The following is a 279,783-nucleotide window of genomic DNA, read 5'->3' on the forward strand; positions in this document are numbered from 1 at the left end:
AGGCCCAGTGCTTCTGAGAAACGTGGAGCGGCTGCCGCCCACCTGGAGAGGGAGGATCCAGCCCCCGGGGACCCCCAACCCCCCAATCTGCTCCAGGCTCCGTGATTGTGACTGTGTAGGAACCCAGGTCTCTGCAGGACGGGGGGCTCTGGCTGGGCCCGGGAGCTCAGTGTGGGGTGCTGGGGGGCTGGTCCCAGGCTTTGGGGTCCTCCCCAGACCCACACCAGCAACCCCGCGCCCCTTGGGGACCCCACCAGGGTGACAGGTCACTTGGGGCCATAGTAGGCCCGCGTGGGCCTGGGCTGCCGTCAGGGCCTTGGTCAGCCCACCCTCGGCTCCAGACCCCTCAGCCGACTGGCCAACACTGTCCCCTGAGCCTGTACCCCAACATCAAGGTCTGGCTGTGGGAGGCCTTGGAAATGGGGTTCGGCCCCTCTCCCTGCCCGCCCCTCCTGGCCAGAAGGCAGCATCCGTGGTTGGGGGGGCACCGTGGGCTCCCCCTGCTGCCGAGTGCTGGTGTTGCAGAGTAGGGGTGCAGGGTGCGGGTGGGGCCCAGGGCAGGGGAGCGGCCGTGCCCCTGTGCCTCTGCTGTTGGGGGCATCCGGTCCCCGCACCGAGCCTCCCCCTGGCATTGGGCAGTTGGTCCCTCTGGTGGCCACCACACCCTGATGGACGGGAGCGGCCAGTGGAGGCATGGCCGGTGATGGCGGGAGGCTCTGTCCACCCTCGTCACCCCGCCCACCCCCAGCTCCCCCCAAGGCCCTCCAGCCCCTGCACTCACACCAGCCCTGTGCCCTCAGCCAGCACTGTGAGACGGGACCCATCCCCAGCTCCCCCCACTCGCCCAGACCCCCAACCCTCCGCCTCAGCTCTCCCCACCCTCCTCTACCCGAACCCTGGTTCCCCTCCTCTAATCCCACTCCTGCTCGCCCCTGACCCCTGACCCTTGCTCTCCCCCTCCCCCAGCCGTTCTCACCCTTCTCCATCCTCCCATCCTAGTCCTCCCCCACTACATCCCGTCCCCCTCCGCCCCCCCATCTGGGCCATGAAGTCCCCGCTGGGCCCCTCCCAAGTGTGCAGGCCCGGCCACTCGGGTGCTTGGTTCTGGCTCCGCTGGGTCTGGGAGGGGCTGTGGGCTGCCTTCTCCGCTCACGCCGGCCGGCTCGGGTTGCCGCGGCCGCACCCGCTCCAGGACGTGGCCATAAAGTGGGCGGCGGTGTGGCCTTGGTGGACTTTCCCCCGGCCTGGCCCCCAGCTGTCGGCCCTTCCCAGGAACTGGCCTGTTTGTTCCTTGAAGGGCTGGTCCCCGCTGCCAAGTCGGGGCTCCGCAGGGTCCGAGGCTCTTCCTGGTAACAAGGGTGGCGGCCACGGCCAGAGCCCAATGCCCCTCCCCCGCTGGAGGACGCGGCCACAGAGCTCCCCACCGCAGCCCCCAGCTCCTCTCACGGGCCCCAGCCTGAGCCTGCCCTCCCCGGTGTCTAGCAGGCCCCGGGTCTGGGTGGCACCTGTGACCCTGTCGGTCCCGCCCCGCCTCCGTCCCTTTCCTCCGGTCCCACCTTGCTCCTGTGGGGGGCTGAGCCCTGGCCAGGGCTGCTGCTGTCCTGGGCCTCCTGTCTCCTGTCCATCATGTGGCCCGAGTGTGGACAAACCCAAGCCACATCTCACTCTGTCCCTGCTCTCCACTCAGCCGAGGGTGGGCGGGACACGACCAAAGGTCTGGGGTAGGTTGCCATGACAGTCTCCCTCGCTAAGGGCATGGAGCCGGGATCGGCAACTCGGGCCCATGTGGACAGTGCCGCACCCGGGATGCAGTGGGCGCAGTGGGGTACAGTGGGTACAGTGGGCGCAGTGGGGTACAGTGGGGGTATCGCGAGGTACAGTGGGTACAGTGGAGTGCAGTGGGTACAGTGGGTGCAGTGGGGTACAGTGGGGGTATCGCGAGGTACAGTGGGTACAGTGGAGTGCAGTGGGGTACAATGGGGTGTAGCAGGGTACAGTGGAGTGCAGTGGGGTACAGTGGGTGCAGTGGGGTACAGTGGGGTACAGTGGGGCACAGTGGGTGCAGTGGGGTATAGCAGGGTGCAGTGGGGTATACTGGGACATAGTGGGGTACAGTGGGGGTGCAGTGGAGTATAGCAGGGTGCAGTGGGGTACAGTGGGGGTTCAGTGGGGTGCAGTGGGGTACAGTGGGGGTATAGTGGGGTACAGTGGGTTACAGTGGGGTGCAGTACAGTATAGCAGGGTACAGTGGGGTACACTGGGACATAGTGGGGTACAGTGGGGTATAGTGGGTTACAGTGGGGTGCAGTGGGGTATAGCAGGGTACAGTGGGGTGCAGTGCGGTATAGCAGGGTACAGTGGGGTACACTGGGACATAGTGGGGTACAGTGGGGTATAGTGGGTTACAGTGGGGTGCAGTGGAGTATAGCAGAGTACAGTGGGGGGCAGTGGAGTATAGCAGGGTACAGTGGGGTACACTGGGACATAGTGGGGTACAGTGGGGTATAGTGGGTTACAGTGGGGTGCAGTGCAGTATAGCAGAGTACAGTGGGGTGCAGTGGGGTATAGCAGGGTACAGTGGGGTACACTGGGACATAGTGAGGTACAGTAGGGTATAGTGGGTTACAGTGGGGTGCAGTGCAGTATAGCAGAGTACAGTGGGGTGCAGTGGGGTATAGCAGGGTACAGTGGTGCAGTGGGGTATAGGAGGGTACAGTGGGGTACACTGGGACATAGTGGAGTACATTGGGGTGGAGTGGGGCGCAGAGAGCCCAGCTATGGCCTCCTCTGAGGGTGCTGTGCAGTCAGCACTGAGCCAGACCCGGAGGCTCGGCCCTGTAAGACCCCCCACCGCCTGTGCCATGTGGCTCGAGTGTAGGGAGCCATTTTACAGAGCGTGGCTCTTATCTTCTAGTCAAGCGGAGGCTGCTTGGGATTCCTGTAACAAAGACGACAGTGCTGATCTTATCATTTCGCCATTTGTCTCTCACTAGCCAACGCCCATGCCTGATCTGCATTTTACTACTGTTCGTATGGGGGCCCAAGCATGCATACTGTACCACCTCCTCCCAGCAGAGAGGTATAAGTATTGTAACTGCAGTAGAGTAAACTCTCTCTCTCTCTCTCTCTCTCTCTCTCTCTCTCTCTCTCTCTCTCTCTCTCTCTCTCTCTCTCTCTCTCTCTCTCTCTCTCTCTCTCTCTCTCTCTCTCTCTCTCTCTCTCTTCTCCTCCTCCTCCTCCTCCTCCTCCTTCTGGCTCTGCGTCTGTTCATTCGGCTGTGTCCCCTCCTTAGCCCCGAAGGGTCCTCCCTGCTGGACAGGATGTGACCCCCACACTCGGGGGCCCCTGAGTAAAGGCTCTGACCCCCTGCAGGCGGCACCTCCAGTGACCTGTGACCTGCCCCTGCCCCAGTGCCAGAGAAGTGACGTGAGGGGGACCCAGGAGTGCGGCAACCCCAAGCCCTCCAGTTGGGGTCTCCCTACAGCACCCCAGGGACTCTCGGGGAACAGGAGTGTGTCCAGCTGTCCAGTTCGGTGACAGTGCAGGCCTGGGCACCCAGGAGAGGGGTGTCTGCCCCGCCATGGGCACCTCTCAGGTCTGTGTCTGCCCGGGGCCTCCCCGTCTCCTTGACTGAGGCACACCCCTGCCGGGCCCTTCCCAGACCCAACTTCCTGAGGAAATGCCCAGGGCAGTGTGTGGCTCAGGCTCACCCAAGGCCAGCCCAAGGTGAGGGGACAGAGCCTGGACCAGGATGGGGGCAGACGTCTGATACCAAACGGTGACATGTGGGCAGAAGATGGGGTGGGGTGAAGCTGGGCTGGAACCACATGTGTCCAGGGCCTCCAGTGTCCCCAGGACAGGCCCACACAGGTGCTCATACGGGAAGGACGGCGAGCCTCCTGCCTTCAGGCTCAGTTCTATCCGAACACATCAGAAATGACACAGACGAGTGAGTCGGGATGCAGGAGCAGGACTGGGACCAGTCGGAGCGGGAGAACCACTTCAGTGCCACAAGCAGACGGGGGAGAACCATGTTAGCCAGTGCCACGGGCAGACGGAGGAGAACCACGTCAGCCAGTGCCACAGGCAGACGGGGGAGAACCACGTCAGTTAGAAAAAGTGGCAAGAAAAGACTCGGCGTGGCAAGGCAGAGTAGAGGCACAGGCGAGAACAAGGCATCTGAGGGAACATCTGAAAAGGCAGTGGCGGCTGAGTCGGCTGAGTGGCTCCTGGGAGAAATTGCCTCTCAGAGCTGCTGCCAATTTTCTGCTGGTTCTTTCAGTTAAGAAAAGCAGTGTACTCTAATACACCAAGAGCGGCACACCACACATGATGGGACTTAAAGGGGGAAATACATTTATATAGATAGAGGTATATGCACACAAGGCGCAACCTTTAGCAACAGGCTCCTAGTCTCTGGCCGAAGGGCTTAATGGCTTCTCAGTGAAATACAGCAATCTTCACACACTTTCCTCTAAGAAACCTTTTATGAATCATTTTTAGCAGATTATTTGTAACAAGCAATACAAAATAAATTATTTTCATTCTGTTTTTGGGGCAGGGTTTGAGGTTCAGGATGGAAACATCCAAAATAGAGTGGTGGAATTGGTGTTTGAATATTAAATGTAATTAACTATTGTGAACAACTTTGTTAAAATAAAATAAATAAGAAAAAAAATAAAAGAAAAGCGGTGTAGGGCCAGAGGGATAGTACAACGTGGAGGGTATTTGCCTTGCATGTAGCCCACCTTGATTCAGTCACTGGTACCCCACAAGGTCCCTTGATCACTGCCAAGAGTTATCCCTGAGCACAGAGCCAGGAGTCAACCCTGCACACCTCCAGTGTGGCCCCAAAACCAAAAAAAAAAAAAAAAGAAAAAAAGAAAAGCTGGCACGTCCCTCATGTGAAGGTTGTTACTTTTGTCTCAGTTTTGGGCACAGCTGGAGGTACTCAGGGCTGACTGCTCTCGGCCAGGGACGTGTATGGTGCCAGGGATCGAACCCGGGCCGAGCTCGACCCACTGGGCTGTCTCAAGCACTGGGAGTCAGCCCAGGGGAGAGCAGCCCACCCCTCTCCTCCCTTTGCAGCTCAACCCCCACAGCCACACCCGAGGGGCTTGATTCTGAGGAAGGGGGATGTGACCTCAGCCCCAGGCCTGGGCCCCAGGCCCCTATGCAGAGGCAGAAAAACTAGGGCTGTCGCCATAGCTACGGGGCAGAAAGCGCTTAAGCAAAGCCAACACCCACCGCTGATAAAAGCTGTCAGCAAACAAGCGGCAGAACTTTCTCCACCCGGGAGCAGGTACTCTCAAGACCATGGCCAGGTCACCCGGGGTGCCGCCCTGCAGATGTCACTGCGGGCCGAGCGGGGGCAGATAATCCGGACAAGGAGGTGCTCGGGGGACATGCTCTCAGGTGCCCAAGGCTCCCAGCGCCCCGTGAGCAGGAGGGACCCGTGACGGCCACTGCTGGGCAGGCCAAGTGTCGGGGCAGGGGACAGCAGGACAGCAGGACAGCAGGACAGAGACAGCCCCTGGAGGCTGGCCGCGGACTGGCTCGTGAGACGCATGGAGAGACAGGGGCTTCAGGACCACATTCCGGGGCGACAAGAGATGTGCAGGTGGACCGGGGCAGCATCCAGCTAGAGGGTCTCGGCAAAGGCTGAGATCGAAAGACCCTCACGAATGGGAGGAAATATTTGCATTGGGTGAAAGGCGCTCAGGTCCACAAGGCCCCCCCAGACCCTGCACCAGGGGCCGGAGCGATAGCACCGTGGGGAGACGTCTGTCTGCCTTGCACACGGCTGACCCAGAACAACATACGCCCCCAGCCTGCCGGGGGCATCCCTGAGCACAGAGCCAGGAGTCAGCCCTGAGCACAGAGCCAGGAGTAAGTTGCCCTGAGGAGCCTCGAGTATGGCCCAAAAGCCAAACAAAACCCAAAACTCAGCAAAAGAAAAACCAATAACCCCATCAAAAACTGGGGAGAGGAGAGGGGCACTTCTCGGAGAGGACACACAGATGGTCAGTAGCATGGAACGCGTCATCGCCACTTACTCTCAGGGAAATGCAAACTGTAGCGACAAGACGCTGAGGACATAGAGGAGAAGAATGGAAACAACCGGTCTTGGGGGGAGATGTAGTGAAGAAGGAACCTTCTTTCGTTGTGTCTGGGAAGGTTAGTTACACCAATATGGAAAATAGCTGAAAGATTTCTCTAAAATATAGTAGTAAATCTTCCATAAGAGATTCCACCTCTTGGTACCTACCCCCAAAACACAAAACAATTTTTAAAATAATTTTTAATTAAAAAATTGTTTCTTAAGTTTAAAATCCTGTGTTTATTGCAGTGCTTACTTGGTACAACAATCAAAATGGGAAAAAACCCAAATGTCCAACAACCGGAGAACGGATAAAGCAGCTGTGGGATATCTATCAAAAATGGAATACTATGCAATTGTAAGAAAACATGAAATCAGGGCCAGAGCAACAGTACAGTGGGTAGGGCATATGCCTTTCACACAACTGGCCCGGGTTCGATTCCCAGCATCCTATATGGTTCCCCAAGCCAGGAGTAATTTCTGAGTGCAGAGCCAGGAATAAACCCTGAGCATCATCGGATGTGACCCAACCCCCCGCAGCCTCCCCCCCCAAAAATAAAACATGAAATTTTGCAGCTCACTGCAAGTTGGATGGAAATGAGCATATCCTGTTAAGCAAAGTAAGTCAGCAGGAGAAAGAGAAATACCAAATGATGTCACTCATCAGTGGCACACACAGGAACAAGGAAACAGACAGTATTTGGTAATGACAAACCCTTGACCTTGGATCATGTAACTGAGATCACCAAGCTAGGGGAGAGGGAGTGGGGGGAAATGAAGAAACAGACATTGGTAGACAGTGATGGTCACCTGTGTGGTAACAACATCAAGACCGTAAATATTAACACTATTGTAAACGTGTTTCCTTCACTACAACAATTTTAAAAGCAAAGCAAGGGGTCAGAGCCATAGTACAGCAGATAGGGCGCTTGGCTTGCACACATGATCCCCCTCACCACATACAGCCGCCCGAGCCACCAGGAGTGATCCCTGAGCACAGATCCTGGAGTGAGCCCTGAGCACAGATCCTGGAGTGAGCCCTGAGCACAGATCCTGGAGTGAGCCCTGAGCACAGATCCTGGAGTGATCCCTGAGCACAGATCCTGGAGTGAGCCCTGAGCACAGAGCCGGGAGTCAGCCCTGAGCACAGATCCCGGAGTGAGCCCTGAGCACAGAGCTGGGAGTAAGCTCTACGCACTACCAAGTATGGGCCCCAAACACAAAAACCAACCAATGAAAAGCTGAACTTCAACCCTCTGAAAGAAGCGTTTCTGGGTGCTGCTGTGGAGATGGGCCAGAGGCGCCTCTGACAGCCACAGCTCTGCCTGCATAGAGGCTGATGGGCACGGGGGCTGGCGGGCACAGGGGCTGGCGGGCATGAGGGCTGGTGGCCACGAGGACTGATGGGCACGGGGCCTGGTGGGCACAGGGGCTGGCGGGCATGGGGGCTGATGGCCACGAGGACTGATAGGCACAGGGCTGGTGGGCAAGGGGCTGGTGTGCACAGGGACTGATGGGCACGGGGGCTGGTGGGCGGGGGGCTAGTGGGCATGGGTGCTGGCAGGCATGAGGGCTGGCGGGCACGGGGGCTGGCGGGCATGGGGGTTGGCGGGCACGGGGGCTGGTGGGCACGGGGACTGGCGGGCATGGGGGCTGGCGGGCACGGGGGCTGGCGGGCATGGGGGTTGGCGGGCACGGGGGCTGGTGGGCACGGGGACTGGCGGGCATGGGGGCTGGCAGGTATGGGGGGTGATGGGCATGGAGGCTGGTGGGCATGGGGGCTGGCAGGCACAGGGGCTGGCGGGCAAGGGGCTGGTGGGCATGGGGGGAGATGGACACGGGGGCTGGCAGGCACGGGGGCTGGTGGGCATGGGGGGAGATGGGCACGGGGGCTGGCAGGCACGGGGGCTGGCGGGCATGGGGAGCTGGTGAGCACAGGGGTTGGTGGGCACGGGGGCTGGTGGGTATGGGGGGTGATGGGCACGGAGGCTGGTAGGCATGGGGGCTGGGGGGCACGGGGGCTGGTGGGCATGGGGGGAGATGGGCATGGGGGCTGGTGGGCACGGGGACTGGCGGGCATGGGGACTGGCGGGCACGGGGGCTGGCAGGCACAGGGGCTGGTGGGCATGGGGGCTGGCAGGCACGGGGGCTGGAGGGCACGGGGGCTGGCGGGCACAGGGGCTGGCGGGCACGGGGGCTGGTGGGCACGGGGGCTGGCAGGCACGGGGGCTGGCGGGCACGGGGGCTGGTGGGCATGGGGGGAGATGGGCATGGGGGCTGGCGGGCACGGGGACTGGCGGGCACGGGGGCTGGCAGGCACGGGGGCTGGCGGGCACGGGGGCTGGCGGGCACGGGGCTGGTGGGCATGGGGGGAGATGGACACGGGGGCTGGCAGGCACGGGGGCTGGTGGGCATGGGGGGAGATGGGCACGGGGGCTGGCAGGCACGGGGGCTGGCGGGCATGGGGAGCTGGTGAGCACAGGGGTTGGTGGGCACAGGGGCTGGTGGGTATGGGGGGTGATGGGCACGGAGGCTGGTAGGCATGGGGGCTGGAGGGCACGGGGGCTGGTGGGCATGGGGGGAGATGGGCATGGGGGCTGGCGGGCACGGGGACTGGCGGGCACGGGGGCTGGCGGGCACAGGGGCTGGCGGGCACAGGGGCTGGCGGGCAGGGGGGCTGGTGGGCACGGGGGCTGGCAGGCACGGGGGCTGGCGGGCACGGGGGCTGGTGGGCATGGGGGGAGATGGGCATGGGGGCTGGCGGGCACGGGGACTGGCGGGCACGGGGGCTGGCGGGCACAGGGGCTGGTGGGCATGGGGGCTGGCAGGCACGGGGGCTGGCGGGCACAGGGGCTAGTGGGCACGGGGGCTGGCAGGCACGGGGGCTGGCGGGCACAGGGGCTGGCGGGCACAGGGGCTGGCAGGCACGGGGGCTGGCAGGCACGGGGGCTGGCGGGCACGGGGGCTGGCGGGCATGGGGGCTGGCGGGCACGGGGGCTGGCGGGCACGGGGGCTGGCGGGCACAGGGGCTGCACGTGGGACGGGCCATGGATGCTGCAGTGGGGCTCTGGGCTGGGGGAGACAAGGGGATCCACAGCATCCCCATGTGTGTTTCTGTGTGTGTCCCGTGTATGTCCGGAGTGTTTCCCTGTGTGTGTCCCCCTGTGTATGTCCCGGTTTGTGTCCTGGTGTGTGTCCTGGTGTGCGCACCCGTGTGTATCCTGGTATGTGTCCCTGTGTGTGTCCTGGTGTGTGCCCGTGTGTGCCCCGGTGTGTCCCAGGTGTGTCCTGGTGTATGTCCCGTGTGTGTCCCGTGTATGTCCCGTGTGTGTCCCTGGGGTCCCGCACAGCTGTGCCCAGCCCTTCACGCTGTCCATCCCGCAGACCCGCTGCTGTTTTTAGTGAGGGAGCCAGGTGCTGACAGGAAGGACACTGCTGCCCACCCGCCCTCCAGGAGGGGCCGCACCTCCCAGGGATGGACAGGCCAGCCGGACAAGGGCAGGGGCTCAGCGTCCAGGTCGGCGGGAGGTTTGCTCCTGGACTTCACAGTACCTGTGTGGTCCAGAGACTCGGTTCTGAGAACTATGGGCCCGGGGAGCAAAGGACGGGCCAGGGCTCGGGGCTGAACGGTTCCCCGTGCCTGGGGAAGGACGGCCGTGGACAGTGGGTGAGCTCACGGGGACCCCCGCGCCCACTGGGCCACCATGTGCAGCAGGGCCAAGGGGAGGCGGGCGCGGCCCCCAGGCCTCGGGGGAGCAGCTCTGGCCCGGGAAAGCACGGGAGCCTGAACGCGTGACCCTACACCCGACGGGGCCCTGCGTGTGGCCAGCTGCTTTGTCTTAGAGGGCTCAGAGGGACGCGGCCAAGGGCAGAGGCCACCTGCTTCCAGCCCGGCACCCCCGTGCCGAGCTCACTGCCCGTGGCCACCCAGAGCAGGGACGGGGCCGTCACTGTAGGCCAAGGTCCGGGTTGAAAGGGACCCCGGGAACCACGTGTGCGTCTGAGGCCCTTCCCCGCCGGAGCCTGTGGTCAGCCCGCTGCCTGCCCCCGCTCCCCGAATGGGCCCTCGCTGCTCAGTCCAGGCTGACCTCAGCCCGAGGCCTGGCTTGGGGGTCAGAGACGAGCGGTGGCCAGCAGCTGTCCAGCCGGAGAGCGGGGCAGGGTGGGGCTGGGGAAAGCCGGGCCTGCCGGGGTGTGCGGGCTGGAACCGCCACATTCCACGGCACAAAGAGCAGGACAAAGACGCCACTCAGGGTCTGCCGGCCGCGACCCAGTGACCGTCTGCCTGTGTGGGTGCCCGGGGCCCTGTCCCTGTGGCCACGCAGCAGCGATGCGGCGTCCTCCCGGGTGACCACACTGCCTGGACGCTCGGCCCTCCGCTCCTCCCGCTGGCTCTCGCCAGAGCCCAGGAGTTACCGCCCTGGGCAGTGTGGCCAGGCTGCCGCCGCCCTGACCTCGAGGCCTGAGGAGCCGTTGCTCCTGGCTGCTCTCCCGTCTCGAGAACGCAGATGAGAGCCCACCCCCCCAGCTGGTGGGGGGCCGCGAGTCTGGGCGGCGGGGCGGCCAGTCGTTGGTGAGCTGGGGGCTCCTCAGAGCCGCTACAGGGGCTGCTTCGCCACCAGAGGCTTAAACTGGCCCAACCACTGGCCCGTAGCCACCAGCCGTCCACTATCCACGCACCCACCCATCGCTGAATCCGTCATCCATTATTCACCCACCACCCGCCAATCCATCCACCACTCCCCGTCCGTCCGTCCATCATCTCTCCATTCACTAGCCCCCCGCCCCCCATCAGTGCCTCCCCCTGGGCCCCGCCCCCTCACCCACGAGTGTCCATCCATTCAGCTGCGGACCCTCCCTGCCTCCACCCTCCCCCAGAAGCAGCCTAGGGGGAGCTGGGGCCTAGCTGGGCTCCCCTCCAGGTGCTCACTGCAGGAGGCCAGCAACGGCCACGGTGGTGAGGACACTGGTCAGGGTGAGGGGGTGACAGGGCCAGGTGCCAAGGTGGGGTGATAGCCGGGCAGCGTGGCTTCCTCAGCGGCAGTGCCCAGCTGGCTGACCGCCTGGCCCTGGTGCTGCCCAGCAGCTGTCAGGTGTCCACCATACCCTCTCCGTGCGGCAGAGCCTGGCGGGGCCACAGCCCCCGCCCCCCGAGTCTCCTGGCGTCTCCAGGGCTGCTGGCGCCTGCCTGGCCTGAGCCTCACTTCCAGGGACTGCTCCCTCTGCTGGTGGAGGTTGGGGTCCCCCTTGGGGGTTTCCCTGTTTCCCTGGGATTGGCCTGTACCTCTGAGGCCAGCCCAGAGTCACGGAGTAGGGAGAAGCGTAAGGGCACCGAGAAAGACAGTGACAGGGAGACAGAGAGAGGGAGACGGAGAGAGGGAGGGGGGAGAGGGAGGGAGGGAGAGGGAGGGGGAGAGAGGGAAGGGGAGAGAGGGAGGGGGGAGGGAGGGGGAGAGAGGGAGGGGGAGAGAGTGAGGGGGAGAGAGGGAAGGGGAGAGAAGGAGGGGGGAGAAGGGGGAGAGGAGGAGGGGGAGGGGGAGAGGGGTAGGGGATGAGAGGGAAGGGGAGAGAGGAGCAGGGAGAGAGGGGGAGAGGGAGGGGGAGAAGGGGGAGGGGATGAGAGGGAAGGGGAGAGAGGGAGGAGGAGAGAGAGGGGGAGAGGGAGAGGGAGAGAGGGAAGGGGAGAGAGTGAGTGGGGAGAGGGAGGGGGAGAAGCGGGAGGGGAGGAGAGGGAAGGGGAGGGGGGGAGGGGGAAGGGGTAGAGGGGTAGGGGATGAGAGGGAAGGGGAGAGAGGAGCAGGGAGAGAGGGGGAGAGGGAGGGGGAGAAGGGGGAGGGGATGAGGGAGGAGGGGGAGGGAGGGGGAGGAGGAGGGGGAGAGGGGGCGGGAGAGAGGGAGACAGAGACTGTGACACAGAGACAGAGAGAAAGGAGGGAGAAGAGAGACAGAGACACAGGGAGACAGAAGGGGGTGCAGACAGGGAGAGGGACAGAGGGGAGAGACAGAGGCAGCCAGAGGGTCTGCGTGGGGTCCGGACAGGGGCCGGTGCCAGCGCCTCTCCCTGCCCCTGACCTCCGCAGGCTGCTCCCCACCGCCCACTTCCTGGTGACTCAGGGTTTGTGGACAGAGTGATGGACCGTCCTTCAGTGCGTGTCCGTGACGTCCGTGCACCCCTCCCGTGTCACGTCGTAAACCCGTGTCATCCTCGGGCACTGTCTTGTCAGGGCGGGGCAGGGCTGGGCGTCCCTGCTCACGGCACACACGCCCCACGCCGAGCCAGCCCCTCCCCAGACAGGACCCCCACATCCCAGACCGGGCCTCAGCTCTCATCAGAGACCCCACATCTCAGACCAGGGCCCCCGTACCACAGACCAGGGCCCCCACATCTCAGACCAGAGACCCCCATATCTCAGACCAGAGACCCCCACATCTCAGACCAGAGACCCCCATATCTCAGACCAGAGACCCCCATATCTCAGACCAGGGCCCCCGTACCACAGACCTGGGCCCCCACATCTCAGACCAGAGACCCTCATACCACAGACCAGGGCCCCCATATCTCAGACCAGAGACCCCACATCTCAGACCAGAGACCCCACATCTCAGACCAGAGACCCTCATACCACAGACCAGGGCCCCCATATCTCAGACCAGAGACACCCATACGACAGACCTGAGCCCCCACATCTCAGACCAGAGACCCCCATATCTCAGACCAGGGCCCCCGTACCACAGACCTGGGCCCCCACATCTCAGACCAGGGCCCCCGTACCACAGACCTGGGCCCCCACATCTCAGACCGGGGCCCCCGTACCACAGACCTGGGCCCCCACATCTCAGACCAGAGACCCCCATATCTCAGACCAGAGACCCCACATCTCAGACCAGAGACCCCCATATCTCAGACCAGGGCCCCATATCTCAGAACAGAGACCCCATATCTCAGACCAGAGACCCCCATATCTCAGACCAGAGACCCCATATCTCAGACCAGAGACCCCCATATCTCAGACCAGGGCCCCATATCTCAGAACAGAGACCCCATATCTCAGACCAGAGACCCGCATATCTCAGACCAGAGACCCCATATCTCAGACCAGGGCCCCCCATACCACAGACCTGGGCCCCCGTATCTCAGACCAGAGACCCCATACGACAGACCTGAGCCCCCACATCTCAGACCAGGGCCCCCGTACCACAGACCTGGGCCCCCACATCTCAGACCAGGGCCCCCATATCTCAGACCAGAGACCCCCATATCTCAGACCAGGGTCCCATATCTCAGACCAGGGCCCCATATCTCAGAACAGAGACCCCATATCTCAGACCGGGGACCCACATCTCAGGCTGTGCCCCCTGGCCTGCAAGGCCTCTGTCCTGCCCAGTCCCCGTGTCCCTGAACTGGGCAGCTGCCATGGAAATTCCCCGCCCGCCAGGCCCCACGGGGAGCGGTTCCCGGGCCTGCGGTCTCTGGTTCCTAATCCTCCCCTCCTCTTCCCCCGGGCATTGGTGCCTCTGCTCTGCTCAGTGGGGTGCTGGCCCCAGGCCCCTCCCGCGGCCCTGCCACCCTGTCCTGGGCCTGCAGAGGCCAGGAGTGGGCGCTGGCATGACATGGCAGGGGCAGCAGGGAACCCCGCAAAGTCCCAGGCCGCTGGGGCTGGCCAGGGGGCACCTCCCCATGCCCACCGTCAGCGTCTCAGTGGTTTGGGATGACTGATCAGCACCCACCCCCTGACCAGGGGCACAGGACGGGCCCCAAGTCTGATGTGGCCAAGATCAGAGGTCAGCAGCTCTCCCAGTTCCCAGCCTCAGTTTACCCACCTGGAGTGGGTGAGGGTGGCAGATCAGCTGCCCCCAGGCCTGGGGCAGTCGGGGTCTGGGGTGTCTGGGAGGCCTGTAGGGACCCCTGGGCGGCCCTGGAAGGCCGCTCTGGCCTGCAGCCAACAGGACTCCCCGGCTCCGATTCCCTGTGATCCCAGAAACGCGCAGCCCAGGGGGAGGAAGGTGGGGGCTCCACAGGGCCCCTCGTCCTGCCCGGGCCCTGCGGGGTGGGGGCCTGGCACGTCCACGCAGGGAGGGCAGCCGGGAGTCCCTCAGCAGTGCCCACAGGGCGGGGGCCGCTCCGGGGCTTCCGGCAGGCCTGTCCTGAAGCGGGCCGGGAGGGTCGGGCTGGCCGGGCGTGTGTCGGAATTAGGGTCATTGGGCCGCCGCATCGCGGGTTACCTGCCCCGGAGCCATAAAAAGATAAACGCCGATAAGCTAAATCAATATTTCCCCAGGAGCCCCCACAGCTGTCCTCTGCAAGGCTGGCACGCGCCCCACCCCCGGGCCTCCCCGCCCAGCCCGCCCTCTGCCAGGCATATAAGGCCGGGACCCCGGCCCTCTCTCCGTCTCGCCTGCTCCGCCGAGCCACCATGGGGCTGCCTGCAGCCCGCCTGGTGGCCCTCTGCCTGGCCCTGGCCTCGGCCGGGGCCAACGAGCTCCGAAGAGGTGAGGGGGCCCCGCAGTGTCCAGCTGGAGGAGACGGAGGCTGTCTGCAGGCTGGGGACAGGCGCTCCCCTGCCACTCTGCAGGGGCAGAGGGGTCTGGGAGGGGACTGGGCCGCAGCGGGGACACTGGTCGGGGGTCCGTCACGAGGGCCTGCCCCAGCCCAGAGACTAACTTGGGAGACCCACCCCTCAGGGTTGAGTCGCAGAGCCACGCTGGGCATGGCTGAGGCGGAGGCCTGGTGGGCCAAGGGTGGGCCCGGGGTAGGCGGGCGGGGCTCACCCTCCACTGCCCCCCAGAAGGCAGGACCCGGAACCATGGCCACAACGTCTGCAGCACCTGGGGCGACTTCCACTACAAGACCTTCGACGGCGATGTCTTCCGCTTCCCCGGCCTCTGCGACTACAACTTCGCCTCCGACTGCCGGGGCGCCTACAAGGAGTTCGCCGTGCACGTGAAGCGCGGGCCGGGCCAGGGCGGCCACCCGCAGCTCGAGTACATCCTGCTCACCGTCAAAGACGACACCGTCTACCTCACCCGCCAACTGGCCGTGGTGAACGGTGCCATGTGAGTGTGGCACCCAGGGGCACCCAGCCCTGCACCCAGGCCCGGAGAGGGAGCCCTGCCCTGGGGAGGGCTGGGTGCTGCTCCTTTCCCTGGGGCCCCTGGAGCTGGCTCCAGGGCTTGGGTTACGGCCATGCCCGGGGGGCCTCAGCGCCCCCCCCAGCTATTGTCCCCCCATTGTCTGGCGAACAATGAAGCCCTCTAAGCCCTTTCCTGCCTGGCGGGTTCCCCACCTGCGGGCTTGGCCTTTCTCTGATCCTGGGATTTAGTTTCCTGCAGGAAGGAGCCCAGCACCCCTCTCTGTGGGTGGGGGCCGGGGGAGGGGAGAAGAGCCGGGGGCAGGAGGGCTGGGGCTGAGTGGACGCCGACACCCCCTCATCCTGCTGGTCCATTCCCAGGGTCAGCACCCCGCATTACAGCCCGGGACTCCTCATTGAGAGGAACGATGCTTACACTAAGGTGTACTCACGTGCCGGCCTGTCCCTCATGTGGAACCGCAAGGACTCGCTCATGGTGAGTGAGGGGCCCTGCCCGCTCATGCTGGGTGCACGGGGGGCCTGACAGCTCATGCTGGGTGCACGGGGGGCCTGCCCGCTCATGCTGGGTGCATGGGGGGTCTGACAGCTCATGCTGGGTGCACGGGGGCCCTGCCCGCTCATGCTGGGTGCACGGGGGGCCTGCCCGCTCATGCTGGGTGCACGGGGGGCCTGCCCTCTCATGCTGGGTGCACGGGGGCCCTGCCTGCTCATGCTGGGTGCACGGGGGTCTGACAACTTATGCTGAGTGCATGGGGCTTTGCTTGCTCATGCTAGTGTACCAGGGGCCCTTGCTCTGGGGCCCCTCCTGCCAACTGGGCCCAAGGGACACCCACCCACTCCCTGCCCTTCCCCCCACAGCTGGAGCTGGACAGCAAGTTCCGGAATCACACGTGTGGCCTCTGCGGGGACTTCAATGGCTATCAGACCTATTCCGAGTTCCTGTCCGATGGTGAGGGGGCTCCCAGGGCAGCGGAGTGGAGGGGCTGCTAACACCGGTGCTGGGGGCACTGACCGCGGTGCCTCTGCCCCAGGGGTGTCCTTCAGTGCCCTGGAGTTCGGGAACATGCAGAAGATCAACAAGCCCGAGACCATGTGTGAGGACCCTGAGGAGATCCAGGCGCCCAAGGCCTGCTCAGAGCACGTGAGTGGGGACCCTCACTGGGGCAGAGCCAGGCAGCCCGTTTCCTTGGCACCCCCACGCCACCATGCCTTTCCTGTCTCTCCAGCGTGCCGAGTGCGAGCGGCTGCTGAGCCTGCCAGCCTTCGAGGACTGCCAGGGCCGCGTGCCCCAGGAGCTGTACGTGCAGGCGTGCATGCAGGACCGCTGCCAGTGCCCCGAGGGCGACGCCTGCGCCTGCAGCACCCTGGCTGAGTTCTCCCGCCAGTGCTCTCACGCCGGCGGGCGCCCCGGCAACTGGAGGACCCCCACACTCTGCCGTAAGTGGAGCGCGGCAAGGCACTCTGGGCCGGCTGGCCCGACCCTGCTGAGCCCGCCCCCCTCACGTGCGGCTTTGTCTTGCAGCCAAGAGCTGCCCACAGAACATGGTTTACCTGGAGAGCGGCTCACCCTGCATGGACACCTGCTCCCACCTGGAGGTCAGCAGCCTGTGTGAGGAGCACAGCATGGACGGCTGCTTCTGCCCAGAAGGTGCGTGGCTGGGGCACAGGACGCAGGAAGCTCTCACTGCACCAGGGAACCGCGGCCAGGGGAGGGAGGCAGTGGGAAGATGTCCCCACAGCGGGCGCCCGGGAGCACCTCGGGCCACCCTCTGGGTCCTCCGTGGAAGCTCTCCTTTGGCTCCAAGCGTGGGGTCACCGAGATGCCTGCCACCTCTGACTCCCCCGCCTCCGGGGGGCCCTGGCACTTTCTGAGAGTGACGGCTCATGCCGGCTGTGCAGGCACCGTGTTTGACGACATCGCGGGCAGCGGCTGCATCCCAGTCAGCCAGTGTCACTGCAAACTGCATGGCCACCTCTACGCCCCCGGCCAACAGGTCACCAATGACTGTGAGCAGTGGTATGTACTGGGCGGGGTTCACAAAGGCGGGACAGCGCAGCAGGGGCGGAGTCTGGGCAGGTGGAGGCGGGACCAGCACCTACATAGGCCAGACTGCACGGGGGCGGAGTCTGGGCGGGAGGGGGCGGGGCCCAGCACCTACATCTGCCAGACGGTGCAGCGGGGGCGGAGTCTGGGCGGGAGGGGGTGGGGCTCTGCTTCTACACAGGCCAGACAGCGCACGGGGGCGGAGTCTGGTCGGGAGGGCGCGGGGCCCAGCACCTACATAGGCCAGGCAGTGCACGGGGGCGGAGTCTGGGCATGGAGGGGGCGGGGTCCAACATCCACTTTAGCCACACAGGACAGCAGGGTGGGGCTCTCCGGATAGGGGGTGTAGGAGGGCGGGGCCTGACGGTTCTCCCTGCTGCTCTCCAGCGTTTGCAATGCTGGTCGCTGGTCATGCAAGGACCTCCCCTGCCCTGGAACCTGCGCCCTGGAGGGCGGCTCCCACATCACCACCTTCGACGGGAAGAAGTACACCTTCCACGGGGATTGTTACTACGTGCTGGCAAGGGTAGGTGGCGCGCCGGCCGGCGGGCGTGGGGCTGGAGCAGGACTGGGCCGGCCCTTGGCTCAAGCTTCCGGCCTTCGCAGGGCGAGCACAACGACTCCTATGCCCTCTTGGGTGAGCTGGCCCCCTGCGGCTCCACGGACAAGCAGACGTGCCTCAAGACTGTGGTGCTGCTCCTGGACAGGAAGAAGAACGTGGGTGCCCTCCCTCCCCCGCCCCGCCCCGCCCCGCCACCTGCCCCGCCTCCAGGCCCACTCAGGCCAGGGTCCCCTGCTTCCCTATAGGTGGTGGCCTTCAAGTCTGATGGCAGCGTGCTGCTGAATGAGCTGAGGGTGAACCTGCCACATGTCACTGGTGAGTCCTGCTGGTGGCTGGCGGTGGGGGCGCCCCCACCTCCTGCTGGGGCACAGTCCTCACCTGACAGCCCCCACCTGTCTGGCTCTCCTTGCAGCGAGCTTCTCCATCTTCCAACCATCCTCCTACCACATCATCGTGAACACGGCCTTCGGCCTTCGGCTGCAGCTGCAGCTGGTGCCTGTCCTGCAGCTCTTCGTGAGCCTGGAGCAGGCTGTGCAGGGCCACGTGCAGGGTGAGTGACCCCCATCCCAGACCTGGGCATGCAGGGCGAGTGACCCCCGGCCCAGACCTGGTGTGCGGGGCGAGTGACCCCTGGTCCCAGGCGTGCAGTATGAGAGACCCCTTGGGCCCCAATTCTTGGCTTGCCACCTCCTGAGCCCGTCAACCTCCCTGGCCCCTCAGGTCTCTGTGGAAACTTCAACGGTCTGGCGGGTGACGACTTCAAGACCCCGGGTGGGCTGGTGGAGGCCACTGGGGCTGGCTTTGCCAACACCTGGAAGGCCCAGTCCAGTTGCCACGACCAGCTGGACTGGCTGGATGACCCCTGCTCTCTCAACATCGAGAGTGGTGAGCTGCGCCCGCCTGCCTTGCACGGGGACTCCTGCTGGGAGGGCCTGGAGGAGGGTGGGGCCCACACCTGCATACGGACCTCCGGGTCTTGGGGCCCAGGGTGCGGATGGCAGACTGCCACCTGCCAAGGCAGGGCAGCCCTGGCCAGGGCGGCTGGGCCAGACGAGGCCGTGGTGCTGGACAGTTCAGCCTGCCCGCCACCCTCAGACCCGGGAAGACAGGGCCCCTCCTTGCCTGGCCCCGGCCCGGGCTGACCTGGGGGAGCCTGAGCTGGACCCGCAGTGGCGACTGTTGCTCTGCCTGGGGGTGCTGGGCGTGGGCGCCCCACTGAGATGTCTCCCCATGCAGCCAACTATGCTGAGCACTGGTGCTCCCTGCTCCGGAAGGCTGAGACGCCCTTTGCCAGGTGCCACTCGGCTGTGGACCCCGCTGAGTACTACAAGGTGTGCACGGCCAGCCCCACCCCACCCCACCCCATGGTCTGATCCGCTGCCAGGTGGCTGAAAATGGACATGGAGTGTGTGGTGTGGACAAGTGTGTGCGCGCCTGCGTGAGTGCGTGTATGTGCACCTGCCTGGGTGCTAGCACACGGCCCTCACCCGCCCCTCCTGTCTGTCCAGAGGTGCAAATACGATGCGTGTAACTGCCAGAACAGTGAGGACTGCATGTGTGCAGCGCTGTCTTCCTACGCCCGTGCCTGCGCTGCCAAGGGCGTCATGCTGTGGGGCTGGCGGGAGCGCGTCTGCAGTGAGTGCCCCACGGGCCCCCTGGGTGCCTGGGAGGGTTCTGGCGTGGCAGAGGCCCACCCTGGGCATCTCTGCTGACAGGAGTGACCTGCACGGACAGAGGTGGACAGAGGTGGCTGGGCAGCGGGGGCTCTGGTGGTGACCCACCCCTCCTGTGCCTCCTTTCCTGTAGACAAGGACGTGGGCTCCTGCCCCAACTCCCAGGTCTTCCTCTACAACCTGACCACCTGCCAGCAGACGTGCCGCTCCCTGTCTGAGCCTGACACCCACTGCCTCCATGGCTTCGCGCCTGTGGACGGCTGCGGCTGTCCTGACCACACCTTCCTGGACGAGAAGGGCCGCTGTGTGCCCATGGCCAAGTGCTCCTGCTACCACCACGGCCTCTACCTGGAGGCAGGCGAGGTGGTCCTGCGTCAGGAGGAACGCTGGTGGGTGCACTGGGGCAGGGGCCAGGGGGCAGGATCACTGAGGACCACTTGCCCCAGACCCTCCTGCAACCAGTCCCTGCTCACCCCTGCTCCCTCTTGCTCATAGTGTCTGCAAGAACGGGAGGCTGCACTGCATGCAGGTCAAGCTGCTGGGTCAGAGTAAGTGGGCTGGGCGATGTGGCCCCCTCGCTCCACTGTCCTCCCGCAGGTCCCGTCCCCAGCCGCCCCACTCCCACACTTATTGGACCTGCCCTCCCGCAGGTCCCGCCCCCAGCTGGCCCACTCCCACGCTTATTGGACCTGCCCTCCCGCAGGCCCCGCCCCGAGCCGGCCCACTCCCATGCTTATTGGACCCGCCCCTGCCGGCCCTGCCTCCAGCCTGCCCCATTCTCTAGCTCAGTCACCCCCGTGGTCCTGCAGGTTGTGCCGCCCCAAAGATCCATGTGGACTGCAACAACCTGACCGCCCTGGCCACCCGGAATCCTCGCCCCATCAGCTGTCAGACCCTGGCCGCAGGCTATGTAAGTGCAGGGAGGCGACCCTGTGGCACCGAGGGGCCAAGGCCCCTGGCTCTGGGTTTTCTGTCCCTGGGGCGGGGCCGGACAGTTGCCTGGGACGCCGTTCCTTTGGGGGAGGTCTGGCTGCTGGCCTTCTCCCGCGCCAGGGCAGCAAGGGAAGGGGACCTGGTCTCAGTGGGCCTGCTGCTCATCCCGCCCCTCTGTGCCCCAGTATCACACGGGCTGCGTGAGTGGCTGCGTGTGCCCGGAGGGGCAGCTGGACGACGGGCGGGGCGGCTGTGTGAAGGAGGAGGACTGTCCCTGCGTGCACAACAAGGACCTCTTCTCCCCCGGGGACGAGATCAAGGTGGACTGCAACACCTGGTGAGTGGCCTCCTTCTGACGTGGGGGGTGCGGCGGGGGTCCCTCGGGACCGGCAGGGCGGCAGCGTGGGACGCCAGGCCCCTGCACACCCGTGTTCCGTGTTCGCTGTCCACAGCACATGCCGGAAAGGGCGCTGGGCATGCACTCAGAACGTCTGCTACGGCACCTGCACCATCTACGGCAGCGGCCACTACATCACGTTCGATGGAAAGTACTACGACTTCGACGGGCACTGCTCCTACGTGGCGGCTCAGGTGCGGCGGGGTGGAGGGCTGGGGCTCGGGGCAGGCTCCTGGGCGCCCGCAGGGCCTGGCTCACACCCTCCGGCACCTGCAGGACTACTGCGGTCGCAACTCCTCCCGGGGCACCTTCAGCATCGTCACCGAGAACGTGCCCTGCGGCACCACGGGCGTCACCTGCTCCAAGGCCATCAAGATCTTCCTGGGGGTGAGTGAGCCCCCACACTCCGGGCGCACGGTCTCGGGGACCCTTGGAGCGGGCCGATGACAGGGCCTCTCTCCTGGCACAGAGGACAGAGCTGAAGCTGGAGGACAAGCACCGCGTGGTGATTCAGAGGGACCAGGGCCACCACGTGACCTACACCACTCGGGAAGTGGGCCAGTACCTGGTGGTGGAGGCCAGCGTCGGCATCATCGTGATCTGGGACAAGAGGACCACCATCTTCATCAAACTCGCCCCTTCCTACAAGGTGAGCAGCCGCCCACCCACGCAGCCCCCGACCTTACCCCCCACCCCCACTTGGGCCCGCCCACCCACCTAGGCCACGCCCCACGCCCCACGCACCGCGCCCGGCCCCACCCATCCCGTCTAGACCACGCCCACCCAGGCCACGCCCCGCCCGAACCCCGCCCTCCCTGACGCGGTTCCTCTACCCCTTCTGCAGGGCACAGTGTGCGGCTTGTGCGGCAACTTCGACCAACGCTCCAACAACGAGTTCACCACACGGGACCACATGGTGGTGGAGAGCGAGCTGGATTTCGGGAACAGCTGGAAGGAGGCCCCCACGTGCCCCGATGTGAGCAGCACCCCTGATCCATGTGTCAAGAACCCACACCGCCGCTCCTGGGCCGAGAAGCAGTGCAGCATCATCAAGAGCTCCACGTTCGAGATCTGCCACGGAAAGGTGGGTGGGGAGAGTGCTGGGCGGTGGGTGGCACCTGGGGATGTGCCCCGGGCGGGCCGCCCAGCTGCAGCTCTCCCGGGCACCCCTGGATTGCTCCTCGGCGTTCCCCCTGGGGCCCTTCTTTGGGGTCCCAGCCTCCACTAACTTCTGAGGAGGTGGGAGGGGCGCAGAGCCCCCGAAGCCTCGGCAGCCTCAGACCCACGTGGTGACGTGGTGACAGGACAGCCGCCTCGCCACAATGACCCCCCCTCTGAGGGCCGGGCGGCACCACAGAGGGCCTGGGAGGCCGGTGCTGGGCTCTGCCCAGGGAGAGCAGCACGGACCCAGGCATCGGGGCCTCCCCGCAGGTGGACCCCATACCCTTCTACGAGGCCTGCGTACATGACTCGTGCTCCTGCGACTCGGGCGGGGACTGTGAATGCTTCTGCTCGGCCGTGGCCTCGTACGCCCAGGAGTGCACCAAGGAGGGTGCCTGCGTGTTCTGGAGGACGCCTGACCTGTGCCGTGAGTGCCCGTCGGGGCTGTCCCGTCTGCCTGGGGCCCTGCTGTCTGGGCTCGGCCCCCGGTGACGCTGGCCCACTCCACCCCGCAGCCATCTTCTGTGACTACTACAACCCCCGGGACGAGTGCGAGTTCCACTACGAGCCCTGTGGCAACCGCAGCCTGGAGACCTGCAGGACCTACAACGGCATCCACTCCAACATCTCCGTGTCCTACCTGGAGGGTGAGTGCCCAGCGGCCACGGCTCTCCGGGGCTGGGGCAGTGGGCTGGGCACCTGAGCGGGGCACCCAAGCGTGAGGCCAGGAGCAGAGGGCACGAGGTGGCACAAGGAGGACCTCAGGTCAGGGGGCTGGCTGAGGCCATGGGGGGACTCTGTCGGGGTGCAGCCCTGCCTGCAAGGCCTGCCCAGCTCTGAGGGTCTTTCTGGAGAGAAGATCCGGCCGGGTGAGGACCGTGGGTAGGGTCTGGGGACATGGTGGTCTCAGCTCATGCCCTGTGCCTGCAGGCTGCTACCCCCGGTGCCCCCAGGACAAGCCCCTCTTTGACGAGGATCTGATGAAGTGCGTCACGGCCGACGAGTGTGGCTGCTATGTGGACGATACCCACTACCCCCCAGGAACGTCCATTCCTGCTGAGGACATCTGCCAGTCTTGGTACGTGAGCTCACAGCCCGGGGGGCCTGGGGGAGGTGGGCCCACGCATGCCTTCATCACTGGCACACCCACGCCCTTCCCTGGGCAGCCTGGCCACTGACTGCAGTTAGATCCCAGAGCGGCGGTCTAGGGGGCGTGTCCTCGGCACACAGGGCGGGCGGGCGGAGTGTTGGTGGTGGGCCCTCTGGACCAGCTGTTGACCTGTCCCTGCGCCCCGCGCTTGTTTTGCAGTGAATGCAACAGCAACTCACAAGTTACCTGCCGCCCGGAAGAAGGTGAGCTGTGCCCTGCCCCTCGGGGCCTGGGTCACAGGCCAGGCACATCCGGCTCCCTGCGTGGGGTCTCCTGGGCTCCTGGGGGTCTCACCTACCTCCTGTTCATAGTGTCCCCCGGGGCCTGGTAGGGGTCCCTTAGGTTCTGTGGATAAAAGCGGGGGTTTGGAAGTCGGTCTGTCCCCGTGGGACTGACGTCCCCTTCCCCCCACAGGGAAGATTCTCAACTACACCCAGGACGGCTCCTTCTGCTACTGGGAGATCTGTGGGCCCAACGGGACAGTGGAGAAGCACTTCAACATCTGCGTGTCCACCCCGACGCCTTCGACCTACCCCACGTCACCCACCAGCACTGTGACCACCACCAGCACCAGCACCAGCACCGGCACCGTGCCAACTCCCAGCACAGGTGAGGGCCACACAGCTCAGGCCCGGGGCTGCTGCCTCGCTGCAGAGACACCCTGGCCATCAGCCAGGACACAGGGAGGGGGCTCGGGGGTCCCGAATGCTGGCGTGGAGACAGCGGGGCAGCGTCCTTAGTTCTGCTGAGGTGGCTCCAGCCGCTGCCAGCCCAGAGCGAGCTCGGGGGTGGGTGAACGCTTCTCCGTGCCCAGCTAACTGACACCCTTCTGTCTTCTCTCCTCGGCCACAGTGTCACCGCCCGCTTCGACTACTCCGAGTAAGTTGTTGGCGGCTCCTGCCGGGAGTGTGGGACGCGTGGCCCGGGGCCCCCGGCACATACGTTGGCCTCTTGATTTTGATGGGCTGAGTCCAGGACCTCATGCAGGGGGCTTGAGCGAGTCTGAGGGACAGTTCTATGGGCCAAAGGGGGCCGGAACTCCCACCAGATCCTTCCCCTTGGAGGGACGCTCCTTCTGTGATTCACTTATGTCAGCACCAGCACCCAGACGGGCTGGTGAGGGGGCGGGCTGGAAGCTGGGGCTGGGCCCATTCCTCGGGGGGCTTCAGGGTGCTAGGTTCAGCCTTCATCCAGTCCTCAGGCAGTGCTGGTGGGGCTCCCTGGGGTCCCAGGAGTAAGGACCCTATTCTCCCCTCCTAGAAGTGTGCTGCTTCTGGTCCGACTGGATTAATGAGGACAGCCCCCACAGCGGCACCGATGATGGTGACCACGAGACTTTTGACAAAGTGTGTCGGGCCCCAGAGGACATTGAGTGCCGGTCAGCCACGGAGCCCCACCTCAGCTGGGAGGAGCTGGGCCAGAAGGTGCAATGTAACGTCTCCTTCGGGCTCATCTGCAAGAACGACGACCAGTTTGGAAACGGACCGTTTGGAGTCTGTTACGACTACAAGATTAGAGTTAACTGTTGCTTGCCCATGGACGAGTGTCCTGAGGCCTCAACCACGCCATCCTCGGCTCCAACCACTGCCTCTACCAGCACACCGACCACACCTCGGACCACCACGCCAACTGTCTCACCCACCACCTCCCCGACTGTGTCCTCTCCCGAGACACCAACAGTCTCCACCACCACTTCTACAACCTCGCCCACCAGCACCTCTACCACCACACCAACCACATCTCCAACCACGACGCCAACCCACACACCTCCAGCCAGCTCATCTACCACCTCACCAGCTGTTACAACTACAACATCACCGACCACCTCCGCTACCACCACACCCACCACATCTCCAACCACGACGCCAACCCACACACCTCCAGCCAGCTCATCTACCACCTCACCAGCTGTTACAACTACAACATCACCGACCACCTCCGCTACCACCACACCAACCACACCAACCACACCTCCAGTCTCCTCACCAACTACCCCCTCCACCGTCTCAACACCATGTGACGAGGACGACGACTGCAAGTGGACAGGCTGGGAGGACTCCGGAAAACCGAACACTACCCAAACAGGAGGAGATTATGAATCCATTCAGGGTGTCTGTAGCGGTGAAGGCCTGTGGGCACAGAATATCTCCTGCAGAGCTGCAATGTACCCCAACACCCCCATCGAGCACCTGGGCCAGAAAGTGACCTGTAACCTCACCCATGGGCTGGTGTGCAAGAATAAGGACCAGAAGCCAGGGGGAGCCATACCCATGCCCTTCTGCGTCAACTACGAGATCAACGTCTACTGCTGTGGGCACTGCAGCAAGCCCACCACAACCACCATAAAGCCCACCACCACAGGGCACCTCTCATCCTCCATGGCCACCACCACCGAGACCCCAGAGCAAACCACTACGAGCACCTTCACCACCACCATCTCCACGGAGACCCCAACCCCAACCCCGACCAGCACCTCCATGGAGACCCCAACCCCAACTCCCACCACCACCTCCACGGAGACCCCAACCCCAACTCCCACCACCACCTCCACGGAGACCCCAACCCCAACTCCCACCACCACTTCCACGGAGACCCCAACTCCAACTCCCACCATCACCTCCTCAGAGACCCCTACCCCAACTCCTACCACCTCCACAGAGACGCCAACCCCAACTCCCACCTCCACCTCCACTGAGACCCCAACCACAACCTCTACCACCCCAGAGACCACAACTCCCATCACCCCTGAGACTCCAACCCCACCTGTCGGCACCACATCAATTGTGACCCAAACTCCATCATCCACCATCACCTCCCCTGAGACCACAACTGCAACATCCACCACCCCTGGGACCACATCTCCCACCACCTCTGGGACCACATCTCCCACCACCTCTGGGACCACAACTCCACCTGTGAGCACCACAACATCAACTGGGCCCCCAACTTCATCACCCATCACCACCTCCCCTGAGATCTCAACCCCATCATCCACCACCACCCCTGAGACCACAACTACAACATCCACCACCCCTGGGACCACATCTCCCACCACCTCTGGAACCACATCTCCCACTACCTCAGGGACCACAACTCCACCTGTGAGCACAACAACATCAACTGGGCCCCCAACTTCATCACCCACTGCCACACCCCCTGAGACCTCAACCCCATCATCCAGCACCTCCCCTGAGATCACAACTACAACATCCACCACCCCTGGGACCACATCTCCCACCACCTCTGGGAACACATCTCCCACCACCTCGGGGACCACAACTCCACCTGTGAGCACCACAACATCAACTGGGACCCCAACTCCATCATCCACCACCCCTGAGACCTCAACCCCATCATCCACCACCACCCCTGAGATCACAACTACAACATCCACCACCCCTGGGACCACATCTCCCACCACCTCTGGGACCACATCTCCCACTACCTCGGGGACCACAACTCCACCTGTGAGCACCACAACATCAACTGGGCCCCCAACTTCATCACCCACTGCCACACCCCCTGAGACCTCAACCCCATCATCCAGCACCTCCCCTGAGATCACAACTACAACATCCACCACCCCTGGGACCACATCTCCCACCACCTCTGGGAACACATCTCCCACCACCTCGGGGACCACAACTCCAACTGTGAGCACCACAACATCAACTGGGACCCCAACTCCATCATCCACCACCCCTGAGACCTCAACCCCATCATCCACCACCACCCCTGAGATCACAACTACAACATCCACCACCCCTGGGACCACATCTCCCACCACCTCGGGGACCACATCTCCCACTACCTCAGGGACCACAACTCCACCTGTGAGCACAGCAACATCAACTGGGCCCCCAACTTCATCACCCACTGCCACACCCCCTGAGACCTCAACCCCATCATCCAGCACCTCCCCTGAGATCACAACTACAACATCCACCACCCCTGGGACCACATCTCCCACCACCTCTGGGAACACATCTCCCACCACCTCGGGGACCACAACTCCACCTGTGAGCACCACAACATCAACTGGGACCCCAACTCCATCATCCACCACCCCTGAGACCTCAACCCCATCATCCACCACCGCCCCTGAGATCACAACTACAACATCCACCACCCCTGGGACCACATCTCCCACAACCTCTGGGACCACATCTCCCACCACCTCTGGGACCACATCTCCCACTACCTCAGGGACCACAACTCCACCTGTGAGCACCACAACATCAACTGGGCCCCCAACTTCATCACCCACTGCCACACCCCCTGAGACCTCAACCCCATCATCCAGCACCTCCCCTGAGATCACAACTACAACATCCACCACCCCTGGGACCACATCTCCCACCACCTCTGGGAACACATCTCCCACCACCTCTGGGAACACATCTCCCACCACCTCGGGGACCACAACTCCACCTGTGAGCACCACAACATCAACTGGGACCCCAACTCCATCATCCACCACCCCTGAGATCTCAACGCCATCATCTACCACCAGCTCCCCTGAGACCACAACTACAATATCCACCACCCTGAAGACCACAACTCTCAGCACCATCTCTACTAGCACATCAACTGTGACCCCCACTCCATCTTCCACTACCGTCACCACAACCTCCTCAGGGACCCCGACGCCAACATCCACCACCAGAGGTACCACAACCCCCAAGAGTCCAACCACTGAAAGCTCAACCCCTACCCCCTCAGTGACTTCAACGATGACACCTACCACTACTACACTGGGGACCTCAACAGCACCCCCGTCCAGCACAGAGACGACCACTCCAACCTCCTTGACAACCACCCCTACCAACTCTCCGACTACTGCGTCTACCACCTCACCAAAGACGACAGTGACTCCAGGCACCCCCTCAACCACCACACCAATGACACCCACAACTCCAACCGCATCTTCTACCATCTCAACAACCTGTGACGAGGACTGCAAGTGGACAGGCTGGGAGGACTCCGGAAAACCAAACACTACCCAAACAGGAGGAGATTATGAATCCATTCAGGGCGTCTGTAGCGGTGAAGGCCTGTGGGCACAGAATATCTCCTGCAGAGCTGCAATGTACCCCAACACCCCCATCGAGCACCTGGGCCAGAAAGTGACCTGTAACCTCACCCATGGGCTGGTGTGCAAGAATAAGGACCAGAAGCCAGGGGGAGCCATACCCATGCCCTTCTGCGTCAACTACGAGATCAACGTCTACTGCTGTGGTCACTGCAAGCCCACCACACCCACCATAGAGCCCACCACCACAGGGCACCTCTCATCCTCCATGGCCACCACCACCGAGACCCCAGAGCAAACCACTACGAGCACCTTCACCACCACCATCTCCACGGAGACCCCAACCCCAACCCCGACCAGCACCTCCACGGAGACTCCAACCCCAACCCTGAGCACCTTCACCACCACCACCTCCACGGAGACCCCAACCCCAACATCCACCACTCCAGAAACCACAACCACCACCACTACCCCCCCTACCACAACCCCGAGCACCTTTACCACCACCCCCTCCAGAGAGACCCCAACCCCAACCCCTACCATCACCACCACCACCTCCACAGAGACCCCAACTCCTACATCTATGACCCCAGAAGTCACAACTCCAACCACAACTACAACAACCACTGAGTCCCCAACACCAACTCCTAGCACTGCCACTGGTACCACATTGACTCAGACCACAAGTCCGACCTCCGAGACCCCAGGGACCACAACTCCCACCACCACCTCCAGTGACACCTCAACTCCATCATCCACCACCACCTCCACGGAGACCCCAACCCCAACTCCCACAACCACCTCCACTAAAACCCCAACTGCAACGCCTACTACCACCTCCATGGAGACCCCTACCCCAACTCCCACCACCACCTCCACGGAGATCCCAACCCCAACTCCCACCACTACCTCCACTGAGACCCCAACCCCAACTCCAACCACCTCCATGGAGACCTCAACTCCCACTCCCACCACTACCTCCACGAAGACCCCTACCCCAACTCCCACCACCACCTCCACGGAGACACCAACTCCAACGCCCACCATTACTTCCACAGAGAACCCAACTCCAACTCCCACCACCACCTCCACGGAGACCCCAACTTCAACTCCAACCACTACATCCACGGAGACCCCAACCCCAACTCTCACCATTACTTCCACAGAGACCCCAACTCCAACTCCCACCACCACCTCCACGGAGACCCCAACTCCATCATCCACCACAACCTCCACTGAGATTCCAACTACATCATCCACCACACCAGGAACCACATCTCCCACGACACCTGAGGCCACAACCCCACCTCTCAGCACGACAACATCAACTGGGACCCCAACTCCATCATCCACCACCCCTGAGACCTCAACCCCATCCACCATCACCTCCCCTGAGACCACAACTACAACATCCACCACCCCTGGGACCACATCTCCCACCACCTCTGGGACTACATCTCCCACCACCCCGGGGATCACAACTCCACCTGTGAGCACCACAACATCAACTGGGACCCCAACTCCATCATCCACCACCCCTGAGACCTCAACCCCATCATCCAGCACCTCTCCTGAGACCACAACTACAACATCCACCACCCCTGGGACCACATCTCCCACCACCTCTGGGACCACATCTCCCACCACCTCAGGGACCACAACTCCACCAGTGAGCACCACAACATCAACTGGGACCCCAACTCCATCATCCACCACCCCTGAGACCTCAACCCCATCATCCAGCACCTCTCCTGAGACCACAACTACAACATCCACCACCCCTGGGACCACATCTCCCACCACCTCTGGGAACACATCTCCCACCACCCCTGAGGCCACAACTCCACCTGTGAGCACCACAACATCAACTGGGACCCCAACTCCATCATCCACCACCCCTGAGACCTCAACCCCATCATCCAGCACCTCTCCTGAGACCACAACTACAACATCCACCACCCCTGGGACCACATCTCCCACCACCTCGGGGACCACATCTCCCACCACCTCAGGGACCACAACTTCACCTGTGAGCACCACAACATCAACTGGGCCCCCAACTTCATCACCCATCACCACCACCCCTGAGACCTCAACCCCATCATCCAGCACCTCTCCTGAGACCACAACTACAACATCCACCACCCCTGGGACCACATCTCCCACCACCTCTGGGAACACATCTCCCACCACCTCGGGGACCACAACTCCACCTGTGAGCACCACAACATCAACTGGGACCCCAACTCCATCATCCACCACCCCTGAGACCTCAACCCCATCATCCAGCACCTCTCCTGAGACCACAACTACAACATCCACCACCCCTGGGACCACATCTCCCACCACCTCGGGGACCACATCTCCCACCACCTCGGGGACCACAACTCCACCTGTGAGCACCACAACATCAACTGAGACCCCAACTCCATCATCCAGCACCCCTGAGACCTCAACCCCATCATCCAGCACCTCTCCTGAGACCACAACTACAACATCCACCACCCCTGGGACCACATCTCCCACCACTTCTGGGAACACATCTCCCACCACCCCTGAGGCCACAACTCCACCTGTGAGCACCACAACATCAACTGGGACCCCAACTCCATCATTCACCACCCCTGAGACCTCAACCCCATCATCCAGCACCTCTCCTGAGACCACAACTACAACATCCACCACCCCTGGGACCACATCTCCCACCACCTCTGGGACTACATCTCCCACCACCCCGGGGATCACAACTCCACCTGTGAGCACCACAACATCAACTGGGACCCCAACTCCATCATCCACCACCCCTGAGACCTCAACCCCATCATCCAGCACCTCTCCTGAGACCACAACTACAACATCCACCACCCCTGGAACCACATCTCCCACCACTTCTGGGAACACATCTCCCACCACCCCTGAGGCCACAACTCCACCTGTGAGCACCACAACATCAACTGGGACCCCAACTCCATCATCCACCACCCCTGAGACCTCAACCCCATCATCCAGCACCTCTCCTGAGACCACAACTACAACATCCACCACCCCTGGAACCACATCTCCCACCACCTCTGGGAACACATCTCCCACCACCCCTGAGGCCACAACTCCACCTGTGAGCACCACAACATCAACTGGGACCCCAACTCCATCATCCACCACCCCAAGCAACACAACTCCCACCACCCCTGGGAGCCCAACCCCTAGCACTGTCTCTACTACCACATCACCTATGACTCCTACAACAACATCCACTACTCCAGAGGTCACGACTCCCACCCGCACTGCCACCACCACTGTTCCCCCAGAGACCCCCACAGGCACAGTACCTTCTGAGGAGCTCACCACGACCCAAACTCCGCCTGGGTCCTCCACCACCACGAGACCCACCACTCCGGGGATATCCAGCATGCCACCATCGACTCCAGGCAGCACCCCTTCAGGTACAGGCCTCTACGAGGGCACGGGGGGAAGGCACTGCTGCGGGGACTCTCCCGCGCCTGCTGCTCGCCCAGAGCACTGCAGAGGCCCCTGCTCCCCTGTGCCCCTTTGAGGGCAGGGACGGCATGGCTGTCCTGGGAGGAGACTGGGCTGTGGCACCGGGTCCAGGTCGGAGCAGAGGTGGCACGTGGGCCTCAGGTCCTCGGCAGCATCTCGCAGTCAGATCTGGGTTTTGAGTGGCCGAATGCCAGCTTGGTGGTCGTGGGCCTTCCTGCCACGAGCTGCCCATCTCACGCCTCCCCCCATCCCGCAGGCACTCCAGAGACCACCTCCAGCAGAACCACCACGAGCCCCAGCTCCACTCCCACGTCTCCTCCTGTGACTGTGACCACGACCACCACAGGAACCACCCCTGCTACCGGACATACCTCCATCACGACCCAGACCAGCACCACCATGGTGTCCAGCATGACGCCCTCCACCGTGAGCCCCATCGTCACGCCCAGCATCAGCAAGACCACCGGCTCCAACACGCCCATCTCCACACAGCAGTTCTGCTGCGTGCTCAACGACACCTACTTCGCTCCAGGTGCGGGTCCCCGGGCGCAGGCCAGGGGGTGCTGGGTGTGTGTGTGGGGGGGCGGTGGGCAGCCCGGGTGGACAGCAGTGAGAACGTGTCCTTGCAGGGGAGGTCGTGTACAACGGGACCCACGGAGACACCTGCTACTATGTCAACTGCTCCGAGGACTGCACCTTCCAGTTCTTCAACTGGTCGTGCCCCTCCACGCCTCTGCCCACGCCCACGCCCGCCCAGACCACCACCTCCTCGCCGCCCAGCACCAGCACACCTGCCTCCCAGACCCCCACTAAGACTCCACCAACCACCACCAAGGCCCCCGGCTGCCCAGATTTCGACCCTCCCAGACAGGTCAGTGGCTGGGGAGGGGGCTGGTGTTTCCCTGCTCTGCCCTGACCGGGGCCTGCAGTCCTGGGCGAGGCTCTGCAGGTTGTTGGTCCTCGTTGCCTCCCGCAGTTCCCGGGCCCGGCTGCCTCCCCGGCAGTGCACGGCCCCTCCTGGCGGGCCTCCTCACAGGGCCGGTGAGGGCTGACCACGCTCACCTGGGTGTCCTTGCAGGAAAACGAGACGTGGTGGCTGTGTAACTGCACCCAGGCCATCTGCAAGCACGACAACACAGTGGAGCTGGTGCAGGTGGAGTGCAAGCCACCACCCATGCCCACCTGTTCCAACGGCCTGACGCCCGTCCGCGTCATGGATCCCGACGGCTGCTGCTGGCACTGGGAGTGCGACTGTAAGCGCCGCCCCCCTCACGCGGCCCTGACCCCATGCCCCCGCCACGCCGCGCCCCTCCTCACCGGCCCCTCCTCCTGCAGGCTACTGCACGGGCTGGGGAGACCCCCACTACGTCACCTTCGACGGGCTGTACTACAGCTACCAGGGCAACTGCACGTACGTGCTGGTGGAGGAAATCGTCTCCACGGTGGACAACTTCGGGGTCTACATCGACAACTACCACTGCGACCCCACTGACCAGGTGTCCTGTCCCCGCACGCTCATCGTGCGCCATGAGACCCAGGAGGTGCTGCTCAAGACCGTGAGCATGGCGCCCATGGTGGTGCAGGTAGGTGCCGGCCGCCCTCCCGCTGCCCACCAGTCCTCCCCCAAGGAGCCAGCCTAGGAATTCCTGGGGCTTGAGAGGAGCTTGGTCTGCCCAGGGCCTGGCCCCGCCCACATAGGGATTGGCCCCGCCCACATAGGGATTGGCCCCGCCCACAAAGGGCTGGTCTCGCCCACAAGTTTGTGCCCAGCCTCCCACGGGACCTGACCCGGCCCAGCAGCCTTCTGAGACCCGTTGTCCCCAGGTGCAGGTGAACAAGCAGGCCGTGGCACTGCCTTACAAGAAGTTTGGCCTGGAAGTGTACGAGTCCGGCATCAACTACGAGGTGTCCATCCCCCGGCTAGACGCGGTCATCGCCTACAATGGCCTGTCCTTCTCCATCCGGCTGCCCTACCGTCTCTTCGGCAACAACACCAAGGGCCAGTGTGGTGAGCGGGAGGCCCGGGGGGAGCGTGTGGGCAGGGGGGGTGGGCAGGCTGGGCTGCGGCCGGGAAGGCTTGGGGGGGGGTGCCGGGGTGCAGCTGGGCCCTTCTCGTTCCCCCAGGCACCTGCACCAACAACACGGCCGACGACTGCATGCTGCCCAGTGGGGAGATGGCCTCTGACTGCGAGGTGGCCGCCGACGAGTGGGTGGTGAACGACCCCTCCAAGCCCCACTGCCCAAAGTCCAGCTTCACCACCAAGCGCCCGGCCCTCACCACGCCTGGCGGCGGCAGCCCTGGGCAGAGCTGCGCCTCCCCTCTCTGCGAGCTCATCAAAGGCAGGTGAGCCCGGGCTGCTCAGGCCTGCCGAGGGGCGTCCAGATGGACGGGGACAAGCTGGCCGTCGGGGCTGTTGCGGGGGCAGGTCTGCTGCTGGGCTGACCCCGAACAGGGATCAGACGTGTGGGGAGCTGTGGGGAACCTCCCCCCACCGAGCGGACGGAGGCCCCGACACCGGTGTCCACACAGCAGAGGGCTTCTCTGTCCGGACACTGCCCCACCGCACCCCGCACCCGTCTCTGCCCCGCCCCCCCCCGCCAGCGTGGCCCTCTCTCTGGCCACGGAGCCCGGAGGGGACAGAGGCAGGGACCCCAGCATGTGCCGCTTCTCCCTCCGCAGCCTGTTCTCCCAGTGCCACCACCTGGTGCTGCCCCAGCACTACTATGAGGCCTGCGTGTTCGACAGCTGCGTCGTGCCCGGCGACCATCTCGAGTGCGCCAGCCTGCAGGCCTACGCCACCCTCTGTGCCCACGAGGGCGTCTGCATCGACTGGCGCAACCACACCAACGGCATCTGCTGTGAGTACCCCACCGTGGGTGCGGAGCCAGGGGCGCGGGACGGCCTGGCCCCTGACACTGTCCTCTGCTCCCCCTCCCACAGCGCTGAGCTGCCCGTCTCACAGGGAGTACAGGGCCTGCGGACCCGCCCAGGAGCCCACCTGCAAGTCCAGGTACACGTCTGGGAGAGGCACGGAGGGAGGGAGGGGTGTGGGCGGGGCGGCTGCGCTGACCCGCTGTGCCCCTCTGTGCCCCCAGTGCGCCAGAGCAGAACAACACCCGCCAGGTGGAGGGTTGCTTCTGTCCTGAGGGCACCATGAGCTACGCCCCCGGTTTCGATGTCTGCGTGGAGTCCTGCGGTAAGGGGCGCCCCTTCCCGCACCCCGCCCCAGCCCCCGCTTGCTGTGCTCTGCTAACTCGGTTGTTTCTTCTCCCTTCCAGGCTGTGTGGGGCCTGACAACGTTCCCAGAGAGGTAGGTCCCCCTCTGGGTCTGCAAATGCTTCTCCCCTGAGTCCTGAATTTGGGGGGCACAGAAATGGGGGGTTGAGCCAGGGAGTCTCAAACACTAGGTCAGGAGTTATTGAAGCCATGGAAGGTTGAGCTGGCAGGGGAAGTCCACACACCACCCACCACCCACCATCATCCACCCCCATCCATCCATCCACCGTCTATCACCATTCATCCCTACCCACCCACCATCCATCCACCCCATCCATCCATCCATCCATCCATCATCCATCCATCCATCATCCATCCATCCATCCACCCATCCATCTACCCATCCATCCACCCATCCATCTACCCACCCATCCATCCATCCATCCATCCATCCATCCATCCATCCATCCATCCATCCATCCATCCATCCATCCATCCATCCATCCACCCGTCTACCTCATCCATCCATCCATCCATCCATCCATCCACCCATCCATCCATCCATCCACCATCTGTCACCATTCATCCCTATCCACCCACCACCCGTCTGCCACTCACCCTCCACCCACCACCACCCATCCCCATCCATCCGCCCATCTGTCCACCCACCACCTATCTATACCACGGCACAACCGCCCCCTTCCTCCCCTTCAAATGTGTCCATCTATCCTTGCCCCACCTCACCAACTCGTGAGTCACGTGACTTGGTGGCCACATGTGAGCTTGTTTTTTGTGTTTGCACATGGTGCGTTGATCACCTGCCAGACTCACACAGGAACACGCAGGTGGGTGGGTCCAGGCATACAGTCAGCGACCTGGCCTCAGGCAGGTGGACAGACAACGTCCCTTGAGGGAGGCCCCGGCTCACCCCTCCCTCTTGCAGTTTGGGGAGCACTTTGAGTTCGACTGCAAGGACTGCGTGTGTCTGGAGGGCGGCAGCGGCATCGTCTGCCACCCCAAGAAGTGCCAGAAGACCTCCGAGCCCGTGTGCAAGGAGGAGGGCACCTACCCCGTCACTGAGGTCGACCCGGCCCAGCCCTGCTGCAACACCACGACCTGCAGTAAGGGGGGCTCCGGGGGCCCTGGCGATGGGTGGCCTGGGTGTGAGGCCTGCCCGTGGGGTGCCCGCTCACCACCGCGCCCCCCTGCCCCCAGAATGCAACATCAGCCTCTGCGAGGACAAAGCCCACACCTGTCCGCTGGGCTTCCAGGCGAAGAGGAAGCAGGTGGCTGGCAAGTGCTGCCCAGTCTACTCTTGCGGTGAGTGGCCAGGCTGGTGGCCGGCGGGGAGGGGAGGCCGAGCCGTGTCTGACCCGAGTCCCTCTGTCCCCCAGAGCCCAAGGGCGTGTGCGTGATGGGAAATGCCGAGTACCAGGTGAGTGGGCCCTTGGTGAGGTGGGGTGGGGCCTCTCGGGGCAGCCGGGGGGTGGTGCTGACCTGCCTCTGTGCCCACAGCCTGGCTCCCCAGTCTACTCCTCCAAGTGCCAGAACTGCAATTGTACCAGCCAGAGGAACAGCACCACGCAGCTCAACATCATCTCCTGCAGCCACGTGTCCTGCCCCAGCTCCTGTGACCCCGTAGGCACCCGCCCCGTGTCCCCTCCCCTGTCCTCTCGTCTCCCGTGAACCCTCGTCCAGGTCCACTTCCCCTTTCCCCCGTGTTCTCTTCGCCCTGGGCCCCACCCCACCCCGTGTCCCTCTGCCCCGGGCCCACGGCTGCCCCTGTGCCCTGCAGGGCTTCGAGCTGGTGCACGCCCCTGGGGAGTGCTGCCGGAAGTGTGAGCAGACGCGCTGTGTCATCACGCAGCCCAACGGCCACAACCTCATCCTGCAGGTGTGTCTCCCGGGCCCCTTCCCTGAGAGGTCCGCGGTGGGCGTCCCCCCACTGCAACTGGCACCTGTTCCCAGGAGGTGCTCTAGGACCCCCTGGGTGTGCCTGGGGGGTCCTGCCAACCTCAGCACTGTCTCTGCCTGCAGCCCGGGGACATGAAGAGTGACCCCAGCAACAACTGCACCTTCTTCAGCTGCGTTAAGATCCACAACCAGCTCATCTCATCCGTCTCCAACATCACCTGCCCCGACTTTGACCCCAGTACCTGCCTCCCTGTGAGTATCCCCAGGGGTGCCGGTGTGGGGGGGCGCCCTGGTCCCCCTATTGGCCCAGGCAGCAGCCCGCGAGGGCAATGGAGTAGGGGCGGGAGGCGCAAGGGGGCAGCCGCCCGCTGACGTCCCTTTCCCACAGGGCTCCATCAAGCTCATGCCCAACGGCTGCTGCAAGACCTGTGAGTCCCGGGTGTGGGCAGCCGCCGCGGGCTGTGTGCATGGGGGTGGGGGGCGGGGGGCGGGGGGCGGGGGAGCGTAGCAGGGGCGCGGGACTGAGCCTGGCCTCCCCGCAGGCATCCATCGCAATGAGACGCAGCGGCCCTGCTCCACCATCTCCGTCACCAAGGAGATCTCGCGCGCTGGCTGCGCCCGGAACATCACTATGAACTACTGCGCCGGCTCCTGCGGCACCTTCGCTTTGTGAGTCCCGTGGGCCGTGGGCGTGGCCACCGGGCCAGGCCTGGGCGGGGCCACCAGGGACGGGCCAATGGCGGGCAGGTCTGCCGGTGGGCGGGGCCGGGAGAGGGCGTGTCGGTGGGCGGGGCCTGCATCCCTGCCCAGGCACCTCAAGCCGCCTTCCTGCAGGTATTCGCTGGAGGCACAATCTCTGGACCACAAGTGCTCTTGCTGCAAGGAGGAACGCACCAGCTTGCGGGAGGTGGAGCTGTACTGCCCCACGGGCGGCACCATCAAGCACTCCTACACCCACATTGAGAGCTGCCTGTGCCAGGACACCAGCTGTGAGCCTCAGCGTGGTGCCCCCAGCCGCGCCCGCCGCTCTGGTCCCCGCGGCCCACGCCCAAGCCTGGAGTGAGCAGGCTCTGCCGCCGCATCCCGCTGACCCTCTGTGCACCCTTTCCTCTTAAACTGCTTTCTCTCTGGATATTTATTTTCCAAGTCTTCTCAAGATTCTTTGCTTCATTGACAATAAACTCTGACAGATTCAAAGCGTGTGTGTTTCTTTGGGTGCCAGAAGGTCTGGGGGCTACTTTGTACCTGGTGTGCAACAGCCCGTGGGGTGTCAGAAGGGGTCTCTTGGGCTGTGGACACCAGGCTCTGCACCTTATCCCTGGCCACCAAGCGCACAAGGTGGCGCGGGTGGCAAACTCGGGGTTACAGAATCAACCCCCCAAAACCACTTTTTCAGGCTCCTGGAACACAGAGTTCCCGCAGGCTCCTTACTCCCGAGAGCCCTAAGGGGCCCGGGCAACTTAGCCCCATTCCCTGGGTTTTCACTTGGGATCCACTGCTGGGCAAGTGTGAATAAACACATGAGCATGTATGTCTGTGAGTACATGTGCAAGTGTGAGCATGCATGTGAATGCATGTGTACCTGTACATGTAACTGCATATGTGCCTTGTGAGTGTATGTGCAAGTGTGTGAGTGCATATGTATAAGCATGTGTGCACACGTGTGTGGATGTGCATGCTGAGCCTGTGAGCGTGTGCATGAATATGTAAGCATGTGAGTGCATTGTTTGCATACGTAAGCATGAGTGCATTGCATTTGTGTATGTGCATGTACATTGTTTGCATGCACGTCAGTGTGCATGTGTAAGCATGTGAGTGTGCATTGTTTGCATATGTATGACTGCATGTGTGGCTTTATGCATCAGCATATGTATTCTGTATGTGGGCTGCACAGTGCCAGCACATGTAAGTTCTGGGTAACCAGATCTGGACTCAGCTTGGCCCCCGACTGGGGCAGCAGATGGCTGTGGGCAGGGCTGTGCGACCTGGCCACCTGAACCCGTCCAGGGGCTCGGCCCAACTCCCCTGGACCCCCGAGCACCTCCCACCTGGACACATGGCCCCACGGCCCCACCATGTCCTGCCCAAAGTGCTTCTCAAGCCCATCCCCACCTTTCCTCATTCCCAGGTGCCCCTCCTCACACCCCCCTTTCCTCTTCCCTGTGTCCCAGCCTGTCACCGGGTTATCGGGTTATCAGGCAGGGCTCCGGGGAGATTGTGGGGCCCAGTGCAGGCTGGCAGGGAGCCCGGCTGGGACTCGGGGCCAGCGGTGTCCTCTCATGCCAGAGATTACAGGCTGGCTCAAGGCCAGGTGCAGCCTGCCTGGTCAGCAGGGGGCCTGCCTGGGACAGACCCGCATGCCTGCAGCATGACTGCTGTCGCTGCAGCCCGTGGGCCTGGAGACTGCATGTCGCAGGGACTGAGCGGGCACGTGCTAAGGATGTCTTTGAGGGTCGAGACAAGCTGCTCCCCGTGGGCAGTGTAGGGCTGGGGGTCCCACCCACACAGCACCCACTGTTAGGGCTTCCTGCCCTTGGGCTCAGGAGGCCTGCAGGAGACAGGGTTCTGTGGGGCCCTTCCTGCACGCTGACTGGGCTCCAGGCCTCTGTCTGTCTCACCCTCTCTGTGCCTGCAACTGGGGGCCGCCTGGGGGAGCTGTGAAGAGTCCTGCAGAGATGAGAGGGCCCTCTGACTGCGGGGGCTGCTCCCTTCTACCTCTCAACTGATGGGACAACCCCCTCCTCCCTCTGACTGTGGGGCCTGCCCCCTCCTCCCTCTGACTGTGGGGCTGCCCCCTCCTCCCTCAGACTGCAGGGGCTGACCCCTCCTCCCTCAGACTGCTGAGACAACCCCCCTGCCCCCTCTGACTGCTGGGCCTGCCCCCTCCTTCCTCTGACTTCGGGGTCTGCCCCCGGCCCCTTTTAATGCTGGGACTATCCCCTCCTCCCTCTGACTGCGGGGGCTTCCCCCTCCTCCCTCTGCCTGCCGGGGCTTTCCCTCCTCCCTCAGACTGCTGGGGCTTTCTCCCTCCTCCCTCTGACTGCTCGGACTACCCCCCCCTCGGATTGCTGGGGCTCTCTCCCTCCTCCCTCTGACTGCTGGGGCTCTCTCCCTCTTCCCTCTGACTGCTGGGGCTCTCCCCCCTCCCTCTGACTGCTGGGGCTCAATCCCTCTTCCCTCGGACTGCTGGGGCTTTCTTCTTCCTTCCTCAGACTGCTGGGGCTCTCTCTCCTCCCTCTGACTGCTCGAACTACCCCCTCCCCTCTCTGACTGCTGGGGCTCTCTCCTTCCTTCCTCAGACTGCTGGGGCTCTCTCCCTCCTCCCTCTGACTGCTCGAACTACCCCCTCCCCTCTCTGACTGCTGGGGCTCTCTCCCTCCTCCCTCTGATTGCTAGGGCTCTCTTCCTCCTCCCTCTGACTGCTGGGGCTCTCCCTCCTCCCTCTGGCTGCTCAGATTACCCCCTCCCCCTTCGGACTACTGGGACTCTCTCCCTATTCCCTCTGACTGCTGGGGCTCTCTCCCTCCTCCTTCTGACTGCTGGGGCTCTCTTTTTCCTCCTTCAGACTGCTGGGGCTCTCCCTCCTCCCTCTAACTTCTCGAACTACCCCCTACCCCCTCAGACTGCTGGGGCTCTCTCCCTCCTCCCTCTGACTGCTGGGGCTCTCTCCATCCTCCCTCAGACTGCAGGGGCTCTCCTTCCTCCCTCTGACTGCTGGGGCTCTCCCTCCTCCCTCAGACTGCAGGGGCTCTCTCCCTCTTCCCTCGGACTGCTGGGGATTTCTCCCTCCTCCCTCAGACTTTGGGGCTCTCTCCCTCCTCCCTCAGACTGCCGGGGCTCTCCCTCCTCCCTCTGACTGCTCGGACTACCCCTTCCCCCTCTGATTGCTGGGGCTCTCTCCCTCCTCCCTCTGATTGCTGGGGCTCTCTCCCTCCTCCCTCGGACTGCTGGGGCTCTCTCCCTCCTCCCTCTGATTGCTCGGGCTCTCTCCTTCCTCCCTCAGACTGCTGGGGCTCTCCCTCCTCCATCTGACAGCTGGGGCTCTCCCTCCTCCCTCTGACTGCTCAGATTACCCCCTCCCCCCTTTGACTGCTAGGGCTCTCTCCCTCCTCCTTCTTACTGCTGGGGCTCTCTTTCTCCTCCCTCAGACTGCTGGGGCTCTCCCTCCACCCTCTAACTTCTCGAACTACCCCCTACCCCCTCGGACTGCTGTGGGGCTCTCTCTCTCCTCCCTCTGACAGCTGGGGCTCTCCCTCCTCCCTCTGACTGCCCAGATTACCCCCTCCCCCCTTTGACTGCTGGGGCTCTCTCTCCCTCCTCCCTCTGACTGCTGGGGCTCTCTCCCTCCTCCCTCTGACTGCTCGAACTACCCCCTCCCCTCTCTGACTGCTGGGGCTCTCTCCCTCCTCCCTCTGACTGCTAGGGCTCTCTTCCTCCTCCCTCTGACTGCTGGGGCTCTCCCTCCACCCTCTAACTTCTCGAACTACCCCCTACCCCCTCGGACTGCTGGGGCTCTCTCCCTCCTCCCTCTGACTGCTGGAGCTCTCTCCTTCCTCCCTCAGACTGCTGGGGCTCTCCCTCCTCCCTCTGACAGCTGGGGCTCTCCCTCCTCCCTCTGACCGCTCAGATTACCCCCCTCTTTGACTGCTGGGGCTCTCTCCCTCCTCTTTCTGACTGCTGGGGCTCTCTCCCTCTTCCCTCGGACTGCTGGGGCTTTCTCCTTCCTCCCTCTGACTGCTCGAGCTACTGCCTCCCCTCTCTGACTGCTGGGGCTCTATCCTTCCTCCCTCTGACTGCTCGAGCTACTGCCTCCCCTCTCTGACTGCTGGGGCTCTCTCCTTTCCCCCTCTGACTGCTGGGGCTCTCTTCCTCCTCCCTCTGACTGCTGGGGCTCTCCCTCCTCCCTCTGGCTGCTCAGATTACCCCCTTCCCCTTCGGACTACTGGGGCTCTCTCCCTATTCCCTCTGACTGCTGGGGCTCTCTTTCTCCTCCCTCAGACTGCTGGGGCTCTCCCTCCTCCCTCTAACTTCTCGAACTACCCCCTCCCCCTCGGACAGCTGGGGCTCTCTCCCTCCTCCCTCAGACTGCAGGGGCTCTCCCTCCTCCCTCTGACTGCTGGGTCTCTCCCTCCTCCCTCTGACTGCTGGGGCTCTCTCCCTCTTCCTCGGAATGCTGGGGCTCTCTCCCTCCTCCCTCAGACTACTGGGGTTCTCCCTCCACCCTCTAACTTCTCGGACTACCCCCCTGTGACTGCTGGGGCTCTCTCCCTCTTCCCTCTGACTGCTGGGGCTCTTTTCCTCCTCCCTCTGACTGCTGGGGCTCTCTACCTCTTCCCTCAGACTGCTGGGGCTTTCTCCCTCCTCCCTCAGACTGCTAGGGCTCTCTCCCTCCTCTCTCAGACTGCTGGGGCTCTCCTTCCTCCCTCTGACTGCTGAAACTCTCCCTCCTCGAACTACCCCCTCCCCTCTCTGACTGCTGGGGCTCTCTGCCTCCTCCTTCTGACTGCTGGGGCTCTCTCCCTCCTCCCTCGGACTGCTGGGGCTCTCTCCCTCCTCCCTCGGACTGCTGGGGCTCTCTCCCTCCTCCCTCTGATTGCTGGGGCTCTCTCCCTCCTTCCTCTGACTGCTGGGGCTCTCCCTCCTCCCTCTGACTGCTCGAACTACCCCCTCTCCTCTAACTGCTGGGGCTCTCTCTCTCCTCCCTCTGCCTGTTGGGGCTCTCTCCCTCCTCCCTCTGACTGCTGGGGCTCTCTCCCTCCTCCCTCTGACTGCTGGGGCTCTCCCTCCTCCCTCTGACTGCTCGAACTACCCCCTCTCCTCTAACTGCTGGGGCTCTCTCTCTCCTCCCTCTGCCTGTTGGGGCTCTCTCCCTCCTCTCTCTGACTGCTGGGGCTCTCTCCCTCCTCCCTCTGACTGCTGGGGCTCTCCCTCCTCCCTCTGACTTCTCGGACTATCCCCTCCCCCCTCGGACTGCTGGGGCTCTCTCCCTCCTCCCTCAGACTGCTGGGGCTCTCCCTCCTCCCTCTGACTGCTCAGACTACCCTCTCCCCCCTCTGACTGCTGGGGCTCTCTCCCTCCTCCCTCAGACTGCTGGGGCTCTCTCCCTCCTTCCTATGACTGCTGGGGCTCTCTCCCTCTTCCCTCTGGCTGCTGGGGCTCTCTCCCTCCTCCTTCTGACTGCTGGGGCTCTCTCCCTCCTCCCTCAGACTGCTGGGGCTCTCCCTCCTCCCTCTAACTTCTTGGACTACCCCCCCTCGGACTGCTTGGGCTCTCTCCCTCTTGCCTCTGACTGCTGGGGCTCTCTCCCTCCTCTCTCTGACTGCTGGGGCTCTCCCTCCTCCCTCTGACTGCTCAAACTACCCCCTCTCCTCTAACTGCTGGGGCTCTCTCCCTCCTCCCTCTGCCTGTTGGGGCTCTCTCCCTCCTCCCTCTGACTGCTGGGGCTCTCTCCCTCCTCCCTCTGCCTGTTGGGGCTCTCTCCCTCCTCCCTCTGACTGCTGGGGCTCTCTCTCCTCCCTCTCACTTCTGGGGCTCTCCCTCCTCCCTCTCACTGCTGGGGCTCTCCCTCCTCCCTCTGACTGCTCAGACTACCCTCTCCCTCCTCTAACTGCTGGGGCTCTCTCCCTCCTCCCTCTGACTGCTAGGGCTCTCTCCCTCCTCCCTCTGACTGTTGGGGCTCTCTCCCTCCTCCCTCTGACTGCTGGGGCTCTCTCCCTCCTCCCTATGCCTGCTGGGGCTCTCTCCCTCCTCCCTCAGACTGCTGGGGCTCTCCCTCCTCCCTCAGACTGCTGGGGCTCTCTCCCTCCTCCCTCTGACCGCTGAGGCAGTCCCTCCCTCCTCCCTCTGCCTGCTGGGGCAACCCCCTCCTCCCTCTGGCTCTCTGGAGCTGGGGTCTTTGGGCCGCAGCATACAGGGTAGATGGCCCTGAGGCAGCAGAGCTGGCTGGGGGGTGCCGAGTATGAAGTTGAGGCTCAATCTCCAGCCTCGAGGACCCTCTGCCACTCACCGCTTGTGGAACAGCCCTGCCCACCTCCATCTGCCTGCACATGTCCCCTCCTCTCCTCAGTGTCTTCATCTGTCTCTGTCTGTTTCTGCCTCTCTTCATCTCTGTCACTGCCCCGTCTCTGTCTTTCTCTGTCTCCGTGTCTCTGTCTCTGAGTCTGCCTCTGTGCCTCTCTCTACCTGTATATCTGTCTCCGTCTCTCTGTCTCTTCATCTGTGTCTGTGTCTGTCTCTGTCTGTGTCACTCTCTGTGTCTCCCCCGCCCCCAGTTCTGCACGCAGCTGTCATCAAAACCCTATCACTCTCGTTGCTAAACCAGCGGTTGTTTGTTTAGCAACCAACAAACAACATACAGGGGCCGGCCCTGTATGTAAACAGGTCGCATCCGTCATCCGTGTGGCCCCCGCCCATTGCTCCTGGGAACCTGGGATGGTGTAGGGCGACAAGGGGGGCCCCGGGGTGCCAGTGCTTCCCCTCCCGGCCGCAGCCCTCATGTGTCCTCACCCTGCTGGCCACGACACACCCTTGCACACGTCCTTTCTGTGCCCTCAGCCCTGGTCTCCAAGAGGCCCCTGCACTGGCCACCACGTGGGGTTGACAAGGACAAGGAACAGCTGACGTGGGAGCGGAGAGGCCTCTCCCCAGGAATCTAGAGGGGACGTGGCTCGGGACGCAGGCGAGTGCCCCCATCCCTGCCTGCTCCCCAGGGACAGGATGGCACCACCGGCTGGCTGAGGGGCAGAGAGCCCCACTGCTGACCCCATCCTGGGGGCACGCTGGACAGGAGCACCCAGAGCCCCCCTTTCTGCATCCCTCCCCCTGTGCTCCTTCCCCAGCATCCCACTCCCCACCTCACCCCTGCGCCCCACCCCCACACTCTACCCTCTGCCCCCCTCACCCTATCCCCACAGCCCCCACGCTCCACCCCTGCACCCGACACCCACTCCCATCCCATGTCCCTCCCTCCCAGAGTCCAGCCCAGGTCAGGTGTAAGGCTGCCGCGGTGCAGCCTAGTATGGAGGTGCAGGCCTTGGGGCCACTTTCCAAGTGGGGTGTCAGGAGAGTGGGGGCAGCTCCTGGCACAAAGAGGGGCTATCAGGGTCCTGGTGCTCCGCCTGGGGTGCTCTGGCAGAGCCTGCCTGCCGGCTGAGCCCCACAGAGTTCCTGTTCATCCACCCCAGCACCAGGAACATCTGCCGAGCTGGGGGACATCCTGGGCCAGCCCCGGGGTCTTTTGTCACCAGGGACTCATCCACTTGCACTCAGGGCAGCAGCTAATCCCATGACCACAAAGGCCGGGGCACGCTGCTGGCAGGCTTCATCTCTGTCTCCATCTCTGTATCTCTGTCTCTGTCTCTGCCTCCATCTCTGTCTCTGTCTCATCTCTGTCTGTCTCCATCTCCATCTCCATCTCCTTCTCTGTCTCCATCTTTCTCCTCCATCTCTTCGTTCCTCTGCCACCCCATCACCAGTAGGTCTCATGCCACCCTCCTATGGTACACGGGCAAGTGCCAGTGAGACTGGGGGCACATTATCCTCTTCTGTCACCCTCTCAGGTTCAGAGATGGCTGTCTTTCACTCTCATCTCTCTGAACCTGGCATCAGCCTCACCTCAGAGGAACTGACTCTGTCCCCCTCCCAGTGAGCTACAAAGGACAAGGAGAGCTGGACAAGCATTGTGGAGTGGACGAACATGAAGGAATGAGCTGTGTGTATGCTCATGACCTGCCAGGCTCATGACTTACCGGTGTGCTGGCCAAGTCCCCTGTGGGCAGAAGCTCAGCACAGCACCACACTCCACCTGCAGAAACTCCGTGAGGTGTAAGGAGCATAAGGTGGCAGTTGGGGGTGGTCATTGGGTGTTGTGCTGTTAATGGTGTTACGGGTGTTGGGAGTCTGTGGGTGGTGCCCACAATACCATTACGAAACCATGTTGTGGCACTGGTGGCAGTACTGCTGCTGTAGCGTTGGTGCTGGTGGCAGTGTTGTTGGCATTGGTATTGGTGGCAGTAGTGGTGCTGGTGGTGGTATTGGTGACGGTGTTGATTGCTGGCACTGGTCAGTGCTAGTGTGGTAACAGTTTATTGTCATTGATGGTTGTGTTGGTGGTAGTGTTGGTAATAGTGGTGGGGTGTTACTGGCAGTGGTTAGCCCCAGTGTGGTAACAGTTCATTGGTGTTGGTGTTGTTGTTGTTGGTAGTGGTGGCGATATTGCTGGCAGTGGTCAGCTCCTATGGAGTAGCAGTTTATTAGTGTTGTGGTGGTGTTGTTACGTTGGTGTTCGTGGGGGCATGGTGGTGGTATTTGTGCTTGCATTGGTGTTGGTGATGGCATTGGTGGCGTCAGTGATGTTGGTGGTTGCATTGGTTTTGGTATTGTTAGTAGTTGCATTGGTATTGGTGGTTGCATTGGTGTTGGTGGTTGCATTGGTGTTGGTGATGTTGGTTGCATTGGTGTTGGTGGTTGCATTGGTGTTGGTGATGTTGGTTGCATTGGTGTTGGTAGTTGCATTGGTGTTGGTGATGTTGGTTGCATTGGTGTTGGTTACATTGGTGTTGGTGATGTTGGTTGCATTGGTGTTGGTGTTGGTGGTTGCGTTGGTGTTGGTCATGTTGGTGGTTGCATTGGTGTTGGTCATGTTGGTGGTTGCACTGATTTTGGTGATGTTGGTGGCTGCATTGGTGTTGACATTGGTGTGGTGGTGTTGGTGGGAATGTTGGTATTGTTGGCAGTGGTCCACTCCAGATGGTAGCAGTTTATTGATATTGGTGATGGTGGTAGTGGCACTGATGTTGGGGCGACGGTGATGTTGGTGGGGGGCAAGTACAGCCAAGCAGCGTCACCTGTGGAGTGAGGGGCACCCCAACCTAGGCTATTGTGATGAGTGATACAAACCAGCAACTTGAAGACAAGAGAAATGCCTCCCAGAGCACCCAGGTCGGCCGCTGGGGCTCAGGACGGCTTGTGGGGAAATTTCTTTAGCCTCAGTTCCTGGGGCTCCAGGGTTCTCGTGGTTCCTGCCTTGACCCACATGTCCCCCCATACAACCTCCTTGGGGACCCCACTGGGCGTGGCCCCTCCCCGAGGGCTCGTCACTCACTCCACCTGTGGCATGTGCAGCTACTGAGGCAGGACAAGAACAGACGTGCGGGGCCCCTCAAGTCCAGGTTGAGTGGTCCCCGGGGACCGGTGAAGTGTCACCTCCAGGGCTCCTGGGCCGCTCTTCGGGATGGCCACGACCACCTGCTCCTACAGCAAGATGGGTCTGTTTTGTTCTGGGGGACCCTCAAAACAGGAACTTGTGGAGGGATGTGAGGAGCTGACCTGGGTCAAGGAGCCCAGCACCCTGTAGGGACTGACGCAGGAGGGACACAGGGCTGGGGCTCTGGGGTCAGCATCCTTGTCCCAGAGTCCATCAGATGTGACATAAAGGGCCGACACTGGGCGTCACTCCCTGGATCGTCACCTGGGCCATCACCCCCTTCACAGCTCATGGATCTGGGATGCTCTCCTCCTCCTGGGCTTCTGCCCTGCCCCTGCCCTGGCTGTTTGGAGTACGGCTCTGACGCATGAGTGGGGGCTGGGCTGCCGTGGCTGGAGGGCCCAGGTGGGGGGGGACTGTGTGCCTTTAGGGAGGCCTGGGAGGGGCAAGCTGCACCTCCAAGCCAGCCTCCCTGGCCCCCCAGTGTGGGTGCAGCTGTCTCACCCCAGTGGTGCCCCCATCATTCTGCGCCCCCCTGCCTTGTCTTCTGGGGTCAGGCATTCCCAGAGCACCCTGGGCAGCTCGGTTCCAGAACCTGGTGGGGTGGCCCTTGGCACTGGTCGTGCCGGAGGGTAGCAACCAGTGCCCGCTTGGTGCTGCGGGGGCTCCTGGCACACCCGGCGATAAGCGCGTGGGAGCGTGACGTGAACCCTGCTTATCAGGCAGGATGTTGGCTCTGGTGGGGCCGCGGAGGGCGGTTGGCCAGGGCCAGCCAGCGGCCTCCCTGTCCCAGGGTCTAGCCTGTGGAGGGCGGCAGGCCGAGCCCTGGAACGCCGGGGGTCCCGGTGGGGGCTGCGCCTCCAGCTGGAGAGAGGGTCTGCCCGCCAGGCCCCCGCTGTGAGAAGGGGGCTGGTGGGGAGGAGGGTGTAGTGGGAGAGGGGGCCTCTGTGCGGGTGGGCCCAGGGGTGCTCCCTGGGTCTGGACAGCGCTGGACGCCGGGTGCCGGGGTGCAGAGGCCGGGCCCCACATTCCTTCACATACCCCACTACCAAGCGCCTCCTTCTCCCTCTCGCCCTGAGCCCCAGGACCCTGGCCTGGCCTCCAAGTCTGCCTGATCCGAGGGCCCCTGATGGGGGGCCTGTACGAGGCCTGGTGGGCAAAGGCGGGGTCCCAGCTGCAGGAGGTGACGGTCAGGACACAGTGGGACTCATCCCAGAGCTCACAACCACATGGGCTCACTGCGCCCCTGAGGGCTGTCAGCTGTGGGGAGAGCCTGCAACAGCAGCCCTGTGGGCAGAGGGCACGGCGGGCAGGGGTGTGAGGGCAGAGGCGGGGGCGTGAGGGCAGAGGGCTGCCAGCGGTGGGGGCGTGAGGGCAGAGGGGTGCCAGTGACAGGGGCATGAGGGCAGAGGGGTGCCAGCAGGCAGGGGTGTGAGGGCAGAGGAGTGCCAGTGACAGGGGCATGAGGGCAGAGGGGTGCCAGCAGGCAGGGGTGTGAGGGCAGAGGGGTGCCAGTGACAGGGGCGTGAGGGCAGAGGGCTGCCAGCGGCGGGGGCGTGAGGGCAGAGGGGTGCCAGTGACAGGGGCATGAGGGCAGAGGGGTGCCAGCAGGCAGGGGTGTGAGGGCAGAGGGGTGCCAGTGACAGGGGTGTGAGGGCAGAGGGGTGCCAGCAGGCAGGGGTGTGAGGGCAGAGGGGTGCCAGTGGGCAGGGGCATGAGGCAGAGGGGTGCCAGTGGGCAGGGGCGTGAGGGCAGAGGGGTGCCAGTGGGCAGGGGCGTGAGGCAGAGGGGTGCCAGTGACGGGGGTGTGAGGGCAGAGGGGTGCCAGTGGCGGGGGCGTGAGGGCAGAGCAGGCAATGGTGGGTAGGGCCATAAGGGTAGGGGAGAGCTGGTGGACGGGCCCCTCGGGCAGCGGGTTGGGGTGGCGCTGCTGCCCGGGACCCCGTGCCCACAGTGCGTGACCAGTACAGGCAGGCGTGGAGCCTGTGAGTGGCTACGCGAGTGGCCATAGCAGCAGGAGCGGCACCCAGGGAGGGAAGGCCCAGGAGCAAACCCAGCAGACAGACAGACGGACAGACGAGAACAAACACAGGACAGACAGACAGAGGTGAACAAACATGGCACAGACAAATGAGGGCAAACACGGGACAGACAGGTGGATAGACCTGAGCAAACACGCACAGGCAGCCGGAGAGAGGGTCGGCGCTCATGCTGTGCGGACGGACAAACAGACACACAGGCGCTGTGCAGGGCGTGTGGCCCAGGTGAAACTGCCCAGGGAAGGGTGGGGAGAGGCCCCGGCGCGACCCCCGGGCACCTCCCCTCCCGCAGAGCACTGCAGGCGAGAGCTGGGAGTGGCCCCAAAGGAAAACAAACAGAAGAACTGAAGGAGGCAGAGGCTTGACCTCTGACCCAGAAGTGAACCTGCCTGTGCTTTCCCAGGTGGACCGTCCAGAAGGGCGCGGCCGCGGCTGCTCAGGGGACCCAGGAAGGAGACCCCCCGACCATCAGCCCGCGGGGGCTGCGGGGGCTGGGGGCCAGGGCTCCCCTACTCGGGGCGTCTGCGTGTCGCACTGCCTCCCCGTACGGCATGTTCTAGAGGAAACATTGATCCGAGAGGCCCCAGAGGGCAAGAGCGAGGGGACAGTGGGACTGTGACCCCCGAGAGCGGTTCCTGGGCAGGTGCGGTGGGACCCCACAGTGGGAGCAGGACAGCTGTGGAGGGTTCAGAGGCCCAAGTGGTCTGCAGGCCAAAGGTCATGAACCTGAGCGTGTGGGTCAGGGGTCATTCCAGACAGACGGCCCTCAGTCTTAGGAAGCCACAGTACCTCTCTGGTCATGGGGAACATTCCAGAACCCTGCATAAGGTAAGGGCCGAGGGAGAAAGTCAGAGGCAGCGCTGTTTGTGAGGCAGAGGTGGGAGGGGCTGGGGAGGGCATCGGGGGAGGCCGCAGCTGGTAGGGGCACCTCAGGGGCCGCGGTGCAGCCGGACAGCTGTGGACAGAGGCGGTGGGGAGGGCAGCAAGCGCACGGCCCAGGGGCCGCCGAGGAGGTGCCACTCCCGTCTGCGGTGGAACCCAGGACTGACCTGCCCCCAGGCTCCTTCCTGGTCCCTGCCCCATCCCCTCCTGCCCTGACCCGGATATAGCTAGTCACACCCACCGCAGCGGGCCACACCCTGCACGGGGAGCCCCACGGGGACCCACACCCACACAGGGGACCCCACACCCCACGTACCGCATGGGGGATGCGTGCCCACATGCGGGAGCCCCACGGGGGCCTGCAGCCCCAGCTCGGCCACGGCTGCCTGGCCCTCACGTGCACTTGCATTAGGAGCGGGCTGCAAAGTTAACAGGAAATTCTCCAAATCTGCAAACACCCAGACAGGCTGTGGGAGGGGTGTCAAGGGCCCCGAAAGCTTAGGTGGGCAATGAGACTGGACGGGCCAGTAGGGGCTGCTCAGTCCCTGTGGACTTGGCGGGGAGAGCCGGAAGGGGGGAGGTGGGGGTGATGCACAGACCGACAGCCAGCAGGTGGGGCTTCTCCAGCCCCCTCAGCCACCAGGAGGGAGAAATGAAGTCGCGATGTTTGATTCCAGAGAGCCAGGGCTCGGCCAACTGCAGGCTCCTGTCTCCGCAGGAGGAAGCACCCCGATCCAGCCTACCAGAAAGGAGTGGGACACCTCCCAGCCACAGCAGCACAGACCTCACCAAGTGACACCCCGGCTGCCCGTGGCCAGGTCCCTGCACAGGGTCACTCACTGCTCCAGGACTCCATGCCCCTCCCACGGGGCCCCCTTCACGGGCTGGGAAAGCATCTGCGAAGTTCAACAGCTCCTGATAAGAGAACACGCTCTCTCTGAGGAGTGTCTGTGTTCTGGCACGTCTGTGTTCAATGCACGTCCAGGACAACAGCCCAAACACCTGACACGGGTAAATGGGTCAGGAAGTAGTGGTGCGTTTACACTTGGAATACTACGCAGCTGTAAGAATGAATAGGCCATGCGATTTGTCTCTCTGGTGGAGTCGGTCAGAGGGAGAGGGACAGACACAGAACAGTCTCTCTCGGACATGGCTTACGTGGCGACAGGGCAAGGGAGGAGCAAGAGGCAAAGGCAGCAGTGCGGAGAGTTGGCCCACGACGTGAGTCGGGCTGGGAGAGGGCAGGTTGGCGGGAGGAGGCAGCCTTCTGGGGGCGAGGATGGTGTTGGAATGACGCACACATGAAACAAGCATTCACACTATGGAAAGCCACAGCACCTCCATGAAATGCGGTATGAAAACGTTAAATTAAAACAAACTGAAGGCAGAGTCGGAAAGAAAGAGACAGACCTAGAAAGACTGCACTCATATAGAGTAGCAGAGAGATACGAGCTTGCAATGACGCAAATTCAGAAATTTCTCTGGACTTAGTTACTAAAATACAGAAATCCAGAACCTCGCGGCCGCTATTGTGGCCACACAACCTCATATCTCTTCATTCTCAGCAATGGAAAACAAATTATCAAATGCTTCCTTTCCAGCAGGTCCGACTTTGGGGGGGGGGAAACTACAAACAATAAATAGTGAGTTTTTTGTTGAAATATTGAATGTAATCAAAGTAAAGAGAAAGTAAAGTGAAATTTATCAGCTACACAGGCGGGGTGGGGGGAAGGGGGGTGGGGGGAGGTTTACTGTGGTTCTTGTTTTTTTTTTTTTTTGCTTTTTGGGTGACACCCGGCGATGCACAGGGGTTACTCCTGGCTCTGCACTCAGGAATCACCCCTGGCAGTGCTCAGGGGACCACATGGGATGCTGGAATCGAACCGGGGTTGGCCGCGTGCAAGGCAAATGCCCTACCCGCTGTGCTATTGCTCCAGCTCCTACCATGGTTCTTGGTGGTGGAATATGTGCACTGGTGAAGGGATGGGTGTTTGAGCACTGTGTAACTGAGACTTAAGCCTGAAAGGTTTGTAACTTTCCACATGGTGATTCAATTAAAAAAAAATTGAAGGCAAAAAGTGCCTCTGAAGAGGGCAGTCCACAGCGGGGCAGGGAATCCAGCCTCAGCACCCATTTCTCACAAGCTGAGCGAGCCACGGGAGGGAGGAGAGGAGGAAGCGCATGGCTCTGGCCCCATGCAGAACCTCCACAGAAAACTCCAGAAAATCTACCCCCACCCCAGAATCCAAGAACTCAGCAGTGGACAAGACACCCATGATGGCATACAGCAGTGGCCACAAGGTCCCCCAAATGGAACATGAGCGTGGCAGGGGATACGGGCCCAGGACCATACCACAGACCACGCAGGCCGAGTCGCCGTGTGACGGGGACAGAATGCCACAAATCAGAGTCCCCAAAGTAGCCTGCATGGGCACAGAGGGACGTGGGGGTGTGCAGGCACTGGACCAGCACGTTGGTCACAGTGGGAGAGAGGGAGACGGTGGAGGGCAGCACCCGGGTGCTCTGTGAAGGTTGGTGATGGCACCATAGGAACAACAGTGAAGAACAACAGTGCAGGGGCCACGGAACAGGGCCCACGGTGTGGGCCACGGACCACAGACCATGGTGAGGGCCACAGGACAGGGTCCATGGTGAGGGCCAGGACCACGGACCACAGTGAGGGGCAACAGACCACAGTGAGGGCCACAGGACAGGGACCACAGTGAGGGCCACGGAACAGGAACCATGGTGAGGGCCACGGAACAGGGACCACGGTGAGGGCCACGGAACAGGGACCACGGTGAGGGCCACGGAACAGGGACCACGGTGAGGGCCACGGAACAGGGACCATGGTGAGGGCCAAGGAACAGGGACCACGGTGAGGGCCACGGACCACAGACCACGGTGAGGGCCACGGAACAGGGACCACGGTGAGGGTCACGGAACAGGGACCATGGTGAGAGCCACGGAACAGGGACCATGGAACAGGGACACAGGTCAGAAACCACAGTGTAGGGCGATATTTAGAAGCCACAGAGAGGGTCCAGGGTGCCAGGATGACAGTGCAGAGACGAGTCCAGACAGCACGGTGCAGGGGCAGTTGGGGCTGTGGGAACTGCCTGTGAGCTGGGCTGGGGGGACGGACCCAGAGTCCTGTGCTTTAGTTCTCTGAGGTACAGACACGTGACCTGCATTTCCCCATAGTCCCTATACCTGAGGGCCAGGCACATGGCTCCAGGCTCCCCTGCCCTGCCCTGGTCAGTACCAGAAGCTTCCGTCTTCCCAATGCACCGTGCCCAGGAACAACCCCCTCAGTCTGCCGTCTCTGCTGGGGGCAGCTGCAGCTCCCAGTGGGCCCCTCACACACATCTTCTGTGTGTCCAGCTGGTGTCCCCAGGTCTGTCCTACTGCTCTCGAGGTCGGTAGGACCCCGTGTGTCTGGGTGCTTGTCTTGTGTCCATGGATTCAGGGTTCCTCCCTGACCTGCCTCCCAGCCAGGGAAGGACCTGCACCCTCTCCGCCAGCCACAATAGCAAGGATGTCCCCGTGTGAGCTGGGGATGGGGCTGGCGCTTGTCCTCTGGACACGAGGTAGGTCAGGGGGATGCTGGTGGTGCCCAGGTCCTCAGGACTTCCTGCCGAAGCACTGGCCAGGGAGGGTCTGTGGGCACCCCCGCTCCTGAATCACGGCAGACGCAGAACCCCGAGGGGGCTGTGGGATGCTGAGGGTGTCTGGTCTGGGAGTGGGGGGTGTGTGGGTGTTTCCTGAGCTGTGCTGGTCAGCGGGAGCTGCTGTCCAGTGGGCAGTGGGGCCAGGCCTGGGGATGGTGGAATCTTGGGGCACAGCCCTGGGTCTTGCGGCCACCTCAGGGAAGGACACTGTTTGCACAGTGATTCAATAAACAAACACCGGTTCCAAATCAGAGCAGCCCCGCCAGAAAATCAAATTTACCTTCGCACCTTCTCCCGCTCACCCCACCCGGGGAGAGGGTGGGGTGGGGGGGCCCCGACTCACCTGGCTCCCTGCGGCAGCTTCCCTGTACCCCTGAAGCCTGGCAGGAACTTCCTGGCTGCAGACAACGGTTCCTGTAAGGTGCTGCCGTTGCCCACTTCCTGCTGAGGGCACGGGGCGTGTGGGGACCCCTCAGCAGACCCGAGTCGTGGTCCTCTCGCGTGCCTGAGGAAAGGGGGTGCCCGGCCGCTTCCGTTGGGGCCGACGGCTGAGAACTGAGTGAATTAGACCCTGCAAGCTGCGGAGACGTGAGGGCACCAGGCCCCACACCGTACCCCACCCTGCACTTCTCCTTACAGGCCACTCCCACGCCCCACACCGTCACCTTTCCCTGCACCCTACCCCAACCCTGCTCCCCCGCCCTGGAGCCTCACCTCTGCACCCCCACTCCTCACTGCTGTACCCCCACACTTGCACCCCCATGGCCTCCACATCCCCCAACCCACCCCTATACCCCGTAGCTCCACTCGTTCTCTCCAGCCCCATACCTCCAAACTTCACACCCACCCAAGCCTTCACCCCTACAGGCACCCCTACATGCATATCCCATTCTGCACTGCCACCCTCACCCTGCATCCCCAGTTCATCTCCACCCCTGCACGCCCACCTCATGCTCCCATGCCCCCCCCACCTCCATCATCACCCCTGCACCCTCCTACCCCCACCCACACATCTGCACTCCCACCTCTGTACCCCCACACCCACCGCCTACTGGGGGTTTGCTGGGACTTCACTGCCCCCTGAGAGCTGAGACGGGGGTGAGACCTGAGGGTTGCAGCCTGGCCTGTGCCCGTGGGGGCGCCTGCCCTGGGTGGGGAGGGCGTCTCTCCACCTGCCCTTGTCCTGGAGGAAAAGGCTTCTCTCCAGGGGCCCAGCGGGGACACCCCCGGATCCTGGCCCCCAGGAACTGGCTGTGACTCAGAGTGGGGTGCGATGCCCCTCACCCGAGCCAGGAGGGAGTCTCGGCTCCCCACAAACACAGCTATCAGCACTGCTTCCGTCCCCCGTGCGTCAGCCGCAGATAACCGCAGGCCAGGCCTCTGCCCAGCTCAGCCTCAGATCAGGGAGGGGGGCCTACGTGCCTGCCCCAAGGGATCCCCTTCCGGGGAGGACACTGAGGCTCAGAGGCGGGGCTGGCCACAGGGTCCTGCCTGCAATCACCCTGGCCACTGAAAGCAGCAGAGGCCGGCGTCTTGGGGCAGGGTCCTGGGGGGACCCCGCTTTGTGAAACCCCAGGGGTCCCCAGAGTCCCTGAGTGTCCAGGAAGGAGACTCAGGATGGGGCTGGCTCAGGCTCAGTTGGCCCCTCTGACCCCACAGCCACCTTGGCACTGCTTCTGGGGACGGGGCTGATGGACAGTGACCTGGTTGGATGGCCAGCCCACTCTCACTGCAGGGTGTGGCCCCTCTGTGGCCCGGCTACCGACTCAGACCAGAGAAGGTCACGGTGGGCCCTGGGGCCTGTGTCCTCCCCGGGGGCAGAAGGAGTCACCCAGTTCTCCCATCCTCAGCTGCCCACCTGGAACCCTCACACAACCCGGGGGCCAACCTCAGCATCTCGCCACAAAGGCCGCCACTCAGCTCCAGAGACCCCGATCTAGCTTCGAGCAAGGCACAGACCTTGGGCTGGAGAGGCAATGGTTCCTGGCCTCCACAGCACTCACACACACAAACTCACACACACACTTACTCTCACACTCATACTCACACACACAAATTCACACACTCACACACACAAACACACACACCCTCACACTCACACAAACACACACACTCTCACACTCATACTCACATACACAAACTCACACTCTCACACACACTCACAAACTCACACACACCCTCACATATGCACATTCACACACACTCTCATATACACACTCACATACGCACACTCTACACTCACTCTCACACTCACATATACAAACTCACACACTCTCATCACACACACTCACACACTCACACATCCTCACATCCTCACTTGCATACTTTCACTCACACACTCATGTACTCATACAAACTCACACTCACACACTCTTACATGCTCTCATGCTCACACAAACTCACACTCACACTCACATACTCATCAAACTCACACTCACACTCACATACACATTTAGTCACATACACTTTCCCTCTCGCACATTCATGTACTCAAACTCACACTCACACACTCACACACACACACTCACACTTTCACTCATATACGCACTCTCATTCACAACACTCACACTCACACATCAGTTTCTCACTCTCACACACAGTCACTCACACACTCCCTCAGTCACATGCTCACTCTCACACACACACTCTCACACTCACATTCTCAGTCGCACACATTCGCTCACACATTCAACATTCACACACTCACACGCTTCCCATTCATTCACATATCCTCTCGCTCCCCCCACCCCTCAACACTCAGCATCTGGGCTGCGTAGCCTCCGGGGTGACTCAGGCCCGGCCCAGGCTCAGGGGACCTTTCCCGGGGAGGTGCCGGGCCACGGCCTGGCAGGATGCCTGTGTGCCAGGACTCGGGGAGCCCTCAGGAATCCGGCCGCGCCTGGCTGGCACGCCCATCTCAACCGAAGTCAGTGCCCACTGTTTACCTGGTGAGCGACCCGCCGGCCCTGCCTCACCTGCTCACGTGAAGCCTCAGGGCTGGTGCCAGCACCAGGCCTACATAAGGCTCCTGCGCGCTGACCCCCTCCTAGAGCGCCGACTTCTCCTCCAGGATGGGCCTCGGCCGGAGGAAGCTGGCCCCTCTCTGGGCCCTGGCTCTGGCCCTGGCCTGTGCCCGGCACACAGGTGAGGGTCGGCAGCTAGGGCACCAGGTCCTGCCTGGAGGGTCCCAGCTGCAGGGGTCCCGGCTGCGGGGGTCTCAGCTGCAGGGGTCCTGGCTAGAGGAGTTCCAGCTGGACGGGTCCTGGCTATGGTTGGGGGGGTCCCAGCTAGAAGGGTCCTGGCTTCAGGGGTCCCAGCTGCAGGGGGGTCTGGGCTGCGGGGATCCTGGCTGTGGAGGGGGACCCTGACTGAGGGGGCCCCGGCTGTGGAAGGGGTCCTGGCTGCGGGGGTCCTGGTGGCTGGGTCTTGCCCCACGCAGTAGCTGCCCCTCACGTTGTAGGGGCTCGTGGGCCGCTGCGGTGGGTGTGGACTTCCCGCAGCCCCCTCTGGGCCTCGGCAGTGAACTGCCCCTTTCGCCCCTCCCTGCTGCCTCTCCTGCCTGGGCCTGGGGTGCCTCCTGGGGTCTCAGGCCCCAGGAGGGGTGGGCACGTCCAGGTCCTCTCTGCCCCACGGCGCTCAGAGCCAGGAGCCCCCATTCCCACTCTAGCTGGCCCCGGGGGTCCCGAGCACAGAGGGCACCAGGGTGTTGGATGGGGCTTCCCCACCCTTGCCGGTGCCGGGGGTCCATGGACGGGGCTCCAGTGAGGCTCCATGCTGCCAGCCCGGCGCCCGGCACCCCAGAAATGCACACACCCGCTCTGTCTGTGGCTGGGGTCCCTGGGTGCACCCCGTCCCGGCCACCCTGCACTCCCACTGGGGCAGCCCCCACATACCCTGCACTCCCATCAGGGGCATCCCTGCGGTCCCCTCCCCCGCCAGTGCCATACCTCCTCCCGCACAGTCACGGCCACAGGGAGCCGTGGTGGGCCCGAGGGACTCACATCTGGGTCCCCCGGGCTCCTGCCACTCAGACCCCCCCTCTGCCCCAGGCCTGGCCCAGCATAGCCCCACAGACTTTGGCCTCCCCCCGGATCTGCATCGCACGCCACAGAGCCCCGCCGGTGAGTCCTCCCACTGCGCCCCGGGGCTTGGGTTGGACTCCTGCTATGGGCAGAGAGACAGAGACAGGCTGGGGGACCCCCAGCCCCGGCCATGTCTTCTCTTCAGTTCAGTCCTCGGTCCCGGGAGAGGCAGGCGATGCCCTGAGCGGGGGCTGGGGGAGGGGGACCCGGGCTTCTCCCAGTGAGGGCCCCTCCCTAGGTCCCGCCTGGCCAGCGTCCTAGCCTGCGTCCAGATGTGGGAGCTGGGCTGGGGGCTCTCCCCGAGGCCTGGGGTCACGGCGCCTGTCCCTACAGGTGACTCAGTGCGTGGGGTGACCATGATCCCGCCCCTGCGGACTGTCCCTGTGGTGCGAGGTGAGTGAGACCCCAGACTGGGCGGGATGTGGGGGTCCCCCTTCCTCCCTCTCCGGGGGCCCCTGGTCGGTCTTCCCATACCTTGAGTTTGAGCCTCAGCCGGGCCCCGCTCTGGCCGCAGCCTCGAACCCCGCGCACAACGGCCGGGTGTGCAGCACGTGGGGCGACTTCCACTACAAGACCTTCGACGGCGCCGTCTTCCGCTTCCCCGGGCTGTGCAACTACGTCCTGTCCGCGCACTGCGGCGGCACCTACGAGGACTTCAACGTGCAGCTGCGGCGTGGCATGGCCAACGCCACCACCCTCCGCGGCATCACCATGAAGCTGGACGGCGTGGTCCTGCAGCTGTCCCGGCAAGCTGTGCTGGTGGACGGCAGCCCGTGAGTCTGCCCCCCGGGGAGGGCACCCAGGCCCCGGCAGCGGGCAGGACCAGCTCAGGGACCCCCTGAGCCCGACCCTCTCTCTGCAGAGTCCAGCTGCCCTTCAGCCAGTTCGGGGTCACCATCGAGCAAAGCAGCAGCTACCTGAAGGTCACGGCCCGGCTGGGCCTGGTCTTCATGTGGAACCAGGACGACAGCCTGCTGGTGAGCCCGAGAGGCGGCGCAAAGGCCTCGGCCGTGGGAGGGTGGGCCCAGAGGAGCGACCCTGCAGCCCCCTGCCTTGTGCGGCTTCCTGGCCTAGTCCCTCTTGGGGAGCTCCCACACCCGCTGTCCGTGCCTCCCGGGAGGGGCGTGGGGGGTCAGCATCTGGTGTGTCCCCACAGCTGGAGCTGGACTCCAAATATGCGAACCAGACCTGCGGGCTCTGTGGAGACTTCAATGGAATCCCTGACCTCAACGAGTTCTTCCCTCACGGTGAGGCCCGTCAGAGCCCCGTGCCAGCTGTCCACTCCCACCCCCTGCACCTGCACGCAAGCCTGCACACAGTCCCGCTGCACACACGGACATGCTCACATTGCACAGCCCCACCGCACATGTGGTGCCCTTGCTCTCAGGCTGGTGCTCTGTCTCGGGCACCCCAGCACAGCCTCAGCCAGAGCCACACCTGCCTCCAGTTGGGCCCTGGAGCCTTTGCTCCCAGGTGCCAGCTGAGCCCTGTCCCGCCGCCCTCACCAGCTTCCTGGTGGGACTGAGCTGCCTGACCTCTGCGCAGGGCTGCTCCCCAGTCCTGGGCACATGTACACACGGCCCAACACATGTACATGCCTCCTTGTACACGAAGCCCAGGGGTTCCTTTTGCATTGTCTCAGGCTCCTCAAAGGCCACAGTGAGGTGGGGGAAGGTGTGGAGGGACAGCTCAGGACATGGGGTGAGGAGAGGAGAGATGTGGGGATAAGGGACATGCAGTGAGGACAGAAGGAATGCAGGGGTGAGGAGAAATGGGATGTGGGGGTGAGGAGAAGAGAAACATAGGGTGAGGAGAGAAGAGATGTGGAGGAGAGGAGGGGCATAGGGGTAAGGAGAGGAGAGACATGAGTTGAGAGGAGGGATGTGAGGGTGAGAAGAGGCAGGATGACGGGGGGGTGAGGAGAGGTGGGATGTAGGGGTGAGAAGTGTCATGTAGAGGTGAGGAGCGATGGATGTGGAGGTGAGGAGAGGCGGGATGTAGGGGTGAGAAGTGTCATGTAGAGTGAGGAGCGGTGGATGTGGAGGTGAGGAGAGGCGGGATGTAAGGGTGAGAAGTATGAAGTAGGGTGAGGAGAGGCGGGCAGGCGGGCACAGAGTCTGTGGTTGTGCCTCTGCAGATGTCTGGGTGAGCCCCCTGGAGTTCGGGAACCTGCAGAAGATGGATGGCCCCACAGAGCAGTGCCAGGACCCTGTCCCCGAGCCCCCCAGGAACTGCTCCACCAACTCCGTAAGTGGGCGTGAAGGGGGGGGCTCTGCTCCCCGGGCAGGTGGGACTGAGCGTGAGTGTCCCCTGCAGAGCATCTGTGAGGAGCTCCTGCGTGGCCGGCTCTTCTCTGGCTGCAGCGGCCTGGTGGAGCTCAGTGGCTACCTGGATGCGTGCCAGCACGACCTGTGTGCCTGTGAGCACAGCGACATCACCAGCTGCGCGTGCGACACGCTGGCCGAGTTCTCCCGCCAGTGCGCCCACGCTGGGGGGCGTCCCCTGGACTGGCGCAGCCCGGACCTCTGCCGTGAGTGCCCGCCCGCCCCGCCCGCCCACACCTGAGGGGGGACTGTGCATGACCAAGCTGTCCCCACGCAGCCGCCACCTGCCCCCTCGGCATGCAGCACCAGGAGTGCGGCTCGCCCTGCGCCAACACCTGCTCCAATCCGGAGGGCGCCCAGCTCTGCGAGGACCACTGCATGGCCGGCTGCTTCTGCCCGGAAGGTGAGACAGGAACCACCGCCCTGGCCTAAGCCCGGGTCGGGCCTGGCCCGCCAAGGCCCCGCCCTGTCACAGGCCCCGCCTCATCACAGGCCCGCGCCCCCAATGAGACCACGCCCTGCCGCAGGCCACGCCCCCAACGAGACCACACCTCACACAGGCCCCACCCACCAAGTCTCCACCCACCACAGCCCCCCCCTTCGCCACAGGCCCCGCCTCACCACAGCCCCGCCTCACCACAGACCCCGCCTCACCGCAGACCCCGCCTCACCACAGGCCCGCCTCACCATAGCCCCGCCTCACCATAGCCCCGCCTCGCCACAGGCTCCGCCTCACCACAGCCCCGCCTCACCACAGGCCCTGTGTCACCACAGCCCCGCCTCACCGCAGACCCCGCCTCACCACAACCCCGCCTCACCACAGCCCCGCCTCATCGCAGACCCCGCCTCACCACAGCCCCGCCTCACCACAGGCCCTGTGTCACCACAGGCCCCGCCTCACCACAGACCCCGCCTCACCATAGCCCCGCCTCACCACAGCCCTGCCTCGCCACAGGCCCCGTCCCACCACAGGCCCCGTGTCACCACAGACCCCGCCTCACCACAGACCCCGCCTCACCACAGGCCCCGCCTCACCACAGACCCCGCCTCACCACAGGCCCCGTCCCACCACAGACCCCGCCTCACCACAGCCCTGCCTCACCACAGGCCCCATCTCACCACAGGCCCTGTGTCACCACAGGCTCCGCCTCACCACAGGCCCCGCCTTACCACAGGCCCCGTCTCACCACAGGTCCCCCCTCACCACAGGCCCCCCTCACCACAGGCCCCCCTCACCACAGGCCCCGTCTCACCACAGCCCCGTCTCACCACAGGCCTAGCCCCGCCACAGCCCCCCCCCCCCACAGCCCCGCCTCACCACAGTCCCGCCTTACCACAGGCTCCTCCTCACCGAGACACTCTCCCTGACGAGACCACACCCCTGCCACAGGCCCCACTCTGTCCCCCTCCTGCCCTGGATCCCATCCCCCGGCTGTCCAGACCCGCCCCTGCCCCCAGCTGGGCTCGGTTCCGCACCGCAGCACCGTCTGTCATGTCCTGAGGGACGGTTGGGTGCGGCGTTTCCGTGACTCCCGGCAGAGTGCTCCGGGGAACGGAAACCGGGTCGGCCGGGCGCGCAAGGTCGGCGCGCTCACCGCAGCTCTCCCCGCCCAGGGACGGTGTTCGATGACATCGGCCAGACCGGCTGCATCCCCGTGTCGCAGTGCCACTGCGTGCACAACGGGACCCCCTTCGCCCCCGGCGCGGGCTACGCCACAGACTGCACCCAGTGGTAGGCCCGGCAGTGGGCGGCAGGGGGCCTCTCCCGCGGGCCGTCCTCGCGCCGGGCGCGCTCAGGCTCTCTCGCCCACAGCACCTGCACCGCGGGCCGGTGGAGCTGCCAGGAGCTGCCGTGCCCGGGAACCTGTGCCGTCCTGGGCGGCGCGCACATCTCCACGTTTGACGAGAGGCAGTACACGGTGCACGGGGACTGCAGCTACGTGCTGGCCAAGGTGCGGGGGCCGGCCCGGGGCCCCTGGAGGTGGGCGCGGGCGGGGCAGGGCCTGGCTGCTGGGCCCCCGGCTGAGGCCTTCTGTCCCTGTGTCCCCTAGCCCCTGCAGGGCAGCACCTTCTCCGTGCTGGCCGAGCTGCGCAGGTGCGGACTGTCAGAGAGCGAGACCTGCCTGAAGAGCGTGACGCTGAGTCTGGGCGCAGGGCAGGCGGTGAGCAGTGTCCCCAGGGGTGGCCCCTCAGACCCCACTGCAGGGCTGGGGGCTCCGGCCTCTAGCCCCCCAGCCAGGAAGGAGGGAGCCGGGCTTCCCGTCTCCTTCTCCATCCGTGGGGCTGCCAAGGGGTCTCAGAGGACTGAGTGCATGGGGGAGCCTGGCTTGATCCCCGCACTGCCGGGTCCCCTGAACACCGCAGGGTGTGACCCCACACAGAGACAGCTGAGAGATGCAGGTCCCCCTGTGAGAAGTTGACTGGGGGGCAGGGGGTGCTGGGGTGGCCCCTGGGGTTGGTGTGAGTGTCCTGGTCCCATGCCCCCTCCCCGACAGGTGGTGGTGATCAAGGCCAGCGGGGAAGTGTTTGTGAACCAGATCTATACACAGCTGCCCGTGTCTGCAGGTGGGCCCTGCCCCAGTCCCCCCACTCCCCTGCCAACCCTGCCCCTGCCCTAGCCCGCCCCAGCACTCCCCACACCCTCACCGCCCTGCAAGCCTGGCCCCTGGGCCCCCAGCCAACGTCACTCTGCCCTGTGCCCCCAGCCAACGTCACCCTGTTCCGGCCGTCTACCTTCTTCATCGTCGCCCACACGCAGCTGGGCCTGCAGCTGGAAGTGCAGCTGGTGCCGACCATGCAGGTGTTTGTGCAGCTGGAGTCCCAGCTGCGGGGCCAGACCTGCGGTAAGCAGTACCCGGCACCTCCCTCCCTCCCACCACAGCCCCCCACCCCGGCCACCCAGGTGGGGCTCATGCACCCCCTCGCCCCAGGCCTCTGCGGTAACTTCAACCAGAACCAGGCCGATGACTTCCGCGCACTCAGCGGCGTGGTGGAGGGCACCGCCGCCGCCTTCGCCAACACCTGGAAGACCCAGGCCGCCTGTCCCAACGTCAGGAACAGCTTCGAGGACCCCTGCTCCCTCAGCGTGGAGAACGGTGTGTGCCCGCCCCTCTGGCAACAGGGGTTTCCTGGCCCAGGGTGGAGGGGCAGGCCCTGGACGGACTCGTGTGTGGGCAGGCCACAGCAGCCATAGCTCACACAGGGCTCACCTGGGCCTGTGCACCCTGGCTGCCGTGACCCCACCGCCTCTGTCCACAGAGAAGTATGCTCAGCACTGGTGCTCCAGACTGACAGACGCCCAGGGCCCCTTTGCCCCATGCCACGCCGTGCTGAACCCGACCACCTACTACGCGGTAAAACCTGCACCTGGCCCCCTCTTGCCCCTTGCCGCCTCCCAGGGTTCCCGACCCGCACAGCACCCCACACAGTCCCACCCTCCCTCATGCCCTGCTGGTTTGGCCACCAGTGCCCCACCACCAGGAAGCGGCCCAAGTGGGGTGCACGGGGGGCCCCGGGTCAGGGGGGAGGCTGACAGTCCACAGCCAGCCGCAGAGGCGGGTCCAGTGGAAGGCTGGGAGAACGGGAAGGGGCCGCGGGTCATGGGCCATGGGGGTTGCTGACGCCCGCGCCTGCCCCCAGAACTGCATGTTCGACACGTGCAACTGTGAGAAGAGCGAGGACTGCATGTGCGCGGCCCTGTCCTCCTACGTGCGCGCCTGCGCCGCCAAGGGCGTGCTGCTGGACGGCTGGAGGGACGGCGCCTGCAGTGAGTGCCCTGCGCCGCCGGGGACCCCGAGGCTGCAGCAGAGGCTCCCAGGCCCTGATGGGGCTCAGAGGGTCCAGGAGATTCCAGCCCCAGCTGGGACACAGCTGGAGGGGCCGGGCCAGGGGGGGTTCGGGTCATGGGGACGGGCCCGAGGCATCACGGGGACAGGCCTGGGGGCCAGCCCAGGGGACCAAGCGTCTGTCTGACGATGCCCCTGTCATCTCACAGTGAAGCCCATGATCAACTGCCCCAAGTCCCTCACCTACCAGTACCACATCCGCACCTGCCAGCCCACCTGCAGAGCCCGGAGTGGCGAGGACATCACCTGTGCCATCAGCTTTGTGCCCGTGGACGGCTGCACCTGCCCCCCTGACACCTTCCTGGACGATCAAGGGAAGTGTGTGCCGGCCAGCAGCTGCCCCTGTTACCACGGGGGCTCCGTGGTCCCCAGTGGGGAGACGCTGCATGAGAACGGGGCCCTCTGGTGAGAGCCCGCCCCACGGGGTGGCGGGGTGGGGGGGCACGTGGCAGCCCCCCTGACCAGGCCCCTATTGTTATAGCACCTGCACACAGGGCACGCTCACCTGCATGGGAAGACCGAGCCCCACCCCAGGTGAGTTGGGCAATGAGGAGGCACCTGTGACCTCCACAACGCTCAAGGGGCCAGTGCCCAGTGTCTGAGTTAGCTGGGCTAACATACAGGTGCACACAGGCGCACACCCACACCGTATCGTCTTAGCTCTTAAGCCACCCCTGCCGGGTGCTCCCAGGGGCCCCTGACAGCATCTCTCTCCACAGTCTGTGCCCCACCCATGGTTTACGTCGACTGCCGCAATGCCACTCCCGGGGCGGCCGGGGCTGCCTGCCAGAAGAGCTGTCACACCCTGGACATGGACTGCGTGAGTCTGGGGCCAGCCCCGCCACCCACTGCCTGTGTCCCGCTGCCCCACGTCCCTGCGTGCAGCTCCTGCCCTGCCCCGTCTGAAGCGAATCCCGCCCACAGTACAGCACCCAGTGCGTGTCCGGCTGTGTGTGTCCCGACGGGCTGGTGGCTGACGGCAACGGTGGCTGCGTGGCCGAGGCAGAGTGTCCCTGCATGCACAACGAGGCCAGTTACCAGCCTGGCCAGAGCATCCGCGTGGGCTGCAACACCTGGTGTGTATACACATCTGTGTGTGTGCATACATATGTGTGTCATGTGTGCATGTGCTTCCATGTGTAGTGTATGCTGCATGCATGTGCCAGTATGCATATATGTCTCTGTGCACATGTTTGCCCATGTGTACAATGTAAACAATGCCGTATGTGCATTATGTTCTTGAACACGTGTCTGTGGGTGCATGCATGTGGCCATGTGTGTCTCTGTGTGTACGTCAGTGTATGGTACATGTGTGTGCAATCAGGCTCTCGAGGCATGGCCATCCTGGCCCACGGAATCTACGCCCCTTCCGGGCATAGGTTGGCTAACAGTTCCCCCCGCCCCCAGCACCTGTGAGAACAGGAAGTGGCACTGCACCGATGAGCCCTGCCTTGCCACCTGTGCAGTGTACGGGGATGGTCACTACCTCACCTTCGACGGCCAGCGCTACACCTTTAGCGGGGACTGCGAGTACACACTGCTTCAGGTACAGTGCTCAGTGCCCGGGGTGGGACAGACTCAGGTGTGGGACAGACCCAGGGACGTGCCTCAGACCCCACACGCCCCAACGGCCCCTCTCCCCCAGGACCACTGCGGCGGCGGGAATGGCAGCTCCCAGGATGCCCTGCGAGTGGTCACTGAGAATGTGCCCTGCGGCTCCACAGGCACCACCTGCTCCAAGTCCATCAAGCTCTTCCTGGGGGTGAGTGGGGCGGGTGGGGCACCCCGAGGGCCCACCCCATGCCGCAGCCCTGAGTGGCCCTCTCTTCACAGAGCTTTGAGCTGAGGCTGAGTGACGGGAAGGCAGAGGTGATCGAGAAGGCCCCAGGCCGGGCAGCGCCCTTCTCCATCCGCCAGATGGGCATCTATCTGGTGGTGGACATGCAGGTGGGCCTGGTTCTGATGTGGGACAAGAAGACCAGCCTCTTCCTCAGGCTTGGACTCGAGTTCAAGGTGAAGCACTGGGCGAGGGTCTGGGATGGGCGCAGGAGAGAGACAGAGATCTAGAGAGAAAGAGAGAGATAGAGTGACAGAGACAGAGAGACAGAGTCAGAGAGACAGAGCTGCAGAGCAACAAAGACAGAGTCACAGAGAGACAGAGACAAAGAGACAGAGAGAGATAGAGACAGAGAGAGACAAAGACAGAGACATAGTCAGACATAGAGAGATACAGAGAGACAGAGAGACACAGAGACAAAAACAATGATACAGAGAGACAGCGACAGAGACACAGAGGAATGGAGAGTCAGACACAGAGACAGAGATATGAAGACAGAGACACAGAGAGACAGGCAAAGACACAGAGATAGAGACAGAGACAGACAGATAGAGACAGAGATACAGAGAGAGATTGAGACAGATGAAGACAGAGACAGAGAAACAGAGATGGTGACAGAGACAGGGATGGGGAAAGAGGAGGACTGGTGTGTGTGTGTGTGTGTGTGTGTGTGTGTGTGTGTGTGTGTGTGTGTCCAAGTCCCCTGGGACCAGGTGATGCTATGTGACTTGTCCCCTCTTGTGGACACTGGCCATCCTCAGGAGAGATTCTGTCCCCACAAAGACACAGTCAGTGTCCTGGGGCCTTCCTTGGGGGGACTCACTGCTCACCATTCTGGGCCCTGCATTGGGGTGTGTGAAGCCCACCTTGGCTCCCCCCAGGGCCCCCATACTCCGGGGAGGCTGGGAGGACACAGCCTGTGTCCCTGGGGGCTGAGGGCGCTCAGGCAGAAGGTGGATCCTCCCATCCCGCCCTTGTGGGTGGCACCAAGTCACCAGCTGTGCGTCCGCAGGGGAGGGTCTGCGGGCTCTGCGGGAACTTCGACGACAAGGCCATCAACGACTTCACCACGCGGGGCCAGTCCGTGGTGGGCAACGCCCTGGAGTTCGGCAACAGCTGGAAGTTCTCCCCGTCCTGCCCGGACGCGCCCGTCCCCAGGGACCCCTGCACGGCCAACCCCTACCGCAAGTCGTGGGCCCAGAAGCAGTGCAGCCTCATCAACAGCGCCACCTTTGCCGCCTGCCACGCTCACGTAGGCACGGGCACGTGGGTGGTACTCGGCTGGGCTCGGGGTCTGGGCAGGCCCTGCAGAGCCTGAGGAGCCTGTGCGCCCCCAGGTCGACCCCTCCAAGTACTACGAGGCCTGCGTGAGCGACGCATGCGCCTGCGACTCGGGCGGGGACTGCGAGTGCTTCTGCACAGCCGTGGCCGCCTACGCCCAGGCCTGCCACGACGTGGGCGTGTGCGTGTCCTGGAGGACCCCCGACATCTGCCGTGAGTGGCCTGGGGGGCCGGGTCTGGAGGAAGGGGCTGACAGGGAGGTCGCAGGCTTAGAGAAGGTTCTGGAACCCCTGTTGCCCTGCCAGGCGGAGTTGGGGTGGGGATTAGGCACCCTCACCCCTGGACATGTGTGCCTGCGGAGCCATCTCTCACCCGGGCACTGGAGGGCAGGTCCGGGAAAGAGGGATTGGGTAGGGGGGACAAGCCCAGGGGAGAGGGACTTGGGGACTCCTGCTGAGCCCTCCCCACCCCCACAGCCCTCTTCTGCGACTACTACAACCCCGAGGGCCAGTGCGAGTGGCACTACCAGCCGTGCGGGGTGCCCTGCATGAGGACCTGCCGGAACCCCAGCGGTCATTGCCTGCACAACCTGCCTGGCCTGGAGGGTGAGAGCTACTCACCCCCCGCTCAGCCCAGGCGGCTCCTCTGGGGCGGGGCTTCCCTGGGTGTGGGCGGGGCTTCTGGTATTGTGGGCGGGTCTGGGTGGGGCCTCTGCCATGTGGGCGGGCCTGGGCGGAGCTTCAGTGTCATGTGGGCGATCCTGGGCGGGGCTTCCCTGTTGTGGGCGTGGCTTCGGCACAATGTGGATGGGACTTCCCACTATGTGGGCAGGGCGTCTCAGCTGGACTCAGGGGTCTCTTGCCTTGTAGGCTGCTACCCCAAGTGTCCCCCAGAGTCTCCCATCTTTGATGAAGACCAGATGCAGTGTGTGGCCGAATGCCCACCCCCACCGCCCGCCTCCTGCCCCGTCGGTGGCCAGGTTTACCTGCCCGGGGCACAGGTGCCTGCAGAGCAGAACTGCCAGTCCTGGTGAGAGGCGACAAAGACGTGGGCGCGGGGCGGGTCCCCTCCATGGTCCCCAGGTGCCCACCTGGTTCCTGCAGGTCTGAGCGGGCGCCTCCCTGTCACTAGCTGGGAGGGCGAGGGGGGCAGCAAACGGGGATCCATTGATGAGGAGCACTGGAGGGGAGTGGACTCAGGCTCTGGGGGTGACCACAGCCTCTCACCTGCCTCCTCTGTCCCCAGCATGTGCACTGAGAGTGGCGTGACGTGTGTATATGACAGCGAAGGTGAGTGGAGGGAGAACTGGGGGCTTGGGGGGGTATTTTGCTCCAACCCCGCCTTGCCCAGCTCAGCCACGCCCAGTCTCAGCCCCTGAATCCCCGCCCAACCCCACCCCAATAAGTCCTGCCCAGTTTGGCCTCAGCACCGCCCAGTCCCTGTCCCTGATGCCCCCTTTGTGCCTAGCCTGTGTCTGCACCTATGAGGGCCTGAGATTCCGCCCAGGCGACTCCATCTACAACACCACGGATGGCACGGGTGGCTGCATCTACGCCCACTGCGGGACCAATGGCACCATTGAAAGACACATCCTGGAATGCCCCACCACCACCTCTGCACCCACCACCACCTTCACCTTCTCCACACATGGTGAGGGGGCTCTGGGGGGGTAGAGGTCAGGGTGCTCCACAGCCTCACCTGTAGTCATGAAGTCCTCCTGTCCCCGGCAGGACAAGGCCCTGATTTGCTCCCCAAAGCACTGAAAGGGGTGGCCGGAGTGATAGCACAGTGGGGAGGGCATTATCTATACACGGCTGACCCGAGTTCGATCCCCGGCATCCCATATGGTTCCCTGAGCACCACCACCATGAATAATTCCTGAGTGCAAGCCAGAAGTGACCCCTGAGCATCGCCAGGTGTGGCCCCAAAGTACTGAGGGGTTGCCTGACCTCGGAGCTGAGCTGGCTCTTCACCGGGGTCCTGCAGTGCACCTCTCCTGGGTGCCCCCCACTTGCCCTTCCCAGTCCTTACCTGTGAGTACCCCAAGGCTTTCTCAGGGCTTCTCCAAGATTGTAGACCCCAGGAACCTTAACTTTTGGGGCCCCACAAGCAGATTCTGCTTGGAGTATACCTGTTACCTCTGGGGATGGGTGGGCAAGGACAGGGAAAGGGACAATGGACAGGGTCCCCCCTGGCAAGACCTGGCCCTCATCTTGTCCCCTTCTGCTCTCTGCCCCCAGGGGTGAGGTCCACGCCCACACCCGGTACACATCCCAGCCCCAGGCCCACACACAGCACAAGCCCAAGGCTGCCCACGACTACAGGCTGTGGAGAGGTCTGCCAGTGGTCACCGTGGTTGGATGTCAGCCGCCCAGGACAGGGCAAGGACAGTGGTGACTTTGATACCCTGGACAACCTCCGTGCCCATGGGCACTGGGTGTGCCAGGCACCTCGGGAAGTGCAGTGCCGTGCGGAGGATGCGCCCGAGTTGCCACTGGAGGCGCTGGGTCAGCGTGTGCAGTGCAGCCTGACCACGGGGCTGACCTGCTTCAACAAGGAGCAGATCTCGGGGCTGTGCCACAACTACCAGGTCCAGGTGCTATGCTGCACCCCCCGGGCCTGCCCGCCCACCTCCCCCACCACCAGGACCACGCCCACCCCCACGCCAGCCACAACCACACCCCCGCCTGACACCGAGCCCACCCAGGTGTCCTGCCTCCGTGAGCACTGTACCTGGACAAACTGGATCGATGGCAGCTACCCCCAGTCAGACAGAAACGGGGGCGACTTCGACACGTTCTCCAACCTGAGGGCCAAGGGCTATCACTTCTGCCAGGCACCGAAAAGCGTGGAGTGCCGTGCCGAGCGCTTCCCAGACACCCCGCTGGCGGAGCTGGGCCAGACACTGCTGTGCAACACACAGGTGGGGCTGCTGTGCCGGAACAAGGACCAGCTGCCGCCCATCTGCTACAACTACCAGATCCGCATCGAGTGCTGTGAGCTGGTGGACGAGTGCGGGAGTACCACCACCCCCACTGCCAGCACACCGCACGTGCCCCCGCAAACCACAACACACAGAACCACGGCCCCGAGCACCCCTGTCTGCCAGCCCCAGTGCTCCTGGACCCACTGGGTGGACATGGATTTCCCGACCCCCGGGCCCCACGGAGGAGACTTTGAGACCTACAACCGCATCATGAGCAGAGGGGAGAAGGTCTGCGGGCGTCTGGACTACATCGGCGGGCTGGAGTGCCGAGCCGAGAACCACCCCGACGTCAGCATCGACCAGCTGGACCAGGTGGTGCAGTGCCACCCCGACGTGGGGCTGGTGTGCCGGAATGAGGACCAGAAGGACCCTTTCAAGATGTGCCTCAACTACGAGATCCGGGTGCTGTGCTGTGAGCCCCAGGAGAACTGCTCTGTGACCCCCACCAACTTTGTCCCTTCCTCCAGCACGACCTCGCCTCCCAGCACCAGCACGACCTCGCCCCCCAGCACCAGCACAACCTCGCCTCCCAGCACCAGCACGACCTCGCCCCCGACCACCAGCACGACCTCGCCCCCCCCCACCAGCACGACCTCGCCCCCGACCACCAGCACGACCTCGCCCCCCAGCACCAGCACGACCTCGCCCCCCACCACCAGCACGACCTCGCCCCCAGGCACCAGCACGACCTCGCCCCCGACCACCAGCACGACCTCGCCCCCCCCCACCAGCACGACCTCACCTCCCAGCACCAGCACGACCTCGCCCCCAGGCACCAGCACGACCTCGCCCCCGACCACCAGCACGACCTCGCCCCCGACCACCAGCACGACCTCGCCCCCCAGCACCAGCACGACCTCGCCCCCCACCACCAGCACGACCTCGCCCCCCACCACCAGCACGACCTCGCCCCCAGGCACCAGCACGACCTCACCCCCGACCACCAGCACGACCTCGCCCCCCAGCACCAGCACGACCTCGCCCCCCACCACCAGCACAACCTCGCCCCCCCCCACCAGCACGACCTCGCCCCCGACCACCAGCACAACCTCGCCCCCCAGCACCAGCACGACCTCGCCTCCGACCACCAGCACGACCTCGCCCCCCACCACCAGCACAACCTCGCCCCCCCCCACCAGCACGACCTCGCCCCCGACCACCAGCACGACCTCGCCCCCCAGCACCAGCACGACCTCGCCCCAGACCACCAGCACGACCTCACCCCCAACCACCAGCACGACCTCGCCCCCCACCACCAGCACGACCTCACCCCCCGCCACCAGCACGACCTCGCCCCCCAACACCATCACGACCTCGCCCCCCGCCACCAGCACGACCTCGCCCCCCGCCACCAGCACGACCTCGCCCCCCACCACCAGCACCACCACTCCTGCCTCTACTTCTGAGACCTCCCGCACCACATCAGGCACCCCTGTCTGCCAGCCCCAGTGCTCCTGGACCCACTGGGTGGACGTGGATTTCCCGACCCCCGGGCCCCACGGAGGAGACTTTGAGACCTACAACCGCATCATGAGCAGAGGGGAGAAGGTCTGCGGGCGTCTGGACTACATCGGCGGGCTGGAGTGCCGAGCCGAGAACCACCCCGACGTCAGCATCGACCAGCTGGACCAGGTGGTGCAGTGCCACCCCGACGTGGGGCTGGTGTGCCGGAATGAGGACCAGAAGGGCCCTTTCAAGATGTGCCTCAACTACGAGATCAGGGTGCTGTGCTGTGAGCCCCAGGAGAACTGCTCTGTGACCCCCACCAACTTTGTCCCTTCCTCCAGCACGACCTCGCCTCCCAGCACCAGCACGACCTCGCCCCCGACCACCAGCACGACCTCGCCCCCCAGCACCAGCACGACCTCGCCCCCCAGCACCAGCACGACCTCGCCCCCCAGCACCAGCACGACCTCGCCCCCCACCACCAGCACAACCTCGCCCCCGACCACCAGCACGACCTCGCCCCCCAGCACCAGCACGACCTCGCCCCCCACCACCAGCACGACCTCGCCCCCGACCACCAGCACGACCTCGCCCCCGACCACCAGCACGACCTCGCCCCCCAGCACCAGCACGACCTCGCCCCCCACCACCAGCACCATCACTCCTGCCTCTACTTCTGAGACCTCCCACACCACATCTGGCACCCCTGTCTGCCAGCCCCAGTGCTCCTGGACCCACTGGGTGGACGTGGATTTCCCGACCCCCGGGCCCCACGGAGGAGACTTTGAGACCTACAACCGCATCATGAGCAGAGGGGAGAAGGTCTGCGGGCGTCTGGACTACATCGGCGGGCTGGAGTGCCGAGCCGAGAACCACCCCGACGTCAGCATCGACCAGCTGGACCAGGTGGTGCAGTGCCACCCCGACGTGGGGCTGGTGTGCCGGAATGAGGACCAGAAGGGCCCTTTCAAGATGTGCCTCAACTACGAGATCCGGGTGCTGTGCTGTGAGCCCCAGGAGAACTGCTCTGTGACCCCAGTGACACGGCCCATGACCTCCACCCCCGCACGCAGCTCTGTGCCCCCCACCTGCTTCTGCAGCGTGTCCGACAAGCTCTACCCAGCAGGTATGTGTGTGCCCTGCCTTCCTCTCTGAGGCGTCTGTCCACATTTCTTCATTTGGGAAAGTGCCTGCCCTGCTTCCTGGTCCCTCCCACGCCTGCAGGCTCCCCAACCCCTGTCCATGTCCCCAGGCTCCACCATCTACCAGGAGAAAGACTTGAGCGGGCACTGCTACCATGCTGTATGCACCCATGACTGCCAAGTGGTCAAGGGCAGTGACAAGACCTGCCACACCAGCACTCCCCCGGCACCTGCCACCTCCTTGTCTGTGCCCACCTCGTCTCCCCCCGGTCACGGGTCGGATGTGGGCTGCCCCAATGCTGTCCCACCCAGAAAGGTGAGTCCAGCCCCACTGTGGAGAGCCTGGGTTAGGACCCGGAAGCTGTTCCGGGACGCAGCACATGCCCGGGTGGCTCTGCTCAGGGGTACTGGCGGGGTTGTCAGTGCTAGAGATGCAGGGGACAGCCAGGCTGGCAGTGGGGCAGCTGCAGAGACTGGGGATCCCAGACTGGGTTTGAGGAGGGGACAGGGGCAAGGGGATCAGGCATGTGTGGGCCCCCCGGCGCCATCGCATTCTGGCTCTGCCCCTGTGACTCTCTGGGATTTCGAGGTGGCTGGGCAGGTGTGACACTGCATGGTGCTCTCTCTGCAGAAAGGGGAGAGCTGGCTCTTGGCCAACTGCTCCCAGGCCACCTGTGAGGGGAACCACATCATCACTCTGCATCCACGGCACTGCCCACTGCCAGTCATGCCCACCTGTGCCAATGGCTACCCTGCTGTGATGGTGGAGGACAAGGATCGCTGCTGCCCTCAGTACCAGTGCCAATGTGAGCCGGGGCATGTGTGCAGGGTGGAGGCGGGTCCCCGCTGACGCGCTGCGGGCCCCGCTGATGCGCTGTTCACACAGGTGTCTGCAGCGGCTGGGGCGACCCTCACTACATCACCTTCGACGGCACCTACTACACCTTCCTGGATAACTGCACGTATGTGCTGGTGCAGCAGATCCTGCCTGTGTTCGGGCACTTCCGCGTGCTCATCGACAACTACTTCTGCGACGCTGAGGATGGCCTCTCCTGCCCGCAGGCCATCATCGTGGAGTACAGGCAGACCCGCGTCACCCTCACCCGCAGGCCCGTGCTTGGGCGCATGACCAACCAGGTGGGTGGGGCTCCGAGGGGTGGGCCGGGCATGGCGCCCGCCTGCCTTCATGGCACCCTGTCTCGTGCCCCATGCAGATCCTCTTCAATGGCGAGGTGGTCAGCCCTGGCTTCCAGAAGGAAGGCCTGGTCATCTCCCAGGTGGGCGTGAAGATGTACGTGCGCATCCCTGAGCTGGGTGTGCGGGTCATGTTCTCCGGCCTCATCTTCTCTGTGGAGGTGCCCTTCAGCAAGTTCGGCAACAACACGGAGGGCCAGTGCGGTAAGCCCTGCAACCCCGCTCCCCTGCGTTCCACCCGGGGGCCCCTGGGACCCTCTGAGCCCACCTGAACCCAGCTGAACCCCACACCTGAACTCACCTGAACTCTACACCTGAGCTCACCTGAACCCACACCTGAGCTCACCTAAACCCCACACCTAAGCCTGAACCCGCATGAACCTACCTGAACCCACACCTGAGCTCACCTGAACCCCACACCTAAGTCTACCTGAGCCCACCTGAACCCACACCTGAACCCACCTGAACCCACACCTGAGCTCACCTGAACCCCACACCTAAGTCTACCTGAGCCCACCTGAACCCACACCTGAACCCACCTGAACCCACACCTGAGCTCACCTGAACCCCACACCTAAGCCTACCTGAACCCACCTGAACCCATCTGAACCCACACCTGAGCTCACCTGAACCCCACATCTGAGTCCACCTGAACCCCACATCTGAACCCACACCTGAGCTCACCTGAACCCCACACCTAAGCCTACCTGAACCCACCTGAACCCACCTGAACCCACACCTGAGCTCACATGAACCCCACACCTAAGTCTACCTGAGCCCACCTGAACCCACACCTGAGCTCACCTGAACCCCACATCTAAGCCTTCCTGAGCCCACCTGAACCCACACCTGAGCCCACCTGAGCCCCACACCTAAGCCTGAACCCGCGTGAACCCACCTGAACCCACACCTGAGCTCACCTGAACCCCACACCTAAGTCTATCTTAGCCCACCTGAACCCCACACCTGAACTCACCTGAACTCTACACCTGAGCTCACCTGAGCCCACACCTGAGCTCACCTAAACCCCACACCTAAGCCTGAACTCGCGTGAACCCACCTGAACCCACACCTGAGCTCACCTGAACCCCACACCTAAGTCTACCTGAGCCCACCTGAACACACACCTGAACCCACCTGAACCCACACCTGAGCTCACCTGAACCCCACACCTAAGTCTACCTGAGCCCACCTGAACCCACACCTGAACCCACCTGAACCCACACCTGAGCTCACCTGAACCCCACACCTAAGTCTACCTGAGCCCACCTGAACCCACACCTGAGCTCACCTGAACCCCACATCTGAGTCCACCTGAACCCCACATCTGAACCCACACCTGAGCTCACCTGAACCCCACACCTAAGCCTACCTGAACCCACCTGAACCCACCTGAACCCACACCTGAGCTCACCTGAACCCCACACCTAAGTCTACCTGAGCCCACCTGAACCCACACCTGAGCTCACCTGAACCCCACATCTAAGCCTTCCTGAGCCCACCTGAACCCACACCTGAGCCCACCTGAGCCCCACACCTAAGCCTGAACCCGCGTGAACCCACCTGAACCCACACCTGAGCTCACCTGAACCCCACACCTAAGTCTATCTTAGCCCACCTGAACCCCACACCTGAACTCACCTGAACTCTACACCTGAGCTCACCTGAGCCCACACCTGAGCTCACCTAAACCCCACAACTAAGCCTGAACTCGCGTGAACCCACCTGAACCCACACCTGAGCTCACCTGAACCCCACACCTAAGTCTACCTGAGCCCACCTGAACACACACCTGAACCCACCTGAACCCACACCTGAGCTCACCTGAACCCCACACCTAAGTCTACCTGAGCCCACCTGAACCCACACCTGAGCTCACCTGAACCCCACACCTAAGCCTACCTGAACCCACCTGAACCCACACCTGAACCCACCTGAACCCACACCTGAGCTCACCTGAACTCCACACCTAAGCCTACCTGAACCCACCTGAACCCACACCTGAACCCACCAAAGCTCACCTGAACCCCACATCTGAGCCCACCTGAGCCCACTCCTGCCTGAACCTCACAGCTCCAACGGGGATGTGAGCACAGGACATCACCCAGCTCTTGGACCACCCTGCCTGCCTGACCCCCCCTGCCCCCCGCCCAGGTACCTGCACCAATGACCAGAAGGACGATTGTCGCCTGCCTGGAGGCACCACGGTCTCCTCCTGCTCAGACATGTCCCGCTACTGGAGGGTCACCTCCTTGGAGCAGCCGTACTGCCAAGGGCCGCCCCCGGTGCCCCCAAGCCTGCCCACACCCTCGCCCGTCCCCTGCCCATCATCACCCATCTGTGAGCTGATTCTGAGCGAGTGAGACTCCAGCAGGGATGGGAGGGTGCTCCAGGGGCTTGTCGGAGAGGGAGGCTGGGGGAGTGACCGGGCCTTCCCTGAGCTGCCCATCCCATGCCAGGGTGTTCTCGGAATGCCACAAGGCGATCCCCCCGTGGCCCTACTATGAAGGCTGTGTGTTTGACCAGTGCCACGTGAGCAACCCCGACGTGGTCTGCTCCAGCCTGGAGCTCTACTCCTCTCTCTGTGCTTCCTACAACCTGTGCATCGACTGGCGAGGCCTCACCAACCACACATGCCGTGAGTGCCCACAGCTGCTGGGATGGCCAGGGCGGGCTTCCAGCAAGAGGAGAAAAACCTGTTCTGGAGGTCCCTGGAGAGGAGAGGGGGCCTCCAGGCTGGGGACCCAGGGCACGGGTGCTGGCCATGGAGCCCTCTCCCCAGGCTCAGGCATGCTCCCCTCCCCGCAGCCTTCACCTGCCCCGACAACAGAGTGTACCGGCCCTGCGGCCCTGCCAACCCCACTTACTGCTATGGCAATGCCAGCCTCCTGTAAGTGCCTGCCCTCCTGCCCTGCCCATCCCTGCTGGCCTGTCTGTCCCCACCAACCCTCTTCCCGCCCACAGGGCCATTCCAGAAGATTCCATCTCTGAAGGCTGCTTCTGCCCTGAAGGCAGCGTGCTCTTCAGCACCAGCACGGAGATCTGCGTGCCCACGGGGTGTACAGGTGCGTCCTGGTCCAGCGGGGCCTGGCAGGATGGGCAGGGTCCTGCAGGGGGGGCAGGGGGCAGCTGGGCTGGGCTGGGGTCCTGCTGACCCGTGATCCTCTCTGCCTGCAGGATGCCTCGGGCCCCATGAGGAGCCCGTGGAGGTGAGTGTGGCCCCTGGGAGATCCCAGGGAGGGACGAGGCTCCCTCTGTGAGCCCCCCAGAACCCTGTTGGATGCCCTGGACTGGACTCCACTTGCCCTGATCTCTGGGACCCACACTGTCCTTTCCCCACACCTTACTCTGGGGCTCCCCTGGGCTGAGTGACCGCTCACCGTATCGCTGCCCCTGCAGCCCGGACAGACGGTGGTCGCTGACTGCCAGGAGTGCACCTGTGATGCCGCCAGTCGGACCCTGACCTGCCATCCCCAGACCTGTCCGCCACCGCCTGCCTGCCCCTCCCCGGGCCTCATGCCCGTCGCCACCATCCCCCAGGCTGGCCAGTGCTGTCCCACCTACAGCTGCGGTGAGCCCTGTGATAGTCATACACTCACACCAGCTGATGTCCCTGTGAGGGTCTGGGCTGCTGGCGGGGGCGGGGGGGAGCACACCGGGCTCCGGCCCCACTGCTGCCCCCATGCCAGGGCGGGGCGTGGGGGTGGGAAGGGCGCTGCTCTGAGTCTCTGCCTGCTGCAGTCTGCAATGCCAGCTACTGCCCAGAGTTTATGGGCTGTTCCGAAGGCTTCCGCCTGGAGCTGAGCCAACAGGAAGGGGCCTGCTGTCCCACCCAGACTTGTGGTGAGTTGGGGGCACCACACTGGGTCCCCATGGGCAAGACTGGGGGAGGGGCATGTCCTGGGGAGGAGTAGATCTCAGGGGAGGAGCCAAACTCAGGGAAAGGGTCTAACGGGGCGGGGCCTAGCTCAGGGCCGGGACCTCGCTCAGAGGCAGGACCCAGTTCAGGGGAGGGGGCCTAACCTTGGGGGCGGGGCTTAACCTCAGGGGAGGGGGTCTGCCCAAGGGGCGGGGCCTAGCTCAGGGGAGGGGCGTGTCTCTGGGGGCGCCTTTTGCAGACCGGGGTGGGTGTCAGCTGTTCCTCTCTCTTGCAGTCCTCATTCCCGGCTGCAGCGTCAATGGCACTTTGTACCAGGTAGGAGGCTGGGGAGGCCTCAGGACAGGGAGGCTCCTGGAGGACACCCCTCCGTGGGGGGCAGTCTCGGGAATGCCCAAGTGGGTCCGGGCAGGAGGCTCCTGGGACTATTCCCTGGGAGGACGGCTGGCGGGGTCCTGCCCCGGCTCAGCAGCTCTGCCCCTCGCAGCCTGGTGCCGTGATCTCCCAGAGCCTGTGTGAGACCTGCAGATGCGAAGCCCATAAGGGCACCCCCCAGGACACCTTCGTGGTCAGTTGTCAGACCAAGATCTGCGACTCAAACTGCTCTGTGGTGAGTGTCCACGCTGCCCCCACGAGGCGCCCCAGCCCAGCCGTGCCCGCGGGCTCAGGCTGCATGTCTCTGCAACCTCCAGGGCTTCGAGTACCAGCCCCGGCCCGGAGAGTGCTGTGGTTCCTGCGTCCAGGTGGCCTGTGTCGTGAGTGGCAGCGCCCAGCTCCACTCTGTGAGTGTCGGGGTCTGGGAGCACGTGGGGGGGGCCGGCAGGGAGCTGATCTTCATGGCAAGGCAGGACTGGGGACTGTGAGGGCCCTGGAGGAGGGGCGCTCATCGGCCCACCCGTCCCCCTGCAGCCCGGGGAGACCTGGTCGGAGCCTGGCAATGGCTGTGTGAACCACACGTGTGAGAAGCACCAGGACAGGTTCATCGTGGTCACCACCAGGAAGGCGTGTCCCCCGCTCAGCTGTCCTGAGGTGAGCCAGGCCCCCGCCCCCAGCTCCAGCACACTCACCCTCACTCGAACCCGTTCACTCACCTGCACATACATACCTCACACTCTCACAAGGCTCTCACACACAGTAACTCGCACTCATACACGCACACACGCCCACATAGTCATTCACACTCGTTCATACTCACTCACTTGGGGCTGGAGCGATAGTACAGTGGGCAGGGGCTTTGCCTTGCACGCGGCTGACCCAGGTTCGATCCCCAGCACCCCATAGGGTCCCCCAGCACTGCCAGGAGTAATTCCTGAGTGCAGAGCCAGGAGTAACCCCTGAGCATCGCCGGGTGTGAACCCCTCGATGTATGTATATATACTCAATCACTGATTCAGTCACACACATGCACTTGCACACGCAGCCTCCATATGTCCTCCACCCCACTGTCCTGCTGATCCCACACATCCTCCAGTTGGGGTCAGCTGCAGTGACCCCCTAGTGGATAGGGTTCGAGTCTCCCCAGCACTGGCCCTGATGGCCCTGCTCTGCCCACACAGGAGCAGGCGTGGCTGAGTGAGGATGGCTGCTGTCTCAGCTGCCCAGCCCCCTCACCCTCACCCCCACCCCAGCCCGGTAAGTGGGTGTGCCTGGGGGGAGGCAGGGCAGGCCCGCCAGCCAGCCCTGACCTCGCCCGCCCCGGTGCCGCCAGAGTCCACGTGCGCCGTGCACCACAGGACGCAGGTCATCCGGCAGCGAAGCTGCAGCTCGGCTGAGCCCGTGACCCTGACCTACTGCCATGGCAACTGCGGAGACACGGCTTCCATGTGCGTGCGCTGCCCGGGGCTCGGACCTGGAGGGGAAAGGCCCAAGGGTGCTCTTGGGGTCTGCTTGGGGGTGGTCGCTACTGCGTGTCCCTCTGGGGCGTGAGGTCGTGGCTGTCCCACGCTGGCAGGCAGTGGGCGGGGCGCCGGGCGGCTGTGGGCGGGGCTGTGGGCGGGGCACTGAGCAGACCCGCCCACAGGTACTCCCTGGAGGCTGGAGCACTGACGCATAAGTGCAGATGCTGCCAGGAGCTGCGGGTCTCGCAGAGGAATGTGACTCTGCACTGCACCGACGGCTCCAACCAGATGTTCAGCTATGACCACGTGGAGGAGTGCGGCTGCGTGGGCCTGCGCTGCCACCGCCCTGGGGACCAGTCCCAGGAGCTGGAGTGGGCCGAGGAGCGGGAAGAGGAGCCGAGGGAGGCGCCGGGTCAGCCAGCCGGGCGCTGGCGGACGGGGCCCCGGGGCGTCGCGCCTCACCAGTAGGGCCCCCCGCCACGCGCGCACACACACACACAAACACACGCGCGCACGCGCACATGCCGCCCCTTCCTTCCCTTCAGCCTCAGCTCCAGGCCCAGCTCAGCCCAGGAGTGGAGTGGCCAGCTGTGTGCCCAGTTCTCTGGCCATTGGGACAGATACCCTGGAGTGCCCCGTGCAGGCCGCCACTCAGACGTGGGGCTTGGCTGGTGTTGTGTTTGGCCCCACCTGGGCCCCTGGCCTGACCAATACACTGGGAGCATTTGCATTTGTGGCTCTGTGTGGTCTTTCAGCCGGTCCTCAGTCCAGTCCCGGGACTGGTCAGAGGGTCTGTGGGGGAGGTGACACGCCTGACACGAGGGGTGTCTGAGACAGGAAGAGGGGGACCTGCCATCTGCCATGCCACTGGACACCTCTGACCGCAGTGTGCACACGTGGGCATATATGTGTGCATGCGTCTACACACCTGTGCATGTATGTGCATGTGTACATGTGTCTGCATGTATGTATGCATGTATCTGTGTGTGTATGTGTGTGTATACATGTGTGAGCCCTCAGCCCCCCCAGAACGAGACCTGCCTGGGGTGACGCCCCCTCCCCTGCCTGTCCCTCCGAGGGCCCCGGGAAGCCAAGCCGTGTGGGGAGGGTCTCTGGGTGGCGGCAGGGAGGGAAGCCCACATCTCAGGGAAACTGAGGCCCAGGGAGGGCAGCTGCTGGTGCCTGTGTCTACTGGGGCCCGTGGTCGGGAGGCTGGCGTCCCTGTGCCGCTGAGGGTCACCACCCAAGCAGTGCTGCTCTCCCTGCGCTCCCGCCCCACTGAGGCCAGCAGAGCACGGGCAGCAGGAAGTTCTGGCCCTAAGCTCTGTGACCGTCTGACCCCGCGCGTGGGCACACCCTGGCGGGAGCATGGCCCCCCTAGAGGATCGTGTGTCCAGCCAGCCACCTCTTCCTAGCTAATCCCCACCCCCCAGGGAGAGGGGCCCCTGCCCGGAACCGGGGCGCAGCAGGAAGTAACCGGAGTAGGTCCTTCCCGCAGCCCCTGGCCCAGTTACGAAAGCTCCGTGCCGGTGGGTGTGGCCACGGAGGCCACTGTGCCACCTGCTTGGAGGGTGGCTCCATGGGGCCGGCAGGCGCTGGCCAGGGTGTCACGTCCCCTCAGAGTCAGGCCAGGGCTTCCCTTTCAGTCTGGTCGCGGTCACCGGACCACTGGGCACCAAGATCCAGTCCAGGTTTGAGGGGCCAGCAAGGGGCCCCCGGGCTCCAAGATAGAGTGACAGGGACACGGGGATCTGGGACTGAGCCTCCTGACCTCCGCCCCAGGCCTCCCCCACCACACCCTCAGGGCAGGGACCCGGGAAGAAGAGAGAAGCCCCCGGGCACCGCCTGCTGCTCTCGGCCTGACGCCAGCCTGCACGGGGAGCGACCCTGGGACAGGGGGTCCCCCTCAGCCCCCGCGCCGCAAGCCCAGCCCTGCTCCCTGCTGCCCCTCCCCATCCCACACCCCTCAGGCATCCAAGGCACCCGGAGCCATGCAGGCACGCAGGGCCGAGGTGTCATGGCAGTGAGGCTCAGCAGGTTCTGGGCAGAGGACAGTGGACAGTGCCAGCCCCAAACATCAGGTCGCTGGGGCAGCACTAGAGGGGGAAGGCCCTCTGCCTGATGGGGGACGTGTCCTGCACCTGGCACCACACAGATAGAACTATGTCCCTGGGGACCCCAGCAGCAGCCCTGGGAGAAGGTTCCAGAGTGAGCGCAGCTGCTCACACTGAGGCAGGGAGGTGGCTGAGCTGGGGAGCAGGGACTGAGTGGCCAGTGACCTGCCAGACCTGGTCCTGGCTCACCACCGGCCAGGGGATGAACAGCAGCCGAGTCCCTTCTGGGACCAGGCTGGCCGGGAAGCAATGCCCATGGCCACAAGGACAGATGCCCAGAGACACAGCAGGCCCGGCCCCCGGCTCCAAACCTCTGCCCACACCTTTGGGGAAGCAGGGGTGGGGTGTGTCTCCTCCCCCTTAGCCCCATGCAGCCACGTCAAGACCTGGACTGCTTGCACCAGACCACCCGCACCCCCTACACCTGCACCCCTCCTGCACCTGCCCCCTACCTATACCTGCACCCTCACCTACACCTGCACCCCTTCCTACACCTGCACCCCTTCCTATACCAGCACCCCTCCTACACCTGCACCTCTTCCTATACCTGCACCCCCTACACCTGCCCCCTACCTATACCTTCACCCCACCTATATCTGCACCCCTCCTACACCTGCACCCCACCTACACCTGCACCCCTCCTACACCTGCCCCCTACCTATACCTTCACCCCACCTATATCTGCACCCCTCCTACACCTGCACCCCACCTACACCTGCACCCCTCCTACACCTGCCCCCTACCTATACCTGCACCCCCTACACCTGCCCCCTACACCTGCCCCCTACCTATACCTGCCCCTACCTATACCTGTACCCCCACCTACACCTGCACCCCTTCCTATACCTGCACCCCCCTACACCTGCCCCCTACCTATACCTGCACCCCACCTATACCTGCACCCTCACCTACACCTGCCCCCTACCTATACCTGCACCCTCACCTACACCTGCACCCCACCTACACCTGCACCCCTCCTACACCTGCCCCCTACCTATACCTGCACCCCCTACACCTGCCCCCTACACCTGCCCCCTACCTATACCTGCCCCTACCTATACCTGCACCCCCACCTACACCTGCCCCCTACCTATACCTGCACCCTCACCTACACCTGCACCCCTCCTACACCTGAACCCCTCCTACACCTGCACCCCCACCTACATCTGCACCCCCACCTACACCTGCACTGCTCCTACACCTGCACCCCCACCTACACCTGTACCCCCACTTATACCTGCACCCCTCCTACACTGGCATCTGTACCCCCACCTATACCTGTACCCCTCCTACACCTGCACCCCTCCTACACCTGTACCGCTCCTACACCTGCACCCCTCCTACACCTGCACCTGCACCCCCACCTACACCTGCACCCCCACTTATACCTGCACCCCTCCTACACCTGCACCTGCACCCCCACCTACACCTGCACCCCACCTATACCTGTACCCCACCTATACCTGTACCCCACCTACACCTGCACCCCACCTATACCTGTACCCCACCTACACCTGCACCCTCACCTACACCTACACCTGTAACCCTCCTACACCTGCACCCCCCTATACCTGCACCCTTCTACACCTGAATGCCCTCTTGGTCACCTGCATGCCTCCTGGCCTCCGGCCCTCGGTGGCAGCCCCTACCCCTACTCCCAGTGAAGCAGGGGTGCCCTTCCCATGGCCGGCTTGAGCATCTCTCTGTGTCCTCTGCCCCCTCCATGCTCTGAGGCTGCTCAGTGAGCTCAGACCCGCTCGGGGCAGGCAGGATGCGCACAGGCAGCTACTGGCAGCCCCGGAACTCTCTCCCTGCCCTTGGCCCTGTGAGCATGGCCGCCTTCAAAGTTCACGACCCCAGTCACCCTGTGCCCACTTACCAGGGTGTGGGGTACGCGGGGGCCCTGGTAGGGCGCAGGGAAAGTGCCCGGGTGGGACCCACAGACAGTCCTCCACCCTGGCCGACACGCTGGGGGTGTGGGCAGGACCAGAGGGTGTCGCCCAAAGGGTCACGGATCACTGTGGGTCCGGCCCCCGGGCCAGGGCATGCAGGGCACAGGGCCAGCACGGGTGTTTGTGCTGACACCCGGTGATCTCAGGGGACCAGGACGTGGCCCACCCTGCTATTTGCTCTCCTGAGCCTCTAATCCTGAGCAAATACCGCCGAAGCTGCCACTGGCCTCTGCGCTTACCCTCCACCCACCCTGCACCGTGGGGCGGCCCAGAGGGTGCCCTGGAGGGGGCTGTTCCTTGCCCACCTCAGCAGGGTAGGCACAGAGGAGGGGCAACCTGCCTCAGTCTGGCTTTGTCTGTTGCCTAGGAGGGACCCACTGCCCCACCCGCCACGTCTTCCCACACTCCGTGTCCACATCCCCAGCCAGCAGACAGGGGAATCCTTGTTTGGAGTGATTTCCAGCAACGCTTGGGCTCCCTGCACCCTCCCAGGTGACACAAATGGGCAGGTGGGCAGGTGGGCAGGCGGGATAGGTGTGAGCACCCATGTATGGGCATAGGCCTCACCCTTTGCCCTGCACAGATGCTGGCTCCGCCCCTTCCAGAGCTACGTGCCTATTCTGATACACGGGGCCGAGATGTGCTCCCTGTCCCTGAAACTGGGGGCGTCTCCTGGAAGTGGGTCAGGGTCACTCTTGGCTAGGCCAGCCAGGACAGCCTCGCCCTCTGAACCGCAGCACTGCCACCAGACCTGGCCGTGCTGTGCAGAGTCCAGACACTGCTCTCGGGCCCGGATGCTCCAGAGGCCACGTGGCAGCTCTGGGGTTGCCCCATGGCTTGGTGCCCTTGCAGGACACTGTCCCTCGCCCTCTGTTTCTCAGACTTGCACACATATGCAGGTGGACCTCACGGGAGTCCAGGCATCAGAGCTCCTGGAACAGCAGAGACCACTCTGTCAATTCCCAGCATCCCATATGGTCCCCTGAGCACTGCCAGGGGTAATTCCTGAGTGCAGAGCCAGGAGTAACCCCTGAGCTTCGCAAGGTGTGACCCAAAAAGAAAAATAAAAAACAGACCACTGCATCTTTCAGGAAGGAAGAAAGGAAGAAAGAAAGAGGCAGAGAGGGAAAAAGAAAGAAGAAATGTGCAAAAGAAATAAGAAAGAAAGAAAGAAAGAAAGAAAGAAAGAAAGAAAGAAAGAAAGAAAGAAAGAAAGAAAGAAAGAAAGAAAGAAAGAAAGAGAAAGAAAGAAAGAAGGAGAAAGAAAGAAAGAAAGAAAGAAAGAAAGAAAGAAAGAAAGAAAGAAAGAAAGAAAGAAAGAAAGGAAAGGAGAAAGGAAGGAAGAAGGAAGGAAGAAGGAAGGACAGAAATAAAAAAAGAGAAAGGAAGGAATAGAGAAGGAATAGAGAGAGGGAGGAACAAAGGAGGAGGGGAGGAGGAATAAACCATTGGAGACAGGAAAAGTAATTTCCAGAGTCACTGTATTTAGTTAAAATACACAATTTTAAAAATTTTTATAATTTATTATTTACTGTAGGAACCGTGATTTGCACAGTTATTTATAGTTGACTTTTAGGCCTATAATATCTCAACACCAATCCCACCACCACTATCAACTTCCCTCCCCCAAAGTCCCCTTCCCTATCCTTCCACCACTCCTCCCCCCTGCTACCTTGACAGGGACATTACAAAGTCTGGTGGTTGCAGCTTCAAAATATGCAACTTCCAATCAAAAAAGCTTACAGAGAAACAGGAAAATATGACCCACTCAAGGGAACACAGTTAATTAGCCAAAACTACCCTGAGGAAACCCAGATATCACTGTTACTAGACAAAGACTCTAAACTAGACAGTTATCTCAAAGAGCTAAAGACAGATACAAACAAAGAATCAAAGGAAGTCTGGAAAATTATACATGGACAAAACTAAGTGTGAACAAAGACAAAAATACTTTAAAAAAAATTAATTCCGGGGCTGAAAAGTATAATGTAAAGAACAAAGAGAGATTCAAGAGCAGATTTCAGGTGATGCAAGAAAGACTTTGTCAACTTAAAGACAGGATGAGAAGCCGCCTGAGCTTTGGGGGGGCAGGAGAAGAGCGAAGGGAGCCCAGAGACCCTGCTGTGGCCACACAGGACAAGAATCTGGGCAGAGGGAGGAGAGGACTTCCTCTTCGGAAGGAATAGCGGCTGGAAACATCCCCGCGGCCCAAGTCCAATGAGGATAGGCTAAAAGGAATCGATACCGAATGACCTTATAATCAATATAATGGCATATCTTATAAGACAGAGGCAAGGAAAGAAGCCCATGTCGCTCAGAGAGAAGAAATTCACCACACACAAGACATCCTCAGGCTCCTCAGAAATTTTAGAAGCCTGGTGCCAGAGAGACAGCGCGGCGGGGAGGGCGTTTGCCTCGTGCACTCGGCTGACCAGGTCTGATCCCCGGCACCCCATATGGCCCCTCAAGCTTGCCAGGAGTAATTCCTGAATGCAGAGTCAGGAGTAAGCCCTGAGGACCACCAAAATTAAAATTTAAGTAAGCCCTGAGTACCACCAAAAAGTTCCCAAAATTCCCGGGTTTTATTCCCAGCATCCCATATGGTCCCCTGAGCACCGCCAGGAGTAATTCCTGAGTGCATGAAGCAGGAGTAACCCCTGAGCATCGCTGGATGTGACCCAAAAAGAAAAAAATAGTTCAAAAAAAAGTTCCCAAAATAAAAGAAAAACAAACAGAAAGAAAATCTTAGAAACCAGAAAGACAGCAGATGACTTACTCGGAGTGCTGAAAGGAAGAAGACAATCTGGGCTGGAGAGATAGCACAGTGGGGAGGGCGCTCGTCTTGTACACGGCCGACCCACACTTGATCCCCAGCACCCCAAAATGGCCCCCTGAGCACCACCAATAGAGATCCCCGAGCACAGAGCCAGGAGTAACCCTTGAGCAGTCAGGTGTGGCCCCCCAAACAAAAAACAATCAAGCAAGAATTCTGCGTCTGTCAAAATCATCCTTTAAAATTGAGGGGAAATTTAAGCCTTTTGCATCTCAGTAAAAGCCGACAGAGCTGGCTATTGCAGCTCTCAGTGCAGAGATGGGGGCAGCAGGCAGTGGACAGCAGCTGGACAGAGGCATCGGAGTCTCCTGTCAGGCAAGAGGGGGCCAGTGGAGAGGACTCAACAAAGGGTTATAACTACAAATCATAAAATGGTCATTTATCTGTCGTTGGGCACAGAGGCGGAAAAGATGTGATTGGTTATAGCAAGAACAAATGTACAGGAGCTTCAGACAAGTGGAGCCTGTGTCTGCAGCTCAGCTGAAGGCAAGCGGCAGTCGTGGAGGAGAAGGTGCCCAGGAGTGAGGCTTCAGGAAGCAGCAGAGACAGGCAGAGGCAGCCCGCCCTGCCCGCACTTACCCCAGATGGACACAGCCTCTGGGGCCGAAAGGCAGGGCTGACACAAGACCACAGCCCCCGTAGACCACAGCAAGACCACAGCCCCCGCAGACCACTGCAAGGACCTCGCAGCAGAACGAAAGACACAGAGCTGGCGAGTAAAAGGCTAGAGAGAGACAGTACAGGCATATAGGATTAATGTCAGATAAAAACAGGTTTCAAGAGGTAAAAGTTAACAAAGCCATCAAAGTGATTCCCCATAAGACCACCAAGTCAAGGAGAAAATAGAAAAATTGTGAATATAAATGCACCAAACAACATAGCCCACAAATTCATAAAGATAATGTGGAAAAAACTGAGAGAAGAAGGTAGTTGGAGATAGTATTTTTAAAAGTTTGTTTGTTTCGGTGTGGGGCCATACCCAGCAGTGCTCAGGCTGATTCTTAGTCTACTTCTGGCGGACTCAGGGGACCATAAGGGACACTGGGGATTGAGCTCAGGTTGGTCGTGTGCAATTAAGTGCGCTACCCGCTGTGTTATCCCTCCAGCCTCAACTGGAGGCTTTGGTATCACATTCTCAATAATAGGTAGAGTAGCAGACAATCGACAAGGAAATGGAGGCTTGGACAGGCCCCAAACCACCAATTCCTTGTAGGACACACACACTCCCCCCCCAGGAAGGGGGATATAAGACATTCTCCAGAATAAGCCATGCCTTTATGCTTCAAAATAATTTCAACAAGTGTTAAGAAATCACACCGAAGCAAAGTACCTTCTGTCAGAAAGGAGTGACGCTTCAGCTCCATCGCAGACGGGATTCTGAGGCGCACAAGGATGCGAGACGCAAACCACACTCCCTTCAGGAGCCGGCGAACCCAGGGAGAAGGCAGGGAAGCCCCCCACGCGGCGGGAAACCAGGGCTCCTCAGTGATGCTCAGACCTGAGCCTCGCCGCGGCCCCTGGGTAAGGGCACTGTGGCACCTGCACCCTGCGGCCTGCTTCAGCGGGAATGGCCGCGTCGCTCCGCCACGCTGAGGGGTGTGCTGAAGCCAGGCCTCCGCCACAGCGGCCTGGAGAGCCTGCGTGTCGGCTCGTGGCCCTCAGCCGAACGCCACTCTCCACGAGGCTTAACACAGACTCTGGGCTTTCCAATACCTTATCCCAAAATGGGTGAGTTAAGCACAAGTGCACAGAGGGAAATTGCGGCCAGAAGGACAGGCAATCAGAGAGAAGAGACCTCCCAGGCCAGTGGTCTGACAACAGACGACAGACACCTTACGCAACAAGAAAAATGAAAGTAACCCTAAAGTCTGCAGAAGCAAGGAGGGAAGGTCAGAGCAGAGATACAGAAAACAGAAAAAAAAAAATCCAGAGAAAGCCAAAAGCTCCTTCTCTGAAAAATGCAGTAAAACTGACCAAATTTTAAGTAGATGGGGTAAGAAGAGAAGAAAATAAAGTACTAAAATCAGAAATAGAGACTTTCCGGGGCTGGAGTGATAGCACAGCGGGTAGGGCGTTTGCCTTGCACGCGACCGACCCGGGTTCAATTCCCAGCATCCCATATGGTCCCCTGAGCACTTCCAGGGGTAATTCCTGAGTGCAGAGCCAGGAGTAACCCCTGTGCATCGCCGGGTGTGACCCAAAAAGCAAAAAAAAAAAAAGAAAGAAAGAAAGAAATAGATACTTTCCAACTAACTTCACATGTGCAAATGGTTATAGGAGAAATGTGAGCAAGTGATGCCTTCAGACTCAATCGCCTGGAGGAAACGGACTAAGCCACAGACACACGTCATCTAATGAAATGGATTCAGAAAGCGGTAAGGAAGATAATTAGAACTGCAGCTCACTGGTAACCAGATTCACTGGTAACTGAAACCCACCCAAAGAAGTCCAGCGCAAAAGAGCTTTACTGATGAATTTTACCAAAGATTTGTTTTGTTTCAGTTTTGTTTTTTGTTTTTGTTTTTTCTTATTTATTGAATCACCGTGAGAACAATTACAAAGCTTTCATGTTTGAGTCTTGGTCATACAGTGCTCAATCACCTATCCCTTCACCAATGCACATTCTCCACCACCAAAAACCCCGGCATACCCCCAATCTCACCCCTACCCTGCCTGTGTGGCAGATTATTTCCACATTACTCTCTCTATTTTGATTCATTGTTACCATTGTCATCCTGTTGCTCATCGATTTGCTTGAGTGGGCACCAGTAACGTCTCCATTGTGAGACTTGTTACTGTTTTTGGCATATCCAATACACCACGGGTAGCTTGCCAGGCTCTGCAGTTCGGTCAAGATACTCTCGGTAGCTTGCCAGTCTCTCCGAGAGGGGCAGAGGAATCGGACCTGGGTCAGCCACATGCAAGGCGAATGCCTTACCCGCCGTGCTATTGCTCCAGCTCTATTTTGATTACATTCAATATTTTGACACCGGTCCCAGCACTATTATTTGGAATTTTCCCCCAACACCCAGACCTGCTGACAAGGCAACAGTTAGACAGTTTGTTTTGTTTTGCTGGTTATGAGTAGCATATGATGTCATGCGGCCGCAGGAGTGGCCGCACAGTCTTAGAATTCTGAAATTTTAATAATTAGGGTCTAGAGAAATTTTTACCAAGAGCCGCTTGGTTCAGAGATTCGTTTGTGTGTCTCTGGGATCATGGCCATTAAGGAGCTTAATAAGGAGCCAGGGACCATTTGTGGGCGTCACCTCAGGGTCCCGTTGGGGCAGGAGAGGAGAAGGACCAGCTCTTCCGCTATCCCTTGAGGCCTGGCATGTGTCATCACTGCTGGCCCGTGCCTGGGTTTTCCAATGGGTTCTGGAAGATGGCGGCCACCAGGATTCCCGGGGAACAGGTGGAGGGAAGGCACCTGCTCCCGTCTGGGGTGGCCCGGAGAAGGTGGCCTACTGCAAACTCCAGAGACATTCCTGCTGAGAGTTGCTCAGTTCCTAGATTTGTTTGTGTGTCTCTGGCTGTTTTGTCTCCTGTTTTTGCGGGGGCACACCTGGCTGTGCTCAGGGTTTACTCCTGGCTCAGGGATCACTCCGGATGGGGCTCAGGGAACTGTATGGGATGCCAGGGATTGACCCAGGTCAGATGCGTGTGAAACAAGTGCCCTACCTACTGTACTATGTCTCTCGCCCCTGAATTGTACCAAACAGTTTAAAGAAAAATTAATGCCAATATCCCTTAAACTCCGCAAAAATTGATAAGGAGGGAGCATCCACTAATTCATCTCATGAGACCATCATTTCCCTGATGAGAGTCGGAAAGAAATCAAAGAAATACAAGAAAAGAAAACTGCTTTATGGTGAATATTAGTGAAAAATTCCACATCAGGTGCCAGCAGACTGGCTCAGAGTAGATGAAAAGGGCTGTACACAAGGCAAACAGGGTTCATGCCTGGAATGCGAAGGTGGTTCAACACGCACAAACAGCATGCAATGCCACCGTCATCTCATCACAGAAAGGTCCCGAGCATCCATGCAGTGACGCAGAAGGTAATTCTCCAAACTTGAAGATTCTCTTGTGATTTTCTCAAGTCGCCACTAGGAACAGAAGGGAAGATCTCTCCTTCCCAGACGCAGGTGACATGCTCTCGAGAACTGAAGATTCCACTCCAAACAATGGTTCAAGTTTGCTTGGGTCTGCATCCCCCTGTCCTGTCCCCAGTTCAGACGCTGAGGCCCTAGCCCGAGACTGTGCTTGCCCAGGGCTCACAGCCCTGGAGAGAGCGCCTGCTAATCAGAGACGCCCAGGCAGCCTCAGTGGAATCCGAGCAGGCTGGCACTGTGGTCTGGGACCCCGCCCCCCAGAGCCGGGGAGATAAGCTAGCGCTGATAAGCTCTTTGCAAAGAACAGCCCAAAGAGACAAAGACAGGGCTAATGAGTGAACTTCGCAAAACTGCCTTACACGAGCAACAAAAAGCTCAAAAGCCGAGGGCTGGTGCGATAGTACAGTGGGTAGGGTGTTTGTCTTGCATGCGGCCGACCCGGGTTCGATTCCCAGAATCCCATATGGTCCCCTGAGCACCGCCAGGAGTAATTCCTGAGTGCAGAGCCAGGAGTGACCCCTGTGCATAGCCGGGTGTGACCCAAAAAGCCGGAAAAAAAAAGCTCAAAAAACAAGAAAACCATTTTACTGGCAATAGCAGCCCAAAGAGTAAGCTCTCCAGGTAGAGGGCGGGGAGAGCACCTAAGGGGCTGAGAGTGCACACAGGGGGCCTCTGGCTCCACCCCTGCACGTGTTCCCCCAGACGTGCCCCCGTCACTCCCAGGAGTAGCCCACACACAAAATACTCAACAATACCCCTAACCAGGGCGGAAAGATGAGGATGACAAGCACCACTGATGGTCACTCAAGAGCCCCGTCCGCATGGACCTAAGGACCCCACGCTCAGATGCCCGATTTCCCAGGGAAGTCAGAACTACGGTAGCTCCTGCTCCTGCCACAATCCCGGGGTCGCTCTGCAGGGCTTCTCTCTAAGATCCATACAGAATCGTAGGAACCGAAGAGCAAGAGTGTCTTGGAATAGGACAAAACTGGAGACATCACAGTTCCTGATTTCAACATGTCATACAATTTAGCTACATTGCTAAAACGAGGCATAAAGAACCAAATGGGGGTGGTGAGAGAGGGGGAGGGAGGGAGGAGAGAGAGTGAGAGAGAGAAGGAGTGGGAGAGAGAGAGTGAAGGGAAAGGGGGAGGGAGAGAGAGGCAGGGAGGGAGAGGGAGGAAGGGAGAGAGGAGAGAGGAAGGGAAGGAGAGAAGGAGGAGTTAGAGGGGAGAGGAAGACAGAAAGAGGGAGAAAGAGGGATAACAGGAGGGCTGGGGGACGGAGGGAGACTCTAGGAGCAGCTGGGCTTCAGGCTGGTCGGGGGAAGGAACCAACCACAAAGGGGGCTATGGAAATGGGGCATCTGTCTCCAAAGAGGGATTTGGCCCCCAACCCTAAGCTGCATGTGAAAATGAGCTCAGTTAGGTTGAAGGTCTGGAAGTGAGGGCTGCAGGGAGGCGCAAACAAGGAGCCCGAGCATGTCACAGTGATCTCTTGGGGTGACGCCCAGAGCTCCTGCAGCAAGAGAAGACCCACACAGGGGGCTGTTGCAGTCAGCATCAAAGGCACGCACGGGGGGACAGGGGAGACACGGGACCCCCAAGGACCCACGTGGGCGCAGGGAGAGACACACCATGTCAGTGGGCCCGAGGACCGGCCCCATGCTCCCCAGTGCCCTGCGGGGGGGGGGGCGGGGGAGGGCACGAGCAGCAGCTTCGGAATCTCAGTGAGCAAAGGCTGTGACGTGGGGTCCCGTCCCGTGGCCTCTGCCCCTCCTGCCCAAGGCCCGGCCTGGCTTGCTCCTGGCTCGCCCAGGACAGTTCCTGGCACTGTCCCGGGAGCCGCAGGAGGCCGCTGGCTTGGCCCCTTCCCGGCAGGGCCGGGCCTTCCTGCAGCATCTGTTCTCAGCTCCCTCAAGTGTGAAGATGTAAACGGGCAGCGCAAACAGGCACAGCTCCTTTGGCCGCCGCATCCGGGATGTCTCAATCCTGCACCCGGCCAGCCCCGCCGGGACCCCAGCTGCTCCCGCTCCCCCACTGTGCCGGGGGTGGGGCAGCCAGAGCACTGCGGGGCCCAGGTGGGTGCCCCGTACCCCCTGCCAGGGAGACACCGCTGTACCTGTGTCCTGGCCGAGCAGAGCCCCGCACTGAGCCCCTTACTTGAGCCCCCAGGCCCCTCAGCTGGCCTCCGAACTCCTTACCTGAACCCCAAACCCTTCACCTGAGCCCCTGAGCCCCTTAGCTGTACACCACACCCAGCCTGCACTTTCTCAGCAGACAAGCACCACAACAGCCAGTTAGGGGCCCCACTGGGCGGTCAGCCCGGGACCCCACCCGCATGGTCAGTGTGGACTGACAATCAGCAGGGGACCCCACCCGCATGGACAGTGGAGACTCCACTGGGCAGTCAGCAGGGGACCCCACCCTCATGGTCAGTAGGGACCCCACTGGGCAGTCAGCAGGGGACCCCACCCACATGGTCAGTAGGGACCCCACTGGGCAGTCAGCAGGGGACCCCACCCGCATGGACAGTGGGGACCCCACTGGGCAGTCAGCAGGGGACCCCACCCGCATGGTCACTAGGGACCCCACTGGGCAGTCAGCAGGGGACCCCACCCGTGTGGACAGTGGGGACCCCTCTGGGCGGTCAGCAGGGGACCCCACCCACATGGTCAGTAGGGACCCCACTGGGTGGTCAGCAGGGGAGCCCACCCGTGTGGACAGTGGGGACCCCACTGGGCAGTCAGCAGGGGACCCCACCCACATGGTCAGTAGGGACCCCACCGGGTGGTCAGCAAGGGACCCCACCCGCATGGACAATGGGGACCTCACCAGGTGGTCAGCAGGGGAGCCCACCCGTGGGGACAGTGGGGACCCCACTGGGCAGTTAGCAGGGGACCCCACCCACATGGTCAGTAGGGACCCCACCGGGTGGTCAGCAAGGGACCCCACCTGCATGGACAATAGGGACCCCACTGGGCGGTCAGCAGGGGACCCCACCCGCATGGTCAATGGGGACTCCACTGGGCGGTCAGCAGGGGACTCACCCGTGCCATCAGTAAGGACCCCAGGCTCAGGCATGGAGCAGGGACAGGGACTGGGAGCAGTGGGGCATGGGGCTGCGTGACCCCAGGCACAGGAGCGTGGGCCTTCGGTGGCTCCCTAGCATGTGGGAGGCCTGGGTGACCACTGGCAACTCTGGCTGGACCACTGGTCCAGCACAGGGACCCATGGACGTGGGGCTGGGCAGCCATGTGAGACTGGGGGCGAAACCTGGTTGGGGGTTGCACTGGTGCCGCCGACCCCACTCCGGCCGGCAGCTGGGATGCCATAGCTCCTACCTGGGGCTACTGGGGGTGAGGGGCCCCTGCAGGCATCCCTGTCACCTCCGAGCCCCACTGCCAGGCTGCATGATGGTCCTGGAGGGGAGGGTGCTTCCCTCGGGAAGCAGGGTCCCCTGGCCCCTCCCATGACCACCTTCAGCCCAGCAGCCGCCTTGGGGCTGGCTGACCCCTCCCCGATGGGGCAGGCGGGGTGGGGTTCAGCGCTGGTCCTTCCTCCTGAGAGCAAACATACGTGGCAAGTGGGGGGAGAGGGCAGCGCCCCAAGTGCCAGCTGGGCTCTGGGCCAAGACTTCCTGCTACATAAGCCCCAAGGCCCCCAGGCTGGCGAGCGCCGAGCCGCACTCCCTGTACCCACACGCCGGCCCCAGCATGGGCACCGGGCACTGGGCTCTGCCCTGGGCCCTCTGGGTCCTGCTCTTGGTGCCGAAGGCAGGTAAGGCTGAAGATTCTGCATGCAGGGGTGCGGTGAAGACCACCGCAGGTCCCCTGCTGGGAAGGGGCCGGACACTCCAGGGCCTCAGCCTCTGCAGTCGGGGTCCCTCTGGACACCGCGGAGAGGACGAGCCTCAGGGTTGGGAAGGGGACTCTGGCCAAGGCCCCCGCGGTCCCCGCATGGCTACTCCCTCCTGTCCCCTCTAAGACCTGCTTAGGGACTCGGGGGCTGCTCCCGGGAGATGGGACTGCGCTGGCCAGTGGCTGTAGCCCTGCCCGGTCTTTCTCCCAGGGCCTCAGCAGGGCACTAGGCAGCGTGCCCAGGGTGCCAAGACACTCAGGGTCAGGGATGGGGACTCTGTTCAGGAGAGGGATCTGACAGGGTCCTGTGCCCACTTTCTAGGGGTGAGGGGACAGGAGGGTTTCCCCCAACTATTGTGAGGGTTTCCTGGAAGCTAAACCCCACCAAATGCCTACCTACCCACCTACCCACCTACCCACCTACCCACCTACCTACCTACCCACCTACCCACCTACATACCTACCTACCCACCTGCCTACCTACCCACCTACCCATCTACCCACCTACCCACATACCCACCTACCCACCTGCACATATATCCACCTACCCACCTACCCACCTACCCACCTACCCACCTACCCACATACCCACCTACCTACCTACCCACCTACCCATCTACCCACCTACCCACATACCCACCTACCCACCTGCACATATATCCACCTACCCACCTACCCACCTACCCACCTACCTACCTACCCACCTACCTACCTACTCACCTACCTACCTACCCACCTGCCTACCTACCCACCTACCCACCTACCCACCGACCTACCTACCTACCTACCCATCTACCCACCTACCCACCTGCCCATATGTCCACCTGCCCACCTGCCCATATACCCATCTGCCCATCTACCCACCTGCCCACCTTACCATATACCCACCTGCCTATATACCCACCTGCCCATATACCCATCTGCCCATCTACCCACCTGCCCACCTTCCCATATACCCATCTGCCCATCTGCCCATCTACCCACCTGCCCACCTGCCCAGCTGAGACTCGGGTCTGGCTTCCATAAGAACTGGTATCCTCCCTGCCCCAGAGCGGGTGCCCCCAGGGTGACCCTGCTGGGGGTGCCCCTTTCTCCGGGTGGGTTTTCAGGAGTGAGGGGAGCCTCCAGTGGGGGTAGGTACTGGGTGTGCCCACAAGGCAGGGGCTTTCCTGGGGGGGTCCCCGCTGTCACCCTGCAGGGAGCTGCTGAAATGGGGACCCGAGGGGAGGGGCTTGCGTGGCCGGTGAGGGGGTTATTTCAGGTAGGTGCTGTGGCTTCTGAGAGGGGTGGTGGGAAGGGGCAGAAGTCCCCCAGCCCCAGTGGGACACAGAGGGGGACAGACACCAGCACTGGCCCCGCGAGCCCGCAGGGCCTGGCCCAGCCTCCCCTGGCCTCCCGCCTGCCAAGTGATGGTCCTGCCGTGGAGCTGGCCCGGCCTGGCTTTCCGCTGACTCGCGCCCGAAAGCCTCCCTGTGCGTGTCCGCATCCCCAACAAAGCACGTCTTTGTCTTTGGCCGAGGGACACGCGGATGGTCAGGCCTCACCCAAGGTCAGGGGCAGCGGTGCCAACGCCTGTTCCTGACTCCATGCCCCGCAAATCGCCTAGCGGCCCTGTCCCGGGAACACAGGACAGCAGGGGTCAGTGCAAGGCCACTGGCACGGTGCCCTGCCGGAACCTTCCTGATTTCATCATCTGCCCCTGGCGACAGGGCCTGTCCACATGACCCCTGCCTCGCACGCAGCCCACGGGGTGCACCCAGAGCTGCTCAGAACTCCCCCTCCCCTCCCTTTCCACAGACACCCAGCAGGATGCACAGCCCAGCTGGGCGGGCTCACAGGCTGCTGTGGACCCTCAGAGGATGGACTTCGGTACGCCGGGTTGGGGCCAGGCGCGGGCTGCAGTAAGGGCAGGGGGACTCCCAAACCGCCCACATGTCACAGAGGCCCTCCTGGGCTCCCCTGGCCGCAAAAGGGCAGAGGAGGGTGGGGGCGGGGCGGTGCACAGAGAGAATTTAGGTTTGTACCAGAGCCCAACACTCCTACACACCTGCTCACACCCGCTCACACTCCTCACACACACTCACTCCTCACACACCCACTCACAACTCACACACTCGCTCACACCTCCTCACACACCCATACCTCCTCACACACCCACACCTCACACACACCCACTCACACCTCACACACTCGCTCACAACTCCTCACACACACTTACACCTCCTCACACACCCACACCACACACAGACCCACTCACACCTCACACACTCACTTACACCTCACACACTCACTCACAGCTCCTCACACACTCACTTACACCTCCTCACATGCACCTACACCTCACACACACCCACTCACACCTCACACTCGCTCACAACTCCTCACACATTCACTTATACCTTCTCACACACCCATACCTCACACACACCCACTCACACCTCACACACTCACTTATACCTCACACACTCGCTTACACCTCCTCACATGCACCTACACCTCCTCACAGATCCACACCTCACACATACCCATTCACACCTCCTCACACACTCGCTCACACCTCCTCACACACACCCACACCTCCTCATACACACCCACACCTCCTCACACTCTCACTCACACCTCCTCACACACACCCACACCTCCTCACACACACCCATACCTCCTCATACACACCCACACCTCCTCACACTCTCACTCACACCTCCTCACACACACCCACACCTCCTCACACATACACATACCCACTCATACCTACACACATATCTGAGCACATCTCTCTCACACACCCATGCACGCCTGGTCACACCTCCTCTCACACCCATGTAACACCCACTCACACCTCCTCACACACCCACACTCACACCTCCTCAGGCACACACCCACACTCACAATTCCTCTTACACACCCACTCATACCTCTCCATGCACACATCCTGTAGAGACTTCACACCTCACGCACATGCACACCCTTCACACCTCCACACATGTGCACACTCCGCTTCCTCACATACATACACATACACATGCATGTTCAGCGACACATGTCTGGAAAGCCCAGGGCAGGAGTGTCTGGGGCAGGGGCTGGAGTGCTGGAGTGGTAGCACAGCGGGGAGGGCATCTGCCATGCATGCTACCGACCCAGGTTCAATCCCCGGCATCCCATATGGTCCCCTGAGCACTGCCAGGAGTGATTCCTGAGTGAAGAACCAGAAGTGACCCCTGTGCATCGCCGGGTGTGACCTAAAAAGACAAAAAAAAAAGGAGTGTCTGGGGCAGGCAGGAGGGTCCAGGAGAGGTCACTGTTCCGGGAGCAACCTGGACCAAATTGGAGCCCTGGGGTGGCCCGAGACAAGGGCCTGGTGCTGGCTGGTGCCGGCATGTGACCTACCTGTCCTCTGCAGCCCAGCAGCTGACCTTCGTCCCCTCCGCCATCCTCTTCCCCACCATCAGCCGTAAGTGGCCACCACTCTGGGGGCTGGGAGCACAGACCCGGGCTCTGACGCTGGAGTCTCGGGGTCTCGGGGTCCCTGGGCAGGTTGGTGGGGGCAGAGCAGGAGACCGTGTTGCCTGACGGGCGCCTCCTCACATCCCTGCAGCCCCAAACCCCGCGCACAACGGCCGGGTGTGCAGCACGTGGGGCGACTTCCACTACAAGACCTTCGACGGCGCCGTCTTCCGCTTCCCCGGGCTGTGCAACTACGTCCTGTCCGCGCACTGCGGCGGCGCCTACGAGGACTTCAACGTGCAGCTGCGGCGCGGCGTGGCCAACGCCAGGCCCACCATCACCCGGGTGGTCCTCAGGAGCCAGGGGCTGGTGCTGGAGGCCTCCAATGGCTCCGTGCTCGTGGACGGGCAGCGGTGAGTGGGCGGCCAGGGCCCGGGGCGGGCATGGCCCTCCCGGCCGGCAGAGGGAGAACTGAGCTCCTCTACCCAGGGTGAAGCTGCCCTTTGCCCGCGCTGGCCTCCTGGTGGAGAAGAGCGGCAGCTACATCAAGGTCAGCGTCCGGCTGGTGCTGACCTTCATGTGGAACGGCGGGGACAGCGCCCTGGTGAGGATTCCCACTGCTGGGGCACCCCCCAAGCCCTCTGCAAAGGCTGGGCCCCTCCCGGGGACAGTGCCCTGGGGAGGATGCCCCCGGCCGGGGCACTGAGAGGCTGACCCCTCCCTGCCCCCAGCTGGAGCTGGATCCCAAGTACACCAACCAGACGTGTGGCTTGTGCGGAGACTTCAACGGGCTCCCGGTGGCCACTGAGTTCTACGCCCACAGTGAGTGGGGCCCCTGGCTCTGCTGGACCACCGGGGGCTGGGAGGACTGTGGAGTGGGCTTTGGGCAGGGAACAAGACGGTGGGGGCAGTGTCCAGCCGGCAATGCCATCCGAATGGTGCCAGGGGTCCTGGGCCTGGGTGGGGTCCCTCCGAACACCGCACCCTGCTTCAGGGCCTCGCAGTGACCCGGGGGCGCTTCTTCCCACAGATGCCAGGCTGACGCCCCTACAGTTCGGGAACCTGCAGAAGATGGACGGGCCCACAGAGCAGTGCCAGGACCCCCTGCCCTCAGCAGCCGACAACTGCACAGACGAGGCGAGTGCCCAGGCCCGCCCAGCCCTGGCCTCACTCCAGACCCCACTGTGGCCACAGGGGCAGCTGGGAGTGGGGCTCAGTTTTCTTGGCTAGGCCCTCAAGGCAGGAGGTCGCAAGGTTTTCTCCCCCACCCCCCGTTCTCCCTGCTGTGATTCCACACACTTTGATCCTCTACACGCATGTCCTAAGCATGTAGCCAGTGCACACATGTGCCCCTTGAGGGCGCCCACACATGCACACACAGCTCCACTGGGCGCTGGGATTCCCACCGGGGAAAATGGCCTGCAGGCCGGGACCCCCTGAAACCAAGGAGGCTCATGGCTTTGAAATGACATGCTTGAGGGCGGGCGGCAGTGGGCTGGGGACAGAGGCAGGGGCTGTCTCTGTCCTCTCAGCTGCCCTCCTTGGTGTCCCCAGAGGCCGCTCCCCAGTGGTCCAGGCCTCTGGGCGGGGCGGCCTCCCCGGACTGAGCAGCCGTGCTCTCCCCAGGAGGACATCTGCCGCCGCACCCTGCTCAGCGCTGCCTTCAGCCCCTGCCACGCACTGGTGGACCCCGAGGCCTACGTGGCCGCCTGCATCCAGGACCTGTGCCGCTGTCCTACCTGCCCGTGCGCCACCTTCGCCGAGTATTCCCGCCAGTGTGCCCACGCCGGGGGCCAGCCGCAGAACTGGAGGCGCCCAGACCTCTGCCGTGAGTGCCCCAGTGCCCCATACTCCTCCGGGGCCCTGGGACTGGGGGGATGGGGGGCTCTGGTCTGGACACAGGGATCTGGCCGGCGACCAGGCATGCCAGAGAGCGAAGGGACAGCAGGGGCCTGGGCCTGGAAGGAGGAAAAGACCAGGGCGGTGGGGGAAGGTGACCCAGGACGCTCTCCGGCCGGGCCAAACCTTCTCCCTCCCCCAGCCGCCACCTGCCCCCTCGGCATGCAGCACCTCGAGTGCGGCTCGCCCTGCGCCGACACCTGCTCCAACCCCGAGCGTGCCCAGCTCTGCGAGGACCACTGTGTGGACGGCTGCTTCTGCCCAGATGGTGAGCGGAGGAACTGCCCTCGGGGACCTGTCTCACTGCCCCGCCCCCACCCCTCTCGGGACCCCGCCCCCCGTATTGGCCCTGCCCACCTCTCGGCTCCGCCCACTGTCTGGAAGCCGCCCCTTCAGACCCCGCCCACTCTCTTGACACCGCCCACCTCTGGGCTCCACCCACTTCTGGCCCCACCCTTCCCGACCCTGCCTACTGCTGGCCCCGCCCCTCTATAGATTCTGCTGTTTCTTGACCCTGCCCACCTCTGGGCTCCACCCACTTCTGGCCCCACCCCTCCCGACCCTGCCTACTGCTGGCCCCGCCCCCCTATGGATTCTGCTGTTTCTTTTTTTTTTTTTTTAATTTTTTTTATTTTATTGAATCACCAAGTGGAAAGTTACAAACTTCTCAGGCTTATATCTCAGTTACACAATGCTCAAACACCCATCCCTTAACCAGTGCCCATATTCCACCACCAATATAAACAAAAACAAGAGCAAAAACAAAACAGACAAACAAAAGAAAAAACAGTATACAGACCACCCCTCACCCCCCAACCCACCCCATAGGTGAGTGATAATTTCACTTCCTTTTCTCTTTACCTTGATTACATTCCAGATTTCAACACATAACTCACTATTGTTCTTAGAGTTTCAAAACAGACTCACTATTCTTGTTGGAATTTATCCCCTAAGAATACAGCTCTATTAATAGGGAAATATTTGATAATAAGTTTTCCATTGCCCACCTCTGGGCTCTGCCCAGTCTGGGACCACCCCTCTTCAGACCCCTCCCACTCAGGCCCCGCCCCCAGTGCTGGCCCCGCCCTCCTCAGACTCACATCCGCTGTTGGCCCCGCCCCTCTCTGTATCCCGCCCATTTCCGGCTCCACCCATGTCTGGTCCCACCCCTCTCCAGACATGCTCAATTCCCTGCCCAGGCCCCGCCTACTGCCCCTGACCCACTCCCCTCACCCACTCCACCCTGCAGGCACTGTGTGGGATGACGTTGGCCAGACGGGCTGCGTGCCCTTGGAGCAGTGCTCCTGCACCCACGGCGGCCGCACCTACGCCCCAGGCGCCTCCTTCACCTCCAGCTGCAGTTTCTGGTAGGCCCCAGCCCTGTCCCTGTGAGGGGTCTGGGGCTCCTGTAGACCACTGTAGACCCTCACGGCACCCTCTGCTCCCTCCCTCGCCCAGCACCTGCTCCGGGGGACGGTGGCAGTGCCAGGACCTCCCGTGCCCAGGCACCTGCTCAGTCCAGGGTGGGGCCCACGTGTCCACCTACGACGAGAAGCTGTACGACCTGCACGGGGACTGCAGCTACGTCCTGTCCAAGGTACGGCTGGGCCCCTCCCTGCAGGCCCCTGCCAGCCACTGCCCCCCGCCCTCCGAAGAGAGGGAAACCCTAGCCCATACTCAGGAGGGGTGGGGCCCCAGCAGCCCTAGCTTAGCGCCGTTGCCTCTAGCCCGGGGAGCCCACTGACCCCTCCCCGCCCTGGGCTTTGCGCCTTAGAGATGTGCAGACAGCAGCTTCACGGTGCTCGCCGAGCTGCGGAAGTGTGGCCTGACAGACACTGAGAACTGCCTCAAAGCTGTGACACTCAGCCTGGACAGCGGGGACACGGTGAGTGGCACCCCCAGACACAGGCAGGGCAGAGGGCACCGGGTAGGCCTCTCCCCTCTGATCGCCCCCTCCACCCCAGACCATCCGGATCCAGTCCAACGGGGCAGTGTTCATGAACAGCATCTACACCCAGCTGCCCGTGTCCGCAGGTACGCTTCTGAGACCCGTAGGTGGGCCCACACCTTTCACTTCTGCTGGCCCTCATGACTCTAGGGATTTCCAGAATATTCCATGGGACCGTCAGTGGTCCCTCCAGCAGGGGTCAGCACCCTGTGCCCAGCGCGCTCAGTGCTTGGTGTTCCTGCCCCTGTTGGGGGTTAGGTGTCCCCAGCTTGCCCTGGGCTGGGACCACACGGCCAGTGTGGGCCGCTACTGATGGGGATCCCGCCCACAGCCAACATCACCATCTTGAAGCCCACATCCTTCTTCATCATCCTGAACACGGCCCTCGGGCTGCAGCTCCAGGTGCAGCTGGTGCCACTCATGCAGGTCTTCCTACATCTGCTCCCGGAGCACCGAGGCCAGATGTGCGGTAAGGCGGGCAGGGGGCGGGGCCGGGTGGGGCCGGGCGGGGGCGGGGCGGGGCAGGGCCAGGCGGGGCTCCGCCCAGACCCAGAGACCCGACTCAGCTCCAGAGGGCTGCAGATGGAATGCGGGGAGGTGGTGGTCGGGAGGGCAGCTGCTCCACCCCCTGGGGCGCTAGTGCAGAGCTGAGGCAGCTGACCCCACTGTCCCTCGCCCCAGGCCTCTGCGGGAACTTCAACCAGAACCAGGCCGATGACTTCCGCGCACTCAGCGGCGTCGTGGAGGGCACCGCCGCCGCCTTCGCCAACACCTGGAAGACCCAGGCCGCCTGCCCCAACGTCAGGAACAGCTTCGAGGACCCCTGCTCCCTCAGCGTGGAGAACGGTACCCGCGACCCAGGAGCTGGAGAGCAGGCGCTGCTGGTGCCGGGAGGGCTGGGCTGGATCTGGCGAGGGGTCGCAGGTGGACCCGTATGCTGGGAGGGGCCAGCCGGGAAGGGCAGCTTCCCGCCCAGATTCTAACGGGCGGGGCATGTAAGGAAGGAGGAGGGGTCCGAGCGCAGCCTCCCTCCCGTCCCCAGAGAACTACGCCCAGCACTGGTGCTCCCTGCTCACGCACCCCGCCAGCGTCTTCGCAGCCTGCCACGGGGTCGTCAACCCCACGCCCTTCCACTCGGTGAGACCCCCTGGGCGCCGGGCCTGCCAGGATGGGGGGCAGCCCCTGGTGGCCTGGACTGCCCTGACGCCCGCGCCCGCCCCCAGAACTGCATGTTCGACACGTGCAACTGCGAGAAGAGCGAGGACTGCATGTGCGCGGCCCTGTCCTCCTACGTGCGCGCCTGCGCCGCCAAGGGCGTGCTGCTGGACGGCTGGAGGGACGGCGTCTGCAGTGAGTGGCCGGCGCCGCCCCCAGCCACACCCCCCCTCCTCCGCGGAACTCGGGAACGAGCCTGGCGGGAGGGTGGACGAGAGGGGCGGGTGTCTGGGACGCAGCTGAGTGTCCTCCACTGCGACCCCCAGCCAAGTACATGAGCAACTGCCCCAAGTCCCAGCGCTACGCCTACATGGTGGACAGCTGCCAGCCCACCTGCCGTGCCCTGAGCCAGGCCGACGTGACCTGCGCTGTGGACTTTGTGCCCGTGGACGGATGCACCTGCCCCCCAGACACCTTCCTGGATGACGCCGGCGCCTGCGTGCCCGCCGAAGCCTGTCCCTGCTACTTCCGGGGCTCCATCGTGGCACCCGGGGAGGTGGTGCATGACAACGGCATAGTGTGGTGAGAGGCCTGAGCCCCCTCGCCACAGCCCATTCGAACCCACCCGCGGGGCCCGCCCTAAGGCTCTTGGACTATGCAGGGGCTTCCCAAGGCCACTTGGAGGCGTCTCTCTCAGCCTCCCCAGAAACCCAGCCCTGACCAAGGGGTGCTGACGGTTCTGGGTCCCCAGAGCACAAACGAGGAGGGAGAAGGCTAGGGAGCTGTCCCCGTGGGGCCACAGTGGACCTCGCAACCCATCAGAGATTGCTGATGGGAGTCTGAGCAACCCACAGATATTGCTCAGCCGCCTTTCCAGGCGCTTTTGTGCCCAGGTCTCCACTGCCCCCCTTCCTAGTCCTGGTCAACACTTAGGACCAGGCTGAGGCAATAGAGAAGTTCCGGATGTGGGGGCAGCGATTGTGGGTTGAAATTCTGCATCCTCTGTCCTAGCTCGTGTTCTAACGGCAAATTAAGCTGCCTGGGAGCAGAAGAGCAGAAGAGCAGAGGTACCTGCCACCCATTCTGCCCTGGCCCCGCCCACCGCTCGGCCCCGCCCACTCCCCAGCCCTGCCCACCGCTTAGTCCCGCCCACTCCCCAGCCCCGCCCACTCCCCAGCCCCGCCCACATACCACTCCCCCGCCACTCAAACTCTGGACAGCCTGGCGACTGGACTCGCAGGGAACTGGAACTGGGAGGGGTTCTTGCTGGTGCTTGTGGCTGGGCCTTGGCTCTGTCCGGTCTGGTGGGGTGTCCTAGTGGGGTCCCTCTCCACGCATTCCTGTCCCCAGGGTGTGTGGCCCCCATGGTGTACCTGGACTGCAACAATGCCTCAGCTGGCACCCCGGGGGCCGAGTGCCTTAGGAGTTGCCACACGCTGGACGTGGACTGTGTGAGTGCGCCCCGAGGCCGTGGCCCACCAACCTGGGAGCCCCAGCGGCTGGTCCCTGCGCTGGGCAGCCGCTGACAGTGCCCTGCTGTCCACAGTTCAGCACACACTGTGTGTCCGGCTGTGTATGCCCCCTGGGGCTGGTGTCTGACGGGAACGGAGGCTGCGTGGCTGAGGAGGACTGCCCCTGTCTGCACAACGACGCCACCTACCGGCCTGGGGACACCATCCGGGTGGATTGCAACACCTGGTGGGTCAGGAAGGGGCAGGGCTCACAGGGGTTGTGCGGGCACATGGGGCCATCCAGGAGGGCACAAGCAGCACCAGCCAGTGCCCAGGGATGGGGAGACTGATGTAAAGGTGAGGTGGGCCCAGGTGCTGCGTCCTGGCCTCACTCACCCCTGCATGGCCATGGTGGGGAATGTCCCGGGTCCCTCCCTGGAGCATGGGGCTGGGGGTGCTGTCCCTGTGTGGGCCCTGGGGCCCAGCTCTGCCGCTGAAGCCCGTGAGCCAGCACCCGTCGCCTCGCAGCACCTGCAAGAACCGGCGGTGGGAGTGCAGCCGGCGGCCCTGCCTGGGCACCTGCGTGGCCTACGGGGACGGCCACTTCATCACCTTCGACGGCGAGCGGTACAGCTTCGACGGGAGCTGCGAGTACACGCTGGCCCAGGTGCGCCCCCCCCCCAGCCTGGGCAGGGGCCCAGCACCTTCTCCCCGCACAGGGCTGGGCTCAACTCATCTCCCACCCCAGGACCACTGCGGCAGCAGCACCACCAACGGGACCTTCCGCATCGTCACCGAAAATGTGCCCTGTGGGACCACTGGTGTCACCTGCTCCAAAGCCATCAAGATCTTCCTGGGGGTGAGGGCCTCAGAACCACCTCCAGCCCCTGCTGGAGACACACCCCTGCCCCCAGGGCTGGATTTGGGCCCAGCACTCGCAGTCCTTCCTGTGCCTCACGGTGTCCCCGGGCGGAGGGTCACCCAGCTCAGCCTCTCCCTGGGTCCTCCCCTTCTTTCTAAGGACGCAGCTCGCTGGACTTGGGTCCACTCTGAGCCAGAGTCGCCCACCTGTGAAGACCCTCCCCCCGGAGGTCACATGCACAGGCTGGGGGGCAGGACTCCTGGGGCTGTGGTCCTCACACCACACTTGGGGCACCGCCCACAGAGAGAAAGAGGAGTTCTCTGGGGAGAGAGCAGGGCAGCTGGCTGGGGCCACCTCCTGGGGGCTTCACACAGCAGCGGTTAAGGGCAAGGAAGGGGGAGTGGCCAGGGGGGAGTGCCGCAGAGAGCCGTGTCCCTGTGGTCCCCTGTGGCTCACCCCTGGGTTCTTGCCTTCGCTGGCAGCAGAGCTTGTCCATGCACCCCCAGGCTCCCCTCAGCCCCGCTGTCCACTCGGCCCTGACAGCAGTTTCATGCCACAGCCTCTGGGCTCCCACTGCCCCACCTAGGAGGGGGGCTCTACCTCCCCACCAACCCCGCCCCGCCCGCAGCCCCGCCCCGCCCGCAGCCCCGCCCCGCCCACAGCCCCGCCCCACCCAGAGGCCAGCCCTCAGCTCCCTGTGCCCCTTGCCAGAGCTACGAGCTGATCCTGCACGAGGGGACTCACAAAGTGGTGCAGAGGGGGCCTGGCGAGGAGCTGCCCTACAAGGTCCGACTCATGGGCATCTACCTGGTGGTGGAGACCCGCCACGGCCTGGTGGTGTCCTGGGACCGCAGGACCAGCGTGTTCATCCGGCTGCGCCAGGACTACAAGGCAAGGGGCAGGCGCGGAATGCAGCAGGAGGCGGGAGGTCGCTGGGTCAGGCCCCTGGGGATAAGTTGTGCCTGGGTGGCCGCTGTTTGCCTTCTGGCCCCGTCACTGGGCTGCTACCGGAGCCCCCACTGGGCGTCTGCTCTGCACTCCGCCCTCCTGCAAACTCACTGGCCACCTCAGGGGGACAGGGAAACTGTCCTCACGTTCCTCCAGCCTGTCGCTAGCTGTCCCCTCGGGCTGGCCCTGCAGCTGCAGCTCCCCCTCCCCTCACGGCCTCTGCATCTACAGGGGAGGGTCTGCGGGCTCTGCGGGAACTTTGACGACAAGGCCATCAACGACTTCACCACGCGGGGCCAGTCCGTGGTGGGCAACGCCCTGGAGTTCGGCAACAGCTGGAAGTTCTCCCCGTCCTGCCCGGACGCGCCTGTCCCCAGAGACCCCTGCACGGCCAACCCCTACCGCAAGTCGTGGGCCCAGAAGCAGTGCAGCCTCATCAACAGCGCCACCTTTGCCGCCTGCCACGCTCAGGTGGGGCAGTGGGGCCCTTGGCGCGCAGGCAGGGCTTGGAGGTGGTCAGTATTGTGGCCACTCGCCCAGGAAGGAGCTGGGTCTGGCCCAGGCGGGGCCACTAGGATGGCCGACCCCTCCCATCACAGCTCCAGCTCAGACGGTCTCATGTGTGGACAGTCGCTGAGCGGCCTCAGAGTCCTCCAGGAAGCCCTTCCTTGTTGTTCTAACGAGGGCCCGCGTCTGCTCCCCAGCCCAGGAGGACAAGTGGTGGGGGCGCAGGAAAGGCAGGCGTGACCGTGGACGTCCCCGTGTGCCCCAGGGCCCCTCCGGAGAGGGCCACGGCAGGGAGAGGTGCGGGGTGAGGTTAGAGTGACAAGTTTCAGTGAAGGTGGCGAAGGGGAGGGCCCCGCCCCAACTGTCACTGCCCTCAGAGGGGCTGAGGGTGGAAGGGCCTGGCCGGGCCGGCCACCGCGTCGCTCCCTGCTGAGCAGCCACCCGCCCGGCCCCCAGGTCGACCCCTCCAAGTACTACGAGGCCTGCGTGAGCGACGCGTGTGCCTGCGACTCGGGCGGGGACTGCGAGTGCTTCTGCACAGCCGTGGCCGCCTACGCCCAGGCCTGCCGTGACGTGGGCGTGTGCGTGTCCTGGAGGACCCCCGACATCTGCCGTGAGTGGGGCTCAACCTGCGGTGCTGAACTGTCTCTGGGAGCGCCAAGTCCAGCGCCCTGGCACTGTCCGTGGTGCTGAATGCGCTGTCCTTGGTGCTGCCTGCAGGGTCGGGGTGGGGGGTTGGCTCTGTCCGTTCTCCTGGTGCTGACTGGGTGGGCTGTGTCTGTGGTGCTGAACTGCTCTACGGAAGCGTGCAGGGGTGCGTCGGCCCTGTCCGTGGTACTTAGTGCTGCTGGTCGGTGCAGGGTGAGCTGGAAGCAGCAGGTGTGTGCACGCGCAGACACCAACACACATGCAGTACACACGTGTGTGCATGTCCGTGTGCATAAAACCCCCAGAAAAGACATCTAAGTGAGGGCTGGGGACTTCAGGGGTGAGAGACGGGACAGGGAGGCGGGGCTCCCGAGGCCACCTGAGCCTCTGTCGTATGTGCTCAGCCTTGTTCTGTGACTACTACAACCCCCACGGAGAGTGTGAGTGGCACTACGAGCCGTGCGGGGCCCCCTGCCTGAAAACTTGCCGCAATCCCAGTGGGCGCTGCCTGATGGACCTGCCGGGCCTGGAAGGTGAGGGTTGCCCTGTCAAACACCGTCCCGACCAGGGACCCTGGCACCCCTGCGGGAAGGAGGCGGAGATGGGGGGGCGGCTGCGGGGTCTCCGACCTGCCTTGTGCCGGCTCCAGGCTGCTACCCGAGGTGTCCTCCCAGCAAGCCGTTCTTCAGTGAGGAGGTGATGAGCTGCGTGGCGCGGTGTGGCTGCTACGACGAGCAGGACAATTACTACGATATTGGGACCAGCATCCCCACAGCGGAGAACTGCCAGCGCTGGTGAGAGGCTGTGGGCAGTGGTCTCCGAGGCCAGGGGTCAGGGAGGGCACAGGGGGGGCGGACCGTGGTGCTCAGGGCTCTGCTCTCTCCCACAGCAACTGCACCGCTGCTGGGGTCCAGTGCACACACAGCCCTGAGGGTAAGGCGGGGCCTCTGGGCGGAGGGCTAGGGCCGGGCTCTCTGAGTGACCCACGCCTGCACTGTCCTGCACCCAGCCTGCACCTGCATCTACGAGGGCAGGACCTACGGCTACAAGGAGGTCATCTACAACACAACCGACGGGCTGGGCGGCTGCCTGCTCGCCGTCTGCGGAGACAATGGCACCATCACCCGCACGGCTGTGGACTGTCCGGGAACCCCAGCCACGACACCCTTCACCTTCACGACCACTGCAGCCCCCATCCCGACAACAGGTAAGGCTGCGGGACACGCTGGCCCTGCGTCCACTGCCCTGAGCCAGCCTTGCCTAGGTGCGGGGCGTGAGCAAGCTGGGCGCTGCAGGGCCCGGGGACCGCCGCTCCCTCGGGTCCTGGCTCTTTGGGAGACACGAGGGAGACCGACGCGGTCCTGCTCCCCCCCACAGGCTGGGTGCCCACCGTCTCCACTGTGTGCGTGCGCCAGCGCTGCCAGTGGTCCAGCTGGTACGACAGCAGCCGGCCCCAGCCGGGCATGGGAGGCGGAGACTTCGAGACCTTCGTGGGGCTGAGGCAGAAGGGCTACCCCGTGTGCGCGCAGCCGGCCGAGGTGGAGTGCCGGGCACAGCAGCTGCCCAGCCTGGCCCTGGCGGAGCTGGGCCAGAAGGTGGAGTGCAGCCTGGCCCAGGGGCTGGTGTGTCTCAACAGTGAGCAGAGCCCCCCGCTCTGCCACAACTACGAGATACGGGTGCTGTGCTGCGATTATGTGCCCTGTGCCACACCCCCAGCCCCCACCACTCCCAGGCCCGCCCAGAGCAGCACCACCCTGGTGCCACCTCCGGCATCCCCGCCCACCCCCACAGGGACCACACCCGCCTCCCGGCCCACGGCGGCCTCCCCCTCACAGGCCCCATCCAGTGGGGCCCCAGAGGCTACCAGCTGTCAGCCCCGGTGCCAGTGGACAGAGTGGTTCGACACGGACTACCCCGAGTCCGCGGAGGACGGCGGGGACGTGGAGACGTATGACAGGATCCGGAGTGCTGGAGGCGACGTGTGTGCGCAGCCGCAGGACATTGAGTGCCAGGCAGAGAACTTCCCAGACCAGGCCCCAGAGGAGCTGGGGCAGCGCGTGCACTGTGACGTCAGCTTCGGCCTGGAGTGCAGGAACCAGGAGCAGCCGGGACTGTTCAAGATGTGCTACAACTACAGGGTCCGCGTGCTGTGCTGCAGCTACAGCCACTGCGGGCTGCCCACGACCAACATGGTCACCTCCCCCACGGTTAACCGTGCCACCTCCCAAGTGCCCAACACTGCCACTTCCACCACCGCAATCAGTGCCATGGCCAACACCGCCACCACCAACTCTGCCACGCCCACTGCCACGTCCCCAGCCACAGAGCCCGGGACCATGCCAGGGACTGCCCTGGGCAGCACCACAGCACCTGCCACCCCGCCAGCAGGTGCCACATCACTGCTCCCCAGTCTCCCAGGCAGAACGTCAGCGTCCACCGTAGGCAGCCCCACGCCTGCTCCCGGCACCGCTACACCCAGCTCCCCAGGCCAGGCCATGTCTGTCCACCCAAGTCACACAACCACACGGAGGGTCACTGAGTCATCCTCCCAAGAAGCCACCCCCATGCTGGTGACAGTGCAGAGATCCACAACTCGCCCAGCAACAGGTGCCCAGGTGGGCGGGACCAGCACCGTCCCGCCAGGCTCCCCGACGCCCTACGTCAAGGAGACGAGCACCGATGGGAGAGAGACCGGGCCGGCCACCGCCAAGGCCACCACCAGCACAGGGACAACAGACTGCCAGCCTAGGTGCGAGTGGACAGAATGGCTGGACGTGGACTTCCCCACCTCTGGCGTCATGGGTGGTGACATCGAGACATTTGAGAACATCCGCGCGGCAGGGGGCCGGCTGTGTGAGCAGCCGCAGAAGATTGAGTGCCGGGCGGAGAACTACCCCGAGGTGAGCATCGACCAGATCGGCCAGGTGCTGACCTGCAGCCTGCAGACAGGGCTCGTCTGCAGGAACAGGGACCAGAAGGGCCCGTTCAACATGTGCTTCAACTACAACATCCGCGTGCTCTGCTGTGACGACTACCGCCACTGCCCCAGCACGGCACAGCCCGCACACACCCGCACAGCCACACAGCCCGCACTCAGCACCACGCCTACCGTGGGCACGCAGGCCTCCAGGTCCACGCCGGGCTCGCAAACCACCACCACCTGGCACGCTTCATCCGGAAACTATGAAACAGCCTCCGTGGTGACCCCCTACAGACAGACCACCTCCAGGTCCCCGGGCACCAGGAGCCCCTCGACCATCACCCTGCCCTCACAGCCAGGCTCCGCCACTCCCACCCAGGCCACGTCCCCCAGCCAGGGCTGTGAGCCGCAGTGCACGTGGACAGACTGGTTCGACGAGGACTACCCCACTCCAGGCCCCAACGGGGGCGACTTTGAGACCTTAGCAGTCCTCCGGGACGCCGGCCACGTCTTCTGCGAGCAGCCGGAGGACATCGAGTGTCGCTCTGAGCTGGAGCCGCAGGTGGCCCTGGAGGAGCTGGACCAGGTGGTGGTGTGCAATGTGAGTGTGGGGCTGGTGTGTCGCAACCGCGAGCAGCCGCGGCCCCTTGGCTACTGCCACAACTACCACGTGCGTCTGCTCTGCTGTGACTACAGCCGCTGTGCCAGCTCGGCCGCCACCACCGCCACACGCCCCACCACCCCCGCCACCACCAGCACGCCCGTGGTCCCCACCACCGGGGCCATCTCCCCTGGACAGCCGCTGTCCCCAGAAGCATCCCCTGGGACCACGCTCCCACCCCCCAGCACAGAGACTGGCATAACTCTAACTACCACTAAAATGGGACTAAGCACTAGGTCTCTCCCGCCGTCCCCCACACCCAAGGCCACGGACTCTCCAGGGAGCACCCCCTCTGGCCCTTCCACGTCTGCCTCCACGGCTTCAGGCACCCCGGGCCCGGTCCAGACGACGCCCCTGCTGACTTCTGCACCCCCTGCCGCCTCCATGACCCCCGGCACGGGGACCACTGCCTGCCAGCCCCGCTGCTCCTGGTCAGAATGGCTGAATGAGAGCAGCCCAGTGCCCGGGGCCACTGGCGGTGACTTTGAGACCTATGCCAGCCTCCGTGCTGCCGGACATGCCCTGTGCAAGCAGCCCGTGGCCCTGGAGTGCAGAGCGGCGGCTCAGCCCGACGTGCCGCTGTCGGAGCTGGGCCAGGTGGTGCAGTGCCGGCTGCAGGACGGCCTGGTGTGCCGCAACCGCGACCAGGCCGGCCGCTTCGAGATGTGCCTCGACTACCAGGTCCGCGTGCTCTGCTGCGACTATAGCCACTGCCCCGCAACCCCGGCCACCACCACCACCACCCCCGCCCCCAGCACCTGGCCCCACTCCGCGCTGCCCAGCAGCACCTCCACACAGTCACCCATGGCTCCCAGCACCAGCCCTGCCGGGACCACCTCTGGGTGCCAGCCTGCCTGCCGCTGGACTGACTGGCTGGACTCGGACCAACCCCTGCCTGGCCGCTACGGGGGCGACATCGAGACGTACTACCACATCGAGAGCGTCCATGGCCGGCTGTGCCCCGAGCCGGTGGCCATCCAGTGCGAGGCTGTGCTCTTCCCGGGGCTGGAGCTGCAGCAGCTGGGCCAGGTGGTGCAGTGCGACGTGCACTACGGGCTCATTTGCAGGAACAGCTGGCAGATGTGGGGCCGCAACTGCCTCAACTACCACGTGCGTGTGCAGTGCTGTGATGACTACAGCCACTGTGCCAGCTCACCCGCACCCGCCACCAGCAGCGGCACCAGCACTGGCCAGCCCACATCAGAGGGCACACGTGTTGGGACATCAGCAACCACCGAGATGCGACCCTCTTCCCCTGTGGCCACCGCAAGTGCCACCTTGTCCACCACACAGACAAGAGTCTCCTCTCCAGGGGCCACGGCAAGTGCCACCAAGTCAACCACTGAGACGGGACCCTCGTCTCCAGGGGCCACGCCAAGTGCCACCAAATCAACCACTGAGACGGGACCCTCCTCTCCAGGGCCTACACAAAGTGCCACTGAATCCACCACACAGACAGGAGCCTCATCCCCCAGGACCACCGAAAAGGTCTCTGTGCCTGGTCCCTCTCCCTCTCCCACAGTCCCCAGCATATCCACAAGGCCTGTGTCCTCCCTGGCCTCAGCAACAGTCTCTGTGGCCTCCACCCACAAACAGAACACCTCCAGCACCCTAATTACAGTGACTCCCTCAGCCACCACACTTCCCGCCCGCCCCTCACAGCCAGGCTCTGCCACTCCCACCCAGGCCACGTCCCCCAGCCAGGGCTGTGAGCCGCAGTGCACGTGGACAGACTGGTTCGACGAGGACTACCCCACTCCAGGCCCCAACGGGGGCGACTTTGAGACCTTAGCAGTCCTCCGGGACGCCGGCCACGTCTTCTGCGAGCAGCCGGAGGACATCGAGTGTCGCTCTGAGCTGGAGCCGCAGGTGGCCCTGGAGGAGCTGGACCAGGTGGTGGTGTGCAATGTGAGTGTGGGGCTGGTGTGTCGCAACCGCGAGCAGCCGCGGCCCCTTGGCTACTGCCACAACTACCACGTGCGTCTGCTCTGCTGTGACTACAGCCGCTGTGCCAGCTCGGCCGCCACCACCGCCACACGCCCCACCACCCCCGCCACCACCAGCACGCCCGTGGTCCCCACCACCGGGGCCATCTCCCCTGGACAGCCGCTGTCCCCAGAAGCATCCCCTGGGACCACGCTCCCACCCCCCAGCACAGAGACTGGCATAACTCTAACTACCACTAAAATGGGACTAAGCACTAGGTCTCTCCCGCCGTCCCCCACACCCAAGGCCACGGACTCTCCAGGGAGCACCCCCTCTGGCCCTTCCACATCTGCCTCCACGGCTTCAGGCACCCCGGGCCCGGTCCAGACGACGCCCCTGCTGACTTCTGCACCCCCTGCCGCCTCCATGACCCCCGGCACGGGGACCACTGCCTGCCAGCCCCGCTGCTCCTGGTCAGAATGGCTGAATGAGAGCAGCCCAGTGCCCGGGGCCACTGGCGGTGACTTTGAGACCTATGCCAGCCTCCGTGCTGCCGGACATGCCCTGTGCAAGCAGCCCGTGGCCCTGGAGTGCAGAGCGGCGGCTCAGCCCGACGTGCCACTGTCGGAGCTGGGCCAGGTGGTGCAGTGCCGGCTGCAGGACGGCCTGGTGTGCCGCAACCGCGACCAGGCCGGCCGCTTCGAGATGTGCCTCGACTACCAGGTCCGCGTGCTCTGCTGCGACTATAGCCACTGCCCCGCAACCCTGGCCACCACCACCACCACCCCCGCCCCCAGCACCTGGCCCCACTCCGCGCTGCCCAGCAGCACCTCCACACAGTCACCCATGGCTCCCAGCACCAGCCCTGCCGGGACCACCTCTGGGTGCCAGCCTGCCTGCCGCTGGACTGACTGGCTGGACTCGGACCAACCCCTGCCTGGCCGCTACGGGGGCGACATCGAGACGTACTACCACATCGAGAGCGTCCATGGCCGGCTGTGCCCCGAGCCGGTGGCCATCCAGTGCGAGGCTGTGCTCTTCCCGGGGCTGGAGCTGCAGCAGCTGGGCCAGGTGGTGCAGTGCGACGTGCACTACGGGCTCATTTGCAGGAACAGCTGGCAGATGTGGGGCCGCAACTGCCTCAACTACCACGTGCGTGTGCAGTGCTGTGATGACTACAGCCACTGTGCCAGCTCACCCGCACCCGCCACCAGCAGCGGCACCAGCACTGGCCAGCCCACATCAGAGGGCACACGTGTTGGGACATCAGCAACCACCGAGATGCGACCCTCTTCCCCTGTGGCCACCGCAAGTGCCACCTTGTCCACCACACAGACAAGAGTCTCCTCTCCAGGGGCCACGGCAAGTGCCACCAAGTCAACCACTGAGACGGGACCCTCGTCTCCAGGGGCCACACCAAGTGCCACCAAATCAACCACTGAGACGGGACCCTCGTCTCCAGGGGCCACGCCAAGAGCCACCAAGTCAACCACTGAGACGAGACCTTCGTCTCCAGGGGCCACGCCAAGTGCCACCAAATCAACCACTGAGACGGGACCCTCGTCTCCGGGGGCCACACCAAGTGCCACCAAATCAACCACTGAGACGGGACCCTCGTCTCCGGGGGCCACACCAAGTGCCACCAAATCAACCACTGAGACGGGACCCTCGTCTCCAGGGGCCACGCCAAGTGCCACCAAATCAACCACTGAGACGGGACCCTCGTCTCCAGGGGCCACGCCAAGTGCCACCAAATCAACCACTGAGACGGGACCCTCGTCTCCAGGGGCCACGCCAAGTGCCACCAAATCAACCACTGAGACGGGACCCTCGTCTCCAGGGGCCACGCCAAGTGCCACTAAATCAACTACTGAGACGGGACCCTCGTCTCCAGGGGCCACGCCAAGTGCCACCAAATCAACCACTGAGACGGGACCCTCGTCTCCAGGGGCCACGCCAAGTGCCACCAAATCAACCACTGAGACGGGACCCTCGTCTCCAGGGGCCACGCCAAGTGCCACCAAATCAACCACTGAGACGGGACCCTCGTCTCCAGGGGCCACACCAAGAGCCACCAAGTCAACCACTGAGATGGGACCCTCGTCTCCAGGGGCCACACCAAGTGCCACCAAATCAACCACAGAGACAAGACCCTCCTCTGCAAGGGTCACTACAAGTGCCACTAAATCAACCACGCATGAAGGACCCTCCTCCCCAGGGGCCACATCAAGTGCCACTAAATCAACCTCTGAGACTGGACCCTCGTCTCCAGGGGCCACATCAAGTGCCTCCAAATCAACCACAGAGACAGTATCCTTCTCTCATGGAGTTACCACAAGTACCACCTTTCCTACCCCAGAAACAGAAGCACCTACCCCCAAGGCCACTCCTTGGATAACCATGTCTAATACGGAAGCAGGATCCTCTTCATCAGAACCCACCACAAGCGCCACTAAATCCTCCACGCTGACTGGACCTTCTTCTCCAAGGGCCACACTTAGTATCACTGAATCCACTACACAGACAGGAGCCTCATCCCCCAGGACCACCGAAAGGGTCTCTGTGCCTGGTCCCTCTCTCTCTCCCACAATCCCCAGCACATCCACCAGACCAGCCTCCTCCCTGACCTCAACCACTGTCCCCGTGGTAACCACCCACAGACAGACCACCTCCAGGTCCCCGGGCACCAGGAGCCCCTCGACCATCACCCTGCCCTCACAGCCCAGCTCCTCCACTCCCCCCGAGGCCACGTCCCCCAGCCAGGGCTGTGAGCCGCAGTGCACGTGGACAGACTGGTTCGACGAGGACTACCCCACTCCAGGCCCCAACGGGGGCGACTTTGAGACCTTAGCAGTCCTCCGGGACGCCGGCCACGTCTTCTGCGAGCAGCCGGAGGACATCGAGTGTCGCTCTGAGCTGGAGCCGCAGGTGGCCCTGGAGGAGCTGGACCAGGTGGTGGTGTGCAATGTGAGTGTGGGGCTGGTGTGTCGCAACCGCGAGCAGCCACGGCCCCGGCGCTACTGCCACAACTACCACGTGCGTCTGCTCTGCTGTGACTACAGCCGCTGTGCCAGCTCGGCCACCACCACCGCCACACGCCCCACCACCCCCGCCACCACCAGCACGCCCGTGGTCCCCACCACCGGGGCTACCTCCCCTGGCCAGCCGGATATGAGCCTGTCGACCGCTCACCCCACGGTCTCCAGTCTGGAGCCCGCCACCAGCCCCAGCTCTGCGGCCCCCACTTCACACTGCTTCTGTCAGGCATTTGGACAGCTCTTCTCGCCCGGTGAGTGCCCTGCTGCACCCAGCCTCCAGTCCATGTTCTTGGGGTCCCTGGGCCTCTGTCCTTGCCTCTGTGCTGGTCCATGGTCTCCTGCCCCTCTGGCCAGTATCCCCTTGCCACCTGCTGACCGCATTTCTCACAGGGGATGTGGTATACAACAAGACGGACAGAGCCGGCTGCCGCTTCTATGCCATCTGCAATGAGCACTGTGCCATCGACCGCTTCCAGGACACCTGCCCCAGCCCCTCGCCCCCCACACCCTCCGTCTCCACACCTCTGCCCTCCCTGGCTCCAGGCTGCGACTTCGTCGACCCTCCCCGACAGGTGCCTCCCTAGGGGCTGCCTCCTGCCATGCGTGAGGCCGGAGAGCTCCAGTCCACTGTCCCTCACACACCTCTGGGGAGCTCTTGCGCGGGATGCTGTGTGGCCGCCCCACCAGCGCTGCACTGCCCTTTGACAGGTGAATGAGTCGTGGACCCTCGAGGACTGCACCGTGGTCCGCTGTGAGGGACACAACCGCATCGTCCTGCTGGAGCCCACGCCTGTGGCCCCTGTGACCTGCGTGAATGGGCTCCCGCCAGTCAAAGTGGGCCACGAGGATGAGCCATGCGACTACCACTACGAGTGCGAGTGTGAGTGCAGGGCACGGGCAGAGGGTGGATGCCACCTGGGACCCTGCCGTGTGAGTACAGACACCACAAACTGGGGTCACTGAGTCAGAGAGCAGGGTGTCCACAGGAGATGGACCATCCAGCTAGTGGCCACAGCTGGGCAACTGCATGCAGCAGTGAGTTCCTTTCCCGCCCCCATCTCTCTGCTTCGGGGGCTAAGTGCCCCCAGTGCTACCACCCGCACCCCCGGTTCTCTGTCCCCTGCCCACATCACGCAGCACAGTGACACAGCCACCCCACAGGCTCCTGTAGTGGCTGGGGTGACTCCCACTACTCCACCTTCGATGGCACCAGCTATTCCTTCTCCGACAATTGCACTTACATCCTGGTGCGGGAGATCCGCCCGCAGCTCAGGAACCTCAGCGTCCTCCTTGACAACTCCTTCTGCGAGGCCTCCCCACCTGCTGCCCGCTGCCCCCGCGCGCTCCGTGTGCAGTACCAGTCCACAGAAGTCATCCTCAGCACCATCACCAGCCCCAGCGGCCAGCGGGAGAGCCTGGTGCGGGGGCTGGACAGGGCAGGAGTGCGGGAGTGTGGGAATGCGGGTGCAGCGGCCACCCCAGGAGGCAAGGTCTCATTGACCCCGTATGTCCCAGATCCTGTTTGACCAGATGCGGGTGACCCAGAGCTTCAGCAAGAATGGCGTGCAGGTGTCAGCCGCGGTGGCCACGGCCATGAGCCTGGCTATCCCGGTCATCGGCATCAGCATCACCTTCGACGGTCAGGCCTTCCAGATCCAGCTGCCCTACAGCCTCTTTAGCCACAACACAGAGGGCCAGTGTGGTGAGTGGCCGGGGTGTCAGAAGGGTCAGTGCAGTGAGAGGCTCTCAGGGAGGGGGCGGCGGTGGGGACTGTGGGGTGAGTTGCCCGTTCCCCCCACCCCACAGGCACCTGCACCAACAGCCAGGCAGACGACTGTCGGCGGCCAGATGGTACCATGGCCCCCAGCTGCCAGGACATGGCCAGCTCCTGGCTGTTCCCCGAGAGCAACAAGGAAGGGTGCTGGGCCCCGCCCAGCCCGCCCCCCACTGCCAGCCCCTCACCGGCGCCCACCATGTCCACACCCACCCCATGTCCCCCGGAACCCCTCTGTGAGCTGCTGCTGAGCGAGTGAGTTCCCAGTGGGGTGGGCTGGGTGTGGCCCTTGCTCCCGGTGAGTCTGAGGGTGGCTCTGACCCAAGCCCTTGCCCTCAGTGTGTTCTCCGAGTGCCGGGACCTCATCCCGCCCGAGCCCTTCCTCAGTGCCTGCCTCAGCGACAGCTGCCGGACCAGCCACCCAGCCACACCCTGCCAGAGCCTGGAGGCCTACGCTGCACTGTGCCGGGGCCGGGGCGTGTGTAGTGACTGGAGGAATGCCACGGGCGGGCTCTGCGGTGAGTGTGGGAACAGCAGGGGGCTTGCTCCCCTTGGTCCCTCTGACTCCCCTCTTGTCCCCAGACCTCACCTGTCCACCTGGGAAAGTGTATGAGCCGTGTGGCCCCGCACAGCCGCCAACCTGTGACTCTGGGTGAGCACACGCAGTGGGTGTCACCAAAATATGGGGGATCCAGGCGACCCCCAGCACCAGGCGCGCTCCAGTGGGGAGGATCCCGCCACCATGCCCTTGTCTTGCAGGGCCCAGAGCCCCGTAAGCACAGCACTGGCAGAGGGCTGCTTCTGCCCAGATGGCCAGACCCTGTTCAACGCATACACGGACGTCTGTGTGCCCCAGTGCCGTGAGTGTGGGTGTCTAAGGGCCAGAGGGAGGATGTCCGAAGGCAGGGAGGCATTAGCAGCTCGGAGCCAGGAGGGGTGTCCTGGTCCTTGCTCAGTGTCCTGCTTTGACTGTTCTGCCCTGTCAGACACCTCAGCCCTTGGGTCTCCAAGGGAAGCAGCAGCCTGGGGGTTGAGGTACAGGGTACAGGGAAGGACACATCTCTGCACTCCCATCCCCCAGCCCAGGCCACTGGTCCCTCTAGTGACCCTCTTCTCTTTCCCTTCCAGCCTGCGTGGGACCAGATGGGTACCCCAAATTCGTGAGTGGTCGTGTCTTGCCTCCTACCCCCATGCTAGCTAAAGCAGGGCAGGGCAGGCTCCTGTGGGCTGGAGGGGGGTGCCCAGGTGGGCTGCTCAGTGGGCAGTGAAGGTCGGGGCCTGTGGGTCAAGAGCCCTGGGGGACTCTGCCCTAATGTGTTACAGCCAGGGGAGCAGTGGGTGAGCAACTGCCAGGAGTGCGAGTGTGCCGGGAGCCCCGTATCCGTGCGCTGCACCCCCCTGCCCTGCCCAGTCCAGGACCTGCCCCCCGAGTGTGGCCTGGCTGGCTTCGTGGCTGTGACCCGACCCCGGGTGGACAATCCCTGCTGCTCAGAGACGCTGTGTGGTGAGCCAGGGCAAGGGAACAGGCTTCTGGAAGTGAGCGGGAGGTCCCATGTGTCAGGGACCTGGGCCGGCGAAAGCTGAAGGTACCCCAACACTTCCCCCATTCCTACAGTCTGCAACACCACCACCTGCCCGCAGAACCCTCCAGAATGTGGGCCGCAAGAGGAGCTGATCCTCACCCAGGAAGGGGGCAACTGCTGCCCTACTGTCACCTGCCGTGAGCTGAGCTGGTGGGGGCGGGGCTGTGGGGGGCAGAGTTTTCTGGGCGGAGCATTATGGTAGGGGTTGGGCTTGCGAAGCGGGCGGAGCCTTCTGGTGGGTGGGGTTTGTTGGTGGGCGGGGCTTCCTGGGCAGGCTGACCCTTGGCTCCCCACAGCGGGGCCAGTGCTCAGCACCTCCTTTGCTTGCAGGGCCTAAGCTGTGTGAATACAATGGCACAGTCTACGGGGTAAGGGCGCAGCGGCCAGGGGCACATGCACAGCCATGCACCTCCCCTAGGCCGCCAGTCCTCACGCGAACACTCTCAGAGCTGAGGGAACCGGTGGTGGGAAGGCCCAGGGTGCAGTTGCTGTCAGGACTTGGGGTGGTGGGGGGAGCATCCCCAAGATCTACCCTGCCCCATGCCCAGCCAAGTACACATCCAGATTCCAGGGCAGCAGACACGGCATGCGGTGACTTCACCTCCCACAGTACTCTCGGGCTCAGGGAGGGTCTGGTCCCCCAGAACCCTCAGTGACCCCCAGGCCCTTCGCCCACTGCAGGTCGGTGCCACCTTCCCAGCAGTCACTCCCTGCCACACGTGCACCTGTCTGTCCACGGGCACCCAAGAGCCAACCATACACTGTGAGAAGGACACGTGCATGACCACCTGCCCCCAGGTAACAGCCAGAGGTGGGGCTGGCCGGGCCCTCTGCCACGGCAGCCCTGGGCAGAGGCAAGCCTCCCTGCGGGGGGCACTCCTCTGGCGGCCGCCAGGACCCGAGGAACGGCAGGACAGCTGGCGCAGGGGCTCAACTTGACCTATCTCCCAGGGCTTCCACTACACGGCTGTAGCCGGGCAGTGCTGTGGGGAGTGTCTGCAGTCAGCCTGCTTCACGCCTGACGGTGGGCAGATACAGGTAACAGGGGCCCAGAGACCCTCTCTCTCCTGCCTCTAACGGCCCGAAACATGGCCTCTACCTCCTCTTCCCTCTGCATTTCAGCCCAACGAGACCTGGCCCAACAACCTGGACAACTGCACAGAGTACCACTGCGAGGCTGAGAATGGGCGCTTCTTACTGATGCTCAGGCCCACAGCCTGCCCAGATGTGTCCAGCTGCAGGGTATGCGCCCCAAGACCCAGGACCCGCCTTTCCCTGGACGTGTGCTTATAGCCTGGTTCCGGCAGGTCCCACCTCAAGGCTCGCCCTAGTGTGGTCTACCCACCCACCTTACTGTGGAGGCTCCCAGGGGAGGGACCAATGGGGGAGGGGCAGGCTCTGTGGCAAAGGGACCCTGCAGATAGTGTGCAACCTGGGCCTTGTATGCCAATCCCACCCTCTACCTCGTTCCCCTACAGGGCATCCTTAGGAAATCAGGGTGCTGCTATACTTGTGAGGAAGATGTGACAGGTGAGACTGGCCCGTCTGCCAACACCCCAGCTCTGGCCGGGCTCTGCTCTGGAAGCTGGGCTTTGGGGGCACTCAGAGAGGGAGCACCTTAGCAGACCAGTGTCCTCAGATACCCCCGCTGTCCTCCCTCTGCTCAGGTTCCTGCCATGTCCGTGCCAACATGACGGTCCTGCAGCATGGGGACTGTGTCACTGAAGTGGCAGTCAATGTCCCCTTCTGCGAAGGCTCCTGTCCAGGCATGTCCAGGTGAGTGTCTCCCAGGCCTAGGGTCATATGCTCCCCTGGTTCAATGCCCACTGGATCCCAAGGGTCCTGCCCTGTCCAGACAGGGAGGAGAGACCAGGCAACCCTAATTGGGGTCTCCACAGGAATCTGGGCTCAGAGACCCCCAAGGCCCCCTGGCAGGCAGCAGCCATGGTGACCCTTGGGGTGTCCCCACTCCTGAAGGCCCAGGCTGTGTGCAGCTGAATGCAGGACACAGAAGTGGGAAGGAGGGTCTGTAGGCAGCACCGATCAAGGGAGGGTGGGCGGCCACCCCCAGACAAGGGCACTGTGACCGCGTTGCAGGTATGTGCCGGAGGCCCAGGCCATGCAGCGCCGCTGCACGTGCTGCCGGGAGATGCAGACACACCAGCGAACAGTGACCCTGCACTGCCCGGACAGCACCACCATCCAGCACAGCTACACTTACGTGGACTCGTGCAACTGCGAGCAGGCCTGCGTCCCTGAGGCAGCCCCTGACAGCCAGCCCAGACTCAGCACCGCTGAGTTGGCCCGCTAGGGGCCATCAATGAGGATGCCCCTTGCCCCCACTCAGACACCAGGGCTGGAGTGACTGCGGCCCTCCACACCCACTCCCTCCACTCTCAAAGGGGTGCCGAGAGCCCAGACGTGCCAACATGCACGCAGCCTGGGGCTCTCCAGAGCTGAGGTGGGGTATCGGGACACAAATAAAGGACCATCCTGTGCACCTCCTGCTTCGGCGTCTTCTCAGCCCTGTGGGGGTCTCCGGCTGGGTCCTGGTGGGGTGCTGACAAGGCTACACGCAGCAGGCCTGCAGGCAGTCTACACAGGGCAAGATTAGCTGAGGATTACTCACTTCCACCACACATCCAAAGAAGAAACTGGTTTATAGATTGAAACATGAGGTCCCACAAGGACACACCCATGGGGCCCAAGGCCTCCCGGGACGTGGCCCCTGGTATCTGTGTAAGAGCAGCTCTGCCTAGCAGGTGTGCATGCCTGCCCACCAGCCCTTCCTGCAGGACACCAGCTGCTCACCCGGCCTCTGACAGGGTTTCTGGCTCGCTCTGGAGCCCAGGCAGGCTAGCTGGGGGACATGTAAGGTACCAGGCAGGCCCGCACATTACCCCCTGCAAGAAGAGGTGTCCAAGTGTGGGAGGGGTGGGGGACATGCTTGAGCCAGGAGGACAGAGCTACATAAGGGGCACTGCTTAGCCCCGCCCCCGACTTGGGCAATGGTGCGGGCTTCCCCAGGGTTACACCCAAACCAAAAAATTATGAAGCATGTGGTGGTAAGCATGTACCCTTGGCTAGGACCCCCCCCCCCAACTACCGCTCTGGCAGTGTGCCCCCCTGGCTGGGTATCTGCTTCCTGTGGCAGCCTGCCCTCAACCCTGCCAGCCCTTTGACCCAGTGACAGCTGCAGACCCTACTGCTGCCTGAGGGGGGCCTCAAAGACCCCACAATGAAAGAGACAAGTCAGGCCCTGGCTTTCACATTCAGCTTCCAAAGGGAAGGCGCCTGGCTTCCCCAGACACTAGCCCTGACACAGCCATTCTGAAGTGTCGATGACTGCAACCAAGCCAAACTGCTGGCAAAGCCCCAGTACCTCGAGGAGGGCACGTGGGAATGCCCCAGGCCTGCTCGAGAGCCAGGAAGGCCACAGGAAGACGGCAAAGGGACCAGTCACCACAACCTCACAGCAGGGAGTGTGAGTGAGGCCACTATCGGGGTGGTCCAGGCATCCACACCCAGCTCCCCTGCTGCGGCAGAGCAAGCATGCGGGGCGGGACACACGCAGGCTGGGCAGAATGCACACGGGCCAGGTAGGGACAGTGTCTGCGAGAGACACACAGACCGGGTGGGGCGCACACCAGGTGGGGCAGGGGGAAACATAGGCTAGGGGAGGACACACGGCCAGGCAGGAGCACACACTAGTAGAGGGAACACACATAGGCTGGGGGGACGCACACAAGGACTAGCAGGGAACACATAGGCAGGGGAGACATACACGGTTGGGGGGGCAGACACACATGGGCCAGGGCAATGGGGACACACACATAAGCAGGAGGGACACATGTGGGTCAACACACAGGCAGGGGGAACACACAGATGCACACACACACACACCCCAGCCCACACACAGTCAGGGAAACACACAGGCAGGGGGAACGCACAGGTACACACACACACACACACACACACACACACACATCCCTCCCACCCCCAGCCCGGGACACAGGCAGAGTCCTACCTTTTTCCTGCCTCAGTTGCCATCACTGTTCCCGCCCTGGGGTCCCACCCAGGGGCATCCTCCACTGCCTTCTCACTGCCCCTCCGCCTCCTGCTGTTGGTTCAAGGCTGGTCCCCTTTGGTGGTGACCCATGCTGGAAGCCCACTGTGCTCACAGGTGCCCACATGACCACCTTCTATTTTCCCAGTGACATGAGGAAGGGCAGCACCGCAGCCTCCCGGTCACCTCACCTCACAAAGGCCTAGACCCAACTACACACCTTGGCCATTTCCGTGGTTGTTACACGTGGGACTGCCACACTTCAGGTCTCTTCCAGTCCTGTTTTCAGTATTCGGAGGGTCACAAACTGTTCAGAATCCAGAGGAGGAGCCGGAGCGATAGTCCAGCGACATGGGTGCTTGTCTTGCACATGGCCGACCCAGGTCCAATTTCCCACATACCATGTGGTCCCCAAGTACCACCAGGACTGATCTGAGTGCAGAGCCAGGAATAACACCTAAGCACTGACAGCCGTGACCCCCAAACAAACAAGAAGGAAGCAGAAATGCATCCTGTTCTCAGGCGAGCAAATCTGCACTGTGACAACGGCTAGCTGGGGTGCTGGCCTCCTCACAGCCTTGCCAACCAACACTCACTTTTCTCTCCTTCCTTACAGCCACTCTGGGCGGTGTATGGCCACACCTGCAGTGCTCAGGGGACAGTGCAAAGCCAGGTGCAAACCATGTGCAAGCATGTGGCAGGGTTCCGCTGGGGACGAATGCACTCTCCTGGCTCTCCTGGTGGTTTGTGGCTGAGCACGTGGGAGTCATGTAGCAGCAGCAGCTGCCCATGCAGTTCCCTTCATAAAGGTGTGCTTTCTAACACACTGTCAAGCACCTGACTGCAGAATGCTTCCTAGGGGCTTGGCACCTCACCAGGGCCATGCCACCCCTCTGTGCTGACCCAGCTCTGGTGCTCCAGGAGCCTCCCCTGCACCCAAAGGACACTCCACTGGGTGCAGGGCTCCTGGGAGCCAGGGCTAGGTGATACTATCCACCTGGTGCTTCCCAGCTGGTTTTGGTGAGGAACCTTCTCCCACTCGGGCCTCGTTGCTCACGTTGGGCTGTCCTGGAGCTCGGAAGCGTGTCACCTGCAGTCCACTTGCTCCAGAGGTTCGTCTGTCACTGCTCCAGCCTCTGTGTGCACCTGAGCCTGCTGCTCTCAGGGCTGCTTCTGCCCATGCGCATCTGCCTTTGAAGTCCATGCACAGCGGCAGCTGGGTTCTGGCTGTGCACAGCTGCCCTTCCCCAGGGCCGTGTCCTATGGGCTCTGCCCTTGGACTCTCCCACTTCTTCATGGCCCTCCTCGCCGACACTGGACACACACCTTTCCCAGGGCAGCTGCGTGGCCAGACTTGGCTGGGTTTTGGTTTGGGCTGCTGCTGACTGGCTCTGCGATAAGTTGGGGTGGACAGGAAGAAGCACCAGAGCCTGTCCCTGGACATGCCTGGTCACTCTCTTGACTTCCCAACTCATTGTTCCTAAGGTCTCACTTATCACATGGCTCACAAAGGGGTCAAGGAGGGAAAATGAGGACAGGAGAAAGTACTGGCCATCAAATGTGGCCATGAGCCAAGGACTGGGATGCCAGGTATGGATGAGCACAGATGCCAGGCCCTGACACAGTGGTTGTCTGCCAGAGACCCACAGATGGGCCCAAGCTGCTGGGGGAGCACAGGTGGGCTGCTTATCAGGTGGGAGCAAGCTCGGAGGTACTAATGCCAACACATGGCCGCAGCCTGCAGCATCTGAGTACAGTCCCACCCTCTGTGCTGGGCCTGAATGGGCACCTCAGGCAGGCTGACCAGTGAGGCAGAGAGTAGTGCCCCCCTCCCTTGCCAATCACTTCTCCATCGGCCTCTGAACCTGCCTGGCAGTGGCCATACCACCAGACCTGATCTGAATACACTGGCCGACCAGACTGCGTCCCCCCACTGCAGTCCCAGGGCTCCAGGAACAGATGCTGAACTCACCGCTCACCAGCTCCTCTCCCTCCCTCCGTTCCTGAGCACACTGCAGCCGGCCAGCACCAGGCCACGGAAAACAGCTGTGTGTCCCTACTGAGTCCACACCAGGTCTGGACAGACATCGACTCAGACGAACAATGACCCCTGGCTTACTGCAGAACCACAGACACAGAAGTTTTCAACGTGGGCATGTTTGTTTATAAAGTGCATCACTTAGGGAGTGGCTCAGACCTGTCACTGGCACTGGATGTCTCCCAACCTGTCCCTACCCCACCCCTGCCCATAAGTAGAGCCAACAGGAATGTCTAGGGGTAGGCACTGTCTCTCCCTACAGACAGGCAAATGATGGCATGGCCTCACACCCAGCACCCGGGACAGAGTCCATCGCCCCAGCCATTAGGCGACAGTTCTAATCACCCTTTAGAACACAAAGCACTGCAGCTACACTCATACCCCAAGCTTAAGACTGTGCCACACAAAGGCAGGAGCCATAAGCGCCCCTGGGACCCAAAAACGACAAGGAGAGAGCAGCGCCCACTCCCTCCATTTAGAGGGGTTGCCTTTGACTGGGGCAGGCAACAAGGAGCCTGGCCCACAATGAATGCCCAGAGAGAATGCAGATTTTCAGTGGGAAGGTTCCATAAATGACCCCTACAGAAGGTAATGGATGTGCCTGGATTAGTAGGACGACCCCATTATGTCAAAGGACTGCGTGCCATCAGCATACCGGGAGGATGGCCCTTTGGGCCCCCAGCCCCTTCACAAGCAGCTGACGGGCATGAGAACCACATGCATCCGACACAGGTGGGCCAGGCAAGTCAGGAAGGGGCCACAGTTCTAGGAGTCTTCGCCCATCTGCAGCAGAGAGTTGATGGCCGCGTCCCTGTTCCCTCTCTGCGCCTCCAGCACGGAGCGGATCACCTCCCGGTCCATGTTGGGGAACATGTCCTGGATGGCCTTCAGGTCCTCCTCCTGACAGCGGGGTTGTGCACTCAGGGCTGTGGGGGGCACGGCCATGGGCACCATGCCAGGGCCACACACAGCGGGCATCCCTGCGGAAGCAAAAGGTGTTCAGGGAGATGGCGCCCCCACACAGCAACCCTCCAGACAGCAGTACCCACTGACCAGACCCCCCGTACAAATGAACAAGCCCACAGCCAGCCCTGAACAGCACTGGGGTCCTCTACACAGCCCCCCTCTTCAGGGCTGGGCCTGAGGATCATGGGACCTCACCCCCAGAGCCAGGAGGTGCCTACCACAGCTTCCCCTCAAGCCCAGTGAGCAGCACACGGCTGCATGTGCTCATGGGGAAGGGCACAAGCAGGCATGGGCAGGGTGTGCATGTGGCCAGTGGGGCAAGGCCGAGTGAGCTATGCACAGGAGCTGACCTGTGCTGGCTGTGGTCAAGGATCAATCATGGACCCAGGATCAATCCCCAGTACCCCACATGGTCCCCCAAGTACCACCAGAAAGAAGCCCTGAGCACTAGCAGGTATGCCCTTGGTCACCCACCCTGCCGATACACACACACACACACCCCCAAAAAAGAAAAAAGAAAAACTTCCACTGCAGTATCGTTGACTTCAGGCAGGGGTTTGCTGAGGGCACGAAGCACGCCCCAGGCAGCATGCAGAGGAGCGACTATGGGAACACAAACCATCAACCCTGTCTCCACTGACACTTTCCAGCTCAATGACTATCCCCAAGACAGCAGGGCCTCATGCCAGAAGCATCTGTGCAGGGGCTGGAGCGATTGTACAGTGGGTAGGGTGTTTGCCTTGCACATGGCTGACCTGGGTTTGATTCCCAGCATCCCATAGGGCTCCCTGAGCAGTGCCAGGAGTAATTCTGAGTGCAAAGCCAGGAGTAACCCCTATAGCCCCTGTGCATCACCGGGTATGACCCAGAAAGCAAAAAAAAAGCATCTGTGCAGCTGAGGCTCCCCCCAGGCAGCATCCTTGGAAGAGGCTAGGGCGATGGTGCCAGGAAGCTGAAGCCTGCAGAAGCAGCAACTGGGACAGGATCATCTGGCTTGGGGTTTCTACTGTTTTGAGGCCAATCCAGGGCACTGCCCCTGCCCCCCACCATCTCTCTGGCACCTCAGCACTCTAGACCCTTCCTCTTCACAGGGGTCTGCCCTTGGGCCCAATCTCAGGTCAGACAGTGGGGAGCTGGGGTGCCAGTGCCCTGCTCCCATAGTGTGGGATCTGTGTCAGGCAGCATATGCCGATAATGAGGGGCCAAGTGGGGACAATGGGGCATCTACCTCATCCACAGGACAGTAGCGAGAAGATACGGATACTAAGCTCCCTGGTTCCCACCCTCACCTCTATGAGGGAAGGAAAAGTCTATTTCGTGCTACAAAGGCATTCACTGGAACAACCCCCACAATCCTATCACCCTGCCCACAAGAGCAAGGAGCCCCACCTGTGATGGGCACATAGCCAACGCCCTGCTGGTACACGGTGGGCATCAGGACAACAGGCTGCGGTGGCATCATCATGGCAGCAGGCAGTGACTGAAACACAGGATGAAGCAGGTTATGGCAAGGGCATGCTAGACCCCCTTCCTCCATCCTTCCATACCATCTGGGAGGGACGCTCAGACTCAACAGGGTCTACACCCCACTCTGCTGCAAAACAGGGAGATGGTTTCCAGCTCAGAGGCACCCCGAGAGCCATGGACACAGCCAGCGCCAGCACACTTAGCCCTTCTGAAAAGCTCGGGCCTGAGGCTGCTGGTGAGGCTCTGACACTTCATGCAAGTGCCCATCAGCCGGACTCAAGGACCCCCCCCCCACCCACCCATGGCGGGACCTGCTGGGAACCAGGGGCCAGGGAGGAGGACACCTTTCTGCAGACCAGAGCGAACTGCCAGGAGGGTACCTCTACCATGGGGCCTCCAACAGCAAGGGGAAAAAAAGGGGGCAGGAGGGACAGAGGAGAAGGGTGAGGTAGGGCAGAGGGAAACACCAGAGAGAGCAGGACAGAGGTGGGGTAGGTCGAAGGGGGAGGAGGTCGAGGGAGCCCAAACAGCTGGGCAGAGCAGAGCGGGGCTCACCGTGTAGGACATGACCAGGTTGATCATGCCCTCCTTGTCGTCACCCTGCCGCCCGCTCAGGCTGTACCACTCATCCTCCACCTTGCCCTGCTTCAGGCTCTCAGGGATGGTGATGTGCGTCCAGGCGATGCGATCATCCATGGAGAAGGCTCGCTGGGAAGCAACAGGAGGGAGGCGTGACCACCCTCCCCCCCCCTTCAGTCCCAATGTCCCTGCAGATGCTGCTTACTGCCTGGCTGAGGCTCCCCTGGACCCTGCAGCCCCACGCCCACCGTGAGGCAAGCCTGGGGACGCAGATTTTGGAACACACACCTAGGCACACGAGTGAGCAAACACCACCACAGGCTGCATCGTCCCTAAGGGACTTCACATGCTGCCACTACTGACCATACCGCTCCATGTAACTTGTTCACACAATACTGATGTGGTTGTCTCTGGTGGTGTCATGTCGCCTGTCTGCATGGCCTGAGGGTCTTCACTACGCACTGCCTCCACAGCCTAGCTGAGAGACCTGCAGGGAACACCTGCCCAGAAGGCAGGGACCCGGAAGCCACTATGGTGAGCCCACATCTCACCTCATCGAAGACCTCCAGGTAGAAGGAGTCCACGCCCGGGGGCACCGTGCACTGAATAACCTTGTTCCAGCGCGGATTCCTGGCCCCATTGTGAGCTGTGGGCGTTTCATACACAGCGTAGCCCAGGCGCAGGCGGCAGTACGGGTCCATGCGGGTCATGCCATAATTCTTCGCCAACTTAGCCTGTAACAAGGTCAGTGTCAGATTCTGCACAGTGACAGCTCAAAACCTATCCCCCCGCCCTGCCCACAGGTGCAAAGAGCAAGACTGCCCTGGGTAGCAGGTGCTGGATGGCCGGTTGTGGGTTCCTGAGAGGCCAGGACAGTGGTGGGCAGCTGCTGTCAGCCCCAGCCCAGGGCTATCTTGGGTCATCTGTGTCATTGGCACTGCCCCTCCTGCTGCTGTAAGTGCAGACAGCTCTGGAGACCAGCACTTGGGCTTGCCTCCACTTCAGAGCGGGGGTGTCAGCAGACATGCCTGTCACTTCTGCTAAGAGCACCAGGAACCCCCCAGCACATGAAGGCTCTTCGTTACTCCCCACCTGCCCGGACACTGCTTGCGCCCTGCTCCCTCCAGACCTGCTGGGCTGGTATCGGCCTTCATTCGGTATGACTCCGCTGTCCCTCCTCCTGTCCTGTCTGTACACATGTGACCTGCTGTGACACCTCCAGCAGAGGCTGCCTTTAGTCACAACCACTGGCCATCACCCAGGGACACCCAGAAGAGAATGGGTGTCTCTGGGGCATCACCAGATTGGGGAGGACTCTCAGCCATACTTCTTGAGTTGGTGTGAGCCATGTCCTTGTTTGTCAGTACACAATGGCCATATGGGGATCTGTCCTGGCCTGAGGAACCACCATGAGAACAAGGGGGTCCCTCAGCACCAACGCTGGCCTCATGATCCTTGGCCATGCCCGCCTCTCTGCAGCACCAAGAAGCAGGGCACTCACCTGTACCACAGTGATGCTGAGCCGGCCCACGGTGCCCATGGCGCCCCCAAACTGAAGCTGCTGGGCTGCCTGTGCATCCAGCCGGATCTGCTCCTGCTGCTGTGTGGGTGCGATGCGCAGGAAGTCCTGTGGGAGCTCGCCAATGTACACCTGCGACCCCCAGTGACACACATCAGTGGTTAGAGCCTGTGTGTCCCCCACCCCATCCCTGCACCCACCTGATCCTCCCCACAGCCTGCAGTACCCCGGCGTGTGACCACACAACCAGTCTCAGGCTCATAAACAAGGGGCGGGTTACAGCATTTTAACACATCATGTTTGGAGTCCACAGTCTGCCCACAGGCCCATGTCTACTTCCCGGATACTATGACTGGCCACTGCAAGACCAGGGCTGGCACTGTGAGGGCAGCCACTACGCCCCACCCCTCCTTTGCCCCACACAGACACAGATACACACTCGACTCCACAGTTCTCCAGCACTCCCAGGACAGACAGCATCCAGGCCCACATGAGGACAAGATGTGAGATCAGACACACCGAACAGGCCAGGCTCTGAGGAGGTGCCCAATATCCCAGCACACAATGTCCCAGAATAGCAGAGCCCAATAGGCCAGCGGGGCCTCGGGGAGCAGCATATGCCACAGCAACCCCCACCCCAAGCCCAACACCCCAGGATGACCTAGTTGGTGACCAGAACCAGGATAGTGGACAAAACCAGAGTCAGCCGATGGGGCTCCGCCCCCTGAGCGGACACTGTACATGAGTAGACATTCCTGGCTCCAGAAAGCTGTGAGGCCTCTGTTCGCTAGCAGCCAGGGAATACACAGCCCCCGCCCCTCCCTTCCCAAGGCAACAGAACTCAGGAAGGCTGGGTTTTCCCTAGCCCCAACTCCCAAACTAGGGTGCTGAGCTGGGAACATGGGGAGGGACACATGGTCCAGGCTGAGCACTGCCTAAGGAGCCATAGCCTCATCCACTCTCCAACCAGCTGCACTAAGGGCTCATTCCTCTCTTGCAGGAGGCCCAAACGACAGGCACTGTGGCCCCCAGGGGAGGGATCTAGGTTGCCAGGCAGGAGCCTCCTGGGCAGGCGCACACACTTGGTACAGGCCTCCCGCGGGGTGGTGCCAGCTACAGAGCCATAGGCCAGGGCTGACATATGGGAGACCCTGGTGGCCAGAGCAGTCAGCGCAGCAGATACCCAAACCAGCTCCCGTCCCGTCAACCCCCTACAGCCTCTCTGCAGGCAGGGAAAACACTACCAGGAGAGAGCCCAGGAGGAGGCTCAGGCGCACCTCCTGGGGAAGTTTCTGTCATGAAAGCACATACAGGCTGCAAGGTTTCAACAACCTGGATGCCGTACAGCATGTGTTTGGGGCGGCCCAGAGGAACCTGCCCCAGACTGTCTGGGAGCACCAAGGCATCAGCATTTGAGGATAGGGCCTGTGCCCTGGGGACACAGAATCAGGGGGATTCCAGAGCCTCACAGAGAGCTAGGGGCACCGTACAGCCCCACATCCTTCTTCCCACAGGTACCTGGGTCCTTCTTCCCATAGAATAAGGAACCTCACATCCTCCAGTCCCCAGGTCTCAGAGAGGTACAGGTGCCCCAAAAGGAAGGTCTGAGAGGGAGTCCCAGTGCCATGTAGGTGGAGGCACCCTGAAAGGCTGGAGGTCGGCGTCACACAGACACAGACACACAGACACACACATGTGCTCAGACTCAGGACTGGCGGGAGTCTCAGCTCAGAGCCCCACATTTACTGAGCTGGACTCTGCTCATGGGTCAAAGGGTGTACCATAGTACCCTGGCACAGGCCCCGTATGGCGATCCACCAGCCCAGAACACAGCGGCACGTGTGGGCAGATGGAAGCAGGAGACTGAGAGCCAAATTCAGGGTCAGCACAGGTGGGGCTGAGCAGCCGGGAGAGCCCGTCTGCACCTGTAGGCCGGGGTGAGAGTCAGGCAGAGCAAGCCCATCAGTCTCCTCCATCCTCCCTGGGACCACAGGCCAGTTTCCAGTGCTGGCACCCCAGGTAGACTCCAGCAGCCCAATCTCAGCTACTCTTGTGGATACCTCGACACCCTCCCTTAGCATGAAACTGTGGGGAGACTCGCACTCCCAAACACTCAGGGATGTGCCTGTCCTGCCATCGTCAGGAACAGGAGGAAACAGTTGTGAGGATGTGTCTAAGACAAGGGGTGCGGGAGGCACATTGGGAGTAGGGGGAGGTCATCAGGGAGGCTGTCCAAGGTATGACAAGCCCACAGTAGGTCAAGGGTCTGGGGTAGGCCTGGACAGGACAGCAACGCAGGCAGGGCAGAATCTGCACGGGCACTGAACATAACAGCCAGGGCAGGGAGGCCAGGTCAAGGGACAGGTGTGGGCTGCAGTGGACCCTCCCAACCAGCTTCGCAGAAACCTTATTACAGGAGGTGCCAGGTGCAGGCACCAAAGGCTACATAGCCCAGGTTCCCAGCCTGCTCTGGAGGCCATGTTTCGACAGGACAGAGGGCACTGGTTTGTGCCCAAGCTTCACGGCAAAGGGTGGGGAAACTAGGCAAGACTAGAATATCCTGCAGTGCTAGAAGGATTCCACAAGGTGCCTGCTGCTGGAAGGATCTCAGAATCGAAGAGGGTAGATCGAAGGGTCTCCTGTGGGTCCAGCCCCGCTGCTGCTGCTGTACCTGTGCCTCTGCCCAGGGGTCCAGGTCCTGGCCCCTCCTCCCACCAAACTTCCTTAACTGACCAGGTCTGTGGGCAGGAGACACAGTTAGCAAGGACAAGGGCTCGAGCAGTTCAGCCGCCGCAGGGCTAGGGCACAGCCCCCATCTCCCCAACACTATCTCTCAGGCCTTTCCATAGAGCAGAACAGAGCAAGTATCAAGAGCTGCGGGGGCAGATCACCTCAGCAGAGCGGGACCAATCCAAGGCCAACACAACGGTGCATGTCCATCAGTGCAAGGGGACCCAGCAGCTGTGATCAGAGCCTGGACAGGTCCCGGGCATGGGTGGGAAGATGGGAGTGCCTGCCTGGACCCCTGAGCAGGTGCTGGACACTTCTAGAAAACTTCTCAGAGAGCAGAGGACAGGAGGCAAGTGAGTGCTCCAGACTAGGGGACAGAAGTTGGAGGAACAATGGTATGCACAGCCCGAGAGAGAAGAGACGCAGCCAGCAGCCCACACACTTGATGGTGACATGGCAGAGACCAGCCCAGCTGCTCCAGCCCTGCCCAAGGACAGATGGACACTCCTGCCTGGGCAGGTAAGTACCCCCAACAGCAAGTCCCCCAATAGTGAGTTCCCTGGAAGCAGCTGCCCACCCCACCTCGGGCTGGACCACACAGAACAGGAGACAGAGGGCCTGGTCACCTCCAGGGATGCCACACTCACAGCGCCAAGCACAGCTGATAGAGCTGCATGTCAATGCCACCCCAGCCCTGAAGCTTCAGCAGGAAAGCAGAGGGCAGAAGACAGACCAAAGAGAGCATGGGTGGTGCCACTCCTGGGTGTCCTGCATGCCCGGCAACACCAGCACAAGGGCAGTGGCCTCTGCCTGTGTGAGCACCCTCCCCCACCAGGGTTGGCAGGCCCGGGGCAGAGAGGGCACCACCTGCCAACCTGTTCCACGTAGACTGGGGCATTCAGTGGCCGCCAGACTGTCCTGACGAACAGCAAAGATTTCCCCTCTGTACCACCTCCGGGAGCCTCTCAGGACAACACATACACACACACACACTGAGACGCAGTGCCAGACCTGACAACACCTGGGCGCGCTGGCCGCCCTCTCCTGCGTTGGCACCACTGGCACACGCCCTGGCTGGTCTGGATTTCAGGTGCCACTCCCGGCCTCACCTGGGCCGGGCAGCAGGGGACACTGACAGCAAGGCCCAATCTGGCGCGGTCGGGTCAGCAGTGTGACACGGGGTGCCCCCCGCACGCAGCCACCACGCAGGGGCACAGACTCGGGCGGGGGTGGGGGTGGGGCGGGCCTGGGCAGGGCCTGGGGAGACGAGGGGAGGGAAGCGTGGGAGTCGGGGCGAGTGCGGTGGGTGGGGGCGGGACTGTGGGCAGGGCCGAGGGGCGGTAGTGCAGAGAGGGCGGGCGTGGAGGAGCACGGCCGGACCACGAAGTCTCCACCCGCCACCAGCCAGCGAACCCCGGGTTTCGGTCCCCTTCGACGCGCCAACAGCCGGGGCCGGGGCCGGACTCCATCCGGGGACCCAGCGGGGGAGGCGACCCCTCTCCGGGAACCACCAGGAGCCCCGGGGCCGCTCCATCCGGGGCCCCAGCTCTGCTGAGCCCCTCCCTCAGGGGCCGGCCCCGCCGTCTCCCCGGTCGCGCCCAGAACTCACCGGCCCGCGCTGCGTGCTGACGGTGGTCGCCATCGTGCCCGCGCCTCGCCCCTGGGAGCCGACGCCAGGAGTCGCGACGCCACCGGTTGCGCCCGCGGAGCCGCCGCGCCACAGTCAGCTGACGGCCCGCCCGTCCGGCTCCGCTCTCCGCGCGTGCGCGCGCCGGCCCCACCCCTTCCGGCACGCACGCTCAGGCGGGCGCCTGCGCAGTCCCTTGCCCGAGCCCGCGGCCCCGCGAGATGGCGCCCCGCCCGATGCCTTTCTGCGCATGCTCGTCGGCCGCTAAGCCTGGAATCCCGCCCCGGCGCTGAGACCACGCCCCGTAGGGCGACGGACCGGCGGGCGGGCGGCGTAGCCGGAGAAGCAGGGCGGGATTAGAGTCCCGGGATGGGCCGGGCGGAAGACTGCGGCGGACTGTGGACGCCGGCTTCACGGTCGGGTTCATGTGCGGGTACCATGACCCGCGGTTTGCTAACTGTGCGCTGCTCCCAGCTGGAAGAGTCCACACCAGGTTCAGACGAGGAGTGTCCATCTGGCTAGCACTGCCGGCAGCACAGCGGGGTGCACCAGTCATTTGTCTGGGAAGTTATCAGCCTCCCCAAACCCGGCTGTGCTCCATCTTTCTGCTGATGAACCCTTCATTCCTCATTCCTCCTCCATGGATACCCGGCCCCCCTATTCTCTGCAAGAGTTGCCCAGAACACCGCAGATCAAGAATTGTTTGGGGGGGGGGGCGGAGCGATAGCACGGTGGGTCGGGCGTTTGCCTTGCACGCGGCCGACCCGGGTTCAATCCCCGGCATCCCATATGGTCCCCCAAGCACTGCCAGGAGTAATTCCTGAGTGCAAAGCCAGGAGTAACCCCTGAGCATCCCTGGGTGTGACCCAAAAAGCAAAAAAAAAAAAAAAAAGAATTGTTTGTGGTATCTGAGCAGCCCGCTCACTTTTCCTTAGAAGGACGGCGACCGCCACAGTCAAGCTAGCCTCTTTGAGAGCATGCGGCCCCCGCCAGCGTCACCCAAGGGTATTCATCCCACCTGGCTGCTGCACAGCCGTTGCATGGGGAACGGTGGCCTCATCTCTGCTTTCTTCCTGCATAACTACGCCTCGTGGGACTGAAAAAGATAGTACAGTAGGTAGGGCACACACGGCCAACAATGGCTCGATCCCCAGCACCACATGTGGTCTCCCTTAGCCCTACCAGGAGTGACCCCTGAGCACCTCAGAGCATGATTCCCAAACCAAAAGCTCCTGTTTCCTGATGGCTGCCTCCACAGCAGAACCCTGCTTCCTCCACGGTCCCCACAAGCACTCACAGAAACCTATCCACAGAGTAGTCTTGCCAGGCCTGCTAGGTGGGTCAACCTGCACAGCCATGCTGTGTACTCCTGCAGTAAGCATACACTCCAGCTGGAAGCTGAGGGTTGTCCCAGGGCTCTGCCCGGAAACCACCAACACACAATGGACCTTTTCCTTGGGGCTTCTAGGCAGGGCCAGCACGTGCCTAACCCAGTTTTGGTCACCATGTGGTCATAACAACAGTCTCAGTCCTGTGCCGTTCCGTCCCTGCTTTCCCCTGCAACCATTTGACAATCCAGGATGCCAGAATCCCAGTGCTGAATTTCCCCTGCAAGATTTTAGCCTCCTCCTCATCAAACACATGAACACCAGCATAGAATCTCTATTCTCAGAGTGTTTCTGGGATCTCTTCTGGGGCATTTTCTTTCCAGGGTTCCAGCAAGAAACAGAGGGTGTGCTCTGGTCTTTGAAAGGATTTTCTTAAGTGAAATGCTCATAAAGGATGAGCAGAATTGAGCAAGATGAGAACTGCCAGGTAACGTGAGCCTCGGGAAGTCGAAAATAGCCTACCCTTGAACATGTCCAGCGAATACCAGTCAGCTCTGGGTTCTTGTGGATGGCCTGAAGATTAGTAGGGGAACCCACTGGAAGCCATAACTCATCACTCACCCCCTCCTCTCCTTCCGAACTACCTGGGGATGCAGTGACCAGGGTTTATATACATTTCATATCCCCGCCCCTTAGTTGCTTGTGCTATCTGATTGGGTTTCCCTATGAGGTCATCCGATTGGAATAACCAATCAACTGTGCATGCAGATAAGGTGATGTGGGACAGCCAATCAGATCACACATGCCCTTATAAGGAGCTGCACAATGAGCTCATGCCATATGCAAATAAGGCTTGCAAAATGACCAATCAGATTGTATATGTCCTTATAAGGGCCTAAAATATGCTCTATCAAACATCTGGCTCCTCCTTCCTTTTTCTGGAACCTTCCACCTCATTTCTTCTGTAACACAGAGGCCTACGGCAGGGCGACTGGTGTCTTAGGGTGCTGAGGGCTTTCTTGGCAGAAGATGAAGCCTTCAGCAGAGACATAGCCAAACTATAATCTGTGTAGGGATGGGGAGCAAGACCCGCCTCTTCCCCTCATTGATCTGGTGCCTCCTTTCAGAAAGTGGAGAAGGTGAAAGGGGCCGGAGGCCGGTGGGAGCTGTACACACAGGCCCCAGAGCTCAGAAGTGGCCTCAAGGACCTGAGAGGAGGCAGCTGTAGAATGGAAGAGCCTAAAGCAGCCTGATCGATTAGCAAAGGTCCTAAGAGAAAATTATAAACCCTTACGGTCTGCTGTGGTAAACCCCCAACTGAGGTCAGGGAAAGAATGGGTTTCTTGTTAGAACTATGTTGAGTCTCCCCCCAACCCTCTTGTTTTACAAGAGATGTCCCCTTTAAAATCTAAACATACTGTTCTGGAGCTGAAGGGGGGGACTGTACAGCAGGGAGGGCTCTTGGTTTGGTCCCCAGCACCACATATGGTTCCCTGGAGTACCGCCAGGAGTGATCCTGAGTCCAGAGCTAGGAGTAAGCTCTGTGCACCACCATGGTGGCCCAAAAAACAAACAATAAAAGGCAACCAAGATATGTCTGTAAAGTCTTACAACTGACTCCAAAATTTACACAGAAAAACAAAGGCTGGATAATACAGTGAAAGGTTCTTGAAAGAAGAAGAGGGCGCTCCAGGCATTGCCAGAGGCGTGGAAAGCCCTTTGTGAGCCCTTGTCAGTGACAATGGGATGCACAAGCTAGGGCCACTGACACAATGGCCCCAAGGTGTCACAACTGGGAACCGATATGCTCAACAGATGTGCTCACACAGGCCCAAATACGGACCCCATTTTCTGCCAGACCTAAAACCCCAAGGTGTTAGGGAAGAGCGCTCTCACTGTAGGCTGCGAGCTGCATGCACAGGGCCCAGTTTCATCTCTGCTACCACAGGGCTCCCTGCTGGCTGAGCAGATCACTGCTGGACCTGAGCACCAAACTATCCAGCCTGCTTGGCCAAGCCTCACTTGGAGTGGGCCTGTGCCCCCCAAGCACTATTGGCAGTTCCCCAGGCCATTTCTGCTGGCCTCCGTCATCTCTGTGGTGAGGAGTCAGTGGCCAGTTCTGAAAGAAGAGCTTACAGCCAGCCATGCAGAGACTGTAGGGCGTTGAACAGCAATCCTGAATGGACAGAGAAGCCAGTGAGGGGAGCAACCTCCAGTAGGGATCAGGTTCATCTCAAGCGAGAGCTGGCTTTCTAGAGGGGAGCACTGTGGCCCAGTCAACAGACGCATCTCTGCTGGGACTCAGGAGAGAAGCTTCAGACAGGTCCTGTGTCTCTGCAGGTGGGGTTGGTGAGTAATGATGCTCAGTGGCAGCCGGATCTTATCCTCTGGGCTCACACAAGCCTCTTGGTGCACACATTATTCCTGCTGCCACAAGCTCTCACTCTCCCCACCACAGAGAAGCAACGTCGCCAGAAAAAGGATGCAAAACTGCCCAGCATGGGACGCAGCAGGCAGACATTCTGCCATCTCCGAATAGCTCCTGTCTGCCAGTAGGCAAGGGTGCCAGGTGCCAGGTGAGCACAGGAAGGAACCTCAAGCCAGCTAACCCCCACCCCCCAATGCAAGAGAGATCAGCGCACCCTCTCAGAAGAGGCTCAGAAATAGGGGGACAGTAGGCGGGGGTGAGTGGAGGGACACCAGTGTGGCCTGGCTCTCTCTGGAGATGTGTTTGGAAAATCTCCCACCGGTGCCCCCAAGGACGTGCTCACGGCTGCTTGCGGCCCGGTTGTTTGTGCAACAGAAGTTGGTAGCCTAATTGTTCATCTTCAGGGGAATGGATGTGCATGAGGGACTGGCACTGGGGAGCACTGTGCAATCAGGAGAAACAAGGAGATGTTCACAGAACAGATTTATTTTTCAGTCCAGACTAAGCACGTGGAGGGGCAGCCATGTCCAAGACCCTAAACATCAGGTGGTGGAGGTTGGAGTTCCCAGAGCACCAGGACTATGGATGCACTGCCCAGGGCCCTGCAGACTGCCCGGTGGTCTCATCCCATTAGAACAGGCAGCACCTCTAAACGTCTCCCCTTTGGGGGAGGTGGGGAACTGCACCTAGTAGTGCTTGGGATCAAATCAGGTTCAGCTGCAGGCAGAGAAATGCCTTACTTAACCACTGGCCTATTCCTCTAGCCCACTAGCATCTTATCCTCTTACCTCACAAATGACTGGAAGTGGCTGATTAAATATTACACAACTGCGAAGGCAGTTCAATGGAGAGGAGAGTTGTGTCAAAACTAGTGCTGGGTTTCCACATGCAAAGACAAACACAATCCTATTTTAGTATCTCACCCCTTATAGAGAAGGTCACAGAGATGAACCCCGAATGTTTGTGTTAAATATGGGACAACAAAAGTCTAGAAAATGGGATGTCTTTGTCATCTCTAATTAGGTAAAGCCTTCTTGGGTTCAACAGCCAGAGTCCAATACACGTGCATGCACGTGCACACACACATAAACACACACACAAACACACACTCTAATTTTAACGTCATTAGTTTTGGGGCTGTGGGGCACACTCTACAGTACTCAGGACTTATTCCTGGATCTTATTCAGGGATCACTCCTGACAGGGCTCAGGGGACATTATGAGGTGCCAGGGATCCAACCCAGGTGGTATTTGTGCAAGGCAAGCACCCTACCCACTGTACTATCTCACCAGCCCTGGAACTTAATTACTATTTAACAGATTCTGCCTTCCAAAGTTACTATTGAAAAAGAGGAGAGAAAAAAATATAAGCCAAGAGCAACCATTTGCAAATGCGTATCTGATCAAGGGTTTGTGCACAGAACATGGCAAGAAGGCTTTAAACTAGGACAAAATGGCCCAATTCCAAACAGGTCGGTTCATAACGATGCATACAGGAAACTTACATAATGTTGCAAAGCAATGTTATTTCAGCAAATATGTCTTTTAAAATTGAGCGCATGGAAAAAACCGGTTTTGGCAAAGATCTGAGTGGTGTGTGAACAGGAGAAGACAGAGTTCAGAGTGTGGGTGCCAGGGATGAATGGGAGCCGTGAGAAGTACCACAGCACAGGCTGTGAGAAGGAAGGAGGCTCTGAGAGGCCACCAAGGGGACCATGAGCACTGCCAGCAGGTTAAAGAATCCACAACTACTTTGGGTTTGGGGACCCCACCTAGTAATGCTGACGGCTTACTCCTTGCTCTGTGTTCAGGGATCACTCCTGGCAGGTTTAGCGAACCAGAGATGTAGTGCCAGAGATGGAAGTGGTGTCAGTCACATGCAAGGCAAGCACCTCACCCCTGTACTGTCTCTCCATGTCAAGTGTCTGATCCCTGCACAATCTCCAAGGTAAGTGCCTCACCCCTGTACACTCACTCTAAGGCAAATGTCTCACTCCTGCACTATTCCTCCAAAGCAAGCACCTTACCCCTGCACTGTTCCCAAGGCAAATGCCTCACCCCTGCACTGTCTCCCAGTCTCTCCCAGGGCTACTGTGAAGACAGTTATGTGGTTTCTTAAAAAGTTTCAGTTCTTGTTCTTTTTTCCTCATTTCTGTGTTTTAAAATCAGACATGTTTCAGGCAGTGCTCAGGAGCCATGTGAGGTGGGACTGGAGCTCAGGGCCTGGTTCATACCAGCCTTTGCTCTACCTCTTGAGCCATCTACTGGCTTGGTTTCTTGTTACTGGGTGTTTTTGAGGAGGGGTCATACCCAGCTCCGTGATTGCAGCTCAATCCTGGGCTCCTTCCCATCATGCCAGAAACCTAAGCTTCTCAGAGGCTCACGTGCCAAACACCCCCACCCTCAACCCCTGCAATTCCCGCAGCTCCCACAGAAAATGTGTCCAGATGGAGAACTTGGTGGTGGCTTTGGATAGCGCTGGGAACAGGCCCCCTCAAGCCCATTACTCCGTGGAATGAGCCTCGTGCCCACCCTGTGAGGTGCACAGGAAGGAGGGTGAATTTCAGGAGCACTTCAGAAAGAAGGCATAAGCCCTCCATCCCCATATGTTTTCATCTCTGGGACATCCAGCTCCTCTGTGAAGGTGTAGGGAGGGCAGGAAGGGGTGCTAAGGCAGGACGGCAGGATGACAAAGGGGTCCAGGCAGGCTCAGGGCGACAGGCTGTGCCTTTGATGGTGAAGCTGCTCCAGAGGCACTTGCAGAAGTCACGGCTGAGGCTGGGACATTCCCCCTGTTTCGAAGGTTCCGGAGACACATCCACTGTTTTGCAGTACGGTCGGCAGGAGATGCTGGGCCACAGAGGTCTGCACAGAACCCAGGCAGGCCCGGCCCCTACCTGAGCCCACGCAGTGCCAGAGCCCGGGTCATGCACCTGGCAGGAAAGGGGAAGGGTGGTTCTGGCTGTCAGTCAGTGCTCACTGTCCTTCGTGTCCCCAGCATACTGACTGAGTCCTTCCGTCCCTGCTGGCACTGAGGTGCAGGGTGGTGTGTACACAGTCCCCAGGGCTCCCTACTTGCCGCCTCCACCTCTCTTCCCCCAGCACCTCACTGACAGCAGTTCTGGCCTTGATCCTCCCCTCCCTGTGCATCCTGGAAGCCTCTCCACCCCTACCTGGCAGCTTCCTTGAGAAAGGCAACCAGCACAGCTGCACCCCTACACCTGGTCTGGCTTGGTGCCAGGGCTGCCTGCGGGGCCACGTCATCTTGTCCTACACACCTCCTCCTTCGTCCACCCCTCTGGAGTGGGCACTGAATCCCTCCGTCAGGCTGCCCCATTCCAATCTCTCTGTGTCCATCTATCTGTCTATATTTCTGTCTTTGTGTCTCTGTCTCTATGTCTATCTCTCTGTCTCTGTCTGTCTCTCTGTGCCTTACTCTGTGTCTCTATCTCTGTGTCTCAGTCTCCCTCTGTCCCTGTCTCTCAACCTCCGTATCTCTGTCTCCCTCTCTCTCTCCCTGTCTACCTCTATCAGGCTCCCCCGGGGCCTTGAACTCCTCTTCTCTCCCGACCACTAACTTGGCTCCTTCTTTAGGTCTCTCGGGAAGGGGGGGTTCAGTCTTCGGGGTCCCCCATGCCCCTGCTGCTCTTCACCTTCTCTCTGTGCCTGAGTTCCAGCCCTGGTGGCCCCAGCATGTGGCCCGAAGCCTGTGAGTCACAGGAAAGTCAAGGCGAGGAGGGGTCTCACGGGGAGACGCACCTGCACCACACCTCACAAGGTGTGCACTGCGACCCACTGCACCCTGGGCCCTGTGTGTGTGTGAACTTGTGTATGAGCATGTTTTGTGCATGTGTGAGTGCATCTGTGTGTGACCAAACCCATGTGTGAGCATGTGAGCATCTATGTGAACATGTTCGTGTGTGTGTTTGCATCCATGTGCATGTGTGAGCACATCATGTGTGTGTGTGAGCATGTTTGTGCCTTGTGCATGTGTGAGCACATCCATGTGTGGGAGCTTGTCTGTGTGTCCATGTGTGTGTGAGCATGTCACTGTGCATGTATGAGTGCGTCCATGGGTGTATGAGCATGTCTGTGTGCATGCTGGGTCATGCGTGTGAGCATATTCGTGTGTGTGTGCGAGCACATCTGTGTGCATGTGTGAGCTCGACTGTGTGCCTGAGGGGGCCCGTGCATGGCTGTGTGCGTGTGTGAGCTCGGCTGTGTGCCTGAGGGGGCCCGTGCATGGCTGTGTGCGTGTGTGAGCTCGGCTGTGTGCCTGAGGGGGCCCGTGCATGGCTGTGTGCAGGCAGGTGGGCAGCGTTCAGCCTGCTGGTGTCACTCAGCACATGAAAGGCTGCTCTGGCTCCAGGTCACAGGGATTCGAGCCACTCCTCAGGCACTTAAGGCCGGGACCTAGGGACCCTTGTCCCCATAGTCACTGCTACACTGGCCGGGCCATGGATCCCTATGACAGCCAGGACAGAGGCTGGTCCCTCTTTGCGTGTCTGTGTCCTAATCCCTCTTCTCGCAGGACCCGGACACCTGAGGACCCCACTGCTCCTGGTCAAGTCTTCCAGCACAACTCCCTGCAGGAAATGGGGTCACACACTCATCTCCTGGGGCATCCTCAGCACATTCAGACCCTCCTGACCCCGGGGCCCTGGCCTCCAGTGGACCCCTGAGCCAGGCCGTCCAGGTGGGTCTGTGTGTGGCCAGCCCTCCTCTTGGGAGAAATTCTATCAGCTCCCAGGATCCCCACCATTCTCCACCGAGCTCCAGGCACAGAGAACTGCCGTGAGAGTCAGTGATCCGGGGAGACAGAGGGAGACCAGGGACATGGCGTGGGGGACTCCAAGCCAGGTCTTCACCGAAGGCTGCCGTGGGCTAGACCCCACAGATAGGACAAGCAGCAGGTGGGCACAGAGGGCCCAGGCCCAGGAGTGGCAAGTCTGCACAACTTAGAGCCAGAGTGGGGTCACAGGGAGGGGCGACACGGAGTTGGGGTGTGCCGAGGCAAGGTGGGCATGCGTGTCGTGCCCAGGAACCCTGACTGTAGTGGGTCGGGACGGGAGGGGTACGAGGCCTGGGCCCAAGAGAGTAGGATTCAGGCTGGCAGGACTGGGTCAGTCCAAGCTCCTGAGGGCCCTGCTGGCCAGCCCCTGCAGAACAGAAGTTCCCCACTTCTGTTCTGCAATGGGGCGCTTGGGGCCAGTCACTCAGAGAACTCACAGCTGTGACCATTGCCGCAGCCCCAAAACCCCAAGTCCCCATCCGTGAAGAGGGTTTCACCCCAGAGAGCAGCTATTGTCATACGGTTCCCCAGGTGAGCCTGCTGGGGAACCGTAGAGGAAGGAGAAAAAGGCTCCTGTCCTGACCCCTGCTCTGGTGTCCCCTGTGGCTCTCGTCGGTGCCCGGGCCTGTGGCACTGCCTGCAGGGCCCCACAGCTCGGCGGCAGTCCCTCCTGGCCCGGACGGCAAGACAGTTGCCCTCCGTGTGTGAGTGCTGCAAGGGTGTGAATCTGTATGGGAATGTGGGCACAGAGGTATGAGTGTGAGAGTGGGTATGTGTGTGATCTGAGTGTGAGCTTGAATGGAATTATGAGCACAGATGTGTGTGTGTGAGCACGGATGTGAGTGTGTAAACAGTGTGAGAATGGGTGGAGTGTGAGCACATATAAGTGCATGTAAGCACAGATGTGTGAGTGTGAGCCTGGACAACTGAACACAGACGTGTGTGTCAGTACAGATGTGTGAGTATGGATGTTGTGTAAACATGGATGAGTGTGGGGTGTGTGAGCATGGGGTGTGTGAGCACGTGTGTGAGCATGGATGTGAGTGTAAGAAGTATAGGTGTGTTTGAGAGTGGGTGTGTGTAAACATGGGTGTGTGAGCAGGAGTGTGTGAGAGCATGGGTATAATGTGAGCACAGGTGTGTGAGCATGGGAGTGAGTGTGAGCACAGGTGTAAACATGGGCGCATGAGTATGGGTGAATATAAGCATGGAAATGTGAGCAGAAGTGTGAGCACAGGTGTGTGCACAGGTGTGAGCATGGGTATGTGTGTGAGCATGGGAATGAGTGTGAACATGGGTTTAAGCATAGGTGTGTGAGCATGGGTGGGAAGCAGGGGCGTGTGAGCACAGGTGTGAATACATGTGCATGAATTCTGTAAACATGTTTGCACAAGCACATGAGTGGGAGTATACATGTGAGAATGTTAGCACATGTATTCAGATGGGTGAGTCTCTGAGTGTGTGAATGTGTGTGCAGACACTCGGCAGGAGGTAACACACACAGGTGACCACACCCAAGCCCAGTCTGGCACCCACAAGGATGTGGACAAGGATGGGGAGTGGCTGGCACAGAGATGATGGGCGGACGGGGTCTTGGAAGGCCCCTTAGGCGTGGATTCCCGCAGCGTGGCCTATGGCCTGGCATGTGTGAGGCTGCAGCCCCCACCCGAGCTGCCCACAGCCAAGCCCCCCTTCCACTGTTGAGCCCCGGCCTCACCTGGTAGCAAAGCTACTGCACTGGGACCACGTGACCAGCTAATTCTGTGAGACAAACTCATAATAAGACCCAACTGAACATACACCTCATTCCAGGCCCTGGGGTCCTGGGAGGCCGTGTCACTGCACTCAGTCGGGCTGAGCTCCAGACGACGTGAAGTCACATCCAGGGGATGGCATCACAGAGTCAATGTGTGGGCGGTGGTGAGCGGGATGCAAGCAGGTTCTCTGGCCCGAGCATGCTGTGCATGCATCCTTGGTGACACGCTGGCCAGGCCAGGCAGAACCCCAGCGCACTGCACAGACTCAGCTGTCACATGCCTGCACATCCCGTCTGCATGTCAGGCTGGGCCCTGCTCTGGCCCACGCAGGTTTGGAACACATGAAGCCTGTGAGGCATGCAGCCAATGCCACAATATCACGCAGGAGAAACTGCCACAGGCCCTGCGGGGACACTGGGGTGGGCTGAGCTGACACCCAGGAATGGCAGGGGAGGTTGTCCCAGAGGTGGGTGGGCAGGGGTGAGGCTGTTCCAGAGGGGGGTGGACAGGGGTGAGGCTGTCCAGAAGGAGGGTGGGCAGAGGTGAGGCTGTCCCAGAGAGGGGTTTTCAGAGATGGGTGGGCGGTGCCTCCACAGCCCCAGAGCAGCAGCGACCTGTGGGCAGGTTGCAGTCGGCAGGGGGACCCAGAGATATGCAGCTGAGCCCCTGGTCCTGCCCTCTCCCTGCCCAAATCTCTGTCCTCTGAGGACAGTCTGCTGTCACCAAGCAGTGCCCTATCAGGGGACTCTGCACCCCACCCCTGCCCCGCACTGCCCCTCACTCACCCACTGCCCCCCTGCACACTCACTGCCCTCTGACTTTCACCCAGCACCCCTGCAGTCTGCACTGCACCCCCACTCTAACCCAGCACCCTGCATCCCGCACTGTCCCCTCACTCTCACCCACTGCCCCCCTGCATCCCGCACTGCCCCTCACTCTCACCCACTGCCCCCTGCATCCCGCACTGCCCCTCACTCTCACCCACTGCCCCCTGCATCCCGCACTGCCCCTCACTCTCACCCACTGCCCCCTGCATCCCGAACTGGCCCTCACTCTCACCCACTGCCCCCTGCAGCACGCACTGCCCCTCACTCTCACCCACTGCCCCTGCAGCACGCACTGCCCCTCACTCTCACCCACTGCCCCCTGCAGCACGCACTGCCCCTCACTCTCACCCACTGCCCCCTGCATCCTGCACTGCCCCTCACTCTCACCCACTGCCCCCTGCATCCCGCACTGCTCCTCACTCTCACCCACTGCCCCCTGCAGCACGCACTGCCCCTCACTCTCACCCACTGCCCCTGCAGCACGCACTGCCCCTCACTCTCACCCACTGCCCCCTGCATCCTGCACTGCCCCTCACTCTCACCCACTGCCCCCTGCATCCCGCACTGCTCCTCACTCTCACCCACTGCCCCCTGCAGCACGCACTGCCCCTCACTCTCACCCACTGCCCCTGCAGCACGCACTGCCCCTCACTCTCACCCACTGCCCCCTGCATCCTGCACTGCCCCTCACTCTCACCCACTGCCCCCTGCATCCTGCACTGCCCCTCACTCTCACCCACTGCCCCCTGCATCCCGCACTGCTCCTCACTCTCACCCACTGCCCCCTGCAGCACGCACTGCCCCTCACTCTCACCCACTGCCCCCTGCAGCACGCACTGCCCCTCACTCTCACCCACTGCCCCCCTGCATCCCGCACTGCCCCTCACTCTCACCCACTGCCCCCCTGCATCCCGCACTGCCCCTCACTCTCACCCACTGCCCCCCTGCATCCCGCACTGCCCCTCACTCTCACCCACTGCCCCTGCAGCACGCACTGCCCCTCACTCTCACCCACTGCCCCCTGCATCCTGCACTGCCCCTCACTCTCACCCACTGCCCCCTGCATCCTGCACTGTCCCCTCACTCTCACCCACTGCCCCCCTGCATCCCGCACTGCCCCTCACTCTCACCCACTGCCCCCCTGCATCCTGCACTGCCCCTCACTCTCACCCACTGCCCCTGCAGCACGCACTGCCCCTCACTCTCACCCACTGCCCCCTGCATCCTGCACTGCCCCTCACTCTCACCCACTGCCCCCTGCATCCTGCACTGTCCCCTCACTCTCACCCACTGCCCCCCTGCATCCCGCACTGCCCCTCACTCTCACCCACTGCCCCCTGCATCCCGCACTGGCCCTCACTCTCACCCACTGCCCCCTTGCATCCCGCACTGCCCCTCACTCTCACCCACTGCCCCCTGCATCCTGCACTGTCCCCTCACTCTCACCCACTGCCCCCCTGCATCCCGCACTGCCCCTCACTCTCACCCACTGCCCCCCTGCATCCTGCACTGCCCCTCACTCTCACCCACTGCCCCTGCAGCACGCACTGCCCCTCACTCTCACCCACTGCCCCCTGCATCCTGCACTGCCCCTCACTCTCACCCACTGCCCCCTGCATCCTGCACTGTCCCCTCACTCTCACCCACTGCCCCCCTGCATCCCGCACTGCCCCTCACTCTCACCCACTGCCCCCTGCATCCTGCACTGCCCCTCACTCTCACCCACTGCCCCCTGCATCCTGCACTGCCCCTCACTCTCACCCACTGCCCCCTGCATTCTGCACTGCCCCTCACTCTCACCCACTGCCCCCCTGCAGCACGCACTGCCCCTCACTCTCACCCACTGCCCCCTGCATCCTGCACTGTCCCCTCACTCTCACCCACTGCCCCCTGCATCCCGCACTGCCCCTCACTCTCACCCACTGCCCCCCTGCATCCCGCACTGCCCCTCACTCTCACCCACTGCCCCTGCAGCACGCACTGCCCCTCACTCTCACCCACTGCCCCCTGCATCCTGCACTGTCCCCTCACTCTCACCCACTGCCCCCTGCATCCCGCACTGCCCCTCACTCTCACCCACTGCCCCCCTGCATCCTGCACTGCCCCCACTCTCACCCACTGCCCCCTGCAGCATGCACTGCCCCCCACTCTCACCCACTGCCCACTGCAGCATGCATTATCTCCTCACTCTCACCCACTGCCCCCTGCAGCACGCACTGCCCCCCACTCTCACCCACTGACCCCTGCAGCACGTACAATCTCCTCACTCTCACCCACTGCCCCCTGCAGCATGTACTGCACCCCTCTCACCAACTGCCCCTTCAGCACGCACTGCCCCTCACTCTCACCCACTGCCCCCTGCAGCCCGTACTGCCTCACTGCCCCTTCACTCTCACCCAGCGCCCCTGCCCTCCGGGGCTCTGGAAACCCGCTTCCGGCGCTGCACCTGCAGGAGCGCTCAGCGGCCCCCCGCCCCCGGCCAGGCAGCCCCGACGCAGTCCGCGCTCCAGACACCTCCAGGCTGAACGCCAGCCCCGACAGAACTGCGGTGCATTTCGACCCAGGCGGCTTCCAAACCCCGGTCCAATCCGATCCATCCCTGGTCCAGTTCTGACCCATCCAGGGCGCATCCCCAGTCCGGTACTGATCTAGTTCTGACCCGGCACGGACACAGCCTCGAAGCAGCCGAGTTCCAGACGGCCGCGCCCTCGGGAGTTGGGCTCGCCTAGAGCTCGCCGGGCGGTGGCAGGGGGCGGGGCTCCGAGCTCGGCTTCTTGTGATTGGGCAGATATTTTGATTGGCGGGCACAGGAACCATTCGCCCCCGTCGCGGCAACTGCCAGCTCTCGCCTGGGTCGGTTCGGGAGCATCGCTCCGCTCGGCGCGGCTCGGCGCGGCTCGGCTCGGCTCGGCTAGACCGCCGACTCCACTCGGCTCGGCTCGGCTCGGCTCGGCTCAGCTCGGCTCGGCTCGGCTCGACCACTGGCTCCGCTCGGCTCGGCTCGGCTCGGCTCGGCCGCCGGCTCCACTCGGCTCGGCTCGGCTCGGCTCGGCTCGGCTCGACCGCCGGCTCCACTCGGCTCCACTCGGCTCGGCCGCCGGCTCGGCTCGGCTCGGCCGCCGGCTCGGCTCGGCTCGGCTCGGCTGCGAGGCCGCGGACGGACGGGCGTGAGCGGGGGGCGCGGGGCGCGGGGCGCGGGCCTCGGCGGCGGCGGCGGCGGAAGCCTGGTGCCCCCGCCCGCCCTGTCCTCTCCGAGAGGCGGAGGCACCGCGCGCGCCGGGCGCGTCGGAGCGGGCGCGGGGGGCGGCGGCGCGGGGGAGGCGCGGGGGGCGCGGAGCGAGCGCGGCCCGCGGGGCGCCGCCGAGCCGGCGCAGCGCGGGGACAGACGGACGCACGGACCGGCCGACGCGCGCCGCGGCCCCTCCCTGCCGCCGCCCGCCCGCCCGGGGCGCCCACCTGGCCGGCGCCGGGCCCGGGCGCGATGACATCGACGGGGAAGGACGGCGGCGGGGCGCAGTATGTGGGGCCCTACCGGCTGGAGAAGACGCTGGGCAAGGGGCAGACGGGTGAGTGCGGGCCGGGCGCGAACAATGGGCCCGGGGCGGCCGCAGGGCCCCGCGAGGCCGCGCGCTGCGCTCGGCCGGGCGCGGCCCAAGGACACGCGGCGCGCGCGGGGGCGCACGGCGCGGCCAGCGCCCCTCGGGCCGGTGCAGGTGCGCGGCGGCCGCATTGTGCGCGCGGCGGCCGGGCCCTTTGTGCGGGCAGCCGGGGCCCATCTGCCGTCCGCGCCGCGCTAATGGGCGCGCGGCCCGAGCAGCTGCGCCCCCGGCCCCGCGCCCCCGGCCCCGGCCGCCGCTCGGCGCTCGGCGCCCGGGCGCTGGCGGCGCTGGACAGCGCCTCGCCCCGCCCCGCCCCGCCCGGCCCGGCCCGGCCCCGCGCCGCACGGGAGCCGCTCGCCGCGCTCCCGGGGGACGCCAGGCCGCGCGCCGGGCGCGGAGCGGGGGTCCCGGCCTCCCGGCCCCGCGGCTGGCTTTGTGGAGGCCGGTCCGGCCATTTTCCTCCGCTCCGGAGGCCGCCCGCACCCCCTGGGCACCGCCGCGGCCCCCGCCGCTCCGGGAAGTTCTGGTGGGGAGCCGGGAAGGGGCGGAGGGGGCGCAGGGTGGGGCCTGAGGGGGCTCCCCGGCCCCGAGGTGGAGTTGGGGAGAAAGTGGGCCAGGCGCAGGGAGGGGCGGCCTGGCCTGACTCCCCCCCCCCCCGCCCCGCCGTCCTGTGCCGGGGCCCGGGGCCACAGTCGTCCTGTAATGGTTCTTCCCGAGGAGGGTTGGGGGACCCCAGAGAAGGGCCTGGATGCCGAGACTCGGGTCACTCGGTTCTCTCCCTGGGGATCCCAGTGCAGGGGGAGCGACGGTGACTGCACCCCCCTCGCCCCGCGTCTGCGGAGCCCTGCTCCCCTCCGCGGATGTGATGAAGAGTCCAGAGCGTCGCGGGGTGTTCAGAGAACATCCCTGCCTCGCTCCTCTTGCCCTGGACCCTCCTCTGGCACTGCTGACCCTTTGGAGGTCCCGAAGCACCTCAGGCAGAGGTGCAGTGTCCAGGCTGGCCTGGCCCACAGATAAGGGTGCCCTGGCCAGCTGTGCCTGCCCAGGGAAATGTACTGGCCTCCCCCACTCCCATTTGGCCTTGACCCCAAGTGTACCCACACGCTTGCCTTGACCCCAAGTGTACCCACACGCTTCTGCGTGAATGCCCAGAGACCCTCCCCCACACCCCTGAAGATCTCCCACACCAGAACCCCCAGGACTCCACCTCCATATCCATTCCCGGGTGAGCCCCAAGTGGCACCCTCATGTCTGCTTCCCCGAGTGTCCCCATGCCTGATCCCCATGAACCCCGAGTGTCTCCCCATGCCTGATCCCATGTGAACCCCGAGTGTCCCACACCTGATCCCACATGAACTCCAAGTGTATCACATCTGATCCCTATGAACCCCGAGTATCCCCCATGCCTGATCCCACATGAACCTTGAGTGTCCCCCATACCTGATCCCACGTGAACCTCAAGTGTCTCCATGTGTGAACCCCAAGTGTCCTATGCCTGATCCCACGTGAGCCCCGAGTGCCTCCACATCCCCACTGACGCAGATCCCAGGCACACCTATGCTCTCTCAGGCCTTGCTGTAGGGATGTTGCCAGCCTCAGCATCCCTGGCCCATCTGGAAACTGTGTCTGGCCCCCCAGCTCTGCTCTGAGCTGACTGGCCTCTGGATACCCCTCTTGCGTGGGGCCTTGGCCAGGATTTCCTCATGGAAGTATCCCAGAGACTTCAGGAGGCTTGCGGCCCAGGAGGAGGTGCGGTCAGCAGGGAGAGGTGTCTAGCTGACCCAGTACAGTGCAGTGGGGGGGGGTCAGGTGCGGGCTGTGGGAGACTGGTGGTGGCACATGGGTGCCCTGGGCTGGAGCCTGAGGGACCGGGAGTGCAGATTGGGTGAGTGGGGGACAGGGGTGAGTTCCGGGAGCAGGGGTTGGGAGCAGCAGCTGGAGATGGGGTGGGTTAGTGGCAGTGAGGAGGAGAGCAGGGGGCACCCTGCCATGGCAGCTGGCTCCCGCCTGCCCTGTGACCTGCCTGAGCGCCCACAGGACCCATCTGAAGCTCCACTTGCTCCTTGGGGATGGGGTAGATGCCCAGAGTTTTCTCAGGGTCCGTCTGCAGAGTCTTGGGGGTCAGGGACAGCCTTGTGTCCACGAGCAGTCCAGGCTCAGGAGGGCAGCTGGGTAGGGCCTCTAGTGGTAATGGGGTCACCGGGAGGGGAGCGAGTGGGTGCTGGGGCACTGGTCTCCATGGCTCCTAGTGCTGAGACCCTCTGGGCCCTTGTTTTTGTTGGGGGGGGGTTGCACCTGCAGTGTTCAGGGATCAGTCTTGGTGGGCCTTGAGGGACCATGTGAGGTGCTGAGGATTGAACCTGGGTTGTCCCGGTGCAAGGTGAGTGTCCCTCCTACTGCACTATGGCTTCGGCCCCCTCTGGGACTGGACAGCTGCCTGCCAAGGGGTCCATGAGAGCCTGCCAAGAGTTCCCCAGGCGAGCCAGTGCTCGGATGCAGACTGGGGGGCCTTGGTCTTCAGGGGAACAGGGTGGAGTGAGGTCACACCCAGGGGCCTCCCTCACCTGGCCCTGGTGTGTGCATGGTGTCTAGAACCTTCCAGGAGCCAGCTGGTGTGTGTGGGGTGGCCAATTCTTGGTAGGCCCTAGGCCTTCAGGCATGCCTGTCCTGGCAAAGCCCCTGCCCCATCCCTACCCCCCACTGTGGGTGCCTCATGCCAGGCAGTCACGGGTGTGTGGACTCCCATGAGACTTCCTCTCCCTCCAGTCCCTGTGGACCCAGTGTCCATGCAGCTGGTTGGGCTGGGCTGTCCAGGGCATTCTGAGCCCAGGAGGCCACTGTGCATGTCTGGGATACCAGCAGGCCTATAAATCCAGAGTTACCTGCAGCCTTTGTGCCTGGTGTGATTGTTCCAGCACCTTCCATGCTGTCCACCCATGGTGTGGGCACTCGGACTGCTAGGGAGTCTGGCGTCCACTGTCTCTTCATGATCATTGGACAGAGGTGCTTCCCTGGGGCCCAGTAGGCAGTGCTGTTTGGTCTGGGGCCCCTGGGTGAAGGGCATTTGTGACCACCACCCTGTCTCAGGGTGTTGGGTGCTCTGGGACCTGGCTCGGCTCAGCTCAGCGACCCACAGAATCTGCTGCTTTTTTTGGGGGGGGGTTGTTGTTGAGCCACACAAGGTGATGCTCAGGGATTACTCCTGACTCTGTGCTCAAGACTTACTCCTGGTGGGCTTGGGTGACCATATGGGGTGCCAGGGGTCATACCCAGATTGACTGCGTGCCAGACCAGCACTCTGCCCGTTGTGCTATCTCTCTGGCCCCCAAACCTGCTTCTGGGAGCTTCTGTGCTCAGGGTCTGGGTGTGCGTGTGGGCATGTGGGCGTCAGCCTTGTGGGCTCTGGACCTCTGTGAGCTCCACACAGGGCCCTGCAGGCAGGCCGTGTGAGCCTGGCCAAGGCCCTGTCGCCAGCTGGGGTGCTGCTGTGTGGGGCTGGTCACTCGGGGCTGTGGGCTGGGTGGGGCAGGGACAGGACAAAGCAGGGATTGTGGCCGTGCCGCTGAGAATCCAGTGTTGGACACGGCTGCTGGGAAACCCCAGCCTCCAGCACGCTCGCTGCCCTTCCCGCTCCTCCCTGCGCTGGTGGGATTGGGGTCACCGCCTGACCACAGCCCCTGAGAGGACATGTGTCCCTTTACACCTGGGCCTGGTGGCACGCCTGCCCTGATGCAGGCCCCTGTTGGACGGAAGGGCTTAGAGGCCTGGGCTATACCCCGGTCACTTGCTCCCGAGGCACCACTAGGCAGGACTGGCCATGGCCCAGAGTGGAGGCGGACGGGCAGGGCTGGTGACGTCACGGGAGCTGGGGACACGTCAATCTGCACGCACTCCCAGCCGAGTATGGTTTGCGGGGGCGATGGACGGCTGCTAGGCCCGGAATGTGGCCCGGGGGACCCCAGAGCTGGTGGTGGAGAGCCGGGTGGGGCAGCCCTCTGGGCTGACGGGACACTGGCCCCTCACACAGTAGCCAGAGTTGGGTGCCACGGGAGCTGCCGCCCGACTGGGGGCAGGCTGAGGGGCCCTTGCTGGGCAGTGTGGAGGTGTCCTGGGGCACGAGGACGTCTGCCACTCTTGGACCCAATGGCCACAGGCACCCCCAGAGGTGCCCAAACTGTCCTCAGGGGCCCTGTGCTGCGCCTTGGGCTTCCCCTGTCCTGCGGGGACAGGCCTGGGGGTGCTGCCTCTTGTGCTGTGACCCCAGTTTCCGGGCTGCCGCGAGGCCTGTCATGGGGCTGTCTCAGCAGTGGCGGTTCCCTCCGCTCCCCACGTTTGGGACATGGATGTGGCAGGGACACCAGGCCAGTCGCACCCCCCCATTATTTGGGCAAATCCCAAACTGTGACAGGTGGGGGGGTGGGGAGCCCCTCCCAGCGCCGCCCGCTTGTCCGTCCATCCATCTGTCCGTCCGTCTACCTGTCCGCCTGTCCTTCATTTGTTCCTCTTTCCGTCCCTCTGTCCGAATCCAGGTTCCCACAGGCAGCAGCGCCCCTGCCCTGGTGGGGGTCGCACTCTCAGCTCAGGTCCACACTGCTGAGTTCTGGGGGACATGAGGCTGGCCGGTCCCTGCTCACGTCTCCCTGACCCCGGGCTTGTCACGAGGTGTTTGGTTTGTGTCCCAAGGACCTGCCAAGCCCCAGTGTTTGCTAGTCTCTGGTCTGAACACAGGGGCTCTTCCTGCCGCCGTGCAGACGCAGGGGCAGAGCCGCCCCACTGTGCCTGTCCTCTCCGGAGGCACTGGGGTCATAGGGGCGGGGACTCAGGGTCATGGGGTGGAGGACTTGAGGTCATGGGGGGACTCAGGGTCACAGGGGTGGAGGACTCAGAGCCATGGGGGCAGTGAACTCAGGGTCACTGGGATGGGGACTTGGGGTCACAGGAGCTGCAGCCCCTCCCTGAATGCTTATATCAAAGGGACTCTCAGGCTCTGGGGCACCTCAGCCCTCCCCCCTACCCCTGGGCACCCCGGCCCTCCCCCACCCCCAGGCACCCCAGCCCTCCCCCACTCCCAGGGCACCCCAGCCCTCCCCCACTCCCAGGGCACCCCAACCGCTCCCCCATCCCCAGGCACCTGAGCCCTCTCCCACCCCCAGGGCACCCCACCCCTCCCCCACCCCCAGGGCACCCCAACCGCTCCCCCAGCCCCAGGCACCCGAGCCCACCCCCAGGCACCCCAGCCCTCTCCCACCCCCAGGGCACCCCAACCCTCCCCACACAACAGCGGGTAGGGCGTTTGCCTTGAACGCGGCCGACCCAGGTTCGATCCCCGGCATCCCATATGGTCCCCCAAGCACTGCCAGGATTAATTCTTGAGTGCAAGGCCAGGAGTAACCCCTGAGCATCGCTGGGTGTGACCCAAAAAGCCAAAAAAAAAAAAAGATAGTTAACCCTCCCCACATACCCGCAGCCCAGGAGGCGCGGTGGCGCTGTCCAGTGCCCCGGTGCTGAAGTTTTCCTTCCCTGCCACACACCTGCTCCCAGGGCCCCCGTTAGCCCTGCCCACTCCCTGTCCACCCTCCCCACTCTTCTCCAGGCAGAGGCGTCTAACGGTTCTGGATGGCCCTTCACATGGCGGTGCTGCCTGCCTCCAGCCCCCCCGCACTGGCCATGAGGCTGGAACCCACCTGTGCTGACCCTGCTCCAGCCCAGGTCAACCTCATGTGACTTCGGGTCCCCCACGTGACCTGGGCCCTGAGTTCCAGGGCACAGAGGTCTCTGCAAAGGACAGTGCCTCTCTCAGGTGGGACTTCCAGCAGGCAGTTGCTTGGGAGTAAAATCTGGGTCGCCCATTTTGTGTGTGCCCCAAGCCCAGTGATGGTAGGTGAGTTTCCACCTCAATGACAGCGGGTGACCCCCAAAGGCAGTGGATGAGTGACTCTGAGTCTGGGTGAGTGACCGCACTGGGACAGTGAGTGACCATCTCAGTGACAGTGAGTGATCCCCCAGACAGTGACCCCCAAGGACAGTGGGTAATTGACCTCCCCAGAGACAGTGAGTGACCACCACAGTGATTACAGGTGAGTGACCCCCAGAGATGGTGAGTGACCACTGCAAGTGATGATGGGTGAGTGACCACCCCGGAGCAGGATAGGGGTGACACAGCTCAGGCGTTAAGACTTCTGCTAGCCCCAGGAGGAAGGTTGCAGTTTCCTGCCTAGCAACCCCTGCTCCCAAATGCTGTCCGGGGACTCCGGCAGGGTGGAGGCAGCGGGGTGGGGGGGGGTGAGACAGGGGCTCACATGGAGGGCAGCTGTTGCTGCTAAGCCCCGGATCTGAGGGATTTAGAGCGAATCAGACGAGCACAGATGGGGCTCCTGGGAGCTGGCGGGTGTCTGTAGGGGACTTCCGGGCCTCTGCATCCGGGCAAGTCTGGGACCGCACTGCCCAGTGTAGGTCTGCTGTTACCGTCAGCCATCAGGGTGAGGTCGCAGGGGCCAGGCCGAGAGACTGCCATGTGGGTGCTGCCACTGCCCCATCACCTGGCCCTGTCACCTGCTCCTCAGCACTGCCTCTGCAATCCTGCCCCATCACCTGGCCCTGTCACCTGGCCTTCTCACCTACCCCTGCAATCCTGCCCCGTCATCTGCCCCCTGTAACCTGCTCCTCATCACTGCCCATCACCTGCCCCGTTACTTCCCCCTGTCACCTGCCCGCTTCTGTCGGTGCTGCTGGGCCAGGCTGGGAGCAGGGTGCTCTGGCTGTGCGACTCGATGGAGTCCAGTGTCCAACCCCAGTTGGTGGCATGTCCCCAGGTGCAGAGGAAGGGGAGTAGCCACATCTTCCAGAGTGTATACCTGAGAGGGCCACTCTGTCCAGGACTCAGGCAGAGGGGCTGTTCTTCCTGGGACAGGCTTAGCCAGTGTGTGTGGGGGGGGGGGGGCGGGGGGGTGGAGGTACATGAAGAGGGTTCTGTGGGGAGGGGTGCCACCTGCTGGCCCGCTGTGGTCTGGAGCACAGGGCCAGGAGCAGAGTGTGGGGAGGCCTGTGCCCCTTCCCATGTTTCATGTACCCTCATCAAGAGGCCTGCTGACCAGAGTCCCCAGTGTCAGATCCCCAGGGAGGTGTGAGCCAGCTTGAGGCTCCCATGATCCTCTGCCAGCTCCTGCCTGCTCGGGGATATATCCTGTCTCCCAGGGGTGGGCCAGGCCCTGGGGAACCCGGGGGTGGGTGCTATTTAGGGCCAGCGCCTGCCTCCAAAGCTGCGTGTCTGTGTCCCGTGTCTCTCCTGTCTATATCCTTTGTCTGTGTCCCAGGTCTGTCCTGTGTCTGTCTATGTCTGTCCCATGTCTGTGTCTGTGTCCCGTGTCTGTCCTGTGTCCCGTGTCTGTCTGTCTCTGTCTCGTGTCTGTGTCTGTCCCATGTCTCTCCTGTGTCCCATGTCTCTCCTGTCTATGTCCTTTGTCTGTGTCCTATGTCTGTGTCCCATGCTTGTGATAACCCACCATAAGGAGCTCACTGAGGACCACATTCACGCACATCTGTGTGACCTCAGGGTGCATAGGAGCATGTGCAGGGGTGTATAGAGTGCGTGCAGGGTGTGAGCTTTGTATGGTGTGTGCAGGGGTGAGGCATGTATGAAGTGCAGGGGTGAGGTGTTTTTGGTGTGTGTGTGTAGGGGTGAGGTATACATGAAGTGTAATCAGGGTGTGAGGCATGTATGAAGCATTGCAGGCATAAAACATATATGGAATGTGTGCTGGGCATGAGACGTGTGGAGCATTGCAGGATGTGAGGCATGTGTGGATCATGTGCGGTTGTGCAAAGTATATGGAGCATGTGCAGGGGTGGGCGTGCAGGGAGTGTGCACAAGGGCAGGGTGTGGAGTGTGCAGGGGTGAGATGTGCCCACTGCTGTATCTGGGCAGTGGGAGCTGCCCCTTGATTGCAGCTTGCACTGCCAGGGTGCTTCCCGGGTCTCTCCAAGGGTTGGTCTGGCATTGCAACCACTCCTGACTGCTGCTGTTCCTTCAGACCCAGGCTGCTGGAGCTAGCAGTGCTCCGAGCTCTGCCTGCCAGCTGTTGGTCGCTCCCTAAGTCCCCAGGCACCTGTTAGTGTCTGCCCAGAGTAGCCCATGGCTGTCCAGCTTCTGGCAGTGCCACCATGTGGCCCACTGCACAGCTGCAAGGCTGTCTGCAGACACTGTAAAAGAAGTGCTGACTCGGTGCATTCAAGCCAGGAGAGGATGAGAGCAGTCAGCACTATGGGAAAGGAGACACCTTTCCAGTACACACAACAGAAGGCTGATTCCTGTAAAAATCAGTCGTCCTTGGGGCTGGAGTGATAGCACAGCGGGTAGGGCGCTTGCCTTGCACGCGGCCAACCCGGGTTCGATTCCCAGCATCCCATATGGTCCCCTGAGCACCACCAGGGGTAATTCCTGAGTGCAGAGCCAGGAGTGACCCCTGTGCATCGCCGGGTGTGACCCAAAAAGCAAAAAAAAAAAAATCAGTCGTCCTTGCAGACTGGTCAGAGCACACACATGTCCATGCACAGCGCACACACACGCACAATGGTGTGCACTCAGGCACACACGTGTGAGACAGTCACTGTGCAAACTAGATCTCCTGCAAGACAGTACAGCCAAAGAGCCACACTGACGGGCAGGGTGCCCTGAGGCAGGAGGCACTGCCCAGTCCACCACTGCTGTGGGCTGCCAAAGGCACCCACCGCAGAGATGCCCTCTGGTGGCAGCTGCGGGGACACAGCATTCCATTGCCTATAGGAAGCGGTATGTGGTGGCAGGCTCAGGAGGGTGTGGAGTGTCCTGGGTCCCTGTCTCACAGCAGGCCAGCATGGTGACCTGGGGCGTCCAGGGGAAGTGCCAGTACCACCCCTGAGCCACAGGGAGCCTGGTGTCAGTCCCAGGACAGAGGCTGGCATGGGAGGGGGGTGCTCCTGCCTGATTTGCTCTGGGGTGCTGGGAAGGGGAGGACTTCGGGCGGGGGACCCGGGAGGTGAGAGAACCGAGGCTGTGGAGGTCCATCTGGCAGAACCCCGCAGGAAGCTAGGGCAGGTGGTCAGTGGCAGCTCCCCGGGGGCAGGGGCTGGTCCACCATGCATAATCCGGCACGTGGGTGGTCTGACGGGTGCCTCCCCTCAGGCCTTGTGAAGCTGGGGATTCACTGTGTCACGTGCCAGAAGGTGGCCATCAAGATAGTCAACCGGGAGAAGCTCAGCGAGTCTGTGCTGATGAAGGTGAGGGCGGGGCTGCGGGCGGGGCCATGGGGCGGGGCCTGGCGGGTGGGGCGGGGCCTGGCGCGCGGGGGCCTGCGGGCGGGGCGGGGCTGTGGGCAGGGCGGGGCCTGCGGGTGGGGCGGGGCCTGGCGGGCAGGGCGGGGCCTGCGGGCGGGGCGGGGCTGTGGGCGGGGCGGGGCCTGGCAGGGAGGGGCTGTGGGCGGGGCTGCAGGAAGGTGGGGCCTCAGGCGCGCCTAAGCCCCCAGTCTGGCCCCGTGCAGGTGGAGCGGGAAATCGCCATCCTGAAGCTCATTGAGCATCCTCACGTTCTGAAGCTGCACGACGTGTATGAGAACAAAAAATATTTGTAGGTATTGTTGGGTCCTGTGGACTGGGACGGCCCGGGGCAGGCACAGGGGGTGCTGGCTGGTCAGGGGTCGTATGTCACTGCTTTGGGGTGGAGACTGTCCTGTTGCTGGGAACTCAGGAGCTGTCCAGCCTGGGGCCACCAAAGGGCACAGCTGCCTAACCACATGGGCGGGCCACAGGGAAGGGGTCAGTGTATGTCCTGCTCCCAGAGGTCACTCTCCTGAAGGTGAAGGTGCCACAGCCACTGTCTGAGCAGGGGAACCCATCACCATCCCCGAGGCTTCTGGGTGCTCTGGCTCTGGCGCAGAGAGTCTCCCACTTCCTGTCGGCCAAGTCGGACCCCTCAGTGCCCTGGGGTGTTCTGAGTTCTGTTATATTGGCATACACAGTACTGGAAGGTCTGTGGTGTTGGTGTGTAGCATCCTGTGAGGTGTGTTATATTGAGATACACAACCCTGTGAAGTCTGTGTGCGGTATGGGGGTGTGCAGCTCTGTAAGGTCTATGGTATGGGGGTGCGCAGCTCTGTAAGGTCTATGGTATCGGGGTGCGCAGCTCTGTAAGGTCTATGGTATTGGGGTGTGCAGCTCTGTAAGGTCTATGGTATCGGGGTGCGCAGCTCTGTAAGGTCTATGGTATGGGGTGCGCAGCTCTGTAAGGTCTATGGTATCGGGGTGCGCAGCTCTGTAAGGTCTATGGTATTGGGGTGTGCAGCTCTGTAAGGTCTATGGTATCGGGGTGCGCAGCTCTGTAAGGTCTATGGTATTGGGGTGTGCAGCTCTGTAAGGTCTATGGTATTGGGGTGCGCAGCTCTGTAAGGTCTATGGTATTGGGGTGCGCAGCTCTGTGAGGTGTATGGTATGAGGGTGTGCAGCTCTGTGAGGTGTATGGTATGAGGGTGTGCAGCTCTGTGAGGTCTGTGGTATCAGGGTGTGCAGCTCTGTGAGGTCTGTAGTATCGGGGTGCACAGCCCTGTGAGGTCTGTGATATTGGGGTGCACAGCCCTGTGAGTTCTGTGGTATGGAGGTGCACAGCTCTGTAAGGTGTATGGTATGAGGGTGAGCAGCCCTGTGAGGTCTGTAGTATCGGGGTGCACAGCCCTGTGAGGTCTGTGGTATCGGGGTGCACAGCCCTGTGAGGTCTGTGATATTGGGGTGCACAGCCCTGTGAGGTCTGTGGTATGGAGGTGCACAGCTCTGTAAGGTGTATGGTATGAGGGTGAGCAGCCCTGTGAGGTCTGTGGTATGGGGGTGCACAGTCCTGTGAGATCTGTGATTTGGGGATGCCGACAGGGCTGTACACGGAGGCAGGAACTTCCCATGGCCTTAGCTCCGACTCTAGTGAGGAGGGACATGGGGTGGGGCTTTCGGGGCTTCTAGGAGGTTCCCTTGGTGGGTTTTTCAGACACGTCTCTTGCTCTCCAGAATCTGCCCCCATCCCTGACCCCTGATTTTCACAAGACTAGAAGCCGCTCCCCATGTCCCCTGTGTTTGCCGTGTCCTTGTCCTTAGCCATCACAGAACCTTCTGGAAGTGCTCATCTCCCCTGCCCGCAGGGGCCCTGGACCTCCCTCTGCCTGACCCGCAGAGCAAATATGTGGCCCTCTGAGTTCCGGGGGGACAGGACCCAGCCCAGCACCACCCAAGTCTGTCCCGTGGCTTCTGGGACAGGCCCAGCCCCAGGGGCCGTGTGACGCTGCCACTGCAGGTACCTGGTGCTGGAGCACGTGTCCGGAGGGGAGCTCTTCGATTACCTGGTCAAGAAGGGGCGTCTCACCCCCAAGGAGGCCCGCAAGTTCTTCCGGCAGATCATCTCCGCCCTCGACTTCTGCCACAGCCACTCAATATGGTGTGTGGGGGATCCCGCGCCCCGTGGAGCCCACCTGCCCCCACAGCCGCACACACCTCTGGCCACTTGGAGGGGTTTGGGCCTCTCAGTCTGGGACCCTCAGTCAGGGGGGACTGGGGCAGAGGGTACAGTGGAGCCCTGGGTGGGGAGGGGGCAGCCCATGTGACCCCAGCCGCCTGCTCATCAGCCACAGAGACCTGAAGCCCGAGAACCTGCTGCTCGACGAGAAGAACAACATCCGCATCGCCGACTTCGGCATGGCCTCGCTGCAGGTCGGGGACAGCTTGCTGGAGACCAGCTGCGGGTGAGCGCGGGCCCTGGCCGCCCCCACACTGGCTCCACTCACCCCTTCGCCTGCACTCACCGCCCTCACCGGCACTCACCCTCACTCACCCTCACTCACCCTCACTCACCCTCACTCACCCTCACTCACCCTCCCTCACCCACACTCACCCACACTCACCCTCACTCACTCTCACTCACCCTCACTCACCCTCACTCACCCTCACTCATCCTCACTCACCCTCACTCATCCTCACTCACCCTCACTCACCCTCACTCATCCTCACTCACCCACACTCACCCTCCCTCACCCTCCCTCACCCTCACTCACCCTCCCTCACCCTCCCTCACCCTCACTCACCCGCCCTCACCTGCACTCACCCTCCCTCACCCGCCCTCACCCGCACTCACCCATACTCACCCTCACTCACCTGCACTCACCCTCACCACCCTCATCCACACTCACCTGCACTCACCCTCACTCACCCTCACTCACCCGCACTCACCCTCACTCACCCATACTCACCCTCACTCACCCGCACTCACCCTCACTCACCCTCACTCACCCTCACTCACCTCACTCACCCGCACTCACTCACCCTCACTCACTCACCCTCACTTACCCTCACTCACCCGCACTCACCCTCACTCATCCTCACTCACCCTCACTCACCCGCACTCACCCGCACTCACTCACCCTCACTCACTCTCACTCTCCCTCACTCACCCTCACTCACCCTCACTCACCGGCCCTCACCCGCACTCACCCTCCCTCACCTGCCCTCACCCGCACTCACCCATACTCACCCTCACTCACCCGCACTCACCCTCACCACCCTCATCCACACTCACCTGCACTCACCCTCACTCACCCTCACTCACCCGCACTCACCCTCACTCACCTGCACTCACCCACACTCACCCACACTCACCCTCACTCTCACTCACCCACACACACCCTCACCCACACTCACCCTCACTCATCCTCACTCATCCATACTCACCTGCACTCACCCTCACTCACCCCACACTCATTGGCACTCACCCTCACCCCCTCACTCACCCCAAACTCACCCCCACCATACTCACCTCACCCACACTCACCCCCACTCACCTCTCACCTCTCACTCACCCCAAACTCACCCCCACCATACTCACCTCACCCACACTCACCCACACTCACCTCTCACCCCTCACTCACCCCAAACTCACCCCTACCATACTCACCTCACCCACACTCACCCCCACTAACCTCTCAGCCCCCACTCACCCACACTCCCCTACACTCACTCCTCATGTCACAGTCACCCCAGCCCACTGGCTGCCCACTCTGGCCCTGCCCTGGCTCTGGGGCCACCTGCTGGCTTGGGCACTGTGGGACCCAGGTGCTGGGCGGGGCCTCACAGCCAACTCCTCAATTGCAGGTCCCCCCACTATGCCTGCCCTGAGGTCATCCGGGTAAGTAGTGAGTCCCCGCACCCCAGAGCCCTGTCCCTGGGGTCCTCCACCCACTGCCTCCCGCCCTGATCCCTGACCCCAAGCCCTGTGCCCGCACCAACCTCTGGGACCTGCCATCCACAGGGGGAGAAGTATGACGGCCGCAAGGCAGATGTGTGGAGCTGTGGTGTCATCCTCTTTGCCTTGCTGGTGGTGAGTGCCCCTGCGCCCGGCCCTCTCCCTACGTGGCCTTCCCTCCCTCTTGCACCCTCACTGCCCAGCCCCTGCCCCTCTTGCTGCCCCACCCTCACGGCCCCTCCCCCATGGCAGGGGGCTCTGCCCTTCGATGATGACAACCTGCGGCAGCTTCTGGAGAAGGTCAAGCGGGGCGTGTTCCACATGCCGCACTTCATCCCGCCCGACTGCCAGAGCTTGCTGCGCGGCATGATCGAGGTGGACGCCGCTCGGCGCCTCACGGTGCGTCCTGGGGGCAGCTGCCACCGCCTGCCACCTCCCGCGCCTGGCTCTGCCTCCTCCCAGGCAGCCCATGCTCTGCAGGGCACCCCACACTGCATGTGTGTATGTGAGCATCCGTGTGCGCACGTGAGTGAGCGTGTGGGAGCTGCATGCATGCACGTTCATATGGTGAGCACGCAGACACACCTGGGTGTGGTAAATGTGGGGTGTGTACATGTAGGTGTCTGCAGCACATGTGTGCTTGTGTGTGTGTTGGCACACCTGAGTGTGTCCACACGTAGGTACCAGTGTGTGTGCAGGTGTTAGAACACATGAGTGAGCACATACATACTCCAGGGGTATGTTTGCATGAATATCTGCACGTGCATTGGAATGTTAGTGTGCTGGAACATGTATGAGTACACATGTACACATGACATGGATGAGTGCATGGGCACCTACATGCTTTAGACCTGTCTGCATGTTGGAAGGTACGTATATACAGGTGCCATGAGTGTGTGGGTTGTTAGGACATATGGATGTGGGCATACTCATGTGTCATGGACATGTGTGTATGAGTGTATCCATGCATTTTAGAGCACCAGTGTGTATACATGTATCATGGACATGTGTGCATCCATGGACATGCTAATGCATGTTATATGGGTTTTTATGGATGTGTGTCATGGATGAGTGTGCATGTCCCTGTGTGTTCGACACAAGAATGTATACACACCACGGGCACATTCATGAATGTAGAACACATGGGTGTGCATGCACATGTGTACATCAACGTGTTCAAGTATGTCAGTGCACACAGGTATCTATATACATGTGTGTTGTGGATGGACTTGGGTGTGTTAGAGTACACAGGATGCACATGTATGTGTGTCATGTACATGGTGTATATGGCTATTATGTAAGAAACGTGCTTTCACAAACATGTCTGTGTGGTAAAACACAAATATGTCATGGGTGTTTGCACATACAGGCCCATGTGTCAGAGCACACATTGTGGGTCTTTGCACATATACCTCCATGTGTCAGAACATGCATCATGGGTGTTTTCACATACACATCAGTGTATTAGAACACACATCATAGGTGTTTGCTCATACACATCTGTGTGTCGGGACACACATCCTGGGTATCTGCTCATACACATCTGTATGTTAGAACACATCATACATCATGGGTATATTTTCACAAACATGTCCATGTACTCAAAACAAAGCACTTGGTGTGTACACGTGTGCTGTGGGTGTGCACAGGTGCCTGAGGCGTGTTCCTGAGTGTGAGGGGGCATATTTCCAGGCCAACCCCACTAGCATGAGGGCCAGGAGTACAGCTACTCGTTTCACTGGCCTGTGTCCTTGGGCAGCAGGAAGCTCCAGAAAGGGATCAGGCCGTCTGTGAGCTGGGTGGAGAGCAGGACATAACCCCTGGCACCACCCGCACCCCAGCCCAGCCCCGTCCACCACCTTCCCGAGTCCCCAGCACAGGCATCTGGGAGCAGGCTTCCTGCAGCTTCTGCGTCCCACTTCCTTCTCTCTCTAGGCACTTCCTCTTCTGCTGGCACCGGCTGGGGACAGAACCCTCCCCACCTGCCCGCCCTCCCCTTCCTCACTGCTCAGTCACTGTCTGACTCCTGCTTGCTCCGTCCCTGTGCTCCCCGGCTAACGCGGGCCCCTCCTTTTCCGCGTACTAACCTGTCTCTCTTTCCTTGTAGCTAGAGCACATTCAGAAACACACATGGTATATGTAAGTAGCTCTTCCTCCCACTAATCACCCGCTTTGCCCGTGCCCACGGCCGAGGGCCTGCTAGGGAAGGCGGGGGGAGGCCAGCTCTCAGGGCCTGTGGGCCACGGGTCGGGGCGCAGGCAGGATACAGGCGTGCGGGGCTGGGCGCAGGGACAGCAGCAGGCTCTGGGGCCCCAGCGCCCCTGCCTGGCTGTCCCATGGTGACTGGCCCTGTTGCCCGCAGAGGGGGCAAGAACGAGCCCGAGCCGGAGCAGCCTGCCCCGCGCAAGGTGCAGATCCGCTCGCTGCCCAGCCTGGAGGACATCGACCCCGACGTGCTAGACAGCATGCACTCGCTCGGCTGCTTCCGTGACCGCAACAAGCTGCTCCAGGACCTGCTCTCTGAGGAGTGCGTGTGGGCCGTGTGGGCGGGTGGCTGTCCTGGGCTGCTCGCCCGGGGCTCACCCTCTGGCCCCTTCCTGGCCGCTGCAGGGAGAACCAGGAGAAGATGATCTACTTCCTCCTCCTGGACCGGAAGGAAAGGTACCCCAGCCATGAGGACGAGGACCTGCCTCCCCGGAACGAAACAGGTACCGGTCCTCCAGGGGCCCACCGAGCCCCCACCCGGCCCTGGAGCCTGGCCCTGACGCCCCCTCTGTGCACAGACCCCCCTCGGAAGCGTGTGGACTCCCCGATGCTGAACCGGCATGGCAAGCGGAGGCCTGAGCGCAAGTCCATGGAGGTGCTGAGTGTGACTGACGGCGGCTCCCCGGTACCCGCACGCCGTGCCATCGAGATGGCCCAGCACAGCCAGAGGTGCGTGCAGTGCCCCCGGGCGGCACAGTGCTGGCATGACCTCTGCTCCCTGGGCCCTGCCACCTGGACACGTAGCCCCCAGGCTTCTGGGCCAGGCTGGACTCTCTGGGCTGTGCTGGACTGCTGGGGCTGGACTCGGGACTGATGACAGTGCTGGGCTGCTTTGTTGCTCTGGAAAGAACTGCCATGGCTTAGCTGCTCTGCTGGAATGGGGCTGGGTGGGGCTCACAGGGTAAGGGCTCAGCTGGGCTGCTGGAGTGAGCTCAGAATTGTCCTGCCAGACTCGGTGGGTTGATATGGGCTTATCTGAACTGGTCCGGGAGGGCTGATGGGCTGGGCTGGGCTGGGTCTATGCTTGGCTGAGCTGGGCTGGGCTGGGTTAGGTTAGACTGGGCTGGGCTGTGTTGGGCTGGGCTGAGCTGGGCTGGGCTGGGTCTATGCTTTGGCTGAGCTGGGCTGGGCTGGGCTGGGGCTGGACTGGGCTGGGCTGAGCTGGGCTGGGTAGGGCTGGGCTAGGCTGGGCTGGGCTGGGCTGGGCTGGGCAGGGTTGGGCTGGCTGGGCTGGGTTGGGTTAGGTTAGACTGGGCTAGGCTGGGCTGGGCTGGGATGGGCTGGGCTGGGATGGGCTGGGCTGGGCTGGGTTAGGTTAGACTGGGCTGAGCTGGGCTGGGTTGGGCTGGGCTGGGCTGGCTGGGTTGGGTTGGGCTGAGCTGGGCTGGGCTGGGCTGACTGGCTGGGTTAGGTTAGACTGGGCTGGGTTGGGTTAGGTTAGACTGGGCTGAGCTGGGCTGGGCTGGGTTAGGTTAGACTGGGCTGGGCTGGGTTGGGCTGGGCTGGGCTGAGCTGGGCTGGGCTGGGCTGGGCTGGCTGGGTTGGGTTGGGCTGAGCTGGGCTGGGCTGGGCTGGCTAGCTGGGTTAGGTTAGACTGGGCTGGGTTGGGTTAGGTTAGACTGGTCTGAGCTGGGCTGGGCTGGGTTAGGTTAGACTGGGCTGGGCTGGGCTGGGTTGGGCTGGGCTGGGCTGAGCTGGGCTGGGCTGGGCTGGGCTGGCTGGGTTGGGTTGGGCTGAGCTGGGCTGGACTGGGCTGGCTAGCTGGGTTAGGTTAGACTGGGCTGGGTTGGGTTAGGTTAGACTGGTCTGAGCTGGGCTGGGCTGGGTTAGGTTAGACTGGGCTGGGCTGGGCTGGGTTGGGCTGGGCTGGGCTGGGCTGGGCTGGGCTGGGCTGGGCTGGCTGGGTTGGGTTGGGCTGAGCTGGGCTGGGCTGGGCTGGGCTGAGCTGGGCTGGGTTGGGTTGGGCTGGGCTGGGCTGAGCTGGGCTGGGCTGGGCTGAGCAGGGCTGGGCTGGGTCTATGCTTGGCTGAGCTGGGCTGGGTGGGGCTGGGCTGGGCTGGGCTGAGCTGGGCTGAGCTGGGCTGGGTAGGGCTGGGCTGAGCTGGGCTGGGCTGGGCTGGAGCTGGGCTGGAGCTGGGCTGGGCTGGGCTGAGTTGGGCTGGGCTGAGCTGGGATGAGCTGGGCTGGGCTGGGTTAGGTTAGAATGGGCTGGGTTGGGTTGGGCTGGGCTGGGCTGGGTTGGGTTGGACTGGGCTGGGCTGGGCTGGGCTGGGTTGGGTTTGGCTGGGTTTGGCTGAGCTGGGCTGGGTTGGGCTGGGCTGGGCTGGGCTGAGCTGGACTGGGTTGGGCTGAGCTGGGCTGGGCTGGGTTAGGCTGAGCTGGGCTGGGCTGGGTTGGGCTGAGCTGGGCTGGGCTGGGCTGGGTTAGGCTGAGCTGAGCTGGGCTGGGCAGGGCTGCGCTGGGCTGGACTGGACTGAGCTGGGCTGGGCTGGGCTGGGCTGGGTCTGTGCTTGGCTGGTCTGTGCTTGTCTGGGCTGGGTTGGGTCGGGTCTGTGCTTGGCTGGTCTGTGCTTGGCTGGGCCTGGCTGGGCTGGGCTGGGCTGGGCTGGGTTGGGCCGGGTTGGGCTGGGTCTGTGCTTTGATGGGCTGTGCTTGGCTGGGCTGTGCTGGGTTGGGTCGGGTCTGTGTTTGGCTGTGCTGGGCTGGGTCGGGTCTTTGCTTGGCTGGGCTGGGCTGGGTTGAGTTGGGCTGAGCTGGGCTGGGTTGGGCCAGGCTGGGTTGGGCTGGACTGAGCTGATGGACTGGGCAAGCTTGGGCTGGGCTGGGCTAGGTCTGTATGTTCAGCTGAGTCTAGGCTGGAACCGTGCTCGTGCTCGGCTGAGCTAGGTTGATCTGGGTTGGGCTGGACTGAGTTGGATTTAGGCCGATCTGAGCTGGGTTGGGCTGATCTAGGCTGGTCTGGGTTGAATCTGGGTTGGGTCGGGCTGAGTTGGTTTTAGGTGCATCTGGCTGGGCTGAGCTGAGCTGGGCTTTGCTGAGCTGAGTTGGGTTGAGCTGGGCTGGGCTGTGCTTGGCTGATCTGAGCTGGGCTGAGCTGGGCTGAGCTGAACTGAGCTGGGCTGAGCTGAATGGGGCTGGGTGGGGCTGGCCATATTGAGAAACCCCAGCACAGCAGACCTGCTCCACTTGGTGCTGGTCTGCTAGGTGAGCTGGAGAGAGTATGGGGGCAGACATGGGACTCAGAGGGCTGAGCAGCTGAGGCATGTTCCCCAGGCCTCCAGGTCTGCAGGGCTGGGTGCCCCCCGGCGTTGGGTCTTATGTGCCTGCCTGGGGGTTCAGCCGTGAGACAGCTCTGGGTGGAAGATTGGGAGAAAGCCCCAGGCCACCTCTGATCAGCCCTGCAGTCTGGGCTTGGTCAGGCCTCCAGCGTGCTTTCGGGGAGTCAGGAACCATGGCCTCTCAGGTGTCCTCAGCCTCCAGCCTGGGGCCCTAATCCTCTTTCCATATGCTTGGCCCTGTGTGTGGGGTGGGGTCTCTGCATGGGGGGCAGGAGGAGCCCCCCTGCACTCGGCCCTGGCTGCCTCCTCTTGCTTGCTGGGTGAACTGTTCTTGTTGGCCTCCTGCCTTCCCTGACCGCTCCCCGCTAGCACTACCCACGCAAGACTGTGGGGCAGGGCTGTGTGGGGATGGAGTGCCCTCTGGACGCCCCCTAAACACCCTTGGTCCTAGGCCCTCTCAGTCCACTGTCGCTTCTTCATGTGGCTTGGCCACTCAGGTTGGTGGTGACTACTGGCCCTTAACCTGACCAGGCCTCCTGCCAGGGGCCCCAGCTCTGCCTCCTGTTCACCTGCCCCGTGTCTGCGGCAGGGCAGTAACTCTCTCTTCTCGCTTTGTTCCCGCTATAGTAAGACATTGTTCAGTAAAAGCCTGGATATCGCTGAAGCCCACCCCCAATTCAGCAAAGACGACAGGTACACATGCAGCCCCTCGGCCCCGCGTCCAGGGCGGGCCTGGCGGCAGGGCTGGGCCTGGCTCCTGCCCGGCCTGGCTTGAGGGAGGCCTGAGGCTCAGAAGTGGGTTTCGGGGCCCAGCCAGGCTGCCGTTCTGTGCCATGCCGGGCCCTGGGGCCAGCTGTTTCTCTGGTGTGCCTGCCTGGGGACCCCAGGGGAACTCGGTGGTCTAGGCCCTCCCAGCCGTTCTCACCCCACGTGAATGCTGTTCTGGGGGCCAGCATTACCTGAGTAATGGCTCAGGAGCTGGGCAGAGAGGCTGGGGTGCTCCCTGCCCCCTCATTCTATCTTGTCCTGAGTGACAAAGGACGGTAGGGGCAGCTCGTCCAGTCTGTGCCTGGGGGCTATGGGCCAGCTCTGGAGGCTGTGGGGCCTGCTGGAGGTCAGCTCAGAGTGCAGACCAGGCTGCGGTGAGCAAGGCCTGTACCCCAAGCACTGCTGGGCACCGAAGCGCTGGTGACCCGATGCTGCCCTCCTGCCCTGTTTGCTTCTCTCAGCATCGACACAGAGCAGGGCAAGCAGCCTGGCCCTAGTGACGGTCACTTGCCCGTGTGTGGCTGGCACTCTCTGGGACTGCTACTGGGCCAGCCTGGACCCTGGAGAGCAGGACGGAAGCTTCTGGAAGCTCGTTGACAGATTACACTCTGGGGTCATGCAGTAGGGAGCACCCAGGAGGGCTGGGCCCTGGCAAGGACTTGGGGCACCCATGGGGGGAGCAAAGGGTCCTGAGGAGGGGCCAAGGGCTCTCCCCAGCCTGCAGGGCCCACTGGGGCCAGAGTTGAGCCCATAGCCCTTCTCCCTGAGCTGTTCACACTGTACCCACAGGTCCAGGTCTATCAGCGGCGCCTCCTCGGGCCTCTCCACCAGCCCCCTGACCAGTCCTCGGGTGAGTGGACCCCGTGGCGCGGCCTTCAGAGCACTGGGAGGGGCCCACAAACTGGGCTGCTCTTGCTAACTGCACGTTCTCTGTCCTGTTGTGTCCCCTGTCTGTGTTTGTGTCCTGTGTCTTGTGCCCCGTGCCCTCACCCGTCCCTGCCCGCATGCTGCTCCGGGCCCTGGGCCTGCATGGGGAGCATGTGCTTGGCTCTCGCCCCTGTCCTGCACCACGCAGCCTGTCAGGAAGTTTGTCCTGCCGCCCCTGCCCCCGGGGCCCCACCCTGTGGAGCCAGAAGCTGGTCGGAGCCTCGCTTGGCCGGGACGCGTCCTCCCCGCACAGGCCGCCCCCCGGCCCAGCCCCAAGCCCCAGCCCCTGCTGTCCAGGGCTGAGCTGATGCCGCCGCCTGCCATGGTCCACACTGGCCCGGCCTGCCCCCAGGCCTGGCCCCCAGTGCCCGGCTACAGGGGCCCACAGCTGGCCCGGCTCCTGCCCATGGGCTCTGGGGCCGACACCAGCTCTGTCCCCATCATGCAGGTGACCCCTCATCCCTCTCCGAGGGGCAGTCCCCTCCCCACTCCCAAGGGGACGCCGGTGCACACGCCCAAGGACAGCCCAGCAGGCACGCCCACTCCCACGCCCCCCTCCAGCCCCAGCGTTGGGGGCGTACCCTGGAGGACGCGTCTCAACTCCATCAAGAACAGCTTCCTGGGGTCCCCACGTTTCCACCGCCGGAAACTGCAAGGTTGGTACAGGGCAAAGGAGTCCTTGGGCAGCCCCAGTGGCCCGGTGTGGTTCCACCTGCTCAGTAGTCCCAGGATGGGCGGCTGCCCTCTCAGGCGGCCCGGCTAGCACTCAGCTCTCTTCGTCTGTCCCTGTCCCCTTGTGCAGTGCCGACGCCAGAGGAGATGTCCAACCTGACGCCAGAATCGTCCCCCGAGTAAGTGCCCATGGGCTCCTGGGGGCCCCCGAGCTTCTCCTCTTAGAGGGGCTGGGGGAGCAGCCACAGCATGGGGCCGGCTCCAGGGCCTGGTCACACGCCCCCAACAGCTGCCCCTGGAGGCCAGGCTGGCTCCTGCTTTCCTGGAGTGTGGGGCAGGAGGGCTGAGGTGGCACAGAGCTGGGGCTGAGCCCAGGGGTCTTGGCAGCAGGAGGCAAAGTGGGGCCAGGTGGGTGCAGCGGCCGCTGGGGAGACCTGTGCTGGGGCCACAGTGGACACTGAGCGGGATGGCTGGCGACCAGGCTCTGGACCGTTGGTGGCCCTGTGCCCTCCCTCCCAGGGGGACAGCAGGACTCGACACGCTGACCTTGCAGGTGGCCTCCAGGAGCTGCTACGGGTCACCTGTAGTGTGGGCCTGGAGCAGGAGGACAGTGTGGGGGGCTGACAGCCCGCCCCGAGGCGTGACACCTGCCCCCCATCACCCGCTGACTGAACACTGGGCTCTCCTGGTCCTCTGGGCCAGCGCCCCACACATCCTGCCCCAGGGCTCACTGCCGGCACTGGCCTAACTCCAGACTCGTCCGAGACGGGGCATCTGGGGGACGCAGAGCACGTGGGAGGCCAGGCCTGACAGAGAGGGCCCTCCCTGCTGGCTACTGTACTGGGAGCCCAGCCCAGTGCAGGGGCCCCGCTCTCTGGCCCACCTCACAGTGCTGCTGTGAGAAGTGGGGACACGGGGCAGAGGAAAACGGAGCGACACAGGGCTGTGGGAACGGGGACACAGACAATGTGGGAAGCAGGGGGCATCAGGTGGCCGGCTCAGCAAATGGGTGTGTTTAGTCAGCAGCGTGTGTCAGTGTGTCCGGGGGTCTGCACTGTGGGTTGATCCCAGGGTCAGGGATCAGTGCTGTGGGTCTGTCCAGGAGGTCAGGGCTTGGGGCCCATGAGGGCCGCTGGTCTCCGTGCAGAGGCTGCAGGTGGGGCATCAACCTTTGCCCCAGGACCCTGAGAGGTCTGGGTGCCATGTGCTGCTGTGGGGACACTGGGTGCCCACAGGATGGGACAAGGACCCTGGACGGGAGTGACCCCATTGCTGGTGTCACTGCGGGTGTCACAGGGGGTGGCCAGACCCTACTGCTGTCCGAGTCTTCCCTGCGTGCTACCCCCACCCACCCCAGCAGGCATCTGGCATGGTGGCGGTCAGGATGCAGGTTGCAGGGGTCAGATCGGGGCTGGGGGTCAGTGTCGAGTGCAGAGGTTTGGCTGGGGGTCAAGGTCAGGAGTGGGTACAGCATGTCCTGACACCATCACCCTGCCCCAGGCTGGCCAAAAAGTCGTGGTTCGGGAACTTCATCAGCCTGGAGAAGGAGGAGCAGATTTTTGTGGTCATCAAGGACAAGCCCCTGAGCTCCATCAAAGCGGACATTGTGCATGCCTTCCTGTCGGTGAGAGTTGCGCCCGTGGGGGCTGCCCCACAATTGGGCCTGCGCCTGCAGTCACAGCCGTGGTCCCCAGCCATGTCCAGCCCCTACCTCAGACCCACAGCTCTGCCAGGACCCCAGAGGGACTCGGGTCAGGCAGAGTCTCCTGTGACAGCTGTCCTGGGAAGGCCCTGTGCAGGACAAACATCCCCGTCCCACCCGCCTAAGGACACAGCCCAGAGTACCCTTTGCTCCTCTGGTCCCCCTCACATGGCCCACGGTTCCTCACCAGCCACTGAATCCTGCCCCTGCCCCCCACCGCCCCTACAAGCAGGCGGCGCCTCCTGCAGGCTGGCTCGGGTACCATCTGGGCGGTGTGGGCAAAAACATGCCCTTAGGTGTCCCGTCCACACCTGCAGATCCCCAGCCTCGGCCACAGCGTCATCTCACAGACGAGCTTCCGGGCCGAGTACAAGGCAAGCGGGGGCCCAGCCGTGTTTCAGAAGCCGGTCAGGTTCCAGGTGGACATCACATACACGGAGGGCGGGGAGGCGCAGAAGGAGAATGGCATCTACTCCGTGACCTTCACGCTGCTCTCAGGTGAGAATCCTGATAGCCTCCGCGGCCCCTCCTGCCCGAGGCCTGCCACATGTCACCTCCTGTCTCCCCAGGCCCCAGCCGCCGCTTCAAGAGGGTGGTGGAGACCATCCAGACACAGCTGCTGAGCTCACACAGCCCGCCCGCCGCCCCGCACCTGTCAGGTGAGACCCGTGCTGAGGTAGGGCCGCACCCAGGCACCAGGCCCAGCACCTCGCACTGAAAGGTGCCTCTTGTCCACTGTAGAACCCCCCCCACCAGCGCCAGGACTAAGCCGAGGCGCTGGGCTTAAGGGCCAGAAGGTGGCCACCAGCTACGAGAGTAGCCTCTGACGCTGGCAGGTAAGGTGTCCGGCCCCGCCACTGGGGCAGGGAGGGGGTGCGGGCAGGGCCACCGGGGGAGAGCCAGGCTGGCCCACAGGGCCGCCCACGCCCCCGTCCCGCCACATGTCCAGGGGCTAGCTCCCAGCCCCCACAGGCCACAGGCAGCGAGAACAGGTCCTGGGGCAGCACTGAGCCTGGCCCTCCCTGGGCCTTGGTGCCCTCATCACCTCAGGCCCGTGGCTGAGGCCTCATTACTACAAGGCAGCCTGCTGGGCCAGGGGGCTTAGGAGGGCGGCCGCAGGAGGTGCTGGGTGCTGAGTCCTAGGGCGTCGGTGCCGTGGGGACCAGCAGGCAGGCAGGTGTGCGTGTGCCATTTCCAGGTTGGAGGCAGGGGCCATATCGGCCCCACCTCAGGGCTCCTTCTGTGCTTCTGTGTGGGGCTTTGGAGGCCCACCGGCCACCAGCCCCCTCTCACCATCCTCATTCCATTGTCTGTGTCTGTCGCGCTCCCACCTGTGCCTTGTCCCCCATGGGTGACAGCTGGAAAGCGTCGCCCCCCCCACCCCATTAGGACACCCAGGCCCTCACCCCAGGTGAATTTCCTGCCCTGGAGCTCAGATGGCTGGGAAACCGAGGCAGGGGAGGCCAGAGCACAGTGCATTCTGGGTCCTTGTATCCATCTGCCAACAAGGCCCAGCCAGGAGCAAGTGCACATGCCTCCCCAGGGCCCTGCCCACCTCTCACTATGTGGCCTGTGCCAGGCCCCCATCCCTGCCACTTTAGGCCTCCAGCCCATGGGTCCCTGGTCCAAGCCCTCAGCCAGTCTTGGACCTGCTGCACGAGAGCAAAGTCTGGGTTCCTGTGGCACTGGCAGCTCCAAGGAGCCGAGGGGGCTAAGAAGGGCCGATACCGAGCCCAGCAGAGGGTGGGTCAGACCAGGAAAGGACACCATCACGTGAGGGCCAGTGGGGGATAAGGCTGTGGAGGGCCTCCGCGCCCGGGGGTCTCAGAACAGGGCTGGGGTAGGGCCCAGAGCAGAGGGCAGAACTACAGCCTTCCACTGTACAGATGACCCCAACTCAGTTGCCACGCTCTGAGCTCACCTTGCTCCAGGCTGGCCCCTCTAACGTCGCTCCTGCCAAGCTCTTTCCTCTTGAGTGGTGCCCCCCCATCCAGGCCCCGCCTTCTTCAGAGTCCCACCCACATGGGCCTGCCCTCTAACTTGGGCCTTAGACACGCCCAATTCTGCCCCGAAAAGCCCCACCCACTCCAGGATCCACACTCTTCGTTGGGTTCACCCACTCCCAGCTCTAGCTCTGCCCTATCAGGCCCCGCCCCCTGCAGTCTCCTCCCTCTCCCAGGCTCCACCTCAAGCTCCGTCCTCTCATTTGAGCCCCGCGCACTCCCAGTTCCTCCCCACCAGGCCCCACCCACTGTGGGCTCCGCCCTCCCGGCGAGCCCCACCCACTCCCAGTACCTCCCTCTAGGCCCCGCCCACTGCAGGCTCCACCCTCCCAGCAAGCCCCACCCAGTTCCTGTTTCTTCCATCAGGCCCCGCCCACTGTGGGCTCCGCTCTCCCATTAAGGCCCACCCACTCCCAGTTCCTGCCTATCAGGCCCTGCCCACCGCGGGCTCTGTCCTCCCTGCCGAGCCCCGCCCATTCTGGGCTCCCTGCTATGCAGACCCTGCCCATGGGCCTTGAGAAGACTTTCACACGTGTCCCTCCCTCTCTCCGTTCTGTGCTCCAGACACCACTAACTGTATGGAAATGATGACGGGGAGGCTTTCCAAATGTGGTAAGAACCCCTCACGCTCACCTGGGCACCCCACTTGCAGCCAGCTCCCAGCCAGGTGCTGCCCCTCCCACCCCCACCCCGGGCTGTCCTGGGGTCTGGGTGAATATAGGCACAGGCGGCTCTGCCCAGGCACCCCACCTACCCGGCTGCCAGAGCAGGAGCAGAGGCCCAGAAGGGCCCACTAGTGGGTCTGGGTCAGCGTGACGAGTCCTGGGGCAGGAGCTGGCCTCAGGCCCACACAGTGGAGGCATCCCGGTGGCATGGCTGCCTGTCTCTGCCTTTTTCCCTGCCCTCGGGACACCCCCTTTGAGATCCACTCTGCTTGCCTGAGCCCCGCTCCTGGCCTTCCATGCCTGTACCTGCCATCTGTCCATCTGTCTGTCTGCTGCTACCCTCCCCCGCCCCCATTCACACCCTGGCACCTGGGGAAGGGGCTGTAGGCCTCCTGGGAGGAGGGAGACAGGACACCCCAGTAAGGACCCCCGGCCCCAGCTACCAGCTGAGCCTCACCGCATCCCACCTGCTGCTTGACCCAGAGCTGGCACTGGACAGTGGCTGGCCCAGTGCTGTGGTGGGGACTGGCCAGGCCTAGGGACGAGGCATCCCCATGCCCCAGGCTCCCGCTACCCTCTCTAAGCTCACCTCCTGGGTTTTCTCGCTCAAGGACAAGGCCCTTCCGTTCATTGGCTTGTTTGTTCTCTCTCTCTCTCCCTCCCTTCCTCTCTCTCCCCTCTCTTTTTTTTTTATTTCTTTTGTCTTCTGTTCTGTGTGCCTAGGCAGCCCATTGGGTAACTTCTTTGACGTAATTAAACAACTTTTTTCAGACGAGAAGAACGGGCAGGCGGCCCAGGCCCCCAGCACCCCCAACAAGCGGAGTGCCCATGGCCAGCTCGGTGACTCCGCGGCCGCTGGCCCTGGCCCTGGAGGGGACGCCGAGTACCCAACGGGCACGGACACAGCTAGGATGGGGCCGCCCGCCGCCCGCCGCGAGCAGCCTTAGACGTGTAGCCCCCCAGCTCAGCCCCCGGCGCCGCCCTGCGTGGACTGGGCTGTGCGTCTGTCCGCAGACGTGAAGCAGGGGAGAAGGAAAGGGGGCCGTGCTTTCTCTCGCTGTCTGTCTCTGCCTGTGTCTGACGAACTCACTGTTTCCGCTCTGATACCAGGAATTGCCCCGAAAAGCTAACATGCCACTCCACGAGGCCAGCCTCTGTGCTCCACGCCGGACACCAGCTGACCGAAGGCAGCTGCCATGGACCCCTGCTGCTGCTGCCCGTGGCAGCGAGGCCTGCCCGCCTGCGTCCAGCTGCCAGTGGGCAGCTGCGCCCAGTCTCAGCACGCATGGCCAAAGGGAGCTCCCAGCTAGAGGAGACACCTCCTCCAGGCAGCCCACCCGACTCCAGTGCTGGCTGCTCAGAATGGGGCCATGGCCCGGAAGCGGCCGCCCACAGATTTCTATGGGGGCCCCCATCCACAGCACTTGCGCCCAACCACCACCGCACCCCAAGTCTGCATCCTATCACCATTTGTTGGGGTTCTCAGTGCCCAGGCCTGGCCGCAGTGGACACAGACCTGGAGACCCAGTGCCCACCCCCTGGCTGGCTGAGATCAGTGTTATTTATTTGCTGTTTTAACTTATCGAGGTTCTTCACTTCTCCGTTCAGGGAAGGGCAGCACTGTCCTCTTCATCCGTCCACCCGTCCTTCTGTCTCGGGCTGAGGTGCTCCTGGACAGAGCTGCGGGGGACAATGGGGGGGCTGGCTGGGGGTGCGGCGCCGGAAAGCTACTGTAAACTTTAAAGAATTCCTGCAAGATATTTTTATAAACTTTTTTCTCGGTTGTTTTTGGGATGGGTGGGGAGTGGCAAGGGCGGGAGACTTGTTTCCGTTTCTTGCTCTTGGTTCTTTCTACACACACACATATAAATAGATCTCTATATTCAGAGCCCGCAACCCTCTGCCCCAGGACGGGCTGCCTGCCCGCGGCAAGGGGCAGGACGAAGGCCCGAGTGGCCCCGCCCACACAGGCCACAGCCAATGGCAGCACCGAGGGGGGTTTTTTATTAAAATGAAAAAAAGGAAAAAAAAAAAGAAAAAAGAAAACAGCAAAGCAAAGGACAAAGGACGAAGAGAGTGAGCTGCTGCCGCCACCCAACCGCTGCATGCCTCCGCGGCGCCCAGCACGGCCGCCCCTGCCAGCTCCAGACTGTGCCTCTTCGGCTCTATCCACCTCCGGCCTCCGACACTCGGGCCCCAGAGCGGCGGGCGCAGGCCACGGGTAGAGGCTCCTCACGGAGGGGCCCCAAAGCAATACCTCTCGTTAGCACTCCACTTCTGTCCTCCGGACACACGCAGACGTCAGAACTGGACACTCCCGCCCCGTGTACCCCCTTCCAGTAACTGTGAGCAACCTTAGTTCCGGAACAATAAACTCCTTCAGTGAAGACTCGGACACAGTCTCGGGGGGTGGGTCGGGGACGCCTGCTCTGCAGCCCACAGGCAGCCACCACGCAGCCTCCCGGGGGATGGGCCCCCTCCCACCCTGCCCTGCCCTGAAGCGGGTGCAGGGGGGCCGCCTCCCACAGGGGATGGACAGTCCAGATGCCAGCCGGGGCTAGGGGCACCTGACCAGCTGTGACCAGCTCGTGCCTGGTGTCGGTCTCTGGAGTGGAGTCACAGCAGGGCTGGAGGGGAGAGGGATGGTGCAGGGTGGCAGGACCCCTCATGGCCCAAGGGGTGCAGTCAGCCAGTCCCCCCAGCCCACGCAGGGCCCCAAGTGTGCACTGGATTGTGGGTGGTGGCATGGTGGCTGCGCTTGGTCCAGGCACCCTGCCCATTCTGGGAGGCAGCAGAGGGGCACAGGGGCAAGGCTGGCGCTCTCCGCCTGCTGAGTCCGTCCCTCAGCCCAGGCTCCAGAGGTGTGAGGTCAGCAAGGAGGAACCCATTTAACCCTTCAGCAGCCACAACGCTAGCCATTACCAGATATGAGCACTGTCCCCAGATCACTCCCATAAGGGGCCGAGAGCAGGGACCATCATGAAGGATCCTCTAAGACCCCTTCACTGAGTCCCCTAATACATACACAGTCCGTACCGGACAGTGACCAATGCCCCAGGGCCCATTTCACAACCCTCAGGGCTGTGACCCACGGTCACCGCACACACCCTTGGGGCCGTGACCCACAGTGACCACACGCACCCTCGGGGCCGTGACCCACAGAGACCAGACACACCCTCAGGCCCCTCAAAGCTGTGACCTGATGGTGACAAGGCCCCTGGGTAGCCCTCTGTACCGTGCTTTGGGCCAGTCTGTGTGGTGGAACCACATGCGGGGGGCATGAGTGGGTCAGGACCCCGAGGAAGGCAGACATCCTGGCCCTGCCCTGCGCCGCCGGCTCTGTGGAGAGCAGAAACTCCCTGGGGAACCGAGGTCCGTGCAGTTCCAGGGGACACCTCCTCCCTGGCCCCTTCAGAGCAGGATCGGCAGCAAGAACGCCACCAGCAACAGGACAGGGAGCAGGAGGACGGGGTCGGTGCAGAGGGGCTGGGGTGGCCTGCGCACCTGGGCTCCAGGGACCAGCCCCCGGGGTCTCCCTCTAGCGAGTGTCCGAGGCCTGCTGGGCCCGGGGATGGGGCCCCGCAAGTCCCCAAGACGCACACACAGCCACTGACCTGACAGGATTCTTTTTATTCCCACCAAGCAGGTGAGTGGAGCAAGCGTGCTGCCCGCCCTCCAGGCCACCGGCCCCACACGAGGCCCTGGGCCCCGCACGTTCGTGGACAGAGGCCGTCCGGGGGAGAGACCAGGGCAGTGGGCCCTGGCCACCAAGAGTCAGATCCAGGCGAGGCTGGGGAAGGAGGGGGGAGCGCCTGAAAACGTCCAAGCAGACGCCACGGAGCCAGCCCCCGGGGCCATGTGCGTCCTCCGATGAACCGCGAGAGCGTGGAGAGCCCCCATGTCTGGCAGCCGGGCCCCACGGCTTCCTGCACACCGGGGCCGTCAGTGCAGCTGGCGACCCCTCGCAGGCCTCCTGCCGAGCACGCCCCGCGCGTGTGCGCACACGCGGCCCCGTCACCGTCTCTGCACACGCGCGCCGGGGCCGGGGCTCACCTCTCCTTCACGTGGTTCTGTGCCCCTGCGCCCGTGCCGGCCCCGTCCCCGCCGGCCCCGCTACACAGCACCTCTGTGAGGTCGTCCATGACCGCGGTCTCTTTGGGGTCGAGCAGGTTGAACTCTCGGGCGAAGAGGATGAAGTGCACGTAGAGCGTGTTGAGGTGGGCGTGCAGCTCCAGGGCCAGCGTCTCCTTGAAGTGGGCCGAGTAGATGTGGGCCAGCACGTGGAACAGGTACCTGCAGATCCGCTTCACCAGCGACTCGAAGGAGCTGGGGAACTCCCGCCCTGGGGGGCAGGCGTGTCACCGGGGGGCGCCCCCACCCCAGCCTCGCCCCAACCCTGCGCTCACGTACCGTACTTGGTGGGAAACACGTCCTCGTCGGTGACCAGCTTCTGCACGGAGCTCATGACGAAGTCCACATACTGGGGCGCCGTGCACTTGACCTTCCGGCCCCGCTCGTCGTACCAGTGGTACTGCCTGTGGGCACAGGGCTGTCACCCCATGCCCAGCTGGGACACAAGGCCGGGGCCTAGCAGGAAGTCCTCAGCAGACAGTGCAGCCCTGGCCAGTCCCTCGTAGGGAGACTGGAGAAATGGGCTGGTTTGGGCACACCAACTGCACGTGTCTATGGTCCCGTGACCCCTGAGCCCTGACCCCCAGAACACACAAGGGCGAGTCCCCCAGTCCTCACCTCCTGGGGACCTGCCCTGCCCAGACATGTGGCACTCAGCCTGGACCCATGGGGGAGGTACCCAGGGACAGCCCTCAGAGACCCCGTCCCTGGCCCCATGTGCGGTTCCCTGGCCAGCCTAACCCCAACCAAGGTGAGGCCACCGAGCCCTGAGCTGCCTGCATGGGGCCCACCCTAAGGCACCACGAGGGAGTCAGGCCCAGCCGTCCCAGGCCACCTTCTAGGAAAGCCCGTGGGGGCGCCAAGCTGCCCAGGACCAGCACAGACACAGAAGCTCCCAGCACCACCAGCCGTCCTGTGGGGGGTGGACACCGGCCAGGACCTGCTCTGGACCCCTCAGGGTCCAGCCCCACCCAGGGAGCAGACTAGGGCTGCGGCCTCCTGGACTCAGCCACCTGCTCTCAGCTGGGTCCGCTCCACTGGCGACAAGGCTTTATCCTGAGTGGGCAACGGGCCTGTTCTCAGCAAGGCTGAAGTGGCCATCAGTGGGCACCCTCGCCTGGAGGCCGTCAGGCCCAGGACACCCGGCTCTGGCTCAGTCGAGGCAGGACAGACCCCAGCTGCACTGCTGGCACGAGTGACCGCGAGTGACACCCACGGGGCCCAGGCAGGCCCGAGGTGCCAGCCTGTGGCTGGACAGGCCACTGGAAGAGTTTGCCCCAGACAGTTCGTTCCATGCCCCTGCCAGGACCACGCTGGCTTGTGGCAACTCCACAGGCAACTCCTGAGCGCTGGGACACAGCCCGCAGGGCACTCCGTGCTGCCATCCAGCACGGTCAGTCCAGGCTGGCCATGACATCTGGGTGCCCAAGGACTCCTTCCTGTGTCCAGCTGCAGCGCAGGCCCAGGCAGTTCCAGGGACCCTCTCCTCCGGCCTGTGAGAGGCGGACTCCCTGTTCTATCTGTCCCCATCCGCAGCACTTCAGGGTCTGTCTCCCCCCCACCAGGGGCGCCCAGGCTATTCCTGCCCCCTGAAACTCCCCTCCCAGCCCTGCTCTCCTACACCCCTCCCTGCTATTCCTTTCCAGAACTTCCCTCCAGTCCGCCTCTGCTCCTCCCCTCCCTACACCCGTCCCTGCCTCTCCCTTCCCTACACCCCTGCAATTCCTCTCCCCGAAGCCCTCCCTGCTCCTCCCCCCGGCACCCCTTCCTCCTCCTCATACCCCTCTGTGCGCGGGCCAGCCTCACCCATGGCTTCACCCCCCAGGAAACTCCCTGGCAGGCTGGGTTTGGGGACTGTCCTCGCCCTCCCAGAAGTCGGTCCCAAGGGCCGCCCCCCTCTAACTTCCTTCTGCTCCAGGAGGGTCCGTGCTGTCCTAGCTCCTAGGACGGCAGCTCCCGTTACTCGCTGCAGCTCTGCCTTCTTCACCAAGACACACTCACGTCCTGCTGAGCCACGGCGCAGCCCCATCGAGGGAGGCCCACGTCAGGCGGCCTCTGCCAGACCACAGCCCCCGGCACTGCCCAGATATATGGCCATGCCCGGAGCCCGACAGCCATGGACGCTGGTCCTCTCGCAGGGCGAGGGCAGGGCTGGGCGCGAGGTCCAGGGGCTGATGCTGCTGACCCCGGCCCTGCACTCTGTCACTCACCCCAGCAGCCTGCCGCCTCCTCAGACCCGGCCCCACGCTCTCGCGGCTCTGAGCTCACCGTGAGGGCTCCCAACTCCAGCCACCACAGGACACTTCAGGCACTCTGCTCCAGCCAGCACAGGGCCTGACCCCACCCGCCCCAGGCACTCTCACTCAGTCACACGGGACTTCCTGCATGCCGCCTGCCCTCCCTTGGGTCACCAGTGGAGGACATCCGAGAGTGGACATGGTCCAGGCCCCTCCCTCCACTAGGACCGGGGCCTAGTGCTGCCCGAGCAGTCAGGGACAGGGTCCTGTCTGTCTGTCTGCTACACCAGCTGGGCCACGGAAGCCCACAGCAAAGACAAGCAAGGCCGAGGGGGCTGGACCCACCCAGGCCTGCAAACGCCTAGCCCTCCCACACCTGCCCTCCCACACCTGCCCTCCCACACACCTGCCCTCCACACACCTGCCCTCCCACACCTGCCCTCCCACACACCTGCCCTCCCACACACCTGCCTTCCCACACCTGCCTTCCCACACCTGCCCTCCCACACACCTGCCCTCCCACACACCTGCCCTCCCACACCTGCCCTCCCACACACCTGCCCTCCCACACCTGCCCTCCCACACACCTGCCCTCCCACACCTGCCCTCCCACACCTGTTCTCCCACACACCTGCCCTCCCACACACCTGCCCTCCCACACCTGTTCTCCCACACACCTGCCCTCCCACACCTGCCTTCCCACACCTGCCCTCCCACACACCTACCCTCCCACACCTGCCCTCCCCCACACCTGCCCTCCCACACCTGCCCTCCTGCACAGCTCTCCCTGACACCCGCTCTCTCTCTCACCTGCCCTCCCACACACCTGCCCTCCCGCACAGCTCTCCCTGACACCCGCCCTCCCGCACACCCGTGCCGTCCTGCAGCTGTGCCTTCCTGCACACCCGCCCTCCCGCATGCCGGCCTCCAGCGCAGTCTCACTCCCAAGGAGCTTTCCCAGCACACCGGCACGAGAAGCCCCGCAGAGGCTCATGCCCCGTCACTGAGCCCCAGCCCTCCACTGTGGCTACAAGGAGGCTGGGGACCTCTGCTCACTGAGGGGGAGGGGAGGGGAGGGGGCCACCCGACCACCCCACTCACGTGTTGCACACGGCCATGGTCTGGCAGGCCTCCCCGGTGCAGAACTCGGAGATGGTGCTATACTGAAGGTTCACGTGGTGGAAGAACGTTGTCGCTGTGGGAAAGGGGGCATGAGGACGCGTAGCCTGTTCCATGTCCAATCCCTGTCGCACAGAGCAGGCACAGGCCGCATAGAGCTGGACTCCAGCCCCGCATGGGCCTGGGGGGAGGGTGACACCCAGCTGTGCCCCCTCAGGACACGGAGCCAGGAGAGAGGGTCCCAGGTCTCTGGGAAGGACCGATGCCCATGGAGAATCCCCAGGCAGGCAGTTTTACCTGGGACCCTGGGGCTGAGCCACAGGGGGTGAAAGGCCTTGCCCTGCACACAAACATGCATGTGGGTACACACTCATACATGCACATGAACATACACCAGTAGGTACACACCTGAGCATGACGCACATACATGCACATACAAGCACGCGTGAACACATACAAGCACACAGAAGCATACATGTACACAAGCACATGCACACACAAGCGCATACTAGCATATGAGTATGCACATAAACACACGTGTACATAAGCATATACAAACGAGCACATGAATGTCCACATTCATGCACATGTGGACACACATGCACACGAGCACATACACATGAACACACACGAGCGCGCACAATCATGCACACATGCATGCACAAGTGTATATAAATACATGCACGAGTGCACACGTGCACACATAAGCACACATACATGCACACATAAGCACACATGCACATATACATGAACACACACATCCAAGCAGACGCACAAGGCACCCCGGGGGTCCACCCACACACGCACTGTTGCTCGCCAGCCACTCGTTGAGGTCGATCTCTCGGGGCAGCACCACCAACTCCTTGAAGGCGAAGTCAGTGACCCTGGCCTTGGTGTACTCGGGCTCCAGGTACACCTTCTTCTCCTCGGCTGCAGGCTTCTTCCCGTTGGGCTTGGCTTTGGACTTCCTGGAAGACACGTGGAAGTCACAGATGAAGGAGGAGCTTCTGGCCACCGAAGGGGCAAGGGGACCCCCAGCCCACCACCACCAGGTCCTGGCCTGGTGTCCTCTGGTAGCTCTGGGTCCCTGTGGGGAGGTGGGGGACACTCATAGTCTCCCACATGAGACGGGTCACCTGGCGGTGCCTCCTGCCAGCAGAGCCCAGAGCAGACCTGGGGACATGCCCGCAGACAGAAGCAGTCTGGGGTCCCCAGCCCACAGCAGGGAGCCCACCCACGGGAGAAAGGAGTCAGCCTGCCTTGGGCTTGGGGGAACAGTCCCTGCACCCTACCGACAGCTCCTCTGCTCTTCCTGTTCTGAAAGTTCTCAGGCTCACTCGGAAGGGAGGAAGGAAAAACGCTCTGCAGTGCCAGGACAGCCCCTCTGGCTTGCTCCACACATCTTTCCCTTAAAAGGCGCCACACTCCACTCGGGCACTGCTGCGTGCCCAGCGCCAGGCGGGTGGCAGCGTGCTGGGAGCCAGAGTGGGACGAGACGGGGAGCCTCGGGCCTGCACTGCGCCCACCCAGGCCTCTCTGTCTACACACCCAGCCTGCCAGAGGGTCCCTGACCCCACAGCCCACACAGCCCCCCAGCCCTGGCTCCACAGGACTGCCCAGGGAGCGGGCTCCCAGCCTGACTGCCCACTGCTCGTTCTCTGCGGCACGAACGTGCACCACCAAGGCCAGGAGGAGGTGACAGTGGCCGCAGGGAGGCCAAGGCCTGGCCTGTCCCTCACACACACCCTTTTCTGCAGCCCCTCACCACAGCGGCAGATGAGGTACACTCGAGCCCCCCACAGGCCAGGGGAGTGGATATGGCCGCACCTGCTCCTAGCCCCTCCCTCCCCAGCCCTCGGGACAGAGGCCAGTCTGCAGGGAGGGGACTGTTCCCCTGTGGCCAGCCCATCCTATCCTGAGCCTGTGGGGTGGCCAATGAGGATGCAGGGCCAGAGGGCTGGGCCTGGGCGCCGCGCGTCCCCACTGCAGGGGCACAGGAGTGAGGTGCTCCTGAGAGCGTGAGCAGCAGGGCACGGCCAGACTCCACCCTGGGACGGGGCACTGGCTTCCACCCGCCACCAAAGCACCAAGCACTCCCCCCCAGCCTGGGGCTGCTCAGGGCGACTCAAAGGCCCCTGCACGGTGCACCTGCACCTCTGAGACCTGGGCACTGCCCATGAGGCTGCAGCGCAGCGGCCAAATGCCAGCCTGGCCCCTGCTGGAGCTGCATGGAGGCCCACGGAGCACCTGGTGCCTTTGACCCCCAGAGGCACAGCAGGGGCGGAAGGCGGCCCCCAATCCCAGCTCAGGCTCCACGGTGAGCCCTGCTCGCTGGGACACCCCCACAGGAGTCTGTGAATGAGAAGACAGATGAGCAGTGATGAGAGAGTCGGTTCTGGGGGTATGGGACACGAGAGACCCAGAGCAAAGGCCAGGGAGGCGGCGTGGTGTGCACAGAAAGCCAGGCCCACCCTTTCCCCCTCCCCTGCTGTGCCCACCCCGTGTCCATCCCCAGGCCCACCCCTCTGTGCCCAACCCCCACGCAGACCAGGGCTCCACTAGGCTTCACCAACACAAGGACCAGGGCAGGCTCAGACAAAGAAAATCTGAACTGAGGACAGAAGCCCCTCCTGGGGCAGAGCACGTGTGGGCGGCAGGACCCAAGCAAACACCGGAAGCACAGCCCAGGTGAGCGGCCACACCCAGGCACCATGTGAGGGAGCATGTGAGGCAGACAGCCCCGAGTCCAGCCCTGGCAGCGTGCGGTTCCAGAGCCCCACGCGACCTGACCCCCCACACCCTCGGGCCTGGCCGGCTGAGGGACCCCCAAGCACCACAAAAACCCCAACACAAGCCAACTCTCCCGATACTGTGGCCCAGCAAACCCTGCGGCCCCACCCCAGCCTGGCACCAGGTCCCAGACCAGGAGCTGCCACGTTTCTGAAACCTCCAGAGGAAAACGTCCTTGATCGGACGCAGAATCAGCTGCACCCCACTGCAGAGTGCCCCAAGCCGGGAGCTCACCAGCGTCCACCGAGGAGGACAAGGGCAAGGTGCCCCTGCCCTCCCCACACACCACAGGGCACAGGTCCTATGGCCACCAGGCCTGAAGGTGGCTGCGGTCAGCCAGGGCCGGATGCTGCGGGCGGCGGCCAGCACGCCGTGGCCCCGTGCACTCACAGACCGGCCTTCAGCCACGACAGATGTTTCAAAGTCAGCAACGGACCACAGGAGAGATGCACAAGACTTCCCCCGGGAAGCGTGGAGCGGCCAGGGCCCAGAGAAAGGGGGTCGGCCCCACGGAAGCCGCACGGGAGGGCGCCCACCGTGGCCACCCCTCGGCCAGGCTGCTGTGCTAATGACACTTGGGGCAGCATCTCCAGAGCATCTGTCCGGAGCCCAGAACCCCAGCCAGCACCGGCTCCCCCAGCCCAGAGAGCAGACCAGCTCACTCCGGCCACTGCCCAGAGTCCCGAGAAGAGCCACAGGGCAGCAGCAAAGTGGACACGGACACACGCGGAAGCAGCACCACGAGCAGGCCGGGGGCTAAGGCAGAAGCTGTAGGGCAGAACCCAGAGGAAAGGCCAGTGTGCTCAGGCAGCAGTGCTGGACACTGGCGTCCAGCAGGAGGGTCAGACAGGCACAAGAGCAGTGGGCGGGGCTGGTCCTCACACCTGTTCTCACTCAGAGCTGCACATGGCCCGGACACTTCCTGTGACAGAAATACTAAGGGAAGCTCACCAAGACAGGGTGAGGGGCCAGGAGGAAATGACGGGGGCCCAGAGGGGGTGACAGGGCCCAAAAGGGGTGACAGGTGCCAGGAGGGGATGACGGGGCCCCAGGAGGGGTGATGGGGCCCAGAAGGGGGTGCCAGGTGCCAGGAGGGGAAATGGGTCCAGGAGGGGTGACAGGGCCAGGCAGAGTAACAGGGCCAGGAGGGGTGACGGGGGCCCAGGAGGGGGTTGACGGAGCCAGGAGGGGTGACGAGGAGAGGAGGCGTGATTGGCCCAGGAGGGGTAATGAGGCGAGGAGGGGTGACAGGGCCAGGAGGGGGCGACGGGCCCAGATGAGGGCTTGGCTGGATGACCACATACATGTGACTCTGGAATGAATCAACCGAGGTAGACAGGAAGCCCAGTGTCTCATCGGTCAGCCAGACGCCCAGGTGACAGCCTGGCTGGGGGCTGGGGGCTGTGGGGAGCAGGCTGGGCTGAGGGGCTGTCACTGGTATGGGAGGCCCTCTGCACATGTGTACAGTCATGTACAGATGCGTACACAGATGTGTACATGTGTATATATATAAGTGCAGCCACGTACAGATACATACACAGATGTGCACACATGTTCACACATGTGCAGTCAGATAGAGATGCATATACACACATGCACAGACATGCATGCAGACACGTAATCATACAGATGTATATAGACAGAGTCATAGAGACATGACTGCAGACACACATGCACACGCATGTACACAGACATGCACACACTCAATACACATGAACAGATGTGTCCACAGATGCATAAGCCCGGACAGGTACAGATACACAGGCAAGCTTCCAGGTACAAACACAGACATGGGCGGATGCACAGGTATGTACAAACGCACGGGCTCATGTACACACAGGCCCTGAAGCACGTGTCTCAGCTCCACCCAGCTGCCTGCAGGCCTGTCCAGGACGGACCCCAGAAGGGTGCACAGGGCAGGTGAGTGCAGCGAGGCCGCCCCCCCCCCCCCAGCCCACTGTGCCTGCCCACCAGAGCCCTGTGAGGTGCCACGTCCCGCTGCCCCTTCCAGCCCCTGCCCAGCCCGGCAGGCACCGAGCCCAGGCCCCGCCCTCCACACCGCAGGATTCAGCTGCTGCTCGGCGCCCAGGGCAGGGCCAATGAGAGCAAGTGAGAAAGTCGTAATGGGAAATGGCAGAGGCCGCGCCTGGGAGGGGAGGGCAGGCGGGAGCCAGGGTGTGAGCCATGCTAGCTCCCAGGGGCAACTCAAGAGGCCTCGGGGGCCAAACCCATGACCCCATGTGACCATGGTGCAGGGTGCAAAGGCCCCACCCTGGCCACTGGCCGTCCACGGGGCCGCCTGAGGCTCTGGAGAAATGGGCACCAAAGGGTCCTTGGAACAGGCCTGCCACCCCACCCGGCCGGCATCGCCGTCCCTCTCCTGCACAAGGAAGGTGGGGTGCAGTCGGGGAGCGACGGCCCCGGCAGGCCGCATCCCCCACCCGCGTGAGACCTGCCCCCGCGCCTGGGGACAAGGGAAGCGAGTCACTCGGCACCATACAGCTGAGTCTGGGCCCTGCTTCCTGCCACACTGGCCGGAAGCTGCAGGGGCCGGGGAGGGCCTCGCGACCGCAGCCCCCAGCAGCCAGGCGGGGCCCTCGCGTCCAGCCCTGACCTGCACCGGGTCCCACAACGAGTCTCCGTGTGTGTCTGTGTGCATGCCCGCCCGTGCCTGGGTGTGAGTCCGTGTGAACAAGCGTGTGCCTGTGTGTGCCCGTGACCCGAGGCCGGGAAGCAGCAGCTCTGACTGGCTGGCAGGTGGGCCGCGGTGCGCACGGCCCCTCCCCAGGACCAGAGGGGGTGAGAAGTGGCCCTGTGCTGTCCCTCGGCAGGGCTGGAGCTACTTCCTGGCCTCCTGCTCAGACGGGAGGGGGGCAGGGCAGATCCCGTGTGCAAGCGCCACCTCGGGGTGTTCCAGCACGCACCCACAGTCAGTGGCCCTGCCCCTTGGTTCCATGCACAAGCCCTCTGGACTGGGACCCCTGCTCTGCCCTGTCGGCCCCAGGCTCACAGAAGTCTCCAGTGGTCCAACCCCTCCCGTGGTGTCCTCGGCGACCCTCCATGCCATGTCAGACCTCCACACTGATGGGGGGCGAGGAGGGCATAGGGGAGGACACACTTGGAGGACCCCGAGCAGGAGGTGGGCTAGGCAGGGAGGTGGCAGGCAGTGCGTCTTGTCCCCACAGGTGGCGGGGTCCCTGACCACTGACAGCCTCAGCTCCATGGACAGTGCAGGCCGACACCCCCAAGGAGGTTCCGGACTACCGGGTGGGCGGTGGGTAGCACGAGAAGCTGGCAGTGACCTGAGCTTCCTGGGGGGGAGGGCAGCGTGGCACATGGGGTCACACGGGGTAGGGACAGACAGGCAGAGGCGGCCCCGCCCTGTCTCGGCCCTGTGCCAATCTAGAACCTGAACACGAATGCCCCCCAGACACAGGGACGCTCTCTGTGGGCGTGGCAATGTCAGGTACCCAGGGGACGGCACCTGCCCACCAGCTCAAGGCGCAGCCCCCGTCCGTCCGCCCACCGCCTCCTTCCTCTCTCCCGTTTATTCTCGGTCTCATTGTTCCACTTCCTGCTCCGGGCACATCCCTGGAGGAATCGGTGGAAAGCGTCTTGGCGCCCCTCCAGGACCGCACCCGCCTTTCCTCCCGACCTTCCTCTGGGGGCAGCCGAGGACCAAGTCACGCGAGCCCACGGCCAGCGCCCAGGCTGCCCGGTGGCGTCCCCAGCTCCAGCCACCACTAGTCTGACAGTGCACCGGGCCAGGGAGGCGCGGCCCAGCCAGACAGACCCTCCCTCGCAGTCCCCCAAGGCTGCTCCAGGTTCTGGAGCCCAAGACAAAGGTCCCCCCAGGGTCCCGGCTCAGCTGAGAAGCACATGGACAAGCTGGGCAGCACCAGGATCCCAGAGGAGCGGACTCCAGCGGGGGCACAAGGGAGGACCACAGCTGGAGGTCCCAGGGCCAGGGCCGTCCCCACGGCTATGGGGTCTGCCTACAGAAGGCTTTTCACCATGGAAAGGGAAGGTGGCCTCACCCCAGAGAGGCCACAGAGCCCCTCCTGGCCCGGCCCTGAGGACCCCGAGAGGTTCAGGGGTCCTGAGAGACCCCCTGAAGAGCCCTGGGGGAGAGACAGCAGCAGAGCAGACTCTGGGCTGACGGCAAAGGTCGCGTTCCACTGCTGCCCGTGGCTCCGACACACGGACCCCGCAGGAAGCAAGTAAGCCCTGTGGCACGTAAATTACACCTGGAGGACGCTGCTCGCCCCGCGCAGCCCCCGGCACGTTCAGCCTGCTGACCTCACAGTCAGGCTCCGCCTCGGCCACCAGCACCGGCTCCCTGCCGGGAGGCAAAGCACACGAAAACAAATGCAGGGCGGCCCCGAGCCCCGCAGAGACATGCTCGGACAGGGCAGCCCGCCCAGCCGCACTCGCGCTCTCCTGCCGCGGCCAGGGCAGTGCTCGGGGGCCCCTGGGGTGCGTGGGTGCCCTGGCCGGCCCCTGTGTGCCTCTTCTGCTTCTCAAACTGTGGGTGTCAATCCCAGATGGGGTCACAGGACTGAAAGTCTAAGCCACAGAAAGAATCTCTTCGACCCTCCGTGGCGGTCTACTGTGTAAGTAGCAAGTGTGGTTTACATGCCTCCATCAGGGGCCCCCTGGACGCCTCGGGCAAGGGCTCCCCCTGCTTTGGGGGGGCGACTCTCCCCAGCAGTGAGGGGAAGGGCGTGCGCTCCTGACTTCCCAGGAACTGCGCGTTGGGCCTTCATGCCCTCTCCTAGGGCACTGCCCGTCCCCCCTCCTCCCGCAGGCCGGGCCCAGTGTGCAACGGCAGAGCATGGCGGGCACTGAAGGGCAGACGGTACCATCGCCAGCCAGGACGCACTCCCTGTGATCGACAGACCAGCCACCACCTCCTCCAACAGCAAGCACCATGCCAAGCAGAGGGAAGGTTCCGGAGCACCCGGCAGGGTGCGGGCGTCTCAGCACCCACAAGCAAGTCCCCACTCGCGCCAGCCGTGCCGGAACCTGGGCTGAGATAAGGCACTGCGTTACTCAGCAGCCAGCCGGGCTTTCCTGGGGGCAGCCGACTCAGGGCCCCCGGAGGTAGGCGGGGCTGCGGGCTCCCTCCAGGTCACCTGAGACCGAAGCGGCGACAGCCCAGAACCAGATCCCGCACTGCCAGGCTGACACTGAACGCTGGGGATTAGCAAGAAAAACAGTTCCTCAGCTCACGGGGCCGAAACCCAAGAAAAGGATCAGGGCGGCCTGAGATGGCACGAGCACGCAGGCCGGCAGGCGGGGACGGCGCAGGGCGGGTGTCTGTGGTCCCCGGGGGTCTCTGTACCCTCACCCTGCAGCTGCCCAGCTGCTTCCCGGCTTCCCAGCCAGAGGCGGGGGAGGGAGCCCACGAGCCACCACCAACACAAGGCTCCTGCAAGTGGGGTCTATACCTAGTCTGGCAGCCACGAATCACAGAGCCCAGGGCCCCCTACGAACTCAAGAGTCACAAGGTCCAAAAACTCCTGCGTGCACCCCGGGTCCTTCACACTCACAGTCCCTGACATCCTAGGCCCTCACTCCCAGGGTCCCACTCCCCACGGTCTCACAGCCCCGCAGCCCCGCACACCCGCAGTCTCACACCCCACAGTCTCACAGCCCCGCAGCCCCACACGCCCCAGCCCGCACACCCATGGTCTCACACACCAGGTCCCACAGTCCCACAGACCCACAGTCCCACTACCCAAGGTCTCACAGACCTGCAGTCAGTCCGGTACACCCGCAGTCCCGCACAACCCAGTCTGCATACCCATAGTCCCACACACTCACAGTCTCACAAACCCACAGCCCCGCACACCCACAGTCCGGTACACCCATAGTCCAGTACACCCACAGGCCCGCACACCCGCGGACCGGGCAGAGTCCCCAGCCCTGCTCTTGCCCAGGCCAGAAAGCCTCACCCAGCCGGCAGCCTGGTCAGCAGAGCCCGGCCAGACGGAGGTCCCCAGACGGCCCACACCGGCCGGCGTCCCCTCCTGCCCCGCCTCTCCTGCCCTCCGCCCCGTGTCCAGGCTCCACCCGGCCGCGGCCAGGGCAAGAACTGACCCCGGCGGTGCCACTCACTCAAGGCCCGGGCCCCGCAGCGGCAGCGGCAGCGGCACCGCCCCGGCTAGGCGGGCCCGGACAACTGTCAGGAGGTGGCGGCTGGTCCAGTTCCCGAGAGGCGACAAGAAGAGGCCGGGAGGGCCTCCGCCCCGCGCCACGGGGGCCCCGCGCCCCCGAGTGTCCGGCTCTCTAAGCCCCCAGCCTCCAGGACCCCGCGTCTCCGAGTGGCCTCGCGCCCCCGGGCCCCCGCGCCCCCCGCGTCTCCGAGTGCCCCGCGTCCCCGGGTCCCCGCGACCCCCGCCTCCGAGTGCCCCGCGCCCCCGGGTCCCCGCGTCTCCGAGTGCCCCGCGTCCTCGGGTCCCCGCGCCCCCCGCATCCCCGCGTCTCCGAGTGCCCCGCGTCCTCGGGTCCCCGCGCCCCCCGCGTCCCCGCGTCTCCGAGTGTCCCGCGCCCCCGGGACCCCACGTCTCCAAGTGCCCCGCGTCCCTGGGTTCCTGCACCCCCGGGACCCCGCGTCTCCGAGTGCCCCGAGTCCCCAGGACCCCGCGTCTCCTAGTGCGCCGCGTCCCCGGGTCCCCGCGCCCCCGCGTCCCCGGGACTCCGCGTCTCCGAGTGTCCCGCGTCCCCGGGACCCCGCGTCTCCTAGTGCCCCGCGTCCCCGGGTTCCCGCGTCTCCTAGTGCCCCGCGTCCCCGGGTCCCCGCGCCCCCCGTGTCTCCGAGTGCCCCGCGCCCACGGGTCCCCGCGCCCCCGAACCCGCCCGGCCCGGCCCCTCCGCGCCGCCCGCGCCAGCGTCCCGCTGGGCTCCAGAACCGGCACCCGCGGCGCGGGCGCGAATGGCCGCCCCCGCCCGGCCCGCGCCGATTCGCGCGCTCCCGGGGCCGCCCCCGGCCCGCGGAGACGCCCCCCGCCGCCCGGGCCCGCGACCACTTACCCCATGAGCCAGTCCATGGCTGCGGGGCCCCCGCCCGCGCCCACACGCTCGGCCTCGGCCCGGGCGGCCGGAAGTAAACACTCGCCGCGCCCGCGCCGCCGGAAGTGCGCGCGCTGCCCGCCGGGAACTGTAGTCCGGCCCCGCCGCCCGCTTCCGGGCTCGCTGGCTGCCCAGCACACCTGTGGCCCCGCTGGCCAGAACCGTCCCCAGCCCCCCTCAGGGTCGTCCCTACACTCTGTCTCTGCACCACGTGCCGGCCACTCGCATCCACGTGTCCCTGCACCCGTTTTGCGCCCCGCCGCTTACACTGGGCCCGGCTGGCCCTGCCCGTGCCCTGACCACCCAGCCTTCTGGGTACCCTGTGGTCGGGAGAGATAGCACAGCGGGGAAGGCGCTGGCCAAACTCCGGCACCCCATATGGTCCCCCACCCCTCGGGAGTGATTCCTGAGCATAGAGCCAGGAGTAACCCCTGAGAACGACTGTGTGCGGTCCCCCCAAATAAATTAAAATGAAAAGAAACCTGGTGCCCAGACCCCAGCAGTCTGCTGGGCTGCCTGATGCCTCTGCTTGAAGCTTCTGGGCTCTGCAGGGCTGGCGGGCCGGGAGGGGAGCAGACAGGTGTGCTGAGAGCAAGACGGGGCCCAGAACCGGGAACAGGCAGAGTTCTGCGGGGTGCAGAGGAGACTGGGGGCAGGACACAGGACGGGGAGGGGCACTCAGCTGCCTCTCCTGGTCCTCCTGGGAGAGCAGCGCCCCCGCCCCACCCACCGTCATGCTCCCGCTCTGGCCCTGTGGTTCTGTGGGCTGCCTGGTGGCAGGGGTGCCCAAGGGTACGCAGAGTAGAGCGTAGTGCCCAGGGCTCCTGGAGCAGGCAGCAGGGAGCACCCACTCCTCCACAGTGCCCCGCACCACCCCTTGCCCTTGGGGCCGACTTTGTCTCCCAGGATGGTGGTCCAATAACTCTGCTTTCACTGAGCACTGCCAGAGGAGTTCCCACAGCCCCTCCATTGCCCCTTCCTTCTGCTCCACATGCCCCAGATGCTTGCAGCGTCATCCCCAGTGCTGCCTTTTCCTGGCTGGAGGACTTGGATCAGTTATTAAATACTCGCTGAACTACTTCTGTGGTGCAGGGGATGGATGGGGGGAGGAGCAGGTCTGGGGTGAGAGTGTAGGTGTGGGGGTGTGGGAGCAGGTATGGGGTGATGGGGCATGTGTGGGGGAGAAGGTATAGGTCTGTGGGGATGAGGGTACAGGTGTGGGTTTGAGGGAAGGTACTGGTGTGGGGTGAGGGTGAGGGTGCAGGTGTGGTAGTGAGGGTGAGGTGAAGTGGGGTATAGGTGTGGTGGAGGGGTGAGGTGGTGAGGGTATGGGTGTAGTGCAGAATTAGATGGTGAGGGTAAAGGTGTGTGGGGATGAGGTGGGTGAGGATATAGATGTGGTGTAGGGTGAGGTGGATAAGGGTACAGAACAGTGCAGGGGTGAGATGGGTAAGGGTATTATAGGTGTGGTAGTACAGGGGTGAAGTGGTGAGGGTATGGATGTGGTACAAAGGTGAGGTGGGCGAGGGTATAGGTGTAGTGCAGGATGAGGTGGTGAGGGTATAGATATGGTGCATATAGATGTAGATATATAGATATAGTTAGGGGTGAGGTGGTGAGGGTATAGGTGTGGGTGCAGAGGTGAGGTGGGTGCGGGTATAGGTTGCTCCACAGGTGCTCACACAATGCCCATTGTGTCCCTATTTTGTGGGCTGTGCCACCCACCCAGGTGACCCTTTGTACACCATGGCGGGGGGGGGGCACTGGAGTGGCCACTGCGGTAGGTCTGCAGTGGTACAGGGATTTCTAGACACTCCGAATCCAGGGAGTCGGACAGCTGCAGCAGCACTGCCACTCAGAGCTGAATCCTGCTTGATGTCCACCAGCCTTGTCACCTATAGGGCTGGCCAGGAAGCTCAGAGAGGGATGGTCACTGGGTGCTGGCTCCCCTCCCTCCCCCTGGGCTCAGACTGAACAAGAGTTAGGGGCTGTGGGCCCAACCCCGGTGATAGTGAGCGTGGAGGGGACATTTGGACATAAACACCACCTCTACGCCCAGGACCTAGGCCTGGGCCCCAGCCTGCAGAGCCTCGAGCACCGTGCTGGGTGCTGGGTCCCAACCTGAGGGCCCTTCTCGCCCTTCCAGGAGCCTTCGGGAGAGAAGGAATCATCCTTCCAGAGTTGACCCAGGCCCTTACATCCAGGGCCTCCTCCGGAGGACCCTCTGAGCCAGCCCACCCTGCCTGGAGGGTTCCTGCCAGGCTCAGTCCTCTTGCCTGGGACTCTCCCTGCCTCAGATGAGCCTCAATGGCCATTTGCAGGCTGGTCCCCCTCCCCGGGGTCCCCAGTCAGAAGGCCAGTCCTGGGGAGAGCTGGGTTGGTGGCCCCCAGGCCTCAGCCCTCCCAGTTCAGTCCTCAACTAGGGGTGCAGTGCCAGGGGGCTTTGCGAGGGGGCTTCTAGAGAGTAGCCTTCATGTCCGCGGCCGGGAGCGCCAGTGGGCGGGGGTGTTCCAGAAGCATCTGCTCTCAGGCACTCCACCTCGGCCAGGTGCTGGCAGACGGACTCTGCCCGGGGCTCGCAGGGTGAGGCGGGCGCGGCAGAGGCGGACACACCCGGTCGGGGAGAAGCCCCGAGGTAGCCGGTGCTGTGGGCGGGGTAGAGGCTCGCTTCGCAGGACCCCGCTCTGCGGACGATTTTCCCGATCTGAGGGCCAGGAAACAGAGAGCAGCCGGCGCGGTGGCCGCGCTGCGCCTCGGGCTCCGGGCGGGACTGAAGCCTGGAGGGCGCGGGGCCGGACTCGGGCCTGGCAGTGGCAGGGGGCACTGCGGAGCCGCGCCGGCCTGGGGAGGCGAGACTGGGGCGCTCGGCGTGCGGGGCCAGCGTCTGCCCACTCGCATACAGCCCAGCCCAGCAGTGCTCCCCGAGGCCGCCTAGGACGCAAGGGCGCGCGGGAGCGGGGTGCGGGCGCACGTGGAGCGGGGTTGGGGGGCACAGGCGTGGGGAGCTGGGTTAGGGGGTGCGGGACTGGGCTGGGGACCCCGGAGGCGGCCGCGGTGAGCCGCCCTCCCGTGGATCGCCCGTGGAGCTGGGCGGCGCGTGGGGCGGGAAGGTCTGGGGGTCGCTACCCAGAGGAGCACTTTCCTGGGAGCCTGGAGCTGTGCCCGGTTGGAATCCCGCCCTTGCAGCCCAGCTGCCCTCGGAGGGGCTGTCCTCTAGGGTAATGGTGCCCCAGGGGTCTGTGGTCCAGCTCTGCGCCCGGCAGAGTGGGTCACCCAGCACAGCCCCGAGGTGCCTAGGGGAGAGCAGGGCGTCTCTGGAGCCCCCAGGCCTGGGAGAGTGCAGGCATCTGGGCCGGCTGACCCCACTCAGCACGGAGTGGCGGGCTCCAACACTGAGCTCACTGGGTACAGCCGCCTGTCACTGGCCAGAGGAGAAAGAGGAGGAGGGATTCGTCGGGGCCAGATGCCCCTGGCCACTGCCCTCCCCAAGCAGACCTGGTCCATGGCGTCCCGCCGTCCTGGACGCTTCCCTCTCACCCCCTCTCCTCCAAGACCCTCCAGGAGGGAATGAGACCTCCCACGCGAGTTCCAGAAGGTTATCAGGAGTCAGGCTGAGTTCCCCGCAGGCCCCTCCTCTCTGCAGCTGCCCCTCTCCAGAAAGGCGGGCACACTGGGGGCTAAGGAGGACCTGCACCTCCAGGACTGTCTGTGCCTCAGCCCCAGTCAACGCCTGACCCCTTCCAGGGGCCCTGGACATGCCCGTGTTCGTGATTTCAGGCTCTGAGAGGCCCCACCTCTGTGTGGGACCCTCCTAGGTCAGCATCAGGCCTGACCCCCGATGCCAGAGATGCCACATCATGTCCATGCTCTCTGTCCTCCCCGTCCTCCCTGTCCTCTCCCAGGTCTGCTGTGGCACCTCGCCCTGTCCTACACAGATAGCCTGTGCTCCTGACACAGGCAGAGACCAGTCACCTCCCTCTTCCACTCTGCGCCCCTAGTCTGTGCCTCTCCCCAGGGCCACGGCTGGGGGCTGCGGAGGTGGGCTCCAGGACTCAGGACAGCTCTGCCCAGCAGCACAAAGTCTGTGTCACCTTGACCCCTGAGATGTGGCACGAGGCGGCTCCTCTCCTTGGGTTATGAAGGCTCCAGCCAGTCTCTGAGGCTGCCAGACCATGGTGTGCTTACTGGGTGGGTGCCTGACGACTGTGCAGTGGGAGACAAGGAGGCAGAGAGGGGCTGGGAGGAGGAGCACACACCTGCCACACCCACCTGCTGGCCTCCGTCCCAGCACTAGTATCCAAAAGGAAACCACATCCACAGAGGGACCGAAGGTGGGCTGCACTGTACACTCGCCCACGTGACTCAGTCTCCCTGCGTGCCTTCCTCCCACTACCCACTCATCCCTCTATCCCTCCCTCCAATTCCATCCACCCGTCTCTCCATCCATCCTCCCTCCAGCACCCATTCATCTCTCTAAAACACTTCTACAATCCACGCATCCTGCCCTTCAACACCCAACCACCCCTGTAAGCCATCCCCTCGTCTGCCCAGCACCCACCCACCCCATTCATCCACCATCCTCCATCCAACACCCATCCACCCATCCACCCACCCACCCACCCACTCGTTCTCCATCACCCACCAACCCTTCAGACTGCTCACTTCTCCGGCTTACGGTGGATCCATCCATCCACGCACTCCACTGCCTCCCACCCACCACCATCTGTCACTCACTCTCCGCCCATCCCTCCACCCTGTCTCATGCACTCACTCTCTCCCACTCCGGCAGTCTAAAATTCTGGCAACTCACCTTGTTCTGCGGCCCTGATATGAAGTATCTGCATACTGGACATCCAAGACACTTATACACTCGGCACAGACACTGGTCGACTGGCTGACTGCTGAAGGACCTGGTCACTCATAGCCAGTTCACCTTTCCGTCAACCCTGAGCACCCATGTCTTTTGCCATGCTTTAATTCTTGCTCCCGTGTCTTGGCAGGGAAGAGAGCCCCCAAGCTGTCGGTACCTCGCCATCGGCCCCTGGCCCACACCTTTCCCACGGGCTGCGTCTGCGCCCCACAGACCAGAAGAAGCCGCCCTCTCCTCCGCCCCGAGGGCTGATGCTGCACCGCAGCGTGTCTGGCATCCCAGTGCCAAGAGGGCCAGCTCTAGTGGGCAGTGTCTGCAGCTCCGGCTTCCTGGTGTGCAGGCCCAGCAGAGGGCTTCAGGCGTTGCCTGTGGACAGTGCAGCTACCCACAGGCAGAGAAGCCCACGGTCCTCCCTGACCCACACCCCAAAGCGCATGGGTGCTGAGGTACTTGGCCTGGGGCTGGGAAGCTGGAGGGAGACAGAAGCCAGTACAGCATCCTGGAGACCAGGGAACAGACTTTGGGGACCACCAGGGACAACCCATTGCCCCACGAGCTCCCCTTAGGCACCAGCTGGCCTGTCTTGGGCAGGCTGACCTCTAGGCTGAGCTTTAGGAGCCGGGTCTGGGTCTACCACCTGCTCACTGCTCTGGGGGTCTTATCCTGCCCCTGCAGGGCATCCTGAGAGCCTGCCTGTTCCCTGGCCCCTCCCACTCCCTCCTCCAGCCAGCAGCCACTTCTGAGGACTCACTGACTCTCAGAGACTGCCCAGGCTATAAATAGATGTTCCCGAGCTAAAAATAGCCCCACTGGTGGACAGGCAAGGATTCTCTCTTCTGCAGTTTTGAGGAGGAAAGATGGGGATTGGAGAACCCGCTTCCTCGGGCCCACAGAGCCTGTCAGCTCCTGCCTCCCTCCAGCTATGACCACACCACACCTGCATGATGCATGGACCTGCACACACATGTGTCCACTTTGCACGCCTGGTCCACATAGGCGTGTGTTCACCTGCTGTGTGCCTGGTCTGCACACACCTGTACACACGTGCTCATGCATGCACTCACACTCAGGGCTGTTGTGGATGCTCCCTGGGAGTGGGGTGGATGAATTTTGAGTTCTTTGGGGCCAGGAGACAGCACCGTGGCTCGGACTAGACCTAGCATATGTCCTGACACCATGTGGTCCCATGAGCACTGCCCCCAGTGTAGCCCTGGTTGGTTGGCTCAGAATCACCCAGTAGACCCCAGGTTTCCTGAGCATTGCCTGGGGGGAAAACCTGCGCCTGTCTTTCAGTTCATTTGTATCACTTGTCATCCTGTTGATCTCCGATTTGCTCGAGCAGGCGCCAGTAATGTCTCCGTTCATCCCTGTTGCATGCTAGTGTAACCCAATGGTATCTGCTCGCTCCAGGAACACAAAGAGCCTCAAACCATTTGCTCAGGGTTTTGACGAAGTCTGACCATCTCACTGGTGGACGGGCACACAGCCTTTTGATGTCCTGTGGAATACAGTTGGTAACAGCTCTAGTCTAGTGGTTGTCTCTAAATCTCATTACTTGTCCAGCTTATCTGATTTTCGATGCCTTGGCAAACGAGACAGCATCTCTGATTCTTGATGGTCGACAGAGGTCGGAACTCCAGATTCCTTCTCTCACTTGAATGAAACATGACACTCCTAGCATAGCTCTTTCGATTCTTCTTTGGGATACCGGAATAGCGTTCTCGTCCTGTTTTCGTAGGGCCCAGGTCTCTGAGGCATATGTTAGTGCAGAGAGAACGGTGCAGTCGAAAAGTTGTGCCTGGAGCCGGAGGTTCTTCATCCTCTTAACAACTTGTTTGATGCTCCTGAAGGCGTTCCACATTGCTCTCTTCCTCCTGCTCAGTTCTGGCACCAAGTCATTCCTCACATTGAGTTCTTGACCCAGGTACACATAGCTGCTGCATTCGGAGATGTTCGTTCCATTTAGAGCAAATGGAACGTCAGGGACTAGTTTGTTTTTCATGAACATTGTCTTGGTGAGATTCAGCTGCAGTCCGACCTTTCCACACTCGCGGTCAAAGTCAGCCAGCATTTGTGCCGCTTGGGTAATGTTTGGTGTTAAGAGAACGATGTCATCAGCAAGCGGAGGTGGTGTAGTTGTCAACCGTCTATCTTCTCTTCCATTCCTTCCCATTCCACTCGTCACATGACATTCTCGAGGGTGGCACTGAAGAGTTTCAGTGAAATGGTATCACCCTGCTGAATCCCTCTCTTTACCTCAATAATCACTTCCTTGTAGAACGGTGAGATCCTGGTGGTGATTCCGTAATACAGCTTGAGGAGGATCTCTATGTACTGAGTTTGAATACCCTGTTCAGCTAGGGCTTCAATGACCACTTCAGTCTCAACAGAATCAAAGGCCTTCTTTAAATTGACGAACGTTAGGGGCTGGAGCAATAGCACAGCGGGTAGGGCATTTGCCTTGCACACGGCAAACCCGGGTTCGAATCCTAGCATCCCATATGGTCCCCTGAGTACCGTCAGGGGAAATTCCTGAGTGCAGAGCCAGGTGCAAACCCTGTGCATCGCCGGGTGTGACCCAAAAAGAAAAAAAATATCAATGGACGTTAGACAGCGGCATCTTGAACTCTCATGAAACTTCAATGAGTTTGGTCACAATGTGGATATGGTCAATCGAGCTGAATCCTTTTTGGAACCTGGCTTGATCACATGGTTGTCCTTCATCTAGTGTTCTGCCTATTCTATTCAGGATGACTCGAGTGAACAACTTGTAGACGACGGACAACAGGCAGATTGGGCTATAGTTGCCGATGTCATTGATGTCTCTCTCTTGTACAATAGAACCGTCCTGTCTCTGTTACTTTATTCAAAGTCTCACCAGTGGACTGGATGTGTCTTTGCATGGGGTGCCCTGAGTACTGAGGGGTGTGGCCCCAAATACAATAAAGCAAAATGAAATAAAACCTCACCAGTGACGAGGAAAGGTGCTGGACACAGGGACTGCCCTCCCCAACACTTCAGGGCTACAGGGCAGTGATGCAGGATCCCCCCACGCCCCCCACCAGCCTGAAGAATGCAGCAGAGAGGCGGGGAGAAAACACCCATCTCAGGATTTATTACAACACATTGTTTCCAAATACAAAAGAAGGGGAGGCATGGAGCAGGGGCGGTGTGGATGCGCTGGGGAAGGGGTCCTGAGGCAGGGTGAGGGGGAACAGCCCAGTCCAGAGAGACTGGGAGCCGTCAGGGGTGGGGCTGCCCCCTCCTCCGCTGGACTTTCCAGCAAATAACAGGGGGGCAGGTCCGCTGGGGGACAGGGGCTCCAGCGCCAGGACAGGGGCGGGGCCAGGGAGCGCACAGCCCCTCCCCCAGCCCGGCTCACTCTGGGGGAGCCGGGGACCACCTGCGCCAGGGCAGAATCCCTAAGTCTGACAGCTCTGGAGAAAGGGCAACGGGAGGGAAGGACGCGCTTGGGACCTGCCTTCAGATTCTGTCTCCGGGACAGCACAGGGGCGCGGCCGAGGGACCAGGCCGTCCTCCACACGGGTCACCTCGGAAATCCAATGTGACAGACAGACAGAAGGCGAATTTACATAATCAACAACAACGACAATAATAATAATAATTAACCAATAATAAATACTTAAACTGCTAATCCAGAGATTGCAAATACAACGATGATAGCTTATCTTCTGGGGAACAGGGTGGACAGGACCAGGACGGAGGGGTATAGTGAAAACAAAGGGGTCAGCAGGGACGCTCCCCAGGACCCAGTCCTGTACCCCCAACATGGCCCATCCTGCCTCTTTGCCAGGTGCCCCAAAGCCCAGAGGGCCCCACAACCAAGAGAGTTGGGGGGCTGTGGCTCCCCTTTCCCCCACCCACCAGGGCCAGAAAATCAGCCGGGTAGGTACCAGAGTAAAACCCTGAAGATGTGGGGGAGGGAACCTCAGTGCAGAGGTCCTAGAGAGGGGTCCCCAGGGACTGGGCCAACATGGGGTACCTCCCACCCAGCTGCCCAGCAGAGGGTCTACCTGCCCCACAACAGCAGTGCTCAGGGAGGCCCCACCTGGACCCTCGGTCACCCCCCACCTGCGGGGTCACCCCTACCTCCATGATACACCTGGATCCTAGGTGATCCCCCTCCCCTGGTAGGGGCACCCCCACCTGAGGGGCCACACCTGGACCCTGGGTCACCCCCAACTATGGGACCCTCCTAGACTCAGGTTACCCACACCTGAGTCCCAGATCATCCCCATCTGCAGGGTCACCAGCACCTGCGAGGACACACCTGGATCCCAGATCACCCCACCTGCAGGATACATCTGAGTCCCAGTCACTGGCAGCTGCGGGGTCACCCCCACCTGTAGGGACACACCTGGTCTCTAGGTCCCCCTTCACCTACACAGGGAAGCTGGTGACCCTGAAACCAGACTTGGGGTTCAGGCAGGAGGAAGGGCTCTCCAGCTCCAGCTGGGGTCCCGTCTCACTGGGAGACACATTCCCCATGCCCTTTATCCTGTGCTCTCTACTAGACCACTGGAAACTGGGCAGGCAGAGGACCCCACTGCCCTGGGGCTTGGTGCCTGGGCCTGGGGTGCAGCCTGCTGCTCACACCCAACTGAGACCCCCCCAGGCTGGGTGCAGAGGAGAAGGGACAGGATCAGAGAAAGAGGGAGAGGGGTGTAGGGAGGGGGAGAGAGGTGGAGGGAGGGGAGGTGGGAGAGAGATGGAGGGAGGGCAGGTGGGAGAGGGCAGGAGAGGGTGGGAGGAGAGTCTGCGGCTCAGTTTGTGGCAAAGGATTTTTTTCTTTTTTTTTTTTTCCTTTTTCTTATGTAAAAAGTGCACGAAAGCTGGGCAGTCAGAGTATCCTGCGGGAGGAGGCGGAGAAGGGACCCCAGGCCAGGACCCCCAGCTTGAGACTGCAGGCGGCCCGTATTGCTTAGAAACTGTGTTTCAGTTTAAATAAATACCAGACAGTAAAAACAGCTCCGGGGCTGCCAACCACTGTAGAATGAACAGCTTAAATAAATAAAAAATCGAAATATTGGCTTCTCGATAAAAACCGCCGTAAACCCCTCCCCTCCCCTGCGCCCCGCCGGGCCGTCAGGACACCTCGATGACCTCCACGCTGCCCGAGAAGCTGGCCTGCTTGCCCAGCGCGGCCAGCTCCTCGCCGCGCGCGCGGCCCTCGGCCAGGCTCCCCTCGAACTCCATCTGGCAGCTGCGCCGCTTGAAGTGCGCGTCGGGGCCGCAGCGGCAGCGCGCGTCGGGCGTGGGCGAGCCGGGTGGGCCGGGGAGCGCGTGCCGCGGAGTCTGGCGCGCCGCACTGGCCGGGGAGCAAGCCGGGGAGCGCGCGGGGGAGCGCGCCGGGGAGCCGGCGGGGGGCCGGGGCCTCCGGCGGGGCCGCGGGCGCGCATCGGCAGCGTCGGGACCGTCGGCGCCGGGCGAGGGCAGGCCCAGTGCGGCCCCCGACGGGCTGTCCAGCTTGCAGAGCTTCGGGGGCTCGCCGGGGTCGGGCCGCCGGCTCGGCGTGTAGGCCGACTTGATGTCCAGCGAGAAGGAGCGCTTGAGGCGGTTGGTGTCCTGGAGGCGGTCGGAGGAGAGGTGCAGGCCGCGCAGGCCCTGCTGCAGGCTGGCGGCGGGGCCCGGGGGCTCGGCGCCCCCCGCCGCGCCGCTCTCTGAGGTAGGTGCTGGCGGCGGGGCCGCGGGGCCGGGGGGCAGCGGCTCGGGGCTGCCTGGCCGGGGCGCCGCCTCGCCCTGCAGCGCCGCCAGCAGCTGCAGGCTGCGCTCGTACTCCAGCAGCTGGCCCAAGAAGTTGAAGTTCGGGGAGATGGACGGGCGCCGGTCCTTCACGAACCTGCGTGGGGGCACGGCTGCGTGGGCACGGGCTTCCCGCCCCCCTCCCGCCCACCCCCCGCTGCGCCCGGGAAGCCGGGGCTACCTGTAGGCGTCGTCCGAAGACATGCCCATGGTCTTCATGATGTAAGCGATGGCGATGGTGGCGGAGCGGGAGATGCCAGCCAGACAGTGGACGATGACTTGGCAGCTGGACAGCTTGGCTTTATCTGGGGGCAGGGCGGCTATTGCACAAGCCCGTCCTCTCCCAGCTGGGGTCCCTCCTTCCAGTCCCACGGGACCAGATATTTCCCGGCACCTGCCCTGTCCCCTCCTGTCCTCGCCCTCCGCGGCTCGCTGGCGGCTGGCACTGCTCCCCGATCTGGCCACTTAGCACCTGGCACTCCTCCCTCCCGCACCTGGTCTGGCACCAACTCCAGTGAGCCCTCGGCACGAGCGTGCCCAGCCCACAGCGCCCCGCCCACCGCCTGCGCCCCGCCCCATCACCACGCCCCCATCGCTCCTGTCCCGTCATGCCCCGCCCCTCCACCACTACCAACAAATGGCCGGCCCCTCAATCGCCCCGCCCCTGCTCCGCCCCGCCCCAGTCTCCCCGCCCATTCCCTGCCAGTCCACTGGAGCCTGGCCCCGCCCCATCCCCTCAGCACGGCTCCAGGGGCTGGTGCCCTCCTCACCTATGAACTCGATGGACTTGTCCAGCCAGGGCAGCAGCTTCTCACAGTAGTTGTCGTTGATGGGGATGCGCAGGAAGCGGCTCTCGCAGATGAAGTCGGGCTTGGGGCAGGAGTTGCTGGCGTTGAGGACGTAGCTTATTCCGTTCTGGGTCATCAGGTCCTGGGGTAGGAGGACGGGGTGTAAGCGGTTTCTGGGCACAGCCACCCTGGATGGGGCCGCCCTGCCTGTGGTGAGCTCCTGGACTCCCAGGAATCTGGCCGTGGCGGGCGGTGTCTGCGCCCTCTTTCCTCGCCCTTTCTGAAGCCCGGGATTCTTTCACCCAGGCGGAGCCCAGTGACCTCAGCAGTTTGGTATGTGGGCTCTCTGGGCCGGTGGCCTGGGGCAAGGAGCCGGGCCACTCCCCCAGGCCCTGCCTGCCCGCCAGGGGCGTTGGCAGGGGACTGGGGCCCTGCTGTGCTCCCCCTCCTCCAGCCCTCAGCCCCAAGCCCACACACACCTTGTTTAGGACATCCTTCTGGGAGCCCAGGTAGAGGTGAGGCAGGATGCGGGTCAGGCCCACGCTGGGCACGGGCAAGCAGGGCTGGGAGAGGCTCATGGGCAGCAAGGCGGCGGGCTTGCCCTCACAGAGGCCGGGGAAGCAGGAGGAGAAGGTGGCAAAGCCCCCTGTAGGGGAAGCAGACAGGGTCAGATGAGGGTGTCTTGGCGTGGCACAAACCCACCACCCACCACCACCTCTCAGCCACACCCAGCCTGGACCCCAGCCCCAGTCCAGCCCAGCCCTGATGCCCGCTGCCAGCCTTGGCCCAGCCCTGCGTGGCGTTGGGTGCTGCGGAGCTGGGAGACTGGGTGGGCCGTGCCAGCAGCTGCCTTGCCACCCACGTCCTTCCTCACGCTAATTAGGGGCTGGCCCCAAGGACGCTGCTGTGATGCCCATAAATGTGAGATTAGGGCTGAGGCCCAGCTGGGCGGCGTGGGCTGCAGGCCACAGGGGTCCCCGCTGAGGGTCAGGCCAGTTTCCCACCCCTCCAGTGTTACACAGTGCTCCCAGTTTGCTTGGGCGCCAGGACCAAGAGGGTCCCCTCCCGGGCTGTACCCCAAGGCCTAACTCCACCCACAGGAGCAGGCATAGCACGCAGAGGTGCTTAACCAGTTGGGACAGTGGTCAGAGGAGCCTGGGAGTCACGGGGCAGAGCTCTGGTGCCCACAGGTAGGCCCCCACATCACTGTGCCCAGAAGCAGACCCCCTCTCTGACTGTCAGACCCCTCCGCTGTTCCCAGAGGCCGACCCCTCCACTGTCCTCAGAAGCAGTCCCCCTCTCTGACTGTCCCCAGAGGCAGACTCCCTCTCTGACTGTCCCCAGAGGCAGACCCCCTCTCTGACCGTCCCAGAGGCAGACCCCCTGACTGTCCCCAGAGGCAGACCCCTTCTCTGACTGTCCCAGAGGCAGACACCGTCCCCCAGCGGCTGACCAATCCACAGCTCTCAGCCTGGCCAATAGCAGGGCTGGGAGCTCCCTTCGCCCCGTCCACACCCCCAGTTGGGAGAACAGGTCACTGCGCGACAGGTGTTTTTAGGTCTCACCCAGCAGTGTTCTGGGCACCGCAGGATGCTGGGGAGGTCCCAGGCCAGCCATATGCCAAGGCCGACCAAGCACGTTGCCCTGTCCTAGGCCCCAGTGGTCTCAGCCACCAGCATGCCCTGACTGAGCAGGGCCCACACAGCCCCCACCTGGGTGATCCGGAGGTGGGGTGGGGGTGTGGTGGATGGGCAGCCTCCTCCACCAGCTGCAACAGAAGCTCCGCCCTCCGCATGGGCCGGGGGACTAAAGGGCCAGTTTCCCTTGCCCCAAGGTGGGGGGTCGGCTATCTGACTCTTGACACTGTACTGAGAAGCAGCTGCCCAGCCCCCGCCTGTACCTTTGGTCCTGAGTCTCAGGAAGACCCTGCTGGTCCTGATCTGCCCTCACCCAGAGCTGGAAGGGTCCCTCCCAGTACTGGACATTCCCAGAGCCCTCCAGTTCCCACTCCAGTTTCACTACACACAGCAACTCCTGCCAGCACTGAGATCCCCCAGAAGGGCCATGGGCGGTGGGGGGCAGAAGATGCTCACTCAGTGCCCCTCACTCATGGCTTGGTGGGAAGTCAAGTTCCTCCCTCAGCCCCACACTGCCCCCGAGCACAGAGCCAGCGGTGCGCCCCGCAGCAGCAGCAGGGGTGGCCCCAAACCAAATCCAAAGCCTCACAAAAGCAGCAGAACAGCCGGCCCCAGCCCAGCCAGTCCTGCTGGGCTCCTCAGGCGCACGGGGCTCCAGCCACCACCCCAGCCCCGCCAGGACAGAGCGAGACCGCTGCGTCCGGGAGCAGGCGAGGCACTGGGACAGCAGTCAGACATGGGCTCCCACAGGCACACAAGGCAGGCACGCATGCACGCACACAGGCCCACCCAGACGTGTCTGTGCCACAGCAGGGACAACTGCCCAGGACCCAGGTCAGGCAGTGATGAAGCGGACACGGACACCCCTGCCATGGTGCTGAGCCAAGCGGGAGCCCGGTGCCCAGATGCCACCCCCTGCCTGTGCTAGGATTACTGTGTGAGCATGTGCATATACATGTGAGGGCACTGTGAGCTTGTGCATAGACACACGTGAGGGCACTGTGAGCCTGTGCATATACACATGTGAGGGCACTGTGGGAGTGAGCCTGTGCATATACACACGTGAGGGCACTGTGGGTGTGAGTGTGTGCATATACACATGAGGGCACTGTGGGTGTGAGTGTGTGCATATACACATGAGGGCACTGTGGGTGTGAGTGTGTGCATATACACATGTGAGGGCACTGTGGGAGTGAGCCTGTGCATATACACACGTGAGGGCACTGTGGGTGTGAGTGTGTGCATATAAACATGAGGGCACTGTGGGTGTGTGTGCATATACACATGAGGGCACTGTGGGTGTGAGTGTGTGCATATACACATGAGGGCACTGTGGGTGTGAGTGTGTGCATACACACACATGAGGGCACCGTGGGAGTGAGTCTGTGCATATACACATGTGAGGGCACTGTGGGTGTGAGTGTGTGCATATACACATGAGGGCACTGTGGGTGTGAGTGTGTGCATACACACACATGAGGGCACCGTGGGAGTGAGTCTGTGTATATACACATGTGAGGGCACTGTGGGTGTGAGTGTGTGCATATACACATGAGGGCACTATGGTGTGAGCATGTGCATACACACGTGAGGGCACTATGGGTGTGAGTGTGTGCATACACATGTGAGAGCACTGTGTGTGTGAGCCTGTGCATATATACATAAGCACTATGGACATGAGCCTGTGCTTACACACATGAGAGCACTATGGGTGTGAGCACATGCATACACACATGGGCACTATGGGTATGAGCATGTGCTTACACACATCAGCACTATGGGTGTGAGCCTGTGCATACATACCTGAGCACTATGGGTGTGAGCCTGTGCTTACCCACGTGAGAGCACTATGGGTGTGCATATACACGTGAACACTATGGGTGTGAGCACTATGGGTGTGAGTATACACACGAGTACTGTGGGTATGAGCACGTGCATACACACATGAGCACTATGGGTATGAGCCTGTGCATATATACTTGAGCACTGAGGGCGTGAGCCTGTACATGCACATATGAGACACTGTATGGAGTCAGCCTGTGTGCATCTGTGAGCATGTGTCTGAGGTGCACGTGTACACATGTGAGCACACCTGGTCGTGAGTGCCTTGTGTGTGTGTTGCGCCCTCCCTGCCCCTAGCTGGTAGGGCTGCCGTGGGCAGCTCGTGCCCCGCTCGTGGCCCGCGTGGGCGTGGGAGCGCGCTGCCGAGGCCCACCCACCTGTGAGCACGGCCACGCTGCGGAAGCAGCCGTCCAGTTGGCTGAGCAGGATGGAGAGGAAGCTGTCTGCGGCCAGCACGCTGGCGTCCCGCGTGCTCTGGTCGTACACCACCACGTCCTGCGCCTCCGCGGCCTCCACCTAGGGGGCCAGGGGCGCACTCAGGGCCGGCTGATAGCCCGGGCAGTGGGGAGGGGCACCGGGATGTCCATGCTGCGGGGCGGTCTGAGGAAACCCATCGTGTTTCGCGTTTCGGAGGAGCCTGGAGTGGACCAGGAGGGAGAACAGACGCACCCTGCCCCCAGCAGGCCGCCAGTACCGTGGACTGACATCACGCGCAGCCAATGGGAGGGCGCGCTGGGGCGTGGAGGAAGTTCTGGGTTATGGGCTCCCTGCAACGCGGTCTCCATCCCTGCTGTGCAGGGGCAGGGCCTTGCCCACAGCCTGCAGGCCACCCCCCCGCCCCCCCTCCCCATCAGTGGCCCAGTCACCCAGCGGTCCCTCCCCAGCACTGGGAGAACCGAGTCATCAACCGAGGGGGCTGCTGGAAGAAGCTGTAGGGAGAGTCCCTGTAGGGAAGCAGCTCTCAACCACACCTGGAGAAGTCAGTCAGGTTCCTGGGGGCCCGGCTGGGCACCTGGGCATGTGTGCCTTCCTGGAAATCCAGGCAGTGTGTGTGTGTGTGTGTGTGTGTGTGTGTGTGTGAGAGAGAGAGAGAGAGAGAGAGAGAGAATCCAGGCAATGTGTGTGTGTTTGTGTACGCGCACGGGTGCACACACACGTGCATGCGCACCCCTGGGAACCGAGACTATGTTTGCATGTGTAGGGTGGGCGTTTGTGTGTGCCCCCTGGAGCCCAGGCTGTGTGTATGTATGTGTTTGTGTGTGTGTGTGCCCTTGGGAGAGGAGGGGTGTGTGTGTGAGGGTGTTTGTGTGTGCCCCTGGAGCCCAGGCTATGCGTGTGCACATGTGTGTGGTCCTGGGGAAGTCAGTCTATGAGTGTGCATGTGTGTGTCTGTGTTTGTGTGTGCTCCTGGGAGCCCAGGCTGTGTATGCACGTGTGCGTGTGTGTGCATGTGTGTACCTGTATGTGCCCCAGGTTGTGTGTGCATGTATATGCATGTGTGTGCTCCCAGGAGCCCAGGATGTGTGCATGTGTGTCATGTATGTGCATGTATGTGCTCCCAGGAGCTCAGGCTGTGTAAATGTTTATGCATGTATGTGCATGTGTGTGCTCCCAGGAGCCCAAGCTGTGTGTACATGTGTGTGCATGTGTGTGCATGCATGTGCATGTGTGTGCTTCCAGGAGCCCAGGCTGTGTGTGCACATGTGTGGATGTATGTGCATGTGTGTGCTCCCAGGAGCCCAGGCTGTGTGCACGTGTGTGCATGTGTGTACATGCATGTGCATGTGTGAGCTCCCAGGAGCCCAGGATATGTGTGCACATATGTGCCTGTGTGTGCCTGTATGTGCCTGTGTGTGCCCCCGGGAGTCCAGGCTGATGTGCCTGTGTGTGCGTGTGTGTGCATGTATGTGCGTGTGTGTGCTCCCAGGAGTTGAGGCTGTGTGTGCACGTGTGCACAAACTCGCATACGCAGCTACCTGTCTGGGGGGTGGGTTAGGAGTGCCCTGGCCACGGGCGCCCAGTACCTGGGTGCGTGCAGCAGGCTGGACAAGCTCGGCGATGGTCACTGTGCCCTGTTGCAGCCGCCGCTTCACCAGCTTGGAGCAGCAGATGTTGACCGAGCGCAGTACGTGCCAGCTGCTGTACTCCACGAAAGAGCGACTGTCGATGACCAACGGGCCCCCGGGCCCGCCCCGCAGCAGGCTGGCCAGCTTCTTGGCATCCATCACCTTCCGGGGAAGCCGGTCCCCGGCCATGGTGTGGCAGTGGGTGGGGGCGGGCGTGGCCCTGTGTGGGCAGCAGCTGCTGGCTGGTGGCTGTGGCCTAGAGCTGGGCGTGGGAGGCCATGGTACCACACCTGAGGGAGAGGAGGAGCTCAGCGGGGCTGCCCTCAGAGAGAAGCAGGGTCCCCTCTAGCTTGGTCGGCAAGCCACGCCATCGCCCCGCCACCATGCCAGCCTTGGGGACAGCCAGGCACAAGGGACCACAGGGAGGAGGACCGGGTGGCTGGGCCACCACTGGATACACTCCCTCGTGTCGCCTTCCCCATACCCCAGTCTGCAGACGCCATCCAATGCCCAGGACCCCAGATGATGTGGGATCAGAATACGCCCCTAATGCTCCCTTGCCTCTGCCTTCTTGGGAGCTGCACATGTGCACATCCCCGAATATATAGCACACATGCACACACCACCCAACCACACACCAAACATACATGTGTCATACAGACATACCACACATGAACACACCACCCACACCACATACCAAACACATACCACTACACAATAAACACATATGAGCACACATACTACAAAAATCACACATCAAACACACATGACCGATACACCACACACATATGCACATATAAAACACCCTAAATCACATATGTGCACACCACACATCAAACATATACACACCAGTCACATACTACACATTCCACACATAGCCCACATGCAAAAGTGCACACGTACATGTACTCAGCACACATATGTGCACACACCACATAAATGAGCCATCATATCCATACCACACGCACACAACCACACCTGCATATTACATACATGCCACATGCAGAGATATACACACCACAATATACACACACAAAGAGGTACACGTAGCAAAGACATTACACATGGACACAGTCCACAGAGCCCACAGCTGGAGCATTTGCATGTGGTAGTGGGGGCCAGCCAGAGCAGGGTGGTGGGGTGCAGGAGGCCACAGGTGGGTTGGGGGAGGCAGATGGTGGCCCAGTAGAGGGCAGTGCACCTGAGGGAGGGGTCCCTGTAGGCCTGTGTCTGGGCCCCTGGGATGCTTGGGACCTTGGCAGGGCTCCGTGGGTGCTGGGAGAGGGGTGTGTGGGGATGGGGGAGGGGAGTGGGCTGAGGGACTTGGGGGCGCTGGGCCAAGGAGTATGGGCTGAGGAGTGTGGGGGTGCCGGGGTGAGGGGTGCTGGGCTGAGAAGGTGGGGGCGCTGGGGTGAGGAGTCTGGGCCAAGGATTGTGGGGTGCTGGGTGAAGGCTGTGGGGTGCTGGGTTGAGCGGTGTGGAGTGCTGGTGTGAAGGGTATGGAGTACTGGGGTGAGGGGTGAGGGGTGGGGGTGCAGGGTGCTGGGGTGAGGGGTGGGGTTTTGGGGTGCTGGGGTGAGGGGCGTGGAGTGCTGGAGTGAGAGGTGTGGAGTGCTGGAGTGAGGGGTCGGGGTACTGGGGTGAGGGGTGTGGGGTGAGGGGTGTGGGGGGCTGGGTGAGGTGTATGGTGCTGGGGTGGAATTGCTGGGTTGAGGGGTGTGGGGTGCTGGGGTGAGGGGTGTGGGATGCTGGGGTGATGGGTGGGGGGTGCTGGAATAAGGCTTGTGGGGTGCTGGGGTGAGGGCTGTGGGATGCTGGGGTGACAGGTGGGGGGTGCTGGAGTAAAGGTTGTGGGGTGCTGGGGTGAGGGCTGTGGGGTGCTGGCACCTCAATCCAGGGGTCTGACCAGAGCACCTTAGCTCTGCCGGGGTGGGTGGTCTGGCGCCTGGAGGGCAGGAGCAGCGGGAAAGGGGCTCCCCTTCCCAGGGCCTCCCTCCAGGCTGGCCCCATTAGCTGCTGCGGTGTTGTTATTTGCGCCCAAGGGGACTCATTAGCAAGTTAGCACCTCAGGCGTCACCATGGCAACCGCTGCAGTGCGGCAGGAGCCTGTCCCAGCTCGCTCCCACCCCACAGGTGACCCCCAGGGGTGCAAGAATTCCTCTGCACCACGCCCTCTCCCAGGGGCTTCCCCAGGGCCTGGGGCACACAGGCTGCTGGCACGAAGGTGCCACGGGAGATGGGAGATGTGTCCCCAGAGACGCGGGGGCGGGGCGTTCTGAGGGCCGGTCCTTGATGGGGAGGTGCATAGAGCCCCCCCTTTCACGCACCCACCTCTACACCCCCACCAGGCACAGGCCTCTCCTGGGAACACAGTCCCTGATCTTCCTGCTGGTCCAGAGCCCGCTGGCACACCAGTCATTCCCAGCACAGGCTGGTGACTCTGGGACAGCAGACCCCGTCTAGAGCATGCGGACCCAGAAAGCAGAGCTCAGTGCTCGCAGGACCGGCCACACGTGAACCACTGCACAGTCCAGCTCACCTGCCTGCTGTGCTACTACCACACAGCAACACATGCAGACACACGTGCATCCACATGTATGCACCAGACACATGGAGCCACACACCACACACATAGACAACACGCACACATGCACCACACACAGACATATGCATGCACACAACACATATGCAGACATACATGTATGTGCCAGACATATGTAACCACACATACCATAGACACACGCACACCCACACATACCTGGACACACAGGATACATGCAGACACATGTGTAAGCATACACATGTACCATACATGTGCATGAATACATGTATGCACTACACTAGTGCACACATGTGCATTGTGTACTCTACAGCTGCATACACATGCACATATACACCACATACATGCAGACACACACGCACAGATGTATACAAGGCACACAATGGACTCATGAATGCACCACACAGATAAGTACAAATGCAGGCACATGCATGCACACATATACTGCACACACGTGCAGACATATACACACTGTGCACATATTGCTGCTGGTCATACAGCACAAAGAAAGGCACATATGTACACTGCAACATACACATACACACATGGCAGACATGTACACACTGCACATACATATACACATAAGGCAGACACATAACACTGCACACACATGTACACATAGCACACACATGGAAGACACCTACACACTACATATGCACACAGGCAGAGATGCACACACTACACACATACACATGTACACAAAAGGAACACACAGTACATACATGTACACAGTGTACACACGGCAGACATGTACACACTGCACACATACACATGTACACAGATGATAGACACCTACACTGCACACACGTACACACTGCACACAAACACAAGTACACACACAACAGGCATGTACACACCGTATACACATGTATATACAGCACACAGATACACACTGCAACACAGCATACATGACAGATGGCACATGACACACATAAACAGTTCACACATGTATACAAGGCATACAGATCTACATTGCATGCACATACACACTGCACATACACTGCACAAGTGGCACACAGAGTACACGTGTGCGCAGGCGTGAACATACACATGCACATCTCCCCCCTGCAGGACAAGCCTCCTGCTGTCCCCCAGGACAAACAGCCATGAGCCACCTGCTGGGCTCCGTCTCCTGCAGCCCTCCAGGCCAGGCTGAGCTCACCTGTCCCACACAGGTCAGCCAGGACCTGAGGCAGTGGGTGGGGGTTTCACCCAGGGGTGTCCCTAGCCTGCGGGGCCTCAGGGGAGCCCATGGAGCAGTGGCATGTGGAGGCTGACAGGACAGGCACCCGCCAGGGTCTGCGGTGCTCTGCTGCTCCGCTAGGCCACACGGTCCTGGGTTGAGCCTGGTATGGGGGCAACTGGGAGGGTCCTGGAGAGGAGGGCTCAGGACCCCACAAGTCTGGTTTGCTGGCTTGTGCCCCTCACCGGTCTGTGGCCTTGCACTGTCCCACTGCTGTCCCCACGACCCACCTGGGTCCACACATTGTCCTCCCACACCAGGGAGGCCCAGGAAAGTGACCCAGGCCCACCCAGCCTCCCTGGCCACGGTACCCACAAGACCCAGGCCTGCCCGGCCGTGGCTACGGTCGTCACAAGACCCAGTCCTGTTCCCGTCTCAGTGGCCACAGTCCCAGCAGGCAGAGGTAGGCTGGTCCAGCCGGCCTAGTGTCACAGGCGCATGCAGGCCCTCTGGCCATAACACACCCTTCCTGGAGCCACATATGACACAGGAGGCACAGGTGCTGGCTGGGCCACTCGGGGCTCTGCTCTGGTCAGGCCCTTCTGGAGTCCCGCTTAGCAGCTCCCGGGACCCTTTGGGGCACACTGATCACTGCCGGCCCCTCCTCAGTCCTGCCCTCCCAGCTGCCCATCCGATGGAGACCCCAGCTGGGCCCAGCGCTGCTCCTGCCCCCACCCGCGGTGGCCGCAGCCAGGACCCGCGAGCCTGGGCCCTGCCGGCCGCTCCCCTCCGGGAGGCCAGCCTGGAGCGGAGCTGGGGCTGCAGGCCGAGAGAGGCTGCGGGCGCCCAGCCTGGCACTGCCAGCCCCTCCCCCAGCCGTGGCGGGCGCCGCAGCCTCGGTTCCGCAGAGGCCCAAGGTGGCGCGCGGCCACACCGGGCGACGGCAGTGCAGTCTCGCCCCGCGGGACCCCGTGGTGGCCCGCCGCCCTCTGTCCTGCGCCTCCCTGCCGGCCCCTGCGGAGGGCTGAGTCCGGGGACTGGATGTGCGGGGTCCCGCGGCTGCGGGACCTTCCGTCGCCGCCTGTCCCCACCCGACCGACAAGGAATCACCCGGGGAAGCCGTGGCCGGGGTGGGCCGGGCCAGAGTTCCCCGGGCGCTGGGGCGGCGGGGGCCGCGGGGACCGCGATGTCCGTACCGTGACGTTCCTGAGAGCCGGCTTCGGGGCCGGTCCCGAGGCCCCGGCCGCGTCCTCTTCCCGGGGCCCGCCGGGCGCAGCCGCCCCGAAGGCTCAGGACGCGGCGCCCCGGGCCCGCCGGACGAACAGCTGGGCCCCCCGGGGGAGCCGGCCCGCGCCCCGCATCCCCGCGCCCCGCATCCCCGATGCCACATCTCCGCCTCCCCGCGCCCCGGTTCCCGCGCCGCGGTCCCCGCGCCCCCGTCCCCGCGTCTCTGTCCCCGCGCCCCCCGCCCGGAGCCCGGGTCCCTGCGTCTCTGTCCCCGCGCCCCCCGATCCCCGCGCCCCCCGTCCGCGGCCCTCCGCTCACCTCGTTCACGCTCGCCGCCGCCGGGGCGCAGCGGGGACCCGCGCCGCGCTCAGGACGCCCGCTCGCCGGAGCCGCCCATGGGCCCGCGGGGGGCCCGCGCCGCCGGGGCAGGGAGCGGGGGACCGCGCGGGTCGCGTGGCCGTGGCCGTCGCCGCCGCCGCGGGCAGCGCTCGCTCGGGCCGGGGCGCGCGCACTGGGGCGGACACGCGCGCTCGCGGCGCGCATCCCACGGCGGGCGCGGCCGGGGCGGCGGGGCGCGGGCCGGGTGCGGGCGGCGCGGGCGTGCGGCGGGGCGGGGGCGCGGGGCCGGCTGGGCCGCCGCGCTCGGCCGCGGTGACAGGCCCGGGCGCGGGGCGGGCGGCGGGGGATGAGGTCATGCGGAGCGAAAAAGGCCCTGACGTCACCCGCAGCCAATCAGCGCGCGCGGCTCGGGGCGGGTGACGTCAGCCGGAGCCGGGCTGCGGGTGCAGATTAGAGGCGGCGGCCCGGGGGGCGGGGGCCGGGCCCGCCGCGCCGCCCTCCGCCCTCTGCCCTCGCCCTGCGCCCCGGGACCCACTCTTAAAGCGGCCGCGCGGCGTGCGGCGCGCGGACCCCGCCTCCAGGAAGGCTTCCGGCGTGCGCTCCGAGAACCCCGCGCTTCGCCGGCTCTCCCTCCGCGGGGCCGAGCGGGCTGGCTCCGGAGCGCGAGGCTCCTCTCCCCGCGGGTGAGGCTGCGGCTGGAACAAAGGCCCCCCGCCTCGCCACCCCCCGGCGTCCTTTGTGCGTGCGGGGCGCACCGCGAGCCGGAGGGGCCGAAGCGGGGGCCCCGCGGCTCTCTGACGCGGGAGGAAACGCGCAGCGCAGAGGTCACGCGGACCCTGCAGGGGTCGTCCCTCCGGTGGTAGGACCGTCCCCGCGGTGCCCGGCCCCCGACGGCTGCCCCGGGGAGGGTCGCCGCGCCCCCCGGGCGTCGGGCTGGACGGACCCCGGGCTCCCCGGGAGGTGGCACGTCCAGGTGGTTCGGGCAGGGCAGGGGCGGGTGGAGCGGGGGCGCCGCGGATTCCGGACACGCTCTCTGCGCGCGTGCCTGGCGCGGGGACCCCGGGAGCCCCCTGCCCGCTGCCGCACGTGAGTGTCGGGCACCGGCGAGACGGGAAGGCCCGGGCCCGTTCCCTGCAGGAGGGGGGCACCCGGGGGCGGCCCGGGATGGTCCCTGCCTGGAGGTGGGTGGCTGGACGCGCCGTCCAACGCGCTCCGCGTTTCCAGACCCGCCGCGCCTGTGGGCGGAGTTCGCTGCTCGCGCGTCCCCTAGCGTCGAGCTCGGGCTCCGAGGCAGCAGCGCTGACGCTCAAGGTGGGAGGCTGCCCGGGAGGGACCCCAGGTAGCCCCTTTGGCCAGGAAGGGCTGCGGGGAAAGCCCTTCCCCTTTTCTGCCTCGCTGGAGGTGGGCCCCGCCGGCAGTGGGACTGGGGGAGAAAGAACGGATGCGGCCCTGGGGGAGGGGAGACTCAGGCCCACGTCTGCAGCCGGCCGAGGGGGTCGTCGGAGGACGGCGCCCTGGGCCCCGCGGGCCGGCCTGCCGGCACCTGCTGTGCTCTGCCTGTGCCCGGAGTGGGCGGCAGCAAGTCCCGGGATGCAGGGCGGTGGCCCCAGGCGTGCGTGGGCATCTGTGTCGGAGCTCCTGGGGTCCGGCTCTCGTGCCAGGCGGTGGGCGCTGCCTGCGGGCGTGGCCGCGCGCTGGGCGCTCTTAGGGGCAGGCTCCTGAACTGGGGGGATCTGCCCGTTCTGGTCCTCGGCATTTTGCGGGGAGGGGACAGAAGTCAGGGCGCGTGTGTCCCCCACACCGGGCGGTCGGTGCTGGGAACTGCGGAGCGTGGCCGCGCTGCCAGGTCCAAGCGGCCGGTGCGGGGGTGTGCAGGACCTTGCGGGGATCGCAGCCTGCCTGGGCCCCGCCCCTCGCTCTCCGCAGGCCTTCGTGGGCCACGCCGGGCTTGCGGGGGCGTGACAGAGTCCCAGCGGACTCTGTCACCCGGTCCAGGGGTTGAGCCTGGCTGAGCGCGGGCATGGGTGTGGCCTAGGGCGGGCATGGGCGGGGCCGAGCGCGAGCAGGGGCGGGACCAAGGGCAGGGCTTGGAGTGATTGGGTGTGGTTAAGGGCGGGGGGCCCCGGGGGCGGGGTCAAGAGCTGACAGGGGCGGGGCCGGGCACTGGAGGCAGCGGGGACCGAGTGCTGACGGGGGAGGAACCGAGGGCGGGCAAGGGCGAGCCTGGGCGGGGCCGAGCGCAGGCAGGAGTGGGGCTGAACGCGGTAAGCGGGAGGGGGGGGGAGTCCGAGGGCGGGGCACTCAGAGGGCGGGGCCAAGCACTGTAGGGGCGGGGCCTAAGGCTGGCGGGAGCGGGGCTGAACGCGGGCAGGGGCGGGGTCGAGGGAGGCAGGGGCGGGGCGGAGTAAGGCCCGGGCTGAATTGGGGATGGGGCTGAATACACTTTTTCTCCCTGCAATCGGCCTGTGGAGGTCTGGGGGTCGTGCTTTGGTCCTGTGGGGGGCTTCAGCAGGAGAGCCTGGACCTGCGCTGCATCCCTCACAGAACGAACAAGAGAAAAGGAAAACCAAACACTTGTCAGCTTTGTCTTGTTTTGGGGTGGCTCCTGCGACTCAGGTTCCATGCCCTGCACTCAGTATGGTCCCCCAGCCCCCGCCAGGAGAGACCCCTGAGGGCAGAGCCAGGAGTGAGCCCTGGGAACCTACGGGTGTGGTGGGTCAAGAAGAATAATCAAAAAAGTTTTTTTTTGTTTGTTTTTGGGCCATACCTGGTGCTGTTCTGGGGTTACTCCTGGCTCTGCACTCAGGGCTTCCTCCTGGCGATACTTGGGAACTATATGGGACATCGGAGATCAAGGCAAATGCCTGCCCACTGTACTGTCGCTCCAACACCAGTGGTCAAGGCAGTGGGTTCCATCCTGAGCCCTTTCTGGAGTGGCTGCCCACTAGGAATACATTCTGAACATTTTAGGGTGCGGTCTAGTTCTCGATAAATAAATACATGATGATTTTTGCATTCAGGAGGTAGTACAAGGCTTAAGGCACATGCCTGGCATGTGTGTGTCTTGCTGCAGCCCTGGGGTCCCCAGCACTAAGGGGCCTGATCCTGACCCTTGCCCTGGTGGGAGTCCTGGGCCTCCAGGCCACCAAGCAGGAGACCCCAAAGATTTTCTTTTATCTCTTTGGTTTCTTCCTTCCCTTTCTGCAAATCCAGAAATAGGTCTGAATATCTGCATTTCTTGTGTTTGGCCCTGGTTTTATTTCCTTTCTGTGCTTCACGTAGGACGTTCCTGTGGTCATGTAGGCTTGCATTCGGCGGTGGACCTCGCCCAGAGCCCCTCGCTTTAGGCTTTGCACACTCTGGGTTACTTTCCTCCCGTTTCCCAGGGCAGAACCTATTGCATTCGTTTTCCCACAATGTTTGCTTGTATTTTCCTTTATTTCAGGGAATGTTTGATGGTGGTTCTTTAGCAGCTGTGATTTGCAGACATGGGCAGGGGTCTCTGCTCCTTCCGTCTGCCCCCATTCACCTGTGCCGGCTCCTGGGTCAGGGGCGCTGCCCGGCACTCGAGCTCCCTCTGGTGGGCATGGCCGAGAGTTTGTGCTACGTGGTCAGCCTGTCCGGGTGTGCTGTGTTTCTCATGGCATGTCCACCGTGGCAGGCGTTGGACAGCAGCCCTTCCGCAAAATACGTCAGGTGCGGCTCTCTGGTCTCCTGCTTGGTGACCATAGGTGAGTTTTTAGTTCCATGCTGTGGGAATTGGTGTAGCCAGCCACGTGGGGAGCCCCTCTGGGGAGCACATGTTAAGGACATCATAGGGATACATACGCACCGGGGGGCTTCTTCCTGCAAGTGCCACTGAGCAGCACCCGGAGACACAAGAAGCCATCTGCCTCTTCCATGTACTGCTGTGCCTGGGCTCGCCAGACTGGACAGGGGTGAGGTGATGGCCATGCACGTGGCTGGTCCCAGTTCCACCAATGGCACCACATAGGGTTCCCTGAGCTCCTCCAGGAGCTGGGAGTGATCCCTGAGCAGAGCCAGGAGTATGCCTGGGCAGCGAGCCAGGAGTGAGCCCTGAGCACAGAGTCAGGGGTGATCCTTGAGCACAGAGCCAGGAGTCAGCCTTTAGCACAGAGCCGGGAGTGAGCTCTGAGCACAGAACTGGAGTGAGCCCTGAGCACAGAGCTGGAGTGAGCCCTGAGCACAGAACCAGGAGTGAGCTCTGAGCACAGAGCCGGGAGTCAGCCCTGAGCACAGAGCCCGGTGTGAGCCTGAGGATGACCCTGGACAGCACAGCACAGCTCCCTCCAGTTGCCTTCTTCCCTGCATGCTGACATCCGTCCTCACTGCCCTGTTACAGCAGGAGCCCGAAGGCAGCAGCTGTCACCCACCTTACCGGCTTGTCTGTTTCCTGAGGAAAGACCCACTCAGTCTTCATCTTATGAGTTATTCTGTCACCCACATATACCGTAGCTCGAAAAACAAACCAATGTAAAAGACAGATGAGACAGCGGGGCCAGTTGTGGCATCCCAGAGTTCCATCCCTTTTGACAAGGAGTCACAACGGGGACAGTCCTGGGGTCCTGTGGCTCTGGCCCTCCTGACACAGCGGGGACAGTCCCTTCGTCCTGTGGCTCTGGCCCTCCTGACACAGTGGGGACAGTCCTGGCGTCCTGTGGCTCTGGCCCTCCTGACACAGTGGGGACAGTCCCGGCGTCCTGTGGCTCTGGCCCTCCTGACACAGCGGGGACAGTCCCGGTGTCCTGTGGCTCTGGCCCTCCTGACACAGCGGGGACAGTCCCAGTGTCCTGTGGCTCTGGCCCTCCTGACACAGTGGGGACAGTCCCGGTGTCCTGTGGCTCTGGCCCTCCTGACACAGTGGGGACAGTCCCGGCGTCCTGTGGCTCTGGCCCTCCTGACACAGCGGGGACAGTCCCGGTGTCCTGTGGCTCTGGCCCTCCTGACACAGCGGGGACAGTCCCTTCGTCCTGTGGCTCTGGCCCTCCTGACACAGTGGGGACAGTCCTGGTGTCCTGTGGCTCTGGCCCTCCTGACACAGTGGGGACAGTCCCTTTGTCCTGTGGCTCTGGCCTTCCTGACACAGCGGGGACAGTCCCGGTGTCCTGTGGCTCTGGCCCTCCTGACACAGTGGGGACAGTCCCGGCGTCCTGTGGCTCTGGCCCTCCTGACACAGCGGGGACAGTCCCGGCGTCCTGTGGCTCTGGCCCTCCTGACACAGCGGGGACATTCCCTTTGTCCTGTGGCTCTGGCCCTCCTGACACAGCGGGGACAGTCCCTTCGTCCTGTGGCTCTGGCCCTCCTGACACAGCGGGGACAGTCCCGGCGTCCTGTGGCTCTGGCCCTCCTGACACAGCGGGGACATTCCCTTTGTCCTGTGGCTCTGGCCCTCCTGACACAGTGGGGACAGTCCCTTCGTCCTGTGGCTCTGGCCCTCCTGACACAGCGGGGACAGTCCTGGTGTCCTGTGGCTCTGGCCCTCCTGACACAGCGGGGACAGTCCTGGCGTCCTGTGGCTCTGGCCCTCCTGACACAGCGGGGACAGTCCTTGGTGTCCTGTTCTTCCTCTTCATCAGTGTCAAAAGTCTGTTCCTGCACTGCTTAGGATTTGAAGACGCACCTTTCCCTGGCCTCATTGCACCTTCTGTGTTTGTCCAACCCATGTGTGTGTGTCCCCATGCCGGTGATTGTCCCCTGCCCTGTCTGTGTAGGTGTCCCCATCACTGTTCTCCCACATCCCTCAGGCTGTCAAGACTCTGTCACTCCCCCACCCTTCATGTGCACACGGCTCTCTGCTCAGTGCCCTCTCTTCTCTGGGGACCTGGTGGCTTTGGCAGCCTACTGGGCACTGGTGTCCTGACTCTGGCCCGCAGCTAAGGCTGGGTGGCTGCTTGGACTGGGCGGGAATGAATGAAGGGCCAAAGCCCCATGAAGAGGAAGTGCCTCCCTGAAGGTCTGAATCTGCATTTGGGGGATGCATGCACAGCGGGGTCATACCTCCCCGCCCAGTCACCTGCCCTATAGAGCAGCAGCTGAGTCACACCCACCCCCTCACACAGCCTGTAGCCACCCTGCTGCCGCCCATCACAGAGCTGTGCTGACCTCAGAGAGGGTGGACAGTCCTGAGGGGTCTGTGAAAAAGGCGGCCTTTCAGGCTCCGCGGAGGGACAGGGCACTCTGAAGTAGCCCTGTATGACTGATGACCAGAGCACATCCGGGACCGTACAGCGCCTCAGGACAGGGCAGGAATCCGGGGTGGGCAGGGGGCGTCCAGGTGGTGTACATGAGCTGAGTTACGAAGTGGGTAATGTTGGGGTCTCACCAGCCAGTCTGAGACTTTGACTAAAGCCCCTGCCCCTGAAAGCAAGAGCCAGCCCTGTTTACAGGGGCGCAGGGGCCCTGCATTCCACACACTCCAGCATTCCACACACAGGCACTCTGGCTGAGGAGACAATGGGATGAGGGGTGTGACAGCTAACATTTGCCTGAGCTAGTTAACCCGGCCCTGAGATTGGGGAATACGAATCACGAACTAGCATCTGTACTAAGCTCGACGAGATAAGCATGATGCATGCGCGGAATGCGCCCCCTCTCCCGATTGCATAAAAACCCCTGTGTAAGAGTCAATAAACGGAGACTGCTTGACCACCAGACTCCCCCGCTCTGCTCTGTGACCTTCTTTCTTGGTCTCTTTCTCGGCGGCGGCAGCAGGAATCCCGCAGCGAGCAGAGGGCAGGGCAGAGGCTTCTCCCCTTCCCACTCCCTCTCCCATAGGGAGTAAGTCCGGTGACTTTGGGGCTCATACTCCAGTGTGTCGGGGTCGACTGGCCAGGACCCCGGCAGGGTAAGAGTGGGAACCTGCGGGGAGAAACTCAGGGTCTCACCTAGGGTGACTCAGGCTCTCACATGAGGGGACTCAGGATCTCACATGAGGGACTCAGGGTCTCACATGAGGGACTCAGGGTCTCACATGGGGGACTCAGGGTCTCACATGGGGGACTCAGGGTCTCACATGGGGGACTTAGGGTCTCACACGGGGAGAGACTCAGGGTCTCACACGGGGGGGACTCAGGGTCTCACATGAGGGGACTCAAGGTCTCACATGGGGGACTTAGGGTCTCACATGGGGAGAGACTCAGGGTCTAACATGGGGCGACAGGGTCTCACACAGGTTAACTCAGGGTCCCACACGGGGGGACTCAGGGTCTCACATGGGGAGAGACTCAGGGTCTCACATGGGGGACTCAGGGTCTCACACAGGGAGAGACTCGGTCTCACACAGGTTAACTCAGGGTCCCACACGGGGGGACTCAGGGTCTCACATGGGGAGAGACTCAGGGTCTCACATGGGGGACTCAGGTTCTCACATTGGGGGACTCAAGGTCTCATACGGGAGAGACTCAGGGTCTCACACGAGGGGACTCAGGGTCTCACATGGGGAGAGACTCAGGGTCTCACATGGGGAGAGACTCAGGGTCTCACATGGGGGGACTCAAGGTCTCACACGGGGGACTTAGGGTCTCACATGGAACTAGAGTCTCACATGGGAGAGACTTCGGGTTTCACATTGGGGAATTCGGTCTCACCTGGGGCGACTCAGGATCTCACATGGGGAGAGACTCAGGGTCTCACATGGGGGGACTCAGGGTCTCACATGGGGTGACTAGGGTCTCTCAAGGGGAGAGACTCAGAGTCTCACATTGAGGGACTCAGGGTCTCACATGGGGCGACTTAGGGTCTCACATGGGGAGAGACTCAAGGTCTCACACGGGGGACTCAGGGTCTCACAGGGGGAGGGACTCAGGGTCTCACATGGGGGGACTCAGGGTCTCACATGGGGGGACTCAGGGTCATACATGGGGGGACTCAGGGTCTCACATGGGGGGACTCAGGGTCTCACATGAGGGACTCAGGGTCTCACATGGGGGGACTCAGGGTCTCACATGGGGGGACTCAGGGTCTCACCTAGGGTGACTCAGGCTCTCACATGAGGGGACTCAGGGTCTCACGACTCAGGGTCTCACCTAGGGTGACTCAGGCTCTCACATGAGGGGACTCAGGGTCTCACATGGGGGGACTCAGGCTCTCACATGGGGGACTTAGGGTCTCACATGGGGAGAGACTCAGGGTCTAACATGGGGCGACAGGGTCTCACACAGGGAGAGACTCGGTCTCACACGGATTAACTCAGGGTCCCACACGGGGGGACTCAGGGTCTCACATGGGGAGAGACTCAGGGTCTCACACGGGGGACTCAGGGTCTCACATGGGACTAGAGTCTCACATGGGAGAGACTCAGAGTCTCACATTGAGGGACTCAGGGTCTCACATGGGGCGACTTAGGGTCTCACATGGGGAGAGACTCAAGGTCTCACACGGGGGACTCAGGGTCTCACATGGGGGGACTCAGGGTCTCACAGGGGGAGAGACTCAGGGTCTCACATGGGGAGAGACTCAGGGTCTCACATGGGGGACTCAGGGTCTCACATGGGGGGACTCAAGCTCTCACATGGGGGGACTCAGGGTCTCACATGGGGGGACTCAAGCTTTCACATGGGGGGACTCAGGGTCTCACAGGGGGAGAGACTCAGGGTCTCACATGGGGGGACTCAGGGTCCATTCCCTCCCTCTTTCCCATTTTCTTGTCTCGCTGTTTTCTTGGATAGATCTCACTGGAGGGCTCCATGTTGCCGTGGCTCCATGGAGGTGTTAGTCTCATGTGGCAAGGTACTTCCTCTTCAGCGACCCCAGTATGGGGTGCAAACAGGCCAAGAGGCCAGAGTAGCCATGCCTCAGCTCCAAGTGGGGTCAGCCCGGGGCTACTCATCTCTCGGTGTGTGAGCCTGCATCCCGCTTCCTGTGTGCACGCCAGCTCACCACCCCTGGGTCACCTGGCCAGGCAGCAGCACATGACCAACCTCACTGTCCCTTGCTGTGCAGGATGCATGGCCATGTCCAGTGACCACCTGGGCCGGGCAGTGGCACACACAGGACCATATCCAGATGGTCACTAGGGCCAGGCAGCATGCACAGCATGTCCAGATGGCCCCCTGGGCTGAACAGCGGCACATGTCCACACAGACACACAGACAAACACAGAGAGGGGTTCCAGGGCAAATACACACTTTATTGGTTGTTGAAAGGACAGAGCCAGGCTGCACCAGCAGCTCAGGGAGGCTGCTCAGGTATAGTCAGTACCAGGGGAAGGGATGGGGATGGTGGGGATGGGGTAGGGCGGGGTGGGCCAGGCCAGCTGCAAGAGCTGGTTAAGGGGTACCAGGTGTGGGGTGAGGAGTCCGGGAAGCCATTCCGGGTCAGAGGTCCTGCACTTCTTTGCAGGAGGTCAGAGAGAAGTGTGCATCCTTGGTCAGGGAGGAAGGGGTTCCTAGGTTCTCAGGGAAAGGCAGAGGGGCCTGATTAGAGCAGGACTCTTAGGCTTGATAAGCTTTACTAAGAGCGCCTGTGGAAAAGGGAAAATCAGATCTTGCACTGGCAGCAAACGGGCACACAGCAGCAGGACTGGCCACAGCAGGGCTTACAGCAGGACTGGGAACAGCCACAGGAGCCACAACCTGAACAACAGCAGGGCTTACAGCAGGACTGGGAACAACCACAGGAGCCACAACCTGAACAACAGCAGGGCTTACAGCAGGACTGGGAACAGCCACAGGAGCCACAGCCTGAACAACAGCAGGGCTTACAGCAGGACTGGGAACAACCACAAGAGCCACAGCCTGAACAACAGCAGGGCTTACAGCAGCTGGACTGGCAACAGCAGGGCTTACAGCAGGACTGGGAACAGCCACAGGAGCCACAGCCCCCCTTGCAGCCCCCACAGGAGCCACAGCCCCCCTTGCAGCCCCCGCAGGAGCCACAGCCCCCCTTGCAGCCCCCACAGCCCCCACAGGAGCCACAGCCCCCCTTGCAGCCCCCACAGGAGCCACAGCCCCCCTTGCAGCCCCCACAGGAGCCACAGCCCCCCTTGCAGCCCCCACAGGAGCCACAGCCGCCCTTGCAACCCCCACAAGAGCCACAGCCGCCTTTACAGCCCCCACAGGAGCCACAGCCCCCCTTGCAGCCACCACAGCCACCCTTGCAGCCCCCACAAGAGCCACAGCCCCCACAGGAGCCACAGCCCCCGCAGGAGCAGGCGGGCACGCAGCAGCACACAGGCTTGCAGCAGCACACGGGCACACAGCAGCTGGAGCCACAGCCCCCACAGCTGGAGCCACAGCCTCCGGAACAGCCACAGCAGCCCATGGTTCTGGCGAGTGAGATGGACGAGGTCAGAGGTGGAGGAGGAGAGTAGGAGAGAGGAGGGGTGAGTGAGGAGTGTGCTGTGGGCGGGGCCTTATATCCCCCCAGGTCAGCTGAGTTGCTGGCCACATGGCCACTTCCTCTTCCTGCTCTGCCACTGGGCACGTGGTATCATCCTTCCTGCTGTGCCATGTTTGGGGCCTTTCTCCTCATCTCCCTCCTGATACCTGGGTGTGACCTGTGTGTCATCAGCTGCTCTACATGTGCTCTGGGACCTGCCTGCTTGCGGAGGCCAGCGGGGAGACCCTGGGCAGTGTGTGCACCCCCGTGTGTTCTCTGGAGGATGTTGCATTTTTCTCTTTGAGGACTGCTCTTGGAAGCTCAGCGCTGCCTGTCAGGAGGGCCTCTGGGACCGGGAGACTCAGCTCTGCACTCTCTGCTCCTGCTCCTGTGGCTCCTCCATCTCCTGCCTCTGCTGCTGCTTCCTCGTTGCTGTTTGGAAGCTCCTTGCCCTGCTGCCAGGAGAGCTGGCTGAGCCACTGGCCATCAGGGCTGAGATCCCCGTCTCTATAGATCCCACCGACCGCAGGACAATGCTACTGCAGTCGTCTCGTGTTTCATGGCTTCTGTGACTCTGCTGTCCTCCATTCTCATCTGTTTAACATAATTGAGCACCTTGGGGCTGGAGCGATAGCACAGCAGGTGGGGCACTTGTCTTGGATGTGTTGGACCCGGATCAGTCTCTGGCAACCCATATGGTCCTAGTGTTCTTTTGTTTTGTTTTGGGGCCACACCCGGCGATGCTCAGGGGTTGGTTACTCCTGGCTCTGCACTCAGGTATTACTCCTGGCAGTGCTTGGGGGAACCATATGGAATGCTGGGGATTAAACCCAGGCCAGCCTTGTGCAAGGCAAACGCCCTCCCTGCTGTAGTGTCGCTCCATCCCCTCCTCGTGTCCATTCTATTCATTCTTTTTAACTTTTCTGTTTTGGGGCCACATCTACCTGTACTCAGGCTAACTTACCAACATTGTGCACCTTGGGGCCGGAGCGACAGCACGCATGTTTTGGGTAGGGCAAGACAAGAGAAGGTCGACACTTGTCTTGGATGTGTTCTGTACACTCCTGGAAGACCCAGGGGAACATTTGTGGTGCCATAACTTGGGTCATGGGAAGTGTGCAAACTGAGCACCTTACCCTGAACTGTGTCTCTGGCTCCTCTCTTATTTCTTTTAACAGTGTTTTCCTTCTTTCTTTCCTTCTTTCTTTCTTTCTTTCTTTCTTTCTTTCTTTCTTTCTTTCTTTCTTTCTTTCTTTCTTTCTTTCTTTCTTTCTTTCTTTCTTTCTTTCTTTCTTTCTTTCTTTCTTTCTTTCTTTCTTTCTTTCTTTCTTTCTTTCTTTCTTTCTTTCTTTCTTTCTTTCTTTCTTTCTTTCTTTCTTTCTTTCTTTCTTTCTTTCTTTCTTTCTTTCTTTCTTTCTTTCTTTCTTTCTTTCTTTCTTTCTTTTTTTTTGCTTTTTGGGTCACACCCGGTGATGCACAGGGGTCACTCCTGGCTCTGCACTCAGGAACCACCCCTGGCGGTGCTCAGGGGACCATATGGGATGCTGGGAATCGAACCCGGGTTGGTTGCATGCAAGGCAAACGCCCTACCCGCTGTGCTATTGCTCCAGCATCTAACAGCATTTTCTAGTCTTCTTTGTATAAGAATTCCACCTCTTGTTAACCTATTCCCAGATACTTCATTTCCTGAGGCACAATTTGATGTACTGAACTTTTTTTTTCTTTTTAGGTCACAACCGGCGACGCACAGGAGTTACTCCTGGCTCTGCACTCAGGAATTACTCCTGGAGGTGCTCAGTGGACCATATGGAATGCTGGGATTCGAACGCGGGTTGGCTGCGTGCAAGGCAAGTGCCCTACTCACTGTGCTATCGCTCCAGCCCCAGATGTTCTGAACTTTTAATTTCTCTCTTTTATTATATTCTTGGCATGTAGGAAAACCATGGATTTCTGTGCACTGAATTTATAACATGCCTCTTTACTGTATAGGTCTTTTTTTTTTAAATTTTTTTCAACAGTTTTTAGAAAGAACGTAGACATTAAAAAAAAACCCACTGTCCTGAATATTAATTGAGGGTTTCGGCCCTGATATAAGCTGAATGTTAAAAAAATTACAAAATCCAATAGTGTATGAACATTTTTTTTCTTGTTTCTCTTACTGACAGTGAAAATACAAATTTGGGGGGCTGGAGTGATAGCACAGCGGGTAGGGTGTTTGCCTTGCACGCGGTCGACCCAGGTTCGATTCCTTAGCATCCCATATGGTCCCCTGAGCACCGCCAGGGGTAATTCCTTAGTGCAGAGTCATAAGTAACCCCTGTGCATTGCCGGTGTGACCCAAAAAGAAAAAAGAAAAGAAAAGAAATCTTGCAGGGAAGTTTTTTTCTTTCTCAAATTATGGTGATGATGGCTCTCCTTACTCCATTTTTTCATCTTATTGCCCTGTGAATCATCATGTGCTCCATCTATGGCTGGCAAATCTACATCCTCACCCCATCCGTGATGCTCGTCATCTCAGGGAAATGAGCAAACTTAGCTGTTTTTGTCCGAGTCATTTCCCAGTTTTTCCAATGGTTGAAGTCCTCACTAAACCAATTAAGCTTTCCCCTTTCTTTTGCTAACTTTGGCCACGATGGGCCAGACTCTCCTTTTTGTAAACAACATAAAATTATCCTGTTTGTTCTTTTATGCTTGGAATCATTTAGGTCAATTCAGTGAAAAAAGATCAATTTCCTTAAATGTTTACAATTGTCATTTCCTCCAAGATTGCTGAGTGTAAGTTTAGAGTTTTCAAAGTTTGCATTAACATCTTTTGTGTCTTAAACACAAAATTCCCAGAATGACCACAAACTGGGAGCTCTTTGCACTGTTGCGGCAACGTGGGAAGATGCCGTCGTGGACAACATGACGAGGAATACCATCGACTGGTTCAGCACCTCCATGATTGTGCGAAAAATGCCACGAGTGAGAAAACCACAAACAGACGCCTGTCTTCAGAAACTCTCGAGCTCATTCGCCAACGTGGTTTGGCATGAGCCTCAGGCAAGCACAAGCTAACGTCTGAGCTTGCAAAGCTGTGCAGAGAAGCGATAAAGGAAGACCTCAAAGAGAGAAGAGCCCCAGTGTTGGCTGATGCGGCGGAAGCCAGGAAAAGTATTCACAACGCTTGCCTGTCCTTCGGCAACTACAAGACCAAGATGACTGCCCTCTGATGTGTTGGGGATGGACTGAGCTATCAGGGCAAGCCCACATAGACTGTACTACAGACAGGAATATTTTCTCCCTTCAAGAAGCCTTCAGAAAATAATTTCAGTATATTGAAAAGAGCAGTTTTCCTTCTTTCACAGAAGACTGGCTGGTCTTTGACATGCAGATCTCCAGTGTTAGCCAGGCCTGACCTTTGAGATTGCAAAATGCAGGCTCTGGCCCAGCTTAGTCTTTGGGATGTAGATTTCAGGTGCCTGCCTAGTTTTGTAATTGACATGTAGATTTCATGTGGCAGCCCAGCCATGTCTTTGGGATGTAAATCCAAGTGCTTTTAGCCCAAGAAAGGTTTCAGCTTTGGTTTTGTATCTTCTTTCCAGAGGCCAAGATTACTGGCCTGCAGATGCAAAGAAATAATGCATATTCTACTGCCTCAATGTTCTTCCTGTAACTTCTTTTGATGCCTTTGGTGATGTCACTATATTGTGCCCTTTCGAGGTACCATGATCAATAAAAGGAGATCACGAGACTCTCTACCTCTGCAAAGAGCCAGAGAGAGCCTTGGACCTCCATGAAACACATTTCTTCCGCATTCCTTATCTCAGCGCCTCTGATGGCACGGACGTTCATGCAACACTGATGTCCTGATGGATCTATCACATCTTCCAGAAAGGCAATGGAGAGGATTATTCACGACTTCTACTCGGATCTCTTTGACAGACATGTCCACCTCCCCACATACCAAATTCCTCAGGATGGATATGTCATTCCCAACGTCCCCTCGTCCAAAATCCAACACACCATTTCGTTGGTAAAGATTCATACAGCACTTGCTCCAGACAAGGTCAGACCTGAACACCTGAAGAATCTGCCTGCCGCCAGTACTCGTCAATACACTGGCTCAGGTCTTCACATGCTACCTGTCTGAATGCAAGGTTCCATCCCAGTAGAAAACCAGAAGGACCGTTCTGTTATACAAGAAGGGAGACATCCATGACATAGGCAACTATCGCCCAATCTGTCTGTTATCTGTCGTCTACACGTTGTTCACTCGAGACATTCTGAATAGAATAGGCAGAACACTAGATGAAGGACAACCATGTAAACAAGCTGGGTTCTGAAAAGAATTCAGCATGGTTGACCATATCCAAACGGTGACCAAACTCATTGAAGTTTCGCAAGAGTTCAAGATGCCGCTCTGTCTAACGTTCATCAATTTAAAGAAGGCCTTCGATTCTGTTGAGACTGTAGTGGTCATCAAAGCCCTAGCCAAACAGGGCGTTCAAACTCAATACCTCAAGATTCTCTTCGCTGTATTAAGGATTCACCACCAGGATCTCACTGTTCTACAAGGAAGTGATCATTGACGTAAAGAGGGGGTTTGGCAGGGTGATACCATTTCACTGAAACTCTTCAGTGTCACCCTCGAGAAAGTCATGTGACAACTGGAATGGGAAGGAATGGGAGTGAAGATTGACTCTTGGCAACTATACCACCTCTGCTTCGCTGATGACATCGTTCTCATAACACCAAACATTACCCAAGCGGCACAAATGCTGGCCGACTTCGACTGCGAGTGTGGAAAGGTCGGACTGCAGCTGAATCTCACCAAGACAATGTTCATGAAAAATGAACTAGTCCCTGACGTTCCATTTGCTCTAAATGGAACGAACATCTCCGAATGCAGCAGCTATATGTACCGGGGTTGAGAACTCAACATGAGGAACGACTTGGCACCAGAACTGCACAGGAGGAAGAGAGTAGTGTGGAACACCTTCAAAAGCATCAAAGAAGTGGTTAAGAGGATGAAGAACCTCCAGCTCTGGGTACATCTTTTTGGCTCCACCGTTCTTTCTGCACTAACATATGCCTCAGAGACCTGGACCCTACGCAAACAGGATGAGAACGCTATTCGTGTATCCTAAAGAGGAATCAAAAGAGCTATGCTAGGAGTATCACGTTTCACTCAAGTGAGAGAAGGAATCCGGAGTTCCGACCTCCGTCGACGGTCAAGAATCAGGGACACTATCTCGTTTGCCAAGGCGTCAAAAATCAGATGGGCCAGACACATAATGCGATTCAGAGATGACCGCTGGACTAGTGCTTTTACCGATTGTATTCCATGGGACGTCAAAAGACTGCATGGCCGTCCACCTTCAAGATGGTCAGACTTCCTCATCAAAACCCTGAATGAGGGGCTGGAGTGATAGCACAGCGGGTAGGGCATTTGCCTTGCACACGGCCGACTCGGTTTCAATTCCTAGCATTTCATATGGTCCCCTGAGCACCGCTAGGAGTAGTTCCTGAGTGCATGAGCCAGGAGTGACCCCTGTGCATCGCCGGGTGTGACCCAAAAAGCAAAAAAGAACAAAAACAAAAACAAAACACCAAAACCCTTAATGAACGCTTTAAGGTTCTTCCTGTTCCTGGAGTGAGCAGATATCATTGGACTACACTAGCACGTGACAGGTACAAATGGAAACTTTACTGGTGCTCGCTTGAGCAAATCGAGGATCAACGGGATGACAAGTGATACAACAAAAAATTCCATGAAGATATAGTCCCTCAGATTGTGTCATTTTGCAGAAGTGGGATGCCTTGTGAAAGGGCAGAGAGGGTGCCAGTGGTGGACAGGACCCTCTGGTGGCCCTGTGGCCTTGGCTTGTCCCCTGTGGCCAAGGACTGGACTTCCAGGTCTGTTATTCCTAGGAGCTGTTTGTGGAGTCTTCGGGTTTTTTTCTAAGTATACTCTCTTGTTGGCTGCTTAGAGAGAGTTAAGCTTTCTCTGTTCCCATCCAGACACCATTAATATCTCTTTCCTGCTGATCGCTATGGCCTGCAGGTTTCAATACCACGTCAAGATGAACAGAGGTTAGAGAGGCAGCTTGTCTTGGGTCTCATCACAGCAGAATGCATTCTCCAGATTCAAACCCATAACGTCCCTGCAACTACCCTTTCCCATTCTGACTCTTATTTTCTCCCTCCAGCCCTCCTGACCTTCTTTTTTATTGTATAAGGTAGTTCACAATATTTGGTTACGTCTAATATTCAAACACCAATCCCACCACCATTACACCTTCCCACCACCAAATTTGGGATGTTTCCATCCCAAGCCCCAATCCTTGTCCCAAGCAAAACAGAAATAATATATTTTGTATTGTCTGTTATGAAAAACCGCTGAAAATGCTCCAAAAAAAGTATCCATAGAGGAAACAGTGTGAAGATTGTACTGTTTTGGCAGGGACCATTAAGCCATTCTTTAGTATATCACTAACATACTGTTAAAAGTTGAGTGATGTGAGCTTTTGTATATCTATCTGAAAATATGTATATATGCATATATATATATATATAATTCCCTCTAGGATATGTTGCCTACTATTTTTACCACATCAAATGTGGCATGGTACATATGAAGAATGGGTAGGGAGTGTCTAATGAGGTGTTGCGCGGCCACATTTGTGGCCACACGGTCCAGGAATACATTCACTCATGCGTGAGGCTCAGCCCAAGCATTTGGGGAACAGCATTGATCATGGTGGTGGTTGGGTTGTGGAGGTTTTTGGCTGCCGGGCTGGATCCCTTGGGGCGGGGAGGGTTCTCACCCACCCCCCTCTGGGGCACCCTGAGTGAAACAGCCTGGTGTGGAGTCCAGTGGCATGGCTATGGCAGGCGTCATATTGCTCCCTTCTGGGAGAGAGAGCTGTGTGATTTGGATGGTGGCTTATGGTGAGATTATCTGGTGCCAGCTGGAGGTGGTTTATGGGCATGACCCCTGGGTTGCTGGAGACTGGGGGAAATGGGCAGAGGATCTCTGCTCCTGCTCCCATTGAGCCCAGAGTCCAGGGTCACAAAGTTCTGCATTACCTGGGTTTGGACAGACTTCACTAATGTGTGAGGCTCATCCCAAGCACGTGGGGAGTGGCCCCTCGCACCCTTCTTCCCTCCCTCTCTCCCTCTCTCCCTCCCTCCCTCCTCTTTGGCCTTGGGCCACACCCAATGGTGCTTGGAGGTTACTCCCAGCTCTGTGCTCAGGAATCCCTCCTAGCAGAGCTAGGTCAGGGGACCACATGGGCTGCCGGGGATAGAATCTGGGTCAGCCACATGCAAGGCAACTGCTCTCCCCTCTGTATTATGGCTCCTTTTCTTTTCTGTTTTTCTCTGGTGATTCTCGTCTGCAAAAAAAAACCAAAAAAGGGTTCAGGCAATGTGCCAGTCTTGAATGACCCCAGACCCACTGAGGCCTGGAGCTGCTCGCTGGGCTGGCCGGTGGAGAAGGAAGGGGCTTCAGCCCCTTGCAGCCTCTGAAGAGCAGACAGGCCTTGCCCAAGGTCCAAACAGGAACCTCTGGATCAGCCGTCACAGTGGACGCTGCAAGCCTGAGGTCCCTGTGTGCGAGAGGCCGCACCGTGAGACCATCTGGTTCTGTCCAGGAACAGCTCCTGGCTGTGCATCCCTGGGCTGAGTCTGCATGTGGACAGCAGCCCGAAGGTGAGTCTCACATCTTCACCGCAGCGCTGCCCCGCAGCTGCTCCAGTCACAGTTCCTCTCCACCCCGTCCACTCCCCGCCCGTCCCTGCCCCACAATCCCCGTCCCTGCTCGGAGTCCTTGTCTTCCTCTCATGGTCTTTGCTGTCCACTCATCTGAATCATCCGTGTGTGCGTGCTGTTTTCCGCCCTGCCGATCTGTGGCAGCACCCCTACACGGTCCCTGGCCATGGATGCAGTGAAGGATGCTGGCATCTGGGCTGGTTCTGCCATCTGGCTACTTATGCCTCAGGAAAGCAAGGTTTCAAATGCCTCATGGGGGGTGGGGCGGAGAGAGAGGACAGGGACAGGCCTCTGTCTTGCACTCGCTCCCCTGATTTCCATCTCCAGCACCCCAGATGGCCCCCCAAGCTCCCGCCCCCTAGGAGAGATGCCTGAGTGCAGAGCCAGGTAGTAAGTCCTGAGCACAAAAGTGTGGCCTTGAAACAAAACAACAGCAGCAAAAACCAAACAAAAACAACCCCCAAAATAAATTAAAAAATAATTTTAGCTCCTCTTGATGACCTGAGTGCCCTCTTTCCTGCTTCCTCGGTAACAATATGACTCAGTGATGCATTCCTAGTTCTGTCCTGAGAACAGACGGACACCACTTTGAAAAGGGACATGCTTGCCTGTGTTCACTGCAGAACTGCTTGCAAGAGAACCGCACCAGGGCCCGGCGACAGATGAGTGGAAAAAGGTGTGGGAAAGGTACGCAGCTTTTCAACCGTGAGGAAAGACACACACTTGCCTTTGGCTTCAGCATGGGTGGCGCGGGCTAGGGAGGCAGGTCAGTTGGAGGAACAAGCACAAGCAGACGTCTCACCTGGGGGGTCTGAGGAAACAGAGCAGGGATGAGACAACGCCCAGCGAAGACCAACCCCCAGACCTGAGCTCACATAAGTGGGAGGGCTGGAAGGTACAGTGGTGGAGGGAGACTGGCCCTTCGGTGGTGGCTGGGATACAATGACACTAAAAGGCCTATTGCAGGAACTGGCATGATAGTACAGAGGGGAGGGCATGTGTCTCACATGTGGCCCACCTGGATTCATTCCGTGACATCCTGTATGCTCCCCTGAGCCCCTCCAGGAGTGACTCCTTGAGTGCAGAGCCGGGAGTAAGCCCTGAGCACTGCCGGTGTGGCCCCCAAAGCCAGATACATAAAGATCTCTTGAGACTGCTTATTTGTTTTTGAGCCACACTCAGGCACGACTCCTCCCCAGATCACTGCACAAGGATCACTCCTGGCTGACTTGGGGGACCAGCTGGGTGCCAGGGATCCAGTCCAAGTTGGCTGCAGGCAAGGCCAGCACCCTGCCTGCTGTCCTATCACTCTAGGCCCCTTGTGTAACTGTGTGTGCATGTGCCAGAGAAGGGTGTCAGAGGCTCAACCTGCACTGAGGGGCTGCCCCAGCCCTGCTACAAATGTTGGGTGAGAACTTCATTGGATGAAGGCAGATCCCTTCACTCTAATTTGCCAAAACTTTCCTCTGTCTCCAGAGAACTTTACTGAACTTTATTCAATGTCCTTCTGCAGCGAACTAACCCTTTGTTCAAAATGACCAACATGGATATTGAAAGTGTAAGTGGTCATGGGGGCTGGGGGGTCAGTGCAAAGCTCTGGAGCACCGGCCTGGCAGGCGCGAGGTTCTGGACATGTCCCAACACCACCGGCACCTTGGGCTGGTCTTCGGGGTGTGGCCCCCAGGCCCCTCAGCTGGGAAGCGCCTGCCGCCCCCGAATAAAATGGGACATAAGTAATCCTTGTGTGCCCGAGGCAAATGCCACGAGTACAGCCTGTCATTATTGGATTGGCTTTGCTAATAAATATCTTTTATATCTAGGTTTATGGGATGACTTTGAGGTTTTCAATCTGCCCAGTGCCCCTCCCTCTGCTGGTATCAGGTTCGCATCCTAATGAGATGGATGGGCGCGTCCTGGCGTCCCTGGCCCGGAAGCTGGGCGTCTCCAGAGCCTCCCTGCACCCCGGGTAGGACTGAGCAGGCTCAGGTCAGCCACGCACTGGGAGCCCTACCTGGGTGGGGGCTGCATTCGGCGCCAGCGTCCTCAGGTGAGATGTCTCTGTATGTTCTCTGGCAATGCTCTGCACTAGCCTCTTTCCTTCCTGCTGGTAGGGTTATTTCATTTCATTTTCCCGAGCTTTCTGGAGGTGTGGTTGACACACACCATGGAATTGACTTCCAGTACAGAATAGAATGATCTGATGAAAATAATCAGTGAAAGGGTCACTTGGATCCTCTCTCAGGATGCAATAAAAAGAAAAGAAAAAAATGGTTTTCTTCTCTGCTGCGCCACGCAGGATTCACGGCTGCCATGTGCACGGGCACTTGTGCCACGCGCCACCTTCTTCAGCCTCTCATCTCTTGTGCCTGAGGATCTGTAGTTGGTGTTGTCTGCATTCCTGCTCCGGGTTGGTTAGCACATTCTCTCTTCTTCCTTTTTCTCTTGATTGTTTTCAATATCTTTAGTCTTTTCGAATACCAGCTTTCGATTCTACAGGTCTTCGTTTACGTACGAATCTATCTCTATCTATCCTCCCACCCCCGCCACACAACTGGCTATGACTGGCGGCTGTTTCTGGCTCTGTGCTCAGGGTCACTTCTGGCAGGGCTTGGGGGGACCCTGTGGTCCTAGGACCTGAACCCAGAACCCCACGTGCCAGTTCTGTTCTCCACCTCATTGAGCATCTCTCTGTCCTTGTTAAGTACCTTAAAGCATTTTCACTCATTTTAGTTGTCACCTTTCCTTCTTTGTTCTTTCCCCTTTGTTCCTTTTCTACTTTTGCTTGTTTGGCTCTGTCAGGGATCACTCATGGAAGGGTTTGGGGGACCAGGTATAGCATTAGGGATCGAACTGGGTTGACTGTGTGCAAGGCAGACACCCAATTTGCTGTACTATTTCCCCAGCTCCCTTTTCTACTTTCTTAACATAATTTGCTTGGTTATCTTCAATATTTTTTCTCTCTGGTACACATGTTGGGACACATGTTATTTATTTATTTAGTTTTGGCTCATAACTGAGAAAGGGGCTGGTCTCACCTATGCGGGCAAGTCAGGTCTATTAGGGAATGGTATCGCCTGTGTGAACAGGTGGGATAAGTATGTGTGCGTGTGTATGGGGGGTCACCTGTGTAGACTGGTGGCGTTTGTGTGGTGAATTGTCTCACCTGTGTGGACAGGTGAGATCTGTGTAGGGGATGGTCTTACCTATGTAGAGAGGTGGGTGTCTGTACAGAAAGGCCTTACCTGTGTGGACAGGTGGGGTCTCATTGGGGAAGGTGTGGTATAGACAGGATGGGTCTCTGTGGGAAATGATATCACCTGTGTAAACAGGTGGAAAGTTTTAGGGATAATCTCACCTGTGTGGACATGTGGGGTCATTGTAGGAGATGGTCTCACTTGTGTGGACAGGTAAGTTCCACCTAGGAATTGGTCTCACCTGTGTGAACAGGTGGGGTCTGGATAGGGGATGGTCTCACCCTGTGGACAGGTGAGTCTATGTGGGAGATGGTCTTATCTGTGCGGATAGGTGGGGTCTCATCTTGTGAACAGGTATGGTCTGTGTAGGGCACAGTTTCACCTGTGTGGAATGGTTGATCTGTGTTTGGTGGGGAGGACACTTGTGTGGACAGCTGTAGTCTGTGGGATTATGGTCTCGTTTGTCTGGACAGGTCGTGTTTGTAGGGGAGATAGTCTCACCTGTATGGACTTTTGGGGTCTGTGACGGTATGTTCTCAGCTGTGCAAACAGATGCAGACTGTGTTTGGTAGGGGGTCACTTCCGCACATAGGTGGGGTCTGTTGTGAGATGGTCTCACTTGTCTGTACAGGTGGTATCTGTGTGAAATATCCACACACTTATCTGTGTGGTGGTATGGTCTTACCTGTGTGGAAAGGTAGGGTCTATACAGGGATGGTCTCACCTGTGTGGACAGGTGGATATTCTTAGGAGATAGTTTCACCTTGCAGTCTGTTGGGGATGGCCTAAACTGTGAGGACAAGTGGGGTTCGTTAGTGTATGAACTCAGCTATTGGGCAGGTGTCTCCACGAGGGGATAGTCTCAGCTGAGTGCATAGGTGGTGTCTGTTTGAGGGGGTGACTTATGTGGACACGCTGAGTCTTTGGGGAGGATGGCCTCATCTGTAGAAACTGGTGGGGTATATGATGGGGATGCTCTGGAATGTATGTAAAGGTGGTGTCTTTGAGGGGGACGGGCTCACCTGTATGGACAGGTGGAGTCTATTAGTGGATTGTCTCACCTGTGTGGACAGGTTGGTTCTGGTGAGGGAAGGCCTCAGCTGTGTGGATAGGTAAGGTCTGTGTCAGGGTTGGTCTTACCTGTGTAGACAGGTGGGGTTTGATGATATGACAGGTGGATGGAGGATGATATCACCTGTGTGGATAGGTAAATCTGTGCAGGGGATAGTCTTACCTATGTGGGCAGATGTTTATGTCGAGGAGATGGTCTCACCTGTGTGTAGAGGTGGTGATTATGTGTAGGACAGTCTCCTCTGTCCCAGGTGGGGTCTGTGTAGGGCATGATCTTACCTGTGTGGTCTGGTGGGCACGTGTTTAGTGCAAGGAGACACATGGCTTGGGGGTCCTTCTGATCAGAGCCAGGTTCCATGTGCAGGGCAGTGCCTTCCCCATTGTGCTCTCTCCACCTCCGTCCAAGAATCTGAGCTCCTATCTGAGCCCCTTTCTCTTCAAGGCTGCGTGACGCCTGCAGCCTGTCCTGAGTCCACAGTGGAGGCCCAGCTGACCCCCAGCTGCGTCTGCACTCGGCCTTGCTGGAGGACTTCTCTGTGAGGGGCACATGGTGATGGGGGTGGAGGGCTGCAAAGCCAAGCACAGTGGACCTGGATAGCTTTCTGCTGGCTCAGCGCCAGAGTTTGTTTCTGAAGAAGGTGCTAGGGGTCCACACTGCCCAGTGTGCATCTCTGAAGGTGGGGTCACTGGTTCCAGACAGGGAAGAAGGGAGGGTTACACGAATGAGTTTTTCAGTACCCAGAGCCAAGAGCAGGTGAGGTGCCCAGGAGGGCAGGAGCGCCCCAGTCGGGAGGCCAGTAGTGATGCCTTCCGGTCAGCAGGGGGCGCTGGTGAAAAGAAAAGTCACTTTCTCCAGGAGAAAAGGACAAAGATAGGTCCCAGGGAGAGCTGGGCCACTCCAGGGGCAGGTGCTGGCATAGCTGGGCCATGCCAAGGACATGTGCTGGCACACAGGGAGAGCTGGGCCATGCCAAGGACATGTGCTGGCACACAGGGGGAGCTGGGCCATGCCAAGGACATGTGCTGGCACACAGGGAGAGCTGGGCCATGCCAAGGACATGTACTGGCACACAGGGAGAGCTGGGCCATGCCAAGGACATGTGCTGGCACACAGGGGGAGCTGGGCCATGCCAAGGACATGTGCTGGCACACAGGGGGAGCTGGGCCATGCCAAGGACATGTGCTGGCACACAGGGGGAACTGGGCCGTGCCAGGGACACATGATGGCACACAGGGAAGAAGAGGTTTTGAGTGCCCCTAGACCAAGTGAAGTAGGATCAGATCCAAGGGATTTGCAAGCCTGTGGGCGCTCTGGAAATGTGAAGAGTGCTGAGGTTAGAGCCTCTGATCTTGCCCTGGCAACATGTGGGCATCCAACAACCAGACTGGGCAGCAGGAGCGGAGCAGGTGGATAGGAAACATCAAGGATTGCTACAGGGAGAGAAACAGCAGCCCCTGAGCATGTGCAGCAAGAGGTCCCAGACCACGTGAAGGAGCGCATGCACCGAGAGGCTCCGGAGCACGTGAAGAGGAGAGCACTGCATGAGGAGAGCACTGTATGAGGTGCAGGCACAGCCCAGTGTAGGCCACTGTGGTGCAGCACGTGACTGTTCACTGGGTGTGGCCGGGGCTGGTATGGCTGCGTGATCCCATGGCTGGTGTGGCCCGTGTCTGTGTGGACTGCTCTGAGTCTGAGGAAGGCTGTGGTGGGATGGCCAGTTGGAGGGTGAAATCTTCTACCCTGGTGCAGGTCTTTTCATGTTCTCTTGCTCTGTTTCTCTCTGTGGGATGTCATCATACAGTTTATTCCCAGAAAGTTACTTCCTTTTATAGCATTGTAAGAGAGATTTAGATCCTTTGCTACTTCACTGTGTATGGAAACTCCATAGTTTCGTATACTGGCTTTGTAGCTGTCATTTCTTCTTCTTATTTTTTTTAAGTCACAAGGTTTTATTATTATTATTATTATTTTTTTTAATTTTTTTTCCTTTTTGGGTCACACCTGGCGATGCACAGGGGGTTACTCCTGGCGGTGCTCAGGGGACCATATGGGATGCTGGGAATCGAACCTGGGGTTGGCCGCATGCAAGGCAAATGCCCTACCCACTGTGCTATTGCTCCAGCCCCTTCTTCTTTTTTTTTTTAGTAGCTTATATTTTATTATTTTTTAACTTTAAAAAAATTCAGAATGTTAATTTTATTTTATTGTTTTATTTATTATCCCCCCTTTTTTGATTTACCATGAGATACAGTTACAAAGCTTTCATGTTTGAGCTTCAGTCATACAATCATCAAACACCCATCCCTTCATCAGTGGACATTTTCTACCAGAAAACTCCCCAATATTTGCACTTCACCCCTGTTCCAACCCTTCCCCTGCCTGTGTGGCAGACAATTTCCCTCATGCACTTTTCCTACTTTGGTTACCTTCGATATTTCCACACAAGTCCCACCACCACTCAAACCAGCCTAAAAGGCTATGCTAGATGATTTGTTTTGTATTGCTTGTTATGGCAGAATCTCCTGCTCCCATGCCAGGCTGTCTTCTGGGGCCCCTTCGGAGGGGGGCGGGTTAAGTTTCCCTCCCCACTCAGGCAGCCAAAACCCTCCAGAATCCAGCCACAACCATGCTCAGGGCCACTCTCCACATGCTCAGACGAGCCTCACCCATGAAGGAACCGACAGAGGAACCCAGGTATGCGGGACCCGTGGGTGAGATCTCCAAGCCTGCTCGGATCAGGACTGGGCCTCCTCCACCCAGATCCCCAGTTTTCCAGCAGCTTGGCAGTCATACCCACAAACTGCCCCTGGTGTCATGTAATCTCATCAATGGCCAAGATTCAGAGACTATAAAACAAAGTTCCCAGAAGAGAACGATGCAGAATCTTGCACGGCAGAACCTGGCAAGCTATCCGTGCCATATTCGATATGCCAAAAACAGTAACAATAACGGACCTCATTCCCCTGACTCTGAACATGACAGGGACAAATGGAGATGTTACTGGCACCCGCTCGAACAAATCATTAAGCAACTGGACGACAGTGATACAGTAATTGCTTGTTATGGATAGAATAAAATGTTCAGGAAATTCTGTATCATTCTCTACCAGCAGCTTTAGTTTATAGTCTCTGGGTCTTGGCTGTTGATCAGATAACATGGCACCAGGGGCAGTTTGTGGGTGTGATTGCCAAGCTACTTAAAAACTGAGGACCTGGGGGAGAAGGCCCAATCCCAATCCGAGCGGGCTTGGAGATCTCAGTCACGGGTTCCTGCATATCTGGGTTTTCTAGCCGGTCTGCTCTTGGGTGAGGTTCATCCATGTTGGGTGAGGCTCGTCCCCTCTTGGGTGAGGCTCATCCGAGCGTGTAGAGAGTGGCCTTGTGCATGATGGCAGTTGGGTTCTGGAGGTTTTTGGCTGCTGAGGTTCTGCTTAGGGCAGGGAGGGAGACTCAACCCACCCCCATCTGAGGTGCCCCGATGAAGACGGCCTGGCACGAGGTGAGGACATTCTGCCAGTAGCTTATATTTTAATGCTTTATATTGGTTCACATAATCATAGGTCATTGTTTCATGTTATTTGATATGTGCAATTATATGTAACAAAATTCATAATCTAGCTTGATAAAGCAAATATAATCCTTAATAATATAAATCATGAAGAACGATTACATCACACACTTAATTTTGGGGGGTTTTCAAGCATTGGTCTGGAGTCTCAGATCAATTCTTTTCTTAAAGTTTTATTTTATAAGGTGATCCACAACATTTGATTACAGTTAATATGAATATTAATATGAACACCGATCCCACTACCATTACACCTTCCCACCACCAAATTTGGGATGTTTCCATCCCAAGCCCCAATCCCTGTCCCAAGACATAACCAAAATAATATATTTTGTATTGTCTGTTGTGGAAAACCGCTAAAAATGCTACAAAAAAGTATCCATAGAAGATACAGTGTGAAGATTGTTCTATTTTGGCAGGAATCATCAAGAGATTATTTAGAATATCACTAACATGTTGTTAAATGTTGAGTAATGTGAGTTTTTGTATATATATCTAAAATTATGTATACATGTATATGATTATATATATATATTGCCTCTATGATTTGTTGCCTACTATTTGAACACCATCAATGTGGAACTTATGGAGAATGGGTAGGGAGTATCTTATGATGTCTTATATGTCCGGGAATATGGTCACTCATACATGAGGCTTGGCCCGAGCGTGTGGGCAACGACTTGAGTGTGGCAGCGGTTGGGTTCTGGAGGTTTTTGGCTGCTGAGGCTGAGTCCCTTGGGGCGGGGAGGGCTCTCACCTGCCCCCTCTGGGGCACCGTGAGTGAAACAAGTAGCTGTCATTTCTATAAGGATTTGTTTCTATTGTTTTTGTGTGTTGTCCTTTTGTGTGTGTTGATTCCCCACGTGTCGTATTACATCATCCACAAATAGGGATCATTTTTCCCTCTTTTCTAATCTGGGTTTCTTGTATTGTTTTCCTTTCCTCTATGCTCTGGCCAGGTCACCAACACGAGGCCGAGTAGTAGTCACGGGGGCACACCTGTCTCACACCTGATCAGAGAAACAGCTCCCTCTCCCACCACTGGGCTTGTCACTTAGAAACTTCACTGGGCTGAGAATGTTCCTTCTGTGCACTTTGTTTTGTTTTGTGCCACAGGTGGCTCTGTTCAGGGTTTACGCCCAGCTCTGCACTCAGGAGTCACTTTTTTTTTTAAATTCTTTTTTTTATTTTTTTATTTTTTTGCTTTTTTGGGTCACACCCAAGCGATGCTCAAGGGTCACTCCTGGCTCTGCACACAGGAATTACCCCTGGCCGTGCTCAGGGGACCATATGGGACTGCTGGGAATCGAACCCGGGTCGGCCGTGTGCAAGGCAAGCGCCCTACCTGCTGTACTATCACTCCAGCCCCAGGAGTCACTCTTGATAATGTTGGGAACCACCTGTAGTGCTGGGATTGAGCCCAGGTCACCTGATATAGCAGCCCCCATGCTCCTTTTTATTTATTTTAAATAGACATCACTTTATTTATTTATTTATTTATTTGCTTTTTGGGTCACACCTGGCAATGCACAGGGGTTGCTCCTGGCTCATGCATTCAGGAATCACTCCTGGCGGTGCTCAGGGGACCATATGGGATGCTGGGAATCGAACCTGGGTCAGCCGCGTGCAAGGCAAATGCTCTCCCTGCTGTGCTATCGCTCCAGCCCCAGACATCACTTTATTTTTTATTAAATTTTTTTATTGAATCACGGTGAGATAGACACTTACAAAGCTGTTCATAATTAGGTTTCAGTTGTACAGTGTTCCAACACCCATCCCTCCACCAGTGTACATTTCCCAGTACCAGTGTCCCCAGGTTCCCTACCATCACCCCCCACCCCACCCCCCAGCTTGCCTCTATGGCAGGAGCTTTTCTACTCTCTCTCTCCCTCCCTCCCTTTTGGACATTGTGGTTTGCAATACAGATACTGGAAGGTTATCAGGAATACCCCTTTGTCTACTTTCAGCACTCAGTTCTTGTCCAACGTGATCATTTTCCCATGCTACCTCTTAGGCCACTCTATCCACATTGTTTGAGCAATTTTGAATTGTTGTCTTAGAAGGATTATTCACTCATCAAAGCCTTTCTCCAAATCTGACCACTAATTCATATAATTTTATCTTTGCTTTTGTTGATGTGGAGTATTAAAGTAATAGATTTGTGTGTTGAGCCATTCTTTCATTCCTGCTATAAATTTCATTTGCTTGTGATGTGATTCTTTAAATAAAATACTAAACTTGGTATGCTAGACTTTTGCTGTCTGAGTTCATCAGGGATATGCTCTGTAGATTTTGTGTGTCATGCTTGTTTTCTTTCAGTAAAAGAATAAAGTTCAGGGCTGGAGTGATAGCACAGCGGGTAGGGCGTTTTCCTTGCACGCAGCCAACCCAGGTTTGATTCCCAGCATTCCAAATGGTCCCCTGAGCACTGCCAGGAGTAATTCCTGAGTGCTGAGCCAGAAGTAACACCTGTGCATCACCAGGTGTGACCCAAAAAGCAAAAAAAAAAAAAAGGAATAAAGTTCATAAGATGGATATAGAATCATTCCCACATCTTTGTTTTTTTATTTTGTGAAGGACAGGTACTAGGTAATCTGTGAGGGTTTCATAGAACTTCTAGTGGATTCATCTGATCCAGGGCTTTTGTTTGTGGTGACACATCGTTTTAATTTCTTTTGATGTGATTAGTGTATTCATTTTTCTATTTTCTCATGATTTAGCTTTATGTAATTCCATTTCTTCTAGTTTACCTTATATATTGGTAAGTTCTATAAGTTCATTTCTTATAAAGTTCATATAAAGTTCCTGGTCTTTATCTCTTTTGACTGTGTATGTTAGTAATACCTGTCATAACATCTTGGCTTTCATTTCTGATTCTTTTCTGTGAGTTTGCTCTAATATTTTGGATCATGGCTCTAACTAACTCCTTGTCAATTTTGTTTATATTTTCAAATAATTAGTTCCCGATACCATTTATTTATTTTTTTATTTATTTTTGCTTTTTGGGTCACACCCGGCGATGCACAGGGGTTGCTCCTGGCTCTGCACTCAGGAATTACCCCTGGCGGTGCTCAGGGGACCATGTGGGATGCTGGGAATCGAACCCGGGTCGGCCGCGTGCAAGGCAAATGCCCTACCCGCTGTGCTATTGCTCCAGCCCCCCCAGATACCATTTATTTATTGTTCTTCTTTTTTAAAGATTAGAGGATCATTTGTCAAGTTCATTGAAATCTATCGATCTAGTCATATGATTTCCATCTTCTTTCTTTTATGGTGGCATATTACATGGATAGATTTGTGCGTGATGAGCATCCCTAGGGTAAATTTTGTCCATGATTTTTTTGGTTGGGGCCACACCTGATGGTGGTAAGGGCTTACTTCTGGTTCTACACTCAGTAATCCAGTGCCCACTCTACTTCCTATATATACACACATGATAAGCCCTATTCCACCCCCAAAAATATTCCTTGCAGCAGCAAGGTTCAGCACGGGAACCGTGAGAATGCACGAACCTTAGTCACTGCATGCGCGATCTCATCCACAGAGAGAAACACAACAAGGCCAGGCTTGCTTTGGGGACAGTTTATTTAGATACTAATAAGGTTGGCGGGTACAGGCATGGGGAAGAGGTGAGGGGAAGGAGGACGGAAAGAGAGGAAACATTTGAGGGTCGCAGATAGCCCTGCAGGTGCTGCAGGTGGAGAGGGCTGCGGGGATGGATGGTCGGGTGGCACAGCCCTGACCACATCATGCGCACCGGGGGAAAGGTGGGTATATGGACTTTGTGCCAGCCACAAAGGCAGACACAGGGCAGCAAGTGCAGGAAGGAGAGTGGGGAGGGAGGTGTGCAGAGAAGGTGGGAACAGGAGCTGGATCCCCCCCCAGAGAATCCAGTGATGCCCGACCTGGTGCAGTGAAGCAAGACCTGGGTCTTAGGCACTAGGACCCTAAGTGGTCACGGCTGTGGGAGTGAGGCCAGAGTCCTGACTGTGAGGGTGTGTGCTCAGACCTCAGATCTTACACTGGCAGCAAACAGGCACACAGCAGCAGGACTGGCCACAGCAGGGCTTACAGCAGGACTGGGAACAACCACAGGAGCCACAGCCTGAACAACAGCAGGGCTTACAGCAGGACTGGGAACAACCACAGGAGCCACAACCTGAACAACAGCAGGGCTTACAGCAGGACTGAGAACAGCCACAGGAGCCACAACCTGAACAACAGCAGGGCTTACAGCAGGACTGGGAACAACCACAGGAGCCACAGCCTGAACAACAGCAGGGCTTACAGCAGGACTGGGAACAACCACAGGAGCCACAACCTGAACAACAGCAGGGCTTACAGCAGCTGGACTGGCAACAGCAGGGCTTACAGCAGGACTGGGAACAGCCACAGGAGCCACAGCCCCCCTTACATCCCCCACAGGAGCCACAGCCCCCCTTGCAGCCCCCACAGCTGCCCTTGCAGCCCCCACAGGAGCCACAGCCCCCCTTGCAGCCCCCACAGGAGCCACAGCCGCCCTTGCAGCCCCCACAGGAGCCACAGCCCCCCTTGCAGCCACCACAGCCGCCCTTGCAGCCCCCACAGGAGCCACAGCCGCCCTTGCAGCCCCCACAGGAGCCACAGCCCCCCTTGCAGCCACCACAGCCGCCCTTGCAGCCCCCACAAGAGCCACAGCCCCCACAGGAGCCACAGCCCCCGCAGCCGCAGGCGGGCACGCAGCAGCACACAGGCTTGCAGCAGCACACGGGCACACAGCAACTGGAGCCACAGCCCCCACAGCTGGAGCCACAGCCTCCGGAACAGCCACAGCAGCCCATGGTTCTGGCGAGTGAGATGGACGAGGTCAGAGGTGGAGGAGGAAGTAGGAGAGAGGAGGGTGAGTGAGGAGTGTCCAGGGGGGCGGGGCCTTATATCCTCCCCAGGTCAGCTGAGCTGCTGGCCACGTGGCCCACCTGGTGCCCATTGTTGCTGTTGTTCTTCCTTCTCTCGGCTTGCCTGTGGCTCAGGTGACTGCAATTAGCAAAGGTTCCTGGTTTTCTAGATTTCTCCGTTTCCCTCTGCTTGGCTCCCTGTCATAGGTGAGCAAGTTGCTGTCTGCTCATGTGTTCCCGGGATCCCAGTGTCTGTCCCTGTGTTGCTGACCTCCCAGGAGGCCTCTCTCTGCAGCACCTGTGCTCTGGCTTCTCCTGACAATGGACTGATCATATTTACCTTAGGAGGGTCATCACCTTTCCTGGGACAGAAATGCCAGAAGAAATGTGGTGGGTGAGTCTCCTCAGCCCTGACCTGTATGTGGCAGGATCACTTCTGGAGGGTCCCAGGGGCCTTTCGAGGTGCTGGGGACCAAACCTGGGTCAGCCCCCCGCAAGGCAAGAGCACTTCTGATATATTTTTTTCCAATCACAGCTCTTCTTCAACGGTTTGAAAAAACTCACCGGTGAACCCAGCTTTGCGTGGGATTTTTTTAGGAGATATTTTTGATTAGTGTTTCAGTCCCTCCACAGTAATTGGTCTTTCAGGTGTTCTGTTTCTTCGAAGGTCCAGATTTTTTTCCATTTTTGTAGATTTTCTTGTTCATGGCAAAAAGATTTATGAAGTAATTCCTGATGATCCTTGAATTTGTATGATGCCTCTTGTGACATCTTTACTTTTATTGCTCATTGGTTGAACAGGATTTTCTATTTTCTTTCTGTTTCAGTCTTCTAATTGTTTGTACGTCTTATTTATTTTTTCAAAGAATCCACTTTTAGTTTCTTTGATCTATTGGATTGTTTAAAAAATTTTCAGTAGTGAGTTATTTAATTTCTAAGTGTTTGAGTTCTTTTTCATATTTCTGTTTATGATTCACTACTTTTTCAGCACATCGTGATCTGAGAGGAGAGTTGATATGATTTCTCCCCTCTTGGCTTTATGGACGCATGTCTTGTGTCCAGCATGTGGTCTTCTTGGAGAATGTCCCAGGAACTGGGGTCTAGTTGTATTTTCCTTTTCATAGGTTAGGAGCAAGGTTCACATCCCTTTCATTTCTTCCTTGTAAATTGGTGTCTTCCTGTTATTCTTTAGTCTAGTTGGTCTTTCTAGGGATGACAAAGTGGTGCAGATTCTGCAGCTACTGTTGTGTTGATGTTAATATCTTCCTTCATTTTTTTAGCAGTTGTTTTAAGGATTTTTCTATTTTTTTTTTAAATCCAGATGTAGAGATGCACAGGGGTTAATGCTGGCTCTATAATAGGAAATTCCTCCGGAGGGTCTTGTGGACCATATTGAAAGCTTGGGTTAGATTCTGGGTCTGCCACATGCAAGGTAGTTACTTTGTACCCATTCTACTATCTCTCTTCCCCCCCCCCTACATTTTACTTATTTTTTTCCAATTTTTTATTAGTGAATCACCGTTGGGTACATTTACAGACTTACAGACTTTTGTACTTGTGTTTTAGTCATACAATGGTCGAATACCCATCCCTCCAGTGCCCATTTTCACCACCAATGGTCCTAGTATACCTCCCATCACCCCCACCCTGTCCCTCCACCCCACCCCGACTCTTCTTCAGGGTATTCCCTTTTGGTCTCTCTCTTCTTTTGGGTATTGTGATTTGTAGTAGAGGTATTAAGTGGCCACCATATTTGGTCTATAGTCTACTTTCAGCCCGCATCTCCCATCCCGAGCAGGTCCTTCTAGTCACCCTTTACTTGGTAGTCCCTTCTCTATCTGAGCTGCCTTTTCCGCCAGTATGCAAGGCTGGCTTCTAAGCTGTGGAGTATTCCTCCTGGTACTTATCTCAACTGTTCTTGGGTGTCAGTCTCCCATTCTGTTACTTTATATTCCACAAATGAGTGCAATCTTTCTATGTCTGTCCCTCTCTTTCTGACTAATTTCACTTAACATGATACTTTCCATGTTGATTCACCTATATGCAAATTCCATGACTTCATCTTTTCTAACAGCTGCGTAGCATTCCATTGTGAATTCTACTATCTCTTTATTCTCTAATTTATGTATTTTAATGCCCTCTCATTAGGTGGAAAACGTATAAAACTTGAGTTTTCCTGAAATAAACATCCCCTGAGTATTAATAAAGGAGTATCCCTGTTCCTTATGAGATATCTTGACCTGAAGTCTATGTTGTCTGATAATATCTGATCTCTCTGGTATTTTGAGGGCAGTTGTTTACTGGCTGAAAATTGTTTTCTAGCCACTGATCACCTTTGTCCTTGCTTTTCTATTCAGCGCAGGCGCTTATAAGGCGCTGAAAGTGTATTCGGTTTTCTGATCCATCGTGCTGGTCTGTCACTTTGCTTTGTTTTTAGTTTTCAGTTTTTTAAATTTTTTTGTTTTAGTTTTTTTGCCACGCCTAGTAGTTCTCAGGGCTTACTCCAGGCTCTACACTCAGGAATATATCTTGATGGTGCTCAGGGGACCGTAAGTGGGTGCTGGGCATTGATCTGGTTTGTCTGTGTGCAGAACAAGAACAGTATTTGCTGTATGATGGGTCTGATCCCTGGTCATTGTCTCTTCACTGGCGTGTTGGGACATTGACATTGAGTGACAGGATGATGATGATGATGATGATGATGATGAATTTTGTTTTTTGTCCAACATTTGGTGATTCTCACGGGTAATTCCTCGCTCTGCACTCAGGAATTAGACCTGGCAGTGCTCAGGGAACATTATGGGTTGTTCAGGATCAACCCTGAGTTGGCCATGTAAAAAACAATTGCCGTACTCGCCCCCCCCCATACTAATTTTTCAGTCCCTTACGTGAGATTCAAATGGGAGCTCAATTTCTAATTTTTTGAGAATCGTCCATATTGTTTTCCAAAAGGGCTGAACCAGTCGGCATTTCCACCAGCAGTGAAGGAGAGTCCCTTTCTCCCCGCATCCGCGCCAACAACGGTTGCTTTTGTTCTTTTGGATGTGGGCCATCTCTGTGGTTTGAAATGATATCTCATTGTTGTTTCAATCTGCATCTCCCTGATGACTTGTGACGTAGAGCATTTTATCATGTGTCTTTTTTTTCTTTTTGGGTCACACCTGGCGATGCACAGGGGTTACTCCTGGATCTGCATTCAGGAATTACTCTGGCGGTGCTCAGGGGACCATATGGGATGCTGGGAATCAAACCTGGATCGGCCGCGTGCAAGGCAAACACCCTACCCACTGTGCTATTGCTCCAGCCCCTCATGTGTCTTTTACCCCTTTGGATTTCTTCTTTGAGAAAACTTTGCCCCATTTTTTGATGGGGTTGGAAGTTTTCATCTTGTAGAGTTCACCAGTGCCTTGTATATCCTTGATATCAATCCGTTATCAGATGGGTATTGGGTGAATATCTTTTCCCATTCTGTAGACTGTCTTTGACTGTTGGTCACTGTTTCTTTTGAGGTGCAGAAGCTCAGAAGAAGTGCCTCAATGACTCCTTATTAGTTGAAAAAATATTTTGGACTGTGTGTTCTTCCTCATGTAGGTAGCTCTTGAACATTAAGAAATGAACACTGGGCTAGAGTGATAGCACAGCAGATAGGGCGTTTGCCTTCCATGTGGCCAACCCGGGTTCGATTCCAAGCATCCCATATGGTCCCCCTGTACCGCCAGGAGTAATTCCTGAGTGCAGAGCCAGGAGTAACCCCTGAGCATTGCCACATGTGACCCCCCTAAAAAAGAAATGAGCATCACTTTCCCTTATTACCTTTTAAAACTGAAGTCTATGTTGTTTGATGTAAGACTGACCAGACTGGCCTTAGAAGTCAGTTGTTTGCTTACAATATTGGATATCAGCCTTGAACTTAGAGCCTGTGTTTTCTGCCTCATTAGGTAGCTGATAGCTGATATTCTGTTTTCTGATTCATCCTGCCAGTCTGTTACTTTCTCTATTTTGTTTTTGTTTTTGAGCCACACCTGGTGCTCCAGGATTCCTTTTGTCTCTGTGCTTAGGGTCATTTCTCTGGGTGCTGAGGGCACTGTACAGGGTGTCTGAGATCCTACCTAGCGTATTCAGGCCAAGTGTTCTAGCTGTGGAACTGTCAGTCTGGCCTTCAGAGTTTTTCTTTAAATTTATTTTATTGAATCACCATGTGGAAAGTTACAAAGTTCTCAGGATTATGTCTCAGTTATACAATACTCAAACACCCATCCCTTCACCAGTGCCCATATTCCACCACCAAAAACCCCAGTATACCTCCCCCCCTTGCCTCCCCACCCCCGCCTGTGTAACTGATCAATTTCACTTCATTTTCTCTTTACCTTGATTACATTCCATATTTCAACACAAAACTTACTATTGTTGTTGGAGTTTCCCCCCAGAAAAGACAGCCCTACTGCCAAGGAAGCATTTGATAATAGTTTTCCATTGCTGAGAATGAAGAGATATGAAGTCCCGCTGTTCCAAGTACATAACTCTTTTTTTTTCTCCTTCGCGCACCACCAAGTTCGTGCCTGCTTAATAGTCCTCATAATATGGCTGACACCACGCTGCCCAACAAGGGGAAAAAAAAACGAGAAAGAAGGATATTTTCCGTCCTCAGCTGGCTTGGGGCTATGGCTTAGTTCACAGTCTAGAGACATGGCTGCAAGCAGTTTCTGGAACCAAAAGTAGTCTAGTTGGCCTCCGGATCCTGGTCGATCAGTAGCAAAGCAGCCGCACAAAAGTGTGGCCACCTGGGTCGAATCTCGGCAGAGTGTGCACTGGTATCGGCCCCGGCCCGATACTGCCTAGGCATCCCGCTGTTTCCAAGTACATAATCTTTTTTTACTCCTTCCCATGCCACCAAGTTTGTACCTGCTTAATAGACCTCATAATATGTCAGAAGCCACACCGCATTTCTCCCCGAAAAGGGAAAAGAACCGAAAAAGAAGGATATTTCCTCTCCTCGGCCAACGTGGGGCTACCGCTTAGTTCACAGTCTAGAGAAATGGCTGCTACTTTGATTACTTTCAATATTTCAACAGAAAACTCACTATTATTGTTTGGAGTTTCCCCCCAAAATCAGACCTCCTAAAAAGGAACAGCTTCACACTGCTGACAATTGAGAGATGTTAGGTCACGGCTGCGTGGTTTTGGATTTCTGTATAAAGTCCAGGAAAAATTCTCCCAGAAATTGCATTACTGCAAGCTCTTACTTCCCTTTTGTGGTGCTCATAAGATGGAAAAGCCTGGAGAGAGAAACCCTACCCCCTAGTGCTGCATTGGGCAGTGGCTCAGTTCATAGTCTAGAGGCATTTTTTTTTTACCTTTTATTTTTTTATTTATTTATATTTTTTTAATTTTATCACCATGTGGAAAGTTACAGAGTTCTCAGGTTTATGTCTCAGTTCTACCGTATTCAAACACCATCCCTTCACCAGTGCCCATATTCCACCACCAAAATCCCCGGTATACCCCGCGCCCCCCCCAACTGTATAACTGATGAATTTCACTTCATTTTATCTTCACCTTGATTACGTTCCATATTTCAACACAAAACTCACTTTTGTTGTGGGAGTTATGCCCCCAAACAAGATAACCCTAATAAGGAAGTATTTGATAATTAGTTTTCCATTAAAAGATTGTATGTTTTCAGGTTTTAGAAAAGGTCGCGCTGCCACGTTAGCGGCCGTGCGGCTCGGATGTGTCCCAGTCCCGAATCCTGGAGCCGTGTTAGTTGCTGCTCAGTGTCGCCAGGGCTCCAACTGGAGAAGGTGTGCTGGCGGCACCTCCTCCTTCCGGCTCCCCGGTGTTGCTGGCCCCAATTCGGGTCCGGAGCATTTTCCGGGCCGCGTTGCTCACCAGAATGCCTGCCGCTTCTCCTAGAGGCATTTCTGCGAGCTGCTGGTATCCAAATTAGTTCAGTTGGCTTCCAGGATCGTGCTCGTGCAACAGCGGAAAGGCCACACACGTGTGGCCACTATGCTTAAATATCGGTGGGGCGTGGGGCCAATACCCCTCACCCCCCGGGATCTCCCGTGCGTCCCGCAGCTGCCGGGCTGGTACCTCCATTTTGTGCTCAAAAAGCGGGGATCTCCATGCTGTGCCCAGAAAGGAAGGGTTGAGAGAGAGAAACCCTATCCCCCTGGCGCTGCATGGGGCAGTGGCTCAGTTCACAGTCGAGGCATTTCTGTGAGCTGCTGGTGTCCAGAGTAGTTCAGTTGGCCTCTGGGATCATGCTTGTGCCAGTGGAAAGGCCTCTGGCCTTCAATATTTGTTTTGTTATTGTTTCTTTTAGCTGATTGACATTAGTGACATCATTGTCATGAGATTTTGTTTTTATCACAATCTAGAAGTCAGTGTGTTTGTGAAATTTACCTTCCCTTAGAGAACTCCTTTCAGAGACTGAAATGACAGTAGCGGGTGTGGTGCTTGCCCTGGACATGGCCAATGTGCGCCTGATTCCCAGACACCCAAATGGTTCCTTGAGCATCTCCAGGTGAAGCACAATCCAAACCAAACAAACACACACAAAACCAAACCCAGCCCAAAGAACTCTCTTTAGTTCTTCTGTGAAGGTGTACGGTATTATGCTATGAGCGATGAGCTGTTGCTTATGTGTGAAATGCTGTATTGTTCCTTCAAATTGGATTGACACAGGAGCTGGGTAGAATACTCTTAGTGAGCTGCTCCATGGTTGAGATTTTAAACTCTACACACATATTCTTCTCACCATTGCATCTTACTTGTTAGAATTTCTACACACACACTAAGAAGCTCTATTGTCTGGAGCTTCCTTCTTTGACTTTGTGTGTTTCTATGTTCTATCTCTGTTTAGTTTTTTCACCCTGGCTACAATATGCTGTAGTATTTTATTTTTGGTTTCTTTTGGTTGGTACAGTGTACCCTTCGAATACGAGTGCCTGCTTTTCACCTATAGAAACATTTCAGCTATGCTTCATTTGACTCATGAGTTTTCTTAATTTTTTAAAATATTACTTATTTTGGGGCTGGAGCAATAGCACAGCGGGTAGGGCATTTGCCTTGCACGTGGTCGACCTGGGTTCGATTCCCAGTATCCTATATGGTCCCCTGAGCACCACCAGGAGTGGTCTCTGAGTGCCTGAGCCAGGAGTAACCCCTGTGAATCGCCAGGTGTGACCCAAAAAGGAAAAAAAAAGTAGATAAAATATTACTTATTTTATTTTTTTATTGAATCACCATAAGATAGTTACAAAAGTTTCATGTTCGAGATTCAGCTGCATGATGATCGAACACACATCCCTCACCTGTGCGTACTTTCCACCACCAGTGACCCCAGTATATCCCCATCCCCATTCCCATCCTCACCCTGCCTCTATGGAAGGCAATTTCCCCATACTCTCTCTCTCTCCTTTTGTTTTTATTATGTTTTTATTCAATTTTCCTACCACCATTCAAGCCTGCCTGCCAGGGACAGATACTAGATTATTTATTGTCCATTGCTCATTTTGAGTATCATGGGTGCCATGGCCATGCACTTCTGGAAACCTAGATTGTAAATGATTGGTTTTCAGAGACATTTATTTTTGTTTGCTTTTTGGGTCACACCTGGCGATGCATAGGGGTTACTCCTGGCTCTGAACTCAGGAATCTCCCCTGGCGGTGCTCAGGGGACTATATGGGATTCTGGGAATCGAACCCGGGTCGCCCGCGTGCAAGGCAAACGCCCTACCCACTGTGTTATTGTTCCAGCCCTTTTAGAGACATTTCTGTAGGACACTAATCCATTTTGGGATTGAATTGGGCGTCTCTGGACCAGGGCTGTTGGTGTACTAAGATGGCACCAGGAGGCACATTGTTGGTGTGACAACCAGGCCAGGGAGGGACTGCCTGGTGCCTCTGCCGCCTTACGCTTGTAGATTTAATCCTGCCTTGTTGTGCAAGTTGTTTGTTGCAGGAATTCCATCTGGAGTAGGTGGGGAGACTGCACCTGCTCCAACTGGGGTGCCCCAGTGAAATTGGCTTGGTATGGGGCCAGGAGAGATCTCCAGCTCTGTGGTGTCTTCTGGTACTCACTGCTGTGTCTGTAGCTTTTAATCACTTTTCGAGATTTATTTAGGCATCTCTGAAGCAAGGCCATTAATAGAGTTTATAGTGTGGCACTGGAGTTGGTTCATGGGGGTGACTGCCAGTGCTTCCATGTGTATTGGGAAGTGGGGGGAGGTATCCCATCCCAAATCCATGAAAGCCTAGAGATTTCAGTCATAAAACCCGTATACCCAAATTTTCAGCAATTATATCTTGGTGAGGTCTGTCCTGAGATGGTGGAGTCAGGTCAGGGGTATGGTGGCGATTTTGGATTGTGGAAGCAAGTGGCTGCTGGGGGCTCTACCTGGGCAGACACAGGATGATCTACCCCAATCTGTTCAGCCATTGCGGGTCTGAGATTAGCTGTGGATTTTTATCTCTTTCGAGGTTTATATATGGGTGTCTGAAATAAGGTCAATAAATGAGCTTGTATAGCTGAGCCGGAGGTGGTTTGTGGGCATGGCTCCCACATACCTAACTTTTGGCCATTTAATTTCTTGGTAAACTTGGTCCCAAGTTGTTGGGGTCTGGCCAATGGCACAGTGGCAATTTTGGGGTATCAGGAAGCATGAAGCCACCATCAGGCTGCTGATCCACTCACCCTGCAGGTACAGATTGACCTGTTGATGGCACCATACTCCCTTGAGTTTTCATTATAATCCATTTCTCCTTGTCAGGGATTCTGATGATTCGTATGGTTTTCCTCTGGAGTTTATCCCATAGTTGCCTATGGGAGAAATATGTTGTTGCTTTGGATTTATCCCATAGTTGCTTGTAGGATAAATATATTGTTCCTATGAAATTCATCCCATAGTTGTCTCCTATGCTGTTTATTTCAAGGTCTTTTCTTCAATCTTCTGGCTACTTGAGCTCTTCTTGGAGCGCACTGATTTTATTTTATTTATTTATTTATTTATTTATTTATTTATTTATTTATTTATTTATTTATTTTTGGGTCACACCCGGCGATGCACAGGGGTTACTCCTGGCTCTTCACTCAGGAATTACCCCTGGCGGTGCTCAGGGGACCATATGGGATGCTGGGATTAGAACCCGGGTCGGCCGCGTGCAAGGCAAATGCCCTACCCGCTGTGCTATCGCTCCAGCCCCTATTTATTTATTTTTAAAAATTTTTTATTACTGAATCACCGTGGGGGTACAGTTACAGATTTATACATTTTTGTGCTCATGTTTCCCCCCTACAAAGTTCGAGAACCCATCCGTTCACCAGTGCCCATTCTCCACCACCAGTAAACCCAGCTTCCCTCCCACCCTCCCCAGTCCCATCTCCCCCCACCCCACACTGCACTATGGCAGGGTATTCCCTTTTGTTCTCTCTCTCTGATTAAGAGCTCACTGATTTTAGCCTCATCTGTACTTACTTGTTGCCAAGGCCTTTTATTGAGATTTTTAGTTCATCTAACAAACTCTTTATTTCTGTTACTTCTGATTATAGTTTTCTCATTTCTGGCTGCAGTTTTTTGTACTTGCATCATAGTGTGTTTGATGTTATTTCGCATCCCTAAGAGTTTTCTGCGATGTAGGCATCTGAGAGACGAACAGCTGGCTGATACTGGGAGGCTTCTGAGCTACTGTCTTCACTCACCACGTGTGGCAGGTTCTTTGCTGCTTCCCATTATCTGTTGCAGTCTGGGGTTGGGTCTGTCCATGACACCACTTGTGTCACTCTGCCAGGGACCTCTCTGGGGGTCCCGACTGGGTGTTGTGCTCTTCCTTCCTGTCAGCGTATCCCAACCAACTTTGTTGTTACCGACTATTATTTAGAGTTTTGTGTGAGGGTTCCAGGAATGTTCAGTATCTTGGCCTTGTCTTTATTGGGGAGTTAGATTAGGGTTTCTTACCCCACAGCTGCCTTTGTGCACTTTTTTGGGAATGAGTGATTTGATAGGACTAAGTTAGTGTATGCACGAGTGGTTGTTGTGTAGAGATAGCCAGTAAAGAAGAGTCAGTGCCAGAGTCCAGTGTGTTCCTGTGGGATATGAGGGAGGGACGGCAATCACATGCCTTTGGGCGTGGGATAAATGGTGGGCCCAGGTGCTGTTGGGTCCTTGTGTCACTCTCCACACATAGAGGGGAAAAGGCCAGAGGGGGCATTGCCTGGAATCTTCACTATTTCTGACCTTCATGGTGGGGGGGCGGGGGGATACGGTGGGTCTGAGGGACTTCAGGGACTTGATTTTACTCTCCACAATACTCAGGAATAATAGATTGAGGGTGGGGTCCTTTATTTTTTTAATTTTTATTTTTATAAGGTTGTTCACAATAATTTATTACCTTCAATATTCTAACACCAAACCCACCACCATTACTTCAAATTTTCCCACCACCACCCAGCCTGCCCCCAAAGCAGATTCTAAATAATTTATTTTGTATTGCTTGTTAATAGTAATCAGCTAAAAATAATTCAAAAAAATTTCCTAAAAGGAAAGTGCATGAAAATTGTGGTGTCTCACCTTGGAGCCATTAAGCCCTTGTATAAGAGGTTATTAACATATTGTTATAGGTTGAAGTTTAGTACTTATATGTAGCATATATATTATAATTTCTTTAATTGATATCGGTTGTATTCTACTTTACATCAAATGTGGTGTGCTAATTTTGGTACATAAGTGGAGTAGAGTATGAGATGTCACTCCAGGAATTATAAAATTTAAATTAGGGTGATACAGCTGGAGTTAAAAGCAGCTGTTGCTCTTTTCCACGACTTTTCTGTGAGTCTCTGGGTTATGGCTCTTAATGAGTTTGTGGGCTTGACCGCCATGGCCCGAAAAATAGGGAGATGGGGGGGAAGTGGCTCATTCCTTTGTGTGAGCTTAGAGGCTTCACTCATAAAACCCGCATACCTGAGTTTCAGCAGATTAATTCTTCTGCGTGGAGGGCTCATCTGGAGTCTGTGGAGATTGGCCATGAGCATGACCATAACTGGGTTCTGGTTTTTGGAGGTTTTATGCTCCTGGCTCTCTTTTGGAGTGCCCTAATAGATTCTTCCTGGCATGGGCAGTGCACGTTTTTTAAAAATTAAAAAAATAAAAAATTTTATTGAATCACTGCGAGATATATTTACAAGCTTTCATGTTTGAGTCACAATCATACAATGATCAAACACCCATCCCTCCACCAGTGCACATTCCCCACCACCAATATCCCCAGTATACCCCCCCAATCACACCCTCCCCCTGCCTCCATGGCAGACAATTTCTGCCATACTCTCTCTACTCTACTTTTAGGCATCTGATTTGCAATACAGATACTGAGAGGTTATCATGTTTGGTCTTTTATCTACTTTCAGCACTCATCTCCCATCCCGACCAATCCCTCCAACATAATTTTCTTAGTGATCCCTTCTCTATTCCAGCTGCCTTCTCCTGCTCATGAGGCAGGCTTCCAACTATGGCCCTTGTGTCTTCTGTTCTTGGGTGTAAGTCTCATGTTATGTTTTTATATACTCCACAAATGAGTGCAGTCCTTCTATGTCTGTCTCTCTCTTTCTGACTCATTTCACTTAGCATGAGTTATCCACTCCATATATATAATATATATCCACTTATAAGCAAATTTCATGACTTCATCTCCCCTAACAGATGCATAATATTCCATGTTTAGAATGTACCAAAGTTTCTTTAACCAGTCGTCTGTTCTAGGGCACTTGGATTGTTTCCAGATTTTGGCATTGTAAACAGTGCTGCAATGAAAATATAGGTACAGATGTCATTTCTACTGTGCTTCTTTGCATTCTCGGGATATATTCCCAGAAGTGGTATTGTGGGGCCATATGGAAGCTCAATTTCTAGTTTTTGAAGGACTGTCCATATTGTTTTCCAGAAAGGCTCGACCAGTCGGTATTCCCACCAACAGTGAAAGAGCATCCCCTTTCCCCCACATCCACGCCAGCACTGGTTGATTTTGTTCTTTTGAATATGTGCCAGTCTCTGTGATGTGAGATGACATCTCATTATTGTTTTGATTTTGCATCTCCCTGATGATTAGCGATGTAAAACATTTTTTCATGTGCCTTTTGGCCATTTTTGTTTCTTTTTTTTTGTTTGTTTTTTTGTTTTTGCTTTTGGGATCCAGAGACTATAAATCCAAGTTCCTAGAAGTGTGCGGCTGCAAAGCAGCCATGCAACATCTTATAGCCTAGTTCTCCCTCTGGGAGAAACTGGCAAGCTACCACGAGTTTTCTGCCACGTGGAAGAGCCTCGCAAATTCCCCATGGTGTATTCGTATGCCAAAACCAGTAACAATGATGGGTCTCATTCCCCTGACCCTAAAAGAGCCTCCAATGCGGCACCATTGGAAAGGATGAGTAAAGAGAGGCTTCTAAAATCTCAGGTCTAGGATGAATGGAGATGTTACTGTTGCACTAAGGTTCGGTTAGGCGGTCTGAGGCATTGAGATGTGCACGCAAAATAAATGATTTATGGAGGATTACAAACTATCTCTGGTACTGTGACCCAGAGCAGCCTGTCCAGCCCCTCTTTATTAACTGGCTTAATCATCCTAATCAATAATATTCAGCCACATAGGCAGAATATGCAAATTAACTTAGTCAACAGAAACAGAATCAAAGTCAGTTACATAAACGGAAAAACATAGTCAGTTACAGTAACGGAAAAACAATTTTTACAACCAAGCCTAGGTAGTCCTGAGATATGTGAGATGTTGTACATCAACATGTTACTGAGACCGCTCGAGAAATTTGATGATCAACGGGATAATAATGACCCTAAAAGCATCATGATGATGATAATGATGATGATGATGATTTTTTTGGGTCACACCCAGCAATGCACAGGGGTTACTCCTGGCTCTGCACTCAGGAATTACTCCTGGTGGTGCTTGGGGACCATATGGGATGCTGGGACTCGAACCGGGGTCAGCCGCATGCAAGGCAAACACCCTACCTGCTGTACTATCACTCCAGCCCCTGTGTTTCTTTTCTGAGGAAGCTTCTGTTCGTTTCTTCTCCCCATTTTTTGATGCGGTTGAAGGATTTTTTTTCCTGTACAGGCTGGAGTGATAGCACAGTGGGTAGGGTATTTGCCTTTCCACACGGCCAACCCAGGTTTAATTCCTCTGTCCCTCTCGGAGAGCCTGGCAAGCTACCAAGAGTATCCTGTCCGCATGGCAGAGCCTGGCAAATTACCTGTGGCATATTCAGTATGCCAAAAACAGTAACAACAAGTCTCACAGTGGAGACATTACTGGTGCCTGCTTGAGCAAATCGATGAACAAGACGACAATGCTACAGTGCAACTCTATTAGTGTCTTGTATATCCTGGGTATTAATTGCTTATCTGATGGGTATTGGGTAAATATTCTTTCCCATTCTGTGGGCTCCCACTGTTTTTTAGTCACTGTTTCTTTCAAAGTGCAGAAGCTTCTTAGTTTAATGTAGTTCCACTTTCCACTTGTTTTCTACTTGTTTCCTCTTTCTTGGTCAGTGGTGTTTCATCCTTTTTGGGGGGGGCTTTTTTTGGGGGGCGATGCTCAGGGGTTACTCCTGGCTCTGAACTCAGGAATTACTCCTGGCGGTGCTCAGGGGACCACATGGGATACTGGGAATCAAACCTAGGTTGGCTGCATGCAAGTCAAATGCCCTACCCGCTGTGCTATCATTCCAGCCCCAGTGGTGTTTCATCCTTAAAGATGCTTTTAGCTTCAATATCATGGAGGGTTCTGCCTACATTTTCCTCCATGTACCTTATGGACTCATGTCTGACATTAAACTCTTTAATCTGACTTTTGTGCCTGGCATTAGACAGAGGTCAGAGTTCATATTTTTGCAGGGAGCTACCCAGTTTTCTCAGCATCACTTGTTGAAGAGGCTTTCCTTGTTCCACTTCACATTTCTTTCTTCTTTGTCAAAGATTAAATGGTCATATATTTGAGAGTCTGTGGCAGAATGTTCAACTCTGTTCTATCGGTCTGAGGGTCTGTTTCTAGCTAATAGCATGCTGTTTTAATTACTACTGCTTTGTAGTACAGTTTGAAGTTGGGGAAGGTGATGCCACCCATCTTTTTTCCCCAAGGATTGCTTTAGCTATTCATGGGGGTTTATTATTCCATATGAATTTCAGGAGTGTTTTGTCTGTTTCTTTGAAAAACGTCATGGGTCTCCTGATAGGGACTACATTAAATCTATATAGTGCTTTGGAGAATATTGCCATTTTGATAATGTTAATCCTCCCTATCCATGAGCAGGGGTTGTGTCTCCATTTCCTAGTGTCCTCTTTTATTTCTTGAAATAGTGTTTTGTAATTTTCCTTGTAAAGTTTCTTCATTTCTTTGATTAAGCTGATTCCGAGGTACTTGATTTTCTGATGTACTCTTTCGTTATTTGTATATAAGAAAGCCGTGGGCTTTTGGGTGTTGATTTTGTAGCCTGCCACTTTACTATACAGACCTACTGTTTCTAGGAGCTTTTCTGTAGTCTTTAGGGTTTTCTAAGTATGTATCATATCATCTGCACATAGTGATAACTTGACTTCTTCCTTTCCTATTTTCTTGCTTAATTGCTATGGCTTATCATAGAGGAATACACATATATATACATATGTATATATGGCAACCTCTATAATCATAGGGGAATATATATATATATATATGTATATTCCTTCTCCCCGTCTGGAGCCCTGGCGACACTGAGCTTCTACTAACATGGCTCCGGTATGCGGGACTGGGACATCTCCAAACCGCGGGGCTGAAAATAGAAAACTGCGCGTTCCCCCGGAGATCTCTCCGGCCCGCCGAGAGAAAACAGTGGAAAGCGTTCCTAATTGGGTGGGTTCTGTGAGCGGTTCCGACCTGAAATAAAACTAGTGAGGATAATAAATAGGGGGCCCAAGACGACACATGCCGATCAAGGGCAACTTTATTAACTGCCACGCTGGTTTTATACTTTTCTTAGCAGGGGGTTGGTACATAAGTTGTCAATCATCAGGGAAGTGTCTTCTCAGACCAAATAAGGAAAGGTTTGGGGTGTATTAGGTGGGCTTACAACATTCTTCAAGAGTAGATTGAGAAATAGTGGGGAGAGGAAGGCAAGGGTTTATCTGGCAGGAGCATTCTACTTTAGGGCTTTATGGCGTCTCTTAGTTAACTGCCCTGGGCTACTTTTACCTCTTGAGTTTGGCTATTTCCTTTGTCACAAGGGCACCTTTGCCTCAGGTCATGCAAAGCTGGTAATGGAATTTTCCGGTTTGTCCAGGGTAAAGGTTTCGGGGTCCTCTTTTGTTCAGGGTCCTGAGCAGTCCCCAACAGAAAACAAACAATCTAATGATGCCATTCCAACAGGTCTGACTGTTGGAGGAAAAACCCCAAATAATGATAGTGAGTTTCCTGTCGGAAATTGAATGTAATCAAAGTAAGGAAAGAGTAAGGTGAAAATCATCTGCCACACAGGCAGAGGGGGAGTGGGAGGGGGGTATGCTGGGGTTTCTGGTGGTGGAACATGTGCACTGGTGAAGGGATGGGTGTTTGAGCATAGTATGACTAAGCCTCATTCCTAAAAGCCCTGTAACTGTTCTCATGGTGACTCAATTAAAAAATAAATTAAATAATTAAAAAAGCATAAAAAATAAATAAAAATAAAATTCACGATCACGATCACGATCACGAAATCCCATTGATTGTCGATTTGCTCGAGCGGTCTCGGTAACCTCTCCATTTGTCCTATCCCTGAGATTTTAGAAGCCTCTCTCTTCTTGGCCTTCCCAACGATGCCACATTGGAGGCTCTTTCAGGGTCAGGGGAATGAGATTCAGCTGGTTACTGGCTTTGGCATATAGATACACCATGGGAAGCTTGCGAGGCTGTCCCATGTGGGCAGGAAGCTCTCAGTAGCTTGCGAGTTTCTCCCAGAAGAAAAAGTAGGTTATAAGGTATCATGTGGCCGTAAAGTGGCTGCGTGCTTCTGGGAGCTTGCTTTTAAGTCTCTGGATGTTGGCCTTTGATGGGATTATACAAACCTGGGTTCCTCTGCCAGTACCTTCATGCATGAGACCTGTCCGAACGTGTGGAGAGGGGCCTTGAGCATGGCTGTGGCTAGGTTCCGGTGGTCTTCGGCCACTGGGAGCTCTGCTCGGGGTGGGGAGGGAGGATGGAACCCATTCCCTCCGAGGGGTCCCGGGGAAGACAGCCAGGCATGTGGGCAAGAGATTTGTTTTCTAAAAATAAAATTACTTCCAATATTTTACAATTAAAAAAAACAAAACAGTAACAATAACAGGTCTCATTCCCCTGACCCTGAGAGAGCCTCCAATCATTGGGAAAGACGAGTAAGGAAAGGCTGCTAAAATCCCAATGCTGGGATGAATGGAGACGTTATTGGTGCCTGCTCAAGTAAATCGATGAACAACAGGATGACAGTGATACAGTGATACAGTGAACTGCTATGGCTAGTACTTCCAGTACTATATTGAATAGGAGTGGCAAGAGCGGGCAACCTTGTCTTGTGCCCTGTAAAAAAATACAATGGTGCGTGCACAGTAGGGGTGATATGATGTGTGTTGTTCACGGGCTCTTAGGGCGGCTCTCTCTCTCTCGCCGCTCGTGTTGGTGCTTTCGAGCCGCTGTATATAGATTGGATTGGGATGGCTCCTACTTGTGCTCTGCTTCTGTGTGTGCCGGTGTGCTTGCTTCTGTCTGTCTCTCTATCTCTGTCTCTGTAGTCTCTCCTCTGGTCTCCTCCAACCTCTTTCTGTCATCTCTCTTCTGGACTCTTCCTATCTCTCTTCTTCTTTTGATCTCCTTCTCCAAAGCCCTTCTGCTTCAGTCTCTGGAGTGCATTCGCTCTAACTTTTTTTTTTTTGCTTTTTGGGTCACACCCGGCGATGCACAGGGTCACTCCTGGCTCATGCACTCAGGAATTACTCCTGGCGGTGCTCGGGGGACCATATGGGATGCTGGGATTCGAACCCGGGTCTGCCGCGTGCAAGGCAAACTCCCTACCCGCTGTGCTATCACTCCAGCCCCTCGCTCTCACTTTTGACTCTGACTCTGATTCTCACTCACGTTGTGCTCTTTCTTTTCCCAGCTTCTGGCTCCGATGACTCTGATTCTCTTTTGCTCGTGCTCTGCTTCTTTGTCTTCTCTCTTGTTTCTGTGTCTTCTCTCTCCACTTCTGTGCTCTGCTTCTGTGTCTTCTCCCCACTTCAGTGTCTTCCCTCCTACTTCTCTTACAGTCTCAGTTTATACAGAAATCACATAGGGTGGTGACACAAAGGTGGGTTGAACAGTAACAAATCAAAAAGAGGGGTAAGACAACTTCTCCAGGAAATTAACAAAATCTCATCGAAGGAGATTAATCCAGATTACTAGGAGATCTATTTAAGGGCAAGATCCAAACAAGGGCGTGTCGCTTTCTTCTTTCCTTAGCTAGTAATCCGCTTAAATAGTTATAGTAAGTTTACTTCTAATATTTCTTGCAATGTTATTCTGATGATCACAGTAAGAGATATATCAAACTTAAAGTTTGGTTCTTCCTGAGGACATCTCACTATATATTCCAGACCACAGTCCTCAGGTCAGGTTAGTCTTCCTAACCCAAATAGGATCCTACTTTCGTCGTTACTTTTGGATCACGAAAGCATTTGTCTATGACCATGTTCTCAACTTATAGTTGAGTATTGTGGCGCTTTGGTCTGGCCCATTTCGATGCCAGAGTAACTTACAGCTTGCCCTGGGTCTGTTCCTTCCCTCGTTGGGACCCTGCTATTGGGGTGCTAGGAACTAAGGGCAACTGAGTTGAGAAATCAGATGCCCAGGAGTAAATATTATTGGAGTCAATCAGCTCCCAAGTTACAAAGCATAATATTAACTGTCTTCCTGTGTCCATACAGAAAGGACACTGTTTTAAGGTAAACTAAGTTCCATGCAGCAAGGCTGAAAGGACAAACCCAATGTTATCCTATAGTGCCCGCTCTTAAAGGGAAAGCTTTGAGTTTTTCCCCACTGAGAATGATGCTTGCCGTGGGCTTGTGGTAGATGGCTTTCACTATATTGAGGTAAGTTCCTTCGTTGCCCATTTTGCTGAGAGTTTTCATCATAAACAGGTGTTGGATCTTGACAAATGCTTTTTTCTGCATCCATTGATATGAGAATATAGTTTTTAGTATTTCTTTTATTGGTATGATGAATTATGTTGGTTGACTTGCAAGTGTTAAACGATCCTTGCATCCCCAGGATGAATCCTACTTGGTCATGGTGTGTGATCTTTCTGATGAGTCGTTGGATTCTGTTTTCTAGGATTTTGTTGAGAATCTTTGTGTGTCTGTTCATCACGGATATCGCCCTGCAATTCTCTTTCTTTGTGGTCTGCTTTTGGTATCAGGGTGATATTTGCTTCATAGAAACTGTTTGAAGTGTTTCTGATACTTCAGTTTCCTGGAAAAGCTTAAAGAGTATTGGGTGCAAGATTGACTATTTGGAAGAATTCACTAGTGAATCCATCTGGGCCAGGACTTTTGTGTTTGGGGAGACTTTTTATTACCATTTCAATTTCCTTGATGGTGATAGGTGTGTTCAGGCATTCCAGGTCTTCTTGGTTCAACCTCTGGAGGCTAGAGGAATCCAGGAATTTATCTATTTCCTCAAGGTTTTCTTGTTTTGTGGCATAAAGCTTCTCAAAGTAATCTCTGAGGATCCTTTGAATTTCTGTAGTTTCTGTTGTGATGTCCCCCTTTTCATTTCCGATTCGGTTTGATTAGGGTTTTCTCTCTCTTTCTTTGTCAGTCTTGCTAGAGATTTATTGACCTTGTTTATTTTCTCAAAGAACCAGCTCTTGGTTTCATTGATCTTTCAGATTTTACTTTTTGCTTTTTGGGTCACACCCAGCGATGCACAGGGGTCATTCCTGGCTCTGCACTCAGGAATTACCCCTGGCAGTGCTCAGGGGACCATATGGGATGCTGGGAACCGAACCCGGGTCGGCCACGTGCAAGGCAAACTCCCTACCCGCTGTGCTATTGCTCCAGCCCCTCTTTCAGATTTTTTTTAGGTTTCCATCTAATTAATTTCTGCTTTGACTTTTATTATTTCCTTCCTCCTGCCTGGGTTAGGCTCCTTTCGTTGGTCATATTACAAGCTCTTAAGCTGTGAGGTTACTTATGTGGGCTCTTTCTTCCTTCCTGAGGAATGCTTATAGAGCTATAAACTTTCCTCTTAACACAGCTTTTGCCATGTCCCATAAATTTTGGTAATTTATTGTTCAGCCACTCGTTGTTCAGTATAGAGCTGTTTAATTTCCGGCGTTTGATTTGATTTTCTGTTTGTGTGTGTGATTTACTTCTATTTTCAGCAATCATGGTCTGAGAAGATCATTGATACAATCTCTTTTTTAATTTATTTTTATTTTTTAAATTTATTTTTTAATTGAGTCACCGTGAGAACAGTTACAGGGCTTTTAAGATTGAGTCTCAGTCATTCTATGCTCAAACACCCATCCCTTCACCAGTGCACATGTTCCACCACCAATAACCCCAGCATACACCCCCCCCCACCGCCCTCTCCCCCTCTGCCTGTGTGGCAGATGATTTTCACTTTACTCTTTCCTTACTTTGACTACATTCAATTTTTGACAGGAAACTCACTATCATTATTTGGAGTTTTCCCCCCAACAGTTAGACCTGTCAGAATGGCATCATTAGATTTTATGTTTTCTTTTTTTTTTTTTTTTGCTTTTTGGGTCACACCCAGCGATGCTCAGGAGTTGCTCCTGGTTTTGCACTCAGGAACTACACCTGGCGGTGCTCGGGTGACCATATGGGATGCTGGGAATCGAACCCGGGTCGGCCGCGTGCAAGGCAAACACCCTACCCGCTGTGCTATCGCTCCAGCCCCGATTTTATGTTTTCTATTGTTGGTAACAAAGAGCATATGATGTTGCACGGTCGCGAAGGCGGCCACCCAGATTTGGAATTCTGGTATTAAGTCCAGAGGTATTTCTGCCAGCAGCCACTGCATTCCGAGACAATCCCTATCTTCTTAATTTTATGGAGGTATGTTCTGTGGCTCAGCATGTAGTCTATCTTGGAGAATGTCCCATGCACACTTGAGAAGAATGTGTACTCAGCTTTTTGAGGGTGAAGTGTTCTGTATATATCTACTAAGCCCCTTTCTTCCATTTCTTCCCTCAGATAAAATATGTCCTTGCTAAGCATGAGTCTGGTTGATGTATTGAGAGATGATAAAGCGGTGTTGAAATCTCCGAGTAGTATTGTGTTGCTATTGATGTTTTTCTTCAAGTATATGAGTAGTTGTTTTAAGTACTTTGCTGGTCCCTCATTAGGTGCATATACATTTAGGAGTGTAATTTCACTCTGTTGTACAGATCCCTTGATCAATAAAAATGACCTTCACTGTCTCTTGTTACCTTCTTCAGTCTGAAATCAATGTGATCTGATACCAGAATCGCCGGGGCTCCTCTCTTTTAGGAGCACTAGGCTACAGTCTCTGTTGATCTGAAGTGTCTTCTGAGATTTAAAAGGTCGGGTCTAGCAACCGAGATTCTCCAGGCCCTGTTCCTTTGCCTTTGCTGTGGGATAGAGGTCTCATTTCCTCAGGAGCAAGAGGCTGTCCAGGACTCCCAGCACCACCCATGGAGTTGACTTCCTCTCTCCACTGCGTATTCCAAAGTCCCTTGTAATAATTTAGGCCCATTTATGAGTCGATCTGTTTCACAACTCTCAATTCTCTTCCATTGATCTCTGGGTCTATTTTTATTCTGGGTCCATCCTGTCCCACACGTACTTCTGTGTACTATTGTTTGAAGTTAGCGCTCGGATGTCTTTAGTTTTGCTGATTTCTCAGCAATGCTTTGTCTGGCTGAGGTCTTTTCTGTTTCTGTGTTTGTTTAGAAATAAAACGTTTTGCGAATAAATTCATAGAAGTGTATCTGGAAAATGGATCAAATCTCCACATTTGGTACATTGCTGTACTCAGCCTCTGCAGCTCCCAGCACACACAATGCCACGAGGAGTTCCATCCTAAAAGCTCCAGCGGCTCTCTGGGGCTTGACTCTCTCCTCCCAGACTCTCAATCATTTCCAAGGCTCGAATGAACCATGTCATGATAGTTTGGAGGACAGCAGGGACCCTGTGGCAGCCCCCGTCCTGGAAAGCACAAACTGATGTCCATGGTCCAAGGTTATAGAGCACCCAAGCCAAGCCCTCCCACACATCAATTCACTGTGAGGCCTTCTAAGACCCCCCAGGCTAGTCCTGGGAGCACCCAGTTTCAGCACATGGAACTGCATGAATCAGGAGTCTCAGTCACTGCATTCGCGATCTCACCCACAGAGAGAAGCACCACAAGGCCAGGCTTGGTTTGAGGACGTGTTTATTTAGGTACTAGTCAGGTTGGTGGATACAGACATGGGGAAGAGGTGAGAGGAGAGAGGACGGGAAGAGAGGAAACATTTGAGGGTCGCAGACAGCTCTGCATGTGCTGCAGGTGGAGAGGGCTGCGGGGATAGACAGTGGGATGGCATAGCCCTGACCGGATCCTGCGCCCCTGGGGAAAAGTGGATGCATGGTCTCTGTGCCAGCCACAAGGGCATACACAGGGCAGTAGGTTCAGGAAGGAGAGTGGGGAGGGGAGGGGTGCAGAGAAGGTGGGAACAGAGCTGGATCCTGCTTGGAGATACCAGAGATGCCCGTCCAGAGGTGCAGTGGAGCAGGACCTGGGTCTCAGGCACTAGGATCATCAGTGGACATGGCTGTGGGAGCGAGGCCAGAGTCCCCGTCTGTGGGGGTGTGTGATCAGACCTCAGATCTTACACTGGCAGCAAACGGGCACACAACAGCAGGACTGGCCACAGCAGGGCTTACAGCAGGACTGGGAACAGCCACAGGAGCCACAACCTGAACAACAGCAGGGCTTACAGCAACACTGGCCACAGCCACAGGAGCCACAACCTGAACAACAGCAGGGCTTACAGCAGGACTGGGAACAGCCACAGGAGCCACAACCTGAACAACAGCAGGGCTTACAGCAGGACTGGGAACAGCCACAGGAGCCACAGCCCAAACAACAGCAGGGCTTACAGCAGCTGGACTGGCAACAGCAGGGCTTACAGCAGGACTGGGAACAGCCACAAGAGCCACAGCTGCCCTTACATCCCCCACAGGAGCCACAGCCCCCCTTACAACCCCCACAGGAGCCACAGCCGCCCTTGCAGCCCCCACAGGAGCCACAGCCGCCCTTGCAGCCCCCACAGGAGCCACAGCCGCCCTTGCAGCCCCCACAGGAGCCACAGCCGCCCTTGCAGCCCCCACAGGAGCCACAGCCCCCCTTGCAGCCCCCACAGGAGCCACAGCCTCCTTTGCAGCCACCACAGCCCCCCTTGCAGCCACCACAGCCGCCCTTGCAGCCCCCACAGGAGCCACAGCCCCCACAGGAGCCACAGCCCCCGCAGCCGCAGGCGGGCACGCAGCAGCACACAGGCTTGCAGCAGCACACGGGCACACAGCAGCTGGAGCCACAGCCCCCACAGCTGGAGCCACAGCCTCCGGAACAGCCACAGCAGCCCATGGTTCTGGCGAGTGAGATGGACGAGGTCAGAGGTGGAGGAGGAGAGTAGGAGAGAGGAGGGGTGAGTGAGGAGTGTGCTGTGGGTGGGGCCTTATATTCCCCCAGGTCAGCTGAGTTTCTGGCCACGTGGCCTACCTGGTGCCTATTGTTGCTGTTGTTCTTCCTTCTCTCAGCTTGCCTGTGGCTCAGGTGACTGCAATTAGCAAAGCTTCCTGGTTTTCTAGATTTCTCCCTTTCCCTCTCTTGGCTCCCTGTCATAGGTGAGCAAGTTGCTGTCTGCTCATGTGTCCCCGGGAGCCCAGTGTCCTGTCCCTTTGTTGTTGACCTCTCAGGAGGTCTCTCTCTGCAACACCTCTGCTGCTGGCTTTTCCTGATAATGGACTGATCATATTTACCTTCGGATGGTCATCACCTCTCCTGGGACAAAAATGCCAGAAGAAATGTGGTGGGTGACAAGACTGAACAAAGAAGACTTGGATAACCTGAATAGACCCATTGATATTAAGGAAATTGAAACTGTAGTCAAAAATCTCCCCAAAAACAAAAGCCCAGGTCCAGACGGATTCACTGGTGAATTCTTCCAAACAGTTAAAGAAGACCTGTTGCCAGTTCTCCTCAAGCTTTTCCAGGATGTTGAAAAACCAGGAACTTTCCCAAACAGTTTCTACGAAGCACATATCTCCCTAATACCAAAAGCAAACAAATACACTACTAAGAAAGAAAATTATAGACCAATAGCCCTGATGAACCCCAATGCTAAGATCCTCAACAAAATATTAGTAAATAGGATCAAACAACTCATCAAAAAGATCATACACCATGACCAAGTGGGATTCATTCCAGGGATGCAAGGATGGTTTAACATTCAGAAATCAATCAACATTATCCATCATATCAACAAAAGTAAAGATAAAACCATATGATCATATCAATAGATGCAGAGAAAGCATTTGACAAAATCCAACATCTGTTCATGATGAAAACCCTCACCAAAATGGGTTTTGGAGGAGCTTTCCTCAAGACAGTTGAAGCCATCTACCACAAGCCTACGGCAAGCATTATCCTCAATGGGGAAAAACTAAGGGCCTTTCCTCTAAGATCAGGCATAAAACAAGGATGCCCACTCTCACCACTCCTCTTCAATATAGTACTGGAAGTACTTGCGATAGCTGTTAGACAAGAAAAAAAGATTAAGGGCATCCAGATAGGAAAGGAAGAAATCAAACTCTCACTATTTGCAGACGATATGATACTATATCTAGAGAAGCCTAAAGCCTCTACTAAGAAACTCTTAGAAACAATAGACTTATACAGTAAAGTTGCAGGATACAAAATCAGTACCCAAAAATCCATGGCTTTCCTATATGCAAACAATGAGACAGAGGAATGGGACATGAAAAAAGCAATCCCATTCACAATCGTGCCCCAGAAAATCAAGTACTTCGGAATCAGATTAACCAAGGAAGTAAAAAACCTCTACAAAGAAAACTATAAAACACTACTCCATGAAATAAAAGAGGACACGAGGAAATGGAAACATATACCCCGCTCATGGATAGGGATAATCAATATTGTCAAAATGGCAATACTCCCCAAAGCATTATACAGATTCAATGCAATCCCTATAAGGATACCCATGACATTCTTCAAAGAAACGGATCAAGCAATCCTAAAATTCATATGGAAAAACAAACACCCACGGATAGCTAAAGCAATTCTTGGAAAAAAGACAATGGGAGGCATCACCCTCCCAACCTAAAACTTTATTACAAAGTGGTAACAATTAAAATGGCATGGTACTGGAAAAAAGGCAGAGCCTCAGACCAATGGAACAGGGTGGAATATCCCTACACACAACCCCAAATGTATGATCATCTAATCTTTGATAAGGGACCAAGAGATGTGAAGTGGAGCAAGGAAAGCCTCTTTAACAAATGGTGCTGGCACAACTGGACAACCACATGCAAAAGAATGGGCTTAGACCTCGACCTGACACCATGCACGAAAGTCAGATCAAAATGGATTAAAGACCTCAACATCAGACCACAAACCATAAGGTACATTGAAGACAAGGTCGGCAAAACCCTCCACGATATTGAAGATAAAGGCATCTTCAAAGGTGACACGGAACTAAGCAATCTAGTAAAAACAGAGATCAACAAATGGGACTACATTAAACTAAAAAGCTTCTGCACCGCAAGAGATACAGTGACCAGAATACAAAGAGAATCTACAGAATGGGAAAGGATATTTATGCAGTACCCATCCAAATAGGGGGTGATATCAAGGGTATATAAAACACTGGTTGAACTCTACAAGAAGAAAACATCCAACCCCATCAGAAAATGGGGAGAAGAAATGAACAGAAACTTTCCCAAGGAAGAGATACGAATGGCCAAAAGGCACATGAAAAAGTGCTCTACATCACTAATCATCAGGGAGATGCAGATCAAAACAACCATGAGATAACATCTCACACCACAGAGACTGGCACACATCCAAAAGAACAAAAGCAACCGCTGTTGGAGAGGATGTGGGGAGAAAGGGACCCTTCTATACTGCTGGTGGGAATGCCAGCTAGTTCAGCCCATTTGGAAAACAATATGGACGATTCTCAAAAAATTAGAAATTGAGCTCCCATTTGACCCAGCAATACCACTGCTGGGAATATGTCCCAGAGAAGCAAAAAAGTATAGTTGAAATGACATCTGCACTTCTATGTTCATCGCAGCACTATTTACAATAGCCAGAATCTGGAAAAAACCCGAGTGCCCTAGAACAGATGACTGGTTGAAGAAACTTTGGTACATCTATACAATGGAATACTATGCAGCTGTTAGAAAAAATGAGGTCATGAATTTTGCATATAAGTGGATCAGCATAGAAAGCATCAAGTTAAGTGAAATGAGTCAGAAAGAGAGAGACAGACATAGAAAGATTGCACTCATCTGTGGAATATAGAATAATAGAGTAGGAGACTAACACCCAAGAATGGTAGAAATAAGTACCAGGAGGTTGACTCCATGGCTTGAAAGCTGGCCTCACATTCTGGGGAGGGGGCAGCTCAGATAGAGAAGGGAACACCAAGTAAAATGTGGTTGGAGGCCATGAGGGGAAGGGTGATGCGTGCTGAATGTAGAGTAGAGACTGAGCACAATGGCCACTCAACAACCCTATTGCAAACCACAACACCTAATTAGAGAGAACAAAAGGGAATACCCTGCCATTTCTACCCTCTTGGCTTTATGGACCCATGTTCTGTGTCCAGCATGTGGTCTTCCTTGGAGAATGTTCCAGATACTGGGGTCGAGTTTTATTTTTCTTTTCATAGGTTAGGAGCAATGTTCACATGAGATAAACACATCCCATTCATTTCTTTCTTGTAAGTTGGTGTCTTCTTGTTTTTTAGTCTAGTTGGTCTTTCTAGGGATGATAAAATGGTGCAGATTCTGCAGCTACTGTTGTGTTGATGTTAATAACTTCCTTCATTTTTTAGTAGTTGTTTTAAGTATTTTTCTTCCCCCCCAGATCTGAAGATGTTCCAGTGTTAATGCTAGATCTGAACTCAGAAATTACTCCTATAGGGTCATTTGGACCATATGGAAGCTTGTGATAAAAACTGGGTCTGCCAAGTGCAAAAAGGTGCCTGATATTATCATTATTATTATATTATTATTATCATTATATTATTATTATCTCTTTTTATATTTAAAAATATTTTGAAGGCCCCTTATTAGTTCCAAAACATATAAATGTTTGAGTTTTTCCTGATGCAAACATTCCTTGAGTATTAAGAAAGAACCATCCCTACTCCTTATAACATATATTGACCTGAAGTCTATATTCGCTGATGTATATCTGGTTACTCTAGTATTTTGTCGTTGACTGTTGTGATTCTACTGTTGAGGGGACCCACTGAGTTTTATTTATTCATTTATTTTGCCTTTATTTGGGTCATGCCCAGTGATGGTCAGGGGTTACTCCTGACTCTGCACTCAGGAATTACTTCTGGCGGTGCTGGGGGCCATATGGGAAACCAGGAATTGAACCTGGGTCAGCCACATGCAGGGAAATGCCCTACCCACTGTCCTATCACTCTGACCCACAACTGAGTTTTTTTTTTTAATTTTTATTTTATCACCATGTGGAAAGTTACAAAGTTCTCAAAGTTCTTAGGGCGTGACTTCCGGCGGCCGGGGCCACTTGGAGGCTGGGCTGGCGCCGCCCCACTCCAGTGACCCCCCACGGTTCGGATGTGTCCCAGTCCCGCATCCCGGAGCTGTGTTAGTTGCTGCTCACTGTCGCCAGGGCTCCATCTGGAGAAGGTGTGGTGGCTGCACCTCCTCCATCTGGATCCCCGGTGTTGCTGGCCTGGTTTCGGGTCTGGAGCATTGTCCGGCTGCGTTGCTCACCAAAACGCCTGGCTTCTTCTCTCCACAACTGAGTTTTTAATTTTATCTACCCAATTCTTTATTAGTGACAGTTCTGTTTGTAGCTTTTTTATTTCTGCTCTCATTTCTTCCCTGTATTTTATTGGCTGTTCATTTCACTGTTTATTTCCCTATCCTCCTTTAATTTACTAGATGCCTGTTCCACCATTTCTTTGAGCTCATTGAACATCCTCAACATATCATCTCTGAATTCTTTATCAGAGAGGTTGTATTGTGGGTATTCCCGTTGAGGCTTCTGGATTCTTTCCTTCATCCACTCCCCTTGGTGAAAATCTGCACTGTTTCCTCGTGTTGCTATAGTAATATGGAGGTGGATCCCTCCAGCTCACTATCAGTGTCCCCCTCTCTCTGCCAGGGAGGATTATGGATGAGCTTGGTCAGTGGTGGTCTCCTTTTCCCCCCTTCAAGAACGCTAACGTCCTCTTTGGTACTCTTGTGTGACTTATGTGGGACCTCTAATGCAGCTTCAGGGGATGTGATCTTTTACATAGGCTTGTTCAGATTCTTGTGTTCACTGTTATTTTGGTGAGTGTTGGGAGTATTTTGATTGGAGTAAACTAGTGGACTATTGGCCTAATGTGGTTGGGATAGACAGGCTGTCCTCCTAAGTATTAGGTCAGGAGGTTGAGATGTGAGTCCAAAACGCTATAAAAGGGTCAAATAGGGGCTGGAGCGATAGCACAGTGGGTAGGGCGTTTGCCTTGCACGTGGCCAACCCGGGTTCGAATCCCAGCATCCCATATGGTCCCCTGAGCACCGCCAGGAGTAATTCCTGAGTGTAGAACCAGGAGTAACCCCTGTGCATCGCCGGGTGTGACCCATAAAGCAAATAAATAAATAAAAGGGTCAAATAACTGTATGGTGTGAGTGTTTGCCAACTTGGAGGCCACAACCCCTGCCATCCTGTATCTGGGGTTGTGGGGGGGCTGGGTTATTGCCAGTTGGGTTAGAGTTCTAGTTCTGGCGCACTTTTAAAAATTAAAAAAAAATTTACATGAATCACCCTGAGGTACAGTTACAGACTTACAAATTTTCATGCTTATATTTAAGTCATGCAATAATTGAGTACCCATCCCTCCACCAGTGCCCATTCTCTACCACCAATGATCCCAGTATCCCTCCAACCACCCCACCCTTTCCCCCTCCCCACCCCGCTCTGTGGCAGGGCATTCCGTTTTGCTATCTCTCTTTTTGGTGTTGTGGTTTGCAATATAGTTATTGAGTGGCCATCATGTTTGATCTGTAGTCTACTTTCAGCTTGCATCTCCCATCCCGAGTGGCCCTCCAAACATCCTTTACTTGGTGGTCCCTTCTCTATCTGAGCTGCCTTCCCCCCAGCATATGAGGCCAGCTTCCAAGCCGTGGAGCAATACTCCTGGTACACATCTCTACTGTTCTTGGGTGTTAGTCTCACATTCTGTTACTTTATATTCCACAAATGAGTGCAATCTTTCTATGTCTGTCCCTCTCTTTCTGACTCATTTCACTTAACATGATACTCTCCATGTTGATTCACTTATATGCAAATTTCATGACCTCAACTTTCCTAACAGGTGCATTGTATTCCATTGTGTAGATGTACCAAAGTTTCTTTAACCAGTCATCTGTTCTTGGGCACTTGGGTCTTTTCCAGATTCTGGCTATTGTAAACAGTGCTGCAATGAACATACAAGTGAAAATGCCATTTCTACCATGCATTTTTGCATCTCCAGGATATATTTCCAGAAGTGGTATTGCTGGGTCAAATGAAAGCTCAATTTCTAATTTTTTTGGGGGGGTCACACCTGGGGATGCACAGGGGTTACTCCTGGCTCTGCACTCAGGAGTTACCCCTGGCAGTGCTTAGGGGACCATTCCCAGGGATGCTGGGAATCAAGCCCGGGTCGGCTGCGTGCATGGTGTGAGATGACATCTCATTGTTGTTTTGATCTTCACCTCCCTGATGATTGGTGATGAAGAGCATTTTTTCATGTGTCTTTTGGCCATTCGTATTTCTTCTTTGAGAAAGTTTCTGTTCATTTCATTGTCCCATTTTATGATGGGGTGGATGTTTTCTTCTTGTAGAGTTCAACCAGTACCTTGTATATCCTTGATATCAGCCCCTTATCAGATGAGTATTGGATGAATATCCTATCCCATTCTGTAGATTGTCTTTGTATTCTGGCCACGGTATCTTTTGGGGTATAGAAGCTTCTTAGTTTAAGATAGTCCCATTTGTTTATCTCTGTTTCCACTTGTTTGGTCAGTGGTGTGTCATTTTTGAAGATACCTTTGGCTTCAATGTCATGGAGGGTTTTGCTGACCTTATCTTCAATGTACCTTATGGATTCTGGTCTGATGTTGAGGTCTTTAATCCATTTTGATCTGAGTTTTGTGCATGGTGTTAGGTAGAGGTCTGAGTGCATTTTTTGCATGTAACTGTCCAGTTTTGACAGCACCGCTTGTTAACAAGGCTTTCCTTACATCACTTCGCATATCTTGCTCCCTTATCAAAGATTAGATGATTATATACTTGAGGGTGTATGTAAGGATATTCCACCCTGTTTCATTGGTCTGCGACTCTGCCTTTGTTCCAGTACCATGCTGTTTTAATTATTACTGCTTTGTAGTAGAGTTTAAGGTTGGGGAAGGTGATGCCTCCCATCTTCTTTTTCCCAAGAATTGCTTTAGCTATTTGTGGGGGTTTGTTTTTCCATATGAATTTCAGGAGTGTTTGATCCATTTATTTGAATAATGTCAGGTTTTTTTTTATAGTTATCACACTGAATCTTCTTTTTTATAATTTATTTATTTTTAATTAGAGAATCACCGTGAGGGTACAGTTACAGATTTATATACTTTTGTGCTTATACTTCCCTCATACAGAGTTCGGGAACCCATCCCTTCACCAGTGCCCATTCTCCACCACCCGTAAACCTGGCGTCCCTCCCACCCTCCCCAATCCCATCTCCCCCCCACCCCACCCTGCCACTGTGGCAGGACATTCCCTTCTGTTCTCTCTCTCTAATTAGCTGTTGTGGTTTGCAATAAAGGTGTTGAGTGGCCTCTGTGCTCAGTCTCTAGCCCTCATTCAGCCCGCAACTCCCTTCCCCCACATGGCCTTCAACTACAATGTAGTTGGTGATCGCTTCTCTGAGTTGCCCTTTCCCCGGAACGTGAGGCCAGCCGCGAAGCCATGGGGTCAACCTCCTGGTACTTATTTCTACAGTTCTTGGGTATTAGTCTCCCACTCTGATATTCTATATACCATAGATGAGTGCAGTCTTTCTATGTCTGTCTCTCTCTTTCTGACTCATTTCACTCAGCATGAAACTTTTCATGCCCATCCACTTAACTACAAAATTCTTGACTTCCTTTTTTCTAACAGCTGCATAGTATTCCATTGTATAGATGTACCAAAGTTTCCTCAACCAGTCATCCGTTTTGGGGCATTCGGTTTTTTTTCCAGATTCTGGCTATTGTAAACAGTGCTGCGATGAACATACATGTGCAGATGTTGTTTCGATTGTACTTTTTTGCCTCTCTGGGATATATTCCCAGCAGTGGTATTGCTGGGTCAAATGGGAGCTCAACCTCTAGTTTTCTGAGAATCGTCCATACTGTTTTCCAAAAGGGCTGAACTAGCCGGCATTCCCACCAGCAGATCACACTGAATCTTTATAACGCTTTGGGGAGTATTGCCATTTTGACAATGTTAATTCTCCCAATCCATGAGCAGGGGATATCTTTCCATTTCCTCATGTCCTCTTTTATTTCATGAAGTAGCGTTTTGCAGTTTTCTTTGTACAGGTCCTTTACCTGCTTAGTTAAGCTGATTCTGAGGTACTTGATTTTCTGAGGCATGATTGTGAACGGGATTGATTATTTTTATGTCGCTTTCCTCTCTTTCATTATTTGCGTACAGGAAAGTCATGGACTTTTGGGTATTAATTTTATGGGCTGAGACTTTATTATACAAATCTATAGTTTCTAGGAGTTTCTTGGTAGAGGCTTTAGGGTTCTCTAAATATAGTATCATATCATCTGCGAATAGTGAGAGCTTGATTTCTTCTTTTTCTATCTGGATGCCCTTAATATCTTTTTCTTGTCTAACCACTATTGAAGTAGTTCCAGTACTATATTGAACAGAAGTGGTGAGAGTGGGCATCCTTGTCTTGTCCCCGATCTTAGAGGGAAGGCTCTTAGTTTTTCCCCATTGAGGATAATGCTTGTCTGGCGCACTTCTAAAACTGCAGGAGTCCCCTCTCGCCTAGGTGCTCATGTGGGCACCTTAGGCGAGAAGGGGTATTCCAGTTTGCTGTGGCTACTTGCTCAGCATGTAGCCCTGGAGGCCCACTCTGGTATTTTGGAGGCAGTTGTTTTCTGGCAATTTTTTACTGGCTGAAAATTGTTCTCCAGCCATTGAACAAGATTGTCCTTGCTCTTCCTTTCAAAGCTCGCTCTTGTAGGTTGCTGAAAGTGAATTCAGTTTTCTGATCCATTCATCCTGCTGATCTGTCACTTTTTTTGGTTTTTGTTTTGTTTGTTTTAGTTTTGGGCCGCTCCTGGCAGCCCTCAGGGCTTACTCCAGGCTCTGCACGCAGGAATCTCTCCTGATGGTGCTCAGGGGACCATAATGGGGTGCTGGGCATCAACCTGGCTTGTCTGTGTGTAGGGCAAGAGCAATACTTGCTGTACGATGGGTCTGATCTGCGGGCAATGCCTCTTCATTGACATTGAATGAGAGGATGATGGTGATGATGATGAATTTTGTTTTTTGTCCCATACTTGGTGATCCTCAGGCGTAATTCCTGGCTTTGCACTCAGGAATTACACCTGGAAGTGCTCAGGAAACCTTATGGGTTGTTCAGGATCAATTCTCAGTCAGTCATGTAAAAAAATTGCCCTACCTGCTCCCCCAACCCACCGTACTACATTTCTTTTCGGTTCATACCCAGCAATGCACAGAGGTTGCTCCTGGCTCGTGCATTGAGGAATTACTCCTGGCGATGCTCGGGGGACCGTATGGGATGCTGCAAACTGAACCCAGGTCGGCCACGTGCAAGGCAAACTCCCTACCCACTGTACTATCACTCCAGCCCCACTGCCATCTACATTTTTATGTTTTGGTGCTGAGGCCACACCTGGAGGTACTCAAGGGTTACTCCTGGCTCTGCACTCAGAAATTACTCCTGGCGGTGCTCAAGGGACCATATGGGATGCTATGTGTGAATAAAACCCAGGTTAGGCACTTGCAAGGCAAGCTTCCTACATGTTGTACTGCCGGAGTCCAGCTCCGGAATGAAGACCACCGACTCAGAGATGATGTGTTGACCAGCAGCTATCGAGGCTGAAGGCCCCGTTTATTCTCAAGCAAGCAGTTTTATATTATTTACATACCTTGGCCCAGGCACGTAGCCAAGTCAAAAGATGCTCTCATGAGTTAGACATATTTTGTGTTTGTCTCAAGATGTTCTCATTAAAAATACCAAGTCAAATTATTCCCAAGGTTACTTAGAGCATGAGAAGTATGTACGTGCAGGATGTGTCCTGCTTATCTTGCTGGTAGGTTTTACCTTCAAGGCCCCTCTTTCAAGAGGCCCTCTGCACAGGACTCTCCCAAGCCCCCAGTGCAGGTCATACAAAGTTCATTGTCCCACGCTGGTCTCTAGTCTCTAGTCTATGTGCTCCAAGCAATCCCACTACATTGTACTATGACTCCAACCCTCTTAAGTGCCTCAATGGCTTCTTATTAGCTGAAACAGCATTTTGGATTGTGTATTCTACCTCATGTAGGTAGCCCTTGAACATTAAGAGATGAACAGCCTTGTCTCTTATTACCTTTTTACCTAAAGTCTATGTTTTTTTTTTTTAGAGATTTTGTGCTTTGAGATATATATATATATTTTTAATGTTATTGAATCACCATGTGGAGGGTTACATAGTTCTCAGGATTACGTCGGTTATACAATTCTCAAACATCCTTCCCTTCACCAGTGCCCATCTTCCATCACCAACCCCCCCAGTATACCTGCCGCCCCCTCCCACCTCCCCAGTCCCCATCCTTGTACATGATAAGTTTCACTTCATTTATGCCTTATCTCGATTACATTCCATGTTTCAACACACAACTCACTACCGTTGTTGGGGTTTCCTCCAAAAAAGGAAAGCAGTCCTATTGCCAAGGAGGCATTTGATAGTTCTCCACTGCTAAGAATATAGAGATATTAAGTCCCGCTGTTTGTTACATAACTTTTCTTTTTCCCCCTTGCCCCGCGCCACCGAGTTCACGCCTGTTTAGTAATCGCCACGCTGCCTGACAAGGGAAAAAAACCCGAAAAGGATGGCTATTTCCCGTCATCGGCAGGCGTGGGGCTCTGGCTTAGTTGATAGACTAGTAGAGTGTCTGCAAGCAGTTTCTGGAACCGAAGGTCTTGCGCTGGTATCGGCTCCGGCTCGAGATTCCACCAGCGTCCCACTGTTCCATGTACATAATTTTTCCCCTTATATCCCATTCCTACGCCACCAGGTCTGTTTGCTTAATGGACATCACACTGTAGTTGACGACACGCCGCGTTTCTTCCCGAGAAAGAAGAAAATTTCTTCTCAGCCGGCGTGGGGATATAGCTTAGTTCAGCCTAGAGAGATGGCTACCACTTTGATTGCCTTCAATATTTCAGCAACAGACTTACTATTCTTGTTAGGATCTCCCACAAAAGTCCGACCCATTAAGAAGGGACATATTACATATTGCTGATGCTAAGATGACATTAGGTCGCGCGGCTGCTGCTGCGGCCGCGCGGTTTTGGGTTTCTGTATAAAGTCCAGGGAAAGTACAACCAGAAATAACATCACTACAAACTTTTACCCTTTTATGGTGCTCATAAGATGGAGAAGCCTAGAGAGAGGCTCGGCGTCTCCATTTTGCGCTCAGGAAAACCGCGGATCCTGTGCTGTCCTCAGGAGGGAGGAGTGGAGAGAGAGAGAGGTTAAAAGAATTGGGGGATGCCCGGTTCCCACTGTTTCAGCGCACCGTGGGGTCTCTGGTCCCATGCCGGAATTAGTTCAGTGGGCTGTTTGGAGTCCAAGGGCGCTTCCTTGGGCTCTTCCATCATGCTCGCTCCACAGCAGGGTCCAAAGGGCTGAAGTCTATGTTGTTTGATGTCAGAATGACCATCCTGGTTTTAAAAGTAAGTTGTTTGCTTACAATATTGGATCCCAGACTTGGACTTAGACCCTGAATTTGCTCCAAAGATTGTTCTAAGAGACTGTTCAAAGCTGCTTCGCTAGGTATCTTTTAGCTGAATTCAGTTTTCTGATTCATCCTGCAGGTCTGTTCCTTTCTCTATTTTGTTTTGTTTTTGAGCCACACCTCGTGCTCCAGGATTCCTTTTGTCTTTGTGTTCAGGGTCATTTCTCTGGGTGCTGAGGGCACCATAGAGGGTGTCTGGGATCCCAACCTAGTTCAGCACATTCAGGTCAACTGTTATAGCTGTGGAACTGTCAGTCTGGCCTTCAGTCTTTGTTTCCTTATTGATTGTTTTAGCTGATTGACATTAGTGACATCATTGTCATGCGATTTTTTTTATTTTTTATTTTTAATTAGTGAATCACCGTGAGGGTACAGTTACAGATTTATACATTTTTGTGCTCATGTTTCCCCCATACAAAGTTCGAGAACCCATCCCTTCACCAGTGCCCATTCTCCACCACCAGTAAACCCAGCATCCCTCCCACCCTCCCGAGTCCTGTCTCCCCCGAACCCAAACTGCCACTATGGCAGGGTATTCCCTTTTGTTCTCTCTCTCTGATTAGGTGTTGTGGTTTGCAATAAAGGTGTTGAGCGGCCATTGTGTTCAGTCTCTAGTCTACATTGGCACGCATCACCCCTCCCTCGCATGACCTCCGACCACATTTTACTTGTGTTCCCTTCTCTGAGTTGCCTAGAATGAGAGACCAGCCTCCAAGCCATG

The 279,783-nt window shown here is 59.6% G+C and overlaps 7 protein-coding genes across 21 annotated transcripts; 4 read left to right on the forward strand and 3 right to left on the reverse strand.

Moving 5' to 3' along the window:
* The first annotated feature begins 14,514 nt into the window (after positions 1-14,514).
* On the forward strand, positions 14,515-37,833 carry MUC2 (mucin 2, oligomeric mucus/gel-forming). Its single transcript, XM_055143844.1, has 50 exons — positions 14,515-14,590; positions 14,887-15,154; positions 15,550-15,664; positions 16,048-16,138; positions 16,221-16,330; positions 16,416-16,626; positions 16,712-16,837; positions 17,089-17,206; positions 17,621-17,759; positions 17,840-17,950; positions 18,041-18,110; positions 18,208-18,345; positions 18,516-18,680; positions 19,032-19,126; positions 19,304-19,430; positions 19,602-19,857; positions 19,964-20,016; positions 20,278-20,378; positions 20,587-20,738; positions 20,854-20,992; positions 21,075-21,185; positions 21,268-21,447; positions 21,643-21,882; positions 22,230-22,386; positions 22,475-22,606; positions 22,890-23,037; positions 23,269-23,312; positions 23,524-23,718; positions 23,962-23,988; positions 24,370-27,332; positions 27,663-31,584; positions 31,896-32,171; positions 32,269-32,510; positions 32,718-32,892; positions 32,975-33,222; positions 33,464-33,647; positions 33,764-33,983; positions 34,320-34,498; positions 34,581-34,650; positions 34,736-34,836; positions 34,919-34,950; positions 35,800-35,977; positions 36,072-36,176; positions 36,251-36,291; positions 36,372-36,494; positions 36,652-36,750; positions 36,894-37,022; positions 37,159-37,198; positions 37,313-37,439; positions 37,605-37,833. The coding sequence occupies exons 1-50, from the start codon at positions 14,515-14,517 to the stop codon at positions 37,831-37,833; spliced, it is 13,578 nt and encodes a 4,525-aa protein (XP_054999819.1).
* A 13,211-nt stretch (positions 37,834-51,044) lies between these two features.
* On the forward strand, positions 51,045-83,227 carry MUC5AC (mucin 5AC, oligomeric mucus/gel-forming). The gene is made up of 52 exons (XM_055143845.1): positions 51,045-51,116; positions 56,617-56,710; positions 57,616-57,687; positions 57,910-58,041; positions 58,163-58,421; positions 58,511-58,625; positions 58,805-58,895; positions 59,786-59,895; positions 59,965-60,178; positions 60,250-60,375; positions 61,587-61,704; positions 61,786-61,924; positions 62,024-62,134; positions 62,468-62,537; positions 62,678-62,815; positions 62,903-63,067; positions 63,231-63,325; positions 63,612-63,738; positions 63,967-64,222; positions 64,299-64,351; positions 64,537-64,637; positions 64,742-64,893; positions 65,225-65,363; positions 65,463-65,579; positions 65,651-65,830; positions 66,667-66,906; positions 66,992-67,148; positions 67,412-67,540; positions 67,805-67,964; positions 68,181-68,224; positions 68,403-68,585; positions 69,311-72,493; positions 72,620-72,825; positions 73,141-73,315; positions 73,396-73,646; positions 73,724-73,907; positions 75,858-76,062; positions 76,163-76,341; positions 76,512-76,593; positions 76,668-76,768; positions 76,881-76,912; positions 77,103-77,274; positions 77,445-77,546; positions 77,858-77,898; positions 78,068-78,190; positions 78,273-78,362; positions 78,490-78,609; positions 79,137-79,212; positions 79,289-79,403; positions 79,601-79,830; positions 81,040-81,109; positions 81,937-83,227. The coding sequence occupies exons 1-52, from the start codon at positions 51,045-51,047 to the stop codon at positions 83,225-83,227; spliced, it is 11,187 nt and encodes a 3,728-aa protein (XP_054999820.1).
* Positions 83,228-83,363: 136 nt separating this feature from the next.
* MUC5B (mucin 5B, oligomeric mucus/gel-forming) lies at positions 83,364-121,543 on the forward strand. Its single transcript, XM_055143846.1, has 50 exons — positions 83,364-83,422; positions 84,068-84,162; positions 95,757-95,791; positions 97,700-97,742; positions 97,887-98,148; positions 98,225-98,339; positions 98,467-98,557; positions 98,766-98,872; positions 99,362-99,563; positions 99,777-99,902; positions 100,884-101,001; positions 101,093-101,231; positions 101,409-101,519; positions 101,599-101,668; positions 101,914-102,051; positions 102,264-102,428; positions 102,625-102,719; positions 102,806-102,932; positions 103,064-103,319; positions 103,749-103,804; positions 104,088-104,188; positions 104,284-104,435; positions 104,717-104,855; positions 104,937-105,047; positions 105,762-105,941; positions 106,230-106,469; positions 106,962-107,118; positions 107,558-107,686; positions 107,803-107,947; positions 108,043-108,086; positions 108,163-108,360; positions 108,531-115,949; positions 116,089-116,270; positions 116,407-116,578; positions 116,860-117,116; positions 117,214-117,400; positions 117,505-117,727; positions 117,812-117,990; positions 118,055-118,124; positions 118,232-118,332; positions 118,601-118,632; positions 118,796-118,976; positions 119,088-119,192; positions 119,386-119,423; positions 119,737-119,853; positions 120,007-120,093; positions 120,178-120,297; positions 120,534-120,585; positions 120,723-120,831; positions 121,153-121,543. Exons 1-50 carry the CDS (start codon positions 83,364-83,366, stop codon positions 121,364-121,366), a joined length of 13,851 nt encoding a protein of 4,616 aa, XP_054999821.1. The 3' UTR covers positions 121,367-121,543.
* A 153-nt stretch (positions 121,544-121,696) lies between these two features.
* On the reverse strand, positions 121,697-134,207 carry TOLLIP (toll interacting protein). 2 transcript variants are annotated; one of them, XM_004602883.2, is made up of 6 exons: positions 134,030-134,200; positions 129,673-129,822; positions 128,723-128,905; positions 128,148-128,300; positions 127,515-127,605; positions 121,697-126,139 (listed from the first exon to the last, which is right to left on the reverse strand). In XM_004602883.2, the coding sequence occupies exons 1-6, from the start codon at positions 134,060-134,062 to the stop codon at positions 125,925-125,927; spliced, it is 825 nt and encodes a 274-aa protein (XP_004602940.1). In that variant the 5' UTR covers positions 134,063-134,200; the 3' UTR covers positions 121,697-125,924. The 2 variants fall into 2 exon arrangements, with proteins under 2 accessions (XP_004602940.1, XP_054997571.1); XM_055141596.1 differs by lacking the exons at positions 127,515-127,605; positions 128,148-128,300; positions 128,723-128,905 and having other exon boundaries at positions 126,080-126,139; positions 134,030-134,207.
* A 14,135-nt stretch (positions 134,208-148,342) lies between these two features.
* BRSK2 (BR serine/threonine kinase 2) lies at positions 148,343-176,691 on the forward strand. Of its 13 annotated transcripts, none has more exons than XM_055141580.1 (21): positions 148,343-148,745; positions 157,939-158,033; positions 158,294-158,379; positions 160,087-160,227; positions 160,415-160,531; positions 161,934-161,967; positions 162,091-162,159; positions 162,277-162,423; positions 164,132-164,163; positions 164,387-164,551; positions 164,635-164,732; positions 164,808-164,958; positions 168,195-168,260; positions 169,125-169,185; positions 169,711-169,918; positions 170,065-170,113; positions 171,435-171,558; positions 171,954-172,134; positions 172,206-172,295; positions 174,204-174,251; positions 175,028-176,691. In XM_055141580.1, the coding sequence occupies exons 1-21, from the start codon at positions 148,661-148,663 to the stop codon at positions 175,249-175,251; spliced, it is 2,271 nt and encodes a 756-aa protein (XP_054997555.1). In that variant the 5' UTR covers positions 148,343-148,660; the 3' UTR covers positions 175,252-176,691. The 13 variants fall into 13 exon arrangements, with proteins under 13 accessions (XP_054997555.1, XP_054997558.1, XP_054997565.1 ...); XM_055141583.1 differs by having other exon boundaries at positions 175,076-176,691; XM_055141590.1 differs by lacking the exon at positions 175,028-176,691 and adding an exon at positions 172,378-172,472.
* A 1,226-nt stretch (positions 176,692-177,917) lies between these two features.
* MOB2 (MOB kinase activator 2) lies at positions 177,918-191,701 on the reverse strand. 2 transcript variants are annotated; one of them, XM_055141598.1, is made up of 5 exons: positions 191,617-191,701; positions 182,599-182,759; positions 181,774-181,867; positions 178,715-178,839; positions 177,918-178,597 (listed from the first exon to the last, which is right to left on the reverse strand). In XM_055141598.1, the coding sequence occupies exons 1-5, from the start codon at positions 191,631-191,633 to the stop codon at positions 178,365-178,367; spliced, it is 630 nt and encodes a 209-aa protein (XP_054997573.1). In that variant the 5' UTR covers positions 191,634-191,701; the 3' UTR covers positions 177,918-178,364. The 2 variants fall into 2 exon arrangements, with proteins under 2 accessions (XP_054997573.1, XP_054997572.1); XM_055141597.1 differs by having other exon boundaries at positions 177,918-178,646.
* Positions 191,702-199,618: 7,917 nt separating this feature from the next.
* On the reverse strand, positions 199,619-214,074 carry DUSP8 (dual specificity phosphatase 8). The gene is made up of 7 exons (XM_055141595.1): positions 213,910-214,074; positions 208,580-208,911; positions 206,933-207,071; positions 203,556-203,722; positions 203,059-203,218; positions 202,470-202,593; positions 199,619-202,385 (listed from the first exon to the last, which is right to left on the reverse strand). Exons 2-7 carry the CDS (start codon positions 208,808-208,810, stop codon positions 201,632-201,634), a joined length of 1,575 nt encoding a protein of 524 aa, XP_054997570.1. The 5' UTR covers positions 208,811-208,911; positions 213,910-214,074; the 3' UTR covers positions 199,619-201,631.
* Positions 214,075-279,783: the final 65,709 nt, after the last annotated feature.

Source organism: Sorex araneus, chromosome 6 (assembly GCF_027595985.1).
Source record: "Sorex araneus isolate mSorAra2 chromosome 6, mSorAra2.pri, whole genome shotgun sequence".
Lineage (NCBI taxonomy): Eukaryota > Metazoa > Chordata > Mammalia > Eulipotyphla > Soricidae > Sorex > Sorex araneus.

Coding starts and splice junctions, on each gene's coding strand:
- MUC2 (XM_055143844.1), top strand. CDS start 14,515: ATGGGGCTGCCTGCAGCCCGCCTGGTGGCCCTCTGCCTGGCCCTGGCC. Junction 16,627..16,711: donor GAGGACCCCCACACTCTGCC/GTAAGTGGAGCG, acceptor TTTGTCTTGCAG/CCAAGAGCTGCCCACAGAAC. Junction 22,387..22,474: donor GAGGACGCCTGACCTGTGCC/GTGAGTGCCCGT, acceptor TCCACCCCGCAG/CCATCTTCTGTGACTACTAC.
- MUC5AC (XM_055143845.1), top strand. CDS start 51,045: ATGGCTTACGTGGCGACAGGGCAAGGGAGGAGCAAGAGGCAAAGGCAG. Junction 64,638..64,741: donor ACACCCTGGACATGGACTGC/GTGAGTCTGGGG, acceptor TCCCGCCCACAG/TACAGCACCCAGTGCGTGTC. Junction 78,191..78,272: donor GCGACTCAAACTGCTCTGTG/GTGAGTGTCCAC, acceptor TGCAACCTCCAG/GGCTTCGAGTACCAGCCCCG.
- MUC5B (XM_055143846.1), top strand. CDS start 83,364: ATGGCCGCCTTCAAAGTTCACGACCCCAGTCACCCTGTGCCCACTTAC. Junction 98,558..98,765: donor CACTGAGTTCTACGCCCACA/GTGAGTGGGGCC, acceptor TTCTTCCCACAG/ATGCCAGGCTGACGCCCCTA. Junction 101,002..101,092: donor ACCTCCAGCTGCAGTTTCTG/GTAGGCCCCAGC, acceptor TCCCTCGCCCAG/CACCTGCTCCGGGGGACGGT.
- TOLLIP (XM_004602883.2), bottom strand. CDS start 134,062: ATGGCGACCACCGTCAGCACGCAGCGCGGGCCG. Junction 127,606..128,147: donor ACCTGGTCATGTCCTACACG/GTGAGCCCCGCT, acceptor CCTGTGTTTCAG/TCACTGCCTGCTGCCATGAT. Junction 126,140..127,514: donor TGGCTATGTGCCCATCACAG/GTGGGGCTCCTT, acceptor TTGCTTCCGCAG/GGATGCCCGCTGTGTGTGGC.
- BRSK2 (XM_055141580.1), top strand. CDS start 148,661: ATGACATCGACGGGGAAGGACGGCGGCGGGGCGCAGTATGTGGGGCCC. Junction 160,532..161,933: donor TTGCTGGAGACCAGCTGCGG/GTGAGCGCGGGC, acceptor CCTCAATTGCAG/GTCCCCCCACTATGCCTGCC. Junction 162,424..164,131: donor ACGCCGCTCGGCGCCTCACG/GTGCGTCCTGGG, acceptor CTTTCCTTGTAG/CTAGAGCACATTCAGAAACA.
- MOB2 (XM_055141597.1), bottom strand. Junction 181,868..182,598: donor CGAGTGGCTGGCGAGCAACA/GTGCGTGTGTGG, acceptor CCTTTCCCACAG/CGACAACGTTCTTCCACCAC. Junction 178,647..178,714: donor CGTGTTTCCCACCAAGTACG/GTACGTGAGCGC, acceptor CCTGCCCCCCAG/GGCGGGAGTTCCCCAGCTCC.
- DUSP8 (XM_055141595.1), bottom strand. CDS start 208,810: ATGGCCGGGGACCGGCTTCCCCGGAAGGTGATGGATGCCAAGAAGCTG. Junction 203,723..206,932: donor CAGCGTGGCCGTGCTCACAG/GTGGGTGGGCCT, acceptor CTTCCCCTACAG/GGGGCTTTGCCACCTTCTCC. Junction 202,594..203,058: donor CAAGTCCATCGAGTTCATAG/GTGAGGAGGGCA, acceptor CCCTGCCCCCAG/ATAAAGCCAAGCTGTCCAGC.